The 288,358-nt window shown below is 39.6% G+C and overlaps 1 protein-coding gene across 2 annotated transcripts; it reads right to left on the bottom strand.

Annotated features, from left to right (window-relative positions):
* Positions 1 to 6,459: 6,459 nt before the first annotated feature.
* On the bottom strand, positions 6,460 to 184,701 carry LOC114667560 (synaptic vesicle glycoprotein 2B-like). 2 transcript variants are annotated; one of them, XM_051920841.1, is made up of 13 exons: positions 184,439 to 184,701; positions 92,648 to 93,358; positions 53,475 to 53,655; positions 46,261 to 46,412; positions 38,820 to 38,953; positions 37,280 to 37,369; positions 36,418 to 36,528; positions 33,517 to 33,605; positions 30,622 to 30,786; positions 23,222 to 23,355; positions 11,048 to 11,248; positions 9,827 to 9,986; positions 6,460 to 9,327 (listed from the first exon to the last, which is right to left on the bottom strand). In XM_051920841.1, the coding sequence occupies exons 2-13, from the start codon at positions 93,123 to 93,125 to the stop codon at positions 9,144 to 9,146; spliced, it is 2,079 nt and encodes a 692-aa protein (XP_051776801.1). In that variant the 5' UTR covers positions 93,126 to 93,358; positions 184,439 to 184,701; the 3' UTR covers positions 6,460 to 9,143. The 2 variants fall into 2 exon arrangements, with proteins under 2 accessions (XP_051776801.1, XP_028678737.1); XM_028822904.2 differs by having other exon boundaries at positions 184,610 to 184,698.
* Between the last annotated feature and the right edge of the window lie 103,657 nt (positions 184,702 to 288,358).

Genomic DNA, 288,358 nt, shown 5'->3' on the forward strand with positions numbered 1-288,358 from the left:
CGGGGGTGGATGAGATACGCCCGGAGTTCCTCAAGGCTCTGGATGTTGTAGGACTGTCTTGGCTGACACGCCTCTGCAACATCGCATGGACATCAGGGACAGTGCCTCTGGATTGGCAGACCGGGGTGGTGGTCCCCCTCTTTAAGAAGGGGGATCGGAGGGTGTGTTCCAACTACAGAGGGATCACACTCCTCAGCCTCCCTGGAAAAGTCTATTCAGGGGTCCTGGAGAGGAGGGTCCGTCGGATAGTCGAGCCTCGGATTCAGGAGGAACAGTGTGGTTTTCGTCCTGGTCGCGGAACAGTGGACCAGCTCTATACCCTTAGAAGGGTCCTGGAGGGTGCATGGGAGTTTGCCCAACCAGTCTACATGTGTTTTGTGGACTTAGAAAAGGCATTCGACCGTGTCCCTCGGGGAATCCTGTGGGGGGTACTCCGAGAGTATGGGGTACCGGCCCCCCTGATAAGGGCTGTTCAGTCCCTGTACGATCGGTGCCAGAGCTTGGTCCGCATTGCCGGCAGTAAGTTGAACCCGTTTCCAGTGAGAGTTGGACTCCGCCAGGGCTGCCCTTTGTCACCGATTCTGTTCATATCTTTTATGGACAGAATTTCTAGGCGCAGCCAGGGTGTTGAGGGGGTCCAGTTTGGTGGGCTCAGGATTGGGTCACTGCTTTTTGCAGATGATGTTGTCCTGTTTGCTTCATCAGGCCGTGATCTTCAGCTCTCTCTGGATCGGTTCGCAGCCGAGTGTGAAGCGGCTGGGATGAGAATCAGCACCTCCAAATCCGAGACCATGGTCCTCAGCCGGAAAAGGGTGGAGTGCCCTCTCAGGGTTGGTAGCGAGATCCTGCCCCAAGTGGAGGAGTTCAAGTATCTCGGGGTCTTGTTCACGAGTGAGGGAAGAATGGAGCGTGAGATCGACAGGCGGATCGGTGCGGCATCCGCAGTAATGCGGGCATTGCATCGGTCTGTCGTGGTGAAAAAGGAGCTGAGCCGCAAGGCGAAGCTCTCAATTTGCCAGTCGATCTATGTTCCTACCCTCATCTATGGTCATGAGCTATGGGTAGTGACCGAAAGAACGAGATCGCGAATACAAGCGGCTGAAATGAGTTTCCTCCGCAGGGTGTCTGGGCTTTCCCTTAAAGATAGGGTGAGAAGCTCAGTCATCCGGGAGGGGCTCAGAGTAGAGCCGCTGCTCCTCCGCATCGAGAGGAGTCAGATGAGGTGGCTCGGGCATCTGATCAGGATGCCTCCTGGATGCCTCCCTGGTGAGGTGTTCCGGGCACATCCAACCGGGAGGAGGCCCCGGGGAAGACCCAGGACACGCTGGAGGGACTATGTCTCTCGACTGGCCTGGGAACGCCTTGGGATTCTCCCGGAAGAGCTAGAAGAAGGGGCCGGGGAGAGGGAAGTCTGGGCATCTCTGCTCAAGCTGCTGCCCCCGCGACCCGACCTCGGATAAGCGGGAGACAATGGATGGATGGATTTCAACTTTGTATGTTATAATTAATGCAGGACTTGAAGATCTTTGGCCAATTTTATGGCTTGTTCTTCTAGTGCTGGGCAGTATGACCAAAATTCTATATCACAGTATTTTTCAAAATTATACTTCATCCTAAAGTCAATGTTTAATTTGCTAGATTTTCTAAAACCCCATCATAATTTAATGTAGCACATTAAATGCTTTGTGTTAAGTGTTCCCCAACCCAGTTGTTAGACTGACTTCTTCTGCACTAAGAGGAGGCGCAGGCAGCAATCGCCGCACAGAATACATTCACTTCATGATATTCCTGCTCTCTGAAAATGTAGAATGCTAAGACAAATTTTCATGATGAAATGCAGTAAAGCAGGTATTAAACATGCATGGTAGTGCTGCTCCCTCGCAGTAAGGGGTCTCCAGGTGTACGTTCAGTGTAGAGAACTTTATGGCAGGTGTGACGAGGCTCCAAAAAACTGGATGTATGAATGGGTATCGCACAGGTTTAACTTAATTAATGTGTAACTGTTGGGTTTGTGATCTGGTGGTCGGAAACACTAACATCGAATTCAATGGATGTTCTTCTGAGGGGGCTTTCTTTATTGCATGCATGCTGTCTCTGTCTGACGTACCAAATCCCCAGTTCCTATCCTTCCTTTTTCTTTCTCCACATAACCAATCACCACACGATAAACGTCTTTGTGAAATTAAAACTAGTTATAAAATTAGACCACGGTGTGTTCAGAACTTTAAAAAAATCTTCATTATACATGTTTAATTATGTCATCCATTCAGGGTTGCACCCATCCTAGCAAGCATTGTGTGTGAGGCAGGAGCAAATCCTGAACGTGGTGCCAACACATCGCAGGGTGAATACGAGCAAAACATACACTAGCAGGGTCAATATAGCATAAGAAAACCCCACGGCCTACATGACTTTGAAAAAAACTGAAGCACTCCGAGTAAACCCACCAGAGAAGCATGCAAATTCAAGGCAGGGAACACCCGGGACCCCCTTGCTGCAACACAACACTGCACCCTCCACGCCACCGTGCCCCCACATGATTAATACATGCTTTAATGCATTTCATCATGAAAATGATATCAAGTATTTATCTTAGCATTCTAAATGTTCAGGGAGCAGGAATATCATGAAATTAATGTATTCTGTGTGGTGATTGCTGACTGTGCCTCCTCTTCATGCAAGAGGAAGTCAGTTTAAGAGGCATGTAGCAATTAACATCGCTCAGAGAACACTTAACACAAAGCATTTAATGTGCTACATAACTTATGACGGGGTTTGAGAAAATCTAGTAAATTATTAATTTTAAGATGAAATTTAGTTTACGATGTTCTACTTTAATGACAAATTATGAGAATAAAGTCAACATGTAGAATTTAATCTCAACATAAATGGCGAGAATAAAGTCGACATGTCAACTTCTCGTCATAAGCGTCGAGATTACTGTAATGTGGAAATGTCGAGAATAAATTCCACATGTCATCACACTATTACACAGTACCCTGGTACATTACACAGTATTGAGAGAAAAAAATAAAACAAGTACAACTTGGCTTGCAGTATTATCCAGTAGTACAGAAACAGTATTCACACATTTGAACATAATGGTCCTCATCCGACCTTTTAAAACCAAAGTATCTCCAGATAACAGACACGGCTCCTTTTTTCGGCAAAAGTTCTTATGTTGTCATCATGTTCAACTTTACTGTCTGCTACAGCTTCAGTTTCAGAATGTTCTCTGTCCATTTTCACTGTTCAATACCTCCACTAACGCATGTAATCCATTGCATGCATGTTTAGCGGTGCAGCAGTGAAAAAGGTCCCCCTTAAACAGTTTCCTGCTGCGCCACGTTCCAAACGTTGTTTAGGCAATTTAAACCGGTGTTGCGGTTTAAGAAAAATCCATATCATAACAAAAATAAGAAACGTTTTTTGGTATGAATCGGTATACCGCCCAGCACTATGTTCTTCTATAGCAAGTGACTTTAGACAGCAATCGATATAGAAATTGTGAAGCACAGTATTAATTGATTCTTCAGAAGCTGTGCTTCTTGCATCCTCAGCTGTTTTTCGTAAAGCACAAGAAGCACAACTGGGTGAAGAAGTAGCACTAAAAAGATGAACTTTCATTTTGTATTCCTCTAGCCCAGTGCTTCGCAAACTCAGTCCTGGGGATCCACTGTGGCTGCAGGTTTTTGTTTTTAATTGGACTCCTAGCCAAATTAAGTGAGCTGTTATTTCCCAGTTTTTGTATTTTGAAGTCAATGGAAAAATAACAAAACTAAGCTTGGTAAAGTTTTATTAAAATGTACTAAGCACTTATAAGAGGATAGTTTTTTTTTGTTTTTTTTTTAATTTTCAGCCTGTTTTTCATTCTGCCTTTCCAGGTGTTCTGATTGTTTAATTTATTATCTACTAATTAGTGGGTCTGACGCTAAACTTATTGCAGCCTTTTATCATTCAGTGTTGTTTACCTGGCTGTCAATTCTGTTTGTTTTAATTATCATTATTAGTATAAAATGAAGGGTGCAAACTGTATAAAAAATAACAACAGGCAAACAACAAACGAGAGGTAAGCATGTAAAACAAAAGTAGAAATATTTCTAAATGTCTTATAAATGTAAAAATCATACTGCTGTGCTTTTCTAAAGGCAGAATAAGAGAAGGGGGAAAAAAGCATCTAAATAAATGAGATCAGTCAGTCAGTCATTTTCCAACCCGCTATATCCTAACACAGAGTCATGGGGGTCTGCTGGTGCCAATCCCAGCCAGCACAGGGCGCAAAGCAGGAACAAACCCTGGGCAGGGCGCCAGCCCACCGCAGTGCACACACTAGGGACAATTTAGGATCACCAATGCACCTAACCTGCATGCCTTTGGACTGTGGGACAAGAGCTGTCTTCACAGCGTAAGGACCCTCGCCTCTGCTGTGTATGACTAGCCATGGCTCCATGACTTTAGGGACATTTGTACCTATTGACAAGCCCACTTCTGCCTTTACCTGTGGTAGATAAGAATCAGACCACCTTGTGATATCCTCTTGCATTGGGACGTTCTCCCTTTTATGTCCTAATGGCATAAGCAATAATAAAAACTTTGCAGTTTAAAAAATTGTAGAGAATGTAATGAGTTGGTTTGAGAGAAGAAGATCATCAAGGACTACTGTTCTATTCTAGTGATAAATGGGATCTATTGCTCGTAGCTGCAACAGGCTGGAATTATTTACTTGCAGAAAACAATTTTGTCTTGCTTTAGCTTTTAAATATTTTTTTATCTTAATGTTCTGGCTAGATATGCTGCTCACTGTTGCCAGTAATGTGACACTTAAGACATCATGCTATGTCTGCTGGATATAAGATAGAGGCACACAGTTTCCAGCAGCCTTGCTTTGAATATCTTACTATTTTTCCACTTTTTTGTAAGTAGTTGAAGGTTAAATGTTCTTTCTTGAAGATATTTGTGTTTCCTCACCTTTTTTTTGCTTTGTTTCTTTAATCTTTGTTTTGTGCTTTTGCATATTGGATTTAGACAATTTTTCCTTTATTTCTTTCTCTCTTTGTTTTGACTTTATTCCTGCCCCATGACTAAGACTTTGCAAGATCCTGTCATTCGCTTTCTGCTCCCAGTCATTTTTGGTTTAAGTAAGAACATACGAGGTATATGCAAAACGATCATTACAGTGTTGTTTTCTTAATAATATTTATTACCATTTGCCAGATTGGTACTGTCACTAGACAAGTAAAACCTCTTGAACACAATTTAGTCCTCAGTATAATAAAACCCATGTGCTAATTAACAATTGGAGAAGAAAAATCTTTTCCTCCTGCTGCTTCACCTGGATGGAAGGATGGGCATTAAGCTCCAAAGGAGAGCCACATAGAACAGCCACATTTTTAAAATAAAAAAGACTCGCTGGACATAAACTGATCAGTCTCACCAATGACAACAGATGCCATGCAAACAGAAATATGTTGTGCAATGACGAGAAAGATAGATGGTATACTTAAAAAAGAAATCCCACGTTGCCACTTACCAGCATCTAGAAAAATGCAAATGTAAATGGAGAAATGTGTACAGTAGGTTTATAGGGTCAGTATTATCACATGGACAGAGTACAGTGAAGTTCTTACTTGAATGTTCAAATCAACATGTCGCCACTCTCTAGCATCAGGATCAGTGAGTAAAATATAAAAAGCTTACCTCAACACTGTCATATGTTGCAGTGTGCTGGACTGGAACATCTCTTCCTGTGATTTAAAACTAGTGTGAACCAGTATAGCCGAGATCCTCCTGCAAATAATAAAACAACAGTACAATTTCCTAACAGCAGCTAAAGCTCTTTGCTAATGTCAGTTTATTCATTCCAGTTTCAAATTGTCATCCTATAATATACATTTTAAATATATGAATTAAAAAGCCAGCTCTAAATCACATTGATAAATCAAGTATTTCACTGTGTACATGTTTTATTCACCTAAACTAATACATATTTATTTATTTTTTTCATTTTGTGCCTTTCTATAGACAGGACCATTCTAAGGCACTTTTGTATTGAATTTTTACATATATGTGTGTGTGTGTTATTTTTTTTCTTTTTTGGTAATCTGGGGCTTGGGTTGTTGACGCACTCATGGTCAAACTGTGAATGGAGATCATATCAGAGGCTTGCTTTAAGGTTCCATATCCAAGCCACTGAACAAAATTGTAAACCTGTAAACGAAAATGGAAGCAAACGCCTCTCACAAGCACACAGAAACTTGATGCATTTAGTCAGGGATTATTTTATGTAGCGCCTTTCATGATTGAACTCCTCTAAGCCTTTAACTGAAGCACTATAATACGGTTAATGAATATCCACAGGTCATACTTAATACTTTCAGTGCCACATGTTTACAACATGGCTATACATTTTATAAAGACTGTCACCCCGAAAAATGCTTTTATAACCAAATCAATTCAATGTTTGGGTTTGTATACGTTTTATTTTGACAGTCACAAAACAAAGAAAAAAAATGACAGAAAAAGAAGATTGTCAGCACCTGTGTCGACATCCAACAACACAATCAGACAAAATTATGAAGTAAATATAAAAAAAGAGTAAAACAATATGCTTATAGGCCATGACCTAATGCAAAACATTAAAGTAGTGTATTCATAAGCCTGGCCCTGCCCTGACGGTGGATAGCAGTGAAATCATGGACCAAGAAAAACTGATCTCAAAGAATTTGGATGAAGATGAAACCGTGTTGAAAAACGCAGGACATAAAGTTCTCTTTAGTTGTTCCTTCTTATGTAGGTGAGATCTAGAATACAGATGTTACTTTGATACAGTGCAGTAAATAACCTGCAGAACGTCTCAGGTTATTTTAGAGATTTTACATTTACATCAAAAACACCAATGGTTATTCGGAAAAGTAAAAAGATATATGCCTGTTTATTAAATGGTGTCTAAGTGAAAAGCTCTCGTCTTACTTATTTATACACATCTAATTACTGATTAAGAGGTGGCAGTAACAGAAGGTTTGCAGCTGAAGCTTATGAATACATACATTAAAGAAACAAGAAATAGCCAAAGCGGTAGTGGCTTTTTTTTCTTTTTTTTTTTTTTTAAATATACAAATGGACCTTGACGTGAATTTATACACATTGAAACATATAGTTAAGTACAGTTTACACTATTTTGTTACAAGACAGGTGTGGGACATTGCAGCTTTCTTTGATACTGAAAAGACAAAATCACCATGCAGATGATTTCAAATAAATAAAACTGGTTCTCGTGTTTAACAAAATCAAAGTACGTTTTTTAATTACGTCCTGATCGGTATGCTGGATGGCGGTTGCTGAACACTGTAGTGCAGCCTGAGGTCGTGCAGTTTTTTATGGTGCCTGTTACAGTATGTCATGAACTCCAAATGTCGCATGTATAGTTTATATTGGATATAACTTAAGAGTGTGTATGTTATGTGCTTTTTCTTGTCCCTGCAACAACCATGTTTCAAATATGAATACCTTAACAAAGTAAAAGTTGTGGAAAATAATTCAGATATAGCACATGTGGACAGCACGTTTTTGGGCATTGAATCATCATTGCATCAGAAAAAAAATTAGATTTTGAAAGTCAATGGATCACCTCAGCACTTAAAAATAATGCAGCACATCATTCATGTTCTATCACAATTACATAGATGAAGGGGAAAGAGGACAGTTTACTACAATGATGAAGTGTTTGCCAATATGAAAGAAAAAAAACAATCTGCCTTTACTGTATAACGTGTTATGTGCAGGAGCTAAAGTTGCCTTTGGTATAAAGCAACAAGACAACAGCGTTCTTTAAAAAGATGAGAATATAAGGTAAGCACGTCAATGTTTAATGTAAAATGCACGTTTGAGTTCAACTCTCAACTAACATTTCCCAACATACTTGTGTCAATTATGCTTCTACTAACATATGTTTGGCACAGTACTATATCAAAATAAAACAATGCATTGAATTTGGTAAAATCCACATGTTGTACATTACAGTCAAAAGAATCCTAAGCTACATAATTCAGGATGTGCTGGGTTACATTTATTGATATTGCTGCTCAGTTCATTGGCAGCCATATTAGAAGATCTTCTGTTAGCTTGAATTCAGTCTGTGGAAGACAGAAATGTATAAAATGAAATTCTTAATAATTTCCACGTGCTGTAAGTATCTAAATATAAAGTAATATGTTGTCTTCTAGTGGAAATTAAACCAGATTGCAGAATTAGAAGATGGTTCTATGGCCATGAACATAACTGTGATGACCCTCCGAGATGCACTCAGATGGGTGACTACAGGAGGGACCTTCTTTTCAGACTTTGTGAACTCAAATAAAGAAGGTGGGTTGTCCAAAGTAGCTGGTCTTTGGCCGGGCACCTCATGCCACCACCAAGACTTTTAGTGATGTTTTAGCTTGGTAGTGCTCTCACTGTTGGTAAATGATGGCATGCCCTACAATATACATTTGAGAAATAGAGCTGAGCTACTGGGTACTTTAGGTTAGTAAGATTCAGTAGAGCAGCATTGGTTTATTTTGTTCATTTTAGAATTGTTTGGTTATTACACAGCAGGAGCAATAAATGAAAGACACACACTCGAATAAATTCTGGTTCACCTGCCATTGTCCATTGTGCTGTTATTATGAAAAAGTGTTACCATCAGACAACCTGTCCCAGCACAAGATAGCATTGGGATAAAAGGACGGTTACATAATAGTTGGACTTTATGCTAAAGTTTTTTTTCTTTTTAGTATTTCTTTCATTTGGGGTTTGATTTTCATGTGCTGCACTGAGTATTTTAAAATGTGCTTTTCAGATCAATAGAAATGAACACGAAAATGACGGGATTGGGATAAAACAGACAGAAAAGACATACCCTTGTTATAAGCAAGCAAATGAAAACCCTGGCCTTTGGATGCCATTTTGCACTATTTGAAATTTCTCTTTTCTTATACCTCCTTCAAATAATCAAATCAGAAGAAAAACATAAATGGCAGCATGCAGAGCCAGTGATCCCTAACCACTTTAAAAAGTAAGTCTCCGCCTGTATCTGTCAGTCAAACTTTATCAAGCAGTTGCCTCTTGAATCTCTCCTGTGGTCTTCATTCTTGTCATTGCGTAAGTTACATGAGGACCTGCTCTCGTGTCTCAGGAAGTCGGAGTGCTAGCAGGCCTCCCCCAACCAAGGTGGCAGAGGCCAGAAGAATAGGGATGACCTTTGTGATTCCCACAAAGGAAGCAAAAATTGAAGTTCCTAGGATAGCAGCAAACTTGCACAGAGCATTGAGGAACCCAAAAGCGGTGGCTCTGAAAGATAAAAAATGATTTCTGATGATTTAAAAAAAAAAATATGTGAAGAATTAGCATTTTTGTCCCTTTCTCCCACTAAAACCAGAACTTGCCCATCTGCCAGAGGTAAAGTTATTTTCCTTTAATTTCCCCTCATACATTAGCTAGTTCATCCCTCTGAGGTGCTACTGTGAAGTGATTCCTGCTCTGCTTATACCTGGAACTGAACTGGCCCACTCAGGTCAAATTTACTTTTAAATATGAGCATCTTAAGCAATAATTTATTTAAACCCACACTAAAGTGACCACTAGCAGAGCCCGTGGGAATAGAAGACTTTTGCTGAGAACGAGATAAAACAAATATTCTTAAAAGTAACATTTTTGTTGCTACTTTTGCTTTCAGATGATGCTTATATAAAATAAATAACAAGAGAGGTTACAGGGTGAGCTGTTTCTCTATAAAACAGCCACGCTTTTCTTTGAGTCTACAGCATTAACGAAGAGTTGGGAAATGTACCGTTTATTTGTTGGATAAAGTTCCACGGTTATGACGTCAATACCGTTCCAGGCTGCAACACTGACACCACAAAAAAGGCACTGCCAGCCAATGATTGCAGATTCACTGTACCCAAAAAAGAGGAAGAAGGTACACACGGATGAGATCAGCATAGAACCACCTAAAGAAGGAAAAAAGAACATTCAGTCCTTGATTCTTTCATTTTCCACTCCTTATCTTGGACCAGGCCACAGGTACAATAGTATTAGCAAAGAGACCCATAAGTCCCTTTCCCCAGTACACTTACCAACTCATACCATTTGATCCCAAGGCATTCCCAGACCATCTGGGAGATTTAATCCTCCCAGTGATCCCTGGATCTTTCCTGGGGTTTCCTCCTAACTGGTTGTGCATGTAAAAATCCTCACAGGGAGGCATTTAGATGGCATCAGTATCAGATGCTTCAACCACCTCAGTTGGCTCCTGTCGATGCAGATGGTCAGCAGCTCTACTCTGAACCTCTCCTGGGCTTCCCATCCTGTCTCTAAGGGAGAGCCCAGCCACCATATGGAGAATGCTAATTTCGCTGCTTGTACCCACGATGTTGTCCTTTTCGCCATTAATCAAAATTAATGACCACAGTGAGGGTAGGGATGTGTATCAACGGGTAAATCGAGAGCTTTACCTTCTGGCTCGTCTCCTTCTTCACCACTATCGATCAGTATAGCAACTGCATAACTGCACTCACTCTCCTAATCCGTCTGTTTATCTCATGATCCCTTTTCCCCTCACTTATGAACTAGACCCAGAAACACTTAAACTTCTCCACTTGAAGCACTAACTCACCTCCCACTCAAAGAGGACAGCCCATATTTTTTCATAGGAAAAAGAACAACAGATTCCATAATTTCATATTCATGCCTGACGACACTCACACACTCAAGTGAAATCTTCTTTATTCAACTGCTGGGCTCAAACTCAAATGCGTAATGAGGAAAAGTAAATTGTAGATATCCAAAATCATGAGAGCCAAACCACTACTCAAGTTTGCTTTTTTTCTTGCATATTATTCGCATGATACCACAAAAATTGACTTCAAAGTCTCTTCCTCCTCAATTTTATAAAATTTCACAATCTCTGTATAATTCCAACATAATTGTAAGGTCTACACGATGCTATTCCTACCCCCAAACCTCTGCTTCCCCTTGTGTTAGCCGTATGCTACTGGATACCCATACTCACCAATAATTTTTATTCTTCCTATTTTATCCATGAAGAGAGCAGAGATGATATTCCCCGGAATTACAGCTAAACTACCAAGAAAGCTGACTAAGTAGATAAGAATGTCATTTTCTTCTTCAAAATCAATATAGCAGCGTTCAGCATTGTGGAGGAAGGAAGTGTTGAAATGCATGCAGTCAATAAACATCTCTGTACGGAAATCTGGTAAAAAAAAAAAAAGACAGTTATGTTATTAAATCCTATGTGACATTTACCCAAGAAAATCAATAAAAATAAACTATGTGCAGAACTGTCTACATAAATGCAGAATATCAACCTTTGTGTTCTATATTGTAAAAACTGAATTACAAGTGAACTGAGCATATTTTTGGATTTGTATCTGTGTGCTTGGCCTTTGCTCCAGCTTTGTGAAACATCACTTTGATGCAGTGGTATACTGTACATAGCAGTGTACCATCTCCCATTCCAACCCAATTCACTCTGGCCTGTAAGGGGAGGTGGGATTTCGGCTAGATAATGGACAGGTGTTTATCCAACAAAAAAGATGAAGTTTAGCTTTCAGTTCCAAGTAAAATGAATTGTTTGTGATGCATTGCGATTGGGTGTAAGTCAACTTTACAGACTTTTCATAGATTCAACTGCTTGTTTTCAATCAAAGTGATGGGTTCAAATCACGTTTCTCAAATCTTTCCTCTGACTATCAGTTGTCAAAACTACCAAAATGAGAGCACTATGCAAACAAGGAGACTTTGTTAATTGGCTGTCTGAGCTGTTGCATATCTGGGCGTCTTCTCCACCATACAAATGGGATTTCTTCAGGTGAAAGAAGTCGAGCAGTACTGGAGAAAGAATTAAACTGAATTTATTTGCAGTTTTGAATATTCATGAGGTTTGTTCCTAGCATTTTACAACCTTAAAAAATCCATATGGGAGACTATAGTAAAAACAACGAGAAGTTCTATTTTTCTTTTTCACAATAGTGAAATAGTTAAAAGTTTGAGAATCATTAAGTGGTTGTATTTTTGTCTTCATTTCTAAGCTAGAATTCATTGTTGCATGATTCACAGCCAATAAAATAATCTGAAATGGGTGTAAATTTAGCAGTACATCTTAGCTATACAGTTATATCTTGTGGTCTTTGGTATAACTTACAGTGCCAGTAAAAAGTATTCACCCCTTTGGAAGGTTTCAGGTTTTATTGTTGTCCAACATTGAATCATAGTGGATTTAATTTGGCTTTTTTGACACTGGACAACAGATATTTGAAGTCAGTATAACACAGAATAATTGATCACATAAGTATTCACACACACACACACCCCCCCCCCCCCCCCCCCCCCCCCCCCCCCCCTTAAATATGACATGCCTAAATCCTCACTGATGCAGCCAGTTTGAGAAATCACATAATCACATTTAGTGGTGATTTACCTGCCTGGGGTTTCGGTTAATTGTAGTATAAAAGCCCCTGTACCTGGATGGTCCAACTGGTGGCAAGTCAGTATCGTGGCCTAATCTATGCAATGAAGACAAAAGCACACTCCCGGCAACTCAATGAAAGGGTCATTAAAAATAACAAGCCAGTGGATGCCATCCATCCATCCTCTTCCGCTTATCCGAGGTCAGGTCGCGGGGGCAGCAGCTTGAGCAGAGATGCCCAGACTTCCCTCTCCCCAGCCACTTCTTCAACCTCTTCCGGGAGAATCCCGAGGCGTTCCCAGGCCAGCCGGGAGATATAGTCCCTCCAGCGTGTCCTGGGTCTTCCCCGGAGCCTCGTCCCGGTTGGACGTGCCCGGAACACCTCACCGGGGAGGTGTCCAGGAGGCATCCTGATCAGATGCCCGAGCCACCTCATCGGACTCCTCTCGATGCGGAGGAGCAGCGGCTCTACTCTGAGCTCCTCCCGGATGACCGAGTTTCTCGCCCTGTCTTTAAGGGAGAGCCCAGATATCCTGCGGAGGAAACTCATTTCAGCCGCTTGTATTCGCAATCTCATTTTTTCGGTCACTACCCATAGCTCATGACCATGGATGAGGGTAGGAACATAGATCGACTGGTAAATTGAGAGCTTTGCCTTTCGGCTCAGCTCCTTTTTCACCACGGCAGACCGATGCAGAGCCCACATCACTGCAAATGCCGCACCGATCCGCCTGTCGATTTCACGCTCCATTCTTCCCTCACTCATGAACAAGACCCTGAGATACTTGAACTTCTCCACCTGGGGCAGGACCTCACTCCCAACCCTGAGAGGGCATTCCACCCTTTTCCGGCTGAGGACCATGGTCTCGGATTTGGAGGTGCTGATTCCCATCCCAGCCGCTTCACACTCAGCTGCGAACCAATCCAGTGAGAGCTGAAGATCACGGCCTGATGAAGCAAACAGGACAACATCATCTACAAAATGCAATGATCCAATCCTGAGTCCACCAAACCGGACCTCCTCAACACCCTGGCTGCGCCTAGAAATTCTGTCCATAAAAGTTATGAACAGAATCGGTGACAAAGGGCAGCCCTGGCGGAGTCCAACTCTCACTGGAAATGGGTTTGACTTACTGCCGGCAATGAGGACCAAGATCTGACACCAGTTGTACAGGACCAAACAGCCCTTATCAGGGGGTCCGGTACCCCATACTTCTGGAGCACTCCCCACAGAATTCCCCGAGGGACACGGTCGAACGCCTTTTCCAAGTCCACAAAACACATGTAGACTGGTTGGGCAAACTCCCATGCACCCTCCAGGACTCTGCTAAGGGTGTAGAGCTGGTCCACTGTTAAGCAACAAGGACGAAAACCACACTGTTCCTCCTGAATCCGAGGTTCGACTATCCGATGGACCCTTCTCTCCAGAACCCCCGAATAGACTTTTCCAGGGAGGCTGAGGAGTGTGATCCCTCTGTAGTTGGAACACACCCTCCCGTCGCCCTTCTTAAAGAGGGGGACCACCACCCCGGTCTGCCAATCCAGAGGCACTGTCCCTGATGTCCATGCGATGTTGCAGAGACGTGTCAACCAAGACAGTCCTACAACATCCAGAGCCTTGAGGAACTCCGGGCGTATCTCATCCACCCCCGGGGCCCTGCCACCAAGGAGTTTTTTGACCACCTCGGTGACCTCAGTCCCAGAGATGAGGGAGCCCACCTCCGAGTCCCCAGGCTCGGCTTCCTCATTGGAAGGCATGTTAGTGGGATTGAGGAGGTCTTCGAAGTACTCCCCCCACCGACCCACAACGTCCCGAGTCGAGATCAGCAGCGCACCATCCCCACCATATACAATGTTGACACTGCACTGCTTCCCCTTCATGAGACGCCGGACGGTGGACCAGAATCTCCTCGAAGCCGTCCGAAAGTCATTCTCCATGGCCTCCCCAAACTCCTTCCATGCCCGAGTTTTTGCCTCAGCAGCCACCGAAGCCGCATTCCGCTTGGCCGGTACCTATTAGCTGCCTCCAGAGTCCCACAGGACAAAAGGGACCGGTAGGACTCCTTCTTCAGCTTGACAGCATCCCTCACTGCCAGTGTCCACCAACGGGTTCGGGGATTGCCGCCATGAGAGGCACCGACCACCTTACAGCCACAGCTCTGGTCAGCCGCCTCAACAATAGAGGCACGGAACATGGCCCATTTGGACTTAATGTCCCCCACCTCCCCTCGGGACATGGTCGAAGTTCTGCCGGAAGGTGGGAGTTAAAGCTACTTCTGACAGGAGACTCTGCCAGATATTCCCAGCAGACCCTCACAACACGTTTGGGCCTACCAGGCCTGACCGGCATCCTCCCTCACCATCGGAACCAACTCACCACCAGGTGGTGATCAGTTGACTGCTCCGCCCCTCTCTTCACCCAAGTGTCCAAGACATGTGGCCGCAGGTCCGATGACACGACCACAAAGTCGATCATCGAACTGAGGCCTAGTTTGTCCTGGTGCCAAGTGCACATATGAACACCCGTATGCTTGAACATGGTGTTTGTTATCGACAATCCGTGACAAGCACAGAAATCCAATAACAAAACACCACTCGGGTTCAGATCAGGGGGGCCATTCCTCCCAATCACGCCCTTCCAGGTTTCACTGTCTTTGCCCACGTGAGCATTGAAGTCTCCCAGCAGTACGAGGGAGTCTCCAGAAGGTATGCCCTCTAGCACCCCCTCCAGGGACTCCAAAAAGGGTGGGTACTCCGAACTGCTGTTCAGTGCATACGTGCAAACAACAGTTAGGACCCGTCTCCCCACCTGAAGGAGGAAGGAGGCTACCCTCTCATCCACCGGGGTAAACCCCAATGTACAGGCTCCAAGTCGGGGGGCAATAAGTATACCCACACCCGCTCGGCGCCTCTCACCGGGGGCAACTCCAGAGTGGTACAGAGCCCAGCCCCTCTCAAGGAGATTGGTTCCAGAGTCCAAGCTGTGCGTCGAGGTGAGCCCAACTATATCTATCCGGAATCTCTCGAACTCGTGCACTAACTCAGGCTCCTTCCCCTTCAGAGAGGTGACATTCCACATCCCAAGAGCCAGCTTCTGTAGTCGAGGATCGGACCGCCAAGGTCCCCGCCTTCGGCCACCACCCAACTCACACTGCACCTGACCTCCTTGGCCCCTCCCATAGGTGGTGAGCCCATGGGAAGGGGGACCCACGTTGCCTCTTCGGGCTGTGCCCAGCCGAGCCCCATGGGTGCAAGCCCGGCCACCAGGAGCTTGCCATCGAGCCCCACCTCCAGGCCTGGCTCCAGAGTGGGGCCCTGGTGACCCGCGTCCGGGTAAGGGAAAACGGCGTCCAAATTTTTTATTCATTATAGAAGGTCGGCTGAACCACACTTTGTCTCATCCCTCACCTTGGACCAGTTTGCCTTGGGTGGCCCTACCAGGGGCATAAAGCTCCGGACAACAGAGCTCTAGGATCATTGGGACACGCAAACCCCTCCACCACGATAAGGTGGCGGTTCGAGGAGGGTGGATGGAGAGAAGAAAATATCCAAGTCACTGAATATCTTTTTAGAGTCCAGTTAACTGAGTCATTAAGAAATGGAAAGAATGTGCAACAGCTGTAAATTTTCTTAGATCAAGCCGTCCACAAAAACTGAGTGATTGTGCAAGAAGACTTGTGAGGGTGGCCGTCAAGAGACCCATGATGACCCTGAAACCTTCACCAGTCACAGCTTTATGGGAGAGTGGCATACATGATGAGGGAAAAAAACTTGAACTTTTCACCCGTCAGATTAAATGCCATGTTTGAACACTGCACATTATCAGAAACGCATCATCCCTAACATGAAGCATGGCGGGGCAGCATCAGGCTATGGGGACGCTTCTCTGCAGCAGGCCCTAGAAGGGTTGTGAGCAAAGTGAAATCCTGGAGGGAAAACTGAAACCTAAACCTTGGGAGAGCATTTGGTATCCAGCAAGACAGCTACCTCAAGCATAATGCCAATGATTCTCAGGAAAAGCTTAAAAACAACAAAATGAAAGTCCTGGACTGGCCTAGTCCAGATCTCAATCCAATTGAGAATTTGTGGCTAGATTTGAAAAAGGGCTGTTCACAAACGATTCACGTGCAACCAACAGAGCTTCAGCGGTTTTGCCAAGAAGTGTGGAGAAAAATGACAGATATACAAAGCTGATAGAGAGAGCCCTGTGCACTCAGACTCAGGGTTATCATATTGCCAAAGGTACATCTAATAAATCCTAACTTGAAAGGAGGTGAACACTTATACTATCAGCAATTTCCTGTTTTATATTTACAATTAATTTAGATAATTTTCCAGAGACCTGTTTTCACTTTGACATTGAAGGGTCTTTTTTAAATGGTTTCAAAAAGCCAAATTCAATCCACTGTGATTCAATGTTGTGTAATGTGAATAAAATAATGTGAAAACTTTCAAGGGGTAAATACTTTTTGTAGGAACTGTATATGTTATCTTTTTAGATGCTTCAGCATAGCCATTGTACAGTCATGGAACACCAATTTAGTGTTTCTAATAAAGTGAATTGCTCCCAGATGTCTGACCGTTTTGGCTCGGAGGCCTCAACAGTGCTTTGTTTGCCTAATATCATTTACCAGTCACTGGAGAAGGTAAATGTTAATCCAGGGTTAACCTTAAAATTACATTGATAATGAGATGTATTATCTATATATATAAAAATGGAATGGGTGGGTCGTCGGGTGGGCCTTTTTTTCATTCCGTCGTTTTTTCGACGTTTTGAAAATGTAGAATGATTATTTGATTTTTTTGTTTTTATTTGATCGTGTCTATGTAGCCACCGTCGTAATAAAGTATCGCTAAAATCGTCATTTATCGTAATTTATTTTTGACGTATAACGTCGCCGTCGTCGAGGTCAGTGATACCACTGCAAAAAATCTGCTTACGGTTGAAAGACACGCCCTACTCACTGGACAGTTAAAAACACCAATCAAACTAACGATGACATCAAGTATTACCCAATCAAAAGTAGGAAAGGAGGCATCTTCATAAAATGCGTGTGGGATGATTTGCATGAGACGCTGCTTTAAAAAAAAAATTATAAAAAAAATACGGGATAAATCCCGTCCAGTATTGATTCAAAACGGGACGCGCAATTTCATTCTCAGACGCGGCACGATTCCGTATTTTAAAGGACGGGTGGCAACCCTACACTGCCAGGTAACCACCCATACAATCACATTGTGATTCAGACTAGGAATGCAATGAATGTAATTACCCCGATCTACATACAAGGCGAAAGTCTTGCAACATTCAAAGATGATGGTTTGGGATAATTACTACTTATTAAGTACACCATGGAACATAAAAGAGCTTATAAAGCCTTGAACCGAAAAAAGCGAGATCTCAGAGATCGTAAAAAAAAAAAGGAGGTAATGTCGTTTTACTCGCTGTAGATTTTAGTCAAACATTACCAGTTATTTCACGAGGGAGACCAGCACATCAACTCAACGCGTGTTTAAAATCCATGCTTCTCCCACGCTCGGTTATATGTCGCGTGTTCTCGGGTAGGTGCACCAAAAAATGTATACATTTAAGCATGTAATGGGCAAACAAAAAATGAAGTATACCCGAAGGCACAGCAGTAGTACTTAATGTAACTTTACTTCTTAAATGTTAATGTTTTACTGTTTAATAATTTATACGCTTCTTATATGTTGTTCAAATTCTTTTATCAAAATACCACTGACAGCGCAATGCACGATAACATGGAGTGAATACACCATACGCATCCGCCCACGGCTGCCCTGCTGTGCGCAGATAGGACTTGATTGTACAATAAAATAAAATAAAGATAAAAGACTAAAACAATCATCACCCATAAAGCGGATAGTAGACGTGACGTACTATATGTGTACCACATTTCAAGTGTATAGGTGCAACGGTTTGCGAGCTACAGGTCATTTAAAATCCTGGACAGACACACAAATTGCCACGGTAGCAAATTACAGAAGAAGATTTTACTGTTTAATAATTTATATTTATATGAAATGTGCTTCTTATATGTTACTTCATATTCTCATATGATAATGATGTTAATGTTTATATTGATTTCTGTGTTATTAAAACTGCATGTATGTGTGTATATGTATATATATATATATATATATATATATATATATACTACCAAAATACCCGTGCTTCGCAGCGGAGAAGTAGTGTGTTAAAGAGGTTATGAAAAAAAAAAGGAAACATTTTAAAAATAACGTAACATGATTGTCAATGAAAGCCCGTTTCAGTCAGTAAGTCTTATGTGTGTGTTTATGTATGTGTGTGTATATATATGTACATGTGTATATGTAGATATGTATATATATGTATATGTATATAAATGTTTATGTGTGTGTGTATATTATATATATAATATATATATATATAATATATATATATATATATATATATATATATATATATATAAAAAAGACAGCAACAGTTATAACAATGACAACACAATTACATTGACAATCATGTTACGTTATTTTTAAAATGTTTCCTTTTTTTTTCATAACCTCTTTAACACACTACTTCTCCGCTGCGAAGCGCGGGTATTTTGCTATATATATATACGAGCTGTATATACCCGGCATTGCCCGGGGCAGAAGTAACCTAATCGGTCAAACACTTACATATATACCAAAGTAAACCTAATCGGTCAAACAGTTACATATATAAAAAAAGCAAACCTAATCGGATAAACAGCTTCATATATACAGAAGTGAACCTAATCGGACAAACAGCTAATCTATATACATAAGCAAACCTAATTGGTCAAACAGTTACATAAATACAAAAGCAAACCTAATCGATGAAACAGCTTCATATATACAGAAGCGAACCTAATTGGTCAAACAGTTATGCATGTGCAGAATAATTTTACAAACATTATGCGTGTTAACAATCATTAAAAAGAAAAGATTGAGGAACTCTTCTTCTATATGTAATGAAGCTGGATGAAGCTGACTTGACGAAGACGTAGGTGGCATAGATTGGTTTTTCTAAAACAGAAGAAAAAAATGAGTATCTATTATTATTTTAAATTAGAATGAAAATGAGAACCTTCATTAGAGATAGATTATCCGTATTAAAATATGTGCATGAATAAACTTTTGCTAACTCTCTAGCAAAAGTTTATTCATACAAATTGGCATGGGATGGCTTTGTGAAAAAGTAAAAATTAGATAAAAATAAATTGAGAATGCGTACTTCGATTTGACTGAGATTATCTGTAATGATGAAAAAAAAGTTTAGTATGTTTTTTTTTCCATACGGGAAGGATGTAAAACCTTACATAGGCACCCTTCAGCCCGTACTGAAGGGTACTGTCAGATTGTTACTGACTTAAAAACACCCTTTTTATTCCACAGCTACCCCAAAAACCACTATTAGGCATTACTTTGGGGTGGCAGTAGTTTAGTTATGAAACAGCTGGGTCCTGAAAAAAATCTGTCTTATTAGTGGCTTCATCACATATAGAAGAACAGTTCCTCAATCTTTTGTTTTTAATGATTGTTAACACGCATAATGTTTGTAAAATCATTCTGCACATTCATAACTGTTTGACCAATTAGGTTCACTTCTGTATATATGAAGCTGTTTAACCGATTAGGTTTACTTTGGTATATATGTAAGTGTTTGACCGATTAGGTTACTTCTGCCCCGGGCAACGCCGGGTATATACAGCTCGTAATACCTAAAATTCGAAAAAAAAACTAAGTACAGTAAATGTGGAATTGTTATGACCTATTCTAGATCTATTCTTTGGTAAACTAAGCTTGTTTTCTTTAATTTGGTGCAGATTGCCCACCTGTTATTAAATCACATGGGTTTGTGGGTGGGGTGTAAGGTATAAAAAGAAGCTTCTTTGGGTTTTTAGGGGGGAAAGAGAGTGAGAGGAGAAGGATTTGGGGATAACAGAGCAAGGTATTAAAAGTTAAGGGTGGATGGTCTGGCTTTTTTATTTTTTTGTTTATTGTTAAAAGAAATGTAATTGTTGTAAGCTATCCACCAGGTGATGAATGTGGATATGGTGTGTTTAGCTAGATAGATAAGTTAGTGTTGTCTTCCTGCCTTAATTCTGTTTTGCGTGCAGCTGTCTCCATATCTTGTGAGGTTTTCTTTTTGACAATAAATGGAGTCTGTTTTTTAAGCTGTTTTGTCTCCCTCTCTCTCTAGGCCTTTGGTAAGCTGTAACAAGAATAACTAACAAGTTGTTCATCCCCTTATTACCCTCTGTACTTAACAACTTCTCCTGAGAGAGAGAGAGATAGATAAAACAATTTGTCCCAAGGGGGAAATTTAGCCTTTACAGATGTTCAATAAATAAATACATTTTCTTATTTAACAATTAAAAACAATGTCCCATCAAACACAAAAGAGACTTGACTATTGATAAGAGAGCAGTAACAGTGAGGTATTACAAAGGTTTATTGCAGACATCTGCTGACTGAGTGATTGGCTGAAAGTACTCAATGCTAGAGGGGACGTTCATAATGGCTGTCATTTTTGCCTTCATTCTCCCCTCCAATTGACCTTATGTGGGTTTAAAGTGTGTCCCATTACTGACCTTAGTTTCTTAATCAGCTCTGTTAACGTGATGTTACTAGCCCAGCACTCCACAGCATAGAAAATCACACTGGCTATCACTAATTTACAGAATATGTAAAGGATGTTACTATCCATATTAATGGAACGCAGTCTCCTAAAATACAGTGTGCCCTGTGTCATAAGTGCCTTAAAGAGATGTCAGCTTGCCAGCATGTTTTCAGACTATCATAGACCTAATATCCTTGTGTTATCCTTATGTGGCAGTTGATGATACTGCTCTACAGTTAAGTTGTTTGCCTGTCTATGGAAAAGTCAACTCGGATAAAGTGGCACTGGAATCATCGGGCAGAAGGGTCCTTTCATCAGACTGGCTGGCCCAGCACTCACTCAGCTATAGAATGGCCAATGGAGGGAGGCAGATTGTTGGCTGAGGTCTCCAGGACTCTGACTGTGTCTGGCTTGTGTGACTCCTTTTCTGCAATCTGGCCATGGTTGTACATTCAGCTGATGGACAGATATTGTCTTTCATTTATGTTAATTAGTTTCTACTTTGTTTTTGATGTATTTGATCATATCTGTATCCTTATATGTGATTGTTCTGTATTTAGTGAGTGGCATAATTGCCTTGAGAGTTGTGACAGCTCTCTGCACCTGCACTTGGTGAGGGGCACTGTGCAAGAACTAAGTAGGTTGTACTATTATATTGTATTTCTAAGGTGGCAATGATAGATTGGCCATCTAGCGCTTTGAAGAGGATTACTTGTGTTCTATTTGGTTTGTAGTGTTTTCCCTATTTTTTGATACCCATTTCACACCCAACCTATCTAGACAGGGGTTACTCTCTGAATTACCCTTTCCAAGATTTCTTTCATTTTTTTCCCTACAAAGTTTTTGGGGAGTTTTTTCTTGTCTTCTTAAAGAGTCAAGGCAAGTATGGGGGGTTTGGTGGCATTCAAAAAACAGGGCCTGTTAAAGTCCATTGAGGCATTCCTTGTGTGATTTTTAGGCTGTACTGTATATTCTGCATCCTGGCTCAACTCAAACTCCAAAATGAAATGCTATAAAATGGAGATATTTGGTCTTTGTGCCAAGGTGTTTCCCGTTGAAAGAGTTTGTTTAATAACTTTGACATAGAACAAGCTGAAGAATTATGGAACTGTTACCTAAAAGACTTGAGATTTTAATGACTATTTGATCTTACAGAAAAGCACATGTACTGTTACCTAAATTTAGATTGTGTATTTTCTACTCTTCAATGTAATAAATGAACGATTGCATGTGTGTATGCGAATGTAGTTACTCCTGCTTGAGACAAACTGACATGATATTCAATGCTCATGCCGCTCATATCACAAAGGGGCAGTTTCTCTGCAGTTGCCTTATAATGTGCTGTGTTTTAAAGACATGTCGCTAGCTTAAAACGTAGTGCTTTTCTGATGATACCTAGTCATACACTGTATAGGTACGTTTTTAAGAATTGATTAACTTTTGCAAGCAGTAAGCACCCTGCCAAATTTAAACCAGATGCTAATGTTACACTTGGTGCAGCAATGAGTAGCCAGGTTAATATTGTTACTACACAGCATAGTAAAATAATTGGATGTAAACTTAACTGTTTCATACACATAGAAACTTTTAGCTGAGAACCTTCATTGAATTAAAGTCATCATGAGTCTACTCAGGTTAAAGAAATGTAATTTATGGACAAAAAAGTATACTGTATACAAGCCTAATATGCTCTGTTGCTACACACAAGTGAATACATGATTTACTGTTTGCTTTGGTACAAAAAGGTGACTTTTATGTTTATTTTGAAATAATATGGTGACTCATGAAAAATATAAATACATAAATAAGTAATGCATTGGATGCTTAATATGAACATATCAAGTGACAACCTAGAGGTCTGTGTTGGGGAAAAAGGTGTGAAGAAGAGTAATTTTCCAAATTCTGCTGTTCTCAGGAGTGAGTTCAGGAAAATTGTTTCTTTTTGGGGAAAAAAACGTCTCACATGTGAAGGCAAACTAATTGAAAAAAATCTGCATACAGTGTGTTTATATACATGCGTGTCACCTAAAATTGTGTCAATATGAACATCTCATCCCATAGTGACACCTTTTACTTCGTAAAAGAAAAAGAGACACAAAGACTCTGTTTACCTGTATTGTAGAAGGTTGTTGAAATGAAGGTGCAGTTTTTGAAAAAGGTATCCATAGACTTGATGTTAACAAAGTAACAGTCTTGAAACAAGCTGTCTTCAAAGGTCACAGCTTTCATTTCCATGTTTGTAAACCTACAAAAAGAGAACACACAGGCAATCAGCAAATCATTGAAACACTATAATTGGAATTTAATGTACTGCATGCTGTGTGAGTAGCAGCAAGTTGAGATGATCCCTGGCCTATCACACAGGCTGTGGACTCTTTGAAACTTGTCTAGTGATTTTTGTTAAGGCTTTGGCTTTGCCAGACCAGTTCCTGTCAGAGTTTCCTTCAGTTTCCAAGTTCCTTTTGATGGTTTATGAAACTGTACTTACTGATGACATCCTGGCTTTCTTTGCAGTTTTTCTAAAAGAAAGATATGCACTTGTAGGGGTTATAATGGTCTACCTGTCTTCCTTTCTTAATTGCCTTTTTCTTGCCATTATGCTAGGAACATTCTCCACACTACTGTCCAAGTAATGCTTCAGAGGATGTACTAACACAGTTTGTTCTAACTCTGCTTTCATACAGACAAAGGGTGTTCAGCAAAGGTTGGGACACCTGCAAGAATTGTTGGCATCAACTTTCAAGGCTTAAATTAATTTCCTGTGCTGCAGAAAAGCTGTGTTTGGTTAGTTTGTTAGCTTTTGGATTTGAATTTGTAACCTTGTGTTGATCATCCCAACCACAGAATGCTAACTACTTAATCTGAGAAGCTACTGCTGTCTGGAGCATCACTGCAGCTCTCAAAACAACAGGTTCATTCATTTCTATATTCCGGTACAGAGAAAGTGTTATATTTATTTTTTTTGTTATATTTAATCTAGTAAGAAGACTTGCTTCTATTCATCATTCAGTTGATATAATGTCTTTTATAGTGTGTACTGCCACCCACATATTTTACAGCACTCAAGGACATTGCAGTGCAAGTTGAATAAACTGGAAATTTGAACCAACCTAACTTGAAAATGTCATTCATTCATTTAGAAACCTTTGGAGTTAACAGGATGTTTGCATTAATTACTTGTAAAAGTGTAGTTTGATTCTCTACTGGGTCACAATAATAGACAAGCACAGTCTACTTCAACTAATAATATGCAGGCAGTTTAACTTCATGTCAGTGCTAAACGCATTGTTTAAACATTCATAGATTAGACCTGAAAAAATGTGCAAACCTCTAGGCTAATGCGATCAAAAAGAAGGAAATGGTTCTTAAGAAGTGGAACGAATCGCAATCTGTTGATAATCAGCTACGATATTAAATGCTTAAATCGGCAGCGAACCGGGTCGTGGCCAAAGCAAAGGCCAAACATTACAAAGAATTGAATATCCAGCTGGATGAACCCGGAACTGCTAACAAACTATTTCACCTTGACAATGTGCATCACCAGTCAATCCAAGATATCAGACAAGTTAAGAATATCAAGGCAGAAAATCAGAGAATCCTACGGGATCCAATCGATATCTTACAGTGCTGGAATGACTACTTCCCAAAGATCTCCAACAAAGAGTACTCGCTCATCACAGAAGCCAACTCGATTGAAGGCCCATTTCCCCAGATAACCACTAAGGAATTTAAACAGGCATTCAGGAAGACAAAGAATGGGAAAGCCACAGGACCAGACAATATACCATTACAGGTCTGGAAATTACTCGGCAGTACTGGTGCTAATCTGCTGGCAACACTCTTCAACCACATCATCACCAAAGGCAAGACCCCCCAAGCCTGGTCCACTAACATTAAGATACCGATTATGGAAAGGCAAAGGAGACATCAGCGACTATTTAAACTACCACCCAATTTGGTTACTTTGTCATACCATGAAAATTTTCGTAATGTGTGCTGGATAGTAAATTACTGAACTTTGTGGCCATCTCAATCAATCAGTGCAGATTTGTCAGCGGCCGAGGCACAACAGACACCATACATGCCCTTAGGTTCCTGATGGAGAGACACTAGGAAAAGAACAAACAGCTTCACATGGCCTTCCTAGACCTGGAGAAGGTATTTGACTGAGTGCCCCAAGACCTCATATGGTGAGCTCTCCGAGCCCATGATGTACCAGAAGCCTACGTCAAGTGGATCCAACTACTTTACACAGAAGCCACCAGCACAGTCTTGCATCTAGCCAGCATCTCGCCACCCTTCACCATCATCTTAGGCGTCCAGCAGGGATCAGCACTTTCGCCCATGCTTTTCAACCTATGCATGGACATGACCACTGCAGATCTCCAGACATTGCATCCATGGACACTCTTATATGCCGATGACATCGTGCTTACAGATGAAACACGGAAGGCCTTAGAAGATCTTACACAGCAGTGCAAAACATGACTTGAAGTATATGGTCTCCAATTGAATATCAAGAAAACAAAACACATGGAGTGTGACGAGCAGACTGACGGGACCATCCGAGTTGATGGACAAGAGCTTAAGAAGGTCACTGAATTTAAATACCTGGGATCGCTCATCTGTACAGGTGGTGATAACCCTCCCGGATACTTGAGCTTGAGTCAACACAGCCTGACTGAAGTGGTGCCAGGTCACTGGTGACCTCTGCGAATGCAAGACCCTGAACTATCTCAAGGAGAAGCTCTATAAAGAGGTTGTCTGCCCAGTTTCCATCTATGGGGCCAAATGCTGGCCAGCCTCCACCAAGCTCAAGCAAGCATTGCACGTCATGGAGATGTGAATGTTGTGATGGGCACTCGGCCTCATCAGACTCGACCTCGTTATGAATGAAGATGTCCGGAAGCTCATGTGTGTGGCACTGATTGATGAAAAGCTGCATAGTGCATGGCTCCGATGGTCATCTGAAGTGACAGCAGCTCGGTGGCCAACACAGCTCTATGTGTGAGTCCAAAGGGGAAGCAACCGCGAGGAAAACCAAAAAAATGCTGGCTTAACCGAATCAAAGCGGATATGTGGCAAGTCAACGTTGCCCCTGGGGACGCCCTTGACCGGAGCAAGTGGCAACTGGTGTGTTCCTTAGCTGACCCTACACGAAACTGGGAAAACAGCTAGGAAGAAGAAATTAAAGCCCATTCAGGCATTCCTTGTGTGATTTTGGGCTGTACAAGAAATAAATTGTTGTTGTTTCTGCTGTAAGAGTCCCAAAACACAGGAGTAAATCAACAACGGAATGGCTTAAAAGGAAGGAAGAATTGCTTTGTGGAATCACCAAGTCTGAGTTCAGACCTCAGCAGAATTGAGATGCTACAACATGACCTGAAGAGAACTGCTAAGAGAAGAAATACAAGAACTAACCACAAACAGTTTGGTAAGGAGCAGTGGTCTAAAATTTCTCTTAACCTTTGTGCAGATCGAAGCAGCAGCTACAGGAAATATTTAATATTTGGTGGTACTTATTTTGGATGCATTGATAAAATGTGGTGAGGCAGAGTATAGGAGCCAGGTAGAGAATTTTGTTTCATGATGCAAAGAGAATTGTCTGCAACTTAACTTCGGCAAAGCCAAGGGACCAGTTATTGACTTTTGCTGCACCACAGAGTGTCTGTATCCGGTTACTATTCAAAGAGTCGATTTAGAGATGGTGCACTCCTAAAAGTATTTGGAGGTCCACATTAATGACAGGTTGGACTGGTCTTGGAACACAGAGGAACTATATAAGAAAGTGCAGACCAGGCGCTGTTCTTTTCTCCGGAGACTGTATTCCTTTAATATGGGTAGTGACATCCTTCACATCTCCTGCAACTTTGTGATGGCCAGTGCAGTTTTCTATGCTGTGGAGTGCTGGGCTGGTAACATCACTTCAAGAGAGGCTCACAGAATCAACAAGCTAATTAAAAAGGAAGGCTCAGTTGTGGGATGCAATCTGGACCCCCTGGAAGTAGTAGCAAAGGAGAGAATTAAAACAGAGTACCATTATGAACAATGTGGTACATCTTCTGTCTGAAACACTAACACTGAGGACTTTCAGCCCATGAATTTTTCAGCAGAAGTGTTTCCGAAAACGCTACTGGGGCCCCTTTATACCAATATGCCTAGATAATGCTTCATTTTATATATATATATATATATATATATATATATATATATATATATAGTGATAAGCTGCCCGGACACAGACAAACGGACACCATTGTACAGTCCACCACACGTTTATTAAACATAATTTAAAGTCCAATAAAGTGCACAACCCAGTGCTTCTCGCACCAAACTCCCCCAAAGTCCAGGGCTCTTCCAACACCGTGCCTGTTCCTTCAAGCCGCCTCCACTCTCCTGCACTCGACCTTGTCCGCTCCTCACCCAACTCCAGTCCTTCTCTGCAGGGAGGCGGCCCCTTTTATAATTACCTGGATGGGCTCCAGGTGATTCCCGACACTCCTAAGACACTCCCCTGTGTGGCGGAAGTGCCGGCTATACTCCCGGAAGCCCTCCGGGTGTTCCCTGTCTTCTTTCCCCCAGCACTTCCTGGTGTGGTGGAAGTGTTGGGGTTCTGGGTCCTTCAGGCATGGGGGCACCCCCTGGCGGAGACCATGGGCCCCTCCAGGGTTGGGCTTCCAAGCCCTGCACCCGTGGCCCTCAAAGGAACCAGGGCGGCCACCCCCTCGTGGTCTGGAGGGGGAATGAGCTCTCCTCCTGCCCTCCTGGGTGTCCCGGCTGGGCACCACCCCCAGCTGTGTGCCACAGTACCCCACCGCAAGCTGAGACCCCTGGGACCAGCAGCCCGTCCCGCTAGGGCAGGTCTTCCTCGGCAGGAAGCCGACACACTCCTTTCCGGGGCCCGGACCTGTAAAAGAGAAAATAGAACAAGGGGCAAAGACGTTCCCCCCTTTGACCGGCCCCCCTTTCGTGGCATCCTCGCCCCTCGTGGTGGGACACCGGACGGGACCGCACGCGCGCCCGTCTCCTCAGCCTTCCGTGGGTTTGCCCTCTGCACCGGACGTGAGCATCCTGCCTCACGTTTGTCCTTATCAGAGGAACCGGCATTCTTTCCTCGGCTCCCCCTTTCACTCTTGGACGCGGTGATGGCCTGAGTCTCCTTATAGCATAGAAAGAGACCCCGTCGCGTCTGCGTCCCTTTAACTCGCCTCGAGGCTGCAGCCAGCTTAGGGCAGAGGGCGTTAGGACCCAGGGCTCTTAGCAGCCCCCTCGCCCTGCACGCAGCACTCACCACCACATCTCCTGTAGGAGATCCCCCTTTTGGACTCCGATCACGGGGTTCACGGATCCTTTCGGTGGGACCTCCAACATGCTGTACGGGATCGATTAGACTTACCGTTCCCACCATACCTCTCCGGCCGAAGGTTTGCTCGCCGCGCCGTTTCGTCCGCGCTTCCAGCGCCTCCTCTGACGCGACTGGCTTCCCCTCCAGCTTCTGCTCCCCAGAACGGAGGGCACATAGCACCTGTGGATGCGACTCCACAGAACGCTGGTCACCCTCCAGCGCCCGTAGAGCCGCAGACATAGACAAAAGTACAGCCAGCAGTGAGCCTTCCTTATTGTCAGCTGCTGGCTGCTCTTTGGGGCCCTTCTCCTCTGGCCCAATCGGGTGTCTCCTGGCCACGAGATGGAAATTCCCTGGTCCCGCCTCTCTACAGTCATTGGCGGGCACACAGGACACACCATCCAATCCCGTGCCTGCCACGGGGAGGTACTCCTGGTCCTCCGCCATTTTGGCTCTTCTCCCCCTGGTGTGTCGCCATTCTGGCTCTTGGTGTTGCAGCTCCATGCTCTCCTCGGCTCTCTCAACTGCCGCCTCCACACTGTCGACGGCCGGTGGACCGGCACGCCTCTGCCCCTGACGCGGAACCGGGCAGTCCCTGCCGACAACAAAAGAGACAAGTCTGACCCTGCAGGGCCGACCGCCGTTAGGCAGGGCACTTACGTCCCGGATCCCGTCCTCCAGCCCTATCTGCTGCGCTTGGGCTTGCGTGTCTGCGCTACCGTCCTGGCCGCCGCTTCCAACAGTGCATCGGTCGGAGCCTGCCATACTCCAGCCACGCCCGTTGGCGCTCCTCTGCACCCATTGATCAGAGCCTTTCTGCAGACCGAAGGCGCTCCCAGGGGAGAACCGCTCCCGCGGGGTTGTGCGTGCGTCGCTCCCGCGGTGCGTGTGGGGGTGCCGCTGCTGCACCGGACCACTCACAGAACATTTGTTGGATGCAGGTCCCCACCTTGAACCAGGCGGAGCATCTTGCCGACTACGCCACTGTGATAAGCTGCCCGGACACAGACAGACGGACACCATTGTACAGTCCACCACACGTTTATTAAACATAATTTAAAGTCCAATAAAGTGCACAACCCAGTGCTTATCGCACCAAACTCCCCCAAAGTCCAGGCCTCTTCCAACACAGTGCCTGTTCCTTCAAGCCACCTCCACTCTCCTGCACTCGACCTTGTCCGCTCCTCACCCGACTCCAGTCCTTCTCTGCAGGGAGGCGGCCCCTTTTATAATTACCCGGATGGGCTCTAGGTGATTCCCGACACTCCTAAGACACTCCCCTGTGTGGCAGAAGTGCTGGCTATACTCCCGGAAGCCCTCCGGGTGTTCCCTGTCTTCTTCCCCCCAGCACTTCCTGGTGTGGCGGAAGTGTTGGGGTTCCGGGTCCTTCAGGCATGGGGACGCCCCCTGGTGGAGACCACGGCCCCTCCAGGGTTGGGCTTCCAAGCCCTGCACCCGTGGCCCTCAAAGGAACCAGGGCAGCCACCCTCTCGTGGTCCGGAGGGGGCATGAGCCCTCCTCCTGCCCTCCTGGGCGTCCCGGCTGGGCACCACCGCCAGCCGCGTGCCACAAATATATATTATATATATATATATATATATATAATATATAATGTTTATCTATTTATGTATTTCTTTATTTAAAGAGCTTCTGTAAAAAGCCAAATTTTCCCCCTGGGGACAAATAAAGACCTATCTATCTATCGATCAAGCAATGCTAGATACTAACAAGGATTCAAATATATTTCTCATTCCAGACTCTCTTTTAAAAAAATGTTTGTATATTATTAGCTTAAGCAAATTGAGTTTGCCTGTTATTGTGACATAGCTGAAGAAGAGACCTAATTTGTATTATTAATTATAGCAGAAATTCAGGTAATACCAAAAGGTTCACAGACCTTTTCTTGCAAATGTATGTAGAGACTTACATGTATCCAAAATGTGGGGAAGTAAGTGTATTAGATGGCTAGTTTAACATCAAAGTTCATTTTATAAGATATATAGTCGCTCTGTAATATGTTTTTGAATAATACAGTAAGTCTGTAACTTCCATAAAATTCTCAGAATGCAATTCAATATCTCTGTTAAAGTAACTCCCTGACAGATGCAGAATGTAAATAGTAACATAATGTTGGTCTGTTTCTTCCAGGGAAACTAACACACATACTTGGCATTGATGAATTTCCCTTCATCGTGGATCTGGTTCTCCAGGGTGAAGTTGAACGTGAGGTGCTCCACATGCTCATGGTGGAAAAGTTTTACTCTGGACTTGTATTCTTCATTCTGCAGATGCTTAATCATGTCAGGAAACCATACAGTCAGCCCATAGTAGCTGAAACAATGGAACATAGTTTCTGTGTAGCACTAAAAGAGTTAGTTGGCTGCAGTTGAAAGAAAAAAGAAGTTTGCAAGTTATGCATTAAAAGGTCAGTCTAGCTAGAATGACATTGGGATTTGATAATGATGAAAAAGTTATCTAGTATAAATTACATTTTATTAAATAGAAAGTTCAGAGGAGGAGTTAAAAGCTTTTTAAGATAGAGGAGCCTTAAAGGAGAAGTTTCATGAGCTAAAATGTAGTAATTCAGATAAATGTATACTGTAGCTGGTTATATACAGTAATTCCCTGAAGCAACTCACATGCTCTTGTTGTTTAGTTATCTGGTACCCCCAGATATCTGAACCTCTTCTCAAGGACATTTGTGCTACACAGGAAACGAATTTGGATCAAAAAAGCTTACAATTTCTTCCTTTCTTTCCCCCTTGTTAAACATCAACAGCAAATTATTGTCAGCATTTAGCAACACCGATTGGAGTGCTGACCCCGTAAGCAACCTACTGTTCTTCATTGTACAAGAAGGCCAGTTAGAGGATTGGTGTAAAAACTATTGAGTTGTTCAAATAATGAATGTTTTGTGCTTCTTAATTATATCTGATTTAGATTTGTTGTTGTTGTTGTTTTGGCTAAAACATGACTGGTTGTTATATATGAGCATTTTGTTGCTTACTGTGAAGGATACTAATGTACGTAAAACTTTGACTGAGCAATATATTAATAAGCTTATGACCTGCACTTACAGGGAATTCCTTGTTTGTGGGGAACAATTACAAACTACATGTCTCCATCACAAATATGGTTCAACAGCTTGCCCACATCTAAAGCCATCATATACCTGTTACTGTCCAATGTCATGTTTCACTGCTGGGTGATAGGCCCCTCTGAATTTTTTTTTTTCTGCTGCACATGATTAGACCACGGGTGTTGTGCAATGGTTACACTTTTGTAATAGTGATTAAGCAAATCATTTGGAATGGAATTTACAAAGAGCAAAGATTTACTGTATATCAGTAAATGTATATGTCACGACTTGGACCCTAATTCGTGAGCAAAGCCATATAACACACTTGAGCACGTGTTCTTGAAATGCCCTAAATTTAGATCTTTTTGGGTAAAAATATTTTCTAATTTATCAGATAGCATTGGATTTATGATAACCCCATGTCCTCTTACAGAGGTGTTTGGAGTTATTACTGATGGGATTAGACTATTTTGACAGATGGCCGGGGCCCATGCCTGGCCGGGACGCCCCTTCACCACATCTGCCAAGGGGACAAGAGTGGGAAGCCCAGTATCTTCTCCTGCACGCTAGATGGCAGCACCCCTGGGTTGCAGCGGTGCCTCGGACTCCCCCAGGGCTTCATGGAGGTTGGAGTTCTGTGCGGTTCCGCAGGCACCGCCAGGGGGTGCTGCAACAGGATCAGCTGGCCCCTTTTGGGCACTGGTTTCGCCTTACCCGGAAGTGCAACCAGATGTCGGCAATCAACCACCTGGAGCACTTTTGGGTGCCTGATAAAAGGGAGCCAGCAACCACCACTCGGCGGCCAGAGTCAGGAGGAGGAGGACTAAGTTTGTGAAGGAGTGGTGGTGGAAGAGAAGAGAGTGCTGTTGTGGTTTATTTGTGCTTGGCACTGTGTTGTGGCTGGAGGGATTACGGGGAAGACGTGCCCTCCAGCTGAAGAAAAATAAAAGTCTTTTCATTTTATACGTGCCTCCCGTGTCAAGTCTGTGCCGGGTTGGGTGCAATACAGCGCCTTTATTACACTATCCAGTGATAAATGTATCATAGTGTCCTGCACTACAACTTTAACAGGTTGCCTAAACTTGCTAAGCTGAAAGCATCCTAATGTACCCTCCATAACCCAATGGGAAAATGATATACAGTGATACCTAAAACCAGGAAAATGCATGGAACTGTGCAGAACTACTTTAGAATTTGGCATGACTTTATTAATCCAGTTATCCATCCATTTTCATAATCTGCGTATCCAGGGAAGGATCACAGGAATGTCATTTTAAAATAAGTCTACTGGGTCCCTGCCAATGTTTTTGCTAAACTTGTATTGTTTCAATCAATTTTTTTTAAATAGTAAAATGGCTCACTCTCTTGAGAAAAACTTTGGGTTTCTAATGTGGTTTATGATTAATAAATCTTACATTTTAAACCCATATCACAGAAAGAGTTATTTCATAATGGGCTTATTATTTTTTTTTTATTTATAAAAATTGTATGCTTGATTATTCTATTATGATACTTCTCTTGTAATGCATATTTTTGGAAATATTATTTTGTTTTTGGTATTACTAAAATTTAGTAAGGAAACAAAACAATAAAAATATATGGTTTAATCAGTATGCATATGGAAACCCATATTCAAATGCTACCCTGTCCTAGAGCCAGCCATCTGAACTTCTGACATTTGTAACGGAGAGTTTGCCATTTGAACATCTTTAAAAATACGTTGATTAGTGACAAACAGCTATGTGACATAGTTATAATGGTTTTGTGATTGAATAATAATTTAACTGGTACTTCTAAATGTACTGTCTTATGCCACTATATAAAAATCGTATGAAAACAAATGTTGGTATATGTAAACACTCAGCTAAAAAGAGAGAGAGGAGCAACAGCTTGGCCCCATCTGACAACCTGAGAGATCTAATTGTGAAAGGTACAGACTAAGAAAAACTAAGATGAATAATGACAGTGCGTAGAAAGCTAACCTGAAAGCCATTGTAAACCACACCACCGCCATGAACAAGGTGCTCAGCCTGAACTGGGGTGAAAACAATGAGAAAACATTCTCAACAATCTGAAAGAAAGAAAAAAACATGATTATGTATAGTTATTAAGGCTGAAAGACAGTTTAGCCCTCCTTTACCTGAATTATTATTGATAAACTCATACCTATTCACTAACCAGTTAATAAAACCTTTGCTGGCAATGTGAGCGATCAACTAAATTTACAGTTTTCAAGTAGTTAATATACAGTAAATGATCCACTGCATCATTCTGTGTATACAGAAAATTTCTTTTTGAAATTTTTATCTATTTGATGAATCCTGGGAAATAGCTGCTTGTTTGAAAATAACATGATTGCATTATAATAATAATAATAATAATTCATTACATTTACGTATATAGCGCTTTTCTCAGTACTCAAAGCGCTATCCACACAGGGAGGAACCGGGAAGCGAACCCACAATCTTCCACAGTCTCCTTACTGCAAAGCAGCAGCACTACCACTGCACCACCTGTGAGGATCTTAGGATCATTAGTATTGAAGCAAGAAAGTGTTTATAAAATCATTAAGAGTTACATGATTATATGTAGAGTTCTGAGGAAAATTCAGTTTCAAAGTAGATCATATATGTGGATAAGTTGCCTTGTGACTGAAGTAAGATTTTGGCATTAATATTTTTCAGATGATATATTAGCTAATTCTAGATAACAAAAGAGAGAAGACGATTTTTCACTGAAAACATCAATGAAGTAATTTTAAAACAGAATTAATAAATGTGATGTTCTTTGCCCATCTTTAATTCTTTCCATGTGTTGTTCTTACTTCATGTCGCATAATGCATTTACTTTTCTGATTTGAATGTGGTTTGCCTTTTCTTGTAAAGGGGAAAAGGTTATAATCACAAACGTGTCAGTAACAGATATTTATTATAATGCATGTCGTCCTAAATAAAACAGGGTAGACAGCTGTTTTTCAACTATGCCTTTAATACAGATCATTTATTTACTGTGTCCTTATGTATATATGACCTTGGAACACCGTTATGTCATTGCATCACATCACGTCAAAAGTGTCTCTTTGACTCATCAGTTGTACAAACAACTGAGTAATTCTGATTGATGCAAAATTTGATCTTCACGAGTCTGCATGGCCATCACAATATGTGGCAGCATGTGCCTGAACATATTTGACAGTGGCATGTGTTAAATGTGACATTCATGTCTCATTTGCAGAATTTGGAAGGCTCAGAAGAAAAACACTTTGTGAGGATTGGTGGATTATAAAAATGTCTGTCACAGTACCTATATCAGTGCTCTCTACCTTGGGCTGGTGATTGGCAGAAAAGGGTCTAAATTCACCAAAATAACCACAAAAATGTCAACTATTAACTGCTTGTCACACTGGACTACATTTAGACAGGTGATGAGATCAATCCACGTTAGGTTATCAACAGCAATAAAGAATGGGACATTTCACACACAGATGATATGAGCAACAGTTTAAACCCAGTCAACCTTCTGAAATGGTAGACTGGCACAGAAATCAGTGCCATGCTGTGGAACCACCACTGCCTAAGATATCTCATGACTTCTTACAGTTACTTGTTTTGGTGGGTGACACTGGGGTCAAAAGTAACAGAGGAATTTGGGCTTATCTAAAATGAAGCTAAAGGTTATAGCAGGAAAAGGTTCTGACATACCAAAGGGTCAAACAGAAAAACCTTAGGTCTCCGGGCCCACCTAATACCAGTGAAGTCCTCAACTATCCTGGTATGATGGATGGTCCACTGCCCAATGTAATTCAGGAGTCCCTGCTCATCTTTGTTCAAATAATCCACTCTTATTCTCTTACTCTAGCCTTCCTCTCTCCCACCAATTGACTACATGTCATCTTCCACATTCATGTTTAAAAGCCCTCTGGCCCAGAAGGGGCTTTTAGGCCTGGGTCCACGATTAACTTCTGAATGACTCATGAAAACCCCTCTGTGCAGGGTTCCTCCTAGAAACACATGCTGTTCCTGTCTGTTTCTCTCATGACAGAATTTAAATGTGGAGAACCAGATTGTAGTGGTGCCATATATTATGCTATATCTCTGAAGTCCCTTCGCCACATGTTTGTAATGAAGCATAAACTGCAAAGGAAAGGAAGAAAGAGATAGAAATCAACAGAGAGATGAGCCAGACCAGGAGTAGTAACCATCAGAATTCAAGGGGAATATTAGTGGTTGGGTTTATAAAGTTCTCCTGTGTTTGGATCATTGGTAACACAAGCAGGTCTAGAGGCCAACAGATGTATGCTGCTGATGACTAAAGGAACTCTTCTAAATCAAATGTGCACTGAAACCCAGACTCTTCTGGACCAGGTATGATGATGAATATTACATTTGTTCTGGCAAGCCAAACCTCAGTGCAACATTTGCAACATGTAGCGGCAACATGCGTTTGGGACTGATAAATGTATTCAAGATACCAACTCGATGTCTACCAGTGTGTTTATGTTTGTGCTGCCTCTGTGGCAGTTATTGGTGTATGCTCATCTTATTTCTGAATTTGGGTTGTTTTGTTCTTAATATAAACATTTCTTAGCTCACATTCTTTTGGAGTTCTTTAAATTGGGGGTGAGTATTATGAATTAGTATTATTGGACCTGCTCAGAGTAGCAATTGGCATTAAGGTTAACCTTAATCCAGTAACTGTCTTTACTTTTAAAATCGGTGTTTACAACAGTTGTTTGGGAAGCCTTTGCTTATAGTGAGGAATTTGTTACAGGATTAGATGCTTGATATAATGATGTTTGTTTCTGTGAAGCTGATGTTCACATGATGCCTTATATGAAAAAACCCTTTTCTCCAAATTGTAAATACTGACTTAAAGTGTGTTACCTGTTTCACCACAGTCATAATTCTGACCAACCATCGCTGGTACCAAGTACCCGTTGAACTTTGTATCTCGATGAATTCATCTTCCTGCTTTGGTGTCTTAATATGAGAAACCTTGTAAATGGAAGAGAAATGCACTATTTATCATTAACAACTAAATATAACAAAAAGAACAAGAGTGACATATGTCAGTCAAGGTAAATACAAATTTCAAGTGCATATGACAAACATGAACACTCATATTAAAATTGTTATGTTTTAAAATGATGAAAACAGTAGTTAAGGTGATCAGTATTAACCCTGGCAATTTCTAAGCTCAAATTGTTTTAAAGATTGCAGTGTGTTTTCTTGTGGCTCATATCCAGTACTGGTTAATTTTCATTATATATATATATATATATATATATATATATATATAATATATGGGCTCTCCCTTAAAGATAGGGTGAGAAGCTCAGTCATCCGAGAGGAGCTCAAAGTAGAGCCGCTGCTCCTCCGCATCGAGAGGAGTCAGATGAGGTGGCTCGGGCATCTGATCAGGATGCCTCCCTGGTGAGGTTTTCCGGGCACGTCCAACCGGGAGGAGGCCCCGGGGAAGACCCAGGACATGCTGGAGGGACTATGTCTCCCGGCTGGCCTGGGAACGCCTCGGGATTCTCCTGGAAGAGCTAGAAGAAGTGGCCGGGGAGAGGGAAGTCTGGGTATCTCTGCTCAAGCTGCTGCCCCCACGACCCGACCTCGGATAAGCAGAAGAGGATGGATGGATGGATGGATGGATGGATATATATATATATTACTAAATAGCACAAAGCCCTATTAAACTCTACATGTTTGAAAGATGTTAGCAGTGAAATAGTTTCCTTACAGTGAAGACCTTCTCTGGTTCTCCTTTTGCCCTCATATTGGTGTCATGAACCTGCTTGAGGATCATCCAGGCTTCGTCATGTTTTCCATTCTATAAAGAATCCATATATAAAAAAAAAAAAAAAGTGAGTGATGGCTCACACAATAATGTTACTCTCCAAACATTAAAGTTGATTGCTGTGTGAGTGTTGTGAGCTTGCATGATTTACTGTACATGCACCATAATTTATTAAAATATTGTTAACTATAAATAAATCCACCCGTCCAGGTCAGAGCTCTGGGGTCTGGAATCAGCCTGATATCTAGCCTTGATGCATTGGGTGTGAGGCATTAACCAGCCTCAGATGGGATACGACTCTTTCACAGAGCATAGTTACGTCACTCCTACCGAGTCAATTAATTGTCACCATTTAACTTTAATCTTTTTGGGTTCTGAGTACAAAACCTGAGTTTCCCAAGAAAATCACTCACAGACACAAGAAGAAACTGAAAATGTGACATAGGCAGTAACTGGACTGGAGTTTGCATCAGTTCTTATTTAACTGTGAAGTAAGAGCTCTAACTATCCCTGTAACATGTTACCTAAATGAGGATCTCAAAACCTTTGTTTCGTTTTTTCAAAAACCTCGACCTGTGCTATGCTAGGCAATTAGGAGACATGAGCCTCACGCCTTTAAGGCTGGAAGTGTGAAATGTAAGAGCAGTGGTTCTTACCAAGTGAAACAACAGTTCATGGGTTGCATACTGCAACAGGAAAATAAACTAAAAACCCACTCAGCCCTGGGTAAAAAAATAATATAGTGTAGAATAAAACTATTAGTATTAAACATGAAACTGTTGTAGCAAACATATCCATCAATGAGGAAAATGTGTACAAAGATAACAACCACAAAGCTACTTGTTTTAATTTAACGTGTAGATAAATTCAAAATGTGAATTATAAATATGACCTGGAAATTGCAAACATGGTAAGCAGGAATGAGCTAAAGGGAAACTGAAACTGTTGTCTGTGGCCACTGCATTAAATAAAGACCAGAGTTGAATTTATGGTCCAGAAAATGTCACTAGTAAAAACCTGTGAAGTTCTGTGGCTGTTTGACTTAGGTAAAATAATATAATTTTTATAGAGCCTTAGTATCACAGTGTTCAGAGAAGCAGTTCATTCAGCAAATGTATGTAAACACAACACGTTTCAGTATGAAATACAGTGACGCAGCCAAATGTCAAGCTCGCCTTTCACGGATGTGCTACAGGTGGACCTGGGAAATATTAATAACTGCAGCATTGTGCTTTCTGATCATGTAGTGTACATTTCATTAGCTTTTTAAGTGTTTCTTTTCATTATTTGAACAAGTAAGTTTTAAAGTTAAAATACATCCCTTAATCCTTGTGCAGATCTTGTACCTTATACAGTAGCTTACTATCTTCTATCTTTTTTCTGTCCATTTAGAGTACTCATTGTTGTAAATTTCCTTTGGTAAATTTTGTTCAATGTCTTATTAAATAATATGATTGAAATGAACAATATCATCATTTCTCACCTCCAATAAGAAGCGCGGACTTTCTGGCATGAAGACAAGCCCAATTAAAGAACTTAGGGCTGGAAGGATGCACATCAAAATAAACACTCTCCAGCTATGGAATTGGTAGTGTGTGCCCATGCTAAAACCCCAGCCTGGAAAAAATAACACATTTACATTTTAAAAAACACACTGTATAAATGTCCAAATTTGGTATTTATTTTTTATCCAAAAATTTTAATCTTTCTTTTTTCAGATTACAGTCACAAAGGAGTAAGCCTGATTATAGTCACAGAAGTTAGCCTTCATCCCACCAGTAAGGGGTACAAAGCAGAAATCACATCCAGTTAGAACTCCCCAATTACAGGACACGCTCATTCATTCATGGTCTTTCACCAATGGTCAATCAGACAGTCTCTTTGGATTAGCGTAAAACTTAGGCTACCCAAAGAAGACCAATATGAATATGAGGAAAACATGCACATGCTGTGCAGAAAGCATGTAAGAATTTAGAGAAAGGGACACTCCAGCAGCACTGCCATTTCTTCAATTTTTGAACAAAGAAAGCAAAATAAAAACCCATGTTCACTAAGGTGAGATTAAGTTTAAATACGGAAGACAGAAACCATAGTTCAGGAAAAAATATGCATCTGACCAGCTTAGTCTACATTTAGACAAAAAAGCTCCTTGAAATTGTAGCTACCAAGTGTGTTTGCTGTATTACACTTCTTACACTAGAGGGCACCACATCCACAGCGAAAGACTTCTGATGCCTACTGACAAGGAATCAGTGCCGGAATAATGCTTTCATTTTTACAGGATGAAAAGTTTTAAATATATACATTATATCCTGATTGTTAGGTTTTTGTATTTTTAAAATGTGTATTCATTTTAAAGGTGATTTCATAATAATAATTGTGAGAGGCAGTATATAAAAATACTGAGAGCACACATAGCACATCTAAAGGAAAACGTGCATATTGAGACAGGAACACCATAACAGGAGGCTTGCAGCAAGGATGTTTTTCACTTGTCATCATTAGTGACACTGTGACACTAATGACAATTACGTCTGACATGTACAATTCACTCAGTGGACACTTTTATTGGACACAACTGTTTAGAACTGGGTAAGGGCCTGCGTTTACCTTCAGGATGAGACATGGGTTCAACAAGGTGCTGGATTGTGATCCATGCTGACTTGATATCATATTTTTTTTTGGCAATACATTTATGCTGCTACCACAACTCATTCCACCACGACCCAGAGGTGCTCTAGTGAACTGAAATCTGGCATTCTGGGGGCCATTTTAGTAAACTGAAGTCATCTGTCATGTTTTTGAGGTGATGTGTGGTTTGTGACATGATGCATTATTCTGCTGTAATTACCTACTATATTTGGAAAATGGTGGTGGACAGTGGCCATAAAGCACTTGATAAATAGCTGCACTTGAATATGCTAGGGTATTCAAATGACATTCTCTTGGTTTTAAGAGTTACAATGTTAGTTAAGAGAACATTCCCACACTACAACACCAGCCTACACTATTCACAGAAGGCAGGATGAGTCCATGGATATGTGTGGCTTATGTCAAATTCTAACCTTACCATCTGTGTGATACAACAGAAAATGAGATTTGTCAGACCAGGGGAAATTTTTGTCCAGTCTTCATTAATTTAGGCTTGGTAATCACTGGCCCACTGTAGTATCATTTTCCTGTTCATGAAGGACACATGTGGAACCCAGTGAGATCTACCTCATTCACTTCAAAGTGTGATGCCCTCAATGTTCAGAGAGTTCAGAGATATCCTTTTTACAGACCACGCTAGTAAAAAGCTGTTCTCCGAGTATTTGTGACCTTAATGTTAGAGTTTAGCCATTGTCCTTTTACATTTGTTAAGGCATTGTCCCCTTACAGAGCTACTTTCTCAATTTTTTTTATTCACTCCATCATTTGAGAACTCCTAAGACTATAATGCTAGGATCATCAAACAGCTGCTCTCAGACAGGCCTGGTTGCTATGGAGGTGATAAGAGGACAAAAGGGAGTGGCATTCCTCCAACTGGGCTGTATCACCATCTCATTTTTGGACGAAAAGGAATTATAAACATTTACCATGAGAAGTTAGTGCAGCATAAATACTATTCTGTCCAATTTACAGCGACTCTGTTGTGTATTTCAACGCTTCATGAAAGAATAAAACAGCAGACTTCATAGTTTGAGAACAGTCTCTTGGAGGTGATTTCTCCTTTTTTGTGTATCAATACATTTAAAGTCCTCCAAACTAAAAGCCACGTCAAGGTTGAATGCACTGAGCTGTGCAGAGTCACAGTGTGTCTCACCTCAACACACTTCAACACTCCTCTTGGAATAAACACATTTCAGAGAAGAGGAGTTCAGTCAGAAGGTTCTCTGTGCCAGTTTTCATGGATCAGGGTCACCAAACACTACATAAATGGCAATTTACATAAATATTTTGTAAATTTAACTAATGAAAGGTAGGAAATGCAAGATGTTTTAATCCAAAGATGTACAATGTCATTTTTGGTCTGTTAAAAATTATTCCACTTCTCCTTCTCAATAATCTAGATCCAGGATCATCCATTACCAGCCTCAGAGGGGGAGTGGGGGGTTGGCCTGTTAACACTTTTGCTTACTAGACTTGCACAGCTTGAATTCACCCTAGCATTAGCACTTATCCTTCCCATTCACATCAACTCCATTCTGTATTTCAATGCTTCAAAAAGGAATAAAAATTACAGGTTTTGTAGTTTTTGAACAGTCTTTTGTAGAAATTTCTTACTGTTCATGTTCATGATTTTATTTTAGTATTGAATTTGTGTTATTTGTTTAGCTTCATTTCACGATAGTTGTTTGAAAGTCCACATTTAGTGCGTTTATTTTGCATTAACACTTATAAATACTTGTGAAACCGTGATCTGTGAGGAAACAGGGTGAAGTCATGTGTGCTGGAGTGACGTAAAAGGAGTCCCACTGAACAGCACAGCTAGTTGGACCAGAAAAGAATAAGAAGGCAAACAGCATGGTGAGAAGGGCTCACGAAGACGGCAATTCCCCTGAAGAATTTCAAGTACTTCACCGAGTGTGTCCCAACGTTGACAGTGGGAGTTTGTCTTGGTCCCCATCAGAAAACAGCTAATAAATATTATGTGTGTCAGTCCACCACACCTCGGGCTGTTCCAGTACATTGACTCTGTAAAAGAAGGTGACTGTTGGAGGAAGTCAAATGTAGGAACATATTGTGTTTTATTTAAGGAGAAGTTATTAATAGCATAATGAAACATCAGTTTAATAAATGAAAAATGTGACTGAGTGTTAGTGGTTGCTGCATTATTTGATATGACAGTGAAATTTTCATAACATTGCAAGATACTGAGAAATTAGTTTACGCTTTTGTTTTCAGTTGGCTAGATTACTGTAACGCACTCCTCTCAGGACTACCCAAAAAAGACAACAATCGATTGCAACGAGTGCAGAATGGAGCTGCTAGAATCTTAACTAGGAAAGGAAAATCCAAGCACATCTCTCCAGTTCTGATGTCACTACATTGGTTACCCGTGTTATTTAGAATTGACTTAAAAATACTGCTTATGGTTTACAAAACCTTAAATAATCTCGCTCCATCCTATATTTCAGAATGTCTTTCACCTTACACTCCAAATCGTAACCTTAGATCTTCAAATGAGTGTCTGCTTAGAATTCCAAGAGCTAAACTTAAAAGAACAGCCTTCTGCTGTTATGCATCTAAAATCTGGAATAGCTAACCGATAGAAATTCGCCAGGCTAATACAGTGGAGCACTTTAAAAAACTGCTAAAAACGCATTATTTTAACATGGTTTTCTCACAGCTTCATTTTAGTTTAATCTTGATACTCTGTATATGCATTTAATTATCATTATCATTTCTGGTGGCTCCAAAATCCGTACTAACTCCTACTTTCTCTTCTGTTATTTTTCCGGTTTTCTGTGGTATCGATCTGTGCCATCACCACCCGATCAAAGCACCGTGATGTCCCTACATTGATGGATTTAAGGCCAGAAGTCCACATGACCGTCATCATCAAGTTCTTCCACTTGAACCCTGAATACAATGAGGACTGATTGAGGTCATTTATGTTAGGTAGAATGCCTAGAGGGGGCTGGCCAGGTGGTCTCATGGCCCTAGAACCCCTGCAGATTTAATTTTTTTCTCCAGCCATCTGGAGTTTTTTTTGTTTTTTCTGTCCTCCCTGGCCATCGGACCTTACTTTTATTCTACGTTAATTAGTGTTCCCTAATTCTATTTTCTTATTTATCTTGTCTTTTTTCTCTTTCTTCATCATGCTTTCATCATGTAAAGCACTTTGAGCTACATTGTTTGTGGGAAAATGTACTATGGAAATAAATGTTGTTGTTATTAGCGTACTTGCAACGAATCATTTCAACTCCTTATGATGCTAAACGTTACTTTCTGGCTAATCAGTAAAGCTATGGGATTGGGTACAACCCTTGTGCATTTTCATGAGAAAAAAAATAAGAATTTAAATGGGTGAGCTTGCTTGTTTAGAATAAAAATAAAACCAGACTGAACTCTCTGCAATATATGCTTGATGATTCCTTATGTTGAACTAGCCAACATACCTAATAATTACTCTTATATATTTGTATAATGGGTTAAGGCAAGACAGAAAATATTTCTGTATGTTTTACATGCATACCTTTTTTTTGTCATTACTGGCTGATAGCCAAGTGGCCTATGCATTATGTACACGGGTGGTTTTGAACCTTTTTGGGAAGTGGACCTTTTTTTTTTTTTTGCTGTGGTAAATGTTCAGGGACCATAGGAGGCCATAGCAGCTCGTGAGCCATGTGGTTGGGGATGGGGTTGGAAGTCCACCTAGGTGTGTTAAATGGTGTGTGAGTGGGGGAAGAGTGATCTGTTGGTTTTTTGGGTTCCTTGGAGTTTCCAGTAGCTTATGAATGTGGTTATGTGGGTGGTGAGATTATTTAACCAAACATATTACTGCATGTTTCTTCCAGGTATAATATCAGAAGTGGTAAGCGAACTGGTGATATTTCTTACACTTCGGCTCACAGAGTGGCTAAAGGTAATAACAGTGTCACCTTCCTTTACAGTTTCAGCCAAACTACACCAAAGCTCACAGCCGCAGTTTGTGGCACCTGCACTCAGCCTTTAAAGTGCACTTGCCAAGTATGCATTCCTTAAGCTGTACTGACCTCTCTACGTCCATTTAACACCTCACTTTCCATGCCAAACATAATGCTGTCTCTTTATTCCTGTCCAGGACACCTCCACGTCTTCACTTGTCCATCTATGAGTCAATGGTGCTGTTCACATGGCCTGTCAAACGTTTGCCATTTGCCTTTCATTTGTGTAAACTCCAATAACAGTGCAGTGAAGACAGCAAATGTTAGCATAGCTGCAGGTTTAACCTGACGTATTGATATATCGGTCTGATCAAACGAGGGAGCTGTGCAAATTATGGCATTAGTCCAACGGTGTAGATTTGTATACTAGACATATATACACACAGATTTTGAGCTTTATATATTAGTTAAACATAAATTTGACAGGTTTGAACTGACTTAACGTGTGTGTGTGTGTGATTGCATTGACTGAATGACTTAATGAGAGTGTCAAGGAGTGAAGCACTGCTACTAACTTCAAATGGAAGTAGCAATAACAAAACACCCAAAATGTAAATACAAGAATGTAAATAAAATGAAAATTTATCATCATATCAAAACTAAAATTCTGCGGTGGGTTGGCGCCCTGCCCAGGATTGGTTCCTGCCTTGTGCCCTGTGTTGGCTGGGATTGGCTCCAGCAGACCCCCGTGACCCTGTGTTCGGATTCAGCGGGTTGGAAAATGGATGGATGGATGGAAAATTAAAATTAAATTGCAAATCACACGAAAATTGTGTTCAGAACATTCCACAACCCAGAAATCATAACACCTACACTCCTACCATAATCAAAGTCCGTTATGTTACATTTTGCCCATATGTACTGTGTATTGGTAGCACTGCTGCCTCGCAGTTGGGAGACCTGGGGACCTGGGTTCGCTTCCCGGGTCCTCCCTGCGTGGAGTTTGCATGTTCTCCCCGTGTCTGCGTGGGTTTCCTCCGGGCGCTCCGGTTTCCTCCCACAGTCCAAAGACATGCAGGTTAGGTGGATTGGTGATTCTAAATTGGCCCTAGTGTGTGTGCTTGGTGTGTGGGTGTGTTTGTGTGTGTCCTGCGGTGGGTTGGCACCCTGCCCAGGATTGGTTCCTGCCTTGTGCCCTGTGTTGGCTGGGATTGGCTCCAGCAGACCCCCGTGACCCTGTATTCGGATTCAGCGGGTTGGAAAATGGATGGATGGATGGATGGATGGATGTACTGTGTATTGAGATGCAGCCACATGTATGGCTGTTGGAAGGAGCAGCTAATTAGCGTTAACAAGCGGGTATCCTTCTGAGGTGGCCACTGAGTGTATATTGTACATTTGTAAGGACTCCTACTCTTACCATGTTCTGTGTAATTATCACAGTCTATTTGTGTTCCAACATCAGATATTTAAAAAGTGTCCATTAATAAGCTTAAGATTTCCCCTTTGAATCCCGTCTTACATACCTATAAATTCACCCTGCTCCTTTCTGTAGTTAAACAGTAGTGGCAAACTTAGTGTCCGCATTTATAATTTCACTCCTAAATTATTTTAATCATTTAAGATGCGTTCATATTTCTGATATTTATATTTGGATATGCAAATTAAAGAAATACTAACGTCACTGTTCTTTAAGGGCTTGTCTTGTTCTGTGAGTATAATAGAAGACTCACAGTATGTAAGAACAAATGTAAGAAATGATCTTTTTAACTATTAATATATTTTATTGACATTTTCTAAGGAATGTCTAATGCAGAAGTTCAATAGAATATGAATAGCTTGGGAAATTAGTAAAAGCTTTAGGTAACTTAAAAAATTTGCGTTTTGGAGGAAAAATACTTTTTGTTAAAAATTCAGGCAACAGACATAAAATGGTTTGGACTTTTGTGTGTGTGTTTTGTTTTTTTTTAAAACTTAGCTAACAAACAAGCAGCACAAGAAACTCCTGTCTAAGCATCTTTTTTACAAATATACCTGTATTTTGAATAGGAAAAACAAAATCAGGAAGTGCAATAATCCAGTATTGTACCATTAGCCAGAGCATTAGGGTTTTTCTTCTGTTAAAACCTTATTTAAGGATGTATATAAATGATAAAAATAAAAAACACACTTAGTGGTAACTCAGTTTGATTTATGACTCCGATATCTCAAAACAGACACAATCATTTTAAGGAGATTTGCTGAATGTGATTATTAATTTTATGTCAGCTTTGAGGAATGTAAAATGCCCTGTGAGGGGCAACTGAAAAAGTGCTAAGGGGGCGTGGGGGGGATATCACAGTGCAACCTTACCGTAGTGAGGAATGATGCCCCAAGCCATAGAAGAGGCATAAATCCCACCGATCATCCAGAACATGCAGAGCCAACTCAGGTGCTCTCCTCTTTTCTCCCGGCACAAGAATTCAGAGAAATATGCATATACTATGGGAATGGAGCCTCCAATGCTGAAAGATTGTAAAATTAGAAAAGACACAATGCGTTAAAGTGTAAATTGGCAAAATACCTTCTGGATGATTCAAGGTCATAAAGGAAAGAACAATATACTCTAGTGTTACAGCGGGTTGTGAACAGGGGACCTTTTTGACAGTCTACCTGACAAAAATACAATTCAAAATGTATTAAGCTAGTCCACTAATCCACACAACACCCATCATAATTTTAACAGTTAGGAAGTAAATGTTTAAGGAATTTTGAGGTATTTTTAATCAGGGCCAGGGCTTTTCCTGGTGGAATAAGAAGTCATCTTCAAACCCTTTAAGCATTCATTTTACATTTAAATTAATAGATGTGACTTTTACTCCTAATTCAGCATAAGGTTCTAAGGTTTTTCAGGTAAAGAATACTGATGTTTCAAGGTGCAGTTTTTATACACACTAATCATGGTGCCATAAAGTGGTGAGTAGCACATGCAAGTAAGCATATCGCTGTATTCAGTACTGACACTGTAAACTTAAAATACAAAACTGTTTTTTTTTTTCTTCAACTCTACATCAAAAGCACTGTCGCTCGGTCTTTTCCAGTCTCCCAAATTCAAGCAGCTACTGAGTTGGTAAGCTAGGATCCAGCATGAGTCAAACACATAACAAAAGATATTTCTCAGTCCAATAAAGTTCATAAAGGTTTAGTCGAAATTCAAAGTAAAGCCATTCACACAAAAATCAATGGCTTTATTTACTACACAAAGAATTAAAAGGCAAAAAGAAAAAACAACTCTTCTTGTTAAACTTCAGTATCTTTCTACACTTAAAGGTTGTGTTACTTCTCTATGGCCAACTTATGCAAGCTTAGTATATTCAGTACGTTCTACAAGTACGGCATATTCAATACGGGCAATATGATTATAAACTATTTGTCCTCGGTGCCTTATCAACTGCAAGGCAGGTCACAGTCAGAGGTACAAAAAATAATTAGAATATTCCATTTCAATTCAGCTTGTAGGGTTATAATAGAACCTCATATACACTATGCACTAATATATAGGCCAACTTTTTAACAAAGCCAAGAAAATAATTCTATCAATTTAACTAACTGACTAACAAATAGCTCTTACTAGCATAAAACATAATAAGCCCCAAGTTTTTATAGCTGTATCCAAATAAGAGTGTCAGCTCCACAGATTGTGCAGGTTTTAAGCTGGGAAATGCAATGTGGAAAGGTCATTCCTTTTACAGCACCTCCTCAAAGCCACAGCAACAACACAGTTCAACCGTCATGCATATAATCATTTTATGCTTATCTTGTATTAAAGAATATTTCAGCATTTAATATACAGTTAGCCTCTTTATTGATGCAAATGTTAGCTGTGGTGCCCACACTTCCATAACTTCTCAAAATATTGTCAGAGCGAGCAGAGTTGTATAAGGTTACAGAATGCCATATTTCAAAAGTTCCAGGGTTGAACAACGTAGCACCTGTTATGCTCCAGTGTAGCTGGGGATCCGTCATTATAGGGGTTCCAGATTGTGGAAATACATTTATATAACTTTAAGGTATTTCTGTTTTGAGTAAAATAAACCAATTAGTGTTTAACAAGGATCAGCAGTTCTCCTATACTAGAAAATCTCTGGGAACAAAACTTTAGCAGCATTTCTCCTGGCAGAGCCAAAGAAATATTTTTCATACAAATTAATATAGCATAGTAATAAAAAAAATAATAATTCTTTGCATTTATATAGCGCCTTTCTCACTACTCAAAGCACTCAGCAATTGCAGGTTAAGGGCCTTGCTCAAGGGCCCAACAGAGCAGAGTCCCTATTGCCAGTGCAGATCCCTAGCCTCAGAGCCACCACTCCACCGTTGTGAAAGTGGGCAATGTAACACAATAATAATAAATAAAATTTATATTATACATGGTAGAATAATATGTCATAAGAAGTTTATATAAGTGCAAAGCTTAAGGAATACTCAAACCTCAATAATGCATTTGATATTGGTTGAACTTCATGGCTGCATACAGTAGCTAACGAATTCAATGCGAATTAGACATTGAAGGGCACATTTGTTTTAAAGATATTAGGGTCAGTAGCTTAAAATTTGAGGTTAAGAGTGCAATGTTAACTGTAAAAAAGTTATCAGGCATGTTATAAACATAACGGAACAGGGTGAGAAGTGTGTTCCCATAGTGTTTCTACAGTATAACACCAGAAGTTACATCATTATTCAAGGCATTATTCAGAAAAAAGGTTCACGACCCACATGTATACACATGCTGCAAATGGAAATGTGGACCCAGCGTTGGCCAAATATATTTGTATGATTCATTGTTTCCTAAACATTTTTTCTTGTGATCCAGTCTTGCCTTCCTTAGTGTCTTTGAGACAGATGGTGGGAGGGGGGGATCTTTAGAGAATCACCATCAAAAATCATAGTGCCCCTCCCTTGGAGATTCTCTGCCAACAGTCAGACTGGAGCTGTATCTATTACTTAAACTGCAGCAACCCACAACCAATTTTTGGTCATGACCCATAGTTTTAAAAAGTATGGTATTAATGGGTTACGTTAAGAAAGCAAATATTGCTGTGTTTTTTAAATGTTGACACTTTTGACATTGCTGTATGAAATGCAAGTGTCACATCTGTCATCTACACTAGCTCTCTGAAAAGTATAAAATTCTCTGTTCTCCTAAGTTGAGAAGGTGTACTTTTTGTGTATGACTGAATTCCATAATTGACAACACTTCTTGCTTGGTTGGAACTATGAATGCTAATTCTTCGTATTTCCTGGCGTTAAATCCCACATTAATAAAATGGATGATTTGTTGAATAATTGAATCCAAGGACTGCAGAAAGCATCTACAGTTGGGCAGGCTAGGTGGATTAATGTCTGCCGGCATCGCTACACGTATTATTACTGGAGATCAGTGGTGGTTTTTGATCAGCACAATGCCATATTGAAATCAGAGCCTAAAATTATAACTGCTTCATCAAATAGACTTGAATAAATGCCTGCCATCAAGAAAAGATAAAAGTTACTAACATTATCCTCAGTCATTCTCTTTCAACCATATTCTGAAGAGTAACTGGGCTGTTTCACCATGGATTACGTTTACCACACTAGTAGCAGGTATGCAGGTGTGTGATAGCATCAGCTTTTTCAAAAATGTAAGGCGCTGGTTTGATAAAAATGTAAACAAATGTCAGTAGTTCATTCCTGTGTTATTTTCACATGTTGTTCATGATTCAGTAAAATTCTTGTCTGCAAACTGGACCAACACTGTCTCTGTCTAGCAGCACAAATCTCCCATTGTAGGTTATGTAAAATATATACATCACAAAATAATATGTAGCATTATCAGGCAACCACAAAACGTACTAAAATTGGTTTCTTGGAGTTGGAAAATGTTTTTTGGAAGGGTGGAAAAAATTATCATTGCTCTGTACACCTCTTTTGGAGCTGTATATTTCTCAGAAAATTATACAGATGAACTTCAATGGGAAATAACTGTTTTTGGAAATTCAACATGGCTGAACACAACCCACAATGAAGCAAAACGTTGTACTGTTAGACAAAAGCTGTAATATAGCAAGGCAATTAAAATGTTATTCAAATTAGTTGAGAAGAAAACTCTTGGACTGCAGTCTTCGCTGAACTTCCATTTTGACCAGTACAAAACTATAGGTGCACTGATAAAGGCATCCTCAAGTTAACCTCAGCACTTGTTTTGGGTTGGCCCCCATTACAACCCATTCCCCGTTTATAACACCATTTAGTCTATATTATAAGTTGGATCATTGACAACATGCATGCCAAATTTCATGAAAATCTGTTCAGTATATGTTGTTCTCATTTATTTGAGTTTTTTTTTTCCTCTCTCATGAAAAAGAGAGTGCAGGGCAGGGTGGGATGGGTGGAGAAGAGTGTCAGGAGTGATTTGTGACAGACAGGTATCAGCAAGAGTGAAAGGGAAGGTCTACAGGACAGTAGTGAGACCAGCTATGTTCTATGCAGAGGTGGGTAATAATGAGTTACATTAACTCCATTACATTTACTATTTCTTTTAAAAACTTCTAAGAGTAGTTTTACTGCACCATACTTTTAACTTTTGCTTGAGTACATTTGTGAAGAAGAAACACTACTCTTACTCCGCCACATTGGGCAACACTCGACTCGTTACTTTTTTTCCATTTACACATTAGATACTCTATATTTTTGCCAGAGAGAAGGCACCAGTAGATCTACTGCATGACTGTTTCACTAATCAGACGTAGCAACAATAATCACATGACTCTGTTTCACCAATCAGACGTAGCCATGCAGTCACATGACCACACACAAACTGTGGCGGTGTAGCAGCACAAACATACATGTTGCCTACTGTAGGTATTTGGCTTCAAAAGCTTTGTTATGAAAAACTGAGATTTGGAACTTTTGTGTTATTTGTGTATCTTTATTTTGTAAAGATGTTATTTATTTGTACTCATTTTTTATTTTATTATTTGGAAATAGTAGAATTTGCACATTTATTTATATTTTTTACAACATTGATCATAATAAATGATTTATTTTTAGAAAACAGTTACTTAGTACTTGAGTAGTCTTTTCACCAAATACTTTTTTACTCTTACTTGAGTCATTTTTTGGGTGACTACTTTTTATTTCTACATGAGTAATATTATTTTGAAGTAATGCTACTCTTACTTGAGTACAATTTTTGGCTACTCTAAACACCTCTGGTTATATGGTTTGGAGACAGTGGCACTGACCAGAAAGCAGGACACAGAGCTGGAGTTGGCAGAGTTAAAGATGCTAAGATTTGCATTGGGTGTGACGAGGATGGATAGGATTAGAAATGAGGACATTAGAGGGTCAGCTCAGGTTGGACAGTTGGGAGACAAAGTCAGAGAGGTGCGATTGCGTTGGTTTGGACATGTGCAGAGGAGAGATGCTGGGTATATTGGGAGAAGGATGCTAAGGATAGAGCTGTCAGGCAAGAGGAGAAGAGGAAGGCCTAAGAGAAGGTTTATGGATGTGGTGAGAGGGGACATGCAGGTGATGGCTGTAACAGAACAAGATGAGGAGGACAGGAAGATATGGAAGAAGATGATCCGCTGTGTCAACCCCTAATGGGAGCAGCCAAAAGAAGAAGAAGAAATAAAAGGAACCTTAGTGCAAATTAAGGAGAAGAGCATTTAGGCCAAAAGTTGAGTTAACCCCTTCTGCACTACGGGGTACTTGGGAGTGCGTGTATTAACAAACTGCTTAAAAAGAAGATATGGTCCTTATAAATGACAAAGCAGAAAACCAGTCTGATTCATGAAAAAAGACCGGTAAAATGTAGTTAGCTAGTTACAGTGGAATTAAAGGATTTATCAAATTCTTGGGATCCTTTTCCTAGCTAATAATACAGAGAAAGAGAAACTTTTACTTAAATTATTTAGCTACTATTAATGAAATACTGAACTTCCTTCATTATACCTCTGTGACAAACTTTTGTAGAACTGCTATTTCTATAAGCAGCAATTTTTCAGGTGGTCTCTTAGCAGCAGAGGAAGGCATTCAGGATAAGCAACGATACAGAAAATTCTGGCCTAGAAGTTACTTTTATGGTCTGTTCCTTTACACCTATTAAGGGTTGATGAGGATGTGCTGTGTAGTAAAAGTTATTTTCATGTTTTCAAAACTTGTTAAAATGCATAAAACTAAGGAGCAATGAAAATCTATGTAAATATAAAGTTACTGACAAAATAGTTACACATGTATGGTATTTTCTTGGTTAGAGGACAGATACCTTTGTTTATCAACCATGGCAAGAAAATAAAAAAGATTAATACAATCTGTTTATGTATTTTCTAAATTCAGGTTTTTTTGTCGATCTCCATCAAAGAACACCAATACGCACATACCAACGCTCACTGATAATATGGCAATTTAAGGTCACCAGTCCATCAAAGTGCAGATTTTTAGAATGAGAGAGAAAACCTAATTCTCTGCAAGAAATCAATATGAACATGATAGTGGCCGGTAGTAATGTGCTGCCATCCATCTTCTAACACAATTACCCAGTTCCAACAGTACAGAGTAACAGGGATTGTGGAAGAGAGGTGAAAAAGAGAGTACAGGCAAGGTGGAATGGGTGGAGAAAAGTGTCAGGAGTGATTTGTGACAGATGGGTATCAGCAAGAGTGAAAGGAAAGGTCTACAGGACGGTAGTGGGACCAGCTATGTTATATGGGTTGGAGACGGTAACACTGACCAGAAAGCAGGAGACAGAGCTGGAGGTGGCAGAGTTAAAGATGCAAAGATTTGCACTGGGTATGACGAGGATGGATAGGATTAGAAATGAGGACATTAGAGGATCAGCTCAAGTTGGACGGTTGGGAGAAGACAAAGTCAGAGAGGCGAGATTGCGTTGGTTTGGACATGTGCAGAGGGGAGATGCTGGGCATATTGGGAGAAGGGTGCTAAGGATAGAGATGCCAGGGAAGAGGAAAAGAGGAAGGCCTAATAGAAGGTTTATGGACGTGGTGAGAGAGGATATGCAGGTGATGGGTGTAACAGAACAAGATGACAAGGACAGAAAGATATGGAAGAAGTTGATTCGCTGCTAACGGGAGTAGCCAAAAGAAGAAGAAGAGGGTTGAAGGAAGCCAGTTACTATCCTATCAGAATTGGATGCAATGCAGGAACTCAACTTCACCTGGGTGCTGGGCCGTCACAGAGCATATCCATTGGACAAATTTAAACTAACCAATTAACAGGTCATTAGGATGTATGAGAAGAACCTACGCAGACAATCAGCAAACAGATAAACTCAGCTTAGGCCGTAACTAGCCTGGGATTTCTAAGAGAATTCACCTAGTGCCTCTGTTTAGTCATTTTCAGTGAGCTTGCTTATATTTCTCCTTTGTTCCCACTTCAAGCATTCTGTTTTATAAAATGATGTATGATAAAAGAGCTCCTGACATTTTTGTTCATGTGTGCTTTCATTTAAGAATGTATAACCAGATGCCAGCAGGAGCTCCCACCCCTTATAAATAATTTTGCCTGAAATTAAAGCCATCACTTACCCAATACCAGAGATTAGTCGGAAGAAGAGAAATAAACCGTATCCCTGAACAAAGGAGGACAGCAAAGAGAAGACAGAGTTGATGGTCAGAGCAATGATCAGACACCTTCTCCTGCCAACCTTATCTGCAAGTCCACCCCATATGAAGGCACCCAGCATCATTCCCACGTAGACTATCAAGCCTGCAGAGAAAGAAATGCAGGAATCTGCGATTAGGCTACAGTTTGTACTGTATCAACAGTGTGCCTAACAAATTGTTATTAGTCCAAACAGACATAACTAAAACCACAAATAGGAATTGTAGGAACTGGGGCCATTGTCCCCTAGTGCACAAACTGATAAAATCATATGAATGTGTTAAAAAGAACCTGCCAGAATAGCTCATCAGTTTCTATTCACCCAGTGTGCACCAGAAAGTGTTACATTGATATCTGAAGGTCCAAAACTAGTCTTCTCCACTACTAGGTAGCTTGCTTCATGCATTTACAATTAAGAAATGTACAACATTTATATGACATTTAAACAGAGATGATTTTCATCTTTGGCCTCTTGCTCTTGATAATAAACTGCAAATTTTTAAATTAACAGTTATCCACCTCATTTATTAAAATGAATTATTTTAAAAACTCCTGAGGTATCTCTACGTGCTTAAAAGTACACAGTCCTGTAATAAATTAATATCATTTCTATGTGCTATTGCCTCCTTAATAAATACTGAGAACAAAACAATGCACAAAGCTCCAGATACGCTGTCATTATTGCATTATATGCAGTACATCAACAGGACTGGGCAATAGAACAAATTTTCAATTTTATCATTAATAAAAATCAATATGCAAAGGCCAATATCGTGATGTTCGGCAGTTTTATTGGACTTTACAGAAATTCTTCTGAACGTTAAATAAAATCCACAAGGTCTCCACCACTCTTTAAGTGTGTTACGTGGACTCTGCTCATGTTGCCAGGTGGTGATAACTATGAATAAAATAGAGTGTGGATCAGAAGAGGATGCACGTAGAACAGGTGGGCTTAATGCTGCGGTTTTCAAATGTTTGGTTTTCCCAGGTCGACAGTTTAAGCAGTACTAATTCTAAAGATAATACACGTTACTGCATATGAAAAGTTCATTCAGGCACATTGGACTCCTGCAATGTGCTCTTCTACCTTCCCAGCAAAACGTGTCCCTCCTGAGCAAAGTTCCATAAAATGTTTGCTGTTTTGTTGCAAAGCATAATATGAGTGGGACAAGTAAGTGGGGGGGGGGGGGGTGATAAAAGCTAGTACATTGTCAGTGCTCAGGTGACTGCAGCAACCACTAATTCACATCACACCAGAAGAGACATGTCCACGTAACGTGTAAGCCCTCATCTGGCCATTACATGTGCCCGCTGCTACTGAAAAGTTGCAAACAGGAATAAAAACAGTCGGCTTTCTAGTTTTAACTTGAGCTGTCAGAAGCACTGTACAGGTATTGTATTTCACTTATCATTTGGTTTAACTTAATTGTTCTGTTTCGTTGTTTATTTTAGACCACAAATACAAATAAATGTCAACAGACCGGAGAACTGGATTTTTTTATATTTAGAATACAGGCAGTAAAAGTATTAAATATACTGTCTAAAAAAACAAACATTAGTTTCTGTTTTCACCTATCTTCCACAGTGTTTTCAACTGTTAAAAATGGAGACATCAGAAAACACTCTGCAGAGCTATTTACTTTGAAAAACGATAGTGTGGACAGGCGTAAACACTGACTCTTACTTGCACTCTGATTTTTTTCTTGTTATCTGGCCCATCTCTGACTGGATTCTGCTCATTACAATGTCTGTGGCCTTGGCAGACTGACCCCTTTTTTGCTGGACCTGGGAGTACCTCCAGTGCCACAGCATTGCTCCCCGGAGACACTTCCAGATCAGGCAGAGTAGTCATAAAGTAGGGAAGACAGTTGCCCAGGGGCACTCAGATTGGCTGTTCACCCAGGCTACTAAATATCCCATGAACATCTGTGGGAATCCAAACTAGGGACACACCAGTGGAAACAAACTATTTAAAAAGTAGCCGCAATTTGCATCAGTGCACAAACACCCATAGAGCTTTTGACCATTAATCAAATCAAGCAGCTGTGAGAGTCGCAGAATGTAACTGACACTTAGTTGGTGGAATAAGTCTACAGACTAATAGGGATGTGGCCATTCCAGATAGGTTGTGGGCTTACAGACTGCACAACTTAAGAAAAGCTGAAAAGAACTGAGACAGGCAAGCACTGTAGAAACACAGAACATGGCAGCTGCTTTTTTGCTGAGCCACCGCAAAAGGCAACATCAAGCACAGTGGCCGTCAATTTACCAAGTCAGCAACGTAGCAAAAGCAAGTAACCAATGGAAAGCTGTTTAAACTCCTATTGACTGGGACCACCTTTATAACCAGACATGTATGGAAGTAGCACAAACGAAGGGACATTGCTCTCAGCAAGACAGATGGCCTTGGAGACACAGGCAGCAGGACAAATCAACAAGGCTGCTATTCTACATGAAGGTCTCCGCCATACAGAAAAAAATATAAAACACATTATTCCTTCTTTGGAAATTTCCTCCAGATAAGATCCATCTTGTATATGTCCTTGTCATTAGAAGAAATCAATCAAAGATGTATACACAAAATGCACTGACATTCAAATGAAGAAGCAAGGCAGTATTGCATTGTAATTTAGCATGGCAGCATAGCTTTAAATGATGAGAGGAAATAGTAGCCCCAGATACTCCCCAAAAGCATTAGGAGAATTAATTTGCAATACAAAAGGCTGCCAGGTAAGGTATTAAACTACTAAACTGGTGGACTTCAACCTTAATTCTTTGAGTAGAAGAGTTACAGTAAATTTGAAGAATTTGATATGAAGAAATTGATTTTTTTACAATACAGTTGATTAAACATCTATTAATGGTACAAGATATTTTAATGGGCTTAATTTATATTGCACTCTAACCCCACATGCCTGTCTTTTTCAAGGATTCATTCATCCTTTCAACAAGGAAACCATTGTAAACTTCACCAGAAATCAAGTTATGCACAGATACTACAACTTCTGAGTTCATAGACTTTGAAGGCAGAAGCAGTAGTCTGCTGCATTTGGCAGAAGAGAAACAAACAGTGCCAGGGAGAATAAAGAAGGAGTGAGAGGTGTGGAGGATCTGCCATTGCATATTTTTGTAATCATTGTGTTTTCTATATTTCAGTTTTACAGCTGTAAATGACAAGTTCTGTCTGACTATTTTTCTGTCATTCTATGTCTAGAGAATAAGTGGAGCACATGATATTATTTATCTTGACTTTCAGAAAGCATTAGATAAGGTGCCACATGAGAGATTAGGCATCAGACAAAAAGAAGTGGGAGTTCAGGATGATATTTTTAGACGGGTGCAGAACTGGCTCAGTCACAGGAAGCAGTGGGTTATGGTGCGGGGGACCTTGGCTGATGTTAAGTGTGGAGTTCTACAGGGTTCAGTGCTAAGGCCACTGCTATCTCTCTCTCTCTCTCTTATATACAGTGGTGTGAAAAACTATTTGCCCCCTTCCTGATTTCTTATTCTTTTGCATGTTTGTCACACAAAATGTTTCTGATCATCAAACACATTTAACCATTAGTCAAATATAACACAAGTAAACACAAAATGCAGTTTGTAAATGGTGGTTTTTATTATTTAGGGAGAAAAAAAAATCCAAACCTACATGGCCCTGTGTGAAAAAGTAATTGCCCCCTGAACCTAATAACTGGTTGGGCCACCCTTAGCAGCAATAACTGCAATCAAGCGTTTGTGATAACTTGCAATGAGTCTTTTACAGCGCTCTGGAGGAATTTTGGCCCACTCATCTTTGCAAAATTGTTGTAATTCAGCTTTATTTGAGGGTTTTCTAGCATGAACCGCCTTTTTAAGGTCATGCCATAGCATCTCAATTGGATTCAGGTCAGGACTTTGACAAGGCCACTCCAGAGTCTTCATTTTGTTTTTCTTCAGCCATTCAGAGGTGGATTTGCTGGTGTGTTTTGGGTCATTGTCCTGTTGCAGCACCCAAGATCGCTTCAGCTTGAGTTGACGAACAGATGGCCGGACATTCTCCTTCAGGATTTTTTGGTAGACAGTAGAATTCATGGTTCCATCTATCACAGCAAGCCTTCCAGGTCCTGAAGCAGCAAAACAACCCCAGACCATCACACTACCACCACCATATTTTACTGTTGGTATGATGTTCTTTTTCTGAAATGCTGTGTTCCTTTTACGCCAGATGTAACGGGACATTTGCCTTCCAAAAAGTTCAACTTTTGACTCATCATTCCACAAGGTATTTTCCCAAAAGTCTTGGCAATCATTGAGATGTTTCTTAGCAAAATTGAGACGAGCCCTAATGTTCTTTTTGCTTAACAGTGGTTTGCGTCTTGGAAATCTGCCATGCAGGCCGTTTTTGCCCAGTCTCTTTCTTATGGTGGAGTCATGAACACTGACCTTAATTGAGGCAAGTGAGGCCTGCAGTTCTTTAGACGTTGTCCTGGGGTCTTTTGTGACCTCTCGGATGAGTCGTCTCTGCGCTCTTGGGGTAATTTTGGTCGGCCGGCCACTCCTGGGAAGGTTCACCACTGTTCCATGTTTTTGCCATTTGTGGATAATGGCTCTCACTGTGGTTCGCTGGAGTCTCAAAGCTTTAGAAATGGCTTTATAACCTTTACCAGACTGATAGATCTCAATTACTTCTGTTCTCATTTGTTCCTGAATTTCTTTGGATCTTGGCATGATGTCTAGCTTTTGAGGTGCTTTTGGTCTACTTCTCTGTGTCAGGCAGCTCCTATTTAAGTGATTTCTTGATTGAAACAGGTGTGGCAGTAATCAGGCCTGGGGGTGGCTACGGAAATTGAACTCAGGTGTGATACACCACAGTTAGGTTATTTTTTAACAAGGGGGCAATTACTTTTTCACACAGGGCCATGTAGGTTTGGATTTTTTTTCTCCCTAAATAATAAACACCATCATTGAAAAACTGCATTTTGTGTTTACTTGTGTTATATTTGACTAATGGTTAAATGTGTTTGATGATCAGAAACATTTTGTGTGACAAACATGCAAAAGAATAAGAAACCAGGAAGGGGGCAAATAGTTTTTCACACCACTGTATATATATATATATATATATATATATATATATATATATATATAAAATCCAATGTCTGTCTGCATGTCTCTATGTATGTCCACTTTTCACAAGAGAACTACTTAACGGATTTCGATCGTGTTTTTTTCTATAATTTGCTTGAACATTCCGGTTGATTTTGCGACCTCTTTCATCGCGCGAAGTATCATAGTTTGCTTGCAGTACCGGTTTATTTGCACGAATCCGAGAGAGACGCAGCGGGCTGAGGAGAGGGGCCATCCTCACACACTCGCCAGCTTTAGGGTGTATCTTACATCCGCTTAGCTAGTGAACGACAGAAATACTTAACGGATTTAGATCGGGCTTTTCTCTAGAATTTTCCTGAACATTCAGGTTGATTTTGCGACTTCTCTCATCGCGCTAAGAATAAAGTTCGCTTGCAGGAGCGATTTATGCACACTAATCTGAGAAGCTGCAGGCCGAGGGGAGGCGGAAATGTGACATCAGGAGTAGGGAATCAGGCAGGGCCCTTCTCTCTGTCCTGTTTCACTTCTACACAGGCAGAGCCGCAGGGGATGGCTAGTTTTTAACATATAGAAATGATATGGATAGGAATATAAGTAACAAGCTGGTTAAGTTTGCAGATGACATCAAAATAGGTGGATTAGCAGATAATTTTGAATCCGTTAAATCATCACAGAGGGACTTGGACAGCATACAGGCTTGGGCAGATTTGTGGCAGATGAAATCTAATGTTAGTAAATGTAAAGTATTACACATAGGAAGTAAAAATGTTATGTTTGAGTATACAATGGGAGGTCTGAAAATCAAAAGTACACCTTATGAGAAGGATTTAGGACTTGGAGTGGACTCGACGCTATCAACTTCCAGACATTGTTGAAAAGCCATTAAGAAGGCAAACAGAATGTTAAGTTATATAGCACAATGTGTGGAGTACAAGTCACAGGAGGTTATGCTCAGGCTTTATAATACACTGGTGAGGCCTCATCTGGAGAATGGTGTGCAGTTTTGGTCTCCAGGCTACAGAAAGCACATAGCAGCACTAGAAGAGGTCCAGGGAAGAGCAGCTAGGCTCATTCCAGGGCTACTAGGGATGAGTTATGAGGAAAGATTAAAAGAGCTGAGCCTTTTCTGTTTAAGCAAAAGAAGATTAAGAGGTGGCCTGAGTGAAGTGTTTACAGTTATGAAGGGAATTAGTCCAGTGGATTGAGTCTGTTATTTTAAAGAGACTTCATCAAGAGCACGGGGACTCAGTTGGAAACTTCTTAAGGGTAAATTTCACACAAATATTAGGAAGTTTTTCTTTACACAGAGAACCATAGATACTAAGATAATAAGCTACCAAGCAGTGTGGTTGAAAGTAAGACTAGGGATTTTCAAAACTAAACTTAATGTTGTTTTAGACAAATTAACTGTCTGAATGGCCTGTTCTCATCTAGATTGTTCTAATGTCTGTAATACTGCTTATCTATTTGTTGATAACTACCAGGAGCTACATATAGTATGTGTTAGTTCAAATGCCGTAGAGGCTAAATGACTCATCTTCATGTTGGTTAGTTGCTACACATCCCACATATCCAAAGGAAGCATTTGATAGGGTCTATAAGTCCACAGCTGAGTTATAGTAGAGTCTGTCACACATCTATAAGAGTCCAATCACCATGTGAGTGCCAGAAGCTGCAAATCATTTTAGAATTTTACAAACAAAATATCATTAAGGTGCCCAGTGTTCCAGTAGAGTGTCATTCATTTTTATTCCTTGTTCAAGTCTAAGTCGAGTCATTTCTTAATTGGTCTTTGTGCGAGCAGGTTGCTTAACTGCAGTTGTCTAACATGCAGTGTAGCCAGCACATAATAGTGCAGCAAGTCAAACGTTGCCAGGATGAAGTATTTTGCATTAAACAGGATGTGGAGAAATCTAAGTTTAGCGTTAAATGTGGGATTAGTTTGTGTAGATCTCAGGGTCTGCGAACTTTTCAGTTCAGTTTCAACACATTTATTTTGCCATTGAGAAAAGGAAAATGAGTGGCACTAAAGATAGATTACAGTAGGACACATACAAGTAGGGCATGTAATGCTATTTTAGTCTACAAAAAAGAATAACTTTATGTAAATTACCTGCAATTATATGCTTACTGCATCAATTTAGTCATAATATGTCACTTTTTTAAGTTTAGTTTTCAAAGATATATTTAACAATGTTGCATATTGTTTTTTCATACTTAAAGATAAGTATAGTTTAGATATTACAATGATGCTCAAAGATAATTAACTTTAATTTAGATTTATTCACAACTTGTTCACAATGGCACCATTTCTTCACCACCCTCTCTTCTTCTGCTTTGGTAAATCCTGAAGTAGTTTGCTGTACTGTATTGGTGATGGCATTTCAACATGTGGTGATCAATAGAACCATTGTCATACATGAGACAATTAACTCTCTGATACCTAACACAGAATATTTTCTTTAGTTCATAGATGATCACATTCTCAAATTAGTTTAATCCAATTTATGGTGCCAGGAGCCGGAGTCTATTAGTAGATGATGTTAGGTGTACAGCAAATAATATTAAAGCCTGTCCATTCACAACAAATGTCATGCAGCTGTGGTTGAACAAATCATAATATTAAAGGGCAGCACTTTATCATCCAGTAATAGCACTTCAGTGGAGGGCAGTAAGGGTACCCGTTAACTCTCATATAAGTTTGCAGACTCTTACCACAGAAGCAACAGGACAAGTGAAACAGAAGTGTAACCTCACCTCATAGTGAGAGAGACTGTGCCTCCATTAGCAACCAAGTTAGGGTAGAAGTGTGCATGACTGACATCAAATTCCAGTACCCCCTTTCATACAGATAGCTTATCTTTTTCTGAAGAACTGTATAAGATATGTTGTATTTTTAAATAATATGATATTGAAAGAGCAAGATCCATTTTCCAAAGACATCAACTAATTATGAAGAAAACTCAGTTTGGTGCTTTCTCTCCATTTTCCCCAGTAGGGGTAGAACATGAGCTTTCTTTACTGTTGTGCTTATTTATTTGTTTTGTTTCCTATGCATTCAGCCATTTGTCTTCTTACCCCATGAGAAGAAAACAAATACCACCTTACTTAGTCAACAAACACATCTAAAGAGGATTGTGACAGACTGACATTTTTGGAATATATGACATTTTAAAGGGTATTTATTTGAGGAAATGAAAGCAGCTCTGTGTGTGATAAACCGTTGGGAGACCTGCCGCCTCTTTGCATTTTGAATGAATAATAAATGTAGAAAACTGTGCTAAATCATAATGACAGGGAAAATCATGATGTGCTATTCTGACATGCTTAATAATTTAAAATTTAAAAATGTATACTTGCCATTATTATAAATTTTTAATCTTTCATTTAAAACTTTGAATTATAAAACTACTATAAAATGAGCGACATCATTAATAATGCTATTAAAAAATATGTATAGAGTGTATGTATATATATATATATATATATATATATATATATATATAGAGAGAGAGAGAGAGAGAGAGAGAGAGAGAGAGAGAGAGAGAGAGAGAGAGAGAGCATAGTTTACTGTCATATAATACAAAGAGTTCGCCCTTATTTGGGCTCATCAGGCGTACACACTCCCTGCATCCCTCTCGGGGATCGAACCTCGGACGTCAGCATCAGAGGCGAAGCCTCTTTATGTTGCACCACGGCGTGTGGTTCGCTTATTTGACAGCCTGGAGATCGGAGTAATTACATTTATAGCATATGTAGTCTGAATCACAATCTGATTGTATGGGTGGTTACCTACCAGGTAACGCTTGTGGTTGGTCTGCAAGTCGGCAAACATCTGCCACGGTGCCCTCTCAGTTGCGAGAAGCAGATCATAGAATGTTGCATAGTTTACTACTGAGAGGGCACCGTGGCAGATATTTGCCGACTATTATAATATACATTGTAGATGCCACATGGGCTGGATGGGCATCCCGGCCAGGAAGGAAACAAGAACCAGATCCGGAAGGAAGGATACGAAAACATAGACGGACAGCCCAAGTAAATGAAAAGATATCACTGGGTAGTTTTTATTCCCCTAGCACGCTAGATGGCAGCTGTCCCGGATATCTGTGCCCTGTGGGAAGCCAGCAGGGCATGCCGGGAAATGTGTGTGTATACTCTGTGGGTGTGTGATGTGTGTACTGTGCCAGGTTGCCTACCTAGCAACGAGCTGGCTGGAATAGAAGAGACACAATGGGGAACCATTGTAGTATATGCCATACTTAATACTGTTTTATTGGGCATTGCTGTATATTATGGGAGACAGGTCTTATATGCAGCTTGTTAAATGTGAATTGGAGATCAGTGGGTTCAGGGACACCCAGGGCCACCAGAGGGAGTTCTGAGAATGTAAATTTGGATTTTAAAGGGTGTTAAAAGGCAGTTCACTGTCAGTGACCACTTGAACTTGTAGCACAGAGATGAGAAGGGACAAAGATTCCACAGTCAATAAGATACCAATACACAGAGTTCAGGAAAGTGTTGTGGCGCTGGTGTCTAGTAGTGTGCAATCTAACCCATATTAACCATGATCCCATATACAGTACCTGATTGGTAAGTCAAAGCAAACAGGAAGGATGAACAGGAAGAAGTAGCATCTTGTGGTGCATTTGTTTGCCATCAGCGATGACAGCGAGTGAGTGAATGAGAGAAAGCAAGAGAATGAAACTGTACTTTTGTCAGTTCTCCTACAGTTAAATCTAATTCAGTAGCAACGTGTTAACACACATTTCGTTGGATAAAAGGTACAAAGGTACTAAATTATTCATTACATTAATCTATTTAAATAAAATTGTAATCTGTTTGTATGTCTGTCAGCCCAAAACCAAGCTATAATTCCCATTAGGAAGCATGGCTGCACTGTGTCTGAAGACAAGAAACCTTTATTAGCGTGCACAAAACTAAGTGTTGGCCAAGGTGGGATTTCATCTAAGACCACAGGTCAGATTTTTAGGTTTAGCAATGTTGAGTCTCCAAAAGACAGTTTTCTCTATTTATTTTCATCTCGACTATTTTCTGATATGGGTCCAAAAGAGTTGTGTTGTACTATGTTATCAAACTCTTGAGGAGTAATGGTCCTTTATTTTAGCCCCTCAACAAACTAGAAAAACTCTACAACACCCATTTTTGCATATTTTACAGTTGCAAAATCGCATGCAAAGTGTAAGTTGAGCATCAGTTTCACAAAACTGTATACCAGAAGAAACTCAGCTGTTTTGTTCATCACAGAATGTTATTTTTTCAAACATGCAGATGGCAATTTAATGGGCACTGTGTAAACCTGACAATAACTCTGAAATGAGCTAACAACACTACATTTGTTATCAAAGCAAAACCTCACATTTTTGACGCCTGCATATTGTTACTAAGAGCAATACAGATAAGCCATGATGAAATAAAATGAAACACAATTTTTTAGCGCACATCAAGTTGCTGTTTGGAATATGGTAGAAAGAGAATGATTGAGATTGACATTAGAAACTTTTACTTTTTTTTTTTTGGATTTATTTAAGTCCACTTTATGATAAAACAATTATAATTTTTGGCTTTAATTTCTATACGCTGTTGTGACTTGTGACAATATGAATCAACTTTGAATCTGTCTCCTGTAGTAATTCCACAGTCTATGTATTCAATTATTCAGCAACTCATCTAATGTATTATTGTGGGATTAAATGTACAGTATACTCATAAAAACACACTAAACCAGGAACTATGAAGATGTAGCATTCATGCTTCAACAGCAAGTAGTTATGGTAATAATGGAATCCAGTCATACGCAAAAGGAACTATATATACAGTTAATACTCCACATTTGCAGAGGTTACATTCCCAGGAAACAACTCGAAAGTCAAAGAGGTGAATGTTCATACATGAAACCTACAGGAAATAAGGGTTTAGGCTCTCACAACCTCCAAAAACTGTAATCTTTCACCACATTTCTTACAATACATTTTTCTGCACAGAATTCCTGTTAATGTGCACTTTGTATAACACAGTAACCATGAAATAACCCATGAAATGAAGTACACGAAATACAGTTGGTACATGTAAAACAATTTTTCTCGATAGTCATTTCCTGGAATTCTATGAGCTTTTGTGCTAATATGTTAATGAAGGTGAAAAAAAAAACTTCGTTGCTGCTGTCAGAAGATGCCAATACTGGCGAAGTCTCCACATTACCTTTAACACTTTGTCATTCACAGCTGGTGAATGATGTTGGAGATTGTGAATGAAGCACAACGTCTCTAGAAGTGATGGACTATACTTCTCATTTTTTTGTTTTGATCCGATACTAATAATAATAATTCATTACATTTATATAGCGCTTTTCTCAGTACTCAAAGCGCTATCCACACAGGGAGGAACCAGGAAGTGAACCCACAATCTTCCACAGTCTTCTTACTGCAAAGCAGCAGCACTACCACTGCGCCACCTGTGAGGACTGTGATACTGGGTGATACTGAGGCCAGTTTTGCTGATACCGATCCCAATACTGATATAGCCAGAGTGTTGTCTTGTAAGAATGGCTAATCTTCTGTAAAAACTTAAAGAATTTGTGGACATCATAAAAAATCACATTTTAAAGACTTTGCATTAGTAGTCTATTACACATAGTGCCAAAGATTGGACTTCTTTGCTTGTTTATAAACAGAAATTATTAGACATGTTCAGTTCTTGCACACAATCTGTGGAACAACAACAAGCATTAGCGTTACATTTTTTCTCGAAAAAGACATGTCAAAAGCATTGCATTTTTTGGCTCAAAAAAATCAGATTTTTACTTTTTACTATGAAACGTGCAAAACACTAAAAGTACACAGTCAGTAGTGTAAAAAATATGATGCAAATACCGAGCAAGAGTCAGTTTTGGATTTATCAGAATCACTTTCACTGTCCATTTCAATTTCACTGACTGAAGACAGATTCACTTCGTCATCACTCCTGACGAGAGGCTCCTCAGCATCACTGCTCGTATCACTGTCAGGAGCGTGTAATGCTTGTGCTGTTAAAAAAGCGTTTTTTATGAGACGCTATTATTACTAGGTACACCTACAGGTGAGAGGAGAAAACGCTGCCATACCATTGCCCTGGTAACGCTCAAGACTTCTGCTTTTAGCACTGTTTTTACAGCCTGAGTGACACTCGGGTCTAATGCTAGCGAATGGGGTTTAAAGATAATATCGAGTAATCCATCCATCCATTATCCAACCTGCTATATCCTAACTACAGGGTCACAGGGGTCTGCCGGAGCCAATCCCAGCCAACACAGGGCTGGAAACAAACCCCGGGCAGGGCACCAGCCCACCACAGATTGAGTAATGTTGGATTTAATAAATATATTAACTTTGAAAATCTTCTCTAAATATGTCTATTCATCAAGCTAAATATGTAACATACTCCTCCCTAAAACGGACATTTATTGTTTTCTTTCAAACAATTGTAACAACCTTACATCAGATTACAGATTACGGTTTACTAATGTTGCCTGGGTACTGCTTGCCTTTATAGAAGGCTTCTTTAAAAGTAGACTCTCTTCCGATCGCCTCCGTTGCAACTCCACGTGTTCGTTAATATGACTGACTTTTATGTGTTTTACTAAGTTTGTGGTGTTGCCACAATAACATACAGTCTTCTGACACATATCACATTTTGCTTCATTTTTGTATACTCAGTGGAGTAAAATAACTCCAAACAACGTCCCACTTTCTTTCTGCCATTGCCTCCCATACACAGCTTCACTGCTTTGGCTGGTGGGCAGCAGCACTACCAGTTTGAATGCAGGGCGATGATAAACATGGAAGGAAAAGCAGCTCCTGTTTTACATAATATGACACCTTTAATCATGTTCTCACCATCAAATGCTTTTTAAAAATAATTTCCAAAAAACTTGCATATTATTGAAAATGTGTAATATCGATACTTTTAATGTGAATATCGTTGTTTAATTTAGTATCGATCCACCCATAGACCCTAGTCTCTAGCCAGCTGGTTGTAGCTAACAAGTGGCTACCAACATTCCAGCATAACACTTTCATTTTCTTGTTAAGTTGCGTTACGGATTTTACACACCTGGGGCATACTTGCAACACAAACGAAATGCACAAGGAGCACTTTACAAAAGGGAGGCGAACTAGACTGGTGGAGTGCCTAGTAGGATACCAGTTGCCCTTCAAATTTGCACACACCGTGCCTCTTATTTATTCTACACTTCACATAGTCGCAAAGCCTGCGAATGAGCAAGGTGACCAAAACGAATATAAAAGTCAGGTTCCAAATAAAATCCTGTTAATGCCTGAAGTTGCGAAAGTTTAACATGCGAATGTTGAGGCTTGACTGTATATGAAGAGGTGACATTTGAAAAAACATTAAAATAAACGAAGAAAGAAAAAAATCCATGATACCAATCTGCTCCATTTTACCTATCAAGACAAGTACCTGAGTAACCTTCTAAGTATCACCAAAAACTCCCTCTCTTTTCATTTTCCATCTCTTTAATTCTCTACTTCCCTCAGTGTGCCTTCATCACAACTCTTTCAAACCAAAGCACTGGAATGACTTCTAGGATGAGAGTTACCCTTTCTAAATAAAAGACAGCCAGGTTTAAAGTTGGTCTAGAAGCCCTTAACAAACCAGCTCTCCTAGTCCTCTCCTAAGCTATTTGTTCTCTTTCCCCTCAGTAGTAGAGCCCTGCCTGGCTCGGCTATGACCTCTCTTTTGCAGCCTGATAGCAGTCTATCGTTGCCTTGCTCATGTGACTACTGGAGGTGATTGGGCATCCTTTACTGACAGACAAGTTATCTGCCTTCTAACATCGGAGGGAAGTATTAGCAGCTTCCTTCCAGGATGACACCCCCTGTTTCTCTCTCTGTTTGCCCTGGAGTGTCTACATCCCACACACCATGCATAACAAGGTCTCAGGACCCCTATTTCCCCTGTCTTTTAACATGCCAACCCTCCCCCCATCACCCCATAATATGGATTTTTTTGCAGGACTTTAACCTGTCCTTGTCAGCCAGCTATCCCCTCTATTCTTCCCTTAATTGTCTGTGTTTTCCAAGCACACCTTTTATAGTTTAAATCTATTATGAACTGTGATTTGTATCTACAATGATCACATAATGCTGCCTTTGAACATCTTTTCAAATAGACATGTATATACTGTACGTGCCAGTTCAACAGGTGAAAGGCATGACTCTTTACAGCAACCTGCAAAGGAAGAAGTGAAACTGGTTTGAAATAAAGCACATTATGAGACATTACTGTTCATGTCTACAATGGTTTTTAATAATATAAATAAATGAAAACCAGGCAGTTTCATGAATTTTAACAACTACCTTATAGTCTGTCTTATGACAGGTGATGATCACATGATGAAGTTGGGTAATCTCAAGCTGTTGCTTAGCTACTCTTTACCAGTGGTGAGATAAATTTGTCTCACAGATATGAATAACATCACACTTTTGCAGCAGTGGTTGGTAATTAGACAGATACTAGGGCATAGTTTGTTTAACAAATCCCTTGAATCCCAATCCTACTGTCTTACAGGTGGGCGAAATAAGCAAATTATATATCATGATAGTGTATTTGAAACTTTTTGGACACTAACTGTAAATATCACGGTATAGACAGAAATCCTAAATTTTCTAAAATGAAGTCCTTCTGACTTAATTTCTATCAAAGCAATTACTGAAGTCTTTATTTAAACAAGATCAAACAAGATTTATTTTAATTTTTTTAACAGTCATGCAATCTGCTGTTAAACAAATCAAACTGAGAAAAAACTACCAAATAATGAATGCTGTTTTAGAGTGAAGCCTGTCTTTCAGCAGTGCAAAAATCTCGTAAATAAAAAGTTCACAGTGTGCCACAATATAGAAAAATGTGAGAATAAACAGAACATGGAAGGACTGTTGGAATGACGTTTTTGTCCCCAAAAAATGTCTTTTACAGGGAAAAAAATAGGATTTGAGTATAGCTGTACTGAAATGCTTGTGCACGGATTGAACAACACAGATGGTTTTATGGCAGATGCATACACAAGCAAAGCAAGTTGACTTATCATTCTTGATTTTGCATGCGTTTTTAATTATGGTGGCTTGTGCATTAGAAAATATACAGTCAGCATAAAAGAGTGCCCAGTGTCTGAGACGCCAGTTTGCAAAGTACATAGGCAGCACCAATTAGACAAGGGAAAAGGAAAACAAACAAGACAGCATATTGTGAACAAGCTACATGTACAGAATGCTGCAAAAATCAAATTGTTGCTGGCTGTATAACCATAATACAGTATAGCTATACTCAAATCATATTTTTTTCTAAAAGGCACCTCATTTATGGCAAAGTACGACATTCCCATTTGTCTTTTCATTTGCTATGAAAAAAGGCCACTGTTCATTCTTTGCCTTCTTTGTCCATCTCAACAGTTGTACTGCCACATGCCGTGAAGGAAGGTAACAGAATGCCCATTCCCCACCTCGCCACTGCATCATGTTCTACTGGTTGGCAAATTTCTACTGGTGTCTCATTTCTACTGTTGTACCAAGTAAAATTACCCTCAATATATGCAAGTCAAGGCCCCTGGTATTAGTTTGATCTTTAGGACTAATAAAGGAAAGACTGTTTAGGTTTCTCAAAAGAATTATATAAGTCAAATAAAAAAGATTTCAAGTTGTTACTTTGCTAGTTCCTGTGGTGGGTTGGCACCCTGTCCGGGATTGGTTCCTGCCTTGTGCCCTGTGTTGGCTGGGATTGGCTCCAGCAGACCCCCGTGACCCTGTGTTCAGATTCAGCGGGTTGGAAAATGGATGGATGGACTTTGCTAGTTCTCACTTTTCATTAAACCTGGCATACGCACATTTCTACTCCATTTAAATTTATAAATCTCAATCATGTTATAATTGTACTTACATGAATGCACCATGATCCTCAACCGGTTGCCACTCTGAAACAGCCATACATGGAACATGTCATTCAACATCATATATATGCAGTCACAATGCTGCTAACAGCCATTGGGTGGTAGAGCAGACTCCCACTTCACATATTCAACCACCACCAATTGTATTTGAGGAGTTCTGTGGTGCAGTGAAGCACCTCTACACCTGGCACATGTAATGAATAATATAAACAGTATGAAGGTTACCTAACCAACAAGCCAGCCTCCACATACAGCACCACGCATTGGCTAGTAGTCTGAACAATGGCACTGTGTCATGTTATGTTGGCTTGTGCACTCACAAAATACAGAAACTGACTTTAGTGCCTTGTCTATTGTTTAAGGCTTTCAGCACAGCAGGCATGACAGAGCTGAAGTTAGGCTGTGTTATTTTTGACCTGTCAGGCAGTGTCATCATAGGCAAAAAAAATCTGACCGGTCTTTAAAAGCTCATTCCCATTGTACATCACCACTTGCTTAGTCTTTAAGCAATGCCAAACAAGCCATGTTGTGTCAGACCATTAGGCTGTGAATAGGTTGTTGGGCATGATATTTATAGCTTTCTGTATACAGGGAGTGAATCGTGCATGTGCTTTTACTGCACTTTGGTTTCTTATCCTGCTTAGTGACTAAACTGATGAAAAAACAAAAAAGGTCTTCAGTGCAAATGTACAACATTGGCGAACTTAAAATGGAACTAACATAAAGTCATTACATTATATTCATCATTCTAACAAGTTTGTCATGTCAACGCACACTATAATATCAGCTTGGTGATATGAATCATTATACGTGTAAGTTATCATTTAGCTGATTTGTCTGCATATCCTTACTTGATCAAGGGTGTCATCATTTCCCACTTTCTCTAAAATGTTGTGTACAAATGTGGTTGAGTTGCCATAAATATATGCACGTTCCCCTGGTAAGTTTTCTTTTATAAATCCTGACTTTTGCATGGAAAGCCATTTCAGGCCTCTTTATGTGCATAAGCAAGTTTTCCCCAGGTGAACATTATACCAGTAATAAATGAAGAGAGAGAACAGTATGAGGAGACCTGAGGTTCTGGGGATGTACACTACAGAGTAAAGCATAACATCACTGAGACCGGCGTAACCATCCCAGGCCCAGAGATGAGCTTATTTACAGGACTAAGTGTGTATTTGTGTGTATGACAGTCTTTAGCCTTATGTCTGTGTCATAAACAATAGAATTAGGCATCCAGACACTGCCTTCTTTCAGCATTAGTGGTTAGGGGGTGGGTGTCCTCTGACATAAGACAGCAGGAACATAGCATTTCCTTAGCATGGCTCATCTAAATCTCCAGGGGTCCTGCACTGCCCTACAGAGCAGACAGCTAAGTGTGTACTACAAAGTCCTAGCAGCCTACATAAGCAGCTTAAGAGCTGCTCTGATGCTGGTTGGCACCTAATGGCATTTCTTTTGTGACTAAGTACGAAAGGAACATGCATTTCACTGAACTTCTGCCCCCGTGAGTTATGGTTTAAATCTGATGGTTAAATTAATATATATTCTTGCATATAAATATTTTTGTGAAGGATATATTATACAGTACATTGAAATTACATAATTGAATTTGCTTTCCATTTAAGACACTATCTTGACAGGACTAGTACCAAGGAAAGAAACAACTTTAGACAAGATGCAATGTATCACTGAGCACACTCACACAAACCCACAATCGGAAATACTAAGGGAATGAAGAATCGCCAATGTACGTAACCTGGAGAGCATATAGATGTGGGAGGACATCTGAATACCCAGAGAAATTCAGTCAGTGACCAGGCTGGGAATGGCACACAGATCTCTAGAGCAACAAGACAGTATTATTAACCACAGTAGAGCTGAACCACTCTCATTTTTCAAATGTATCATTTAAATGTTTATTACTAATGCATTTCCAAAGTCACATTAATATTTTCATAACAAAGTATATATATTTGTGGATAAGTCTATAAACTCAAGTTTTTCATGCCATTGTGATTGTTAATGTTGATCTTTTGAATTTGCATACAAACATCCATAAAAATGCATACATTCCTTCTTAATTTTACAACTGTCTGTAAGAGGTCTTAAACTGAAAAAGCAGTGTGTGCAAGAAAATTGTAGAGTTCATTGGTCTTATTAGGGGAAAAGTATTAGAACCACACACCTCAATGAATGCCTTGAATTATACTTGCATTATGCTTTAGTGTCCATGCCATATTTATAATAATTAAATAATAGGTGGATTGATCTTACATAAAGACAATCTTACATTATGATTTCAAAATAATTCTTGTTGAAATATCCTGCAAGTGGAAGCAAGTCATCTTTGGCATCCACCTAATATATAACACTGTAAATGTATTTCCTGAAATATGGCCTTTTCCTGAATTAAAAAAAAACAAACTAGATTGTGACAATTTCAATCACTCTTCTTGAGTAGCAGTGTTTCATTGAAATATTCATCCCTTTCACAGTTTCACATTATATTCTGTTCCAATATGAAAGTGTTCTGTTTTTAAATTGATTATCAAAAAACAATCATCTCATCCCAAATTCATTATAAGTAAATAAAAACTAATTCATTGTACCAGAGTCAGTTTAGGCAGAGGTAGAAACTGTAGCCATAAGTCATTTAGAAAGCTATAGACAGAGACAATTAAGGAGCAGCTCAGTGATTTGGAAATATAACAGAATGATGGATTAAAAATGCCAAATTCATATAAATTATCAGGACTGGATAACTTTTATCCTAGAGTGCCCATTGAAGTTTAAAATTAAAACTATAAACCTTTAACTTGTATTTTTCAGAAATTAATGGACATTGGGGAAAATTTGTAGAGACATTAATCTAACCAGAGTTGACCCATTAGGTAAAAAATGTGACTGGGCTTATTGTACTAACAGTAGGCCAATACTCTTAACTTGCATCATGAGTAAGCAATTATTTAACCTCCTCAGCATTATATTTTTTCTCCAACAAAATACACGTAAAAAACAGTGCATTTTTTGGCTTGAAAACGGACTTTTTATTAAATCTCATCTTTCTACTGTAAAACATGCAAAGAATAAATACAAAGTTAGAAGTGTATGAAGTATAATGATACAAATTAGGAGAAGCTAAGAGAAGCCATGTCTTCATTGCCCAGGTAACGCTTGGGTCTGACGCTTACACAAGACATGCCAATACCACCGAGTAACGCTCAACAGTAATGCTGCTGGCACTTTTACAGCCCAAATAAACCTTGGGTTTTGTGTGTGACACGTCTATAGTGTTGCCCAAGTGACACTCGGGTCTAATGCTAAGGAGGTTACAAAAATATTGAGGAACACAAGCAAAGTGTACTGGTAGCACAGTGGTAGCAGAGCTGTCTCACAGGGAGACCAGAGCTTGTGTCCCAGGTGCTCCCAACATGGACTTTGCATGTTCTTCCTGTGCCTGTGTGAGTTCCCTCCAGGTGCCTTTATTTCCTCCCACAGCCCTAAGTGCTAAAACCTATTTGCATGATATGTAGTGTACAAACAAAGGAATGTTATTCTAGAGCTATACAATGCACTAGTGGGGCTTCATCAGGAATGTTGTGCAGTTCTGGTGTATGTATTTTTAAAAGAATGTAGGAGGTGAATCTTTTCAATTTAAGCAAATAAAGGTTCAGAGAAGGAATGATAGAAGTGTACAAATGAGGAAGAAAACTAGTACAGTGGACCCAACCATTACTTCAAAATTAATTTATCAATAAAAGTACAGGCACACAAATGCAATCTGTTTAATCTGGAATCTATTACCGAGCAATGAGGTTGATTGGAATTTAGTTCACTCTAGGAATTGACGTTTTTGTTTAAAATATTCTAGTGTGGTTTTGGCATTATGCTTTAGGTCATTATTAGTGTTCCTTGCCCTATCACCACTGGTTTACTTAGGATAATATTCAGTATTACACTTGTAAATAATATACTCATAGAATTTGCTGCTAAAGAAAAATTTTGGTCTTATAAGATCATAAAATTCAGATAACTGTAGTGAAATCTAAATGTAAACTTTTCATAACACGAGCTTTTTATTTTTTTTACCGCTCACAAAATCTGAGGTTCATTGGAAAACTCTCAGACATATGTCAGTTGTATGCATGCTTTCTCCCACCTCAGTCATGGAACACATTCGTTACTTTACAGTTCCCAAGGGCCTCTTAATGGCTTTTCTGATCAAAACCCTTCTGCCAAAATGCAATGGATTTTATTGAGGGATGACAGTGTGTTGAAGTTGTTAGTTTTGCTGTCTTGCAAGGCTAGGAGGGGACAGGATTTAATTATTGCCTCGTTCACTTGCTGTGACCCTAAATTTTCCAGGTTTTAATGTGTTTGGCAGCATGCTTGACTGTATCCTGTGCTGCACAAGGTTGTTTCCTGTTATGCCGCCAATTCCACTAAAATAGACTCTCAATTCAGCTGATGTAAAAATTGGATATAACTTGATCAGCAAATTGATTGTTGTATTTTACAAACCTCTAGGATATTATCAAAGCGCTGGAAATGTTTGTATATTCTTTCCCTTTTTAGTACCATGATCTAATCTGCTTGTTAGACTCTTAGGCGCAACTGACCACCTAAATTGTTTTTTCTTACTTAGGCCTTGTTTGGTCTTTTCAAATTTTGCAGTACACATTCAGTCCTGGCTTTCCCTTTAATAATTATTTATCTTTCTATTATCTATATATATAATTCACTAAGCCGGAAGACAAGTAGCCACCCATGGAAAGCACGCCGGAAGGGGCGTGGATTCACTAAGCCGCCGATAAGTAAGACACCCATGGCGCAGGCAGGAAGGAGCCACGCCCACTAACTCTAGGACCATTGGATACGACGACAACTCGCAGAGCCACGCCCACCAACTCAGACGCGACGCCTCGGAAAACATGCCGTCATTTCTGTTTGTCTGTGCCACAGTCCACATGCAGCTCTGAGCCACGTTGACTTTTCATTAGTCAACCTCAGTGGAACCTTGGTTCACACAGAGGCAGCGCGAGAGACAGAGCCGCACACACACAGGCAGCGCGACAAAGAGAGAGCCGCGCAATCCTTTAAAACTGAGGTTAAAACACAATGAAGGAAGCAGTCTTTAAAAACCAATAAGCCCTGTGCCTCTTTTTCATTAGCGTCTCACCTGCTTCACCACCCTGCAACAGTCGAGACGCTTTCTCAGCAGCTGACCTTCTCTGTGCCTGACTCCACTACTGTCAGTTGCCTGATTAAAAATGGTGAACTCCTGCAATGTTACTATCTTGGTTAGCTTTTAAATAAAGTTCGGATTTGTTCAAATGTTCCTTTTTTTCCTCCTGTGCTTAAAACTCATTTAAAAAAAAAGTGTTTATACAACTGCTGCAATGTTACAGAGAGAGAGAGGGCTCGCCTGCTTCTGAGAGACAGAGGGGGAGGGGGCTCCCGTGCTGCTGAGAGAGAGAGGGGGGGGGCTTGGGAGGCTCGCTTGCTGCTGAGAGAGAGAGAGGGCTGGGGAGGCTCGCGTGCTGCTGAGAGAGAGAGAGAGCCTGCGCATGCAGCTGAGCAGGGAGCCTGGGTTTTTTTCCCCCTGTGCTTAAAACTCGTTTAAAAAAAGTGTTTATACAACTGCTGCAATGTTACAGAGAGAGAGAGGGCTCGCGTGCTTCTGAGAGACAGAGGGCGAGGGGGCTGGCGGGCTGCTGAGAGAGAGTGGGGGGGAGGGCTGGGAAGGCTCCTGTGTTGCTGAAAGAGAGCCTGCGCGTGCATCTGAGCAAAGACAATTTCCTGTTAGATTTGCCTTTGCAATGACAATTAATAAGGCACAGGGCCAAACTTTCAAAAAGATGTGAATGTATCTGCCAAAACCAGTTTTCAGTCACAGACAGCTGTATGTTGCTCTCTCCAGAGTTCCATCTTTTCATTCACTTACTGGTATGCCTGCAGGAACACGTGCAGCGAGCGACACACACACGCATACAGGCACGTGAGAGAGAGAGCGCTGGATGCATAAGAATAATAATACTTCATTACATTGATATACCGGTGTTTTCAGTATTCAAAGCGCTATCCACACAGGGAGAAACCGGGAAGCGAACCCAAAATCTTCCACAGTCTCCTTACTGCAAAACAGCAGCACTACCATTGCGCTACAAGGCAGTTAAAGAATGCACCGGCCTCGATTTTGTTTTCACTTCTGTTTACAGCGATCGGATCGTTTACGGATGTTTCACATGTTCATTTTTTTCCCTGTGCTTAAAAGACATTAAAAAAGTGTTTCTCAACTGTGACTCCGAAACAACTCAGTACGCAAGCTATATTAAGCGTCAACAACATAGACTCGCTACACCTTAATGAACAAGTGCTGAAACTTATCCCTACCGATGAAGTAACTTTCACCAGCGTGGCCTCCATCGTCACAGACGATCCCGCTTTCAGTCACGGACAATTGTATGTTGCTCTCTCCAGAGGTCCATCTTTTCATTCACTCACAGTGGTATCCACAAAGCCACCCCATTTGGACAACTGTGTCGTTCAGCAAGTGTTCACCCATCAGTACATAATTATGCGGCGTATGTTACGCCGCGGGTTAGCTAGTATAAAAAAAATCTTGGGATGAGACAAGAGTTTTTCAGAGAGACGAGACATTTTCAGAGAGATAATTTCAAGTCCCGCGAGACAAGACTTTGTGCCAAGAGATGAAGTGAAAACCTAACAGGTCTAAGCAGGGGTGGAAATAAAAGACAAACAGTAGAAGAAGAAAAGTCAAAGAGTAGAAGACAAAGTAGAACGTCGTTAATGGAAGTAATAAAATTCAAAAGTCTCAAAAAAATGATGGTAAAGATCGCAGTAGCACTAACAAATGGAAATTATTACTTGGTGAATAGCTTTAAATTCTAAGATGGAGACTTGTAGATCGTCTAATTTGTGTTGCCATCAGGCAAAAGTAGTGTTTCTTCCCAATGAAGAGACGTTTCCGCGAGAATTAAAAGATTTGGTGAAAGTGAAATCCACATACGCGAGTGGCAGAGACGCAAAGTGGCTGGCGCACCCACGGTCCACTCACTTCTCATTCGTTTGAATGCTATTGTCATACACAGTTCCTGCACACTCAGCTCCAAGCGGGGTCAGAAATAAAAGACAAAGAGTAGAAGACAAAGTAGAACGTCATAAATAGGTTCAAAAGCATTGGCGCGATACACATGCAGAGCAGGTTAGAGATTATGAAAGTAAAAACTGATAAAAAAGATCGCGAAAGTGAAATCCACATACGCAAGCGGCAGAGACGCAAAGCGGCTGGTGCGTAGTGCAGGCTGAGGGTTGGCAAGCGAAGCGAGCAGGGGGCGAAACCCCCTATTGTTTACTAAATTTAAACTTTTTTTGGTCACATATTTCAGCAAAGACATTGGACGTAGAAATAGCCCTTGCCTTTATCTGATTACAACTTTCAATCTCCCCACCTAATTAAACCCTCAGCATCACCATCTGCTTCTTATTGTGTGGTAACCACAAATACTCAGTCACCAGTTATTTCAGAGGGTTCCTCATTAATCAACTATGTGTCAGTTTGTATGTTTTTTACATTTTTGCTTTATGATTCTTTTTTCCTTGTGCAAGTTTTGCCTTGCATTTTCTTTGGTCTATCTTACTTTGAATGCCTCCAGTTCTGACTAGTGACCTTTTGCCAGTTGACGATGTCTGTATGTCCTCTTGACAGACATCCATCTCTTATTATTAAATCCAATTTTAATAATGCCACTAACAATGTTATTCTCCCCATAATGGCTTAAGTTTTCATCTCTCACTTAAACTAAGAGCAATGTGAAGTGAAAATGTGGTACATCAGTGTGGATGAAAACCTGGAGTGGATTAATGTCTTCATGCAATATAAAAGGATGCATTACTGTATTGTACCATGTTGCATCTTGATTAGCAAATGCAAGGAAGCATTGCACTCACTGTACTCCTTACACGCAACGATAATGACCCTATATACTCTATCAGAATATGTTACCGTTATTCACGGTGTCCTGCTCAGTAGACAGTATATTTGTAGTTGGTACCACCGTGAAACAGAGCACTTCTGAAAAGTAAACAACATCAGTCTTATTTCTGGCTGAAACGGTTGGTGCTTTTCAAGAACCTTATACTGAATTTACTTTAAATATTTCTTTATTCACCCATCTTACCCTTTTTGTTTGTAGCTGTATTAACCAGCTATGAATCTTAACTGAATTAACTTGAATTATCATATTTTCTAAAGACCACTAGTCATTCTAGATCCTGTTTAAATTTCTTATATCAAAAAGACTCTATCATTTTTCATAGCATGATTTTTTTGTGTCAATAGGTCTTAGATATTTTAATATGCCATACTGCTATGCAAAAAATCTGTAAAAGTACCAGTCATTTATATTTTTATAGTTGGTGTATGTGCTGGTATCATTTTCTCAAACTTCTCATCTTCCAAAAGTATAGAAGAATGTATGTGCTGACTACCAAAACTACAGAAAATGTATTTATTCATCCAGCCATCTCTAACTGCTTATGATAGCATATTTTCATCTGTGCTCTCCCCTTTTGCCATTTAGCGTAGACAAAAAATGGCCTGCATAATAGCTTAGTTTATTAATGGGTTTTGTTAAATTTTCAGAAGGGTTGTTGTACCTGTGTGAGTTAGTGGCACATGCCGTCCAAAATTTCTTTATGTGAAACAGGTTTTAGGGGCTTATGACTTTATACTTTTTTTTTCTAACATTTTATTGAATTATTAAAAGCCATTAACATTAATCAACCCCCACCCATGAGAAAGATAGCTAGGCCAACAGACAGAGTAAAACTTTAAGAGTAGGGAGAGAAAATCCTTTTTCCTAATTAAAGTGCTTATTCTAAAATGTTATTGATTAGAACCTGCCAGGTTTTAAAAAAATCTTTGCACAGATCCTCTAAGTGAGAATTAGATTTTTTCCAATTTCAAATAGTATATAACATCAGTTGCCCACTGACTTAAAAGAGGTGGATTAGGACTCTTCCAGTTGAGCAAGATAAGTCTCCGTACCAATAGTGAAGTAAAGGCAATTACAGTTGGTTTACCTTGATCAATATTTCTTACGGAATAGAAGTAGGTGGGAGGTGAGGAAAATTGGGCAGATTTTGTTTGGCCAAGTTTCTAATTTGGAGGTAGTAAAAGAAATGTGTTGATGGAAAGTTAAATTTGGAGTGTAATTGCTCGTAGGATGCAAAGATGTTATCTATGTACAAATCTCGAAGTGATTTAATCTCGTATGTTTTCCAAACATTAAAAACTGTGTATGTTTGAGAGGGTGGAAAGAGGCGGTTACCATGCAGAGGTGCCACAGATAAAAGCTTCTCTATCTTGAAGTAGTTCCTACATTGGTTCCATATTCTGAGTGAATGAAGCACAATTGGGTTGTTAGTATATTGGTGATAACTCATATTTACTGGGGTACAAAGCAAGGAATATAAAGGAGTACTGCAGGATTTTATTTCTATTGCGGACCAAGCCTGTTTGTATTCATCTATTTGTGTCAATGTTCAGGTTTTTATAGCTTGCATTTTTGCCACCCAGTAATAAAACTGAAAGTTAGGTAGAGCCATGCCACCTTCTGCCTTAGGTCTTTGTAAGGTCGCCCTTTGAATGTGTGGATGTTTTGAATTCCAAATAAACGAGGTAATGATTGAATCTAACTTATTAAATGATTAATTAATGTATATTAGAATGCTTTGAAATAGAAAAATAAACTTAGGAAGGATATTCATCTTGACAGTGTTAATTCTTTCAGCTAAAGTGAGATGAAGGGTAGACATTCTATGCAAGTCTTGCTTATGTTTTTTCATTAAGACAGCAAAATTTTGTTGATAAAGAGCTTGATGTTTACCCCTAGGTATGTAACGACGATGTGATCTGCGACGATAAAAGGGAAGCTGTCCAATCTAATATTGTGTGCTAGAGAGTTCACTGGAAAAAGCACACTTTTATTCAAATTAATTTTGAGTCCTGATACCTTTTGAAATTCTGCTAGTGCTGTTAGGACTGCAGTCACAGTATTTTAGTATTTTGTGGATCTGATATATACAGTACCATATCATCTGCATATAGTGAGATTTTTTGTTCAAGTGCTTCTGTGATAATCCTTTTTATCTCATAAGCATTTCAAAGTGAACTGCCAGTGCCTCAATGGTGATTGCAAATAGCAGTAGTGACAGGGGGCATCCTTGTCTAGTACCACGTTCTAGTTTGAAGTAGTCTGAAATAATGTTGTTAATACAAATGGAAGCTTCTGGACTGGTATACAGTAGTTTGATCCATGCTCATATGTTTGGACCAAACCCATATTTCTCCAATGTAATGATAAGGTAGTCCCATTCAAACATTTCAAATGCTTTTTCGGCAACAGGTGATAATAATATCTCCAGGGTGTTAGACGTTGTGGGTGAATATATTACATTAAACAGGCATCAAAGATTGAAAGCCAAGTGTCTGCCTTTAATAAATCCTGTTTGGTCTTGTGATATTATCGAAGGAAGCACTTTCTCAATCCTTCTTAACATCATTATTCAGCAGTGAGATTGGTCTATATGATGCACAATGTAATAAGTCCTTATTTTTCTTAAGAAAGATAGTGATAAATGCTTGGCAAAAAGTTTGAGGTTAAATTTTATTGTCTCTAGCTTCTATAAATGTTGCTTATAAAAGGGGAGCTAACGTATTTGAAAATTTTGTATAAAATTTGGCAGGGTAGCCATCAGGGCCTGCTGTCACGATCAATTTTCTAAGTTTTTTTTCTGCTTCCTCCGGAGAAGTAAAACTATAGAATTTGCCTTGAATGTCCACTTTCAATTTAATATGATACAAGAGGCTGTATATGATCTCGGCTTTCCGTAAGCACTGTTTAATTCTGTAAATGCAGCACATTTAGCAGCTGTTGAAGGTGAGAAATTATTGAAAATATGAATGTGGTTATTTTCAAATATAATCTCTTGTTTCTGTCCTAGAAGTAACATTATATTTAATTTAGATTGTAATTTGTCAAAACGCACTATGAGGCTTTTAGGTTTTGAGGCATTCAATCCACATAATCTGCTGCTATTTCGGTGTCTGATTTGAAGTTCTCTCCAAATATTTTAGAGAATAGTTCAGCTAATAATTTAACTGGGTTTGGTCTTTCACAGTTTTCAGGAAGACATTCGATTCTGATATTATTACTTCTGTATCCATCTTCCACTGCAGCTAGTCTGTTTCCAAGCACTTTGCATTTGGAATTTGCAGCCTTTGCTTTTCCATAGATGCCAGTTGTTCAACTATTTCAATACGAGTCATGAATGTTTGCTTAATGTCTTGAAACTGAGCACTAAGTACTCTAAATTTATTCTCAAAGTTAGACACATTTTCCTGTATTTTTTCCTCAATTTTGTCTAGCATACCTTTTAAAGGTTGCCTGAAAGCAATACTTAAGCCTTTCTTCTGGTCTTTAATATCCTGAAGCAGCTTCTTCTTTGTCTTGTGTATGTCCTGTATGTCTATCATTTGTAACCTTCTTTATATTGTTCTTTAGCTCCTTTGTATTATTCTTCAGCTCCTCTATGTCCCTTACCCCAGACCCCCCACCCCAGAGAGCGGTATTCATTGCGTTTATCGTTACATTCAGCTCAAACAGTTCATTTAGGTCTTCTCCATGCTACGCGGGTGGAGTAGTAAGCCCAGTTGGAGCCTGTGTTGCTGGCTCATGGGGAGTAGTTGACATCCCAGCAGATGCCATTTTCAGTTTCAATGAACCTTCTGGAATTGGCAAGTACTCCTGGCCCGACTCACTTGCACATTCACTCCCACTTTTGGTCTCAGCTGGAGACGATAGGGCAGCATCAGGTCTCGGGAGATCTATGCTTTCGTCTGTCTGTTCCAGGTCAGTCCCTGGCAGGTTGTGCCTTGAGCTTGAACTTGAGGCCTGTTTAGGCTTGGATGAAGTTTTAGCTGCCTTTTCCGTTTCTTTCTGAGCCTATGCTTGCTTATACTATAATTGAGGCACCTCAGGAGTAAATACAGAATACCTCGGGATGATAACAAAAAGGAAAAGTAATACCACTGCTAACGGAGTCCCGTCTCAGATGTCCATCTTCCGAAATGGACGAGACAAACGTTTGTGACTTTGTACTTTTGATTCATGTGAGGAAACTTTGGTGAAAACAAATGATTGGTTTCAGATACACTGGCAGTCAACTCCAGCAGCTGTAACATGCCATTGACAAAATGAGCTGATGAGGAATTCTGAATGCAGAGAATTTTTCAGCAATGTTAATCCTCTATCCTCCATTTATCATTAGTGGTGTACATTTTTAGCCCTGAACAAGTTTTTTTCTGCTAACCCAGGTCTTCTGCCATACTGATCAGTCACAAACTAACATTTATTAAAAATCTCAACTCGGATTACTGCAAATAAGCAAGCAGCAGATGGCGACTTAGTTGGGGGGCTTGACAAAAAAGAAAAAAAACTGGAACTTTCAAAGATGCACAGGACTAGAAGTCATGATTAATTTTACTGAACTCCTGTTCATCCTGTTTGTCGATAAAGATGTCTGACTGGTGTGACTTTTACATTGGCAAGACAATATGTATTTAGTAGATTTGTAAAAATGTTAGTGTCACCAGTATGAGTCTGAATACCCCTGTTAGTAAATGACCTAAGTAGCTGCTGTGTTTTACATTTTTTAATTCATTTACTGAGATCTCGACTGATATACCATTCTCTTCTTGAGCAGCAGTGTTTCTCTGTCTTCCATACATTCGAATACCTTTGTACTGACAACTCCAAGATGAAGTGAAGTTGCACTGTACAGCATCTTTCTGCATAAATACCCATGGGATTGATGGAAATGGATCTTCAGTAAGCAGCAAGGTCAGGCAAGGGGCTATTGATTAAGTGTTTTATCTGCTGAGTAAGTGCCTGACAAACAGAGGGATGCCTTCCAATGAACTCAGTGAGCTCACCCTACACTTAAAACTGTAACAATGCTGGCAGACAAATTAAGCAGCAGGCCTGGGGAAAAGTTGAATCCTGAGACTCCTGTCTTTCCACAAATTTTGTTCCGTTAACAGAAGAAAAGGGATTAGCATTGTCACACATTGCTTTTTCTTCTGGAGACTTCACTGATTTTGGTATTTTATAGCAGCTAAGGTCTTAGGCCATTTACACCTTGACTTTGTAAGGCTACATCCCGTGTGCTTCAGGAAACCAAATCATTTTTAGAGTGAACATTTGTTTCTGGTTCAATTTAGGAAGAGAAAGTAATGAAACTCACATTTCCATCTTATTTGTGTTTCTGTGACTAATAAGGGTGCAAATAGTAGTTTTACTGTAGAAACTGGAATTATTAATAATAATAATAATACATTTTATTTATTTGTAGGCGCCTTTCTAAACATTTAAGGACACCAAAGAATAGATAAAACACAGATTATAAACAAAACTAGAATACAAAAATTAAAATCAGACAGAGCGATTGTAATCAAAGAGAAAAAGCAGTCTTAAACAAATGAGTTTTAAGTTTAGATTTGAAAAGTGAAAATGATTCAATATTTCTAAGCTCAGATGGTAGTGAGTTCCAGAGCTGGGGAGCAGAGCAACTGAATGCTGTGCTCCCCATAGAGGTAAGACGGATGAAGGGGATAGTCAAGTGGATGGAGGAAGAGGATCTAAGGATACGGGAGGGAATGGCAACATGGAGCAGGTCAGACAGGTATGGAGGGGCAAGGTTGTGGACAGCCTTAAAAGTTAACGGAAGAATTTAGCATTGAATGTGGAACTTAACTGGAAGCCAGTGAAGCTGCTGCAAAACGGGAGTGACATGGTGAATAGAGGGGGTTCTAGTAATGATGCGGGCAACTGAATTCTGGACCAGTTGAAGTTTATAAAGAGATTTGCGAGAAAGACCAAAGAAAAGGGAATTGTAATAATCCAGATGAGAAGTGACAAGGCTATGAATGAGGATAGCAGTGGTGTGGGCAGCGAGGGAGGGGCAAATACAATTAATGTTACACAAGTGGAAATATGCAGACTGGGAGATATTATTGATGTGGGACTGAAAGGATAAAGTACTGTCAAGGATGATGCCCAGACTCTTAACCTGTGGGGAAGGGGAGACAGAGGAATTATCAATAACAAATGAAAAATGATCAGTTTTGGATAATGTTGATTTTGTACCAATGAGGAGAACCTCAGTTTTGTCACTATTTAATTTAAGAAAATTTGAAGAAAACCAGGATTTGATTTCTGCTATGCAATCAATAAGCGAGGAGGGTGGAAAGGAAAAAGTAGGCTTGCTAGTGAGATAGAGCTGGGTGTCATCAGCATAACAGTGGAAGCTAATGTTATATTTACAAAAGATATTTCCAGGGAGAAGGAGGTAAACAATGAAAAGGAGGGGCCCTGGGGCACACCTGAAGTAACAGCGGTGGGTTGGGATGTGAAAGTTTTTTAAGCTGAACAAACTGAGTGCAGCCTGAGAGGTAGGATCTGAACCAATCTAGTGGAGTGTGGGTAATGCCAATCGAATATAATCTACTGAGAAGAGTAGTGTGACAAGTAATTTTTGTAATTTTTATAAGTGCCGTTTCTGTACTGTGGAGGAGACGAAAACCAGACTGGAACTGTTCATACAGATTATTTTGAGATAAATGAGAATGAAGTTGAATAGCCACTGTTTTTTCAAAATTTTGGAAATGAAGGGTAGATTACAAATATGATGAAAATTACTGAAATTATTTGGATCGGCACCAGGTTTATTCAGTATTGGGGTTATTGCAGCAGTTTTAAAAGATGAAGGAACAGTACCAGTAGTGAGAGAAGAGTGGATTATAGCAGAAATAAGAGGGACCAGAGAGGGCAGGCAGGCTTTGACCAGAACTGTAGGGAGGGGGTCCAGTTGACAGGTGGATGGCTTAGACGTACAGACAATATCTGAGATTTCTGAGAAAGTAGGAAGCTGAAAAGAGGAAAATGAGTGAGTTGGTGGGTGAAATTCAAATGAAGTACTGGAGGAATCTGTACCGAGAGACTGGTGAATTTTCTGGATTTTTTCATTAAAAAGGACATAAGGGAATTCCAAAAATCAGTTGAGTAAAGGTGAGAAGGTAAAGAATCCGGGGGTTGTGTGATATTATTAAGCAGTGAAAACAATGACTTGGTGTTGCCTTAATTGGATTATTATTAATGAAGGATCATTATTTTCAGCTTAAAGATGTACTGGAAAAACCAGACCGCAGTACCATTATTATTTTCTTCCAGCTCCTGCTGGGGAACTGCCAGGTCCTCCCAGGCCATTTGAGAGGTATAGTTCCTCCTGTATATTCTGGGAGTTCTCTCTGCCTTGCACACCTCTTAAGGAAGGCCTCTAGGGGGCATCCTACCTAAATGCCCATACCACCTTGGCTGGTTCCTCTTGACAGGGAAAAGCAGAAAACCTGTAAAATCACTATTTTTTTTAAGGCAACAAATGTGCTGCTTCAGATCAAAATTGAATCAACTCATTTAAGTATGGGATATGTCTAGATGAGTCACAGAGTCCTTTTGAGATTCTTATTATAGCTAACTGCAAAAAATGTTATCAAACATTTTTCCATCCTGTAAGATCTATTTTTTCTTTTTGTCATTAGTTACTGATGGGTTTCTTAGACAGAGCAAGTAATAAACCTTTGACATATTTCTTGGTTGGTTGTGGTACTGTGGAATTGGACAGACCAACTAAGTGGTGATAGGAATGTGGTGGAGACTACTGTCCCTCTGTTTTTTTCACATGAAGAGATTAACTTTCAAAAAACCAACAAATTATAGAAATCTATCTGAGAAATTTACTTCATTCTTGTAACCGGCGGTACGCAGAGCCCAACTGAAAGAGAGAGGCCACATCACAGGCTAAGCAGCCATATTTAATGCTAGCTGATGGAAATTTCCTCTAGTGCCACTAGACATGGCAGCTTTGATAAGAAAGAAACAGCGATCTGTGTTCTCATGCCACCTCTCCTGTTTCTGTAAAAATGGCTAGACAGAAGGAGTGGGAGCATGCCCCTCAGTGATTCCTCACAGGAGATGGTTCTAGAAAATCCAGAGACATTCCATACAGTTAATATTATGATCTTAAATTTTAATTAACATAGTATTGTCTGCTGGTAGTGTTCATTATTTTCTCACTGTGAATTTTCATTCAGTGTTTAAGTGCTTTATATCTCCATAGTGTCATTTATTTGTTCTTTAAGGAGTAATAAGTTTTACCCTAAAATAATTTAAACATGCTATATGACTGTAAGAGGCAGAATTAGTGGTTATTAGACTTACGTGTAAAGCTGAATAACAACATATTAATCTGTTAAGATACAAATTAAAGTGGCCCATTATATTAAGTGCTGCTGAAATATTGGGATTTAGCTGTCCTCATAATGGCCTGTTAAAATCTGTGTCTGTATGCTAGCTGGAGTGCTTGCTTTTTAAGGGCTGCATAATCTTGTATGTGCCTGCTTCATTGCAGACTACACGCTTGTCAGACTACATGTCATTTTTGGCTTTTGGCTTCAGCTAAAATACAGTTACAATTTTCACTCTATTTGCATTTTAGACATATAATTTTAGTATTTTTGGGGGGGTTTTTTGCTGTAAAGTGAACATTTTTTTCAGTTTCTACAGTAAATACTGTATGTGTGTATACAAAAGTAAATATACAGCAGCTGACTTTACTTCAATAAAAGCATCTAGCACAGTCCCGTTATCTTTTGTTGAATGTGTACAACACTTGGCTTTTTTGGTCTATCAGTCCATTTTATATACAAGTGTGTTTCCCTTTCGCAGGAGGCCAAATGAATAGGGTGTATGGGGGACTAACCTCTGTACGGGCAGCAAGATGAGGTAAATGTGTGACAACTAAAGACTACATTTTATGACATAAAAGCTGAGGACAAGTGTGAGAAGTGTTCTGTTATTTCATCTTAATTGCCGTCTCCAGCCTGCTGCCCACATTGTTGAAATACTCCAGTAGGTATAGATGGTCCTCTGTCAACCATGAAAGAATCACAACCAAACTGTATATTATATAGTACCCTTCTATAGTAAACACAGTTTCAAGTCACTTATACATTTTTTTTTTTAATTTTACATTTATGACCCCTTACAGCTTAAGTCAACAGTGAATCAGAAACCGAAACTGGGCCAAGCACCTTGTGGTTTAAAGTTAAAACTTTTAGCATGACATTGAACAGTCCTGATTGTAGACCTTTAGATTTATTTGGTCTTCCACAGAAGCTTTACGGTGGTTTTTGTTTCTGTAGTGACAATAAGGTGAAAGAAGCAAGGCATATGTGACATGCCTCATGGCCAGAAACATATTAAAAATTGAGCAATGGTGGGCTAAGTGTGTTTAAAAAAAGTAAGTCTCCTGAGCTCCGTATTGCTATTGAGTTCATTTTATAAATCCATTGAGAATATGATATAAGAGATAATTTATCATCCTCTTAAAGAATGTCCACTATTTTAACATAATCTTCTCCTGTTAGAGTACTATTGAGGTTTATTTATAGCATAAAATATTCTTAAACTTGTTCCATGTAATTCACAGACGTTGCAGCCTGTTCCAGTAGCGCTGGGCATAATGGAACAACCAGACTTGGATGGGCTGCCACTCCATCACAGTACCAACTCATGAACACACCTACACATTGGCCAGTTTGGAATCACTAAATGTCACCTGAATCTTTGGTAATGTGGGAGGAAAATGCTCAGAGATGAAGAATGTTCAAACTCCAAACATACAAGTGTGTAGGATTTCATTTCAAACCAGAAATCCATAAAGCAGCAGTGCTGACCACTGTGTTACTATGCTGCCGCAAAGTTGCTCATGTTGCTTTTTAATAATTGTGCCAGAAGATTTTCTTATGATCTCCGAGACCTGCATAGACTGCTTTGACCAGAAAAAGAACCAAACCATCAGGTACACCACAGAGAGAGAGTGAATTTGAGTCATTGTCAAACACAGCAGTCCCCATGCCACCAGAGTTTGTCTCGTATCATTAAGTCCAGCACAGGAAGGTATTGTGGTCAAAGCTCTTAAATGTCTTGTCTGAGCAGAAAACAGTTGGCCATTCACAAAATATACATTACAGGTAGTACCCCAGTTACGGACATCCGACATACAAACAACTCATACTTACAAATGGGGCCGCAGCTGCTCCTTCATCTGTCTGGGGGACGCGACACAGTCTCCGCAGTAACTGCTGCTCCGTCATCTTCGGCCTGGGGACGCTGCAAACGGTGGCTGGACGGAGGCTGGAGTGGGGTGGTTTCACTGCTCACGCAGTGTAGTGTCCCACGGGCAGCTCCGGTTGATGAATGGGGAGGTGGGGGACCGCACCCCATTCATTCTCAGTGGGCAGCTGGATGCTCAGCAAGCGGTGACCCGAGGTCCATAGTCACTGGGGTCGCAGCTACCGTGTTTCCCCGAAAATAAGACCTACTCCGAAAATAAGTCCTAGCATGATTTTCAGGCTGCTCTGTAATAAAATCCCTACCCCAAAAATAAGCCCTCATCAAGAACGTCAGCTGAAAAGTAGGGCGCCATGCGATGCAACGCGTGTGCCCGAAACATCCATTAAATTCCGAGGACACCTTGTCACAATATCTCTGAAAAGGATATTTAATGATTACATCCATAAATTAGGGGATGCACCCATTCCAGCAGTATCAGCGTAAGACAGAAACAAAATCCCTGGATGGGGCATCAGCTCATCGCAAGGTGAACACAAGCACACGCATACACTAACGTCATTGTAGCTTCACAAAATCCCCAAACCTTCATGTCTTTGGATGGAAAACTGAGCACACTGTGGAAACTCACCAGGAAAACAAGCAAACTCCAGGCAGGGATCACAAGGGGATGTGACTCCCTGTGAGACAGCAGCGCTACCACTCTGCCACCGTGCCACCCCCGTATGTGTAACTATTAACAGTATTCATTACAGTATTTAAACAAAGTTAACGATTTATCTGTAAAATGTAACATACATAATTTAATGCATTTCATCATGAAAGTGATATCAAGTATACATCTAAGAATTCTAAATGTGCAGAGAGCTGGAAGATCATAAATTTAATGTGTTCTGTGTGGCGATCTATTGCTGCTTGCCGCTGCTGTCAGGTCAGGTGGAAAAACCAGAAGCGAGTAGCGATTAACAACTGGGTTGGTTTTAAGATGACGTTTACGACAGTCTACTTTAATGATAAAGTAAACTACGAGGTTAAAGTGGACATTTCGAGTTAAAGCCGAAATTTCCACTTTAATCACAAAATAGACATTTCCATTATGTCCTTATTTTTTTCTTTGTGGCTCAAATATGCCGTAGTACATTCTGATGGTACAAGGTGAAAAAAAAAAAAAAAACAGCACAGAAGATGGTATGTGAAACTTTTAAAATGTATCATGTCGTTACTTTGGGGAATATGCGACGCTTAAATATAAAAGCACCACAAATGCATTTGTATGTCGCCATTTTGCTTCACCACATCGAACCATTCATCAAACATCGAAGCAAACACATCAATCCGCAGATAATGCTCCTGAGTGGACGGAGGCTGGAAGGGGCGCAGGGGGGCGTTTCACTGCCCGCCGACCAAACAGCCTTGCAGTCTCCCTCGAACGGCTGCCCTGTTCGTTCTCGGTGGGCTGTTGCTGCAGGCAGCATACTGTATGCAAGTGGAGGTGACTGTGTGGTATGTGGGTGGTGAACCGCCCCTCATTGCCCCTATTCATTCTCAATAGCAAGCATGCTTGTACGGTTACATACATAGCAAAGAACTAACCAATGAAGACCTTATGGAACTAGAACAGCAGATGATAGCATTCAGTGAAGAAAACCAGGACCTAGGGACTCCAACAGAAAAGTTTTCTACAAAAGAGTTAGCTGATGCATTTCGTCTCATCGAAGCAGGAATGGCAAAGTTAGAGGAGCAAGATCCTGATACAGAGAGATTCACCAAAGTTTACCGAACAGTTACCGAAGGCCTGAGATGCAACAAGGCTATTTATGATGAGAAAAAGAAAAGCTCCATGCAAACCTCCCTTGATACCTACTTTAAGAGAGCAGTCCTGTCCTCTTCATCAAGTCCATCAAGTTCTACCAACATTGTTTAAGGCTGTACTGTATTTGAAAATGTTTAAGCATTTACTGTGCATGCACAGAAAGGTAAAAATAAATAATATGTTGAAACAAACATCTCTCCAAATTGCATTTATTAAAATAATGTACCTGTACCTTACATACAAATTCAGCTTAAGAACAAACCTACGGTCCCTATCTCGTACGTAACCCGGGGACTGCCTGTATTTCCTGTGCAACTGTAAATGTTAATCTTCAGAAGTAATACATAGTGCATGTGACTGACTTATAATTTATTAAGAGGTGTCCCAGAAAAGTCAAACTGAGACAGCCGTTTGACAAGCTTCATACAGTTGAAAGGCCTTTTGTTTTCATCTTGGTGAAGGCGTTTGTGTTAAGATTCTGAGTATTTTATTTCTTTCACTCTCTCATTTTGCTTTAAATGAAAATATCTTATCTTTGACCTGCAGCCTATACTGTACATGTAATAATAAAATATGAACTGTAGTAGAGTATAAACAGAATCCCAGTTTGTCGTAAGACACAGACATGCTGACAAAGGGGTGAAACAAACTGACTCCATACAGAAGGATGGGAGCATTTTAGAATGTCAATGCCACAACACTAACTAGTTTTAAAACCTCATTCTCATAAAAAACTGTCAGTTTTAAAACTAAGAACACTGTGTTTTAGACTGTCTTATCTATAATACAATAGCAGAAAGCAAGCCAGGTTTTATTTTAGATCATTTTATCTTTTTTTAAAGGAAAAAAAAACCTGTCTTCATAATAACTTGTAGAAATAACAATAAGATTCTGTTTTATATGCCCTTTGGTATAGTGTAATATTTATCTTTTTTTTTTTGTTTAAGTGATGTTTAGCTTTTAAAACTATTTGACTCAGAAAGTGGCAAGAATAAAGAGATGAAGCTGAAGATTCAGATCAGTGTGGGCGTTTCTGCAGCACCTTGTGTTTTTTCAGTAAGCTTTACATTTCTCTTTCAACATAAGCTGATGAATTCCCAGGATTAGCACTCTTTTTTTCATAGAAGCTATCATGTACTTTCAGTAATGGAGAAGAAAGCGATTTGAAGCTTGGAGGGAAACACAGAGGATCTGACCTACATGTACCAAGGACACAACCTCAGCTTGCTAAAAGGATTACCAAAAGAGCACGCAGGGGAGGGGATGGGGGGGGGGGGGGGTGTTTATCTGTGTCATTCACTCTTATGTGTATATAAACTGGGCAGAGAAGTACATGTCAATGATGTCAAATCAATGAATAAGGGTTTTTCAGTGGGTGCACACATCTGTGTGGCTAGTGGTTATGTAGCACAGCTAAAATGGTTTGGGAAATATGCAGTACAATAAAAGTAATCTTCTTCCATTCTTCTTTTTTAACCTTCTTTTTCCTCTACAGGGCTGCAGTAATGCTGAACTAGCCCCAGACAGCATGGCTGTCAAACTCATGCACACTCAGACACACTCCTACTGAGCTAATTTGAAGCTCTTGATCAGCCTAACAATGAGATGTGGGATGAAACCAGAGTACCTGGAGAAAACACGCACTGATACACGAGAATGTGTAAACTATAAACACAGTGTCTGGACTTGGAATCCCATCACCAGAGCTGTGAGACAACAGCGTTAACCAGCATTATCTTGTGTTTCCAGTATGTAAAGGGTAAATCTTAAGAATTAGTAGTTTATCTGAAGACTTCTAATAAATAGATATATCTACTGTGTTGCATGTTTTTATTTTAGGAATATGTCTTTTTGCACCAATCACCCTGTAATATTTCCTTGACCTATCCTCTAAGTGATTGCCATGAATTTTATATCACCTGTACCCCATTTCTTTGTCAATTGTATGCTCTGCTCAAAGTGTTCATGTCTATGGGGTTAAGGAGTGAGGTTTTGATTTGTAACACATCCACTGAAAGTGATTTCAACTAAATGAACTGTCACTTTCTATTTGTCTTTTTAGTCATGCCCTTCTGTGCACATATCATAAGTAAATAAGACTTTAGAATTAACAGTCACATGTAAGCAGAGGTGGGCCAGTCATGTTTGTGTGTCAGAGTTAGAAGAAAGATGAAGTTTTGGTAGCATTGACATGAAAATGAATGGAGTTGGGTAGGGGAATCTGAATATAACTAGCAGATAAAGTTATGTAATCATTTGTTAAAAGTAATAAATAAAGGAGGCGGGCAGAATGGAGCCACTGTGGAGTGGTGGCTCTGAGGCAAAGGATCAGTGCTGGTATCCAGAAGGTTGTCAGTTTGACTCCCCATTACTGCCAAAAGACAAACAAACAATGTTAGCACTGCTGCCTTGCCACAAGGAGACCAGGGTTCACGTCCCAAGTGCTTCCTATGTGGAGTTTGCATGTTCTCCTCATGTCTACATGGGTTTTCATCCAGGTGTTCCAATTCCTCCCACAGTTCAGAGACATGCAGGTTAGGTGAACTGGCATTGCTAAACTGTCTTTGTGTGTGTTTGTGTGTGGATTGGTCCCTTGTTCAGGTGTTGTTCCTGCTTTGCGCCCAATGATTTCTGGGATTGGCTCCAGCTGTCTTGTGATTCTGCCCCAAGTGAGGTTAGATGGAGCAGATAGAATAAAGAGGGAAAAACAGCTGCAGGTTCAGTTTGTTGTTGACTTGTAGCCATTAGCAAAGATGATGTGTAGAATTGCAAATGATTACAATTATTTTGGAAATTAGAATTAGAAAATATCTACAAAGCCCCTAATATTAGTATAGAGTATAGGTTTATATCCTTCCTCTTTTGAACAATTCCAAACCTTCCTTTTTAATAAGGAACCATACTGTTTTAGCAATTTTTATTATTTATAATCTGAAGATCTGACTGCACTCTACTTACCAAGTGCACCCTTGTCTGCATTGCTCATACATATATCCTTTTCTGCACTGGGGAGTGCAAAGGCCACCACAAAACACTCCACACCATCGGCCATCAGGGCTAGGCCTGCCACAAAGAAGAGAGTCCATTGAAATCGTCCATGTCCGCACTCTTCAATAATGGCTTCATACTGGTGTGCCAGTTGTTCTTCATCCTGCATTTTGTCAGCTGTACTATCTCTGTGGTCAGCATAATCCATTGCCCTTGCTGCTTTCTTGTTGGTTCGAATGTCATCAGGATGGGGAATGCCCTGGTATTCACCTTCATAAATTTCGTCATCTTCATCATGCCCTTCTGTTGCGTCACTTGCTGCATCTTCTTCCTGTGCTGGGTACTCACCACCATGATAGTATCCATCCTGTTCTCCCCCTTCTTCAAATGTAGAGTAGGTGTTGCCACCTTGATAAAAATTAGTATTATTTCCAAACCGGTCATCCATTTTTACTTGCAGGTGGTCAATAAAAGAAAGGCAGTCAAAGATATTCCTAAGGAGTCTTCAGCTATACTAGCATAGTATTTGATGTCACTTCTCCAGGGTGTCCGTTAATATCTAAGAAAAGTTGGTGGATATAAATTTGCCTCTCGAAGTAGGCTGGTTAATTTGAGAATCCTCAATTTTCAGATAGCTTCCTTCTCCACTAACATTTGTTCAATTTGGCAAAGGCTCGTATTCTGTAAAACAGAAGAATACATTTATAAAAGTTAAATCCATTTAAATATAAACTGCAGCTGACACATTAACTATCCATCTCATTAATTTTTACCCCCAGGTTATCTCACATCCATCCCCCTCAGTTCCTAGCAATCACTTTGGTGTTTATTTGTATCTTACAGCCCACACATAAACACTGCCAATAATCTTTTATTCTTTTTGTTGTTCCCTTTGGCTTGTCCTGTGTGATTTGATTCCATTTAGTCTCAAAGTCTTCATAATCTTTTTCTAATAATAATCTAGTTATAATTCTGTCTGCTTCATGGCGCTGTAACCCTAAATAACAGCTCTCAGTGGAGGCCAGAATTAGAGAATGACATCTGGCATAGCTACTGGCCTGAAAGCAATAAAAGTAAAATAAGGTTGACAAACAATATATTACCAACTGAGCATAAACTTGAATGCATTTACGAATGTTACATTATTATTTGCTTCTTTGATGGCAAACAGAAATGGACATTTTCTTACTTTCCACCTACAGTAAATGCTAATATCAAGCAGCTTCAAGGGGAAGGTGCTAAATATTAACACATGATACTGATCCACAATGTTATTTGAGCAGGAGGATACAATTAAAATGACTACACACAACATTAAACGCAAAAATATTAACAGCAATGGCAAAAATCATATCACTGTCCAGAAAGATTTTGCACTTGGGATCAGATGAAATATCTTATCAGCAAAACTGCTAATGACTATCATAGGCTGTTTTGGCTGCAAAAAAGTTAAAGCAAGTATTGTGGGACAATAAGGACCTAGAGATGTGCACCAGATTATTCAGTGAAGATAACATGAGCCAGTGTACAACTGCCCAAGGAAGAAACAAATTATTTTAGCTATGGTTCATCTGAACTTGAGTCTACAAAAAAGACAATCAAACTCTAATAGAAAACATGCTGATCACATAAAAAATCATAAATAATTAGAAAGCCTAACTGAACATGGATAGCATATATGAGACAGTTTCTAAGCAACCACAAAAGCCACCAGTAAGAGAAAGGTTTTAAGGAGAAAATCACAGACAGACAAGCTGTTGAGACATAACTGTTTTATGTGCTAGACTATTTCACAAAATAATCAATAGAGCTGCTGGTTTATTAAGATGGATTTCACAACTTTACTATAAGTGTGTATGCATGCCTTGTACTGTAGATGTTCTGTCTAGACACCAGAATGATATGAAAATGACTACAAGACGGATACAAAAAGAGAAAACACAAATCAGCTTGAAGTTCTTTAAATATAAACACAAACAATCTGGCACCTAATCCAAATGACTAAATCTAGAGCACTAGACACTACCAAAACCCAATACAGTGATCCCTCGCTATATCGCGCTTCGCCTTTCGCGGCTTCACTCCATCGCAGATTTTATATGTAAGCATATTTAAATATATATCGCGGATTTTTCGCTGCTTCGCGGGTTTCTGCGGACAATGGGTTTTTTAATTTCTGGTACATGCTTCCTCAGTTGGTTTGCCCAGTTGATTTCATACAAGGGACGCTATTGGCAGATGGCTGAGAAGCTACCCAGCTTACTTTCTCTCTCTCTCTCTCTCTCTCTCTCTTGCGCTGACGTAGGGGGGTGTGAGCAGGGGGGCTGTGTGCAGCTGCTTCCTGAAGGACATGCTGCACGGTGCTTCGCATACTTAAAAGCTCAAAGGGCACGTATTGATTTTTGACTTTATTTTTCTGTGGTTATCTCTCTCTCTTCCTGCTCCTGACAGAGGGGGTGTGAGCTGCCGCCTTCAACAGCTTTGTACCGGCGGTGCTTCGCATACTTAAAAGCCAAAAAGCCCTATTGATTTTTTTTTTTGACTGCTTGCTTTGTTCTCTGTCTCCTGACGCGCACTCCTTTGAAAAGGAAGATATGTTTGCATTCTTTTAATTGTGAGACAGAACTGTCATCTCTGTCTTGTGATGGAGCACAGTTTAAACTTTTGAAAAAGAGACAAATGTTTGTTTGCAGTGTTTGAATAACGTTCCTGACTCTCTACAACCTCCTGTGTTTCTGAGCAAATCTGTGACCCAAGCATGACATTCTAAAAATAACCATATAAACATATAGTTTCTACTTCGCGGATTTTCCTATTTCGCGGGTGGCTCTGGAACGCAACCCCCGCGATGGAGGAGGGATTACTGTATATAGCCCAAATTCAAAATCAAAAAAAGTAGCAAAATTTCAAGTCTTCAAGACACAACTATAGAAAGCACACACAATTATTTTTTGTATCAATCCACGGTCTCGGACAACTTAGAAGTTGTCAACTTTGACCTTTTCAACCACGATATGATGACTTCCAGTTGTCCCTCCATAGGAACTGGGACTTGCTAACAGCAAGAGATTACTCCAAGACTCAAAATAGAAGCACCTGTGGAAAAACAAAATGTCGGAGTGGAAACAATGGTAATATAATATTAAAAATGTAAATATTTCCAAACAAAAACTGGAAATAAAAAAGAAGTAGATTTTTGAATTCAGTACAATCCCAAACCCCCAAAACCCAAAAATGCAAAATTAACAGTGAAATAAAAAAATCTTGCCAAATCATAACAGTAGGTCTTGCTATTGTACACTTTTAAAAACGAAGGTTTCTTAATGGCACTTTACTGAGTTGGATGGCTTCTTATAGAACCATTGCTTGACAAAGAACCATCTCATTCTGGCTAAGGTTCTTTGTATATTAAATTAGTTCTTTGGACTTTGAAAGTGATCCTAATATGTGGACAAAATAGAAACCTTTATTGGATAGCAGACTACCCAGCAGGATACAGCAGATCAAGAAAACTTGAACTTAGCCTGAGTTGTATGCAGCAATATCTGCAATCTGGAACCCCTTGGTGTTTTTACAAATATATTTCCATCTATTCAGGGTTATTTATGGATCCTTGGATCTGAATAAGTAAAGGTTATTTCTGGAACCTTCATGTGGATGGTTCTTTTGGGAACCAAAAATGGCATTGCTCTAAATAACCACTTTGGCATATTTATTTTTAAGAATGTATGACTTTCCCTAGCCTTAGTCTCTTTGTCTTTTCTTTACTGATTTATTTATTTAGCTGTCTTTTGTGATTTCTTTTAAAATATTTGTTAATATAAACATTTTTGTTCTCTTTTTGGTATTCACTTATTTTTCATTTTTTTGTTTTTCAGGCATTTTCTAATTTTCCTTGGGACTTTTTAGGTTCTCTGTATAATTTTATGTTGGCCTTGTTCTATGTATTTAGAACCTAAGACGTTGGTGCCTCCAAACACTGCAGCTCTATGGGCTGCCCTCGGCCTTTACAAAGGCTGCGATTCCTCAGCACTATTAGCAACTGTTTTTATTGTTCTCGTCATGTGCTTGCAAGTTTTGTTTTTGATTCTTCAAGTTAACGAAAACTTTTGATTTTGATTGTGTTTGATCATTTTGTATCCTCTTGTTGTTCAGTTTTTGAATTCTTGTCTTGTCTGAACAAACTCAACTTTGTTCATTTGGTTTTATGTTCAGGCCACAAAGCCTGACTTTTGAGTTTTGGGCAAGGCATGGTAAAAGTTGTGTCTGTTTTCAAATTTTAAAGAGCTGAAGCAGAGGCCAACAAATCCATTTCTTCAGAGATTTCAAATATTAAATTCAATGTAAAAACACTTAAGAGATATATTTTTATATATGCACTCAATTTCAAAAGAGAATAATTGAACTGTCTTTCGAATGACTTTGTGTTATATTTTTTAGCACTATGCCGTTTCAGTTTCTGGAAGCACTTTGTAAGGCTAAAAACAATATAGCACAAATTAGAGAAAACAAATGCATTCAGCATTTGCTACTAAAATGACATTTCCAGAACACAAATTAATTGTCCCACTATTACATTGAGAAGACATGTTTGGTAAATATTAATTTTATACAAATAAACAGAACCGTGCTTGTGGTCCCCTTTCATGTTAATGCCAATTTTTTACCAACCTTCTTGCCATAACATATTAACATGGGAAAGGCGCAGTAAGTAGGCTGTTGAAATAGCTGGGCAGTTCTAGCTGGGGTGATGAATGGGTTGAATTTTTAGGTTTACAAAGGTTGGATAAGATATGCCAACAACACCTTTCTTTCTTTCTTGTTTGGTACTAGTGATATTTGTTTATGTCACATGACCCAGAATTTTAGTACTCTCTCCAGGAACCTGCAGTCATCTAAAAACTATGGAACACTGGTCACTAGTGTGTGAGTGTGCCTTGTAGTGGACTGGGGTCTAATTCACATACTACCAAGATACTGCATATCATACGAAGATGACCAGAAAGTGGCAAAAGGGTCTTTGCTACTCTTGCAAAAGAATTAGCAGTAATGTGTAATTTGTCCTACAGGTGGGACTGTTCTTCCTGTTAAGCAGGCTATTTATGTCTGAAATACATTACAGTGTACATTTAATTTAATAAAAAAACTAGTATTCATATTATATTGGCAAAAGAAGTATTTTTAACATTAAAGGGCAATATTCATATTATGAATACAAGCTCTGATTACAGTAAATAAACACTACCAATAACTATTTTTCAATCACAGTCCAAATGTGCTTTCTAATTTGAAATAAACTGAAGTGGCATATTATAAATCAAGGTTTAATTAGTCAGCATTAAAAGCAGGCAGACAGCAGATGCTGAAAAAAATCTTTCTTCTCTGCCTAATTAACAGTTCCAGTTTCATCTTCCTACAGCCCAAGGCCAGAGCCCTGAGTCATCACTAATTCAAATAATTCAAAACCAGTAGTTTCTAATAAGAGTGCACACTTAAATTTGCCAATTAATTGGGAGAATTGTTATTCTTTCCTTTCAGAAGGACAGCACAGAAAAGCCTGTTAAAGTATTTGGAATCATTATAATTGTTTTACACTTTACTGTTTCTTACCAGATATTCCCACAATATTGACCGTTCTGAAAATTCACAAATACAAAACTAGCTAAAATGTATGTTGTCATTGCCACGATCAGCCATTATGGTAGTGTCAGAACCTAAATTTGGCAAACACATGTCCAGAAATGAAGTCTTAATTAATCCCACTCTAAGAGTAATGCTGAAAAGTGGTAAGCTTAGCCACTTATAAGAGATGTCCATCTGGTTCAAAACTGTGACCATGGCAGTGGATTTACACTTCAGGAATTCTTAGAGTTCATTGGCAAGGACCACAGCTGAACTATCCCCCCAAATGAGTACTTCCACAAGTTTTGCTGTGCTTTTAAAGTACTAAATGCCTTTGGGTTCACACAGTCTCAAAATTTTTACCTTCCATATTCAGTTACTTGGCCATTACTGGTTGGCATGTTGTGTCGAGTCAAGTTACGTTTATGTTCATGTGTACATAGCAAAATGAATTTCTTGCTTGCATGTTTCACCAGAACAGGTGACAAACTAAAATTCCAAATAAATAAAATATACATAGCTTGCAACACATATACTTTATGTACATTTATACAGTATATGCTGTATATACAATATGATTTTGCAAATTATATGTGTGTGTACATATATATGTCATGCATGCACCCAGAGAGAACACCCTAAGAGCTAAGGTAAAAATGGTAATACCTCCATGTGGCAAGAGCTAGTGCTGATGGTCACTCCTCTTCAACTCAGTACTGCTCCGCGGAGAGATCGCCTAGCCACACCACTGGTAGACAGACTAAGCCACGCCCCAGGGATCTGATAGATGAAGGTCATCTTTTGGTTTGTGGCCCCTCCTAGTAATATAGTAGCAATAGTCACCTGTATTATCATTTTGTCTTTGATTTAATTAAAAGGGGATCTCTGGGTTGGTACCCCAATATTTTGCACCCATGTCTATCCCTGTTTAAGATACACACACACACTCTCTCTATTAGTTATAATATTTGTTTTATGATTGTTCAGCAACCATATAGGTAGAAACTATCCCTGAATCTACAGTTGGTAGTGTAAGTGCTGCCAATGGCTGTTTATAATTACCCAGAAGGGAAAAGTGGCTGTGCTGAGTGGCTTCGGTCGTTAGTTAAGCTGCATCTTTCCAGTGCTGCGAATATTGTATGTGTCCTGATGTTTGGGGAACTTCATTCAGGGCTTACTCATTTGAGGTGAAGAGAAATACTTTGATGATTGGCTGACCAGCACACAAGAAAATTATTATACCAGAGTGAAAAAGTCAAATCCACAAAGGACAGGACAGATGGACAATATTGTTTTATATCTTTGTTTTGTTATTCCATCTTTTTTTAGTAAATTAAGTATTATTCTCAAGGATAACGATATTAATTGTACACTTGTAAACTCTTTTGAAGTAAAGAGATAAGAATGTCATCACCAGTCCTTTATCACACTTTGTCAACATACAGGAAAAATAAAATCTGAATCATCTCAGGTTTACAAGATATAGATTTTTGGCAATTTTTCATCACTTTTTCCATTGCAGGGCTGATAGAAGCAAATGCCTATCCCTGCAAGACTGAGCCTGACACAGGTCGGGATGCCAGGGTACACTCATGCACACTTCCGCATTCTTTCACCATAAAGCAAATTTAAGGTGACAAGTGAACCTATGAATCTCAAGTATGTTAAAGGAAACGGAAAGACTCAATTCTTGTTATGTGCAATAAGCTTAGTATGCGTGCAAAGAACTGAACCTATGTCCAGCAGCAACAATGATAAACAGTGTGCCACCAAACTGTCTTAGTAAGTAATCAGTAGACCTGTTTTTGGTGACGTCTGCCTGAGTAGAGAGATGGGGGGAAGGTGGTGGTGGTGGGGGGTTTGGGGGGGGGGGTTGGAGATTAGAGGAGATACCATGGACAGCTATATTTAATTGCCTCCTCTAGAATTCGAACACTAGACGGAGCACATCATTTATTGTGAAATGTAGGCTACTTGACATCTGAGAGTAATTAAACTCAAACCATTGTGTCTTCAGATTCTCTTTTTCTTTACAGTATCTCTCTTTGCTCAGTTTTTATACTGCCTTTTTAAGATAATCATGTGTAATTTTCAGCTTTTTCAGGAGATAGAATACTTAGAACTATGGTACTTCCTCCTATCTGTAAAGCAGGCCGCGTCTTGTTTGTGTGGCGTATACAGTATTTTGAACAAATCTCTACACATATTCTCTCTTTTTAATAATCTGTTGTAAATGCAAGTAAGTCATATAATCCTATATTGTTGCTGTTCTGGTAATTATTTTCTGAATCAATATTTTTAAGTCCTGTGCATATCTTATCAGTTAGTATTAGATTCAGTGTAGAAAGCATTATGCATAGGAATTTTGAACGTAAAGGATTTTTTGTTACACTTATAAAGCAAATTTTAAAAAAATAAAACTCATTACAAGCCTTGCAGCTACTGAATACTGCATTAGCATTTAATTTAGTTTACTTTCTAAATAATGGATGCTATACAGTGCCTAAATACATCTGTAATGTTAATATACTTTTCACAGCTGCTCCAAAATCATAGGTTTGTTTTGAATTTAATCTTTTGCAATCCATTTTGAATCACAACAGCTAAGCAGGATTCAACAAGAATGACAGCATCGTATCAGCTATTGATTGAGCTTCCCCATTGTCATTAATATTACTCTAAATGAGTCAGGTATGGCACCAATGAAGCGTCGGCGTGTGTATGAGTGAGACCTGCAATTAACCTGCCCTATTCAGTGTTTTTCCTGCCCTCTGCCTGCTGCTGCTGGGATAGGCATAGATGTTGTTAATCTTGAATTAAGTTTGATACTGGATGAATGGTTAGATAGTATCAATAGCAAGAAAAGAACACATCACATCTAGTGCTGACAGAAACAATTGTTATGCACTGTGTGTCTGGGTACACTTTCTTTGCCAATTGGAGTGGTTTTAGTTCTTACACTTTACATTGCTGTAGTGAACCGACTTCTTAAAGACTTATAAAAACAGTAAACTTTCACTTGAGTTGCAAAAAAATGACAAAATATTTGTTAAAAATAACAATACATTCATTCACAGTCTCCATAGTGTGCATGTGGCACAGTCATCAATCATGAGGCTTCACAACAAAAGCTGTTGTCACATGTGAAAAGACACGTCACAAAAGGCTGGATTGGCAGCCTGTCTTTTAAAGTAACAGTAACAGGATCTGACCTCTTATGTGTCAATTGTCAAATAACAATTTCCATTAAAATTGTAATATTTTAAAAATCTGTTAAGAGTAATGAGGGTATAACTTGTCAAGCTTTGGTCACAGAGTTGCACGGGAGACAGTGTGTCCAGGGAAGATTAACTTTATTGCTGAAAAGGCAGGAACAGACACAAGAGTTTATTCAACAGGAGTTTATTACACGAGACATAGCTTCACCATTCAGCTTAAAAAAACATGAAGACTTTTTCGTTGAGTGGGTTCAGTGTCTCGGAAGGTTCTGTGTCTTGGAAGCAGCAGCTGAGCTAGACGTGGTCTAGGAAAGAGAGGTCAGAAGTGTGACCAATTGGTCGGCCGGGGCTCTGCCTTTTAAATGTTCTAAGTATTGTGCGAGAAGCATGTTATGCGGTAAGGGTGCAAAGCCGCAGCTGATCTCGCAAAGAGCTGGTTAAGAGTGTGTTCGTTTCCCATTGAAATATTGTTTAGGTGGGGGTTTTTGAAGGCAGTTGTGTTTCTTTGCCATTGGTTTACTGTTTAACCGAGAGTCAGCTCACAGCTAAGAGAGCATCAGTGCACAGCAGCCAGCGTTGGTAGTAATACGGTGTAGAGGAGGTGCAGTCAAGGACGGCAAATAGGCCAGGACAGGACAGCAAAATTATATATTGTAACAGATATGAAATGCCAAAAAGAATAGTTTTGAATATGCATCACCCTTTGTTAGAGAAAGTAGTACAATTAGGAGAGAGCATTAAAGAGAATGAATGGTTAATTATTGCCAGTACTACCATTATAGATAGCAATTGTTTGTAATACTATATCAAAAGAAACATTCCGAAACTGGATTAATTACGTATTTCTAATATTTTCTGCAGTGGGGGTTCCATGTTGATGCAGAGGATAGTTAGCATCAGTGTGTCACATGGAATTTAAGTCTCTTTTTTGCCTGATAATGTCTGTGTAGATATTCCACGTTTTGGGTTTTCTCAAAGTATTCTGTTTTTCTGCATTGTCCGAAAGACATGGTAGTTAATTGGATTGGTGAAAAGCCAGAGGTGGTCCCTATGCTTCAGTAATGGGATGGACAGTAAAAGATGGAGATCTTACAGTTACAACATCTTATAATTCAATAATATTTAATCTCTCTGAAATAACTGTACATGTATGTGTATTATACATTTTAAAAATATACATCCCCAAAGTCAATTGGCATTGGCGACACAGATGTCCACTTTGACACTACAATTACAAGAAAAGAGTATCCATGTGATATTTTATAAGTAGTTAATTCTATGACACCAAGACTACTGTTTAAGTAAATATGGGAATTATGAGATCTAAGTGTGATAGCACAGTCTGTGGAGAAACCGATTATTAACTAATCATGAAGAAAACACGCTTCAACAGATGGAAGGATGTTGCCCTCCTGGGGAATACAACCAACAATTGTGTCTTGGCAGATCTGAAGTGGCCAAATGTTTGTTGTCTATTAGTTTTCTGAATGTTTAATTTTTTTTTCATTATTTCTAAGGACATTGGAATATGTGTGTAATGGGGCATTTGAAAGTTGAAGTTTTTCTGTAGAAATTTAAATATCGACGGTATATAGTGTTGTTATTATTAACACATAATGCAAAAATTAGTTTTAGCTGTACATATTACTGCATGCAGGTAACAGAATGGCTGAAATCATATACAATGTATGACAAAAATGTAAAAAGTCAAATCTTTGCCTTTCTTGTATTATAAAGCTGAAAAGATTCCTGATAAAATTTCTAGCAAATAATGCATCTGTTGAGTTGAAGTATGTACAGGATAATCTCATGTACTTTTGTACTCCTTTTGATAGGCTGTGCCCACTGCCTACCACTAAGATATTCTTCCACATCCTAACTTCACCTACAGAATAAAGAAATGTTTAAATATGTGCTGGCACATCACAATAGGCCAGCTCTACAGTCATTAAAATTGTAAAATTGTAAACTAAGGCTGCCATTTAAGGGTGCCACTTAAGTCACCAGTTACGAAAAATACATAATCATGAAATTGAGGATGTTCAAACTCAGTCTCATTTTGCAAAATCATAATCAATTTCTGGACAAAGCCTCACAATAGACAAATTTATTTGTCTTTGGACTGTGAGATGCAATGGCAGTAATCAAAATAAATTAAAAAAAAAACATTTTGTTACATTTTACGAGGCATCCTCCCCACCAATCCTCCTTGCTCCATTTGGTTGCTGACCTAGGATCCTTGCAAAGTTAGGCACGACCTACTGCATGAGTCTGTATTGCAAGGATTATTTTGTACAGTATCTCTGTGGTAGAAGGCTGCACAGACCCCAAGACTACAATTAAGATTTTAACGTAATTAATATCACACTCTATGTTTTATCATAATAAATAAGTCAGGGAGTTTGAGCCAGTATTCAGTGTGAAACAGCCCTTGGCATTTGACCACATCTTGAGTATTTCTATGTCACTTTTAATACATAAACTATATGTGTTGGCAGAATTACTCTGGGTGTTGCTGAGAGTTTATGTGGCCGCCTACTTGACTTTAGCAGCAGCAAACATTTGTGAAAAGCCTTCCCATCCAGGGCTCACATGCTTTGTTCTCAAGATTTACATAATTTGTCTTCCTCCCACAGCTAAGAATTGCCAGCTCATTTATACTAGATGGATCCCAGTTACAATTTGCTTTGTTTTGTAATAAGTCATAGAAGTCTAGAAGAAAAACATGCCAACTTGGTTGACAGCTAATGATAAAGAAGAAAATAAATCACTTTCCCCGGCCTTAAGGAAAGATGATCTCTTACTAAAGCTAATCAATATGGAATATAATGTTTTCAGCTCTGCTGTGAAAGCATACATCTAGACCACCCTGCTGAGACATCGTCCCCAATTTGTATACAGTGGAGTTCAATACCATAAGTGGAATAAAGTGTGAGTGGAAAATGTAATAAACTAGTAGAAAAAATTATTCTGAGAATGAATACAGCTTCTGGTAGAGAACATTAAATATTATAATTAAAGTGGGGAGAGTATAACAAAAAATACAAATTTAATATGAAAAGAGCAGAGGAGTTCTTTTTCTAAACATTCCATAGGTTGTAGTCGTCAGGCATGACTGTGGTTTGCTTCTTAAAGCTTAAATGTAAGAGGAACAGTTTTGGGTATACTAAGGCTCCCTGTGACTCTAAAACTGAATTAAGTTATTTCAAAAGAGGAATATTTGGGAAATTTATTTTATTATTTAATGATACATTTTAGACATTGGTGACTTAATTCACTGAAAATGAGAATAGGGTCACCGTAAGACCTTTCCACGAATAAACACCATCATACCTTAATTAGCATAAATCAGCACAAAGTTATCACTATATGTAGTAGATGGTGATTGATATAGATATAAGTTCTGAAAAAATGTCTTAGTGGAAAAAAGAAAGAAAACCTTTATTTTAGCTGAGGTGGAAAAAAGAAAAAACATTTATTTTCTAGCCTCATTAACAGAATAACTAAATCCAAAGCTTGGAAATGGTAACAGACGCCATTCAGTGATCATTCATCATACATATTGTTCAAGAAGTTCAGAGCCAACAGTTCAGTTAGAAAATGGATGATAAAAAGAAAATAAAAAAAAACATGCACATAAAAACCTGCACATGTACCAGAGGACGCAGATGCTCTCTTGAAATCTCTGCTACAGAGTGAGCACATTGTGTCCATTATTGGAGAAACCTCATTAATAGGCATTTTTCCTGATGGAGATCTCCCCATGGAGAAATTAAAACCTGGAAACAGTTATAAGTATACAAGTATAGACCTGTTTTTCTTTATTGATTAAACTACCCTTAAATATGCTGATTTCCAAATTTTTACATAAGGTATTATATTTGTAATATTTTAAGATGTTTTGCTATTAAGTTTCAAAGGTATCTCCATAGTGTTGTAAATACAACAGAGCACAATAACTGTGACTTATACAAATAACAGTATTTTTCTGAATTTGAAATTTAAACACAAATCACAAGCGGTCAAGGATAGGTTAATGTGGTCATGGCTATGAACATATCGTTGCTACTGAAAAGCTGATAGATACTGAAATGCATATCAATTCCTTCCCACAAACAACTTGCACAAAAATTTGTTCTGCTCACCTTTCATGTATGAAACCCGGTGTGTCTTTTAGTTATTTTGTGTTACATCTATTAAGACAGCCCCTAATTTACTGCACTTGCTTTTTCCAATATGGGGTCACATGAAATGGAACCAGCCTATGCTTAAGTTAATAACTAATCCTTTATGGAACACTCACTTATCAAAAGGAACAGGCACTCATATGGGGCCAGTTTAGATTCACCAGCTGACACAATGTAAATCCACCTTAATCTGGATAGGATATGCAAATTACACACAAACATTGACTGGTACAAGAGAGCTAACTGCATTGTCACCATATTTACATTAAATTGTATTTTAGATAGTTCGCTATTATATGATTAACAATACAGTATAATTGTACGTGAATTGAATTGCATAAGATTTTATTTAAATAATTGTCATGACATATTGATAATTTCTGTCCAGCACTGCAACAATACCCCCATCCATTGTTGGTTCTTGCATTGCACTTAATGCTGCCACAATACCCCCTCCACTTGTAAATACAAACTGGTTTAAACTCAAAAGTGGAAGGATTGATAAAACAGTTATATATAACATAAGTGATTGCTAATATTTGGTTGATAAAACCATATTTAATTGCTTATATAGCTATATATATACTGCCAAGCTATTTATATGTTGCCCATTTAACAAAGATGTTGTTGCCCATGGCACTTTTCCAGATTATACATTTTTGCCAACACATCACAAATAAGAAATGAGAAGAAAGCAAGACTTGATCAACACTGAAAAACTCAGGTCACGTCCTTTGCACTACTTTATACTCCATCAATTAAATACAAAAAATATATTTTTTACCAAGTTCATATATATTATATTTTATTTTTTTAAGACTCCTACAAATTTGCAGTGATTTGTAGATGCTTTAATAGTGTCTTTTTTCATCAATTGCTTGATGTCTTTCACAGTGTTACCATTTCCACAAGCTAGGACATACTAAATGATTTTTATGACTTCAGTGATGTTTTAAAATTATTAACTATAAGTACCAGTGAAATAATTTAATCAGCAAAATCTGCAAAGAGCTGGGATTAAGAACCTGTAGATGTAATGGCCCTTGAGGCTCAGAGCTGAAGAGCCCTTGATGACTGCTTGTCTTCAAGAGCATGGGGAGAACATATTCAAATGCACTCTCAGCATTAGTCATCACTTTAGTGCTGAGAAAAAAAGAGCTTCATGAAATGTAGAAAAAATAAATTGTCTCAAGTTTTAATAAGAAATGTGCATTAGTCAAATATTAGACCAAATGAATGACTAATATCACAGAATCAATGAGGAGACAGGATAGATGGGCCTGAAGAAAGAGAGATGGCAAAATAGAAATTAATTGGCACTGCAAAATAACCTGGATATTAAATAGATTTCAGTGTTAACAATGTTAAAAGCTATAAGAAACGTGAGAAGGGGTAGTAACAGTGGCATAGTAGTTTGCATTGCTCCCACACAGATCAAGGATTCCACATTAGAATTTCACTCCTTCCCGATGTACTGTATGTATAAAATTAGCAAATTCCATTTTTCTGTGTGTTTTTCTTTCTGGCATTCCTGTTTCCTCGACATGCCAAACATTTGTGTGTTGGGTTAATTGGCAACTCTGCAATATCTTTGCTCATGTGGAGGCACTTGTGTGATTGAGCCCTGTGACGAAATGTCCAGGGCCTGTCCAGGGTTAGTCTGTGTCTTGTGTCTAATGATCCTGAGTTATCTTCATAAACCTACAACTTTGAATTGGATTAAATGCATTAAAAATTTTACTCTGCAAGTCCACGATTGTGCTTTGAATTCAACAGTTGTTTTGTAGTGCGTACTAAACAATACAATAAATTAGTAATGTAACCATGTAAAATAAATGCAATAAACATTTGTAAGAGAAGGTGTTTTGAAGAATTATCATGTATGTCTATTTTACAAACAGTATATAGTGCCTTGGAGAATCAAGCATAAGGTGTAGTGCAGGATCGAATGCTGTCAATGTCAGAAGAAGAGTTCCTACCTAGGACATTACCAAGTAGCTAGCAAGTCTTCTTTTTCCTTTCATTAGAGCCCCAAACACTTTGCGACACAATATGTAGCAATAGGACTTTCAAATATCTTTCCAGAACATAAAATTAATAATGATGATTGTTGGCAAGTAAGTTCTATGTGGGATTTATATTGCCACTCCTAAACAGTAGCCCATTGATCCTAGAGTTGGGAGTTGACTAAAGACATCTTTCAAGGAAGTAGCATGGCCGAAGTACTGCAGAGATAATGAAAGCGATTGAGTGTATTTGGTGCTAAGAGAAAAGAGGGTAAGTTACCACCTATACAGACAGGGACACAGGGTATGTTATTAGCTCAGCCTGCTGAGATCTGCTTTATGTACTAGTATTAAGCTTCTTGTCTCCCTTGTGTAATGCTTCCATGTGTGTATTTCTGTAAATGAAGTGATAAGTGTGATATATTTAATCTTTGGAGTACTTTGTTTCCCACTTGGGTGACACACAGTGGTGTTCACTTCTGAACAGTGAGACATGGTGAAATCCAACTGCTTTTTTATGTGTTTTATTATTATTTTTACCACGCTTCTTTAACTTCACCTGTTTGTTGCCTGGTACAAATCTTGTAATCAATATTTAACCCACTTTCTATTGTCCAAATGACTTCAAATTTTGCACACTTACTCATTTCCGATGACAATACATGAATCAATTATCAGTTTCACTAATTGATCAATGAATCCATATTAATTAAGAAATGAAATTTTCATATGAAGAATAGTTCAAGATATCACCAATAGATGGTGCTAGTAATGGATAGAAATATTAAAGGAAGTGTTAAAATATTGATTACAAAATTATACTGAAACAAACTCAAGACTAAAAAGTTGAAAATAATATATATATAAATAAATACTTTTTAAAAACCATGCTTATATTAAGTTAAAAAGTGTACTAAAAAGTAAAAAATAAGTCTCTCATACATCACTCCTAAAATAAAAGCGTGGGCGTTTTTCATCAATCAACGTTTAAAAAACACTTCTTAAAATCATAGGAAAAGTGCCCACCATTTATTTTACGAGTGATGTATGAAAGACTTATTTTTTTACTTTTTAGTACACTTTTTAACATAATATAAGCATGGTTTTTAAAAAGTATTTATTTATAATATATTATATATATATATATATATATATATATAAATAAAATTATACAGTATATATCCATCCATCCATTTTCCAACCCGCTGAATCCGAACACAGGGGTCTGCTGGAGCCAATCCCAGCCAACACAGGGCACAAGGCAGGGTAACCAATCCTGGGCAGGGTGCCACCCACCGCAGGACACACACAAACACACCCACACACCAAGCACACACTAGGGCCAATTTAGAATCACCAATCCACCTAACCTGCATGTCTTTGGACTGTGGGAGGAAACCGGAGCGCCCGGAGGAAACCCACGCAGACACGGGGAGAACATGCAAACTCCACGCAGGGTGGACCCGGGAAGCGAACCGTGGTCCACCCTGCCGCCCTACAGTATATATATTTTTTATAAAAGTAAATAACGATTTTAATTTAAGTTTTTCTCAGTATATTACAATGAAATTTGAAATTTGGGTCAGCACAGCACTGTTGCTGTCCTTGCTTATTGGGTCTAGATCACCTAATTTATTACAGACATCTCTTTAAAATGTCACCTTTAAAGTACAAGGGTTGCTTCTAACCACCACTCTACTAATACAATACTCATTTTTAAAACATAGTATCATATAATTAAATGCACACGATCGAACAATTTAAATGTGTTTTTCTAAATTTTTTATACAGTATTCAAGGAATGAATATTCTAAATAGATATACAGTATTTCATTCCAAACTAGCTTATGTTTGACTGCATGAGGCATGTATGAATGTGACTTCATTAAAATTCTATTTATTAAATAGAACAGCAATCACAGCCTGTGTTATAAAAGTAATTATCACCTCTGCATAACTGACACAGTTTTAAGGAGCACACCTTCAGACTTTTTCATTTCAAGAGTTTGCTTTTTAACTGTGGTGCCAATGTCGATAACTAGAGTAAGAGAAAGAGATATTTTTTTAATCATCATTCAGGGCTTTTTATAGCAACATTAGTGTGAAATATTGTCAGCAAACATGTGACTGCTTCTTCTTCAGCCCTGCTGTAAAATGGATTGAGTGTTCAGTATAAAAGAGGTGCATAGCATTTCAGGTTTAGGACAGTGGACCAAAAACGTTTTAAGAGAGGAGGAAAATTAAAGACAACCGGTTTAGCATTTTCTACCTTCTTTTATATGGATTGTCTAGTTGCCTACCAGATTCAGTTCCTTTACTGGAAAGACAGCAAAGTAAAATGATTGGTGTATTCATAAGTCACAATACTATATGCAATGAAGAGGCTTTTCAGGAGAGGGGATTATTCAGCTTAGGTATTGACTGGTACCACCAGCTGTCATCTCATTCTGTAAATGAAAGGCTAATATTTTAAATGTTATGTGCTAGCCCACATTTAACTAAAAGCAATGGTAGTTGCCAAAGTTGGCAAAGGTGTATTCTAGCTTTTGTATTCTCTTAATCGATTTTTTTTTTTTTTTCTATGAACGGGATGCACTTAAAACCTTCATATTCCACACTAAAGTTTCATTTCTTCACCTAAATTCTTAAATTCAGCATGTGACACTTCATTTATTCCTTATTTCTTACCCTTGCTTTTTCTGGTACCATCCTATTCGCTTCACTTACTATTTCTATTACAGCGCCCATTTGTCACATTGCTCATTATACTGCAAAGCCTCTGTTGAATAGGAAAATGTATCTGTCCATTTTCTAAGCTGTCTTTTTTCAATTTCAGAGTTAAAAGGGACCCAAAGTGTAACCCAGCAGGAACAAGGCAGGAACCAATTCTGGGCAGGGCCCTAGTCTTATCACCAAGCACTCTTATCACCATTTAACATGACATACACACTTCTGAGGTGTGGAAGGATATACTGTAGTAATAACCATATTTGGGGAAAACCACACAGACATAGGGAGAACATGCAGACTATACCCAGATATTGACTGGCCCAGGAATTGAAGCTACTAACTTTTGCACCACCAAGCCTCTCCATGAATGGAAAATACCAATGACTTCACGATTGATCAGTACACAGTGCTTAAGCAAAACATTCTGCAGTTTCCAAAAATAACTCCACACTGGCAGTAACTCAGAAAACAGAAGTCAGGACCCAGAAACGATGAAGCAGCTGTGATGATGTGAACAACTTGTGAAAATAAATAGGAAAATTAAAGTGAAACAATGTGTGCAATCTAAGAGCTAGTATAAAAAGTTAGTAGTTATAACTTTCTATAAAGAACAAACTGCACACAACTGCACATTTTAATTCTAAAACTTTAAATTATAAACAAGTAATTAATTGGACAATGTGTTCAGTTAAAGTCAGGAAATTGCAGCTAAGAAGTTGGAACAGCAACCACAGGTCTGAGTTTAAGGATCCCTGATAATTTAGTATATTCTGTCTTATGATAGCCATCTTTGCTGCATGACAGACTAACAGAAGAACCATTCTTATGGAAAAAAATAAAAGTGAACCCAGTTAAACTGCGTATACCTCACTTGTTCAGGTTGTTTTTAATTCTACTACTTCGACTAGTTTACTTTTATATGCTGGTTTGGACCACTGTACAGCAACACAGAGATAACATTTACTAAAGCACATTAGAAAATACAAAATGAGCACATAAATTTAACCAAATAATTTTCAACTTTAAAACACAGCAATTTACACTTAATTTAGCTCCTGATTGTTATTTAATAAGGTTTACTTTAATGTGCTGACAAACTGTGCAACAGTTTGTCAAACCTGAAGCTAAAGAGTTATGTTTCACATATAGTGAACATGTACTGTACCTGTAATCACTTTTTGACTAAGAACAAATGGCAACCTTTTCCAGGGTGCATAATTTGGAAAATATGGTAAAGTATTTCAGATTATGGACATATATATATTTTTTTTGGCATGCTTAACTCTGTTCATGTTCCAGTTAAAATGTCCAAATATTTGCAGTACTCAAAAAAGCATGTTAATGAGTGTAGACGTTTAATTTAAGGCGTTTAACAAAAACATTGAATGAGCCAGTTAGAAAAGATAGCCATTTTTATACATGGTCTCCCCATTTTCAGGGGTTCAAAAGTATTTGGATAAACATACATAATCAAGAATATAACAACCAGCCAATGATTGCCTGAAATCAGGAACCCATGGCCATCTCCCAAGTGCTAGGTTTCCACTCTAGCTCTTGCAGCTGTCCATTCAGGTGCTGCTTGTTCTTTGGACTTCCTTCTTTCAATTTTGTCTTCAGCAAGTGAAATGCATGTCCAATTGGGTTGAGGTCAGTTGATTGACTTGGTCACTGAAGAATATTCCACTTATTTACCTTGAAAAGCATTTTGTTTGCTGTTACAACATGTTTTGTCTCATTGCCCATCTGTACTGTGAAGCATTTGTCTGAATCTGAGCACGCAGTATAGCCTTGTACACTTCAGAAATCATCCTGCAACTTTTGTCATCAAGCATATCATCAGTAAACACCAGTGACCCACTTCCATTGGCAGTCACACATGCCAATGCCATAACACTGCCTCCACCATGTTTCACAGTTGATGAGATCATGAGCCATTCCTTCTGTTCTCTATATTCTTCTCTATTAATCATTTTGGTACATATCGATCTTAATTTAATTTGTCTAAAGCAAACTGTTCCAAAACTGGAGTGATTTTTTTTTAAATATTTTCTGACAAAGCCTAATCTGTCCTTCCTACACTTGCTGATTACCAATGGTATGCACTTTGTGGTAAACCCTCTATATTTACTTTTTTGAAGTCTTCTCTTGATTGTAGACTTTGACAATGATATAGGCCTACCTCCCAGGGAGTGTTCTTGGTTTGGCTAAATTAATTGTTTATTCTTCACCAAGGAAAAATTGTGTGATCATCTAACACATTTGTCTTCCATGGTCATCCAGGCCTTCTGGTGTTGCTGAGATCACCAGTGCGTACGTTTTCTTTAAAAATGTACCAGATGGTGCTTTGACCACTCCTGGTGTGTATGCTATCTCTTGGATGGGTTTATTTTATTTCCACTTCCTAATGATGACCGGTTTTTACTTGCATGGACAGCTCTGTGGACCTCATATTGAGAGTTCACAGTGACCAGTTCCAAATGCAAATTCCACACTTGGAATCAACTCCATACCTTCTATCTGCTTAATAGTTAATGACATAATGAGGAAACTACACCCACTTGGCTGTGGAACAGCTTGTCAGTCAATTGTCCATATATTCTTTTGATCCAATGAAAATGGGGGGACCATGTATAAAAATGGCTATCATTCCTACATGGCTCAAACTATATTTCTGTTAAATCCTTTGGATTAATGCTGAAAGCCTACAATTCAATCATGTAATTGTCTTAATTTGAAAGCCATTTTGGTGGCATATAGAGCCAAAATTATGAAGATTGTGTCATTGTCCAAATACTAATGGACCTAAACTGTATACTCTTGTCTAGTGCAATTATTTTTGTAAAATATTTCATTTTTATTGGGTCTATAGTTGTTTTGCAGTGTTAAATTGTAGTGTGTGAGGCGTAAAAATCCAACATTCAATTTTACAGTGTCAGCATGAGAAACATGCCTGAACATTAATACGGTACTTTCTAGACCAATTCCCTGCTGGCTTGCCACTAGATACAGCGCATATTTCATTATTGGCCTATGCAGCACAAACTCAGTCTTTTATCCTAAACACATCTTTTCTCTGCTACAGTATAAAAGATTATAAAAATTAAATTTTGTTTTTAATGCTTTTAGAGAGAGACAGAGTAAGAATTCCGAGAAGAATTTTACTGAAATATGTAAATTGAGTCAATGTTACAAGAAGGCTGTCACGTAAATGAGTTTAACACATTCCACCTCTGAGGTGTCATAGATGTTTCACCAATGCATGGTATGTGTTTTTTGATCAGAAAATGTTGAAAAGACTTCAAAATGATATATAGTATTAATAAATGGTATCTTGAATGTAAGGGTCTTAATACCACGTATAATTATTTTTTGGGTATGCTTCTCCATACACTGTAAAAAGAGGAAAATGCCTTAAACAGCAGTGATGAGTAATAATAATAATAATTCATTACATTTATATAGCGCTTTTCTTAGTACTCAAAGCGCTATCCACACAGGGAGGAACCGGGAAGCGAACCCACAATCTCTTACTGCAAAGCAGCAGCGCTACCACTGCACCACCTACTTGTAACAACAATGGAACAGAAAGGATTGATAAAAAACGCCTTTCGAATGCTTCAATATGTTAATGATGTTCAGTAGTGCTGGGCAGTATACCGGTTCATACCGAAAACCGTTTTTTATTTTTTTTATGATATGGATTTTTCTTATACCGCAACACCAGTTTAAATTGCCTAAACGACGTTCAAAACGTGGCACAGTGGGAAACTGTTCAAGTGGGGGGGGGCCTTTTTCACTGCTACACCGCTAAACACAGATTTGTTGCACTAGGGCTCTTTTTCACTGCTACACCACCAAATAGTGGGCGGTAGCATAGGTATATGGAGGACTATTTCGGACAAAATTAAATAAATAAATAAATGCGCAAATAAATTAAAGTTCTGTGAAATGTGAAAAATGGACAGAGAGCATTCCGAAACTGAAACCGATGATAAAGTTGAACATGAACAACAGAAGAACTTTTGCCGAAAAAAAGGAGTCACGTCCGTCGCCTGGAGATACTTTAGTTTTAAAAGGTCAGATGTGTAAATACTGTTTCTATACTACTAGATAATACTGCAAGCCAAGTTGTACTTGTTTTTGTACTTGCTAGTGTATGTTTTGCTTGTGTTCATCTGCGATGTGCTGGCGACTCGTTCAGAGATGGGCGCAACTCTGAATGGATGGCATAATTAAACATGTATAAAGAAGATATTGTTAAAGTTCTGAACACTCCGTCGGCTAAGTTAATAACTAGTTTTAATTTCACAAAGACGTTTATCGTGTGGTGATTGGTAATGTGGAGAAAGAAAAAGGAAAGACAGGAACTGGGGTTTTGATAGAGAGCAGGAATATCATGAAGTGAATGGATTCTGTGTGGTGATTGCTGCAGGCGCCTGCTCTTAGTGCGGAGGAAGTCAGTTTAAGAAGTGTAGTGATTAACGACTGGGTCGGGGAACACTTAACACAAAGTATTTGATGTGCTGCATTAACTTATGACGGGGTTTGAGAAAATCTAGTAAATTAAACATTGATTTTAGGATGAAGTTTAGTTTACAACATTCTACTTTAATTATAAAATAAACTATAAGAATAAAGTGGAAATGTCGACTTTAATCTTGACATAAGCGTCAACATTAAAGTAGAAATGTCAAGAATAAAGTCAACATGTCGGATTTATTCTCGACATATAGTTTGTTTTTTTCTTCCGTGTCCATATTTTTTTTTCTTCACAGTGGCCCTAATGCGCTTCCATAGGGATATACCACAAACAGCATTATAAATGCAAGTTGCAGTTTTATTATTTATGTATACAGTATAGCTTAGCTTGAAGCAAGGTCCATATTAATGCAGTTGGTTAAATGATGGTACAGTTGGTAAGATGTCATCACCAAGTTGCACTTGTTTTATTTTATTTTAATTTGGTGAATACTGTGTAATGCACCTGGGCTTGAAGCCTTGAAGTAATGGTGCAACTATCAGTAATACTATTATGCATTTTATTGTTATTATTTATTAGTTTAAATATTATGCAGTTTAATGATGGTAAAATTGTTTAAAAAGTCACTTTAACGTGTCAGTGGACAGAGATTGTTAACATTAACAGAAAGTGTAGTTGGTTTACAAAAAATATTTACTATTTATTCCTTTTCTAAGACGTGTTCAGTGCAATCCAACTTTTGACAAACACCTCTGGATATTTTACTAAGTCTAAATGCCTCTTTGGATGGTTGAAAATATGTTGTCAAAATCATAGTTTAAGCTTTTGCAAAATTTGTTCAATTAAAAGGTTCTATATTTTGACTGCATCTGTCATGCAATATGATTCCTTCTCTTTAGTGCCACCCCCTTGAAAACTATCACTTTCTGGGGCCATGCAAACCTGGATTAATACTTGTGTGCACATTAAAATGTCTTTTTGTACGATGTACAATTCTCATAACAGTCGAATAGGTTATTCTTAGCCAATCTACTGCAGTAATTGCAGTGGAAAATGTGGTTAACATCCACTCATGCATGGGGAAAAAAATACCGTCTAATACCATGAAACCGGCAGAATTTAGAAAAATACCGTGATATAGAATTTTGGTCATACCATCCACCTCTAATGTTCAGCCAATTTTCCAACATCAAAATCAAAATATACATTTCTAGATTATAATCAGTCCATCCAGTGTCTGAATCCCACCATTTATACTAAGCACAAGTAAGGAAAAAGTCTTAATCAGAGCACAGGGAAGGCAACAGAATCATTTGATTTGATTTGATTTCTGTGTTGTGCTATGATAAGAGATACATGGCGAAGCACGACTTTTAAATAAATAATCATTTTCTTATGCTGCCAAATTTTCTTTTTGTTTTTGGACTGTAGTTTGCTGAACCCTTTTATTTGTTCAATTAGCTTATACTGTGAGCTCTTAACTTGATTTCACCACTTTGATCTAACCCTCTCTCTCTTTCTTTTTGGTCCATGCTTATCTTCTGCCCTACATTTGGTGTGACTATGTCTTTTATTTGTCCTCAATGACTGAATTAATGCTAAACCACATGGCAGTTGTGTTTCACTATACCTGGCATCCAGGAAAGTTCTGACACTAGCAAAATTCATCTCTTAAGGGACTTTGAATGTAAATGTTGCAGTTGCACTGTATTCTTAAACTTCAAGTTGTATGGATTGTTGTATAAAGTATAGTCATTCTGAGACCCTAATGGCTATACATTACTTGTGACTTTAAATTGTTGCTAGACTTTACTTGCAAATGACAACCTAAACCAAGATAGGAAACCAAGATTTTTCCAAGTATATGGTATATTGCACTGGTTGCAATCCAAAAGGTGGTCTTTCTAAGCATGTGATATTGTCTAGAGTGACATGGAATCATCATTAAATGGTAAGAACTGAATTTATTCTGTGTGCCTGAGTGGAGTCTGATTAGTTAAATAATTGGGCATAATGATTATTGCTTTCAAGATGTACATAAGCAGTGAATATTACCACTGTTTTATTTGTTATTATTACAAATTTCCTTTCAATCTATCTTGATTCCCTCAGTAATGTACGGATTTGTAAATTAAAATCTCATTGTATAAATGTATATTTTGCATACAAATGATCTATTTCCAAGTTATAAAAGGTAAAAGATGTAAATAACATAACCAAATGTAAATATGTTGAAAATCAACATAGAATCTATATATATATATAATTCACTAAGTCCATGGCAAGCAAGAAGCATGCAAGACAGAGCCACGCCCGCCAACTCAGAGAGCCCCGCCCACTAACAATTCACTAAGCTGCCGACCATGGCATGCAAGACAGAGACCATGGGATACGCACAACAGAGCCACACCCGCCAACTCACAGAGCCCCACCCGCCAACTCACAAAGCCCCGCCCGCCAACTCTAAGACCATGGGATACACACGACAGAGCCCCGCCCACCAACTCTAACCCTCCTCCCGAGTCCACCCTCGCTCTTGAGGCATGCACACTGCCTGCTCATGTGCCAGCACGCAACACCTCACCAAACACCGCCTCAGTCGCTTTCATCTCTGCTACAGTCCACATGCACCTCTGAGCCACGTTGACTTTTCATTGTTCTTTTCGGTTCCGGCTGCTTTTCTATATATAATCCACCAAGTCACCCGACCATGGGATTCACACGCACGCAAGACAGAGCCCCGCCCGCCAACTCTAACCCTTCTCCCGCGTCATGGGATACGCACGACAGAGCCCCACCCGCCAACTCTAACCCTCCTCCTGCGTCCATTACCTTCACATTGTTTTCCTTTTATTTCTGATCCCATTCAACAACTACAGTGGAACCTCGGTTCATGAACGTCTCTGAACACGTATAAATCGGTTCACGATCAAAAAGTTCGCCAAACTTTTGCATCTGTTCACGACCACACACTCGGTACAGTAATCCCTCGCTACTTCGCGGTTTACTTTTCGCGGATTCACGACTTCGCGGGTTTTTAAATACAATTGATTGCCCGCCTATCGCGGAAGTTATGTTCCAGACCCATCAGCAACAGGAGAAAATCCGCGATATAGAAAGACCATATAAATAAACATTTTTATAGTTTAAGCCTTAAAATACCCATCCCACATGCTTTAAACACATGTAAACGTATAAAACACACTTTGTTAACACATATGATATGTGGATGTCGGGCTAAGGATATGAGTAACATCTCACTATTATAAAACATTTTAACTTCACGCAAGACAAGACAGTGAGACAGGAAAATTGGTGATGTACAGGCTTAAAATTATTGACACACAGAGCGACAAGCAGCACAAAGCCAGCACAAAGTCCACTTCTCCTTAGCGTTCATTCAGCTCCCCACCCCCTTGACAATGCGAAGTGGCAGGAGCGTACTGCGCTTCCGGGGAGGGGGGGTTTGAGCGAAGGTGCGTTCAGCTCTCACACACCCCCACACACATACACACACTCCTCCTTCCGAAAGCGCAGAACGACAAGCAGGCATTTTGGCAGAAGCAGCACAAAGTCCATTTCTGCTCAGCGTGAGTTCAGCTGCCCCCCTTCACAAAGCGAGTGCAGACACATTGACGTCTGATCACAGCGTGCAGTGTCCAGTGTTGGTCTGAGGTGTTTAAGAATGTAGAAAGTGTTTAAGAGCATAGGAAGTGTTTATAAGAGCGTGGGAAAGGTTAACAAGAGAGTGAGAAAGGTTTATAAGAGTGTGGGAAGGGTTTATAAAGCCTTAAAATATGTATAAATAATAAAATAAATATAGGTCGCTACTTCGCGGATTTTCACCTCTTACGTTCCAGAGCCCCCCGCGATAAGTGAGGGATTACTGTATACGAACAAGCCAGTTTCCCTTTCGGTTTGTGCGCGCCAATGATTTCCGCACGTGTTCAGTCTCTCCCTGTGCATTTCCTGTGCAGCGAGTGAGCGAGCGAGAGAGAGAGAGAGACAGAGAGAGAGAGAGAGAGAGAGAGCGAGCGACACAGGTGCGCGAGAGAGAGAGACACACACACACAGGCTCGCGAGAGAGACACACACACACACACGAGAGAGAGAGAGAGACACACACACACACACACACACAGGCGCCCGAGAGAAAGAGACACACACACACACAGGCACACGAGAGAGAGACACACACACACAGAGAGTGGGGGGGGGGGGCTGGACGCATAAGGCAGAGAAGGCAGTAAAAGAATGCACTGGGCTTGATTTTGTTGTCACTTCTGTTTACAGCGATCGGTTCGTTGCGTGCATTGTTGCAGTGTTACTTTCTTGGTGGTTTATTAAATTACGGATTTTTCAAATGTTCATTTTTTCCCCTGTGCTTAAAACTCATTAAAAAAGTGTTTTTAAATTTGGTTTCGTCCGTTTATAGGAGATGGACGTCTGAAGCAGAGCTCCGCTAGCAGCGGCTTTATTTTCCCACGTATTTCATATTATTTAGAGGTATCCTGTATTTAACCCGACCAAGGAACTTCCACTACAATATACAAGCATGAGTAACAAGAAGAAAAGTCAGAAAGAACCAGAAAAGAAATTTAAAGCTGCATCAAAGTCCGGACAGACTTCCGGCCTGAGTGCAAGTGTAAGGTATGGCCTCACGGAGACTGACCTGGAACAGGCAGAAGAGTGCGCAGAATTCCTGGGACCCCGCTCCATTGTATCGTCTCCAGTCGAGAGTGAAAATGGGAGCAAAGGCGCAAGTGATATAGGTCGCGAGGGATCGCCGATTTCTGAGGATCATTCGAGACTAGAAAGGGCTCTGCAGGACGTGCTCTCATCTACTCATCGCGAGCCTGTAACAGGAGCTGCATTTTCACTTGCGGAGCAAGAAAGCCGAAGCGAACTGTCCGAACTGAAAGAGATGATCGCTACACAGAAAGAGATGATCGCTACACAGTCCACTGCCATGGTTACGGCCATGAAGGAGCTTAAGAAAGATAACACAAATGATCTTAAGAAGGTGGCCATTGAGCTCAAGAAGGATAACAAAGATAAGGAAACGCGTTTATTTAAACGTTTTGACGTGAACTTTAAAGCTATGTTGGAGAAATTAGTGGAACACATTGAAGAAACTAATTCCAAACTGAAAAGGCTTGATGATCATATTAATGACGTTTCAGATCAGCTGGAAGACGTTAAGCAGGGACTCACGGCTCGAGTGGAAACAGCGGAACAACTGGCATCTAACGCCGATGAAAAAGCCACAGCTGCGAACTCGGAATGCAAAAAACTTGGAGACAGACTTGCAGCCCTGGAGGATGGGTGCAGAAAAAATAATATAAGAATTGAGGGTATACCTGAGAAACGAGAAAGCTCAAGCCCAGTGAAATTTGCAGTAGAATTACTGTCTAAAATAATTGGAGATGACTTTAAACTCAACATTGAGATAGCCACGGCTTATCGCACAAAGATACCAAGCGCCTTTAAACCTAGGTCTTTTATTGTCCGCTTCGAGCGACTAAGATGTAAGCTTGATGTGATGGCACTTCTCAGACACAAGCAAGAGATTATATTCGAAAATAATCTTATTCGTATTTTTCCCGACTTCTCACCATCAACAGCTGCAAAACGCAGATCCTACATCGACATTAAAAGGATGCTACGGAAAGCCGATATCAAATACAGCCTCTTGTATCCTGCCAAACTGAAAGTGGAAGTTCAAGATCGACATTATATTTTCTTCAGCAAAGTAGAAGCTGAAAAAGAACTAAAGAAGCTGTTTCCGACACTTTTTTGAAAGTTAATAAAGAGCCGTATTCTATCAAGGCACGGGAAGGACCTATGATCTGATCTCTGGATCCATGTTTAAAGAGACTGGTATTATAATTATACATCCCTTATTTTTTTTTTTTTTTTTTTTTTTACCTGGACTTTATATGTTATATGTTTATGTTTTAATCAGAGTTATAGAGTTATAGACGTGAGTGTGAAAATGTGGAAGTGATTAAAGTAGGATTCGTTTTATTTTTTTTTATTTTTTTTTATTTTTTTTATTTTACTATATCTTAAAGTAGACTGTTTAACTTCATACCCTTGGTTTATTGCTTGTTCTACTATTTATACAATTACCATTATACTATTACAGTAGGAATTACCAGGTTTATCCTAGACTAGTTTTTAAAATCATTCCCAGGGTTGTTTTTTTTTTTTTTAATCTTAATATCTTAACTTAAAAGCGCTGAAGATTATTTCAAGCTTAAATATTGTTAATGAGAACATTTTCGGCAGATAGTATTAAGAATTTAACTGCAAAAGATATCTCTGTTTTAATTCTGTAACGCCGCTGAAGGGTGGGGTTTGTTTTGTTTTGGACGTGCTCTGTCTCTTCGTATGTCAGAGGACTGGAACATCGCGAAGTGGGATCTAGCCTCATGTGGGGAGGCAAAATGGAGGGGTGGGGGGATAAAGGGGGGAGAGAAGGAGAGCAGGTTATATCTAATCTATTCTTGTAATTCTTATAATTATAAATATCAATGCAACAATAGGCTAAAATGCAATAACTCATGGGGAATCTTGAAACTAAGATTAAAACTGCCATATTACCAATTAAAACTATAAATGACATTAAAAACTCAGAATCAATGTCTCCATGATGGGACAGTTAACTTTGTGAGCTGGAATGTTAAAGGCCTGAATCACGAATTAAAGAGAAAGAAAGTATGCTCTCACCTAACAGGCTTAAACGCTAAAATAGTATTTCTACAGGAGACCCACTTACTAACCAAGGATCAGTTCAGATTACAAAAAGACTGGACTGGCCAAATGTTCCATTCTAGCTTTATAAAGAAAACTAGAGGGGTGGGAATTCTCATACATAGAACAGTTCCATTTGTAGCATCAGAGGTAGTGTCGGACCCTGAAGGGAGATATGTGATGGTCATGGGCAACTTATATAACAGTAAAATGATTTTGATAAATGTTTATGCACCCAATGTTGATGATAAGGAATTCATGCAAAATCTATTTGCATCCATTCCCAATGTGAACACTCATAAAATTATAATGGCTGGGGACTTTAATTGTGTTTTAAATCCACTCTTAGATAGGACTCCTGTGACAGGGGGGACGACATCTAATACTGCAAAGATAATTACACAGTTTTTAAATGATCACAACTTATCAGACCCCTGGAGGTTTCTTAACCCAAACTCAAGAACATATTCGTTCTACTCACCAGTGCATTACAGCTACTCAAGAATTGATTATTTTTTTATAGATAATAATTTCCTGCCTACAATTAAATCATGCAAATATGACACAATTGTTATCTCTGACCATGCCCCTCTAGTCTTGGAGCTAAAATCATTAAGCCCCTCACACTCACCTCGCAGATGGCGTCTTAACCCTCTTTTATTGGCAGACGAGAACTGCACAGAATTTATATCCAAACAAATCAGCTTCTTCCTAGAGACAAACACGTCCACAGAGGTTTCTGCAGGAACACTCTGGGAAACTCTAAAGGCCTTCTTAAGAGGCCAGATTATTTCATATCTTTCCCATAGAAATAAATTAGAAACCAAGAAAGTGTCAGAGCTAAGAAATGAAATTACTAGAATAGATGAAGAACAAGCCAGGCGTCCAAGTGAAGTTCTTCACAGGAAAAGGCAGGCCCTGCATACAGAACTTAACATCTTAACAACTAAAGAAACTGAACAACTTATTTATAAGTCTAGACAGCATTACTATGAACACGGAGAAAAAGCTAATAAGCTTTTAGCTCAACAAATTCATAAACAAGAAGTTCACAATGCAATACCAGTAATCACCAACAAGAATGGAGAAGAAATCATTGACCATAATAAAATAATGCACACATTTAGAGATTACTATAAGTCTTTATATTCCACTGAGCCCAAAGAAGACAACACGCAATCTAATGCATTTCTGGATAATTCACAAATACCACAAATAGATGCTTTAAGTGCTGAGGAACTGGATAAACCTCTAACGCTAACAGAATTACTAGACGCTATAAAGTCACTACAAAGCGGGAAATCATCAGGCCCTGATGGTTACCCCGTAGAGTTTTATAAGAAATTCTCCACTTAGCTAGCTCCACTCTTATTGGCAACATTTACAGAAGCTAAAGACCACCAAATACTACCTCAAACATTTCGACAAGCATTAATCACCGTCTTTCCTAAACAAAATAAGGACTTGTTACAATGTGCATCATATAGACCAATTTCACTCCTGAATAATGATGTTAAGATACTCTCAAAAATCCTAGCTAGAAGGATGGAGAAAGTGCTGCCCTCGGTAATATCACAAGATCAAACTGGATTTATTAAAGGCCGACATCTATCTTCAAATCTCCGACACTTGTTTAATGTTATATATTCACCAGCAAAATCAAACACCCCAGAGATATTACTATCATTAGACGCAGAAAAGGCATTTGACATGATCGAATGGAATTACCTTTTCACTGCATTGGAGAAATTTGGGTTTGGCCCGAATATTTGTGCTTGGATCAAACTACTGTATACCAGTCCAGAAGCTTCAGTTTGTATTAATAACATTTGCTCAGACTACTTTAAACTAGAACGTGGTACCAGACAAGGATGTCCCTTGTCGCCACTGTTGTTTGCAATCGCTATTGAACCACTGGCGGTTCACTGCCGAAATTCTTATCAGATAAAGGGGATTGTCAGAGAAGGACTGGAACAGAAAATTTCTCTATATACAGATGATATGGTCTTATATATATCGGACCCAGAAAACACTGTCCCTGTTGTTTTAACAGCACTAACAGAATTTCAAAAGATATCTGGTCTTAGAATTAATCTGAATAAAAGTATACTCTTTCCAGTGAATTCACAAGCATATAATATTAGATTAGACACCCTACCTTTTACCATAGCAGATCAGTTTAAATACCTAGGGGTAAATATCACAAGTAAACATAAAGCTCTTTATCAACAAAATTTTGGCGTCTGTATGGAAAAAATTAAGCAAGACTTGCATAGATGGTCAACCCTTCATCTCACTCTAGCCGGAAGAATTAACATTGTTAAGATGAATATCCTTCCTAAACTTCTCTTTTTATTTCAAAACATTTCAATATATATCAATAAATCGTTTTTTTAAACAGTTAGATTCAATAATAACCTCATTCATTTGGAACTCAAAACACCCACGTATCCAAAGAGCGACCCTACAAAGACCTCAGGCAGAAGGTGGCATGGCTTTACCTAATTTTCAGTTTTATTACTGGGCAGCAAACATACAAGCCATAAAAACCTGGACACAAATAAATGAACATACACAGGCTTGGTCCGCAATAGAAGTAAAATCCTGTAGTACTTCTTTATATTCCCTGCTCTGCTCTCCAATAAATGAAAGTTATCACAAATATACTAATAACCCAATTGTGCTTTACTCACTCAGAATATGGAACCAAATTAGGAAGCATTTTAAGATGGAAAATCTTTTATCAGTGGCACCTCTGCAAGAGAACCACCTCTTTCAACCTTCGCAAGTATATCCAGTTTTTAATACCTGGAAAAGTTTTGGGATTAAAATGCTCAGAGATCTTTATATAGACAACATATTTACATCTTTTGAACAATTACGTTCAAAATTTAACCTCCCAGCCACACATTTCTTTTACTATCTTCAAATTAGAAATTTTGTTAAACAGAAATTGCCCGATTTCCCCCACCTTGCACCCTCCACAATGCTGGAAAAAATACTGCTCAATTCCGAGGAAACAAACACTATTTCCGCAATATATAAAATCTTATTAGAGTCCCTACCTTTCAAAGATCCAAGAGGACATTGGGAAGAAGATCTCTTAATCAATATATCAGAAAAGGAGTGGAAGGTAGCAAAGCAGAGAATTCACTCGAGTTCTATATGCGCAAAGCATAGAATTATTCAACTAAAAATTATATATCGAGCTCATCTGTCTCGCTTAAAACTGTCCAAAATGTTTCCAGGCCAGGATCCAACCTGCGAGAGCTGCAACCAAGCTCCTGCCTCACTGGGTCACATGTTCTGGGCCTGCACCAAACTAACATCATTTTGGACAAAAATTTTTAAGTGCCTCTCAGACAGCCTTAGTATCACAATCCCTCCTAACCCACTAACAGCTGTGTTTGGTGTCCTTCCAGATGGACTGGAATTGGAGAAGGACAAGCAAACGGTGATTGCATTCACTACACTCTTGGCACGTAGACTTATTTTGTTAAATTGGAAGAATCCTAATTCTCCTCTTATAAGTCAGTGGGAAACCGATGTTTTATATTATTTGAAATTGGAAAAAATCAAATTTTCAGTTAGAGGATCTGTACAAAATTTTTTCAAAACAAGGCAGGATTTAATCAATATTATTTTAGAATAAGAGAATTAACTATTATTGCATTTAACTCCCTTCTCCATCTCTTATTTATATAGATATTTACTTCTCCCCTTCTTTTGTCTAATGTTGCCTTATTAAAAAGCTTAAAGCAATTTTCCTTTAGCTAAGCTCTCCTTCTCAGGGGTGGGGTTTGATTTGTCTTCAAATTTGTTGGGTTATAAATTGATCTGTTTGTATGGAATGATTACAATGAAAATTAATAAAATAAAAATATTAAAAAAAAAGTGTTTTTAGCGAGCGGTTCGTAGCGCTATAGCGCAAACTCTTGCAGTGTTAAGTTTTCTCTGTTGTTCAAGGTTTTCTCAGTGTTATTCAATGTTTTTACATTTACCTTACTATTACGCTGTGCATTCTATGGTATAATTAACTATATTTGTGCTTAAAAACTTAAAAAAAATATATATATTTACATACAGTTCGTACAGTCTGGAACGGATTAATTGTATTTACATACAATCCTATGGGGGTAATTACTTCGGTTCACTGTATATGGCGACATCGACTTCTCAACTGTGACTCCGGAACAACTCAGTACGCGAGCTATATTAAGAGTCACCAACGAAGACTCGCTACACCTTAATGAACAAGTACTGAAACTTATCCCTACCGACGAAGTAACTTTCACCAGTGTTGACTCCATCGTCACAGATGATCCTGCAGATCAAGTTTCATTCCCTGAAGAATTTCTTAACAGTCTTACTCCCACTGGCATGCCTCCGCATAAACTCAAAATTAAAATAGGTTCAGTCGTCATGCTTCTCAGAAACCTCATGCCAGCAAGAAGTCTCTGTGATGGCACTAGACTGACTGTTACCAGCATTCACCGCAATGTACTGGAGTGTAAAACTATCGCAGCTCCTACCTCACAAACTGTCCTTATTCCCCGGATATCTCTGACCCCATCAGATTCAAATTTGCCTTTTACTTTTACACACAGACAATTTCCTGTTAGATTGGCTTTTGCAATGACAATTAATAAGGCACAGGGACAAACTTTCAAAACGATATGCCTGTATCTGCCAAAACCAGTTTTCAGTCACAGACAATTGTATGTTGCTCTCTCCAGAGTTCCATCTTTTCATTCACTCACAGTCATATCCTCAAACACACCCCATTTGGACAACTGTGTCGTTCAATAAGTGTTCACCATCAATAAATAATTATGCGGCGTATGCTACGCTGCGGGTTGGCTAGTAAAATATATTTTATTAGACCTGAGCCTTAAGCTAGAGCAGGGTTGCTCTATATCTATCTATCTATTGGTCTCATTTCTATTGTTTTATGAGCAGCAGGCAGTAGACCTAGGATAACACTACATTTTCTGATTCATTCCAAAATATAGATAATTTAAGCACATCAAATTTCATAGTGAACCTGATCACATTGATCATTCTTAACTAGATACTGCGCTGCACTACAGATTTTGAGGCATCACAATCTACAGTATTAACATACAGGCAGGGTGAAGCAGTGAGATTTTTCTCTTTTTCACTTTATTAAAAACCACATTATTTAGAATAATTCAAACTAGATACTCGAATTAATTAATTCTCTGGTGCATATACTGGTGATATTAAAGTGGAATTTTGGTGGAGTCATTGATATTAACAAATGCAAATAAAAATAAAAAAAACACAAAATTATACATAAAGCAATTTAAATCCTTCGCAGTGCTAGATCCTAGAAGCCTTCCTTCCAAGAACAGGACTTCACTACTTTAACTATCAGTATGGTTTGTAAAATATTTTATGATTTCCTTTAAGGGTAAACATTATATACTCTTGTTAACATAATTTAAAGAAACTCCATTGGACAGTTCTGTTTCTTCATTTTAAAATAGATGATGAACTCAATCTGCAGCTGTCTTCTTTATACCTGAAACCTGAAAGCAGTTCCCATTAGAGAATGATCCAAAAAGTTAGCCTGTCAGATCTGTTCCATGTAACGATGTCTAATATGATTTGAAAATAGTAATACAAGCTAACAATATCAAATTCCTGCTGTTAAAAACAGTTGGTATGAAATAACAACAAAGTGTAGAGACAGAGAGTAGGACCAAGTAGGCAGTTAAATAATTCTGTAGTATAGTCATAGTTTACAGAGATCCATCCATCCATTTTCCAACCCGCTGAATCCAAACACAGGGTCACGGGGGTCTGCTGGAGCCAATCCCAGCCAACACAGGGCACAAGGCAGGAACCAATCCCGGGCAGGGTGCCAACCCACTGCAGTAGTTTACAGAGATGCATATCATAATGATTTTAGGATGCTGAGAACATTTCAGTGCTATTTTGATTATTTTTTTCTTACTTTTTTCTGTTGGGTCTAAAGAAAGCAGTCCATCAAAGGATAACAAGATACCTAAAACAGCAATGAAATTAGTAAAAATCCATTGGGTTGGTGCTAGTAGTCAATATGTAGCATTACAGATTTTGAGGTATCACAAGCTGTTAAGATATAGCAGGGAGATTTTTCCTTTTGACACTTTTTTACAATAATTCATTTTTGCTGTATGTAGTATAAACAGAGGGAGAGAGAGAGTGATGTTATTAATTAATACAGTTTATTTTAAAGCGAAGGAAAATAAATGCATGTAGTTTCAAATTATAAATATAGTACAAGTTTTAATCTCAATCCAAGTAGACTATAATATTATTGTGAGAGATGTGGGAAGCAAACTTACTGGCATCAGTGGTACATGGCATGATAACCTGTTCATGAAGACATAAGAAGAATGCATCTCTAATGGCAAATAAAAGATCTGCAGAAATGCTACCAGCAAGGCAGAGAAGAAGGAACAAGCAAAACTAGGTAGAAAAAATTATCATTAATACCATGTTTTCTTCATTACCCTTGAAATGTATTGATGTTCAGAGTTTCTGAAGCTGGTAGCTAAACAGGTTACAGATGAGTTAGGTTATGGATTTAATTGCTGTAATAAATTATTTAAATTTTTCCACTTTGTTAACAGGATCATTTCACTATTAGTATAATAACAAGTGAAAATGATTTAACTGTGATTAGATTCATTTACTCTTTGCATGACCCTGGCCACTTGTTTTCACATACTGCCTAATATGAAAGTACTCCTTGTGGAATGATTAGAAGTGTAAATAAATGAATCTGAGCTAATTTCTATGAATTCTTTGAACAGTAATTTTACCGTGTAAAAAATAGTAGCAGTATATATTACAGTGTCTTAAATATAAAATCACTCCTGTAACTGAACAGGACATTTATCAAATTGTTCCTCTTAAATGGACATAATGCGGTTAAGGGAAAGGAAAATAATAAGCATCATTTTTCCTTTCAGTTCACTGGAAGAACACAGAAAATAATGATATTAGGGAAAACAAATGACTTTATCATCATTAAAGGTTTCTACAAATGTCCAGGAGGACATCACCTACCAAACTTAAGATTGAAGATATTGAAGTCAATCAAGGATTTTCTCAGTAACGCAATGGGTTCTGACAAGCTGAAAATATTGATATACTTAGAACCTATTAAACACTGAATATATTGTATTCAATTGAAATTCTTTCATATTTAACATTAACCAATTGAAACTATCAATAAATTTTACAATAAAATAACTAACCAATTTGATCATAAAATATTAGGCTAATAATTTTAGTTTGAGATTAATTATTGTGCGGCACAGTGGGTAGTGCTGCTGCCTCGCAGGTGGGAGACCTGGGAACCTGGGTTCGCCTCCCGGGTCCTCCCTGCGTGGAGCTTGCATGTTTTCCCTGTGTCTGCATGGGTTTCCTCCGGGTGCTCCGGTTTCCTCCCACAGTCCAAAGACATGCAGGTTAGGTGCATTGGTGATCCTAAATTGGCCATAGTGTGTGCCCTGTGGTGCGCTGGCGCCCTGCTCGGGATTTGTTCCTGCCTTGTGCCCTGTTTTGGCTGGGATTGGCTCCAGCAGACCCCCGTAACACTGTGTTAGGATATAACAGGTTGGAAAATGACTGACTGACTAAACTGCCTTTGTGTCAGTGCTTTCTGTGAATTGACTTTGTATTGTCTTAAGCCTGATCTGCAAAGAATAAGTGAGGATGTCTTTAGTATTTTATGTCAATTTGGATATGCTTTATAGAAAGCAACTGGTTTGAGCCCAACATAATCTTGACTTAAACACACTCTGCGACTATGCCACTGAATAGAATGACCTTCAGAATATTTAGCTGTTACTGAACTCTGACATTTCTTTCATGCAAAAATGTTATTAAAGGCGTACCAAATCCTAGAGATGCAGGCAGCAGTGGAAGTTAATCGAATGATTTCAAACAATATTGTCATCAGATTAACATGTCCTACATGATGAGCAGAACATTTTTAGTTAGCTTGAATTACTGCAAAGGTAACCTACTGGTAATCAGCAATCACACCCAAAAAGAGTTAATTTGCCTATATTCACTTCCAAATGCATTTCTACTTTCTTCAATATGAACTTGATTTGAAAATGAAATCACAACAGTTACTGCTAACTATCTATTCTTTCTTATCAATTTCATTTCTGTTCAAGGTTCTGTTTCTAGAGTTGTGACTCAGATAAGATTAAGTGGCACATTGGAGTAGATGTCTAAGCCATACAAGTGCTGTTCTCAGCCTTACCTTTAATCCATTTTTATCCTGTGCTCCTCAACATCTTGTTTATGTAGTAGTGAAGTTTTAGAAGAAATGGTACCTCTGAAGGTGAAGCCAAACTTAAGTCAGAATTAAAAGTTAAGTCTCCAGTTTGCAGCATTCATTAATGCATCATCATTGCTTCCATGAAAATAAAAAAAAATATTAAATATGATAGCCATTACAGAAGAGTAAGCTAAAGAGAGGTAGCCTACCTGATGGTGTGGTAGAAGTAAATAACATTATGAAAGGGTAGTGGGAGTGGATTCCAGAGGAAGTGGCTTATTCTGTGGCAGTTTGTATCTGAACACATTTACCACATGGAAGATTTTTTTTTTTATTGTATCTTTGTGTTTCCTTTTCCTAATCTTTTCACACTGCAATTATACAAAAAATAGATGACTGATCTTACCATTGTTTCTTGGAAAATGTGCACCTTTAGTCTCTCTACTTGTCTGCATTTGCAGCAACAATGCAAAACGGATGTTGCCATCTTGCTGAATGCACACCTCAAACAAAAAGATTCATCAGGAATTTGCTGGGGTTTCATCTGTACACTTTGTTTAGTTTTCTTTTCACTGTTCATATACTCATTCTACATTAATCATATTATGTTCTCTTTTGTTTTCATTGCCTTTTTTTCTATGTAATCATGTACTTGTAATTTGTTGTTGTATTATTTAATCATGTTTTACTGTTTTTTTTTTGTATTGTGCTTGTCTTCTTGTGCTTAAAAAGAAGTATGAAGGGAAGGTGATGTCTGTTCTTTTCTTTGACAATCCCTTAACTGAGATGGTCCATTTTCTGTTTACAGCTGGTCATCGTTTTATTATGTCTATTTAATTAGGCTTTGTGTTAGAGGTATTACTCCTTTACCCATTAATTTTGTGACTTATTTTGAAAAGCATTTTGGCTTTGTTACTCAAAATGTTTTTCTTATGATTTGAAACTTTGCTTATTGCTTTTATTGCATGTCTATTCCTATTTAAGTAATCATCTTTAATCAAATTAGTTATCCTCATGATTTCTACAGTCTTGTATATTTCCCATAAAAACAAGATGCTGCAGGTGCTACCAACTGGTATTTTTGAGTTGCCAAATCCTCTTAAGCTACATAAAAAATTTTTAAAAATCATTGTGGCATTTTGTTTATAATAATGTATCCATTTGAAAATTAAAATGGTAAGTTCTAAATGTAATGAAATGTTCCATGGAACATCTGTTAACCAAGTTGTGAGGCAAAAATATTGCTTTATTAGTTGTCTCTGAATCTCAGTAAATTTTTGCACAGCACAACGGTGTCACATTGAGTTTGGAATTGGAGACAATGACCACTATGTCTGGTCTGTTTCCATAAGAGGCTCAGGGCTACAAAAATGCTTGTCACTAGTACAGTGTATGCTAGAAAATAAGCCCATGGACTTCCAGAGATTTCCTTACAATACAGCTATATTTTTTGGCAGTGATTGCCCTTTCTACTCCTTGTTAATGCTACTGTGAGTGTGGAATTAGGACAAATGGATGGTCAAGAAATGGTAAAGAGTTCAGAGTGAGACAGTCAGAAAGTAAGAGAGACCAGATGCAACAAGAGTACAGTACTTACTTAGTTCAGTACTTTGTTAGAAAATCCCAAAGTAATTTGCATGCTTGTTATGTTCATATTGTTACTTTATAAGGAATATGTGCTAACCATTTAATTCTTATAGCATTGGCTTTGTTTAAAATCCTTGAGTACTATAAAAATGATAAAAGGCTCTTATAAAATATAACAACACCGATTTTACTGCTAAAGAAAAATAATTAAAACTTGGTACTACAAAGTCTTATTTAACAAATTTGGAAAGGTTTTGCTCTATTTAACTCAGTCTAAAAATTCAGAACCAAGCTTTGTGATAACTCTCCTAAATATCAAATGCATCTTTTGCAAATTTGCTATTACAGTAAAAATTTAACTCCAAGTAAATTTCTGACTTCATAAAAACAAAATGTTTGCCTCTGTCTCTAAGACTGTAATATTAACTTAATTTGTGATTCTTCACCCTTATCAACACAAGTAATAAACTACTAGCTAAAACTTCTTGTCAGAAGGCTGTACAAAATAAATTAGTTGATCCAAAGTAGATGCGTCCAATTGATCTAGCTTGGTATCGGATAATATTCATAGGCTTCCATGTATTTGTGGCATTTCTCTTAAAATTCTTTAGTTGTATAAAATTATTGGAGGATGTGAGGGGTGTTTTAGTAATAGAAGGGACTGGATTACATGGATGTTGAAGCCCAATAGCTGGGCTGGAGGACTACAGAGGACTAAATTACATGGGCACTGTATCCCAATAGGTATCACTTTAACCAACTCAAAAATATTCTTCTCTTTTCCAATAAGCAATGGCTTGCAAATGGGGGTGTCCTCTTACTCTACTAGTACTGAATCTTTCACTAAAACTTTCATAGTTGCTCTATGTACATGTGAACTTGCTATTTTAGTAATGCTACACAATACAACCTACAGTCTACTATAGTTTATTTAACACCCGTTTAAACTTCTCAAGATACAAAATGCTGCGGTGGGTTGGCACCCTGCCCGGGATTGTTTCCTGCCTTGTGCCCTGTGTTGGCTGGGATTGGCTCCAGCAGACCCCCGTGACCCTGTGTTCGGATTCAGCGGGTTAGGAAATGGATGGATGGATGGAGATACAAAATGTATTATGTTAAATCACTGTACAGTAATGATAGGTGCTGACATCTATTTCATACTATCCTCATTCAGCCAAATGTTTAATGAAATAAAATAAAGTTTAAGTTATTGTTTTTTTGATTGCTCTGTACCTCTCAGTCCATATACAGTATTTAGCTGCTGCTAAAATGAACATGGTCTACAAATTTCATTTTATTAATTCTATGATCCTTATACTTTCCTGTTGGATTGGCATTAGACCTGTGTTATCTCCGTACTTCTGAAAAGGGTACGAATGTCAATCTAAAACATATTTTGTTAATTTCCTTCATAGACAAGCCTATTTTAGCACTGTCTTCAGATGTAACTAAATTTTTCTCTCTCTTAACCTTCTGACCTTTTCTGTTATGGTCCTCTATCAGTAATCCCAAGTTCTGTTTGATTTAAACACAATAATTTTAATGAAAACACATTTCAGATCTTGTCGATATTTTGTTCTAGAAATGTGTTGCAGTTAAGAAATAAAAATAGGCCTAACTTAAATTTGCTCTCCTAGTACAATACTGTTAACAACTCAGGAAGGCAAATAAGAGGTCATCCTGCAATTATCCACCTTGACTCAGTAGAGGTATCAGCACACTAGGAGACTAGGTGACCTGTTGGCTGGAAACTCTGGTTTAAGTGTAATGCAAGGTGTGTGCACCCTTTTTACTTTGTGCTATAATAAATGTAAATGATGCTTTTGGGTGTTATGGAAGTGGGATTTTTATTGAGTCCCAGCCTGGTTGATGCCATGCTGGAGTTTGTCCCAGAGATTGAGAGGGTGGCTGAAGGTTGCGGAGGGGAGGACTGTGACATCTGACTCTCAAAGCAGCAGAGAGGTGCCAACAGTCCAAAAGGGCTGCGGCCTTGGTGGTTAGGAAAGCAAAAACCCAGGTGTAGGAGGATTTCAGAGAGACCATGGAAAGCGACTGTCAATCAGGCTCAAAGAGGTTCTGGTAAACAATCAGGCGACTCAGAAAGGATAGGAAGGGATTCACTTAAGCTGTTCTCAGCAAGGGTGGAGAAGTGCTAACGCAGACTGAAGATGTTGTCTGGCAGTGGAAGGAAGTCTTTGAGGAGCTCCTGAATCCAATGGGCATGCCCTTTGTAGAGGAGGCAGAGCCAAAAGTTGATTGTGCGATCAATGCCCATTTCCCTGAAGGAGGTCACTGAGGTAGTTAAGCAACTCCATAGTGTCAAAGCCTCGGGGGTGAATGACATCCACACAGAAATGCTGAAGGCTATGGATATTGTTGGGCTGTCATGGCTGACATGCCTTTTCAATGTTGCGTGGCCATCAGGAGCTGTGCCTTTGGAGTGGCAAATCGGGGTGGTGGACCCCATTTTTAAAAAAGGGGGACAAGAGTTTGTGCTCCAACTGCAGGGGGCATCGCACTCCTCAGTCTCGCTGGAAAAGCTTATGCCAGGATACTTGAAATGAGACTCTGCACATTCATGGAACTGCAAATCCAGGAGAAACAATATGGATTCTGTCCAGGGCCTTGGAACGGTGGACCAGCTCTTTACCCTTATGAGGATTCTTGAGGGGTATGGGAATATGCTCAATCAGCTCTACATGTGAACTTAAAACAGATGTATGACCATGTAACTCTGGGGATGCTGGTGAGTATGGGGTTTTGGGGCTCCTAATAAGAGCTATTTGGTCTCTGTATAATCACAGTGAGAGCTGTGTCTATACAGTATACTCAGAAAAATATCAGCATCATTACCAGTATGTGAGGGACTCTGCCAGAGCTGTGCTTTGTCTCCTGTCCTGTTTGTGATTTTCATGGACAGGATATCAAGGTGCAGCTAGGGTGGGGAGGGGGTCCAGTTATGTGGCTTTAGAATTGTGTCACTGCTTTTTGCAGATGACATGGTGCTGTTGGCCTCATCAAGCTGTGAACTCCAGCACGCATTGGCACAGTTTGCAACCAAGTTTGAAGTGGAAGGGATGAGGATCAACAGCTCCAAATCTGAGGCCTGTCCTCTCTGAGTGGGAGGTGACTTACTACCTCCATTACAAGAGCTTAAGCACCTTGGGTCTTGTTCATGAGTGAGGGGGAAAAGGAATGGAGAGATGGAGAGACCAATTCGGTTGTGAGCGCAGTTATGTGGTCACAATAAAGATCTGTAATGGTGAAGAAGGAGCGGAGACAGAAAAGAAGTTCTCAATTTACCAATCGATCTATGTACCTACCTTCGTCTATGGTCATGAGCTTTGGGTAACGACTGAAAGAATGAGATTGTGGGTGCAAACGGCCGAAATGAACTTTCTCCTCAGGGTGGCTGGTCTCTCCATTAGAGATAGGATGAGAAGCACAGACATCTGGGACAGGCGTGGAGTAGAGCCACTGGCCCTCTGCATCGAGAGGAGCCAATTGAGATGGTTCAGGCATCTGATACGGATGCCTCCTGGACGACTCCCTGTGGAGGTATTACAGGCATGACCAGCTGGAAGGAGACCCCAGGGATGGCCCAGGGCTTGCTGAGAGTTTTATATCTCCCAGATGGCCTGGGAATGCCTTAAGATCCCACAGCGTGAGTTGACAAGTGTGCCTGGGGAATCGACTTGGCTTTGGATAAGCGATGGAAAATGGATATGGGATGGGCTTTTGGGCATATTGTTTTTCAAATTTTCCATTAGTTTTTTTCTGATTTTCTGTTTTGTTTTACTGGTCTGTTGAGCCCTTGTACATTTTGTCTGTTTGCTTTTTTGTTCTCTATACAGGTAAGCAAATGTATGATTAACATTTGAAATTGGTCAGGTGAAAATGAATAAAACGTTAACAGATATGTGAGAGCAAAGGCCATTAAATGCTAAAGTAAGGAAATGCTCAAACAGAGGTTTGTATACTGCTAAAGGAAAACTAACGAATACAGAGGCGGATGCCAATGAAAACAAGGATGTTGCAGTGATTAAATGAAATACAGTAGCACCGTCTCCGACTGTGAAACCTAAGAATATTAGCTAACCAATTTTCCAAAGAAACTCTGTTTAAATCCTGTATTATTATTATTTTTGATGATTCACCATTTTCATTTTCACATGCTAGTTTTTAATATAGTCAACATCTCAACTTTATCTTATTTGTGCATAAGTACTTTATGTTTGCATAAGTTATTAAAGCTGGGGTTTGGATTTGGGTGTTGTTATTGTATTGTTTGTGCTTCTTCTTTAATAATATTACACAAATTTTTCAAATTTTTAAAAAAGTTTTGAGTCTATTATCATAACTCCTTCCAGTTTTTTTTAGTCACTGCGTGCAAGGAAATGTAAGGATGCTGATGAAAAATAAGGTGACACATTATAAAATAAATTTGTTAGATGACTGCACCTGTACCCCCAGCAGGATGGGGGACATATTATAATACCCCTGTGAGGGATTGCCGGCCGTATATCCCAGCCAACACCCCAAATGGAGCCATCCCTGCAACATGGAAGGGCTCCGAATTCCAGCAGGGCATCATGGAACTTGGACTCTTTCATCACAGCCTTGCTGGATACCATGGGGGCCACCGGAGGACGTTGCAGGGAGGCCCAGGGATTTATACTTTCCATAGAGCCCGAAGTAATTCACAATCGCGGAAACGAAGGAAATTATATACTTCCGGGCTGAAGAAAAGAGGAGTTTTTGATCTGACCCGGAAGTGCTAGGAATCACATGGACTGGGGGGATCAGAAGCATTTCCGGGTCAAAGACTTTAAAAGGACTCTGAGAAATCCCAGCAATGAGCCGAGTTGGGAGGAAGGGTGACTGAGCTGCTGGAAGTGGAGGATTGATTATAGTTTATTGATTATTGATTGTTTATTAAGTATTGTGGAGTGGAGGGTGCTTTGTGCTCTTATTTATAATAATAAATTCAATATTTGGATTTTATCTGGTGTCTAACGAGTGGTCTGAGGGTTCAAGGGGTCACAGCGCCCTCTATCTGTCACACCCCATATCCATTTTGTTCAGCTGTTTTTATCATTTTACAAAATACTTTGCAGTTTCTACTATGAAAAATATAAAACATACCCAAAACATGATGTCCATACCAAAAACCTTTGTTGGTACATTATGGACTTGTGTGTTCTAAACTCTAATTACCAGTTTACCCAGTTTTACTGGTTGCACACCACAAAGCTCCTTCCTTTTACATTATGCTGCTTAGGTACAATTGGATTACTTGTATTGTAAGTAATAGAATTACTAAGTTCTTTATTCCTTCTAGTTAATAGTTTGTCATGTTTTATCATATCTAATGTTTGAGATTCCATTCATTCTTAAAGTTTTAATGACTTTTTATTTACTCTTCAACCACTTCCAAACATATAAAACAACATGTTCTGGTTAACATAGCTGTGAATATTTAGTTCCTGCATTGAAAATTTATATGAATATCTGACAATCAATAACATTATTCTTTATCTGACTTAACTATATTGGCTTACTGTTTAATACAGTAACCTAGGCAGGATAGACATAGTATACTTGTTGGTATGCTCATTAACAATTGTGGATGCCAGCACACATAAACAAAAACATTCATACACAAATTCAACATTTTCAAGGTATGTAGCATCTTTCTAATACTCTCATTAATACATGGTTACTATAGAAACAGCAACCAGGCAATATGCTATCGCATCTTATTTCAAAAGCAACTCCATTCAGTTAAAAGAGTAGGCAAGCAGATTGTTTCAAGAAAAAATATTATGAGTGTGTTTTGCATTTTTTTATGATAGAAGCAGCTCTAATTGACAAATAAAAAAGTAAGGATTAAGCAAAATATAATCTTGTCAAAAGACATCTGAGCTCATTAACAGAGAACCTAAGATGGGTTTGCTGTGTCTACAGACTCCCTGGTAATTGGCTCAATTTATAATAAAACTCCAATACAAACCTATAAAGCCAGCTCATTCGAAACACTGATGAGTGCTGGACAGCTAGACCTCCTTTGCTGAAATGTTTCATTGGATTTGTACTAAATACATTTTCTGTTAACAACCTGATAACTAAATTATTAGATCACTCACAATATTCCCCCCAGGAAAAATAAAATACTATCCTTCCATCTATCTATCTATAAATCTAAACATCTGTATTTCAGAATATGTTGACTGTTCTTTTGAATTTTGTGAATAGATATTTTAATTGGTGTAGTCTCACCACTTTAAATGTAGTAAATTCACTCTGTTAGATAAGTCAGCTAAAATGTGTAATTTTTATTATAGCATAGACAAAAAAAGAAACACTGTATGCCATTGTGGTTTGAGTTAGGCTCACTAGATTCATTTTGTTTGTCTACTGTCTTGCACCCTAAGCTTAATATACTGTACATACACACTCACAAGAAACATACACGCACGTAAGCACTGATTATAAGTGAAGCTTTCACAGCCTATTACAACAACAACAACAACATTTATTTATATAGCACATTTTCATACAAATAATGTAGCTCAAAGTGCCTTACATGATGAAGAAAGAGGGAAAAAAAGACAAAATAAGAATTAAAATAAGAGAACACTAATTAACATAGAATAAAAGTAAGGTCCGATGGCCAGGGAGGACAGAAAAAACAAAAAAAAACTCCAGACGGCTGGAGAAAAAAAAAAAAAATCTGCAGGGGTTCCAGGCCACGAGACTGCCCAGCACCCTCTAGGCATTCTACCTAACATAAAATGACATCAATCAGTCCTCATTGTATTCAGGGTTCTCATGGAAGGACTTGATGATGATAGTCACATGGACTTCTGGCATTTAATCCATTACTTCTAAGTACCTCCACATACAGTCTCACTAGCTTTGGCTTGACCAGACCTGCCGAGTGTCACCTAGATACTAGAAGTTAATGTACCACATTTATCGACACTTACCAGTCATGCATTACTCCTTTTTCTGATGCTCATTGTTGGGCACTGTAGGAAAGAAGGGGCAATCTGCTCACACCAGATACCCTATACAGTATTTCTTGTATTACTTCAGTCACTCAATATTGCCAGAAAAAGTATTATATTTAGTTGCTAAAAAGAATAATAGTAATGTCTGAATATCACACCCTAAATACACCCTTGCATCATAGAAGAAGACATTGCAATTACATAATGATTTTCAAGACATTTTGTTCCAGTATGCTCACCATGCATTAGTTATTAGGTGATGAAGAGGTGAGAGGGATCGCTAGCCAATTAGAGACAAGAGATGATCAGGAGACCAGAATGACCAGGCCATGATGGGCAATTAAGGCAGTCTTTTTATGAAAGATGCCCAGGGATCTTTTATGACCTGTGGCAGGAGGCTGGGGGGCTGACCCAGCCGGGACGAATAGAAGGACCGGGAGGCGGTTTATTCATTCCCTGGGCCACGAGGGGGCAACCACCCTGGATAAAGAAAGGACCACGGGAACGGAGCCAGGAGGCTCAAACCCATTGGGGCCTGTGGCCGCCGCCAGGGGGCGCCCGAGCGTCATGGAGCCCGGGAAACCTGCTCTTCTGCCACAACTGGGCAGGTGGAGGAAGAACCTTCCGGGGACACCCAGAGTGCTTCCAGGTGCTCGTGTGGCACTTCCGCCACACCAATGTGATTGTGTGGGACTTTGTAAAAATAAACGTGTGCTTTTATAAAGTGTTGGTGTCTGTCCGGTGGTGTTACGGGCGGTATCTCACAGACCACAGAGAGTTTTTATGTTGGTTTTATGTAATTTACACAATTTTTGCAGCACAGTGTCCTCGTCACTGTATTGAAGCTTTGGGATCCACACTCAGACCTCAGGTATGTAATCCCTACTGGCTAACCAACACTAGATTTCCTGGTTGGTTTTCTAAGCCATGTACTGAGTGGACCTGAACATGCTTAGCTTCAGATGGATTACCTGTTCTGAAGGACGTGCGATATGACTGCTGGGCAAAGTCACAGTACTTTCTGTAAGTATAGGAAAGCTGAAGAACAGAAGCAACTTTGCTCTGGATCTGTGAAATATCATATCATGGCACTACAGGGTGTCTGATTTTTTTTTTTGTACATTACTGGATTATGTGTATAAAAATGAAAAACCATATCATTTTTACTAGATTCCTGTTTATATATTTATTGCAAATAAACAGCAAACACAAACAAAAAATGTATGCAGATTATATATGTAATATTAAAATGGAAGTTGGGAGTATACTCAAGGCCGAACCATTTTTTTTTCTGATTGTTTCAATACCAGAAAGAAAGGGAACTGTATCCTTAAAGGCTAAACTCCAAGCACAGTGTAAGAAGAAGGCATGACATAAACCAAAAGGTGAAACGTAGAAATAAAAAGACCCACAAGAAAGACATATCTTTTTATCACCCTTCATCACGTAACTCAGGAAAGTATATAATCCCTTTAAAAAAAACTGCTTCTCACTTTTCAACCTCAATTCATTTTTTGTGACAGAGAATATTGGGTTTTGGTATACTGTACTGCATACTACCCAAGTTTGTAAATTAGGATAAGATCTACTAAATTATATTTGTAATTCAGCCAAAGAGAAACAAATGAATCCACACATGCTGAGATGTAGTAGAGCATTACTGAGGTAATTTTCAGCGTACTAAGATCTGCATTAAAATCCCCTTAGATCTCACAATGAAAAAATGGTCATCTTTCAGTGTTAATGGGCACAGCACATTACACCTCATCCCAGACAGGACCAGGAATGAGACAGTTTTGCCTGAGGCACCTGTAATAAAGTGGATTTGTGTCACCCTTATAAAAAATATTGCCTCTAATGTTGCAGCCCATTAATGGAACTGACTTGTATAATATACAGCCCTGCAATGTGAGCTTGGCCATGTTGATTCACATTTTTACTAGATGTTAACACATTGTGTTTGAATTCTCCTCATGGGTTTTTCATTCGAATAAAAGATTTTGCAAAACCTTTTAGCATTGCAGGGTCAGAGACAGGCTGGTAATGCCATACTACTGCAGTCCTTCCTCATGGTGAAATTTGTGAATCTGCAGAATTCACTGCTTCTGCACATACAGGATAAAACTGCGTTATACATATCATGACAAGTATTTATTGGATGAAAAATTAGTACAAATCAGAAGATTTGTAAGAACACAGTGTAATAAATATGCACTGGCTATTTGGAGAGTCAGCAGGTTTTCTAAGGGAATGTACCAGATTGAATTTATTGAGAGCTAGTGCTCCAGTAAACAAAATACAATATAATGTTTTAAAATATTAAAGGAGACCTTATCCCTTTCTGACATATGCATTCATTTACCACAGTCTGTTTCAAAAGTGACTTGCATTTATAGTAGTAACTTTTATTTTTTAATTATCGGATTTTGAGTAGCCATCGTTTTAACTATGTTGCAGAAAATAAAGTTAAATATATAAAACCAAAAAAGACCAATGTTTTGCAAGCAAAGTAGTAGCATATTTAATTTTTTTCTTTTATACTTATAGGAGGCATGAGAAAGCAACATCACTTGTTATTGATCATCAGGAGGGAAAATAAAAAGGAAATTTAGCAGAATGCAATCTCACAGGTTTGTCACTTTCATATAAAATGTCCACATTACTTGATAATTTTTGACAAGATTGAATTGTTTTTTCCTGCATTTCAAATTGTCAACCGCATATAATATGTCTTATTTTCGAACTACAGTAGTGGAAAAAAAAATTAAGGAAAAATTGGAGCAATACCCAAATTGCAAGGAATACGGCTACTGGTGCCTATAAAATATAACAGCTTTTGACACTGAATAGGTTTTTTTGGAAAGAGTATTTGGTACGTTATATTATGAGTGGTTAAGTAAGAAAAGAAAGAAAAAAAGAAGACATTATTGACAACAGTTTGGCATCTGTCTTTAGAGATACGACAGGTCCATGCATTAGATGAATTTAAAGGCCACTCATCAGTTACTAGCTAACAATGGTTTATTACCCACAGAAGATCTTGTATGTTACAGTCTGAACTGAATAACAGAACTCATGCCATCTCTGTACACTATTCACAAATGTATGCCATTTTCACTCAGAATGATTCATAGCTCACTTTTTCATGCTTGTTTTATGAGGCTTTCCCAGTATAAAGTTCAACATTGTGATGTGAGATGTCCAATGAGTATGTACAGCACTTTTACTCAATTTTAAAACCTAGGGATTAATGTGTTTCAGAAAATCATTCTGTCTGATGTTTTGTTTTAATTAGTCACTGACAGCAGATCGGGTTAAAATTATTCATCAGCACATGGACCAAAGTTTGGCAGCCTGTGATTTAATTATACTAATCGTGTAACAGATTAATAAAGGCAAGGTTATGAATTAGCCTGCAATTCATACTGAAGATGCCATACTCAAAACATGACATGAAGAGATGTTAATGTTCAAATAACCTGCTTAGAGACTAATTTCAGACAAATTTATAATATCTATACTTTTTCAAGGTATTTTGGTCTTGTCACATTTTAGTCAGCTGAACTTAGTTAATTAGATATTGTCATCATCCCTGTGCAGTCATACTATGTTTTTTGTATGGTCACAATAACATAAAAAAAGTAATATTCCGTCAATCTATTTTCTACCTAGCTTATCCAGTTCAGGCTCACACGACAGGAATCAGGGTGACAGTCCATTGCAAGGCACACTGAGGCGCACACATACACATACACACACATATTCATCTAAGGCTAATTAATAGCTACATCAGAATGAGTGGTGAAAGAAAAGTACCTGCTTAACTGTCCTTTTGTAGTCTTCACATGTGTAATCAAAAAGATGGTATTACAAAACAAGTTTTATATTGGACAGTTTGATAAAGTGGTACTTTGGCAGAGTAATTATTTTATTCATCTTTGTACCAGTTTTTTCATAGTCACTCTAACAGAGGTATTGTACAAGATTACTTAAGTACAGTAATGCAAAATTTAATACATTTTTGTATTCACGGCTTTGTAAATTTGACACCATGTTATATGCTATTTGGCATATATTTGAACAAGGCAAAATGAGAATAATGTTATATAGGATAAAGATAGAGAGCTTGATTGATCTCATCATTTTTATGCACTATAAGGTGGTCTGATGTGAGTGTCCCAGTCCTGGGATTGTATTCTATGCGGGGCTGTCTCCCATCTACTCTATGCTAATAATAACAGAGCCCCTAGCCACACATTTTTTAAATCTTTCTGTGACCATTGTGTGTAAAGTAATTATTTCTAATTGTTTCACTTGGTGTTGCTTTTTTATTCATTTCTTTTGCATCTTAAGATCATTTGAGTAGTGAGACATATTCAGTCAGGTAACCAGAAACACAAGAGAGCCTATGGAAGCAGAGTCAGTGGATTATGTGCACAGAAATCATAGCTCACCAGAGAAATGAGAGTTTGCTGGTAATCCCGCTTAAGACAGCGGAAATTTCATTCTGTTCCCAGACCAAAGCTGTGGATTATAGTTTTAGAAAAAAATATTAATACAGATAAAATCCTGTCGCACAATACAGTATATGTGTTTGACTGTTTTTCCTTCCTAAAACACTCGCAGCAAAGTTGTAAGTATTTTCCATGTGACTGTTTGAATTACATATTTCAGATTAAAACTGAATGTCAAGAGAACATCAATCGACACATCTAATGGCATCCAAGCAAGTTAGGGTCATTTACCAAGTTACAATACGCCATTCCATTTCAATAACAATGGTAAGCAAAGAGAGCAAATTCTACAGATAATGTACACCCAATGCTGTTGGAACAGCTCCTGTTCCCCATGACTGGAAAGCTTGATTAAGCAGAGTTAAATAAATAAATAAGTGGGTAGATGAACAGGGCAAACACACTATCGGGGGCAGTCCTAAAGTTGGGGGTCAATGCTAGAGAAAAGTCAGGATGATTATAATTAGTTGAAAATCCATACTGCAGTTGAGTCAATGTGTTACTACTGAAGTTAAAAGTGATTCAGTTCTGACTTTTTGTTCATATCTGAATTTTTGTTTGATTTTTGAAAAATTTTTGAAAGCAATTCAAAAACTGAAACTACAAAAATTAATTAAAAAAAATAGGACAGATGTGACCCAACTGAATTCCAGTGCTACACATTAACTGCAGACATGCTAACTTCAAATTGGTTAAAGTGCAGGAAATTTGTCACTTCACAATGGCAAGTGCTCAAAGATACTTTGAGGGGTATCATCACTCCTGAACTTGTATGTAGAAATCTGTAGAGACAAGAGAGGTGCTCGGACTGGTGTAAACAAGATGTGGAGGGGTTTGTGCAAAATAGCACTTTGAATATTTCAAAAGTTTGTGAATTCAATTACTTATGGCAGTGTCTGTCTGTAAGGCTCTCTGTGATAAATGCTTAACAGAATATTTCAAAATATTTCAGAAAACATATAGTAATTGAGCTGTATTGGCAGACTTCCATTTTTTTCCCAATATTTCACTTTTCTCTAAAAGATTGAATCTGTGTCACATAAGTCAAAATACCTCATTTGAGTAGCAGTATAAATAAGAAGTGAACATGGATTATTCAGGGATGCAAATGCATTTTTTTTGTTTTGATTTTTAAAAGAAAACAAATATCCTGTTTAAATGTAAATACAGGAAATTTCTATATAAAAATTCAGAACTAATAAAGCCTTCTGTTCTTCTACTTTACCCAGCTCTTTAGGTTTCTTTGCAGAGTTTTCCAGCAAGCTTTTCCTCTTCCTGCAAAGAAAGCATCATCTTTGGGTTCAAAGGTTGTTGTCACCTCCCCTGCATTTTTGTCTATATTTCACGCTTACAGGAATAATAAAGATGCAGATTTGGATCACAGCATTTATGTTTAAAATACAAATACAACTGAACATAAAATGACAGTAAAGCACAAAAAAGCTTACTTGGAGGCACTTTGAAGGGTGAAATTTCTGTAATGAGTAAGAAGAGAAGAGTAGACTACCATGGGCAATGCATTAACCCACTGATCTAAAAGAATATTAAATTATCTCAGTGTTGCTTTTTAAGACAAAGCTTATTCCATCCTCTGCCAGTATCTGCTGAGATACTGTTTTTTTTTCTTTCTAGAACACTTCAGAATGTAGAGAGATTTGCCCAATCATTAAAGTCAGTTTTCTTTTTTTATTGGTCATACGGTGCTTGATTGAACAAGGATGCCCATACGAAAAGGGTCATTCAGAAGGCATGACAGAGACAGATAACATTCAGTTCATACCACAAAACACAATGGTAATCAGTGCAAACCCTACTTATTTTATAAGTAACTGTGAAATGTCTGTGCTTATGTTGTATGCATTGAATCCCCAAGGTCATTGTATTGAAATGATAATGCATATTCAGTGTACTACATAGTCATTTAAAGGCTGTTCCTCTCCATTCAGAATGGGCACTCAGGTGACAGTGCCTGCAGGTTTTCATTGCAAGCAATTACAATATATACCTGTGATGGAACCTTTCCTCTAATTTGATCAGTTTATCGATTTTCCTACTTTTATAGACATTGCCTTTAAAAGTAATTCACTGTAAATGTCTTTTGTTGAAATTATAAGATAGTGTTGCATGTGTGAATTAATACTTTATCAGTTACAGCTAGTGTTTTTCCTTCAGATGTTCGCCGATTTACATAATTTTAATAAGTCTTTTGTAGTGAAATGAAACATATATTTAAATAAAATAAATATAATTATAAGACAAGGAGTTCAACTATGCAAGTGATTAATTTAGAGTTGCAATAAGCCTACTGTATATACAGTAGGTATCAGACTGCCTGCTGCACAAATTGTTACCCAATACTGGTTAAAGGGGGATAATGAATTATAGCAAAAATAATTTGATTAATGAAGGACAAAACTGACAGGTTTAATATCTGCCAAAGCAGTATTCAGTTACAACATTTCATGTCTATAAACCTTTTAGATAGGGTAGAGAATTATTTGAATGTGGTTTTAAATCAGTGGCATTTATGGTTATAAAGTTTGTGTTGAAAAAGTATAGAAGGATTTAGAATTTGTCAGTAGGTTGGCTGGAGAATCTGAATTCTCCTGTGTTTGAGGGTGCAGTACGTGTGTATGCAGATTCCCCTGTTAATGACAACTGTCCCATTTAGGGTTGAGCATTACCATTGGCATAACCCATTATTCAAATGAATTTGTGTTCTTACATTGTTGCTGCTATTTTAGTTATACACCTCTAGCTTTCAAAGTAAATGCAATTCTAAACATGTAGAAGCATAAATATTTGTAGCTATGAATATAATTATGTTTTTTTAAGGCATGTGTTCTACTAATGCAGAAAACTTCACAAAATTATTTTATGGAACATTCAGTAAACTCTCCATAATAAATCAGATAATTATGGAATAAATAATACATATGAGACACTGTTGTTGTTGAAGGTTGTAAAAAATATACATTTCTTTATTCTTTTCTAGTGTGCTGCTTGTCATTCTGACTTCATTTGTAATCAAAATGAATCATTTATATTTCTTCAAGCGATATGGCCTGCACTCAGTTATTTTAACTTTCATTAATTTTGTGGAATTAAGACTATATTTTCAATTGCATTTTCCAAAACACTTTATTTTTTCAGTTGTCACTATTATTTACTTGGTGCAGTTTTCTGGCCACTGCTTTCTTTGGTACCTTTAATCTCTCATCTTTCCACTATTCTTACAAATGACTTTATGAATTTTACAGGAATACAATATATTCCTTCCGCCTCCCCTACATGTAATTGTTTAATACATCATCAGTCAAATATTCTAGAACATGTGGTCTTTTACCCCTCCATTCCCTTTATTTTTCCATTTCAAGCTAACCTACGTGTATTACAGATTTACTATTTTTCTCATATAGATCTTCTAACCATTCATTTCTTCTCCCATTGTTAACTACCAGGGTCTTTATTAAGAGATACAGGTAAGTCACTTTCACATTTTACTTGGAAAATTGCAGAATTGACAATCTCAAGAGTTTACTGAGACATACTCATTCACATACTACATACAATTGCAATTTCCCAGGTAAAAAACATTCATATATCAATAAATCATATATCAAGGAACAGAGCAGGAATAGTGAAAGATATGCAAATAGTTAATGTTCACTGACTTTCTTCTTGTCTGAAATATGTTGGTGAGCAAAGTGGTTAAATTTGTGTTTATTCTATTTAATCAATTATTTTGCACAGCATCCACAAATCACAGACATATTCGAGATATATTGTATAAAATACCAAAGTGTGATGGCGCATAACCAAATATGAAGCAGCAAGAATTTAAACATTCATTGTGCTGTATTTTATTGTATTACTGTTTCACTGCTGCCAGAGCACGTCAGTCCTTTTACTAGAAGAAAACTGCAGATGTTCAGCACAGGGTTGCATCTGGTGGTAACTGGGATCAGTTGCTTCCTACCTTGCCTGAATGTAGATTAGGTTAATTCTTTCAAAATGCTTAATTTTATATATTCCAAAAAACACCCCTTAGAAAATAAACTTTTTCAAGTAGTCAAGCAAGTCTCATTCTAACAGATTCTTTCATTTACATAATACATGAGGAAGCAGTGATGTTTGCATGGTTTATATGTGGTTTCTTTGTTTGTTCACACATGCACACAGCATTAAAATTCCTGGCAGTTAAACTAGGTCTGAACCTGGGACATTGCAATAATAATAATAATAATAATACATTTTATTTGAAGCGCCTTTCAAAAAACTCAAGGTCACTGTACAATCAGGTTAAAAAATAAACATTCATTCAATGTCATCATTCCTGGGATACTTGGTCAACTTTGTTCACACATTTACCCGTAAATTGCTGAGATAGCTTCTGTGAATGGAAGGGTTTTAAGATTCCGTCCTTAATATATCATACTACTGTCCCAGTTTTTTCCAAGCCATTTTGTATTAGATGCTTTACAGAAAAATATGGCACACAATTTGCTTTCCACATTTAATAACTCAAGCATAGTTCATTTGATTGCTGCCAGTTCTCAAATGTCTTCAGTATAGCTTTTCTCCAAGCATTAATTGAATAAGATTATCTACCTGCCTTGTGTTGGATTTACTTCACTTTTCCCTTCTATTGTTTGGATCAACATGAGTATCCATAGTTTCCTTATTTAAGTATCTATTTTACAACAGATATTTCCAACATATAATTAGTATTTTTAGTATTTATTTTTTTCTTTCTTTCGGTTTTTCATTTTCTTGCCTTTCTTTACTATTCCATTTGAATAATATGCGAGAGAGTACCTAGGCGTCAAGAGTTTGTTAAAGGCAAGCTTTTACTAACAGGTAACAGTCAGAGAGGAATTCACACTGGCCAAAGAGAGAGATTCTGTAAAGTGTACAAAGACAAGAAACAATGTGGAGTAACTGAACACATCATACAGTATATGGTGTTCTGGAGGTGCAACAGACAGAAGCAACTGAACAAGAAAGACAGAGAGAGAGAGAGAATTAAAAGGCACAAGAGAGGCTTGATCCTTTGCTTAGAGTCAGAGCAGAGGAAGATTATGAATGACTCGCCCTTTTGGCCTTTAATCAAATGTAATAGTTTCCTCCGTCATGAATACATGGCCACCATGTAGGTAATGTAGGAGGCCAGAGAAACCTCCTGGCATCTAGAGATCTCTTATTCAGGTGAGAGCAAACAGGGCTATTTTGTCCCTTTAACACAAAAAAGCAATATGGAGGCTGTACAAGAGACCTGGCAATTTAAAGAATACTGTGGGAAGTTGGGGGATCTAAGACACCAGTGGGCCAAGAAGATGAGCTGTAATCTGGTCTCCCTCTAGCCAAATACAGGGCCACTCCAAACCCTGGAAGTGATTCTAGGGTGTGACCAGAAATGGCTTCACAAGTGGATTTAAAGCCATCTTTACCCAAAAGAAGAATAGATTCTTTGAATTAGAACAAAGGCTTACTGGCAAGAGGAAGCAACCAGGCAGGAGGTAAGAAGTACAGTGCTTTTAGGTATTTGATAAGTAGACAAATTCTAATCTTTTGTACTTGTGTTCTTCCTTAATTATCCAACCATTATGCCAATAAAGATGTGTTTTTTATATCTTGAATGTCCTTTGTATTATTTTTGGTTTTTTTATTATTTGCATAAGGAGAGATGCTTTGAGAGATTCTTTTCATTTTAAAACTGTTTCTATACCTTTATTGAAACAAAATGTAGCCATATTAGTATCTTTTTGGGAAAAGTTTATAGTGGGACAGATGCAACTGTAGTGATTACAGTCTGTTAAGGAGCTGTGCAAAAATATACTTCAATGAGTTTATTAACAGATAACTGAACAAAGAAAATATCTCAAACCTTTCTAGACAAAACAGCAAAGGTGGTGATGATTTTGTAGTTTTGGTGAACAAAATGGAAAGAAAAGGAAAAGGATTGTCGGAATTTTATCAATTGTCATAACAATAATCTGTTTCACATCCTTAACACAACATGTAGTTCTTATCCATCCCACGTGAATTGCCTAGTACATGATTACTATCCAGTCTTAGATTAAAGTGGTTCAACAATTTAATAGGGCTGCAACTAATGATTATTTTGGTAGTCGACTAATCTTTCAATTTATTTTTCGATTAGTCGATTAGTCATGATTATTTCATGCCTGACTATTTTGAAGCCTGCGACCTGTGGTTGCACATCCTGTTCTGGGCTCCAGTGCATGTCTTACCTCATCTGCCCACGTCTGTCAACCTGTGAATGTCACCCTGATGTCTCTGCATTAACACGATTAAAATTAATAATAATCAAATTAAAATAACCAGTGAAACATATGAATTTGAAAATAATCAGATGTTTTTATATTAGTGTGACCATCACAATATAAAAGAAATACATTAAACAATACAAACTAAAGTGCACATAGTCTTTAAACAAAAAAAGTGCATTTAACTTAACCAAAAAATACATCGTTAAAACTGAAACGTGTTTCATATTTTAGTAATAAATGACAAAATGTAGACATAAACTATATAATTTGTAAAGCCTGAAGTACAAAGATCAAATAAACACTTTCATAGAAGGTTCAAGGCTGATACAATAGCTTCTGTGTTGCAGCAGTAGGAATTGCTGACTTATAATCAAGAGTCCCCAGGTTCGATCCTGACTGCCTCGTATATTTACCGTTTTGAGTAGTGAGTTGCTCTTATTGTTAATATTATACAATAAACACATACATTTGATTTGCGTCTGTAACAGCCACTGTATTAAATGTATAGTACTTGTAAAAGTTACCGTTTTTTTTTTCACTTTTATTCTCTCAGTCACGATCACGATACATACTACCGCCCCCCCAGGGATCTGATGCTGTTACTTTTTATCTGAAACTGGGAATAACTGTAGATGTGAGTGGTGTTTTGAGACAATCGAACTGGAAATTCTCTGATCTGGATGAATAAAAGCTGACACACAAACGGTGGCGATTCTGCCTTATTCGTATCTCATTGTCACTTGATTTTTTTGTTATTCAATTTTATTGAGTGTTCTGCTTACGCTGAATTAGTATGCGCCTTAAGGCCGGTGATGTCAAAGCCGCACTGACAAAAAAAACAGAGACATAGGTATATATGATATTTGGAATTATTAATTTTATGACCTTATAGTACATTTCGAAAGACATTGTGGCACAGATGCAGCATTATTCATATTCATTCGTGTACCTTGTTGCGGTTGTAATCAATTACCGCGGTCAAACCCCCCCCCCCCCCCCCCCCCCCCCCGATCTTGCCCAGTCTGCAAAGGACTCCAGGACATGCAGAGGAAAGAATGTTCCTCTGCAAGGTGAGCCATGAACACTCTTCTCTTCTCAGTGGACCGCGTAAATGAATTGCACAGTATATGTGCTTTGATCATCACCAGGTCAAGCTTGTTATAGCGCAAGCAACCGGCCACCTGCGTGCTGCTGCTAGCACTGAATAAGCTCACGCCTTCTGGTGTCAGCACGCAGCACCGGGGAAAAAAAGAAAGAGGCAAATATATGTGACATTTTGAAGAAATCATTGTATGAGCTGAATAGTACCAATCAGAAAACATCATCGCACTAATGCAATATTATTTGAAAACAAACAGATTGGGTGTAAATTTGTTACTTGTAAAAGTTAGCTTTTTTTACTTTTATTTTCTCAGTCTCGTTCACGCTCTCCCTCCCCTCCTGATCTGACCCTAACTAACAGCGCCAGCATAAATTCTCAAGAGACGGCAGCATCACATCTCCAGGATGCTTTAGTTTCAGATGCTCATGCATCACAGTGGTGCTGCCGTGAAAAGAAAGCTCCGCTTTACATAATCTGCATTCAACTTTTTTTTCTTTTTCAGTGAAGTGCTCCCACACTTTAGAAAGTTTCTGTCTCAATTTTTTTCCATCTCCTTCCCCCTACTCTATCCGACTCACCATTGCAACCACGTTTATTTTCCTCTACATTCTTCTTCTCCTCAGATGTTCTTCTTCGTTGGTAGGACTGTGTGCAGTCTTGACAAACAATAACAAACGATACTGCCCCCAGACTTTCATGTAGTGCATTGCAGTTACAAAAACCAATGTGGTTCTTTGTGACTGAAGCTTCTATTGAAGGTTCTGTTTATGACGTGTCGACAATTTTGTGTAGTCATCTTTGTTGATTATGTCGACTAATCGTTGCAGCCCTACAATTTAATAGATAAAAATGTTAAAAAAAAGTAATTAATGCTTCTGCCTAGCTCTACCATAAATGCCTGACTGATGGAGTGCTTCAGAGATGGTCATCCTTCCGACAGGTTTTCCCATCTCAGTTGAGGACTTTTGAAGCTCTGCCAGAGTAACCATTAGGTTCTTACTAACCTCTCTGACCAAAAGCCCTTCTTTCCCAGTTACTCAGTTTGGCTGATTCAGACTCCACTTAAGCTCTTGACACATCTCAAAGATAATTAAAGCAAACTGGATGTACCTAACAACAATTTGGAGAGCCACGGCAAAGTTTCTGAAGGATTTTATATTTACAAAATATATATATAAGCAATTTTAGTTTTTGATTTTAAATAAATTTACACAATGTTCTAAAAACATGCTTTCACTTTGTCATTATAGATTATTGAGTGTAGACTGATGGGCAAAAATGGTCAATTTACCCATTTAAAGTTAAATCTGCAACACAATAAAGTTTGCAGAAATTGAAATGGACTGAACATTTTTTAAATCCACTGTAATGAAATATTATATTATGGATTTACACTAACACCTAGAACTTACCTTAATGACTTTTGAAAATGTATCCTACTGTATTTATGCAAGCTATATTGTTGGGGATACAAAATATGGGCATTATATTTGACTAATTGTTGTGAAATAGTCCCGTTCATTCACATATGTACGCACTATTATATTCAATAAATAACCATTCAGATTTTGGGTGGCATGTTAGTGCAGCGGTTAATGCTGATACTTCATGGATCCAGCATCCCAGGTCTGAATCCTACATCTGGATGTTATCCACATAGAGTTACAACTTTTTCACCATGTCTATGTGGGTTTTACTCCCAAATCCCAAAAGACATTCATGTTAGGCTAATTGGAGGATGTAAATTGGCTCAGTATGAGTGTGTGCACATGAATGGGTCTTGCAATGGATTGGCACCCTCTCCAGGGCTGGTTTCAGTGTACAGTACTATGAACATGTGACAAATAACTTAATCATCAGTCTTATAGTTTATCTGTATGAAATTCTCTACAAGATGATAAATGTTGGATACCAGATGAATATAAAATTAGACTAATTAGCTAAATAATACAAGAACTATTTTAGGTTTATATACACTTGTACTAAAGAACTGTTCAAGTACAGTGCAGGGATGAATCAGCTTGCTATAAAAAGATCATGATCAAAGAGAACCAATGCACAAACATTCCTAGAGCCATTAGCCAGTTAGCAAAGAGGAAATCTATGAAAAGGTAATAAAGTGTACTGTTCAATTGGATCTTGTAGGCTGAGTGAATCTTTGTTCTTCATGAGTTATTATTCCTTAGTTATAATAACATAGGCAATAATAAAAGACATTCTTAAATAACAGTAAAACTGATGCTCTGTGTAAGAAAGGACAGAGCCGACTATACTTCCTTAGAAGGCTGGCGTCCTTCAACATCTGCAATAAGATGCTGCAGATGTTCTATCAGACGGTTGTGGCGAGAGCCCTCTTCTACGCGGTGGTGTGCTGGGGAGGCAGCATTAAGAAGAAAGACGCCTCACGCCTGGACAAACTGGTGAGGAAGGCAGGATCTATTGTTGGCATGGAGCTGGACAGTTTAACATCTGTGGCAGAGTGACGGGCGCTAAGCAGGCTCATATCAATTATGGAGAATCCACTGCATCCACTAAACAGTGTCATCTCCAGACAGAACAGCAGCTTCAGCGACAGACTGCTGTCACTGTCCTGCTCCACTGACAGACTGAGAAGATCGTTCCTCCCCCAAACTATGGGACTCTTCAATTCCACCCGGGGGGGGTAAACGTTAACATTATACAAAGTTATTGTCTGTTTTTACCTGCACTATTATCAATCTTTAATTTAATATTGTTTTTTGTATCAGTATGCTGCTGCTGGAGAATGTGAATTTCCCCTTGGGATTAATAAAGTATCTATCTATCTATCTATCTATCTATCTATCTATCTGTTAAGCTAAATGTCCTATAAGCATTTAATCATCAAATTGTACATTTTAAACAAATATCATCAATATAAAAGCACAAAGTGATGGATACCCCAAAAAGCTGAGGGAATTATTCAGGCTACACGTAAAGGAAACCCACCCTGATGACTGAAGAGCACCTCTGTTGGTAGGTAGGGCTGCTTGGGAGTGTGAGGAGAAATGGTGCAGGTCTTCCAAGTTCAGCAAGGAAGAAAGGAAGCCATTACAAACTGGGAGAGGAGGAGCCGCACAAGGTAAGATTCTGTGCTCAATATTTAGGGCTGGTGGCACAAGACCAATTCATGGCTACTGTCACTTAAGCATTAAAGTGGTTTCAGAGATACTGGGATTCCCCCAAGCAATTTCACTAGTTCACCCTAAGATATTGCAAAGCATTCCTGATTTGGGGTCCACACCAAAAGTAATTCAGTGACTGATTTTAGACCATCAGTTAGTGAAACTATGAACGATTGTTTTATATTCCACTACAAAGCATCACACAATTCCGATAGCCATGTATGGCACACGTTTTAATTCTGTGTTCTTGTACTGTATATTGTATTTATAATAAACTATCTATAATTTCTGAAGTTGCATGACCATACTGCTATCAGCTTTCTACTAGACAATCTAATAGCTATATACTGTGCCCATTATTCAGCTGTGAACACTCTCCTTTGCTGCAATTGCCCAATTGTTTTCATTATTACATTATGCATTATTGTGTTCATTAGGGAAAAACATAAAAGATATGTTGAAACGAGAAGCTGCCAGCAGCCCTAAAGGCAGCAGAGCAGCAGATCAAGAATTAATGGTGAACAGTTGTTGCTGTCATAATTCTGGTTCAATCTTATTTTAATTTCTACTCTTTGAAAATACAGCAGAATTTAAAGCAAATATTGCCATTTTATCTTTATTGTATTGTACATGCAAAATTCTTATATTTGAGAGTATCAAAGCCTTAAATGTCCAGGAAACAGGTTTATTAATTTTGTTCATCTGCAAAGGCCCTTTCGTGTATTTTAGACTGCCAATGTATAGTAAATCATACATTTGCCGATCAGCTGATTGTCAGGGAGTCCTAGATCAAAAAAACAGACAAAATAATATCACAACTGACTGTGATACTTCTCTCTGTTTTATACAAGAAGCTTTCATTGACTTTGTTCATCATTAACATGTACGGTAGCAAACTACCTTTTAGATGCATTTTGTTACTGCTTATGACTGTGTCAACATCTGAATCCAAACCATATTTAGACCAGAAATGAGCCCACATTATGCAAATTAAACACTTATCACATAAAGGTACAAAATAGGCTGATCAGTCCTTCTGTCCTTAAGAAACATTATTGTTAATGTAAATGAATTCATTTTTACATGTGCCCAAATTAAATACTTCTAGGCTTCCTGGAGTACTGTCATGAAACATTTAAATACAGGATATATGGTATGTGTTCTACAAACATCTGCAAAAAGTTTCAAAGTTCCTGCTATAGGCCTCATAGATGAACATGCCAGTCTAACATATCATTCTGGTTATGTTCCATTCGTGTCTGCTCTTAAATCGCACAATCAATGGACATTCTGTTTTAGTGAAATGAACCTATGGATTAACTTACAAAAAGTAGCAAAGAATCTGAGTTTGCTCAGACATGTATCCTTTAAGCACCATTATGGCTTTGTGAAATAAATCATAGAATAAAGTACTTCACAAAGAAATTTACAATTTCAAAGGAGATGCAGAATACGTGTTATTCTTACGAATATATCATAAATCATATTAAGTTCATTTTGAGTAGGTAATTTTATGTAGTTTTGTTGTCCTGGTCTATATTTAACTAAGACATTTACCATCCTGATGAAGAGTGAACATAGGGTAGGGAGGAGTCTGGAAAAATAAAGTGAATCAAATCATTTTAGAAGAGGTGATAAACACCCTCTCTAGCTATTTTTTGTCATCAGCAATGAGAAGGAGAAGAGAATGGAAAAGGTCAAAATACTTTTAGCACCATACCCGTCAAATATGGTTAATGCTTTCTCTCATTACAAATGTAGTTGATGAGTTCAATAGGCTAGCCGCTGCTATGGTTTCTTAACCATAAAAAATGATGACTTCACATAGTAGAGTGCCAAAAATGAAACTACCCTGGAACCTAAAACTGTCCTCCACCTTTGACTATTGATGTATAAAGATGAGGAGGATATTTTTCCCTCAAGAAATTCTTCTGTTTTCTTTACATTTAATTCCAGATTATTTCGGTTACACTTCTGACTAGTTTTCTTGAGTCATTTCTATATGCAGACTGTTTGACGAGACCCATAGGATTAGTGTCATCAGTAAAAGTGGTCACTTCTGGGATTATCGTTGTCAAATGCATTTTCTCTAGTATAATAATAAAGGACTAGTAATAAAACATAACTCTGTGAGACACTCATACTCCGTGTGCAGTGCTTAGAGATATTGCAATTCACCTTAAGAACATACTTCTTGTCATCAGCTAGCACAAGTAATCAGCTATCACGGGCCATGTCTAACAGTTAGTCACAAAACTTGAGAGAAATAATTGAGTTAAAGGCAGAGCTGTGATAAATGAAGGGCATCTCCCCATCACCCCCTTCCAGTAACTGTGTATGGCTTTAAAAAAAAATTTGCCTTTTTGAATATTCTTGACCTAATTACTATATAAATTTGGCCATGTTCCCAACTGATGTGTTTACTTTCAAATTGTGGGAGAAAAGAAAAAAATGAAACTTCAGTGAATGAGAACTTGCAGTATTAATAACACTGAGATAGATAGATAGATAGATAGATAGATAGATAGATAGATAGATAGATAGATAGATAGATAGATAGATAGATAGATAGATAGATAGATAGATAGATAGATAGATAGATAGATAGATAGATAGATAGATAGATAGATAGATACTTTATTAATCCCAAGGGGATATTCACATACTCCAGAAGCAGCATATTGATAAAAAACAATATTAAATTAAAGAGTAATAAAAATGCAGGTATAACAGACAATAACTTTGTATAATATTAACGTTTACCACCCCAAGTGGAATTGAAGAGTCGCATAGTGTGGGGGAGGAACAATCTCCTCAATCTGTCAGTGGAGCAGGACAGTGACAGCAGTCTGTCGCTGAAGCTGCTCCTCTGTCTGGAGATGATACTGTTCAGTGGATGCAGTGGATTCTCCATGATTGACAGGAGCCTGCTCAGCACCCGTCGCTCTACCACGGATGTCAAACTGTCCAGCTCCATGCCTACAATAGAGCCTGCCTTCCTCACCAATTTGTCCAGGCGTGAGGCATCCCTCTTCTTTATGCTGCCTCCCCAGCACACCACCGCGTAGAAGAGGGCACACGCCACAACCGTCTGATAGAACATCTGCAGCATCTTATTGCAGATGTTGAAAGACGCCAACCTTCTAAGGAAGTATAGTCGGCTCTGTCCTCTCTTGTACAGAGCATCAATGTATTGGCAGTCCAGTCCAATTTATCATTCAGCTGCACTCCCAGGTATTTATAGGTCTGCACCCTCTGCACACAGTCACCTTTGATGACACATTTTGATTAAACACTTGTCAGAGTTTAAGCAGTGGCCAGTGGGCATGTCCCCCCAACTGATGCACTTTTACTAAAATACAGTGTCTAATAAACAAAGGGTATCTTTTCTTACTTTTTAAGGCAAAGTTCATGTAAATATGTCAATCAACTAATTAGGTGGACAGTGATGCAGTAGTAGTCCCACTGCCTCATAGTAAGGAATCTGGGGGTCACATCCTGGATGCTCCCTGCATGAGGTTTGCTCAGGTTTCCTTCCACAGTCCAGATACATACTAGTCATGCTAAATCCTCTCCTGATGTATGTGTGTGTGTGTGTGTGTGTGTGTGTGTGTGTGTGTGTGTGTGTGTGTGCGTGGTGGGGGGGGGGGGGTTCAATCCCACTACTGACACAGTGATACCATGAACAACTTACTTCAAATGTCTGTGCTCCACTTGGAAAAACAAAAGAAATGTTATCAATTGTATCTCAGATGTTTTAAATCCCCTTGGATACAAAGGTGTCAGCCAAATAAATACAGTAAATGTAATGCAAGTGTCATTAAAGGCTGATAAATAGGATGCTGTTTAGGGAAAACCAACATTTTGGCTTAGAAGGGAATTGCTTCATCATTTCTTTGATAACGGTTGAATGCACTATGGCTGAGACTAGAATTACATTTGCCCTTACTGCATGCTGCTACTAATCTATCAGGTGGAATTGACCAGTGGTTTTTATAGTTACATGTCCTCTACGGAATGGATACACACCTCTTCACAAATTCTCGAGACTGCTGAAGTTCTCTGCAACCTGGCTTGGCTTGGAGTATACCTAACAACTTTTTCTGACCCTATCTAAACTTCAGCAAATGTGCTTTTGTTGATATGTAACTGACAGCAATATTAAATTTAATATATTCCAAGTTAAGAGTCTTATGCTTAGGTCCCAGGTAACTTTGCACTTTACTGCCTGGAAAAATACTGCAGTCTCTTTATTTTTTGTAAGACATTGTTGTCCTAAATAGTAGACCCACTCAGGATTGGTTTTGGTATCCCAAGTCTGGTTAATCTGAATAAAATGTATAGATTGTAAAATATAAGTTAGGCTATTAAATTCATTTCAAATACAGAGTGTTGACAGGCACCTAGCAACTTAAGTTGTGAAGGTCCAGCCAATATTCTACAAACCTGACAAAATGGGTAGAGAGCAAACATTATCCACCCATGTATTCAGATAAAAATACACAATGCTTTAAAAAAATAAAACACCCATGTATCCTCTATTGGCCTTCATAAAGATTAATACTTCAGTTCCTTTTTATAGAAGCAAGACTAGTGTCTTAGTCTTTTAAACTCCACTTCCAGGTTTTCCCAAACATAAATGATGGCCTTAACATATCAGAGATTCACAGGGTCAGCACTGTCACATGTAGAGTTCAGTGAAAAACTTACTTATGTGCTGATCAACACAACCCGTTGCTATAAGCACACGGTTAAGGATTCTTATTTCTTTGTAGTCTTTTTTACAAATTCCCATATTCCACAAAACTAAATTGCAGATAGTATTTAATAACACTTTTATGAATCTACCTGATTTTCTTGGATTGTTTAAATATGTTGTGAAACTTTGTTAGTGATGGCAGCTGTGTAATCCTGAGCAGAAGCAAGTTTAGAAGCATGTTGGTTAAAAGCATGCACCACACATAACAACTGACCATTACCAGCATTAACACTTCTTCTGAAAATGCAAGCAGTTACCAAAGCTGAAAAATACTGCTTTAAAAGTTACAGATTGAAATTTAAATGGTAAAAGCTGGGCAGCTGACAGACAATGCAAACAGTGTAACGCTAAAACAAGACTTCCAATCTAATGAGTATAGATGTACAACAATTAAGTTTTAACATTTTCTAACCTGCATTGGGCAACAACCACTAGTTAAAAGTCCCCAATGTAGTGGTTTGTCCTTTACCATTATATTTCCATTTTAATCCTTAAACAATTCCAAGCAACCTTGAGGATAGTTCATTTAAAAAAAAAATAATTAAAAGAGCCACGTTAAAAAGACCAAAACAAGACCAGTCATTTCACTAGACCATATGAAGGGTTAAAATAGAGGAAGTATAAGGAATACTTAAGGATTTCATTGGGTTCAATGTGTTTTAGTAGACAGAGAGTCACTATTAACATTTAAACAAATTACTGTTTTAAGAAACCCATCCACATTAAATTTTATCAGAAATTTTACCAACACTACATTTATCTGTGGATGTATTTTCTAACAGTTATTAATTCATCCTAATCAAATTGCTGAGTACTCTAGTCTCTCCATGTAGACAATGAACATAGTTTAAAAAAAAAAAATCATAACAAATGTTTCATGACCAAAAAAGAATTTGCCCTTAGCACCTTACGTTCAGTCCTTGTATTCTTAGACCAGACACATAAATGAGTTACTTTCTAAAGATTTTAAGACTGTTTACTAAAAGAGTCAATTTGTGGTCAGTTTTATCCACTTTTAAGAATCTATCCCAACATTATAGGAAAAAAGAAGTCACTACATACACTGTTTTCAAACATTGTATTGATATGGGCTTGAGTGAAAATGGCAGCATAATGGTTAGTGCTGTGTCCTGGAACTTCCATGAGTTTTGATTTCTGGTGTGGTGACTGTCAGTGTGGAGTTCTCCCTGTTTTCTTTCGGGGGTGGGAACTTTTTTTTTCTTTTCTACCAGATCCAAAAAAAAAAAAAACCTTGTTCAACTTTAAATTGGCATATGAGTCCAACCTCAGTTAAAGTGGGGTCAGAAACAAGATGGTGGGTATAGCAAATTTGGGTGCAAGAGATTATGACTGTGTTCACCATGTAAGCCAGTTAAAACTCCACATTACCACATACTGTACCTTAGAGATGCTGCTATAGATGTTAGGCTATAAATGATTTTGACAAGCCAGCTAGATTCTTATTGAGCCTATTCTGTGACTGGACTGTGAATGAAAGGGGCTGATGTTTGAATCAAGGCAGATAAGAAGATGCAGTAGAAACAAAATAACTTACCCAACCATGAGTAAACTGTAACTACATGTACATAAGCCAATATAACACAATGACAGTGAGAATAATATACAAGTATTTCTAATATATAATATCTTTAATGTCAAAATGTGCAGATTATCAGGTTTGACTGCTCCTCTAATTAGCTCTTAAAATGAAGTGTCACAGTGTCTTAATAATGTAACTGTAAAGCAGCTATTCCCCTTGCCAATTAATCCTCCAGGCAGATTCTAACAAATCCTAACCAACATCGAATATTGCTCCTTATAACTTGAAAGAATGGATTTATTTTTAATGTCTGTTTTGAGCTGGACCTGATTAGTAGTGTCAGTCTACCTTTTAGTCACGTGACTGTTCAGGTGAATCTTACTTGTAGTATCACAAGCAAGAACTAGCTTCTTTCCCAAACATACAGGATTAAGAGGATAAATACAGAAATGAGCAGGCTTCTGGGAATTACTGCTTGAATGCATTACTACTATATATGCACTACACATACAGCAGGAAAAGTGGATATATATTCAATTAAGAAATGACTTTAAAATAATTATATATCGTGAGATGGAACTTGCCCAAGAGGGCTATGCATAGGAGTGTCAAACTTTTTTTTGACCGAGCAGAAAAAAACTAAGTTAATATTGCAAGACCCAGATGATATATGTTGATACAGAACTATAAAAACCTCATCCAAATGTTTCCACAAACTATTTGTTAAAAGATTTTCAACCAAGACAGCAAAAAAGATCTTAAAATTATTTTTCTTTTTTGAAAACTACACATTTTTTACTGAAAAATCATTGTTTACAAAATTCTACTGGGGTGAAAAGGTCAGAAAGGATTTTAGACAAGGGCACTGCAGTAGATCAGTGAATAGCACTGCCACCTCAAGGATCAGAAAAACCTGGGACAAATCTTTCACTAATTTGTAGCCCATATGGAAATTGTACTTTCTTCCTATGTCACCATGGATCATCCCACATCCCAAAAGCAATGCTGTTTAGGTTAACTGAATGTTCCACACCGACTCAGTGTAAGTAAGAGTATGGAAGTGTGTGTCACTGGAACTTAGGCTTCTTTCTGCCTTGCACCCAATGCTGTTGAGAAAGACTGCCTCTTACGACTCTAATTGAGGTTTGAGAATGTGAGGATTTCAGCTTTTAAATCAACAAAACCTGGGATCTAAAATATGTTGTGTAGACTTTTTATGTCCTGTATGTTAATTCTTCTCTTGAAGAATAGTGAGGACCAGGCCAAGCAGTAGAAGATAAATGCAGCTTTTAATGTTGCTGAAAATGGAGTGCATTTTCTTCAGAGTACTGCAGTTTCAAGACAGGTTACACTAATTAGTGGTCCAACACTGGTTCAGTGTTAGCAATATTGTAGGTCAGACCAGCTGAGGGTGTAGTTGTATAGTCTGAAACAAGTAAGGGCAAGTAACCAAAACAAAATACAGCAAGCACATTTAATATCAAAGACCTAGCAAGCTTAAACAAAATGATTTTTAAACAAAAGCAGAAGGTCACAAACACAATGTTAGAGAATGCTAGAAACTGAATTATTAATAATCAATATTAAATTGAGTATTGAATAAACATAATAAGCTTCTATAAATATAAAAAAGCATTAACTCAAAAACAGACTTCAGGTAATTGGTGAGTAACTGCTAGTATAAAGCAGTTGACAGTGGGGGAATGGCCAAAGGTTTGGTCATAGGCAAATCATGGCAGTATTAATGTTTTTGAATCAAGCAAGCTTGGAAGCCACCCAGATCTGCTGACCTAAGGACTGGCAAACTATACAGCCAAGCACAGACTATGTACTGTACATCACTTTCTGTTTATTTAAATTTGCAAGTGACTATGTAAATAATACAAAACTGGTGAAAGTAAGTTATTTCTAAAAGATAATTGAACACTGAAAGAGTGAGATCAGGTAGTAAAAGAATAAAGCTAAAGTATTAATTAAATTATTTTTTCTCAAAGAAAAGACATTTCTAAATATTCCACAAAAGTGTATATCTAACAGTAGTAAATTAATTGCATAGAAGGAAGTAAGAATAATTCACTTTGTGATTTTACTCTGTCACCAATGAAGTAATCAGAATAAAAAAGACAACTAGAGCCTAGTGAAGATAGCTGGCTTTGTTATGGACACAATGTGTTCCCTGCTGTGCCACAGAAATGAATAAGCCAATGAAAAGTCAAGACCAGAACTTTCCATCTTTGTTACTTTAATTATCTGCTCAAAGTAAGCTGGACTCTATGATTATGTTCATTAACAATTACTCAGTGAAATTTAGGGAGGTGAAGCTGCTTTCTTTTGCTGCTTTAACTGTGTATGTTACTATAGTTTATGGTTAATTTACTTTAGTACTTTATGGTTAATGTTTCTATGTAACTTCTGTGTTATGACTTTTCCTTTAATTAAAAGCATGCACACAGCAACAGGATTTTCTCTATTTATCAATGCTGTGTAATCATTATTTGATTACGTAATTTGTAATGTTATAGTGTTTTTTTCTCTGTAAATTGGCTTGCTTACCATTTAATAAAATTCAGTTATAAATGAAAGATTTAAGTTAAAACAAAGCATTAGTATATTTGATTGATAAAGCCTTAAATAATCTCGCCCCATCTTGTATATCGGAATGTCTGACATCTTATATTCCAAATCATAACCTCAGATCCTCAAATGAGTGTCTCCTTAGAATTCCAAGAGCAAAACTTAAAAGAAGTGGTGAGGCGGCCTTCTGCTGTTATGCACCTAAAATCTGGAATAGCCTGCCAATAGGAATTCACCAGGCTAATACAGTGGAGCACTTCAAAAAACTGCTGAAAACACATTATTTTAACATGGCCTTCTCATAACTTCACTGTAATTTAATCCTGATACTCTGTATATCCAATTCATTATAATAACTATTCATGGTGGCTCTAAAATCCGTACTAACCCCTACTCTCTCTTCTGTTTCCTTTTCCGGTGTCCTTTTGGTGGTGGCCACCATCTACTCAAAGCACTGTGATGTTCCAGCAGTGATGGATTAAAAGCCAGAAGTCTGCATGACCATCATCATCAAGTCCTTCCGCGAGAGCCCTAAATACAAAGAGGACTATTTCATTTATGTTAGGTATAGAATGCCCAGAGGGGACTGGGCGGTCTCGTGGCCTGGAACCCCTGCAGATTTTATTTTTTTCTCCAGCCGTCTGGAGTTTTTTTTTTTTGTTTTTTCTATCCCCCCTGGCCATCGGACTTTACTCTTTTTCTATGTTAACTAATGTTGTCTTATTTTAATTTATTTTGTCTTTTATTTTTCTTTTCTTCATTATGTAAAGCACTTTGAGATAGATAGATAGATAGATAGATAGATAGATAGATAGATAGATAGATAGATAGATAGATAGATAGATAGATAGATAGATAGATAGATAGATAGATAGATAGATAGATAGATAGATAGATAGATAGATAGATAGATAGATAGATAGATAGATAGATAGATAGATAGATAGATAGATAGATACTTTATTAATCCCAAGGGGAAATTCACATAATTTGAGCTACTTTTTTGTATGAAAATGTGCTATATAAATAAATGTTGTTGTTGTTGTTGATTAAAATGTTCCTTTCTTGCCTTGTAGGAACATGGCAAGTTTTGCAGTTTCCATCTATGAATAAACTTTGGTAGGTATATTTTCTTTAGTCTTGTGGAATGTTCATTAGATGATGGTTGCACTGGATTTTGAGCTCTTTATTTGATACTATCCTTGTACAATGGTTTCTTTCATGAGGAGTGGTAAGGCAAACACAAAAATCATAACCAGAATGACTTGCTTCTCTCCATATTGTGGAAAACGTTGCAAATACTATTTCAAAGATACAATTTCAGATTACACTGAGAATGGTTGTGATGTTTTTGGATATTAAATGTATTTTGTTCTCTGTTACAGTAGATGTTGAATGCTTTCAGTGAAAAATACTTATTACGGTATGTGATACTAACCAGTAGATTGTAATTATTTGTAGCACATTTTTTAAAGCTCCATTTTAAAGTAGTACAAAAATAAAATTAACAGTAATCACTTTGCCTTTCACGATAAATTCTCCATGCAGGAATGTTCATCAAATTCATAGAAAGTGGCCACTGGAAGGAGTAAAGCTATATTCAGGTAAAGCATCATCTAGCAGTTAAAGTGTGCCTATTTTTATCTGAAAGCTCTAAAAGTGTTGTAATCCATATCTGAAATGAATTGAGGTTGACTACCAAAGGTAGCAAAAAAAGCTCTTCTTAAAAAAGACAAGTAATTCGCGTGGTGAATGAGACAGCACAAAAAATAGTGCGAACACACCAATACTACCACACAGCTGGACAGTGTGTGCTCTTCTCTATAGAACCTTACATAGCCCACAATTACTGGTGTGTGCACCATCTGCACTAAATGCTTTTCATTTTACAAAAGAGAGAAAGTTGTTTAAGTTGCTACTTTTTCTCATTTCTTGAATTTTAGTATATGGATACAAATTCAATGTTATCCTCATATGAAGACTACAGTCTACCATTTTTACGTTTTGCAGGCTTATGCTATCATACTTAAGAAAAATTACATTTAATATAATTTCCCATAACTTGGGGTTAATGACTACACCTTAAATGTTCAGAGTTCATTTGATGTAGGAGAGTAAATGTTTAAGACCGTGCTGGCCATTGACTGCACCACCATAAGCAATTGTGTGGTATTCCAAAGGTCATATGTTAATGCCCATTAAAAAGGGTCAATATAGAACTGCACCCCCACACTTAACAGTGTTAAGCAATTTTTATTTTATATAGTTCAATTAGCACAGAGCCTTGGCACTTTACTTGTTGAAAAATAGTCTAATGAGCTACAGAAATTTTCCTGTGACCAAGAAGTTGCACCTACACTTCTCTTTCTGGGGTCATTGAACCCATAAAAGCAATATGCTAACTGTTTGACTTTTTGAACCAAACAAAATCACTTAAACCCCTATTATCATAAATTAACATGGTTGATGGCAGTATCAAATGAAAAGCATATGACATGAGGGACCTCTAGCACATCTTAACCAAAAAAGCATCCTCTACCTAGTCCAGATGTGATTCATATGCTTGGCCTTGTTTTAGAAATGTTAAACACATCCACCAATATAAAATATATTTTTATTTTATTCTAGGTTTTTCCTGCCCATTCTGCCATTTTTAAAGAAAGCGACATTGCCGGTTATTTGTTAATTATTCTAATTTCTAAATAAATATATTGAACTAAAGGAATGGTAATTATTCTAATATGAAAAATAAAAAGAAAGACCATTTTGTTCAAAAGATTATCATGAACATTATTAATTAAATTTTTTTTTTTGATCAGCAAAATTGAAAAATGAAGATGAATGTAGACAACAAAGAGATGTCTTTACGTTGACAATGAGGCATCTTTAACATGAAAGTCCAGTAAACAAAATGAGCACATAACTTTTTCACCTGGAGCACAGAGCTAGATTCCAACTAGGCAAGGATTTGGCCCAAGTCTATACTGCACCTTACATAATTACAAAGTTAATTTTTGAAGCAAGCAAGCAAGCAGCATCAGAGTTTTTTCTAGAGTGAAGAAAATGGAATAAAAAAAACACAATACAACAGAACGTCAATTATCCGAATGCTAATCCTCCAAAATGTCAATTATCCAAACCTATGGAAAAAAAAGAAAATTACAGTATCTACTTTTAGTGCACTGACTATTAAAGTATTATTCTTTCCCCTGAATTCATTCAAACAGCCCCATGATGGTGCAGGTTAACAGCTAACAGATCTGCTTCTGGGTGTCCATTTAAGAAATTTGTTGGTCCCAAACTTATTGCTGGTGCATTGGGTGAATTTATCAATGTCTTTGGCTCCCATTTTGCTATTCCTCTTCAAGTTAGTTTTCCTTTTAAGATTTTTTGGCCCTTATTTCTTGTATTTTTTGCTTTTGTGAATAGAAGATTTTGAATTTCTTTAGTCATTTGCATTGTTAGGACTAAAAGTAATTATGGCTGGTTTATTGGTTTGGTTTAAGCCTAAATATATGTTAGTTTTCAGTATTTGTTAGGTGTTTTTGTAAGTCTGGGCCTCAACTCCTGAATAACATGCCATTTTCCTCTTTGTATATTTTGACAATTTGTCCGTGTCTTCTTTTGTACTTTTTATAACTTTGCTCTTCTCTTGCAGAATACTTGGCCTAATCATGCTATTATTGTTTTCCAAATTGTTAATTCATGGATTCCCTTTCTATTTCTTTTTTTGAATCAAAATTCACAACACAATGCAAAGGAACAGAAGAACTTATAAAGATAAGTTAATTTTGTGTTGTGACTTAGCAGTCCATTTACACAAAAACAAATTCTCATTAGTGTGCAGAAGAGCGGAAGCTAAAGCTCATGGCAATAATAATCCACAAAGAATATAATTCTGTCTCTAACTGATCCCAATGTACAGTATCTAGGACTGTGTGGAAATCAAGGACATGCACAAAGGAGCCACTGCAGTGGCTTAAGCCCCTGTCTCTTTCCCCATCATTGGCCCAAATGCCCTTTTTTCCCCATTAGGACCTAACTGATCATTTCCAAGCACATATTACTGTATATGTATGCTTCCTTTTCTATTCTAACAAAATACAGAAAGCAGCAATAAACAATATGCAATGATACAGCTTGGAAGGCTTCTGATTACTATCCTATATGGGAATAATTATGATCTATCTCAATTATTGCGATTATTTAGACAAAAATGTATAATAAATATTTGTGTGCTGGTTGTGTTGTTATGTATGATGTCATGATGTTGAAGGTAGCTGTAATGTCTTTGCAAAAGCTTCACATATTCCTTTTGCTTATAATGCCTGCATTTTTGTGGGCTTTAAAATAAATGTTACAGCATATAGCATTTTCTGCCAATCAGCTCAAACACATTGCAATAAAGATTTCCATGAGTGCAGGTAAACGTATTGCTGTGATCAAAATGAGTTTAGAAAAATATTGTGACAGATTGAGGGATCAGCAAGCCACCTCAAAGGGCCATGTATCCATTGCAGCTCTCAGCGATGACACTACAATATATATTGCGGCTGTCCCGTGGATGGTTTGTCTTGTATCCAATGTAAAAATTAACCAGCCATAGTGGTGGAAAGTATAATCTTTATGTATTTTTAAAAGAAAATGTTACAAAATGAACTTATTTATCCACAATGTCTGATTGAAATGCACAAAATCAAGATCACATTAGTCTGTGAGAGGTGCTCTTTTCTGGTTGGTGTGACAGTGGCCTAGTGCTACTTTTACATTAAAAGAAAGAAAATTATGGTGTCCTGGATCTGGCAAATATGAAAAGAACCTGCCTGTCATTTGACAGAAACCAGGGCAAAATGACTAATGAGGTATCTATTTTCTCTATTTTTTTACACTGGAAAATGCTTTAACAAGATGTTCTCAGGGTAACACCACTTTAAAGAGGAAATCACAATTTAGTAGGCACAATCTAAGGATACATCATAATAGTTGTAAGCCATCATATGCAAAAGTGCAAATCAAAATTAAGTTCCATCCCCCCAAAGACCCTGGGAAACACAAACTAAACTGTTGGTAAAATGCGAGCTGTGCAGTCAGGGCTGAAAGTGCTGCGCCATGAACACAAGGCAAGATGATTTGTTTTTATTTTAAAGTATGATACCAGTTAAATTATAGAATTGTTGATTATAATTGAAAGTTTTTTTTTAATCTTCACTGTAATAATATCTTTACATCTTCCTTTTATTATCTTTATTTTTGTGCAGCAGCTGCAAATATACATTTCTACCAGGGTGTGGAAAAAAGCTTTAAAAATTGCTTTGTCCTGTCTATGGAAAGGCAAAAATCAAGTCTTCACAGCAAATTGAACTAATTTAAAAATGTCCTCTAATTTTAAAGCATTTTGTTTTCCTTGGAGTTGTGAGTACTGTTCTTGGATTTTCTGGTTTCCTGATTCACTTGTGTTGTCTAAGGATTCTGTTTCCTGAATTTCAAATTGGGATTTTTTTTTATTTAGGATTGGTTTTTAGGCAACTCCTTTTTGCCTCTTTTGCCCAGTGCAGTCTTACTTTGTATTTTTATACTTTTTGTGGTAATAAATCCTTCTCTTAATAGAAATCACTTTGATGTCCTTTTGATTCACAATAACCCTTTTACGTTTGGGGTTTTTTATTATATTTTTAGGGCTTTTAGTTTCTTTTGAGGGCTTTAGTAACATTTTTGGGCCTTTTAGGCCTGAGGCAGGCCAGTTGAAGCTGGGATTACGCCCCATTAGGTAAGGCCTTCCAAACAGGCAAGGGAGATCTGACCTGGCCAATAAAGCCTTTTAGTGAAGCCTTTTGGAGTCTTGACACCCCTTAGTCACCATGATTGTGACTCCAGTTCCCAATAGGAATTGGTATGGGATAGCAATAGTCTGCATGGCAATGAGGGTGTCAAACAGAGATGCCACCTATACACTAAAAACACCTTGGAACTCAAAGACTTGAGTGCTGTAACATGCAAAACCTGTTTTAAGACTTACAGTTCAAACACAAGTTATGTTGTATGATTTAACTAAATGTTTTTAAAATGAGTAATGAATTTATATGTCTTTATAGTGAATCCTTGGCTGCATGTTCCACTGATATTTGAGTGTTTTCATTTTAGAGACTCCCAACCTTGATCCACTGTTCCAAAGCATACCGTACTTCCAGTTCTTTTCTGGTAACTCTAGAAATGCTATGGAGTGTGTATCTGTATGAATGCATGAGTGATCATACCCTCTGATGGACTGGCACACAGTCAAAGAACCCTTTTTTGTAGAACCCTTACTGAGAAGCAGGGAAGCAACAGTCTTAAATTTAATTAACAGTTAATGTAATAACAGTATAATGACTGTGTATTTAAGTACTATATTCTAAAAATTCCAAATTTAATTGAACGAGTTTCTAAATAAGTTTCATTCATAGTTTATTTCATATTTAAATAAAACATGAGTATCATACTGCATCAGTGAAAGTAAATAAAATAATTACATTAAAAAAAATTTAAAATATATTTTTTATAAAAGGAAATTAAAATTATTTCTGTTTCCACCATTCAAAGAAATTATAGAAAACAACTCCAGAATATTAAGCACATTAAACTGTCTTTGCAGAGTTTTTGTTTATGTTTTAGTTTTTCTTCTTATTTAATCTATAACCATTTCAATGTTTTGATATGTGATATAGAACTGACACTGATTGTTAATGAAGCTATCTAGTTTTGAACATGGCTAGGACCATGACTAGGTCTTGTGATATTGATGAGAAGCCAGGAAATGGCATATAGGCTTCTTAGAGGCTAATGTACACCATGAGGAGAAAAGGTGGGAAATTTCTGAGAGTTTGGCATGATGTTAAGACGAATTCTCCCATAAGAAAAAAGTGATAGAAGCAGGTTACAACAAGAGGGTGATAGCACATGCTGTAAACCCATATCTGAAATGTCAGCTGTCAAGAATGTGGCTAAGTACAGTAAGAGAAAGTCGACCTGTAGTTTGATTTTGGCCTATATTCAGAAATGCTCAAACAATCTACACTATCTTGGCAGATCCAAGCAACTATAGGCCAGTAAGCTTAACATGCATCACAGGAAAATTAATGGAAGGAATTATTAAGGATAAGATCAAGCAACACCTGGCAAGGACAGGAGTTATTCTAAGAAGTCAGCATGGGTTCAGAAGAGGGAGTTCGTGTTTTACTAACATGCTGGAATTCTACGAGGAGGCAACAAAAGGATATGATCAAAGTGGAGCTTATGATATTATTTATCTGGACTTTCAGAAAGCATTTGATAAGGTGCCACATGAGAGGTTGGGCATCAAATTAAAAGAGGTGGGAGTTCAGGGTGATGTTTATAGATGGGTGCAGAATTGGCTCAGACAAAGGAAGCAGAGGGTGATGGTGCGAGGAACCTCATCAGAACTGGCCGATGTTAAGAGTGATGTTCCACAGGGGTCAGTGCTAGGGCCACTGCTATTTTTAATATATATAAATGATTTAGATAGGAATATAAGTAACAAGCTGGTTAAGTTTGCAGATGATACCAAGATAGGTGGATTAGCAGATAATTTGGAATCCGTTATATCATTACAGAAGGACTTGGATAGCATACAGGCTTGGGCAGATTTGTGGCAGATGAAATTTAATGTCACTAAATGTAAAGTATTACACATTGGAAGTAAAAATGTTAGGTTTGAATACACAATGGGCGGTCGGAAAATCGAGAGTACACCTTATGAGAAGGATTTAGGAGTCATAGTGGACTCTAAGCTATCGACTTCCCGACAGTGTTCAGAAGCCATTAAGAAGGCTAACAGAATGTTAGGATATATAGCACGATGTGTGGAGTACAAGTCCAAGGAGGTTATGCTCAACCTTTATAATGCACTGGTGAGGCCTCATCTTGAGTACTGTGTGCAGTTTTGGTCTCCAGGCTACAAAAAGGACATAGCAGTGCTAGAAAAGGTCCAGAGAAGAGCGACTAGGCTGATTCCAGGGCTACAGGGGTTGAATTATGAGAAAAGATTAAAAGAGCTGAGCCTTTACAGTTTAAGCAAAAGAAGATTAAGAGGTGACATGATTGAAGTGTTTAAAATTATGAAGGGAATTAGTGCAGTGGATCGAGACTGTTATTTTAAAATGAGTTCATCAAGAAAACAGGAACACAGTTGGAAACTTGTTAAGGGTAAATTTCGCACAAACATTAGGAAGTTTTTCTTTACACAAAGAACGATAGAAACTTGGAATAAGCTACCAAGTAGTGTGGTAGACAGTAAGACGTTAGGGTCTTTCAAAACTCGACTTGATGTTTTCTTGGAAGAAATAAGTGGATAGTACTGGCGAGCTTTGTTGGGCTGAATGGCCTGTTCTCGTCTAGAGTGTTCTAATGTTCTAATCTTCAGTAAGTACCTGAATTACATACCATGCAAATTGGAATGCACTTTGCTTCATCACAGGAATAAGCCACAATATGAAAGGGACATCATCACCAACAGAGTATCTTCATTTAGCATTTATTAATCCCTGAGGGGAAATTGTCTTTTCGTGTGACCTTTGAAGGTCAGAGCGCAGGATCTTCATCAGTCCATTATTAGAATTTAACACAAATTGCCTTCTTGAAATTCAAGGTCACTATCATATTGTAACATTACTTAAAAATTACAGAATGGACTTGCTGTGTTGTTTTCTAAGTCAGTGGGCCTCAGTTAAAGTGCCATTGGCTAATCGGATGTATCAGAAATACTGTACTATGTAACTAACTACTTTTCTGTGTACAATACTGTTTTTGTATTTTATACTAGGTGCTAATATTATTAATTCATTTGATCTTCTTACTATTGAACATATTACAAACAGTTTCGGCGGTGTTTTTATTGTGAAAGTGATTGCAGTGGAACTCAGTATCAAAGAACATCACCAGTAGTGATATTCAGTGGTGTTATAAAGGTGATTTAAAGTTGACTCATTCAGGGCAAAACAATGCTAAAAATGTAGACTCTCCATTAGCATCAAACACTAAAATTAGTGCCTCAGTGTATAGTGGGTTTGAAACAAATGCCTACCAACAAAAAAAAAAAATTAATAATTTACTTTTAACTCACTTGAAAGCACTGTCCTATTCCTATTTAATAGAAACAACATCTCCATTAGGTTTATTTGGTTTATCTCTGGTCTACACAAGTGATTGACCACGTAATATTTTCCCTGTTTCTAACTGCACAACTTTCACCAAAGGGCCCCTCTCTCAAAACCTTCTCACTTTTCAAATGCCATAAACTCTGAGAAACACTGCTCTAACATCCATATTACTAACCGAGAATGCTAAACCGGATGATGGACGCAGGCACATCCGGCAATGGGCCGTAGCTGCAAAAAGACGTACTGCGCAGGCGCAAAAAGAGTCCGCGAAAGTCGGCTGAGGAGCCGAGAAAGGCGGACAAAAGAGGGCGAGAGAGGCGGATGAGGGGCCGCGAGAGGCGGACAAGACCACAGAAAAAAGGAGTGAGCACAGGAAAAATGAAGAAATGAGGAAACGCAGGCAAAGCACGAAACACATTGCGCACGAAACTAGACCCAAAAAAAAAAAAAAAAAAAGAGGCTCGCGCACAACAGCAAGGCACCCCCCCCCCCTACAGGCACCGGACGGGACACACACCAAGAGGGGGATTCAACAAGCCCATGGAACACAAAAAAAAGAACACAAAACCACCCCACAGACCCTACAAGCAAGGGACGGGACACACACAAACAGGGGGATTCAACAAGACACAGGAACACAAAAAGAAAGAAGACGCTCGCGCGACAACAATCCTCAACCCCCACACACACACCCACACACACACACACACACACACATCCATAAGAAGTGACACCCAAAGCCACATATTCTAAAGTGAACATCAACACCTTCACACTAGACAGCATAGGTGTCAGCATTGGTGGATCTCCTTACAATAAAGCACTATTAACCGTTCAACTGCAGAAAAGGAAACATATTAACAGTGACTGCGATCCTCCTTATTACTTATCCATATTTCGCATGCTGAGAAAGAAACAAGTCATGAATACACGGTCACGGGTACAAAACGAAAAGGAAAGGATAACAGGAACAAACACACGAACACGAAAGAAACAACAAAATAGACGGCTATGCAGCATAGGTGGATCTCATTACAATAAGGCACTATTAACCGTTCAACCGCAGAAAAGGCTCCATATTAACAGTGAGTGCAATACTCCTTATTACTTATCCATATTTCTAAAAGAAAAAATGACTCGACTCCAAAAACGCAAAGCTCAACTAAAGCTTCTAACTAACGATGTACCTAAAAGTAAAAACTTTATGAACTGCATTAGATCCTACAATAGTTCATTTAATATGCACAAATCTACATCCTAGATCCACATGACGCAAACTATCAATCAAAGTGCTGCATCGCAACAGGCACGGATTCAAAACGAAACACCTCCCGTCTCAGACATACATTAATGGCAGCGAAGGCTACAACGGGCTTCTCACACAGCACAGGCAAATCGATTACAGCTCCAAAACAACACGTCCCAAATACTACACATGCAACAACGCGCCTCTCAAACGGCACAAGCAAAACATACACCAGGAAAATTCATTCGGATTAATGAATGTCATTTGCAATCATTGTCATTCAGTTCACTTCCCTGAAGAAACAACTGGCAATACAAGTTATACATTTACACGTTGTTGTCAAAAGGGTCAAATTAGACTGCCTTCTTTACATTCATATACTGAATATCTACACAAGCTTATAACTGACGATGTACCTGAAAGTGAAATCTTTATCAACTACATTAGATCCTACAAATCGGAATCCACTATGAACATTAACAGTGGCACTGCACGTGACATCCGTCTTGAAAAAATGTTGTTTATTGATGAATGTTCAATGGCATGAACAAATGTTTATGAATAATAATATTCGATTTGGAGGAAAGGTACTTTTATGAGGAGGAGATTTTAGACAGTGATTAGCTATTCTTCCAGATTCCATGCACTCAGCTATTGTTCAGTGCACCTTAAAATACGCAGACAATTGGCATTGCTTTCAAAAGATACAGTTAGTAAAAAAGATACGATGTCCAGAACCAGATCATAACAATTGCTTATTACAACTGAGAGATGGTACACTCACCAATACAGATGGACTTCAGCCACATATTATTACAATTCCTCAAGCCTTTATCTGCGATGACTTAGTTACAGAGAGATTTGGAACAGCAATCTCATTAGACCAAATGCCCCTTTTAACACAACGCACTATATTATGTCCAAAAAATATTAATGTGGAAAACATAAATACCCAAGTCATTCCATTACTTCCTGGAAAGACACAACTCTTTCTAAGCTCTGACAAACTTGACTCTGATCACAACAATAACCATCTTAAATGACCTTACAAGTTCTGAGCTGGAATTACCTTTTACACTTAAACGGCGTGTACAAAGAAATTTTCAAATAAACCTTTACACTGTGCCACACACTTTATTGTTTGCTTTCTATTTGCATCATCTACACCGTCACACTATTCTATATCTCATTCATACATCACGCTCTTTGTCATTCCCAACACCAGGGGTTGGCGAGCGAAGCGAGCAGGGGGCGGAGCCCCCTAGTGAACACTATAATCCAGCGAGAAAATGAAATTGTTACCCCATAGTGGACGCAGCAGTTGCTATCTTTGATGACACGCCACTTTTATTGATTCTCTTATTTAAACTTTGTGAGCAGTGATGAAAACACCTGGAGCAAACTCTTGCTAATGGGAGTTGCTGCAAATAAGATGAAGGGGTGAGGCGTTATATATATTAAATACTTATTGGACCAATTGCACAAAATTGCTCACATCCACAATGCCTTGAAAGCATTTGTTAAACACATCTTGTTTAAGCTTTGCCAAATTTTGCTCCTTTTCACTTCGCTGCTGCCTGCGCCCTTTATTTGCATAAACTGGCATGCCTCATTTATCCGTGAAATCACTGTCAGTACAGTGGCAAAATGGGGAAGGTGGTGCAATAGAATACCTCACTTGCTAAAGCACTATTAACAACAAATATCAACAAATTTAAAAAAAAGTTGGCTAATTTTCATCCAAATCAGTCAGGGCATTTTTGAGATTTTAGGGTATTTAGTTTTTCTGTTGTGGGTTTTTATTTACCTTTAAATACTAATATATTGAAATGTACTTTCTTAGTGGACATCTACTTCCCTAGATGTATCATCCTGCCAAATTTCAGTTTCTGTCGAGTAGTGTCTGAATTTGTGAGTGACTGAGTGATTCACCGTTGCACTATATGTATATTTCTCAAATTGTAAAAGATATGTACTTAACCTCGATCTTTCATAACTGTTCTGCATTTCTTCATTTATTTGTGTTTTTAATAAAGACAAGTTGGGACTGTATTGCTGTCGTAACTCAAGGGATTCGGGTATAATACCCAAGCTTTCCACTGTCTAGTTTGCATTTGCACATTTTCCAAAACTTTACATGGATTTGCTCCAGCTACAGTGGTGTGAACAGATAGACCTTTTGGAGGGCAGTGCCTGAAAATGGAAGAAGGAACACTTGGCAGGAAAGGGCTTGTTGCATTTCAATCCTGGACACAAATTAGTGTCCATATTTTAGTTCTTTTTTTTCTTTTTTTTAATTTTATTATACTTTATTAATCCCGAAGGAAATTACTTGGTTTTTTCGCATACCCCTTGGGGTCAGAGCGGAGGGTCAGCCATTATACAGCACCCCTGGAGCAATTGAAGGTTAAGGGACTTGCTCAAGGGCCCAGCAGAGTAGCATCTCTTTTGGCAGTGACAGGGATTCAAACCGGCAACCTTCGGGATACCAGCGCAGATCCTTAGCCTCAGAGCCACCACCAGAAAATACACTATACCCATACACTCCACATAAGCTTTATTTTTGTACTATAACACATGTTAACATTATGAAACAGTAAATAATAGCAATAACATCTTAGCAGTAAAAGTTTCCATCATATATCAACATATTTTTTTGCACACCAGACTTTTTAGCAAAATCTCGAAGTACAATGTAAAATGGTTTTATATGTACTATGCATATCAAGATTTCTCCATAACAAAAATCATTTGTGCCGAATTATGAAGTGTCAAAATGTCTTATCAGCTGGCTCCCTAAATTCACCCTTTTGTTTCTTTCCTGAAGACACCATCTCAGGTGCCTGAACCATAATATACAAAAGAAAATATGCATGTCCGCTTTGGAATCAAATCCAAGACTGGCTTGTCTACTCCATTAAATATGTGTTCTTAGGGAAATCACTGTACATGTGGGCAAATGGTACAGACATGACACTGAAGCCCAAACCTGAAACTCTGAGACGCTAATCAAATGGTACTGCCAAATCGTAAAGGAATACCCCAAATCAGACCCTTTCTTTTCTGTCAGAGCAAGCAGACATGTGCAGACATACTCTGATAGACACCTGCACTACTGCAGTGCTTTGTTTAGTTGCAGCATGCTTGAGTTAATAGGCAGAAAAGGCTGATCACTATGAACAACTGTGTCAATAACCAGAACAAGCCAATTACAAAAGCAAGACTTCTAAGCAAAGTCAATGTGTACACCTCTGTTTACAGTCCCCTCCACTCATTAACGAAATGCAAACCAATACGGCCAGCACATAAATATTTATTATACTTTTTTAATAGCAAGTAATTATCATGGACCATACTTTATTTCCGGCGGCACGGTGGCGCAGTGGGTAGCGCTGCTGCCTCGCAGTTGGGAGATCTGGGGACCTGGGTTCGCTTCCCGGGTCCTCCCTGCGTGGAGTTTGCATGTTCTCCCCGTGTCTGCGTGGGTTTCCTCCGGGTGCTCCGGTTTCCTCCCACAGTCCAAAGACATGCAGGTTAGGTGGATTGGCATTTCTAAATTGGCCCTAGTGTGTGCTTGGTGTGTGGGTGTGTTTGTGTGTGTCCTGTGGTGGGTTGGCACCCTGCCCAGGATTGGTTCCCTGCCTTGTGCCCTGTGTTGGCTGGGATTGGCTCCAGCAGACCCCCGTGACCCTGTGTTTGGATTCAGCGGGTTGGACAATGGATGGATGGATACTTTATTTCCATAAACACACATGCATACTTGGACATGATCAATTAGGTCTTTACAGGAGAAAAGGGCAATTGGGTCATTGAGAAGGAAAAAAAGCAGGTGCTGCACCACCCCATTGTGTAAATCTCTGATGAGCTGCCCCAGTTTCCTCCATTGTCCCAAAAACATAGAAGTAAATTTGATTGGTCATTAAATTTAAACACTTCAAGCAGAATGCAGTAAGTCCATAACTGAAAGACTAATCAAACTGAAGCTGAAAGACAACCCTGACAAGGGGGGATGCACAAGCCAGTCTGTTTCTTCATGCTGGTCCCATGTTCACATAAATGGGGGAGGGTTAAGTCAGAAAGGGCATCCAGTGTAAAATTTTGCCAGATCAATATGCGGACAACAATACAGATTTCCAAACAAATCGGTCGAGGCCCGGGTTAACAACAACTGCCACCAATACCATTAGGCAACAGGGTGCTGGGGGAAGTTGGGCTACTGTTGGCCGAAGGAGAAGATGGGGAAGTTGTGTCCAGAGGCAGGAGCAGAGGTGGAAGGGTAGGAGAGTGGCAGTGAGGATAGCAAGTTTGAATGTTGGCACTATGACTGGTAAAGGGAGACGTTAACAGATATGATAGAGAGAAGGAAGGTTTATACTGTATATTGTGCGTGCAAGAGATTAGACAGAAGGAGAGTAAGGCCAGATGTATTGGAGGTGGGTTCAAATTATTCTACCACTGGTGTGGATGGGAAAAGAAATATGGTAGGAGTTATCCTGAAGGAACAGTATGTCAAGAGTGTTTTGGAGGTGAAAAGAGTGTCGGACAAAGTGATGATTATGAAGCTGGAAACTGAAGGTGTAATGATTAATGCTGATAGTGCATACTGTCACAGAAGGCTGGGGTTCAGACCCAGCCGGGATGCCTGGAAGGACCAGGAGGTGTCTTATACGTCCCCCAGGCCACGAGGGGGGCAACCGCCCTGGATAAGGAGGGGACCACGGGGAAGGAGTAAGGAGTCTCAAGCCCACTGGAGCCTGTGGCCACCGCCAGGGGGTGCCCCGAGGAGAGCCCGGGAGATTGACACTTCTGCCACACCTGGGAGGGTGAAGGAAGGACCTTCCAGGGATGTCCGGAGTGCTTCCGGGTGCAAGGGCAGCACTTCCACCACACCAGGAAGTGCTGCTGGAAAAGTGTCATCAGGCACCTGGAGCACATCCAGGTGGGAATAAAAGGGGCCATCTCACTCAAATCAGGGAGCTAGAGTCGGGAGTGGGAGCAGGACAAAGCTCCCGTGAGGAGAGGAAAGGTGGCCCACAGACTAGTGACTAGTAAGGGTGCTTGGTGCGGGAATTGCTGTGCTGTGTGGGACTTTATTTGTGGAAATATTTAAGCGTGTTTTATTATGAAGAGTTGGTGTCCGTGTGGTTCTGTCCAGGCTGAACCCCTCACAATACGCACTGCAAGCTGGATGTGCGGTGGATGAGAAAGAAGATTTTTGGGGTGAGTTCAATGAAGTGGTGGAGAGTGTACCCAAGGGAATGAGACAGTGGTGACTGGAGCAGATTTAAATGGACATGTGAAGGGAACAGAAGGGATGAGGAGGGGATGGGTAGACATGGTGCCAGGGTGAAAAATGCAGAAGTTTAGATGACAGTGGATTTTGCGAAAAGGATGGACATGGCTGTGGTAAATATGTATTAAGAAGAAGGAGGAGGAACACAGGGTGACATACTGTATACATCCTATGCAGGAGAGTCAATTTTGAAGTAGATCGGAGACTGCAAAGTGGTAGCAGGGGAGAGCATAGTTAGGCAACATAGGATGGTGATAAGTAAGGTGAACAGAAGGGTGGCAAAGGATAAAGATAAAGGCATATGATGAGTTGCATGAGAGGCTGGACACTAAGGATAAAGAAAAGGACCTGTACCGATTGGCTAGCAGAGTACGAAGCTGGGAAAGATGAGCAGAATGTTAGGGTGATAAAGGATAATGATGGAACATACTCATATGCAAGGAGTGTGTGTTGAATAGATTTATTGAATAGTACTTTGAGAGGTTGATGAATGAGAAAGGGAGAAATGGTTGGATGATGTAGAGATAGTGAACCAGGAACTGCAATGGATTAGTAAGGATGAAGTAAGGACAGCTATGAAGAGAGTGAAGAATGGGAAGGCTGTTGATCCAGATCACATACCTGTAGAAGCATGGGGGTGTTTAGGAGAAATGGCAGATGAGTTTTTAGCCAGACTGTTTCATGCAATCTTGGAAAGTGAGAGAATACCTGAGGAGTGTAGAAGAAGTGTACTGGTACCAATGTTTAAGAATAAGGGTTATGTGTGGTGCTGTACTAACTACACAGGGATAAAATTGATGAGCCACAGCATGAAGTTATGGGAAAGAATAGTGGAAGCTAGTTTAAGAAGGGAGGTGATGATTAGTGAGCAGCTCTATGATTTCATGCCAGAAAAAAGCACTACAGATGCAGTGTTTGCTCTGAGGATGTTGATGGATAAGTATAGAGAAGGACAGAAGGAGTTGCATTGTGTCTTTGTGGACTTGGAGAAAGCATATAAAAGGATGCCTAGCGAGGAGTTGTGGTATTTGTATGAGGAAGTCGGGAGTGGCAGTGAAGTATGTAAGAGTTGTACAGGATGTGTACGAGAGAAGTGTTACAGTGGTGAGGTCTGCAGTAGCAGTGATATGTGCGTTCAAGGTGGAAGTGGGATTACATCAAAGTTCAGCTCTGAGCCCTTTCTTATTTGCAGTGGTGATGGACAGGTTGACAGACGAGATTAGACAGAATACTTGTGTGTAAATGAGAGGGAGGTCAGAGGAATGGTGAGGATGCAGGGAGTAGAGTTGCCTAAGGTGGATGAGTTTAAATACTTGAGATCAACAGTACTGAGTGACGGGGAGTGTGGAAGAGAGGTGAAGAACAGAGTGCAGGCAGGGTGGAGTGGGGGATAAGAGTGTCAGCAGTGATTTGTGACATACAGTACCAGCAAGAGTGAAAGGGAAGGTCTACAAGACAATAGTGAGACCAGCTATGTTGTATGGTTTGGAGATGGCGGCACTAACAAAAAGACAGGAGCTGGAGGTGGCAGAATTAAAGATGTTAAGATTTGCATTGGGTGTGACAAGGATGGACAGGTTTAGAAATGAGTACATTAGAGGATCGACTATAGTGGTATGGTTTGGAGATAACGCCACAGAGGTGAGATTGCATTAGTTTGGACATGTTCAAAGAATAGATGCTGGGTATATTGGAAGAAGGATGCTAAGGATAGAGCTGGCAGGCAAGAGGAAAAGTGTAAGGCCTAAGAGGAGGTTTATAGATGTGGTGAGAGAGAACATGCAGATGGTGGGTGTGACAGAGCAAGATGCAGAGGAAGGGAAATATGGAAACAAATGATCCATGACCCCTAACGGGAGCAACCGAATGACAAAGAAGAAGAATAGCTAAAAGACGTTGGAGAGCACTGTTTTAGATTTTCCCTTTGAATCTGAAATGCTTCATATTAATAATGGTGACTGCACTTTCCCTGACCCAAAAAAGAGAGAATAATAAGAACAAGGGCAAATTAGGTTGAATGTTGAGAACCTGAACTGTTGTCAGGTTAGTTCTGCCTGGTGATCTCTTGGCTTTAAGAACAGACTATGACTTGTGTCATATAGCAACCACAAGAATGATAATGTCTTCTAAAGAATATATATACATACATATATACTGTAAATAAGCTGATGTTTCACTGAGACCAGACAAAGAAAATACACCTATTACCTAAATTTGCCAGGGAAACTGCAGTGTTGCCTGTTTGTTTTTACTCTCTTTTTTGCATTAAATCTGCAGTGAAGGTGATCTGCCTATAGTAAATACAAAAAGAATACACCTCCTCTAATAGTTTTCATATGTTGTTAACCTAAAAACCTACACAATACTTAGTTTCAAAATATAAAAAATTGTGTTAAAAAGTGTCTTGCATTAAACACAACAAACTGCAACATTTATGTTTGATAAATATACTGCATCTATTTTACCATTGTTTAAACTATTCCAGAAATTACCAGTTTTCTTCAAGATCACATAGAAACTTAACTGTCCAACTCCTGTTTGAAATCACTGCAATTACCATGATAACTTAAATAAAAACAGCCATTTAATATTGTCCTTCATATTGTAAGTGCAGTTATACACAACGAAAGTAGCATAGATTCTAAAGACTTTCCAAAATAGCTCTGTTACAAAGTTGTGGAAAGGTACACATTAAAAGAATGATATGAAAAGATTTTCAAGACTTTGAGGATACCTCAAAGCACTGTTGATCAGTAAGAAGTGGAAAGTGCATGGCACCACCCACAGTCTGCCAAAACCGGGGTGTCCATCAAAGGTAAGTGATCAGGAGAGAAGACATTTGATCAGACAGGCCACCAGGAATCCAGTGGGAACCATGAAAAACATAAAGATCAATTGATGTCAGAAAGCAAGATGTGCATTGTACAACAATATCAAAAATATTGCACACATCAGGACTATATGGAAGGTTGGCAAGGAGAAAGGTCAATCTGGAGTCTCGAATGAAGTATGTCAAAAAACTTGGGAAGGTTCCTGCAACAAAATTTCAGAAGGTTTTGTCATCAGAAGGGACAAAAAGAATAGAACAATTTGGCATAAATCACAAATCATATGTCTTTAGAATCCTCTAATTCAGTCCATCACCAAAGAACCATCATCTCAGCTGAGAAGCATAGTGGTGGCAGCATAATGTTGGGGGTTGGGGGGGGGGGGGGGGGGGGATGTGGTTTCTCTGCAAGGACTTTGGAACTTGTCAGGATTGAAGGAAAGATGGATGGAGCCATGTACAGGGAGATTCTGTAGAAGAACTTGGTGACATCTGCAAAAAGCTGGTCAGAAATTCATGTTTCAACAGGACCATGAACCCAGGACCAAAGACTAGAGCTACCACAGAGTGACTTGTAAAAAAAAAAAAGGTGTATGTTCTAGAGTGGCTATGTCAAAGTCGCAACCTAAATCCAACCGGAAATATTTGAAATGACTTGAAGATTGCTGTTCATCAGCAAAAACCAGGTTGCCTTTCCCAGCTCAAACAGTTGTGCAAAAAGGAGAAGGGGACAAACCCAAAATCCAAGTATGTCAGCCTTGTACAAAGCTACCCCAAAAGACTAGTAGCAGTAGTTCCTGACAAAGGTGCTTCCATCAAGTACTGAAATAGAAAGTGTATATGAGTATATGTATATGTATATGAGTGTACATTGATTTGTTTAATGGTTTCACTGCATTCATATGGTTTGCTGTGTACTTTGGATCAGTGCAAAAGAAGGCCATTTAAATCGATGCAATTTACAGACTGTTAACACAAGAAAATGCTACATCTTAAGAGAGGGGTGTATGCCTTCTGTCTACTGTATTGTTTTGGAGTAAAATGCATCTGTTAAACTGTTTCTAGCTGTCTGACCTGGAAATGCAGAATTAAAAAATAGCTTCCACTGTATGGCTGATAACATACTGTAGAATAAATAAAAGCAAAGGCTTAAAATATTTATCTTTGTGCCTCATAGTGTAAATTTTATAATGATTTTCCAGATCAATGAAGTTTAACATGCTTTTCTTCTATTTTCATTAAGGATGGTTAAATGAGGTTGGTACCAGTTTGACAAGATTATTAAACAAGCTCAGCCTTACTTTCTCAATAGGAATACGACATTAAATCATTTGCCACGCTTCTGCTCAGCAATAAAACTCTGAGTGGTTCTTATTACACAGAAAGAGACATTTATTGAGGTGAATTTCAAATCTAGATGCTGCAGATCATGTTTCATATACTTCAAAGGCTATGATTTATTTAATTGAATTCAAAGCAGAGAACTTTAAGCAATACACACTGCTATATACAAAACAGAAATGAATGAAGTCCATGTCACCCCACCACAGTGTAAGAAAATGCCACATAAAAAATTCAAATTTGCTAAGGTATTGATTTATGTTAATCAACATGTAATCCTTTTCATTTAGTCAGAGAATTAACAGTCAGATATGTTAAAATTTAAGTCACAATTAAAAAAAATATTTGTAAAAAGCTTGTAGTAAGCATTTACAGTAAAATTGTCCATGGTTTTGGCCTTACATTGTACAATTATGATTTTTATAAGCTGCTTATATATTTTTATATTATCCATAGAGAAATTATGTTGCACCCCATCAAATCAACTGAGGAAATTAATTGTTGATAAAGCCTCATTTGAAGGGCTTTATTTGCTACTTGATGATCACAATAAATATGACAGTACAAGACCAAGGTAAAGGAAAAGGAAGTTTTCAAAAAAGACGCATATTTTTTTGTAGGTTACTTGAGCGCCAACTCATGACAAAAGAAATATTTTAAAAATTTGCAAGAAATCCAGTAAACACTGGATGGACTGAAGCTGTAATATTTCTATAACAATACATTTTCTCCATTTCTATTTTTATATTTTGTTTTACACTGACAATTTACAGTGAAGCTCCCAGAGGCATTTTCACCAATATTGACAAGATCTTTTCCAAAATTCTAGAACTGCTATAGTATCTAATGAAATAGCAAAAGAGGGACCCCCAGCATTGTAGCTGCATTAGTGAGCACATTTGCTCTTCTGGCAGTGGGCGGAATTCATCTCAAATCTGCAACATCATGACAGCTGACTACATGGCAAACACACCAGAGCAGTGGGTAATTCTTTTTTGAGTTCAATTCAACAATTTCCATGGGAAAGTTAAAATAAAAAATAGGTTCTTGAAGATTGACCAGTATGGATTTTGAGTGTAGTTAAATACACCGGATTAAAGCTGCACTTCCACTAAAATGCATTAAAGCTTTGAGCGAGCAGACACTGCATTATTTATAGATTCAGGCATTTGATTCTTCCACAAAAAACACTTTTGCTGCTTGTGGTTTCCATTACCTTTATTTCTAGTGCAAAGCAAAAGGTCCATATATAGAAACAAGTAACAACAGAAACAGCTTTATCCTTTGTAGCTCTGATCTGATTTTTCTCATGCCCGATAAATATCATTTATATGTACAAATACAAACACAGCTGCACCTGCTACATTCTAGGGATCTGGGTTCAAATCCCATTACAGTCAGCGTTCAGCAAGAGATTACACACTCCCCCCCACACACCCACAAGTTTTCTCCAAGGATTCTTGTTTCTCTATTAATCCCAAAGGTGTGCCTTTAAGTTTAATTGGCGACTATAAATGTGACCTGTGATGGACTGGTGTCTTATGGGCAGTCGAGTCTTGACTTGTATTGATAATATCAAGATGATTCTTAGGAAGGTTTACAATACACCGAAATGGTTGTCTCTTCAATCAGAATCATAAGACCACTTATTAAAACGAAATGCTTTTCCTGTCTATCCAACGTGATTCATTTGCGTTCATTCTGGGATATTATTTTAGTGCCGCTACATCTTGAAAGTTAATCGGAGTTAACTGCGTGTGTATTTTCACCTTGTTCATTCATTCGTATCAAGTAATAATACTGCATTGTGTTACTTTATTTTACAGCACTAAACGGCTTTTCTTGGATCATCCACACCAGTTATACGATACAAACACAAGCTGAGATGTCAAATAACAGCCTAGTGTACGCTCTAGAATTTGAAAAACACTAACACATCCTTACACATCTTAATAACAAGATGGATTGCATGAAGTTTAAAAAGATCAAGAGTTTAAAAAAATGTAACTAATGACTGGCATACTTAAATGAAACTATACTCAAACAAGAGAATAAGTTGTCTCTTACCTGGACTGTCATTCCCCAGGTAAAAAAAAATATATGTTTCCTTTCTTTACAAAACAAGAAAGAAAAACAAATCATAAAAGAAAAATAGCTTGTAAAAGGCTAACAAAATAAAGCCATTCAAACTGCAAACGCAGACAGGGCAAGCTGTAAAACGAAGGATTAGAATCCAACCTTTAGATCCTCCAAGCTCATCCCAGGAGAAGCGCTCCGAGCCTCTGCGCCCGTGCAAATGGTAGAGTCCACCCGTGCAGAGCGTGCAAGCAACAAGCGCTCTCTCGGGGCGGGCGGGGAGTGTGTGTGTGTGAGGGAGTGAATGAGGGGGAGAAAGAAAAAGAGAGAGAGAGAGAGGACGGGCAGAGCAGATGGGTGGGGGGCAGGGTGACGACTCGTGACAGATGTGTTGACTTTTAAGCTAAATAGGAAATAGATGAAGCCGAACATAATAGCGGAGCCAGCAACTCACCTTAAAGCAAGAAAGCTGCGGTGTTTGCGTGCATGCGCCCGCCTGCCCCCTGGGACTTAAAGCCCTGCGGCTTGAGAACGCCGCAGGTGAACGTCAGCCGCAGTCGTTTACGCGCCCTTTTTTGTGCTTCCTTCCTTCCTTCCATCGCGCCGTGGGCTGCAGCAGCAGGCATTGATACAACAACGGCGGCTGCACGGTTTGCCCCGTGGCTGTGCAGTGTCCATTGACAATGTGCAAAAATAATAAGAAGAATAACGAAAACGCGCATCTGGATGCTTTATCATGTGAATTTCTGCCAGCCGCTTGCTTTTTTTATCCGCCATTCCCCTGCTGGCTTGAGGTTGCTTGAGTGTATCTGCTTTCAGTATATTTCATGACTAGCAAGCCCTCGGGACGCCTTGAAGGGATTTTTATACTTTGCCATCCATAAAATGCAGAGTATTATTACTTTGATAATAGACCGGGGCGTAGGAATACAGTGGATGCGCCTCCACCACACCTGAAACGGCATTGGCACATTTAAAACGAATGACAGGATGGGTCATTTTCATGATCAGGTTAGCCACTTTTAAGTTGGCTTGATGTTTGGATAACGATCTGCACATATTGTGGTAAATCCCATCCACCTAGAGTTAGAGCGTCAATTAAAGCTGTGTGTGTGTGACTAGCTAGCTCCACTTGCTCGTTCATCATTTTTGTAGAAGTGTCATTTGCCCCATTGGGGAAAAAGACGCCAAAAACTGTTACACTGGCAGTGCTTGACACATTGTAAGACACATTCATCTTGCTTTTTCTTAATTCTGAATGGATTTCCCAGCAGAGATGGAGTAAAGGGCACACGAAAGGCTCCCTTCGTGTTGATCAATGCAGGCTGACACTACAGAAACACCCAAGGGAGGCATATAGCACAAGGCAGAGAGTGCAGAAAAGTGCAAATGCATCACAGGGGTCAACCTAAGGCACTTTCTCTGTTAATGAGGGTATCTGCTTCACTACCCTGTCTCATTAACATCTTCTCCACGATAAGCCTAGGTTGTGTGCAAAGTCCCATAGACCTAACTACTATATTACAATAGGTATAAGTGGATATACTGTATTCCTTCTCAAGATTATGGATGGGTAGAACACTAATGTGTCGAAGTGAATAGTGTTCAGTACTATTGGAAGACACAAGTCATGATCTTCAAATGAGTTGTGTTGTGCTTTATCCAGTGCCAGTCAATGCACATTTAGAGCTCTAGGCAGGGTGGACAGATGTTGTCCCTCTTGTCTGTAGCGGGTAGTCAGTATTGTTATACTTTGACAACCATGGGGGACATCCCCCTTGGTGTGCACCTCTTGAGCAGCACAAACAGCGCCCAGTGGGTTACAGCACCAACACACTATCAGTACAGTTTCACGACCAGGGGAGGTTCCCCTTAACTCTCATGAATAGTGAATCTCAAATAGCAGCACTCTAAATGGCTGCCTATGGCGCCTAATAGATTGACCAGCTCTGGTTTTATGGCAGACCATAACAGTTGCATTTTTTGCATATGTAAGAAGCTTAGTTTTTATCAGAGGTACATTTTTTTACACTTAATAGTCTACTACCCTTTTACAAAGAATCAGTGTCAGCATCACCACTATGCAGAATACTGTAATACAGTACTTCCCAACCTCGGTCCTGGGGATGTACTGAAGCTACAGGTTTTTGTTCCAACCAGATTCCTAATCAGTGACAACACCTGATAATAACACTGATCTCATTTAATTAGCTGCTTTTTATTTCTCTTATTCTACATTCAGAAAAGTACAGCAGCATGGTTTTTACATTTATAAGGCATTTAGAAATATGTCTGCTTTTGCTATAGATTTAAATGCTTAACTCTATTCTGTTGCTTTCATTATATTTTGCCCTTTCTCTGTGCAGTTTTCCCCCTTCTTTGTATCTTATTAATGACAATTAGAAATGAGCAGATCAGGCACCCAGGCAAACAACACTGAATTGTGAAAGAGTGCAACTACTTTAGCATCAGACCCACTAATTAGTAAATAATGGATTCACTAAACAATTAGAACACCTGGAAAAGTAGAATGAAAACCAAGAAGAAAATATTGTTAAAAAATATATATATATATTCACATATAACTGCATTGTACATTTTAATTTTTTTTTCCAAACTTAGTTTTCTAGTTTCTGTATTCTTCCCAAAACACAGAACTTGGGAAATAAGATTTCACTTAATTAGTCCAGGAGTCCAATTAAAAACAGAACCTGCAGTCACAGTGGGTCCCCAGGACCGAGTTTGGGAAGCACTGCTGTAATATATAAATATATTATGAGATTTAAAAATGAACAACATATATGTAGAAAATTCATAAGCCTATATATGAATTAGCCTCTCAAATGCTGAATATATTTCAACATTGTCAATGTCATGAAATTATCCAATCTTTCAGCTTACAAGTCAGTGAATGACCCTCATGTTCATTGTGAACCAATGGTTAGCACCATAACCATGACATCAAGTTCAGCTTATCTACTAACTAGCAAGCCCGCGATTCTCAAAAGAATCGCAAATCCAAGAATGGCAATCCCTTTCTGTTCCCTCGGATATTTGGATTGATGAAATATCATGGAGGGTGGGTGCGTCCTGGGAAAGTTCATTTCAACGCGCTTCTTTCATTGTTTTTATTCATGCAGTCTCTTTTTTGTTTTTCTATGGCTGTGTCGTCATATATGCGGTGGTGTGGGCGGTCGCGTTCGGGCGGCTTTACAACCTGGCGTGCACGCTTTACCTCAGGTTTAGTTCACAGGTCGTAGCCATGGTAAAGTTTTCATTTAATTAAATAAACCTAATTGTACTAAAGCGGTTTCTTTGTGTGGGCGCCTTCGTTCATTGTTTTTATCCATACGGGCTCATTTACAGGTTGTAGCCATACGGGCTCGTGTTTGTATTACTAATCGTTGAGCTCCTTCCATTTGGAGCCGTGCCTCCTTTGCCTCTGCTGTATCAGAAGCGAGTTGTGGGCGCGTTCGTTCATTGTGTTTATCCATACGGGCTCGTTTTGTATTTCCGTTAGTTGAGCTCTTTCATTGTGGAGCCGTGACGTGTTTGCTTATGGTGTGTCTGAAGCGCGGTGTAGGAGCCTCCGTGTATTGTTTTTATCCATGTGGTCTCGTCTTTATTGTTCTGTGGCTGTGTCGTTAGGTAGAAGTCGTTTACTGTTAGGAAGCATATTCCAACTTACACACACTGACTGCTGGCACAGTGGATTAGAGCAGGTGTAGTTTACAGGTTGTGTTGTTTGGGCGCCACGCACTGACTCTGGGAACTACGGGCTCGGTTTTGTATTACAAATCGTTGAGCTCTTTCCATTTGGAGTCGTGACTCCTTTGCCTCTGCTGACACAGACCGCTGGCACAGTGGATTAGAGCAAGTTTAGTTTACAGGTTGTGTTGTTTGGGCCCCACCTACTGACTCTGGGAAGCCGCCGCGCAGTGCACATGCGCTTTGGTGCGTCCGCCGTGCATAAATTAAACTGTGGTTTAGTAATATAGACATTACTACCAGTCAAACAGGAAGTTCATCATGTTGGTGTGATACTGGTAAGCATGGTTTTGGTACTTATTTTGGTACTTATTATTCTGCACTTCTGATTTTTGAATAAATAATTTTAATTTCTGGATCATTTTTTTGGTTTCTGCCTTCTTTACCAGCCTCCTTGCCTGCAATTTCCTGTCTCTGTGTCCTTCAGTACATCTTTTAAAATGTGTGATTTGCAACACAATACAAATCCGAAAGGATTGTGGGGAGAGCCCAACTTGACAATAGGAACCATTTTTCATAAAGGAACACAAAACTACTAATATTGTCTATGAAAGAGCAGTACAACAAAACCAGACATAGTATTTGTTAAAGCAGAGGATATGAGAAATACCTGAAACATCTCAACCATACTGTTATTGCACTGCCTCATTTCATACCATATTCTGTGGTGGAATGAGGCTTGCTTGGATGGCACTTCAAGCCCCTTTCCATTTAGCCCTTTCAAATGGGAAACTCATTGGTTCATTGGGTTAATATTGTTAGTCAATAGTTAGAAAGACGTTGCACTGTGGCAACAGAAAAACAGCACAGCAGTTGGAATATTTTCATTTATGTTTGTGGTTAGTTTGTTTTTTATGTTTTTAGGGTAGTAGTGAGGCAGATCAGGTCATGTTGCTGCATCACAAGTCTCAGATGCTGGTTGGTTCCTGGCTGCAAAGAATTGCACATGTTCTCCCCCTGGTCATTATAAGTTAGCACTTGAGATTCCACTTATTGGTCAGTTGGGTTGTTTATAGTTTTATAGGGCCATTATTGTCAAGTGCACAGATTACAGTGAATTTCTTCATTGCATATGCTAATTCACATGCAACTTGTCACCCTGCGGTGGGTTGGCACCCTGCCCGGGATTGGTTCCTGCCTTGTGCCCTGTGCTGGCTGGGATTGGCTCCAGCAGACCCCCATGACCCTGTGTTCGGATTCAGCGGGTTGGAAAATGGATGGATGGATGGAATTTGTCACCATTGTCTGGTGGTATGATTATGAATATGTCAACCTTATCTGTCTTGTTTACCTTAAAACTGACCACAATTTATAACCATATTTTTACAACATATTGGTACAAACCTATGAAAAGATCCTGTAAAACATGAGAAATGCTGTCACATATTAGTGTATGCAAACTAATAAAACAGACTAAAATACTTTATTACAGAAATAAAACGTATCAGACATGTGGAAGGAAAAACACTTCACTCTTTGTTTAGGTAAGTGAGTTGCCAAGCCTTTATTAAAAAATGAATGAATCTCATTCGCTTTCATTCAATCTCTTGCCTTATCTGTTGTAGTCTAACAGCAGATAACTTTCAGGGGAGCCCATTTCCCTTTTCATCTGCAACATTTCCCTGTTTTCCATTACAGTGCTATACTTTTATGGATATGTGACCCATCTGTGCCACGTATGTCCTGGCTGTATTCCGCAGTCATTGGCCCAACACCCACCTCAAACCCTCCTGCACTGCCTGTCATAGAAAAACGTAACAGATGTTTAATTCCCTATTATCAGCATGTACCAACTAGGATGGCACAGACTGAAACAGGGGGTGCTTTTTATAGAAAGGTCCCCATAACTTTTCCATATGCCAGTTTTATGCTTTCTCTATGAAGGCCATCCAGGCATTTGTCTAACAGCCAGGAGTATCCCCACTCACATCTGATGTGAGATTGTGGAAGAAACAAACAGGCCTTTATTGAACAAAAACTGAAACACTGTAGGAGATTGGAGCACTATAAATGCATAAATCTCAATGTGAGAATGTTGTGGGTGGCTTTTTATAGTTCACTCGTGCCAGACTACCACAGGTCTATACATATACTGTTCTGGCAAAATGTTAATATTTTGTTTCCTCCGGGTACATCTTGAGATGGACAGTAAATTAATTAATCAATAAAAGCTGACAATATCAAAGCTGGCCCAAGCACGTTGAACAAAGAGGAAGGTTACATCATGAAAACAGTGTTGGTCCACATTTACCTATGTGCCTAAAGTTTGATAAAGTTTCACATACTGTATACTATACATTAAGCTTTCAATATTAGCCAAACTATGATACTGCTGTTCTGTTAGCTGCTGGACAGCTCCCACACTTAGAAAAAACTGTGAGTATTCCCCACTATTCACCCCATCCCACTAAAGCTGCCTTCTTCCTGTTGCTGCTGTGACAAGCACTTTCTTCCCCTAACTTTATGCAAGTTTATAATGTGGTGGATACATTCCATCCATCCATTTATTATTTTTTTTACAGGAAACAATGGCATGATCTGCAAATGGTGTGACTTTGTATCCTTTATACATTTGGTGAAACTGCGACATCTACCTTCTATTTATGAATGTCAGGAAAAATAAATTTGAGGCAAAAAAACTTTTTTTTTCTTAAGTGTGTCACAGAAAGATTCCTAAAAATATATATATATTTATCATATGTACCTTGTTAAGGTGAGTGTCGTATTATAATTAGTAAATGAAGCTGTCATTTCCATCCTTAAGTTACAGTATCAATGCCTTTCTGTTTTATCAGATTCATCTGAGTATTCTCTCAAGATTCTGAAAATAATTCCACAGACGTCTTTGTAGTGTTTTCAAAAATTGGGCTAGGACAAGCAACTGAGTCCTGAAGCAATGCACAGAGGAGCATCTGTATATGAAGGAGTAAGGCTTACTGAAAGAAAAGTAGAGCATGAGCATAATCCTGTAGAAGAAGCTGTGGAAATATTTTAAACAGTTTCATAATGTTTTCAGTAATATTCACTTAAGAAAATTCTGGCACCCCCAAACTTACAGGCATTTGTATATAAATTCATGAGCTCACATTGGTGCAAATTAGTGATATAATGACCCATTTTACCTCTAAAGTATCTGTAATCTTTGACAGCTGAATCAGATTTATTCTCCATTATTGTTTTTCATTATTTTTTCCATTTTACCAAAGTCATAGTCAATGTAATTATACAAATTTCACCATCCATCATCAATTCTTCTTTCGGCTGCTCCCATTAGGGGTTGCCACAGAGGATCATCTTTTTCCATATCATTCTGTCCTCTGCATCTTGCTCTGTTAACCATCCACCATCAATACAGAAAGGAAAAAATTGACATACACAACTGAGTTGTCAAGTTGAACAGATGAGGTTTGGGAAATGCAGGAAATGCACCCAAGCAGTCATTCTTTATTGCTTTTCTTTAAGGCAGTTGACTATGCATCCAACCCAAGCCTTTTGGAATACATCAGCTGAAAGCAGCCCACATGGACTGTGGTGTGCCTCAAAAGCAGGACTATGATCTGCCAGCCAGGTGTAGTCCTGACCAGGCAAGAGAGCAGGTGTGGGTCTATAAGCCAAAAAGGGGCTGAAATGTTTTGAAATTAGACAGTCCCTATGGTACAAGTGGGGAAGGATGTTTATTCTTAAAACTTAAAAGAAGTGGTGAGGCGGCCTTCTGCTGTTATGCACCTAAAATCTGGAAACGTCTGCCAATAGGAATTTGCCAGGCTAATACAGTGGAGCACTTTAAAAAACTGCTGAAAACACATTACTTTAACATGGCCTTCTCATAACTTCACTGTAATTTAAATCCTGATACTCTGTATATCCAATTCATTATAATAGCTATTAATGGTGGCTCTAAAATCTGTACTAACCCCTACTCTCTCTTCTGTTTCCTTTTCCGGTGTCCTTTTGGTACCACCATCTACTCAAAGCACCATGATGTTCCAACAATGATGGATGGATTAAAAGCCAGAAGTCTGCATGACCATCAGCATCAAGTGACTCCGTGAGAACCCTAACTACAAAGAGGACTATTTCATTTATGTTAGGTAGAATGCCCAGAGGGGACTGGGTGGTCTGGTGGCCTGGAACCCCTGCAGATTTTGTTTCCTTCTCCAGCCGTCTGGAGTTTTTTTTTGTTTTTTCTGTCCACCCTGGCCATCGGACCTTACTCCTTTTCTATGTTAACTAATGTTGTCTTATTTTAATTTCTTATTTTGTCTTTTATTTTTATTTTCTTCATTATGTAAAGCACTTTGAGCTACTTTTTGTATGAAAATGTGCTATATAAATAAATGTTGTTGTTGTTGTTGTATTCAATTCACATGTCATCTAGGAAAGGAAGTCTTTTTACATTAGGAACAATTTGCCTCATACTGGAAGGAGCAATAGCCACTCTTGTGCCTAAACTGGTGGGACTTCCAACTTTCCCCATCACAGTATCATTTACAATCAACTAAAATACATTGCATTCGCCTAGTCCTGATGCTGCTGATCTATGAGAATCACCAGCTGATCCTCCTCCTTTTATTGTCCCCAGATCTTGTTTGTTTCCTCAGAGATGAGCAGTTGGGGAGGAGACTGTGTGCCACTTGATTGTTTATGGGTGGTGTCAAGAAGGGTTCATGAGAGCAGGAAATATACTCGACTGGACAGTTTTACGGCTCTCCTTGTGGCAGCAGAATCTGTATTTATTTTGTTATTTGTGTAGTATCCTCAAGACCCTGATAGGGGGGTAAAATCTAAGCAGGGTGGCAATACCTGCAAAGCACTGCAAAAAGTCTATGATGTAAGTAACTGCACTTTGTTCCAAACGCCATCCTGATTACCTTTTACTATATTTCTATATGCTGTATATACAGTATTCATATGTATACAGTGGCTTTAAAGGTTATTCAAACCCTAAAACATTTTCCACATTTTATTGTCACAGACTTAAATATACAGCATATTAAAGTAAGAATTTATCCAGCATACTTACAAAACAGTGCAAGTCATAGAAACCCAAAAGAAATACATTGAAAAATGTTCAACAATTTGGTAAAAAGGAAAGGTCAAAATTGTGAGATTTAAAAAGTATTGACACCTCTTCTAAATATAAGGCTAACTTTGGTCAGGATTGTCATAATATTGTATTACCTTGCCAATTCTCCCAGTTTCTTGATTTTGATTTAATATAGTTTATTAATCAAGGGTAAATTATCTTTTTGCATGACCTTTGGATGTCAGAGCACAGGATCAGACATTGTACAGTGTTTCTGTACAGTTTTCAGGTTGTGGGCCATGCTCAAAGGCCAGACAGAGTAAGATCTCTTTGCTGCTATTCTGGTGGGTGTTAAACCTTCCAGATACCAGTGCAGATTCTAAGCCTCGGAGCCACCACACCACCCTGGAGGTCTACACATGTGTAGGAAATCAGTGGATCACCTGTTCTTAATTCATTTATGAGAACAAATACCTCCCTCCCTCTGAAGTCCAACATTATGGCAGGGGTTTTCCACAAAGCAAACCAGAAGGAAGACAAAAGACCATTCAAAGTAATTCAGAGATGTAATTGTATAGAAGAACGTATATGGAGAAGGGTGCAAAAACATCACAAAGGCACTAAACATATGTCTGCGCTTAGTGCAGTCTATCATACAGAAGTGACAAAAATATGAAGCTATAGCCACACTTCCTGGGTCATTAAACAAGAACGTGGTGATGCTTTCAGTAGGAAGGACTGGCAATCTGGTCATGATTGATGTGAAGATGAATATTGCGCAGCACAGACAGGTCATGACACAAAACCTGCTTTCTCTCTCTGAAAACTAAAACTGGTAAGGAGTTTGTCTTTTAACAGGACAATGATCCAAAGCACAGTGCAAAAAAAAAAATTAAACTTAAAATTAGTCCTGACCTTAACCACACTAAATATCTCTGTTGGTGAGACCGAAATTTGTTTTCGACCGCCACTCCCAAACTAATCTGTCACAGCTTCAGAAATTTTGCAAGAAATCTTACAGTAACTCATTGAGGAAAATGAATATAGTATTATTCAAAATGACTATTTGCTGTAATACTGTATTTGCAAGAGTTGGTTTAATGAAGTAGTGACCAGGGAGACAAACACATTCAAATTTCTAATATTTTGGTTTTTAGAGATTAATTTTTAATAAATTTTTTTAATAGATTATGATTTTTTTGGGGCAGTACTGTGAAAAAAGCTTTTAATTTACAGCCAAACATTACCAGTGTAATTGAACAAAATTTCAGGTTGTGACAATCATTTTTGTGAAACAAGGGTTGGAGGCTAAATATTTTTTCAAGACACTTGACAACCCATTCAGAAAGTGTTCAGACCCTTTCATGTTTTTCATATTTTGTTATGTTACAGCCTTATGCTAAAATCCATCCATCCATCCATTTTCCAACCCGCTGAATCCGAACACAGGGTCACGGGGGTCTGCTGGAGCCAATCCCAGCCAACATAGGGCACAAGGCAGGGAACCAATCCTGGACAGGGTGCCAACCCACCGCAGGACACACACAAACACACCCACACACCAAGCACACACTAGGGCCAATCTAGAATCGCCAATCCACCTAACCTGCATGTCTTTGGACTGTGGGAGGAAACCGGAGCGCCCGGAGGAAACCCACGCAGACACGGGGAGAACATGCAAACTCCACGCAGGGTGGACCCGGGAAGCGAACCTGGGTCTCCTAACTGCGAGGCAGCAGCGCTACCACTGCGCCACCGTGCCGCCTATGCTAAAATCGTTTAAGTTAATTATTTCCTACATCATGCAACACTCATTTTTTAGTAATTTGTTAAAAGTAAAAAAACTGAAATATTACATTGACTCAGGTATTACTCTGTACTTATTTGAAGCACTTTTGCCAGTGATTACAGCCTGGAGTCTTCTTGGGTATGAGGTGACAAGCTTCGCACACCTGGATTTGGGGATTTTCTACCATTCTTCTCTGAAGATCCTCTAAAGCTCTGTCATGTTGGATGGAGACCAATGGTGGACAGCTGTTTCCAGATCTCTCTAGAGATGTTAGGTTGTGTTCAAGTCCAGACTCAGGCAGGGCCAATCAAGAACATTCACAAAGTAGTCCCTAAGCCAGTCCTAAGTTGTCTTTGCTTTGTCCTTTGGGTCCGTAAACACGGCTTATTTGTACTTTTTCCATCAGGGTAGACATAAAAGCAGTATGTAGTCCAGGACAGTGAGAGTTTGAAATAGTTATCGTTAAGTCCTTAGGCATGGTATATTGGTATAGCTGAATAACCCCCTTCTGGGGTCACATATGGACATTCCTATGCAGTTTTTTTTATTAATTGTATTATTGGTGGATGGTAGGATACACAGGGTAAGTATTTCACTATATAGTATAACTACTGTTTTACTGTACATACAGTATCACAGTAAACTCTAAATCTGTCTCACCACTCTGCCATAAAGCCCAGATTGATGGAGTGTTGCAATGACAATGGTCCTTCTGTAAGTTTCTCCCATCTCTACTCACGTTCTCTGGAGTTCTGGCAGAGTGACCTTTAGATTCTCAATCACCTCTGTCACCAAGGCCCTTCTCCTGTGATTGCTGAGTTTGGCTGGATGGCCAGCTCTCGGAAGGGTCATGGTGATTCCAAGCTCCTTCCATTTAAGAATTATGACGACCACTGTGGTCTCAGGAACATTCAATTCTGTACAATTTTTTTTGTAGAATTCCCTAGAGCTGTGCCACAATACAATCCTGTCTCTATGCTATGCAGGCATTTCCTTCAACCTCATGGCTTGGTTTTTTTACTCTGATACATGCTGTCAACTTTGGGGCCTTCTATTGACAACAGGTGTGTGCCTTCCCTGATCATATCCAGTCAATTGAATTGACCACAGGTGATCTACAAACAAGGTGTTGGAACATCTCAACAATAAGCAATAGAAAGGAATGCACCTGGAACATATTTCAAGTGTCATAGTAGAGGATCTGCGGTGGGCTGGCACCTTGCCCGGGGTTTGTTTCCTGTTTTGCGCCCTGTGTTGGCTGGGATTGGCTCCAGCAGACCCCCCGTGACCCCGTAGTAAGGATATAGCGGGTTGGATAATGGATGGATAGTAGAGGATCTGAATACTCATGTCAATTTTGTTTTTTTATTTTTAATACATCTGCAAAAATTCTTAAAATATTGTTTTGACTTTGTTATTCTGTCATACTGACGGTTGCTTAATGTGGGGAAAACAAATTTAAAAGCATTTAGTGTAAGTCTGTAACATAACAAAATGTGACAAAAAAGGGAAAGAGTGTGAATACTTTCTGAATGTACTGTATATACTGTGTATGTGTGTGTGTTGTACAGGAAGTCCTGGACAAGCCCAGAACTGTAGAGCATTGGGCCTCATGTTAGAAATGACAGGGGATCCCCTAAAGTAGTGGTGTCAGGGATGTTTCTGTAATGGAGGACATGGGGATCAATTCTTAAAGGGATACAGATTCTTCAGGATGACAGAATCCAGGCTACTATTTTGTCTTATGGTCATCTGGACCATGCAGGGTTTCCTCTGCTTAATATAAAAAATGGGTATGAAAGGTTTTTAGGAATACCTGGGACATTCATTTCTAGTATCATTCTAGAAGGAGAACTGAAAAGTAAGGCAGTGTTGATGAATTTTGTGAATGAGCAAGTGGCCAAGATTGTTCTTTGCAGGAAATACAGGTATAAAGTAATAGGATTTATATTAAATGTAGCTTTCCACAACCAGAGCAACTCATTGGATGCAAAACTGAATACAAATTGGGCTATCATGATACAAAAGAAAAGAGATGAATACTGGGAGAAAACTATGTGTACAATAAATAGAAGCAAGTCAATAAACTTGAAGTTCGCTTAGGACTGACCCAACAGGTCCTGGTTTCCTATCAATCTAAATGTGGTGACTTGGTCTACCTGCCACCTACATTACCATACAAATACATTCCCTTTCTCTCTGTCTTTGGACCCTGTTGAACCTCTCTCAGCTTTAGTCTGGCAGGGTAACTTTAAATCTAATCCTAGGGTCACTTCTTGCTATTCCCTGGACTAATATCTGGGGATTGCCTTACTTTTGCTGCAGGGACACTAATGTTCACTCTAAACTTCTGAGGTCCTTGCAACCCCCTAACCATTCTGGTACTCTAGTACAATCTGCCTACTCTTAGCAGGGAGGGACATCCCAATTCCATATATCACTATTTAGAACCTTGCCCCCCCAACAGACTGGCAAAAGTATCAGCTCTCCCTATTGGTGGTCACCTGTTGGCCAGAAAGTCTTGCAACCTCTTGACCTGGTTCCCTGCTTTATTCTCCCTCTTTCCCTCTCTCTTACTATACAAATCTATCTTAAAGGTACAGGCATTCGTATTAGCTGTTTGTTCACTTGCACCCTAGGAACACATTACATGACTCCACCCAGAATCTTCCTTTTACTGCTGACCATGACTATTGTTCTTTCAGAGCACCTAACACACCTACACAGCACTTCTTCCCCTAGAGGGTCAGAAGTTGCTGTACATGCCAGTGACAAGCCTGCTCTAGCAGGAATACCTTAAGCTATATTAACCCAGAAGGAAGATCATTGATGGTGGTTGTAAAAGAAGTTGTGGGAAAAACTGCTCTGGAAATATTTATTTCATGGCTACGAAAGTCCTGGTAATTTGGTGGCAGCAGGGCAATGTAGTAAGCTATATATTAACCATTTCTCATCTCATCTCTCATCTTCTGAAACTGCATTTCCTGATAAGTGTTGACGATGGCAGCAGGTTAGACTTTCCTACACCCAGCTACAGATTCCAGCACTTCCTGAGGAATTCCCAAGCATTCCAAATCCTGTTGAGAGACATAATCACTTCAGCATGTCCAGGTTATGCCACAGGGTCTACGCTTAGTGGGATGTGCCACTTTGGGGGGAACTACCTAGGAAGCATCCTTAAAACATGCTCAAACCACCTCAACTGGCTCCTCTAGATCTGGAGGAGCAACAGTTCTACTGTTAGGCTCTCCAAATCGCTGAGCTTCTCACCCTGTTATGGAGCGTCAGCCCAGCCATCATGTAAAGAAACCTCATTTTTACTGCTTGTGCCCGTGATCTCATTCTTTCAGTCATTACCAACAGCTCATGACTTTAGGTGAGGATACGTAAACCAAGAGTTTTGTTTTTAGACTCACCTTCTGCTTCACCACCATGAACCGGTACATCACCCACAGCACATTTGTCACTGCTCCAATCCAATTATCAGTCTCATGTTCCCTTTTTTCATCACTCATAAACAAGATCCTGAGATACTTGAACTCCTCCACTAAGGGCAATTGTTTTATCCTCACATGGAGGGAGAGCAATCCACTCTTTTCCAGAAAAGAACCATGACCTCAAATTGGGGAAGCCGATTCTCATCCCAGCCATCTCATAATCAGCTGTGAATTGCACAAGTGCATGCCGAAAGTATATGTGTACCACTCCTGCATATTATGTGTGGTTTATCAGAAGACCCTTTAAACTGCTACAGTGACCTGGGATTGCAGGGAAGCCTGGGGTTATGAGACATAACTCTGGAGAAACAGCCCCAGGAGTTTCTAGGGGTGTTTCTTTTTTTATTTTTTTTAAATTTTATTAATTTTAATCATTCCATACAAATAGATCAGTTTTTACAAAAAATAGGATTGAAAACAGATCGACCCCCACCCCTGAGAAGAGAGCATGGCCAATGGGGTAAACCTTAAAGCTTGTAAACATACTGTCGCAGTTGAAGCTTTTGTCCACCTCTTGAACCCTCAGGTACCACTCTGATGACCAGGTGAAAGTATAAATATTATTTATTTTACAATTATACTGTGCACAAAGCACCCTCCACTTCACACTCATAAACACAATTCTCAAAATAATAAATCAATACAATCCTCCACTCCCAGACACTTCGCCCTCCTACCTCCCAGCTCAGCTCAGTGTTCTGGGCTTCCCATAGTCCTTTTATAGCTCCCGACCCGGAAGTGGTTCCTGGCACAACCCACAAGTCCATTTCCTTCCGGGTCAGGGCACACAGTCCTCTTCTTCATCCCGGGAGCACGTCGTTCCTTCCGGACACGTGATGCTGACGCACTTCCAGGTTATAGGGCACACAAGAGCCCACTAGCCCCCCTACAGCGACTCCCGGTGGTCCCCAAGGTATCCAGCAGGGCTGTGTATAGAAACTACAAAGTCCATGAGGCCCTGCTGGAACTCGGGGCACCATCATGCTGTCTGGAGGGCTCCTCCTAGTGGCCTGGGGGTGGCGACCGGAGTCCATAGCCGGTCGTCCATCACAATACCTAAATTGATTAGTTTAATTGGGCAATAGAGATGAATGGAGAAGAGAAACAAAATGCGGAGAGAATTGCTTCCTCGGTGCTTTAAGAGATTATTCTAAAATATTATTGATTAGATCCTGCCAGGTTTTGATAAAGTTCTGTACAGATCCTCTAACTGAGAATTTGATTTTTTCCAATTTCAAATAATATAGAACATCAGATTCCCACTGACTTAAAAGAGGTTCAGCAAAATAAGTCTGCGTGCCAAAAGTGTAGTGAATGCAATCACAGTTTGTTTGTCCTTCTCGACTTTAAATCCATCTGAAAGAACATCAAACACAGCTGTTAATGGGTTAGGAGGGATTGTGACACGAAGGCTGTCTGAGAGGCACTTAAAAATTTTGGTCCAAAATGATGCTAATTTGGTGCAGGACCAAAACATGTGACCCAGTGAGGCTGGGACTTGATTGCAGCGTTCACAGGTTGGATCTTGCCCTGGAAACATTTTGGACAGTTTTAAGCGAGACAGATGTGCTCGATATATAATTTTGAATTGAATAATTGTATGCTTTGCGCATATGGAGGTTGAGTGAATTCTCTGTATTGCTATTTTCCACTCCTTTTCTGATATGTTGAGTGAGAGATCTTTTTCTCATTGTCCTCTTGGATCTTTGAAAGGGAGGGACTGTAAAATAATTTTATATGTTGCAGAGATGGTGTTTAAGTCCTCGAAATTGAGCAATATTTTTTCCGGCATGGAGGAGGGTGCAAGATGAGGAAAATCAGGCAGGTTCTGTTTAACAAAGTTTCTAATTTGAAGAAAGTGAAAGAAATGTGTAGCTGGAAAGTTAAATTGTTCATAGGATGCAAAGATGTTGTCTATATAAAGAACTCTAAGCAATTTAATCCTAAATCTTTTCCAGATATTAAAAATTGCATATGTTTGTAATGGTTGAGAGAGGTAGTTCTCAAGCAGAGGTGCCACAGATAAAAGATTCTCCATCTTAAAATGCTTTCTACATTGGTTCCATATTCTGAGTGAGTGAAGCACAATTGGGTTATTAGTATATTTGCGATAACTTGCATTTATTGGGGCACAAAGCAGGGAATATAAAGAAGTGCTGCAGGATTTTACTTCTATTGCGGCCCAAGCCTGTGTATGTTCTATTTGTGTCAATGTCCAGGTTTTTATAGCTTGTATGTTTGCTGCCCAGTAATAAAACTGAAAGTTAGGTAGAGCCATGCCACCTTCTGCCTTACGTCTTTGTAGGGTCGCTCATTGGATACGTGGATGTTTTGAGTTCCAAATAAATTAGGTTATTGTTGAATCTAATTGCTTAAAAAAATGATTTATTGATATATATTGGAATGTTTTGAAATAAAAAGAGAAGCTTAGGAAGAATATTCATCTTAACAACGTTAATTCTTCCAGCTAGAGTAAGATGAAGGGTTGACCATCTATGCAAGTCTTGCTTCATTTTTTCCATACAGACTGCGAAATTTTGTTGATAAAGAGCTTTGTGTTTACTTGTGATATTTATATAGGGGTGTTTCTGAAAAGAGTGACAGGATTTAGGGAAAGAGGAAAAGAAATGGAGGTGATATGGAACGTGCTTCATGGTGGTAAGCACATACGGGTAAAGAGGATCTCACCTGTATGGTTAGCCCTAGATATGGTTACAAGGGTTTATTGTTTTACTTCTGTTTACTTTAGACTTTGATTATTTCTTATGTCCAGTTTTCTTTTAAATTATTTGACTAATAAAAATTTTATTTTGATATTTTGAACTCTTTAACATTATTCTGCATTCAGGGAGTTTACAAGTGTGCCCTTTTCCATCATTCAGTCATAAACTACATTTTTATATTAAAGAGAGAGAGAGAGAGACACATGTAGAATGACCACAAAGTGTGTAGGAGTGGCTCATTGTTTAGTAGTTACCAGAACTGCTTTCAGTTTCCAGCTTGATCATTGTCCATGTGCAAGGACAATCCCAGAGCTGATGAGGATTCTGGTTTCCGTTTTACTGCACCCCAAAGTTGTACGCGTTAGGTTGATTGGTGACTCTAATTTGCCCTTGTTTGTGTGCCCTCAATGGACTGGCATCTGATGTTTTGACTGCCTCCTTCCGCTTACAGTCTTGAACTGGATAAGCAGGTTTTAGAAATTAAATAGGTGAACATTTTTCTTTCAGTTTCAGTTTGGCTGTATACAGCACCTTGTGCAAAGACGTCAAATATAAACTGTGCAGCCTACTGCATTTTATTTTTTCAAAGTGACCCTGTTCTTCCTGGCAGTGAGTAACTGCAGGAATATTTGTGGCTATGCCCGTTATATGACACCGCTACAAATTGATCTGATGAAGAATATGCTGCGTTGTGTCTTCAAAATGTAAAAGCTTTACTGCTGACCAAACTGAAGTAAGAAAAGAATGTCCTTTATTTTGGACTCTGGTGAGCAAGAATATTTTTTTTAAAGGATGTGCTGTTTTTGAACATCTTCTCTACAGAAAGACAAGACAAGCATCTGCCTTTCCTCACACTTCAACAATTTGTCATTTTCTTAATCAAAAGGATCAGCACCCAGATGGCCAGCCTAATGGGAAATGTACTTTCATGCTGATATTTGGACTGACTTTAAGTCATACTGGGTTCATTTGTCTGTTCCTGTTTCATTTGTTAATGTGAAAATACCATGCATCTTGATTCCCAATAAATGGCCAGTGATGCTTTTGTCATGGCAATTAAATGCGCTGGTACTACAGAAATGCATAAAAAAGCAAAGCAGAGTAGGGAGCCCTCCTATATATTTATGTCATGTCCTAAAATCCTGCATTAGGATGTTCTTCCCATGTACACATGCTGTGAGTCATCATTATGCAAAACCAATGAACCATAAGACATGCCCAATGATAAACAGTGCTCACATAGACCAGCAGCCATTAGCTATAAATTCATCTGTAACAGATGAGTATGAACAACGATGTGTTGCATATTGATGAATGTGTCGTAGAGTAAGGGAAAGGCTGTCAGAAGACAGCAAATTAGTAAATAAAAACCTGCTCAAGGCTTTTCTTGATTATGAAAGGTGGACTATGAAGATAGTAGATGTGGCCCGAAAAATAACAACTTTTGGTATTATATTGTCACAGTTTGATGCAGCTCTCCGGCATAGGAAAAAAGCATAAGGGAAAAATTGAGTAACTCCAGATGTTTTCACACATAGTTTGTTTGAAGCAGTTCTTTCGAACTCTGAGGCATTTTCCCCCATTGTCCTTTTCCTCTAGATAGATGTGAACACACTAATCGCACTCTGGCACAGACAAAAACAACTGGGCCAAGACCCTTTAGAAACAGTGGTTTGAGTGTGGTACCAGGGAAACCCTGTGTGATGTGCATTATAAGTAAAATGTGTGCTTGCTGTGGTAGTCACACTACCCCGTTGCTGCCAGTAAATAGGCAACCTAATTATAAAAATGAAAACATATCCACTACATACTATTGTAACGCAATTCACAAAAAAGAGCTCACACAAGTACCGCTCAATCAGAGAAAGCCTAGCATCGGATTCAGTCTCAGAGCCTCTCCGTCTATCACAGACACATAGTAGCTGAGCACGTTACCAAAAATAAAAGTGTAAATTCAGGTTGATCAGTGAAATACGATTGTCAAAATGTCTTTAGACTATGTTTTTTTCCTTTTCCTTGTCTTCTTAGAGAGTCAAGGCTGGGGGGCTGTCAAGAGGCAGGGCCTGTTAAAGTCCATTGTGGCACTTCTTGTGTGATTTCAGGCTATACAAAAATAAATTGTATTGTATTGTATTGTATGTTCTGCTGTCTTTGCGGGGAAAGACCAGAGGCATCAGAAGTAATGCACACTCCAGAAGGTCGACAAGGACGTTGCCAGTTTCGATATGGTCATCATGAGGTAGGGGAGCACCTCTTCTGCTTAGCTGACACCAAAGCAGAAGAAAAGAAACCTGAGACAGAAGGTCATCAGCATATTTTTACACGAGAGAGAAGTCAGTGCCATGCTGTTGTCTTGCTTGCTGGTCCTCATGGGCTCTTTGAGTTATAGGGTGGTGGGGCTGACCATTGGAAATTTATTTTATTTTATTTCGCATCAAAATAGTTTATGTCTTTCTTTAAAGTGTTGGCTATTGTATTTTAATAAAAACTCAATCACAAAACAAGAGATAAAAGGGGACTAGAACAGGCCCCTTTCACTGATAACTAGGGCTACGGTGGAAGGATAACTTGGATTAAAATAAATTGATCAGTTTTGTTATCAGACAAATTTATTTTATATAGCATCACTCTAAAGTGAACACCATTTAAAGGTTCTTTACCGGTACAGAGATACAGAACAGTCAGCGGAACAAGCTAAACGTGTTGCTTTAAGTCTAATGGCTTACCCACCAGGCTACAAGGCTTGCCTTTGTGTGTGTTGTGGCTTTCAAGGATGAGAAAGCCATAAAACGTTTGAATTTGACTAGGGATGATAGGGAACAAATGTTATCTTATCAGAGATTTGGTGAGTCTGTGGACATAGAGAACTCCATCTTGCATGATGCCACTCTGTGACTGTGACTGCCAAGTCTGAAGTTTTCTTTCTTTTCAAATTTTCTTCCATTTTAGCCATTCTGGTGTGTGTTCAGATCATGTTAAGTGTGTATATATATTTATGGAAGCAAAGGTCTGTAATACGGTTTGCATATTTGCAGCTGGAGGTCCACAAAGGGAGAAGAAGAATCATGTATCATAAAATAGTTTTCATTCCTGAGCTTTCAGCCCCTGCCAGGAGCGGTCATCAGAGGGTAATGCAATCACCCGGCATCTCATAAACGAAGCTGTATTAAAACTTTATTCAGAAGAGTCCACACCCATTGTAATACGAAGGAGACAAAAACGAACGAGAGACGCTATCTTTTCCGTCATTTCACTTCAAACGGATACTCAAACACATTCATTAAACAATGCCTACACAGGAGATGCCAGAGAACCCAGCAAACAATCGTCTCGAATCAGACCCACCATCTCACCTGGCAATCATCATGGCACGCATCCTATCCAAATCAAGTATCAGAATAGCACACAAGCCTTCGAACAATCTGCACACAGTCCTTTTCAATGCCAAAAACAAGAAATTGACAGCAGAAACACGAAACGCAGTTTATAGCATTCCATGCAGTTCTTGCCCAGCGGTATACATGAGACAAACATCAAAAAGAATCGCAACATGAATACATGAACATCGCAACGCCGTTACAAGGAAGGACTCGCGATCACTGATATATACGCATACAAAATCAGCCAGACATACATTCAATTGGGACAATGCACAAGTAAGATTTAAGGCCAGTACTAAAAGAGCCAGAGAGTTGGCTGAATCTTGGCTATCAAACGAAAGCGCCATTAACAGACATTTGGACATGAACCCAGCATATGCAAACTTAAGAAGAACATGTTCATAATAAATAAAATTTATGACCAATACTCCTCCCAACCCCCACCTCATTACCCCCTCCCACTCACACACTGACCTAAGACCACCACTTAATTTTGCTATATATTGCCTTTGATTCTTGTATGTCTAAGCATTACCCTCTGATGATGGCTCCTGGCAGGGGCTGAAAGCTCAGGAATAAAAACTACTTTATGATACATGATTCATCTTCTCCTTTTGTGGATCTCCAGCTGCATATACTGTATATTTATCTATTAATGTATTTAAAGAGCTTCTGTAAAAGTCATAATTTCCCCCTTTCTGTCTGTCTATCTATCTATCCTGCCTACTACACTAAAATTAACATTTATCTATCTTGTATCACATATGATGAGCCTACATTGCGTGAGGAATGGTGTCAGCTTTTTAATAAATGCCTAGGGGAAAACATTTTAGTGACCAGGCTCTCTCCACTGTTAGCCATCGCCATTCATTTTCTAATTGGCAGTAGTACATAAAGAGTTATATTAGACAATAATAATGAATTGATATCAAACATAGGATCAGCTGAAGTGGCAAAGGGATTATACCAAAGTATCCAGGTCTATGAGATGTGTCTGTGTTTGTGTGCGTAATGAAATATGATTTGTTCCTTCTTCAGTTTTATGGTGCACTTTTTATAATTAATCCTGCTATCAAGGACAGTTGGTCACAGCAGCACTACTTCTAGGTGTCATGCTATGATGTCTGTCATTACTCAGCATCCTCCCGTAGCTTTCCAGTTCCTTTTTAACTTTCAGTATTAAGAGGAGTGCACAGACTACTTTGAACTGAGCTTTATCTAATTCAACACTCACTGACTTTTTAAATTTGATTTAAATTTTTTTCTGGACTGCCATTTTACATTTGACTAGAAGGTAATTCTTATCCAACAGCATATCTCACCATTGCACATCAGACACTGAATGTGTTTTGTTCATCTGGTAGTCAATATTTGTATGGTGACCACTTCACAGATAGCTGGACAACAGTTAGAAAACAACTACTGCACTCTTTAGGAGCAACTTCCTGCATCAGCTAGTAACCCTACAATTGTAAAGACTGCCAATATGCAGAGCATGAAGCCATAAAGTCACGTAAATAAATGAAGAAATGTGATGTGGACATCTTGATTAGCTGATTCAGTGATAGTGAGACACTCTATAATAATTCTGCCAGTCTCGCAAAGAAAATGAGATTTGCTAATTATTAGTGACTACTGCACTTAGCTGATTGGGCTTGCAAGCTGAATCCTATTCTGGAGATGGTGGCTCAGCAAAAAGTGATGAGTGCTACATTGTAAATACCTCACTTTATTTGCAACCTCTAATGAAGGGATTGATCAGTGTGCATTTAATCAAAATGAAAATACAGTATAAACTATGTTGTACATGGTTTGGACAGAGTCATCTCTTTTCACTTTCCTCGCATGGTACAAACACAATTTTGTTAAAAAAAAAACAACTGGATCCTCCTGCATTAGGAAGTCCCAACTGCTTGGTACAGTCCTGACGACTACATCACTATGGAGAACAAATGTCTTGCATTGAGGTAAAGCTGCCTAATCCCAAAACCAGATAATTCTGCTGTAAAGAGGATTAGCTCCGCCCCAGCAGGGTCATCTTCTATATTTAGATTGAATGCTGTATGTTCTTCCCAATAATTTATCTACCCAGCATGCACTCCACCCCCTCACCTCTCTGCTAACCCTCCCAGGCTCTGATTCAAGCTCTAATGTCGAACATGAATATTTGATGATCCCAGATACAAACTAAAGAGAGAAAGAAGGAGATAAACAAGGCTAATTGACACGCCACACAGCTATTGGTGGCTGGTTAAAACGCTTTAAAAGATCTGCTAATAGCTAATTCGTCCACATAAAAGGTGAATGTCCATAATAAGGCCCATCTGGCATTGTTACTGTGCCATTTTATTATGCTTTATTTTCTACATTTTCAATTGTTTTGGGACATGTGCAAATTGATTTTCCACCCATTTCACTTTAATTAGTTTTCAACAAAGCACTTCAGTGCTTAGTATACAATGGAGAGCTTTTTGTCAATACTATTAAGAAAGATATTGTAAGTATAAAAAGTACCATTTTCTAGGTATCAATAATAATTATATTTTCTAGGCAGCAGTTATAATCATATTTAATTTTTTAAAAAGACTTTTGTATGAGCTATTCAGGACTGATGTGATGCCCTGAGTGATGAAGTGCTCCACAGGAAAACAGATCCAGGCAGTTGAATACTGACAACCAAAGTGCACTTGGTGTAGCAGAAGGCTGCTCTGGCAAATGGTTTGCATTCTTCCTTATCAAACAACTTGCTGGAAAGTAGTCACAATTCTGAATTAATGCTGCATTACCCTGACACATCTAGGGATCTGAATTTAATTTGAGTGATAATATCCTAAGATGCATGTTTGTCAGATGGTGCAATGTGCGAATCAGGGAGAGATGAATAGTCCTGGAGAGTGAGAATCTTAAAAATAGATTTGAGCGTATGGACACAGATCTGCTTCAGTACAGTATACTGTAGTACATAATCCAAAATGTTGAATGCTGTTTCGCATTAAAACAATCACAAGGCTAATGATTGTGGTACCATTTAATGATATGTTGTCATCTGCAATTGTTGGGAAAAGAAAAGTAGTTTTAGTTTTCCTCAATTAATCATTTCCACAATACTTTATGCTTTAAAACTTGCTATGTATTTTTTAGACTGTTGTTCTGTCTATAGAACTGAAGCACTCAGATCAAATAGGATTATTCCAAAATCTTCATGTGTTTACCACATATCCCTTTTCTGCATCTTTCCTTGTAAACTGTAAAATTTGTGGCATCATGTAATACAGTGGTTCTCAAACTGTGGGGCGGGCCCCCCAGGGGGGGCACGAAGTAACAAAAAGGGGGGCGCGAAGATGTGAAAAAAAGAAAACAAGAATCGAAAATATGAAAAATACATCTATTGAAACCAACTTAAACTACATTCTGATACTAGAAAAATAAATATAGAGTTAGATAAATGTTGATAAAAGTTAAGTATGTATAATAAAATATGCATCTATGATATATCATTAATTAAAAGAGAACAAATTGGTATTAGTGGGCTCCTTTCAAAAAAACATTAGGGGGGTGCAATTAAAACTGTTATGAAAACTCAAGTCGCTAATACTTAAAGGTTGAGAAACGTGATGTAATAGATAGATAGATAGATAGATAGATAGATAGATAGATAGATAGATAGATAGATAGATAGATAGATAGATAGATAGATAGATAGATAGATAGATAGATAGATAGTATTGTAGCAGTATATAAAGTTGACTGTACACAGACAGACACTGAATGATAGAGTGATATTAAAGCAACTCTAAATAAATTGTTAAATTAATGTAACAATAATTTCTTTCGGTTCGCTTCCCGGGTCCTCCCTGTGTGGAGTTTGCATGTTCTCCCCGTGTCTGCGTGGGTTTCCTCCGGGTGCTCTGGTTTCCTCCCACAGTCCAAAGACATGCAGGTTAGGTGGATTGGTGATTCCAAATTGGCTCTAGTGTGTGCTTGGTGTGTGTGTGTGTTTGTGTGTGTCCTGCGGTGGGTTGGCACCCTGCCCAGGATTGGTTCCCTGCCTTGTGCCCTGTGTTGGCTGGGATTGGCTTCAGCAGACCCCCGTGACCCTGTGTTCGGATTCAGCGGGTTGGAAAATGGATGGATAATTTCTTTCTTTCTTTCTTTCTTTCTTTCTTTCTTTCTTTCTTTCTTTCTTTCTTTCTTTCTTTCTGTTAAACCTAAGTAAAATGCATGGAGCAAACTTAGATCTTGGCGCAGTGGGTAGCGCTGCTGCCTCGCAGTTGGGAGATCTGGGGACCTGGGTTCGATTCCCGGGTCCTCCCTGCGTGGAGTTTGCATGTTCTCCCTGTGTCTGCGTGGGTTTCCTCCGGGTGCTCCGGTTTCCTCCCACATTCCAAAGACATGCAGGTTAGGTGGATTGGCGATTCTAAATTGGCCCTAGTGTGTGCTTGGTGTGTGGGTGTGTTTGTGTGTGTCCTGCGGTGGGTTGGCACCCTGCCCAGGATTGTTTCCTGCCTTGTGCCCTGTGTTGGCTGGGATTGGCTCCAGCAGACCCCCGTGACCCTGTGTTCGGATTCAGCGGGTTGGAGAATGGATGGATGGATGAAACTTAGATCTTTGTTCTACAAATATATTTTTTTAAATTATTGCTTTACTTCATTACTTGTTTTTTGTTTCCTTTGCACATGTAGCATTCTGAATTGGATTTACTTCTAATACAAGAGCTTGATATATAATAATAATAATAATAATATTATTATTTTCTTTCTTGGCTTTATATTTTTAAAATTATTTTTAATGTATAAATTCAACCACATTTTCGTTAAGTAAAGTAGTCTTTGCAATCAGATTAGCATTAACGTGCCGGTCATTTTCACATACGGATTTTGTGATTCTGTCAGTCATGCGTCTGCCAAATCCTCATTTTATATTTAAAGTTTATACGGAGCCAGAACTTGGCCAGTCTGTATTATGGGCAGGGAAGGAAATGACCCATTTTGGGGTGCCACTCCATCACAGAGTTTTGTGCTAATAAAATAATCTGAAAAGAATGTTAATATTTTGCTTCTCTCTTTTTTTTACTTAACAAAAAAGGAATGTTTTGGTAATGTTTATGCTTTTTTTCTGCCCTCATCCAGCCAAGGTTTCATAAGCGTTACAATTTTTTTTCCTTTTTGAGTGTGGACAATGCACAAAAATTTTACACACTGTGGGTATAAATCACGTAGATAAATAAGTGCATAAATTCTCTTATTTCACAACAATTTATAAAAAGTCAACATAATCAAAGCATGATGATCAGCAGTCCCAGAGGTAACATATACAGTAATGCAGCACAGTCAACCATAACAATACACTTTCAAGACTTTCTTTCTTGCATTTACCAGAGTCTTGGGTTTGAATCTTAGTTTTCGGCTTCTACCGGTCAGGGTGGGTTATTCTCTGGGTACTCTGGTTATCCCGTCACATCCCAGAGACAAAGAGTATATGTGTTAAGTAAACTAACCCAGTGTGGTGGAATGTAGGAGTTTCTTTGAATCTGCTTTCTAAACCAGTATTTCACATTACTGAGCTAGAGGGAGCTGGGGACTGTGCCAGTTAAACCATCAATTTCGTCACTGGGATGAGGCTAAAGACTAGAATACCCAAAGTATTAATATAATCCTGTCTTGAGCTTATTGAATCCATTTCTGAGTTTCTCAAAGCCAGGGCCTTTCACTCTGTCATTGTCATCGGGGATCAACGCTGTCAACAAGGCACACTCAGGGCACACTCACACTCCCTTATTTACACAGGTTTAATTTAGATTTACCAGTTTAACACACAAATCTTTAGGATATGGGGAAAAAACTGGAGTATTGTGAGGAAAACTCACCCAGACACAAGGCGAATATCAAACCTCTGCAACATGTCACGAAATGTGAATCTCGTATTCTTATGATAAACTAGAGCACCAGGCAAGGCTGCTCACTACTTTTCCCCTGCCAGTATAGACTCCAGCGTGTGCCACCATGAATTGAATTAAGTGATATGTCATAGTATGTAAATTGAACAGTATACAATACAAAATTCTGCCAATACATGTACACAAAACCACCAGGCAAGAAACAAACAAAAAAAAAAAAGAACAGGCAAGAATTATGCAACAAGTATAAAGACAAAAAAATGGAACATAGACCTATATATATTAATAGATTATGTTCTCTTTCTGGATTAGCATTCTGATCTAGTTTGTAGTGAGCGTTAATGTAATTATTATGACTCTTGTATTTATGTCATGGTATAGATTGCACCACAAGGAGGCAGCATTGCATTGGAGCTGCATGGTTTTACGCTACTCCTTGATCCTTATCATGGGTTGCCCTCTTCAGATTTTAAAAGGACATCCGTAGAGCAATGCTTCCCAAACTCAGTCCTCGGGACCCTCTGTGGCTGCAGGTTTTTGTTCTTAATTGGACTCCTAGCCAAATTAAGTGAGCTGTTACAGTATTTCCCAGTTTCTGTGTTTCGGAGTCAATGGAGAAATTACAAAACTAAGTTTGGTAATTTTTTATTAAAATGTACTGTGCACTTATAAGTTGTTTTTGGGTTTTTTTTTAGCTTTTTAACAATTTTCAGCTTGATTTTCATTCTGCTTTTCCAGGTGTTCAGATTGTTTAATTTATTATCTACTAATTAGTGGGTCTGACGCTAAAGTTATTGCAGCCTTTCATCATTCAGTGTTGTTTACCCGGCTGTCAGTTGTGTTTGTTTTAATTATCATCATTAGGATACAATGAAGGGTGCAAACTGCATAAAAAAATAACAAAACAATAGGACAACAACAAAAGAGAGGTAAGCATTTAGAGCAAAAATTTCTAAATGTCTCATAAATGTAAAAATCATACTGCTGTGCTTTTGTAAAGGCAGAATAAGAGAAGGGAAAAAAGACCGTCTAAATAAATGAGATCAGTTGTTATGACTAATTGTGAATTTGGCTGGAATAATAACCTGCAGCCACAGTGGGTCCTCAGGACCGAGTTTGGGAACCACTGGCGTAGAGAGTCTCTCACATCGAGTAGGTGAGGCATAAGTTACATGATGAAAAGTCAGAAGCTATGCAAACTGTTCTTGGAAGGCACCTTAGCCAGGAATCAGAAACGAGGTGATGTGAGGCAGCAGGGATGGATGAGCACAATATGGTCCTGTTGAACTGTATTTAAAAAGTATAGTACAGTGAGTGAAGGGCCATATCATTTCTTTCAGAAGGGTGGGCTTATACCGAAGGTGAACCTTATTCTGACTCACCCTGCTAACTGGAAATGAGGTAAGTAGCTATGTCTAGTTTTTAGAAAAGTTGTATACCTCTTTCATGCTTATAGGTGTAGAAGGTAACACTGTTGATTACAAAGTGAGGTAGCATACAGATGATACTAATATTATGATCACTGTTGAAATCATTTCTGTATTTTATGATGATATTTGATCCTAATATAATACTGCCTTCCACTTTACTGCACCACCGTTGTTGATGGCCCATAGCTATTTTTAAAATCATAGCTAGATGTCCTATGGAGGCTTTCAAATGTCTTGTGCTTCTCAGTCACACCTCTTCTCAGGCACGAAGTAAAATGTGTCAGCACCACGCAAAGCTTAAATTTACACTTCGTTTACCATCTCATTTTGCATTCTGTGGAATTCTTTTACATCAGTTTTATTTTTTTTTGATTTTCTGCCTCTGCCAGTTTATTCAGCTTTGTCTTTTAGTTTCCTTTTCAACCCTATTTTTTCTGATATTTTTTTTAATCAGTATTTCTAAATTTGCCTATCTGATTCACACCACCAGCACAAATAAAAGTTTGTTTTATTTTTTGCCACATCCAAATGTCCATAGGGACACTGCAAAGTGTTCATCCTAGAAAAAAATAATTATTCTTGCTGGTGAAAGATTCTACTTTCCGAGGAGTCGGTTGGCAGCCTTTCTGACAGCTTACCACAGTCCTTGTGCTTTAGTGCACTTCTATTTATAGCTGCTGGCAGACCCTTTCACGTACGGAAAGGCAGATATAATATCTTTTCAATGTTGCCTGCTGATTAACTGTCTGGTTAAAATATTAAGTGAGGGGCAGTCCTGTGAAGGGCACCAAGGAGTTCAAGAAAATATGTGCATAAAATAGTTTAGTTATTAGAAATTAAACAAAGATAAATAAAGGAACATTTAAAGTACAAAAAATAGGCAAAAGCAGCAACCTACAGATGTGACTCCTGTGTTATCATAAGTGTGTTGCCTCTCCTTCCAAGTAAATCCAAATGCTCCTTTTCTTCTTATCGTCTGACCTCCCCACCAACAGTGATTAAGGGTACAGAACAACCCAGCCCAGCCCCGCAAATGAGGGATGCTGTTTTGCAAAAATTAAGTAAGTAATAAACTAACCTAATAATTAAATGTGTTGTTAAAATGTTTATAACAAACACAATTTAGTAATCATTTTACTCCGATTTTCCATGATGTTCAGTGTAGTTTCTTATGTAGAAAAATATTTCCTTTTGGAGTATGTGATATTTTTATTGCGCCTGGTGCTGCTATCCTGGTTTGGCGTTGTATATGCAGGCTGAGATTTTCATTTTTGTCTAGAGAGCCCTTTTAAGCAGTCCACTGGTTGATTTTTTTTTGTGACACAATTTAAAGGGTGCATGTACTTCTACATCTTCTTATTTTGGGGGTAGTTAGGGTTGCCAGACATCCCTTATATACGGGACATGTCCCATATTTGATCATTTTGTCCCCTGTCCCGTACTGACCTTTAAGGGACACCCAATTCGTCCCGTATTTAGTTCATTTTCAAATTTCATAATAAAAAAATATTTTTACTACCTTCTTACGGTACTTAGTTGTAACTTTATAAGTAATTATACTTTCTTTTCTCAGATTCTCTTGATGAAAATAATCCAAATGTAATGAGGAAACGAGTGTTTGCTGCCTGTTTGTAACTTGTTCAGTTGCTCTGGCTGGCTGAGGACAGCGACACTCTTAACGTTTTACTCTCCAGCCGCGCTGCTGTGCAGTTCTCTATCAGCATTGCAACATACAGTGACTGTCAACCAAGTGTGTTGTTACTACTTGCCACGGCCCACTTTTTTTTCTAACTGCCGGTATTAAATAATAATAATATTTCTCTGTTGTCTGTATTAAATAAATATTTTCAAATGATTTCACTTTTACAGAATTTTTTTTAGCTTGTATTAAATAATTTTCAAATGATTTTACTTTTGTTTTCCTCATAACCCATTAAAATCCTTGCTTTATGTTTTTAACTTATGTCTCTACTTTTATATAATATATTGGTCTGGGTGTGTAGGGGGCATGTCTAAATGTATATATATAGTAATACAGAGAGAGATTTTAAGAGTGTCCCGTATTTCTAATTTTCTAATCTGGCAACCCTAGGGTTAGTCCATCATCATTATCATGAATCACATTGGTTACTTGTGTACAATATAATTTTGCACTTTGCCCAATTAATACAAGTATTAATATTCTTTTTGCATTTCTGCTGTTGGTGTTGATTATTTGACGTTGAGATTTCTTTTAATTCCATCCTTTGATACTACATGACAATATTTTCACAGATCTTCATTTTCTTTGGTTTGTGACACTAGTGTGCTGACATTTTGTCATCACTGTTGTTGGTAACCTAAAACATCTTCACTCGCACATGTGAGGTTTATCATAGGCCATCTCCATACTCGGTTTCCTCAGCACTGGTGTCGTTGCTCTGAAATTCCACAATTACTTCCATGTGGCTACAATGATCTTTTTTTTCTGGAATGTTCTCTGCCTGCACATTCACACGGCCTGCTCGCCTCACACCATTTACTTGAGATCAGTGGTCTCATCATTTGCACTCGCTTTTCCTAATACCTTGACAAGATCCAAACCAGGATCTTTCCAAAACTCACCAGGGCTAAAAATCCTAGCACAATGGATTTAAATACAATACAATACAATTTATTTTTGTATAGCCCAAAAATCACACAAGAAGTGCCCTGCCCTGCCTCTTAGCCCCCAGCCTTGACTCTCTAAGAAGACAAGGAAAGGAAACCCTAGTAGAGAAAAAATGGAAGAAACTTTGGGAATGGCAGTTCAAAAAGAGACCCCATTCCAGGTAGGTTGGGCGTGCCGTGGGTGTCAAAAAGAAGGGGGTCAATACAATACAATTTAAAGAGAGAAGCAGCTCTATTAAGTTCTAGACTTTGAGTGCTTGATCATCTTTCTCTCTTTCACACACACACACACACTCACTCACATCTTTCGTATGGCTTTTGGTTTGTTTTTCAAGTTTAGATGTTTGAACTGGATTTTATTTTTTGTTCTTGTTTTAAAGTCAGGTCAAAAGTGCCACTCCCAGCAAGATGCTGCCCATGTTGCCCATTGCTAGTCTGCATTGATTTAATGGCACATATTCCAAGCTAGCCCTAGAAAAAGACTAGTAGACACATAACTCTGGAACACATATCTCTGGAACTCACTACCATCTGAGCTTAGAAATACTGAATCATTTTAACTTTTCAAATCTAAACCTAAAACTCATTTGTTTGCTTTTTCTCTTTGATTACAATTGCTCTGTCTGATTTTAATTTTTGTATTTTAGTTTTGTTTATGTGTTTTATCTATTGTTCGGTGTCCTTGAGTGTTTAGAAAGGCGCCTACAAATAAATAAAATGTATTATTAACTCATTGCTGTCTGACCAGAGGGACTTCTCTAAAAAGGACATGCATTTAACCGAGGCATAGATTAAGGAGGAAGTGGCTGAGATTGCAATGATGAAATAAAATAAGTTTCCTTCATCAATATATTTGAATTTAACACACATTATCTTCCAGAAATGGCTATTTCTTTCAGATCTTCCCTACATTTTCCAAGTTTAGCTTTTTTGTGACCCCCCTCCCCATAAGTTCTGTCCTTTTCCAACCTCAAAATTATTTGGAGTGAGATGTCTCAAATGTCAAGGCATAATCTGCATCCCACTTGTGACAGTTAGAATGAGGAACTGCAGTTTCATCCCCTTTAAAGGAATTTATTAAAATTGAACACGCCTGTGTGCAGGATAAAGTGGGCATTGTCCATATTGCTAAGCATTTAGTGGCACACAAAGCCTGTTAAGATGGCAGATTTAACAGAGATGCAGAAATCGAGCTGCACCAACACCTCCATGTCCGAGTGAATGGCTGAACTGCAGTTCATACCAACACTCTGGTCAGCCTTGTACTTCATCTGATGATAAGATGAAGCTGACCCCTCTACAGAGGCGCCTTCAGACAAAATGGTGCACAAAATACACATTCGTCTTAGCTTTGTCACCAAAATCAGAACTGTGTCTGGATGTGATGAACAAACTAACACACCTTTATTCAGGCCCTGTATCTGTAACTGTAAATGACTTTAATCCAATAACCAGAGTTACACCTTTCTTCAAAACTAGCAGCATTCATCTCTTTTGGGGCAGGTTCTAAAGATTGACAATCCGTTCTCTTTGGGGATCTGAAAGTTAATGAGCAGCTCTCTCTTTGGGTTAGCTTAAAGCTGAAAATCTGACCTCTGATAGAGTAGCTAGGCCATCCACACTCTGCGGAGCAAAGGGCTTACACACTTTCTTTGGCCCAGAAGCTGCTCTCCATTGAGCCTTGGACCTGGAATCCCTGAACCATCTCTAAGATCCACTGAGCTAAGCCAAGCTCTGTGCCAGTGACTGAGTCCTGTCTAAGAAGACTGAAAAGCAGCCTATCTTCAAGAAGAGAACTTCAGCACCTACAATTTTATGCAGGAAGGGTAATGTTTTTCCCTATGAAGTTACAGAGGTCACAGCAAAGAGCCTAACAGCAAACCGAGCATAGCAGAATTATAACACACCACATACAAAGGACCATGAATCAAAGAGAAAGGATACACTCCAACAACAACACTCAACTCCACACAACATCGGACATCATCCTCAAAGATTTGGTATCGTAAAACTGTTCCTCTGTGCCAAGATATGCAGTATTAGAACTCCAAATAGCCAATAAACAGCAAACCTGTTCTGTGTTACATTTGTCTGTCTTGTGTACTGTCTTCTATGTCAATATATATGGAGTTCTCATATGTTTGTAGTCCTTGGTGTTTATCGATAAATTGTATTATTAAGTTTCAAAAAACAAGTGAGCTTCAGTTACCTTGATATAAGTCTAACAGCCAGAAACCTCTCCAACAGAGAAAGGTAAGGAAAATAAAGTAGGAGCCTTTCCAAATCTAACTGATTACAGTAAAACCTTGGATTGCGAGTAACTTGGTTTGAGAGTGTTTTGCAAGACGAGATAAATTTTTTAATAAATTTTAACTTGATAAACGAGCGAGGTCTTGCAATACGATTAGTATGTATATGCTTTGTCCGCTGAGCGTCTCGTGGGGATTGTGGGTAATCGTCTCCCATGCTCGTTCTTAGTCGGCAGGCCTCACTCATATAGTCAATATCCGTACGAGCGTATATTGTTTACTATAGTTTACTAAAAAAAAAGGAACATTTGAACAAATCCGAACTTTATTTAAAAACCAACCACAAGCAACCAAGAAAGTAACATTGCAGCAGTTCGCGCTATAGCCTTACAACTTGATCGCAGGGAAAAAAAATGAACATTTGAAAAATCCAGAATTTAATAAACAACCAAGAAAAGTAACATTGCAACAATTCACGCTACGAACCGAAAAATGAACATTTAAAAAATCCGTAATACAAAAACTAACCATAAACCACCAAGAAAACTAACCTTGCATGAGTCAAGTTCTGACATGAAGTGAGGAGGAACTGGGTGGAGAGGAGGTTACAGTGCTTAGAAGCCATGGTTAACTTCAACAGCACACGAAATACTGTAGAGCACAAAGAGTTCACAGGTAAAGCAGGCACATCTGACTGAGAACAATGAACAGGGAGAGGCTGAACACGTGCTTAAATACAGTAATCGGCGTGTACGAACTGGAAGGGAAATGAAATAGAGCACAAAGAGTTCACAGCAAAAGCACGCACGGACGTGCAAGCACGCACGTCTGACTGAGAACAATGCAACACGTGTGGAAAGCATCGGCGCGCACAAACCGAAAGGGAAACTGGCTTGTTTGTATATTGAGTGTGTGGTCGTGAACCGAGACAAAAGTTTGGCAAACTTTTTGGTCGTAAACCGATTTGTACGTGTACCAAGACGTTCATGAACCAAGGTTCCACTGTATAATGTCAAAACCTTTTAAAGTTGAGCGGTCTTGTTGATTTGGAGACCGTGTTCTGTAGGATTTCTGCAGTACACTAGACACTAGGCCGATACAGATTGTGAGACAACTGTAACAGAATTTTGAACACAGTCCTTTTTCTTGTAAATGAAGAACTCAGAATTGGCACGTTGTATTACCTTGTTTAAAGCTGGAATACTAAAAATGACTACGTTACAACAGAGCATTTTCTATATAAGTACTTATATTTAGGTAAGCTTTTTGAGGTCGCGCTAGCCTTGCTCCTGTGTTCATGGGCCGTCTCCGGCTGCTCTGGTGTCCTCACTCATTCCAGGCTTAAGCTAAACCTAACCGATTTTTTGGTATTGCTCTTCGCATTTCTGCACAGGGATCCTGGGTGTTATGTACCCTACTTTTTGAATCCTTTGAGTCTGTTTCTGTCATTTCTGTCTGTTTTTGTCACCTCTTTGTTTTCTTTAAGTTATCATTTTTATCATTTTGTTTGTGATGTCATCATACCACCATTTTGTGCTTTGTTTTAATCATTGTGTCTGCCTTTGTTGCTTTGAGACACTTTTTGCTGTTGGAAGTTTCAAGGTGTGACAACTTCGTTAATTTGGCGCCACGGAAACTTTGTTCTCCAAGTATCTGGGATTGAGGCCTTTACAGATTATTTGAGAGTACATATATAGGGAAAGGACGGTGGGTGGATTGGGACTAGTGCTCTGTTGTTTAACTGTTATCATGAACTTAGCTGAATGTCCCCACAACTGTGGCCAAAAGCCCCAACAAGTGGAAGGATCTGTCAACCTACGCCTTGTGAACATAACGGACTCTTTATAAATACAAATATTTATTGCACAAAAATGCTAATGTTAACAAAAGCTCCAGGAAACTCAATAGGTAATCCAAATGGTAAACAAGTTCCAAAATCACAAATCCAGAGAGATTGGTCAAAAAACAGAGCAGAACTCCAGAAAATGCACAAAAGGACAATAAATATTAATAACTCACCAAAACCACCAAATGCATTCAGTGAACCGTCAGCCTTTATAGCAGGGGTTTTTAACCTGAGGTCCGTGAGGGGTCCATGGATGAGTTTCAAGGGGTCCGTGAGGGTCAGTTAAAAATGAACATTGATATTCACTATACAGCTTGATTTAGAGTAGATGTAGTAGTAGTAATGGTAGTAGTGAACATTGTTGTAGTAGATCTGTTTTAATTTGCAGAAGGGGATTGTATTTCAGAATTATAAAGAGTGGCCATTACTTTCTGCATAAAAAAATGATTGTTTACTTTAAAATTTAATAATACTTTGTGTATGTCATATATGTATGAGACAATCTTCTTCTTCTTTCTGCTGCTCCCGTTAGGGGTTGGCATAGCGGATCATCTTCTTCCATATCTTTCTGTCCTCTGTATCTTGTTCTGTCACACCCATCACCTGCATGTCTTCTCTCACCACGTCCTTAAACCTTCTCTTAGGCCTTCCTCTTCTCCTCTTGCCTGACAGCTCTATCCTTAGCATCCTTCTCCCAATGTACTCAGCATCTCTCCTCTGCACATGTCTAAACCAACGCAATCTCGCCTCTCTGACTTTGTCTCCCAACCATCCAACTTGAGCTGACCCTCTAATGTCCTAATTTCTAATCCTATCCATCCTCGTCACACCCAATGCAAATCTTAGCATCTTTAACTCTGCCACCTCCAGCTCTGTCTCCTGCTTTCTGGTCAGTGTCAATCATATGTATGAGACGATCAAATCTCGATAAATCAAGTGCAGTATATTCATTGCACGCAAAGTTGTGTTTATGTGAATATTTCTGGGGAAGGGAGTCCATAGCTTTCAATCAGATTCTTAAAGACGTCTGTGACTCAAAAAAGGTTAAGAATCACTGCTTTTTAGGGCTGAGGGTGGTCCACAAGGAGACAGGTGGCCCCCTCTTCTTAGGGGACAACCCACAAGACACCAGGGGTGTAACTAAACACGTGACCACACAAAGAAACTAAACTACACAGTAATGGAATATTATAAACAAACCATAAGTGCCCATGATAAACATATAAAACATGCTTTGAATTACACAAAGATGACAAAAAAAAGAAACTGAAATGGAGGATAAAATTCGCAATCCAGCAGAACCATGACAACTACCTGTATGAGTTTTGAGCAGCATTTTTAGGAATTTCATTCTGGTTTCACTTTGCCTTCCTGGGTTTGACCCCTTCGGTGGCCCCTTGACCGTTCTTTCTTTTAGTCCCTGAGGTTGCCATTATTTTCTGGTCACAAATTCCAAGGCCTTGTTTATTACACTGAGTGTGCCAGTTGGGGTTCTATATGGTTGTACAGGGTGGCGCAGGGAAACGGGAAATTTTCAATTGATGTTCAATGCAAAATAAACACATTACAAAGTACATTCAATGATGAAATGTATTGTACAGGATATGCAAATAATGATGGTAATCAATATTCATTCAATATTCATTCGGATTCAGCGGGTTGGAAAATGGATGGATGGATGTTTTGAAGATAACATCATAAAGGTTGTTTGTCCATTTCTCCGTACGCATTCTGACAGCCTGTTGTGGAAATTTTGCATTACTCGACATAACATATCAAGAGGAGTGCCAGTGATTTCTTCTTCAGTCCTCCTTTTTAGTTCAGCAATGGTTGCACGACGTGTGCAGTACACTTGGCTTTTAAGATGTCCCCAAAGAAAAAAATCACAAACAGTGAGATCTGGGGATCTCGGAGGCCATGGAATATCATCATTGCGTGAAATGACGAGCCTTCCAAACAATTATCGAATAGCTAACATCGATTATCGGGCAGTACATGAAGTAGCTCCACCTGGGGACTTCTTTTTTTAAGGCTGAACCAGTTTTTTCGAAATTACGCACCCATGTTGTAATTGCATGAGAAGAAGGGACACGATCGTGACGTCCTAACTGGTAATGATGCCGAAATTCTCTTTGCACAGCAGTCACACTATCACCATTCTTATAAAAGGCTTTCACAATGAACACTGGGTGGCACGGTGGCGTAGTGGTAGCGTTGCTGCCTCGCAGTTAGGAGACCCGGGTTCACTTCCCGGGTCCTCCCTGCGTGGAGTTTGCATGTTCTCCCCGTGTCTGCTTGGGTTTCCTCCGGGCGCTCCGGTTTCCTCCCACAGTCCAAAGACATGCAGGTTAGGTGCATTGGTGATTCTAAACTGGCCCTAGTGTGTGCTGTGTGTGTGTGTGTGTGTGTGTGTGTGCGTGTGGATGGATAGGTGGACAACGAACACTCATTGCACACTGCTCCCCTACTCCATTATAACTAACGACAAGGGGTTCTAAACAAGATCGCATTGGTCCCAAACAACTGCCAACACCCCAGGGTCACCAACATCTAGTTCCAAAAATTCCTGTTTCCTTGCACCACCCTGTATTACCCAGAATTCAAAAAAATCTCTAAAATGCTCCTTTTTAAAGTGTCCTAAAATAAGCTGAATATCTCTTTGACTTTATGCACTTTTAAAGGCACAACAGATATTACTGTCAGATTATGTAGGTGTTTAATCATTTTTTTTTTTATGATTTTCTAATGTTTTACATACTTCTTTTTTATTATGTTTTTTTAATATTTATAATTTTTTTAGGTTTTGTGTTCCCTCGCTGCTACAATAGCCTTGTTGAACTGAGCGACACCATTTCAGGGCACACATGCACATATTTCATATGTTTACCTTTGTGTTGGGGCAGAATAGATTTTTAAATGAACTTTGCTTCGAATTGATGGCTACAATTCAATTTCATGGGATGAAAATACAAATAAATATAATCCATCATGGTTTATCAATTGAACAAATTATGAATTATGGTTTATCCTTGGGATTTGATGTTTGCTTAAGTTAAATATTTTCACTGAGATTGCACAGGCGGTGAACCACCTGAGGGTAGGGAAGGCTGGGGAGATCTGTGGTATCTGGGGTGAACTTCTCCAGGCTGGTGGTAAGGCTGTCCTCCTGATATGGCAATCAATCTTTGCTTCCATTTGGGAGACGGGGATCATCCCAACTGACTGGAAAACGGAACTTGTCCCTATCTGGAAAGGGAAAGGTGATCACCTGGATTGCGGCAACTACAGGGGGATAATGCTGCTCTCGGTGCCGGGTAAGGGACTTGCTAGGGTCGTCCTCATTAGGATCCGTGATCACTTGCTCACCTACCAGCAACCAGAACAGTCTGGTTTTACACCTAAGAAGTCTACCATCAACCGCATCCTGGCACTGAGGGTTCCTATGGAGCGCAAATGCGAATATCGGCAGAGTTTCGATGTAGCCTTTGTCGATTTTCATAAAGCTTTCGACTCAGTTGATCGAGCTGCCCTGTGGGACATCCTAAGGATTTGTGGGATGCCCTCAAGTTTGCTGGATATCATGGCGGGCCTGTACACTGGTACTGTGGGTGCTGTGCAGAGTGAAGGCAGAACCTCTGTTTTCCCAGTTGATTCTGGGGTTCGTCAGCAGTGTGTTCTGCTCCTACTCTGTTCAATGCTTGTATGGACTGGGTGTTGGGCAAGGTTGTAGGGTCCAGCAGCTGTGGGGCATCTGTTGGTGAAGAAAGATTCACGGATCTTGACTTTGCTGATGATGCTGTGATCTTCACAGAGTCAATGGAGGCTCTGATTGGGGCTCTCTGTCAAAAATACAGCGCCTGTTAAAGCCCATTGCAGCATTCTATTTGTGTGATTTTGAGCTACACAAGAAATAAACTGTTGCTGTTGTTGTGCACCAAACAACCTGAGGAGCCTCGATGAGGTACAGTCATGCTAACCACCCTCATGCATGTTATGTGCTATTAGTGTATTTGATACATCAAGTTCTTTGTAAACATTTTGTGACTAGAAGCAACGAGTGACCCTGCTTGTGCTCAGCATGGAACATCGGGCTGTACAAAGCCCTAAAATAAATATTTTTTTTCCAATGGAAAACACCTATGAAAATGCCCAAGTTGTCAGAGGGAAGTGTGGAGTCCTGTCATGCTGCTTCTATGGTGCTAAGAGTCTGGGAGTTCAGAAGTGCCTGGAACCAATAGGGGGCGCTCCGTGCATGCAGCCCCAGGGCGTTTATTCATTGTCTGAAGCACTGGATGTAATTTCCAGGGTCTATCCAGATGTGGTCCATGGATCTGACTATAAAAGCTCAAACCAACCAGAATTTCTATGAGCCTGGAGTTGGGAGAGCAGATGGACAAGAGCAGCAGGATGAAGGAGAGTCCAGAAAATGGAGGAAGAGCTGTGTATAGAAAGTTAGAAGGGAATACTGTTTGTCATTATAGTGGGTACGACCACCAGTGAGCCTGTGTGACAGTTAGGGCTTATAATTGTCCAGAAGACCATAACTTGGTGACAGTGCTATGCTATTTTACCTCTTTTCTCTTACACTTCGTTTATGTGCATCCGGTCTTTGTGAGTGCCTCTATAATCTAAAATTTAAAGCAATCAGGGTGCACGACTTGAGCAATAACACAAAGAAGATAGATACAGTAGATAGATAGATAGATACTTTATTAATCCCAATGGGAAATTCACAAATCCACATAAAATGATAGGAGTGATCAATAAATAAAAATAGAAAAATAAAAGTAGAAAAGTACACATACACATACAGTCATACACGGAGCTGCTGAAAAGGCTGCCACTCTCGGCGGCGCCGGATGTAATGTGGTGTTATTTTAATAGAAAGCTATTTTCCATTTATTTTTCCAGTTTATAAACCCACTTACAGTATGTCCAATAAAGGCTTATGGAGAACTGCAGCTTATCTGAACATATCTCCGCATACCTGAATGCGGCACCAGTTCATCACTGGACTCTATCACTCATCCATTCCTCCTCAGTTGGACTGGGCCAGCTTTGAGTTGTCAGGAGTTACCCTGCCACGATGGACCCCAGTGTGAAGCTCACTCCTCAAATTACGTTTTTGGAAAACAGTAAAAAGTAAATAACGTCTGTGCGATTGGCTCAAAAGTAGGACTGACTAGTAAAAATATATTCAGACTAGGGGGTTCCCCCCCTGCTCGTTTTGCTCATCAACCCCAAGGCCTGCGCTACACACCAGCCACTTCGCGTCTCTGCCGCTTGCATCGTGAAGAGGGGGGCTGAACGTACCCCAAGGAGACGCGGTCGCTCCTCCAAAACCCCCTCTTAAACGGTGATATAATGGGAAACAAATAGGTTTTTTTTTTTACCTCCTCTTTGCTTGATCAGCTGCTGCTGCCATGCCGTGTGATCTGCATCTCGTGTGGTGCTTCAAATATTTAAAAGCCTGTATAGCAGCTCTGCTACTCTGTCTTTTATTTCTGGTTAAATCTTTTGCCACAAAGTCTCGTCTCGTGGGACATGAGTTCTTGATATTTTTTAGTTTATAATTTAAAAATGGAATAAGAATCTGACAATCTAACATCATCACATTAAAGTCTGATAAATTCTGAAAAGAATGATACCAAACATATATATGTAGGTTTTAAAATAAGCCCAATTTAAAGCGTAACAAAAAACATGACATAAAATCGTTGCACAAAATCGTTGTACTTTTAGGCTTAGGATTTTATATATATGTACAGTAGAATACATATTTAGTAAAGGAAACGTAACAAAGATAAAATGGGAAACAAAATCTAGGTTTCTGTTTTGTTTTTTAAATCTCATAGATCAACAAGTATAGAATTATCGTCCTGCAAGCTTAATCTTTGAGTGAAGAGTTTAATATATAACATTGCAAGTATTGTCGTACTGTATCTTTGTGCGCTTTCATTTTATTCTTGGAAAGCCTGCACTGCATTTACACAAAAGGGCAATCATGTACTGCAGAACATTCATCAGACTGGAGCGATGAGCATTCAGTGCAGCTCTGTGTAACAGAGACGCAGAAGCGGACACAAACAGGACACGGATCATCCATGAGGGAACACAGTTTGAAGGTTAAAAAAGAAATGATACAATTTTATTGTTTTCTTTTTATTCTGCTTGTTGTGATCTTGAGAACTATACTGTAATGATAATAAATTATTTATGTTTTCTCAAGATGATAGACTTAACAGCCTAGAAAATGTGTTATTCTGGCACATTCAAAGACCCATTGGGACAGAAACATAACATTAAGAAAACCTGCCTGTGTATTAACAGATTAGACTTTAGGAAGAAAACAAGCTTTATCAAGAAGATGTTTGTACAACTCAGGGCACGATTAGGGTTGAGCAAAACTGCCAAGTTTCATTCCAAATAGAACTGATTTAAATTTTTGACTAATTTGTTTTTGCATGCGATTTCACAATTGTGAAACTTACTAAAATGTTTTTCTGGAGGTTGTTACATGTTTTTGAGGTTGGAAAATAACAAACATTGCTCCCTAATGCTCCATTCACATTCCTGCATTTACCTGTATTTTTCCCTCAGCTGTCTAATAAAGATAATCCACATTATACCAGAAAAAAACATTTCTGTTCTGTGTCCCCTGTTTGTATCATCATGAAGAAGCTCAATATGTTTTTTAAAAATGTGACAAGCTGTATATTTTCTGCATGAAGATGCACTAAAAGACACCACCATACACAACTACTGTATTTTCTCCACAAGAAAGCACACTATACAGAAAGTGATGCCTTGTTGTTACTTAGTGTGAGAGATGGCCGGCAGTTTATCCCGGCCAGCACACCCAGGCCGCTAGATGGAGTCCTCCCTGCAGCATGGAGGTGCCCCGGATTCCTGCAGGGCATCAGGGGAGATGGAGTTCTACTTCACAGCCCTGTTGGGTGCCGTGGGTCCCATCGGGTGATGCTGCAGGGAGACACAGGGATTTCTATTTTCCCTATAGCCCGGAAGTACTACCAAGTTAGAGGGATGGAAGAACTGAAGTACTTCCGGGCTGAAGAAAAATATAACTCTTTATCTGACCCGGAAGTGCTATGGAATCACATGGACAGAAGGACAGGAGCACTTCCGGGTCAAGGACTATTTAAAAGACTGTGGGAAACCCAGCAAGTGGAGCCGGAGTTGGGAGGTAGTGTGACGGAGCTGCTGGAAGGAGAATTGATTTATTATTTGTATTGATTTATTGATCATTGTGGCGTGTGTGGTGTCTACTGTGGCACACTATCAAAAGGAAAAGAAATGAAAAATATTATTAGTGCTTTTACCTGGTGTCTTGAACATTTGTCTGCGGGGCTTTGAGGAGCGACAGCACCCTCTAGTGTCACACTAGCAACTGGCATTTCCTGTTTCTTGATTTCTGCACATGAGGATACGCAAGAGTGAGTGAGCTAGATAGATAGATAGATAGATAGATAGATAGATAGATAGATAGATAGATAGATAGATAGATAGATAGATAGATAGATAGATAGATAGATAGATAGATAGATAGATAGATAGATAGATAGATAGATAGATTTTCTCTGCCATCTCTTCTCTTTCCTCTGCACAAAGACTGACACCGTCCCATCTATGACGTCACTTCCGGGGTCTGTCTACCTGGACCCGCCACTTCCTCCCGGAAGGCATCTTCCTTTTTATTCTTGTGAGTTTTCTAACACCAAAAAAATTGTATGTTATCCGGACTCCACGTTGGCTCGATATGTGTGAATGGAAATGTGCAATCCTTGTGTTGGTTCCTGCCAACAGAATGTGCTCAGAATCCCTGTGACTGGATAGATGGTGAGTTAACAAACTTTAACAAGTTATAATTTATTAAATTGGATATAATTGTATAACATGTTATGGACAGCCTCTAAAATTTTGTTACCTGTTTTTTACTTGCTACATAGTTACTTCTGATGTATTCAGGCTGACCCATATGAGTTTTGGATTTCATTTTGCTTGTGAAACAAACGTCTTTGGGATCAAATCAGTGGTACACATTACATTTGCATTCACTGATAACAAAACATTTGATGCACTTAAAATTGCTGCTCCCAGTGTTCCAAATTCCAGGGGCACAAAGCTTACAGAATTCTGTCCTTGTCTTTGCATAGCCGTGCCAACATGTACGTAACTGACATACATTATGCCCTAACACTATCAGGAGCCCTGCAGCAATGTGTTCTGGGATTCCGGACATTCCCTGGCAGATGTCCTTCCGAGAAGCAATTTAGGGCAGAAAAGAAAGAGAGCAGCACTGGGGACGCACTTCAGAGCAAAGCTTCACCAACAACAATCTAAGTACAAGAAGCACAGCTGCTCCAATGAAATTCTCACGGGATTGTACTGTACGTGTTTTCAAGTCACTTGACACATTTGGTCAGTTCTACAGATTCATTAACACAACTATCCTGAAGGAGATGTAACTAGTAATTACAGAAGAATTCACACATTTCAGCTTGAAACTGATCCTGTTAACGGGCCCTAAACTGGATTTGTTTATGTTCTGCCTTTCATTGCTCATTCAAAACTATCGCCACAAAAGATACTCTACAGTACTAGGGCTTTGTGACAAATACGAAACTTAAAGCAGATAAAGCAATAAATGAGACTAGGTTCTGAATAAATAAAACATAAAGTACCACTTCAGTTTAGCGCAAATAGCTCAAAAGTTGATAGAAATCTACTTTTTGTACCTAATACTTGTATGCAAAATTTGGTTGAAAGTAAAAGTGTACTCAAGTTATCATGTTTACATACACACACACAGACATAATTCCAAAAATTGTATTTGCAGACTCAGGGAGGTCTAAAATGTCAGAATGGAATTTTTGGAGAATTCCAATACTTTCCCTACACTTCGTATTTGAGAAAGTCAGGGAGGTCTAAAACATCAAATCTTTTGACGATTACAATATCTTCCCTGTACTTAGTATACGAGAAAGTAAAAAGCTACCAGAATCCCACAACAGGCCACTAACTTCCTTGAACATTCAAACTCCAGCTGCTTCCATTGCCTGCATGTCATTTAACCACATCTTCAATACTTGGGCCAAGTTTGACCTTTAGGCCCCTGGGGTCTGACAAACCATAAAAATTAATTGCAGTCACACCATTACTGCTACAAATTTACATCACATCCCATGTCACATATAAGAAATTGTTCATAATATAAAGTTATTACATAACCTAAATCTCACAATAATTAGTTTCTGAAAACTTTTGAAAAAGTATGCAACATCCATTAACGATACTGAAAATATATATATTTTCAGTATCGTTAATGGATGTTGCATACTTTTGGCAAAATAAACACATTCTTATTTCTTAAACATACATGGGATCAGGTGTTCTGGGATTGAGTTAACTGTTTTGAAAGACATGGACGTGTTTTGGGGATGGTAAATTGCCCCCGATATGTGTGGGTGTGTTTTCACCCTGTTCCTGTCCTGGACTTGTTCCAGCGTTACGTCTGATGTGCTTCTCTGAAGACTTAACAACCTGAGATATGCAGATTATACAACCTTGCTTGCTGAAAACGAAGAGGCCTTGAAGCATCTACTGATGAAAGACCACAGTCTGTAATATGGATTACATCTGAATATAAATAAGACAAACATGCTCACAACTGGATCAGCACGACAGACGGAGAACAGATTAAAGTTGTGAACGATGGATGCCAAAATCCTAAAATCAATTATCTTTTAACTATTGCTTTTCTAATACAAGAGATTCATTTTCACCTAGTCAATGTGTACCAGAAGCAGTCCCCTTTATATGCCACAGTCAAGAGACCAGCTGCAGAAGTCCATTGTGGTGGAACATCACGCAAAAATGACCCAAGTTCTGGCCAGCCAACGGGAAATGTCACTGAGGTGAATCAAATTTAATGGTGAACTAAAGAGTGACAGCCAATGAGATAGCAGAGGCTGTAAGGAGTAGTCATGTGTCACTGACATCCACTCGTCATGCACAATTAAACATGACTGGCTTTCTGTGCACACTGGGGGCCCCTGAAATGAACTGTCGCTGTATTCAGTACACCTAATGAATTTGTACTCGGAGAATTTTAATAAAAATTTAGTAACAAGTGATGAAGCATTATACATCACAGTGACACGTAGTCCAATCAGAGCTTGAAAAAGTTCAAGCATGGTGATTCTCCGACACCAAAAGCAATTCCAGGCTGATGCCCATGCCTTTGAGATCAAGTGCACAGTTCTTTAGGATGTTAAAGATTTGACCATGAAAATTACATGCCTCAAACAGCCCATGTAACTGGTCAATATCATACAAATTTGTTAGCAATCCCCATGAGGTTCACCACAACGTTTCACATGCACACGTCACGAGCTGCAGATTCAAAGAGCTGACACCACCAGACCTACCCTCGTCATTGACACAGCATGTCAGAATGAGGAACACATGGCCGTCGCCCTCTCACTTAGTGGTAACGAAAAGCCTCGTAAATATTATAACTAATGTACTCATATTCAGGGAGATTAGGTTGAAAAATAAGGCTTGTTTAGTTTTTTTTCTTTTTATACTTTTGCTCTTGTTGTTAGCTTTCTTCTATTTGAATTATGGTTTGCTACGTTTGACATGATTGTATGGAATGTTGCTTTCTTCAAATAATTTCTTTATGTAGTCTGGCTGAAAACATTTTGATTACTCTCCGTACATAATGTCATTAAACAATGACACAAACATGCATGTACAAAAGTTCAAGGTATGTGTAGTAAGTAGCAAATATGTAACACGTAGCTCATAATATATGCATATATTGGACAAGAATGCTGTGGGAGGATGTGTGGCTGCCCACCGGTATATGCACTGCTGTCCAAGTGGGGTCTTCCTTGGGAGACAAGTGAGAACCACACTGGCAGCAACACTTTATGCCAGTGTGTGAAGACCAGTGCTGCTGGGGATAGAGTGAGGACCCCCCCTGTCATAATGTGGGCTACTTCACGAATGACATCCAGACCTCTTCTTCCTATTTCTTAGCACTAATATCGGTTTTTTGCCTTTCCTTGACATTTTTTTTATGAAGTAATCTGTTGAGGTTGTGTTTAATTTTACTTCTCTCTCTTTGACTTTCTCATTTTCACTTATCCAGGGCACAATGCTCAAATTTTGCATTGACAGGTCTAAGAATTATTCCATTGGTGGTAATTTTCTGGAAAAAGGGAAATGAAAATGGTAAGACGTTATTTTATTTACATACTGTTTCCAGTAGAAATTTCAGAGACACTTACATGAATTATCTGATCAGAAATTTGGGGCTGTGAAGGCAATCAAAGAAGTAAAGAGATGTATTCCTTTAATTAGTGTGTGTGTGTGTGGGGGGGGGGGGGTCATGTAGTTTTCCTTGTTCATGGAATTAATTTGCACTGAAGCTGTTCAGGCAGAAACTCAAAGAGAATCTGCTCAACCATACAGTTATATAGACACTCAGTGTTACACAGTAGGCCAGGCCCGGACACTGAATATACAGTAGGAGAAATACGTGACAGAGAGCAGAAGATTAGCTTATCTATGGCGAAGGTCACTATGAATCAAGGACATTAAGACAGTTATCATTATCTCACAGTTACCTTGGATGAGTAATTCCATCCTTCAGCTCACCTGGGCAAAAAAAAAAACATGACAAACATAATATCAAGCTACACAGAAAATATTCATAATGAGATCTCTACAGTACAGGGCTCTACGATGACTTTTAATGCATTGTAAACAAGACCACATTATATTACAATGTGCAATATTGGAATTCTAAAGCCATCATTTGTAATTTTCTTCACTGATGTTTTAGTGTTTTGTATTTCATGATAAAAGATTTAGTATTTTGTAATAGCCAAGACAGAGTTGAGGCTGTAGAGGTGATTGACCTGCTAGGGTCATGTGACCACAATATAATACAATTCTCAGTGTTTTGGAAAAGTGCAGATGCAAAGACTAAAACTCTTAAGCATGACCTTGGTAGGGCAAATTCTGAGCAGATGTGGCAAAGTCTTAAAGGGATAAACGGGGATAAGCTTTTTAGTAAGTAGACAGTCAAGAGGCAGTGAAGCAGGTTTCAAAATGTTTTACATGTAATGCAGGACAGGTGTATCCCGAAATTTGGAATTAGCAAGAGATTTTTAAGAGATTTTTAAGAGATTTTTAAAAACTCCACATGGGCTAATAAAGAGTTGAAAAAGAAGCTGCAAAGGAAAAAAAAACAGCTGTGTAAGGCATATAAGACTAATAACTCCAATGTGCATCATAGGACATATGAGAACATGAGGGAAGCCATTAAGAAGGACATTACAGAGGCTGAAAGACAGTTGGAGAGTAACACAGCCGATAATGTGGAAGACGATTCATAGAGGTTCTTTCAGTATTTTAGTTGTAAAAGAACAGTGAAGCCGTAGATAAAGTGCATCATGATACTGTAGTAAAGGAGAATTTAAAAATACAGAAGGTGAAATAGCAGACGCTCTAACATTTTTCTGAGGTCTTTACATGTAAATGGGACTACTAAAGAGGTACTGAAGGATTCGGAAATTGTAGAGAGAGAAGTGCTGCTCAGATTAAATGGGCTGAAATCAAACAAATCCCCAGGACCAGATAATATTTATCCTATTCTATATTCTTAAGGAGGCTAGCGAGTACACGTAGTGTATAAACATGTTTTGTGCTCTGTGGAAATTGTTATCCTGTTATATAAAGGCCAGTAAGCTTAGTGTGCATCACAGGTAAATTAACAGAAAGAATTAAGGATAAAATTTTGTTTTATTTTTTCATTTTATACATTTGCTCTTGTTGTTGTCTCTCCCCTCTTTGAATTATGGTTTGTTAAGTTTGACATGATTGTACGGAATGTTGTTTTCTTCAAATAATTTCTCTTATTTGGTCAGACTGAAAACATTTTGATTGCTCTCCGTTGTGGAGAGCAGCTGGGGGTGGTACCCAGCCGGGACGCCCGGAAGGACCGGAGGAGGGATTACGTCTCCTACAGACCACGAGGGAGTGACCGCCCTGGTGGCTATGGGGACCACGGGAAAGGAGCATGGAACTTCAACCCTATAGGGGCCGGTGGTCACCGCCAGGTGGCGCCCAGATGCCTAGAGAGCCCTGGTCCTCACCACTTCTGCCACACCCAGAAGTGCTGGGGGGACGAAGACCAGGGACACCCGGAGTGCTTCCAGGTGTACAGCAGGCACTTCTGCTACACCAGGAAGTGTCGGCGGAAGTTCATTGGGAGGCACCTGGAGCACGTCCGGGTGAGCATAAAAGGGGCTGTCTCCCTCCATTCGATAGCTGGAGTCGGGTAGAAGAAGGACGGAGCTCAGAGGAGTGGAGTGGAGGCGGACCAGAGAAAAGAGGCATTGTTAAGAGGCCTGGGGCACTGGGTTGTGTGTGTGCACTGTAAATAGTAAATTATGAATAAACGTGTGTTGGTTGTTGAACCTACAGTGTCCGCCTGTCTGTGTCCGGGCCAGTTCCCACACTGTACATAATGTCATTAACCAATGACACAAACATGCATGTACGAAAGTTCAAGGTATGTGTAGTAGAAGCAAATATGTAACATGTAGCTCATAATATATGCATATATTGGACAAATCCCCAGGACAAGATACTATTTATCTTTGAGTTCTTAAGGAGGCTAGTGAGTACATATATAAACCCTTGGCACATATTTTGTGCTCTGTGGAAATTATTATCCTGTTATATAAAGGCTAGTAAGCTTAGCATGCATCAAAGGTAAATTAACAGAAAGAATTATTAAGGATAAAATTGAGCAGCACAAGGCAAGAGCGGGATTTTTACTGAAAAGTCAGCATGAGTTCAGATGGGGAGGCCATGTTTAACTAGCATTCTATGAGGCAGCAAGAAAAGGACACGATCAAAGAGGAGCATATGATATTATTTATCTTGACTTTCAGAACGCATTACATAAGGTGCCACATGAGAGGTTGAGCATCAAACTGGAAGAATTGGGAGTTCAGGGCGTGGTGTGTTGATGGGTGCAGAATTGGCTCAGACTCAGGAAGCAGAGGGTGATGGTGCGAGGAACCTCATCAGAACTGGCCGATCTTAAGAGTGGTGACCAGCAGGGGTCAGTGCTGGGGTCACTGCTGTTTTTTATATATAGAAATGATTTGGATAAGAATATAAGTAACAAACGGGTTAAGTTTGCAGATGATACCAAGGTAGGTGGAATGGCAGATCATTTGGAATCCAATAAATCATTACAGAAGGACTTGGACAGCATACAGGCTTGGGCAGATTTGTGGCAGATGAAATTTAATGTAAAGTATTACACATAGGAAGTAGAAAAGTTAGGTTTGAATACACAATGGGAGGTCTGAAAATCAAAAGTACACCTTATGAGAAGGATTTAGGAGTTTGAGTGGACTCGACGCTTTTAGCTGTCAGACAGTATTCAGAAGCCATTAAGAAGGCAAACAGAATGTCAGGTTATGTGTGCAATAAAAGTACAAGGAGGTTCTGCTCAGGCTTTATAACACACTGGTGAGGCCTCATTTGGAGTCCTGTATGCAGTTGTTTTGGTATTCAGGTTACAAAAAGGACATAGCAGCACTAGAAAAGGTCCAGAGAAAAGTGACTAGGCTCATTCCAGGGGTACAGGGGATGAGTTATGAAGAAAGATTAAAAGAGCTGAGCCTTTTCAGTTTAAGCAAAAGAAGATTAAGACGAGACCTGACTGAAGTGTTTAAAATTATGAAGGGAATTCGTCCAGTGTATTAAGACTGTGACTTTAAAATGTTCAAGAAGAACACAAGGACACTGTTTGAAACTGTTAAGGGTAAACTTCACACAAACAATAGGACGTTTTTCTTAAGAAGCATAACTAATAGACACATGGAATAAGCTACCAAGTAGTGTGGTCAACAGTAGGACTCGACTTGATGTTGTTTTGGACAAATGAAGTAAATAGGACTGGCGAGTTTTGTTGGGCTCAATGGCCTGCTCTCGTCTAGTTTGTTCTAATGTTTGAATCGAACAGTTCCTTTTTGAATATTTCTTTTCCTTCTGGCAGACTTTGTTGAAGAGTTACCCTTGCAGTGGACTGTTGCCCTATCCAGGCCTGTGACCGTCAAGGACAGGCTCTAGGGCCTCACTGTTAAAATCTGGACATTTGACATACCTGCTTTCCTTTTTGAACACTGTTTATGTACTAAGTTGTATCCTTTTAATTTGTATGCACTTTTATTTTTATGATAGGGTCGTCATTTTTTTCCAGCACTATTTAGGATACACAGCATATGCTATCCTAGCTTTAGCATTGAAACTATTCTTGACAAAATTTAATTTGCACTTTTTTTGTGTGTTTTCTGTCTTGCGTTTTGTTTCTTCACCACTCTTTTTCATGTCCTGATCATGTACTGTATGTCACTTTGTACAACTTCCAGTCATAGGGTATCTCAGACATGCCAACGGTGGCTGCTGATCTTCTTGTTGGGCCATGTCAGTTTACACAGCTAGAAATCGCTGAGTATGTCAAATTTAGAGACTGCGTGCCGACTCTCCAGCACTTTTTCTGACAGCCAGTGGCGTGCTGCCTGACAGAGCCAGTGCTGTACAAACAGTTAACAGATGCAGTGAGTTCGGCTGCAGTCGCTCTCCTTTTTTTGGTAAGTAAAACGTGTGTTTTCAGACAGATACGCTTCTCTTCTCTTTGTGAGGTCCTAAACACCCAAGTTCCTTATTCCTCTTTGTGAGGCTAATACGTACATTATAGTACAGATAGATACTGGGGCAAGACTATCAATAAGTTTTAGGTATGAACCGCAATGAGCAATATACCAGCGAGTTTACAATGGAAAAAAAGAAAAAAAAAATTTACTTTAACAAGGTCTTTGGACTTATCGTCAGGTCGTTTGTTTCGGTTTTTTTTTTTCTCTCGGATGTTCCACCATTTGTTTCAGGTACAAGCTTTGCGCGTGTCATACCACTTTTACCGACCGGTGTTTTAAAGGTGGCGCCGGTCTCAGAATTGATTTGTATAAAAGTGTGCTCTTTCCAGTGAATGCTCAAGCATACAATATTAGATTGGACACCTTCCCTTTTATTATTGCAGATCAGTTTAAATACCTAGAGGTAAACATCACAAGTAAACATAAATCTCTTTATCAACAAAAGTTCACCATCTGTATGGAAAAAATTAAGCAAGACTTGCATAGATGGTCAACCCTTCATCTCACTTTAGCTGAAAGAATTAATGTTGTTAAGATGAATATCCTTCCTAAGCTTCTCTTTTTATTTCAAAACATTCCAATATACATCAATAAATCATTTTTTAAGCAATTAGATTCAACAATAACCTCATTTATTTGAAACTCAAAACATGCCACGTACCCAAAGAGAGACCTTACAAAGACCTAAGACAGAAGGTGGCATGGCTCTACCTAACTTTCAGTTTTATTACTGAGCAGCAAACATACAAGCTATAAAAACCTGGACATTGACACAAATAGATTAACATACACAGGCTTGGTCAGCAATTGAAATAAAATCCTGCAGTACTTCTCTATATTCCCTGCTTTGTGCCCCAATAAATGCAAGTTATAGCCAATATACTAACAACCCAATTGTGCTTCACTCACTCAGGACATGGAACCAATGTAGAAAGCATTTTAAGATGGAGAATCTTTTATCTGTGGCACCTCTGCACGAGAACCACCTTTTTCAACCCTTGCAAATATCCATCCATCCATCCATCCATTTTCCAACCCGCTGAATCCGAACACAGGGTCACGGGGGTCGGCTGGAGCCAATCCCAGCCAACACAGGGCACAAGGCAGGAAACAATCCTGGGCAGGGTGCCAACCCACCGCAGGACACACACAAACACACCCACACACCAAGCACACACTAGGGCCAATTTAGAATCGCCAATCCACCTAACCTGCACGTCTTAGGACTGTGGGAGGAAACCGGAGCGCCCGGAGGAAACCCACGCAGACACGGGGAGAACATGCAAACTCCACGCAGGGAGGACCCGGGAATCGAACCCAGGTCCCCAGATCTCCCAACTGCAAGGCAGCAGCGCTACCCACTGCGCTACCGTGCCGCCCCCTTGCAAATATATGCAGTTTTTAATATCTGGAAAACATTTGGGATATAAATTGCTTAGAGATCTTTATATAGAAAACATCTTTGCATTATATGAACAATTACATTCCAAATGTAATTTTCCAGCTACACATTTCTTTCACTATCTTCAAATTAGAAACTTTGTTAAACAGAACCTGCCTGATTTTCCCCATCTTCCACCTTCCTCTATGCTGGAAAAAATATTGCTCAGTCTCGAGGACTCAGACATAATATCCACAATATATAAAAATATTTTACTGTCACTCCCTTTCAAAGATCCAAGAGGACAATGGGAAAAGGATCTCTCATTCAACATATCAGAAAAGGAGTGGAAGGTAGCAATGCAGAGAATTCATTCAAGCTCCATATGTGCAAAGCATACAATCATTCAGATCAAAATTATACATCGAGCTCATCTGTCTCACTTAAAATTGTCCAAAATGTTTCCAGGGCAAGATCCAACCTGCAAACGCTGCAATCAGGCTCGAGCCTCACCGGGTCACATGTTTTGGGCCTGCACCAGATTAACATCATTCTGGACCAAAATTTTTAAGTGCCTTTCAGACAGCCTTGGGGTCACAATCTCTCCTAACCCATTAACAGCTGTGTTTGGTGTTCTCCCAGAAGGGCTTAAAGTGGAGAAGGACAAACAAACGGTGATTGCACTCATTACACTATTGGCACGCAGACTTATTTTGTTAAACTGGAAGAATCCTAACTCTCCTCTTTTAAGTCAGTGGGTAACTCATGTTTTATATTATTTGAAACTGGAAAAAATCAAATTCTCACTTAGAGGATCTGTGCAGAACATTTTCAAAACCTGGCAGGATCTAATCAATAATATTTTAGAATAAGCACTTAAAACACTGAGGAAGCAGATTCTCTCACCATTTCTTTGTCATCTCCATTTATCTGTATCCGCCTATTAAACTCTTCAATTTATTTATTTTTACCATTTTTAAATTTTAGTCCGTTGGCCATGCTCTCTTTCTCAGGGGTGGGGATGGATTTGTTTTCAATCCTATTTTTTTTTTTTTTTTTTGTAAAAATTGATCTATTTCTATGGAATGATTACAATAAAATCAATAAAATTAAAAAAAAAAAAGGTGGCACCGAAGATAAACGCAGTCACGGGTGCCTGGGAAAGTCAAAAGACAGCTATAGGGGGAGTCCAAGGTGGATTAGTAGTGTACGTGTACTGTAATGTTTCCGTTTGTATCTTAGTAACCTCGAGGTTAGGTGTAAGTGCTTTTGCTGTTTTGTTGTTTAGTGTTTAATTATGTATATTTTGTTGTCGGATACAGTATTTTGATTTATACTTGAAGTGTAGGATTTCCCCGGCAGGCCTGAAATGGTATCTCCCTATGTTTAGGCAAGAAAAAGGCTTTATAAGTACAGTTGTGGCCGCAAGAGGGGGAACGATTGTTCGGAGAGAATTAAGAAGGGTTAGGTAGTGCGAGGCACGCCAGACTTAAGAGGCGCCTGCTGGCTGAGCTGCTGGTTGATGTAAAGGAGTGTGTTAGGCTCCTGAGATTTTTTTTTTGAGGACTTGTACTTTTGACCTGGACTGAAACAGAGTCCAGTTTTGTTTTATTTTAAGGCTGCTGACTCCCTTACATGGATAGGAATTGACTGTATATATATTAGGGTAAGAGCCTCTGTGTTTTCCAATTTCTATTTTTTGTCTTTCCATTTTTTCTTTTCTTCATAATTAGACTTTGTTTCTTCACAGGATTATTTATACGTTTTATGTGCATCCTTTTACATTAGCAACTGGTTTTTTTTCTCGACTCTATTGTGGAATAATAAAATTTACTTTTTTTTTTTTTTTGAACATCTGCCTCTCTCGTGCTTCTCTTATTACCCCCTCAGTCCTGGTCAGTCCCAAACTACTAGCAGGCCATCTGCTTTAGTAGACGGCTTGTGACACTCGTGCCTACATTTTATGCATGGTACTTCTGCTCATCAGCTTTCATGCACACAAGCTCACCCTGACGTTGAAATACAAAAGTCATTCAATGTGACATGGCCTTGACCCATTCCAAGCCTTTTTGGCTGCTAGTTTCTCAACATGCTGACTGTGCCCATATATCTGGCATGGATCTGCATAACAGATGTAGCCGTTAATTGTTTAATGTCTAAAGGAATGGGCGATTTGTTTATATTTTGCTATTAGTCTAACAAAGTTTTAGAAAAAATCTCTAGTAGCAAATAAAACTATTGTGCTTGTATGAATGTTGGATTCTTGGCAGCAAACCCAGTGAGAAGAGCAGTAATTGGATTGGGCCCCAGGCGGTAGTTTACCACCAATAATTTTGAAGAGTTGCTGACAGCAATGACACAACTTATTGTGGTGCTGTATAGCTGTAAGTAGCTACTTGTACATCATACTGACTCGGCAACAAAGAAAGGATCTGGAAGATTTCAATAATAACTCAACGGCATGAAAACTGGTATTCAGATGTTTCTGTAAAGTCCTAAAAGGAAAATTCACCTTGTAGAAATTAGTGCAAAAAAATCAACAAACGTCTCCGCTTTTCCTGCGGAAACAACTGATTTCTTGGTTTCATTGTTACTCCCAAGTTTTCATGGCCCATACATGTTCCCCTCCAGGGCTCAAATACGCATTCTGTTAAATGGATTTGTTGTCAGGGTTAAGGCCCCTCACATAGTGAATCAGTTAAGCATAATACATTAAGTCTTATTAAACTATCAGCACGCTATCAGCAACTAGAATGGCAAATCATTTATAAATAATGTCTTTCTGGTACGTCGTGTGGTATAAGAAGACCTATTTATTGACTGTACTTCATAGGCAGTAGTGAAGATTAATGATGTTCAGTGTGTTACTGTGGTCTGTGCACTCATTTAAATAGCCTACCCATACAGTATGTTTTTATTTTTAATTATTATAGTTACTGGCTATGCTGCCCATCTAGGTCAGGTTGAGATCTAAGTAATCAACATGGACCTCGTATTCTTTATCTCACAGGTGGGCAAAGTCAGTCCTGGAGGGCCGCAGTGGCTGCAGGTTATTGTTCCAACCCAGTTGCTTAATTAAAAACCAATCCTTGTCAATAATTTAATTTCATGGCTTGTCAGTGCTTTAACTCTGCCATGTCAGGTCATTCTCATATACAAGATTTTCTTTCCCTTTCTAAGGATATCATCCAAATGATTTGAAGGCTAAAATGGAGGAGTAATTCTCAGTCCTTCACTTTTTTCTTGTCACTTTCCTTCCAAGTATTTAATTAAACCCAATAGTGCAGGATAAATACACACAGAGGTGTAAATGGAAACAAGCTAAATGGAGAAATGCTGGTTTCTTTTGTCATTTGCAACTTATTGCTAATAAGGAGAAATTAAAAATCAAGACTACAGCTGTTTAAGATTAAAATAAGAAATAAGAGTTTAAAATCTTAACGAGCAAGACAACTAAAATGAAGAAGTGTTACTTGAGCAAATAGTGCTTCCTATTAAGCAATTGGGTTGGAGCAAAAACCTGCAGCCACTGTGGCCCTCCAGGACTGAAATTGCCCACCCCTGCTTTATGATACTGTACATGGCTTGTGCATTTGTTCTGGTATAATAATATTCACCCGAGTCCATATCCTCACAGCGGCCTTTGACTCTTTGAATAAAGCAGCCCATTTTCGTTGCTTCTTCTAGGTATCACTCATTAAACTGAACATCAAAAGTGTTTTTCTGGGTGGTCGCTACCCCATTGTCCTGATTTAGCGACTCTAGCCTAGTCGTGCCGGGGCTATGGATTCCCGACCCCGTGTCAATTTTTTGTTATTTTTGATCATTCATTGCCAACCATGCAAAGTTATTAGTCCTTAGTGTTACAGCTCTAAACCTCATTCACGTGGCCAAGTGCAAGAAAGTCACTACCACTCTGCAGTTGCCATCATACAACACCAGACAACCAAATAGGCCAATATTCTTATTCTCAGACCCTTATTGGATCTTATTATCAATTCTTTTTTATCCTTCTTCTACGTCATTTGCATATTTTTCATGTTTTCTTCTTAACCTTAGCAAAAAGACAGACACACACTCACATGTTCTTTTATTAAGGTGGATTATCACTTTGTTACAAACTATAAGCTTTTTCCCTTGTGTTTTACATTGGTTGCCCTTATTTTTTGTTGTCCCACATGAGAAAACATTTCTTAGGCTTTGCTGGGAGTAAGACTTCTGCAGAAGACGTAGTAAAACTCTCATTTAGACACTAATTGGTTTATTGTTCTAAAACCATTTTATGCTAGTGTTGCAACAAGCGTTATTACACCCAGGCGTGGTGAGATTCCACAACCACCGGTCCCTGGACGTGCTGGAGCAGCACAACTGCTGATCCACTCAACCCTGGGACTTTTAATAATAATAATTCTTTGCATTTATAATCGCGCTTTTCTTACTACTCAAAGTGCTCAGCAATTGCAGGTTAAGGGCCTTGCTCAAGGGCCCAACAGAGCAGAGTCCCTTTTTGGCATTTACGGGATTCGAACCAGCAACCTTCCGATTGCCAGTGCAGATCCTTAGCCTAAGAGCCTCAGAGCCACCACTCCGCCCAGCAACTTTTGACCGCTGCCACCTGCAAACATCTGCCCACTCCTGCAACGTCTTGAGAAGATAAGAGCAGTGGCACTGGGAGAACCTCCACTGATTGACGCATTCATCTCTGTTTACTTTTATCTTTGATCTCCTGACAAAACCTGTTTGGGAATTTGTATGCTGTAAAGATTCTTTAATATAAGCCAAGAATCAAATTATTATCTGTGTCATGACTGATTATTGTTGTTGATGTTCATTTGTTGGTCTTGTGGTCTTGTGCACTGTAAGCTTTCCACAATACGATTCCCAGCCCCTATGCTGCCACATTCTTGATGAACATGGTGGTATCCAGAACCCTGACACCCTGGACATCTCACCTGACACCAGCACTAGGTGTTCAGAATCCTCTGGGAATTTGCGCTGACCCTTAAGACAGAAAACACAGATTTGCTTCAAGGCTTTGCTGTAACAGAAGGCCAAATGCAATCTCAGAAGCACACTTTCAAATTCACCAGTTTTGCTTCTCACACTTACATTCATTGCTGCCCAGTAAAACAAATACTTCAGAATTACAAAGTGCTGTCCTGTCGAGTCTTCTCCTTGGTGCAGAGGTACAAAACGTCTGAATAATTGCTTCTCGTGTGGCATCGGCCACATTGGAATGAGATGTAAATTTCTCAGAGATCCCCAGAGCATTGTCACTTGACAGTGTTTCACAGAGGGACTTGTCATGTAAATTAAGAGTACGTTGCATTCCTGCACCTTTGACTTGTTCTTTTCGAGTGGTATATCCAGAACAGAATAGGCTGCATTCCCAGGTTGGACCGAAGGAGTTAATACAGAAAGGAAAGAATATTCACCGAGTATCTGTTTTATCTTTACTCTCCAACCAGAGTCATTACATACTGAGCCACATGGATATTCCTTGTCTGGTCAATGATGCATCATTGTAAGGTCTTGTGTTTCTGTGTATGTGGGTTGTTTCCCATTTTAGTTTACTTTCTGTCAGTTGCAAAGAAGCAGACTGGATGTTAAAAAATTAAAAAGCCTGAATGAATATTCTCAGAGCTGCAGATTTTTATCTTTTGTGGGCTCAGCAGGAGAATCGTCGCAGCAGGAGGTCATTTCACTGAAGTTGTTTCATCCTCCCTAGCATTACTAGGCCAAAATTAAAGCTGGAACGAAAGAAGATTCAGAGTCTGTGTCTTTTTATCTCATTTATTTTCGTTTCATTTTGAAGATGTTCCTTTTCCTTTGTGAAAGAATGGACACTCCATTGTGCACGCTGACGACACGTGCTGTATAACATGTGTGTCATGTCGTCCTTGTTCCACCACCAGAAAACGTTTTGTAGTGTTAGGTTCGCAGTACTTTTGATGTTATTCTCAAATGGGACAACCCATTAAAAAGTGTGTAGTGAATAGCAGCAGATTCCTTCACTGCAAAAGTACACAAACAGGGCTTCTTCCTAAACCCCCCTACCCCCCAACTCCTCCAGTCTGTGTATTTTAAACCACTGCTGGGGTTTCAGAGAGAAAGAGATAGCGAGTGAAAGATGCTGAGAGAAAATAAAAAGCTAAAATTACTGTTATCCATTCAGGAGTTCAGTAGCACAAGGTAACTGAAGCTTAATAATTAATGTATACGTTGTGATGAGCTCTGCGACAGTGGAGACAGACAGACAGACACACAGACCATCGCAGCTACTGGGCTCCACATGTTTGAGAAGTACAGTAACTGTCTGTCATTTTAACTATTGCATCACTATATGCAAATAAAGTTTAGATAAGCACTGCGGTCAATAGATATACGATGTATTAAAATGCTGTGGCTGTCTTCTCATGGTATCTTTCCATTTCCAATTAGACAGTAATGTTAAATTTCTTTAGTTACTAGTGTGCTTCACCCCTGCTCGCTTCGCTTGCCAACCCCTTAGACCACCCCCCCACCAAGTGCTACATGCCATTGTGAAGAGGGGGGCTGAACACACCCCAAGGAGACGCGGTCGCTCCTCCTAAACCCCCTCTTAAGCGGTGATACAATGGGAAACAAATTCCTTTTTTTTTTACCTCCTCTTTGCTCGATCAGCTGCTGGCTTGCTGCTGCTCCTGTGCTGCGTGATCTGCATTTCATGCGGTGCTTCCAACATTTTAAAGTCACTGCCTTGTGTCTCTTCTCCCCCAGACATCCTCAAACACTCTTCTATCTCTTTTCACTGTTCCATTATTTCACCAAGTAATATTTTCCATTTGTTTGCGCTAATGCGATCTTTACTCTATGGCTACGCGCCGTTGTGAAGAGGTGGGCTGAACACACCCCAAGAAGACACATTTGCTCCTCCGAAACCCCTCTTAAACGGTGATACAATGGGAAACAATTAACAATTGGTTTTTTTTACCTCCTCTTTGCTCGATCAGCTGCTGACTTGCTGCTGTTCCTGAGCGGTGTGATCTGCTCGATCAGTGTTGAACTTTTAAAGTCACTGCCTTGTCACTCTTCTCCCCCAGACATCCTCAAACACTGTTTGATCTCTTTTTGCTGTTCTGTTATTTCACTGAGTAATATTTTCCATTTGTTTGCGCTAATGTGATCTTTACTCTCATTTTTTTGAGACTTTTGAAGTTTCCTACTTCCATTACCTCTAACCTGTTCTGCATGCGTATCACGGGACTTGCTTCCAAAGGTTGTAAGTATGACGTGACTTGCCCAGACATGAAAGTGTCTCTCTGTCTCTCTTCAAAAGATCACGTCTCGTCGTAGGAAAAAAGACTCGTCCCAAGTTTTATTTTTTGTAATATAGAGAGATTTGTTTAGGCGTGCAGTCAGAAGGTGGATGTTATGCAGCCTCATCTGTGCCTTTACTGCTGTTAGGTAGATTTGTTGATTTTAGGAGTTTTGAGGACTGAAATCTTCATCTCCTGTGACTCTTCCTTATCAGCTCTCTTAACGGAGGTCCTTTTGATGGAGAACGACGCACCATTTGCTTAAATGCCTATTTTGCAGTTCATATTTTCATGATTATAGTTTCCAGTTCTTTCAAGCTTACATCAACTCCCACCATGCTATCGTTGTACCTGAACAACAGAGATCACGCATTGTACCTGCCACAATACATCATTCACATTTGCCTCCCATCCATCGATGCTGTTGAATGGCAATGTACACTCTGATGGTACAGAAAGTATTTTCCGTTACATCTGGTTATGTGTATTTTTAAAACATGTAATGTGCACACGCGACACACATTTATATGTCTAATTGTTTGGTTTTTTTTTCTGAGACTTTTTGACTGTTGATGTTTCCTCATAAACCAAAGATGGCTGTCTGTCAGATCCAGTTACCAAGAGCACCTTTGATTTTCACAGTTCAAACTCAACACCCCTACCATGAGGCGTTGGGTTAGTTTAGAAATGTGACGCTCAATGAGCCGTCTGATTGTTCACACCTGGATTTAAGCAAAATTCGCTAATGGTTGTCTCCAGACGTGTATATGTCATACATCTCATTTTTCAGCAAGACTAGATTCTCAGGTACTGTTTCTGCCCTTCTCAAAGTGCCTCTTTAAACCCTTTCCTTTTGGATTGTACTCCTAGTCACCAACTCTGACATTTACATGCATTTCATTGAACAGAAGACCTTTGACAAACAAGAGGAGACCATTCAGTCCATCAAGTTTGTCTGTTTCGCTAATAGCTCCGCTGTGCCAATATTAAATCCAGATACTTCTTAAAGGTCATCAGCGTTTCTGCTTCAAGTCCATGTCTTGCTAGTTTGTCCCAGATTCCCACCATTCCTTACATATATAAGTGCTTCGCGGTGTCACCCCTGTTAATTTCCACCAGTGTCCTCGAGTTTGTGATTCATCCTTAAGTTGAAAGATTTCTGCTGAACTTGCACTGTTCAATGGCTTTGAGAATTTTGAAACCAGTGGGATATTCACATTGGGGTTGTTAAAACGTTCACAGTTTACAAACAAAAGCTTGTATTCGTGTTTATGACTGATTCTCTATACTGTAAAAAGATGAAAATCTAATTAGCTGATATTAACCCTTTCCCATTAACCGTACATGTAATATTCTCTCCAATCAGGGAGAAAGGCTTAACAGTATAATGTAAGAATATTTTTATTCATATTTGTCATTTGAAGATTGCCTAACCTATTTTGCCAATTCCTCTGTCACGAAATATCATCCTGGCTACTTAATTGTTCCATCTCACCAGAGCATTATTAATATATTTTGCCTACTTTAATGCTGAGGAACTCATTTTCTTGCCCACATGTCATTTTAGCTACTTTAATTTTGATCCTGTAGATGAATGAAGAAAAGTGTGTTATTTCAGTCTGAGCAGAAGAGATAAACTCCCATAGCTACATATCCTGCCCATTTATTACTTGTTATTTTTCATCAGATGTCTCCAGAATGGAGTTGCCATGGGGACTAGAGGCCAAAATATTGCACCCTGTAAGCTGTGAAAACTTACAGAAAATGCTTCTCTCTGCAGTCCAAAGCAATACTGGCTAAAATAAGTGAATTCCATTTGTTACAATCATTATTAACTGATAGGAAAACAATTGCAATCAAGTATCTCTAAGCAAAGTGTGCTTCCCCAAAATGAATCTTCTTGCCTTATTAAAACAGCCTGCTTTCCTTTGGACATACATGGTTTAATCACACATTGTGTGCTTACTGTGACAGGTTGGTCCATTTATTTTGCACCCTTACACTCTAACTGGGTCAGAAGACAAATCTCACAATGTGATCAAGAAGGCTGCAATCAACGTGAGATGGTACACCAGACCACGCGAGGTACACTCACTCAGACAGGACAATATAATAACTCCAGTTAGCGTCATACAGCTTGTTTAAAGAAGGTAGAAACCTGTGGCACACCTACACATACACACTTACAAGGGCAAGAGATCAAATCGCACACACCAGCAGCCATGAAGGAGTAGTTCTTACCATGGCACACTATGCCACCCTATTGTTTAAAGCAGCGTTTCTCAACCTTTAAGTATTTGCGACCCGAGTTTTCATAACAGTTGTAGCAGTAGAGGCCTTTGTCCACCTCTTGAACCCTCAGGTACCACTCTGAACACCCGGTAAAAGTACAAGACTTCTTTATTTTGTACTTACGTACACAAAGCACCCTCCCCTCCACACTCATATAATTACAATAAACTCTCACAATACTAATCACAATTCTCTCCTCCTCGCCCAGACACTTGCCACCCTACCTCCCAGCTCAGCTCAATGTCTGGGCTTTCCCAGGAGTCCTTTATACCCCCTGACCCGGAAGTGGTTCCTGCCCCAGTCCACAGTTCCTTATTCCTTCCGGGTCAGGGTAAACAGTCCTTTTCTTCACCACGGGAGCACGTCGTTTCTTCCCGTCACGTGACCATGACGTACTCCCGGGTTATAGGGCACATACGAGCCCACGAGCCCCCCTACAGCGACGCCTGGTGGCCCCCAAGGTATCCAGCAGGGTTGTGTGTAGAAACTACATAGTCCATGAGGCCCTGCTGGACCTCGGGGCACGTCCATGCTGACCGGAGAGCTCCTCTTGGCGGCCTGGGGGTGAGGGCCGGAGTAAGAAGTCGGCAATCCTCCACACAGTTTTAATCACTCCCCCCTGACGTTTTTTTGAAAGGAGCCCACTAATACCAATTTGTTCTTTTTTAATTAATGATATATCATAGATGCATATTTTATTATACCTACTTAACTTTTATCAAAATTTATGTAACTCTATATTTATTTTTCTAGTATCAGAATATAGTTTAAGTTAATTTGTTTTGGTTTCAATAGATGTATTTTTCATATTTTTGATTCTTGTTTTCTTTTTTCGCATCTTCGCGCCCCCCTTTTTGTTACTTCGCACCCCCCTAGGGGGACCCGCCCCACAGGTTGAGAACCACTGGTTTAAAGGAACATAACATACCACAACATTTACAAACTCATTTAATTTAATTCAGGGTCATGGGTGGAGGGGGCACTAACCAATTCATGCATGCCTCATGGGTGATCAGCTTTGCAGACCAAAATCAAAGAGCAGAAAACCTTTGTTGCCCCCCACAATAATGCTGAGATGGAATGGTCTTTGACAACAGTCATTGATGCCATGCAGTACCCAACATGGCATCACTTCACGCAGAAAATACCAAGGCAGTTGCAACAGAGCTTGAAGATGAGTGCACCATTTGTTTTATTGAGCTAAATGCCCATTTTATAATACACAAAGTGCAATCCATTCAAAACTACAATCAGTACAACATAAAGAAATGTTAGCACATGAAATCGTACTGAATAATCATAATTATTATCAATCATAATAAATGTCGCCCTTTGATATTTTCCAATTTTCAAGTTTTAGATAATATAAGACATCACTTTCCCATTATAGAGGGTGAGTTGGTGCAAATAATATTGTATATGAACTCAGAGAAGATTCATTATTAAATAATCTTTTCCCTTCTGATGTTACTCCAAACGGGGCGGCACGGTGGCGCAGTGGGTAGCGCTGCTGCCTCGCAGTTGGGAGATCTGGGGACCTGGGTTCGCTTCCCGGGTCCGCCCTGTGTGGAGTTTGCATGTTCTCCCTGTGTCTGTGTGGGTTTCCTCCGGGCGCTCCGGTTTCCTCGCACAGTCCAAAGACATGCAGGTTAGGTGGATTGGCGATTCTACATTGGCCCTAGTGTGTGCTTGGTGTGTGGGTGTGTTTGTGTGTGTCCTGCGGTGGGTTGGCACCCTGCCCAGGATTGTTTCCTGCCTTGTGCCCTGTGTTGGCTGGGATTGGCTCCAGCAGACCCCCGTGACCCTGTGTTCGGATTCAGCGGGTTGGAAAATGGATGGATGGATGTTACTCCAAACAATAACATTAAAGGATTAGGAATAGTTAGGAATCCAGCACTATCTGACAAAGAATTGAATATTTTCCCCCAAACTGGACTGCCACATTTAGTTTAGGACTTAACGAGGCCAGTGCTTGACAGGAGTGTAGACAGTCCTGGCATCTTGAAGGCGATTGTGGGCGGAGTTTGATATTTAGGCTTGGGCGGGGCCAGACAGACCCTAAAAAAGAAAACGAGTCACAGCCGGAGAGCTACATGTTGACACCATACCCTAACAAATTAAATTTCATAAATTCTTCCTAATATGAAATTATAATATAACCTAAATCTCACTTTCATTAACACATTTAAAACTTTGAAATTATGAAAAAGGGACCATGTTCCATTACAGATATTGAAAGGACAGAAAACTTTTTTTATGTCTGCGTTTTGGCAGGATTGGCACTCCAGCCACTGTAAAAACCATTCAGACTAGTGGGGTGCTGTGGTGTCACCCATTGCACAGCTACCCTCGGGTCCTAATTTGGGATCTTGAGGTGGTTCGTCATGTGGTGGGTGTGGCAACACGCTGTATTAGGGCTCCAAACTCCTCCTCCTCCTCCTCCTCTTGCAATTGTGACAAAATAAACACATTTTTGTTTTTAAACATTAGAAAATGTATGCAAAGTGTAACATTTATGAGGTCACTTCAAAGGGGTGTGTGGTGCTCCCGATATCTCTGCAAAAGGACAAAGGTCCAAGTCTTTAGAGTCCTGGTGCATCCTGCCTTGCTATATGGTTGTGAAACATGGACGCTATCCAGTGACCTGACATGAAGACTGGACTCCTTTGGTACTGTGTCTCTCCAGAGAATCCTTGGGTACCGTCAGTTTGACTTTGTGTTGCTCACGGAGTCCCAAATGAGGCACATTACCTGCATTGTGAGGGAGCGTCAGTTATGGCACTACGGCCATGTGGCGCGATTCCCTGAGGGTGATCCAGCTCACAAGATTCTTATTGTTGAGGACCTGAGTGGATGGACCAGGCCAAGAGGACACCCACATAACACCTGGCTGTGGCAGATTGAGGGTCATTTCTGGAGGGTGGTACCTGGACCACGTGTCTTCCTAGGGGGTTACCACCCAGGATCCCGAGCAGTTTCGTAATGTGGTGGGTGTGGCGACACGCTGTACCAGTGCATGCTTCCCAGCCTAACCTGACCTGACCTGACTTTTATCAAAGGGGTATTTTTGTTTATTAAATATTTTGACATGAGGCGTGTGGGCTGACACACTGCTGCTTATACAGGCAGCACATTCAAGCATATAAGACTCAAGTTTGTGGTCATGTGAAAAGCTGCTTGATGATCTGTTTTACCAACAGGAGCGGATATCTGATGTGTAAAGAAGGAAAATGCTAAATATAAAATATACAAGCTGGAGTGACCTACTTCAAGCTAAATCTGAAACAGTAAACTAATCCATAATTTATGTAGCACAGAATGTTCCCTGGTTTTAAGGGTAGGTGACATGCAATGAATAGTTGCTTAGGCACGATAAATTAAATTGTTGTATTTGTAGATTATTAGCATGTCTATGTTAGCTGAGGCCTTGAAAAAAAACTTTTAAGGCAAAAAAATAACCCTTTATATGATATTTATTTTAGTGACATATACACTGCCCCCCCCCCCCTTAAACTCCGCCTTGAAGGCAGATGTATTGGAATAGCAGCAACCAGGGGGCAGACATTAAAGCAACCCAAAAAGTCAAAGTGGGGGATTCAGTCCTACAGTGGTCTAAAGTTGAAAACAAACCAAAGACTCTTAGTACCGGAATTCTCAACTGAAAGCACACTAACACAAAGGTTTGATTTAGAAATATCCGCAAACTCGGACGACAAGGAAATTCATGGCACTGACCTTTAACACATCGTATTGGTTATGTCAGCACAGTACCCAGGCACTCCTGGTCAACTCTGCGAAATGAAAACAGCAACCATAAAGAAAATACTTCACTGGCAGCACCCAAGAAAATCTAATCGTAGCATTGAGGTAAGATATTGTAACACTAGGGGTCGCTGTTGCCCCGTTAGACCCAACAGACAGACGCTGACACAGGGAAAAAGCATCAAGAAGATCTTTCATTTTATTCTTCTTTTCCCTCTGTAGTGTCTCCAAAGCACCCCAGCTGCAGCAAACAGGCAATACAATAATAAATAACCACAATACTTTTCTACACCTCCCAGCAAGCTCCGTCACACTCCTCCCAACTCTGGCTCGCTTGCTGCATCCTTTATATTCTCCGGGTCAGATGGAGAGTTGCATTTTTCTTCAGCCCAGAAGTACTTTGGGATTCCTGTCCTCGTGACCTGGGAGTACTTCCAGGCTATAGATACGACACGAGTCCTTCTGTTCCTTTACAGCTCCCCCTGGCGGCACCCACAGCAGTAAACAGGGCTGCGCAATCGAACTCCAAGTTCCAGGATGCCCCGCGGGAATCCGGGGCACCACCAGATCCCAGGGAAGCTGCCATCCAGCGTTTTGGGGAAGGCAGTGACCGGGAAAAGCTGCCCTCCCCCATCCTTCCATCACAGGGGCGTCCCATCCGGGATAAGCTACCAGCTGTCTGCCACATTGTTAAAACATGTTTTACGTTTTGAAATGGTATTCAAATAATTTTGTAAGTGTTGAAAATAAATCAAATCTACACATCAAAACCCCCCAAAGAAAGCAGGAAGGACCTCTTAAGCACAATTAATTTAACAGATTAAAATTCCCTATCATTGTAAGATTGTTAGAACTCATATTTGGAATTAGCCTGAAAACTTTAGTGGGTCTTCTTTATCAAATTTACCAGAATTGTCTTAGTTTCATTTGGTTTCCCCACCACTGTAGCATACAGGAGAGCTTTTCAACATCCAATGTTATCTCAGTGGCCACCAATGGTGCTGCTTTGTGAATCACAATTCCTACTTCTCAGCTGTTCTGATTGTAGTTAAAAGGAAACACTTCACCAACCCAAACCCAAAATAAACTTTAGCTGATTCTTTACTAATTATGATTCTTTATTATTTTGATTATTTAAATAGATCTCATGAAAAATACTACATCTGGTGGCCACAGCCTTTGGTACAGAAATGCAGTTTTCCTTCTGGGTTCATAAATAAGGTTGCTAACATTTCAACATTAAAAATTAACAGCTAACCAACGTTATACAACTTTACTCAGTACTATGAAATTTAACATAATTGCTACCAAGAGAGCAACCTTATCTTGTCACAAAATGTGAGACACTTTATGTCTTGTAAAATGTTCAGTTGGACAACCCAAAGTCCAAGGAAATGGAGGTTTTATTATTTGTGAGTCACAAAAACTTCAAAGTTTTTTCTACAAGAACAGGAGAAAGCCACAATACATAGCAAGATTCGATACGTATTAATTGTTTTTGTCTTACAACATATTAGTGGATAAAAGAACAATCTCTAAGTCAACACACAGGACAAATGTCCAAAACCAAAAATTCCTTCCCTTAAAGGTTATTTGTCTGCCTGAATGCTACGTCTATGACAAGGTCCACGACTGGAAACTCCATTGTCTTCTTTCACAAAAGAGCAGAACCACCAGAACATGCCAGACTCACTCACATTATGTTGGCCAAACATGAGGAGCCTCATCCTAGTGACACCCCGGGTAAGGACACTGTTGTACAATTCACGACTTGGGGTGTCAGTAGATGAGACTGAATAACCAAGGATCTGTCACATCATTTGAAAAGATGAGGTGATTCACGTCAAGAACGTCTATGACGCAAATGTTAAGGTTCGAAGGTGGGCACTGTGATCATTGATATCATATCATGTGATACACATACAGAAATTAAAACGTTGCAAAAAGATACGTTGACTCTGTTAGTAATTTTAATTCGGAGCTACCAGACCCGACACGACATGCGATACGATATTATATAAATTTAATTACAGATGCACAAAATTTCAATGTGATTGACCTTAGGCTTGAGTGTAGCAGAGACGTGTCACTCGATCAGCTTGGGGAGGCAAAGTTATTGTAGTACGAGGCCCAGGTGCTCAGCCATAATTGTCAGGGGCCCAAGATTTTCTGGCAGCAGGACTGTTCCAGCGCACTCCAATGGAAGACATCAAAGTGAAGGAGGCTCACCCAGACATTTGACTCCTTTACTGAGATGATGAAGTTCCCACCCATGACAGATGACAGTAATTTAGCCCAAACGAAGGCACACCTATAAGCCATACTAGCCCTTTTTTCACCTAAAATTTAAAACTACAAGAGATAAACTGCATAGAAGACAACACAAGCTCCTCTCTCTAGGTTGCACAACAGAAAAGAGGCCTAATGCTGTTGAGTGTCTCCATTATTTCAGAACAACTCATGGTCTGTCATACAAGTTCTAAGTTCTGCACATTCTTACCATACCTTGATTAAAATAATCAGGTTGTACTGTAGGTGAGGTGGCTCCTTAATTTTTAGTCAGCCATAGCACACATTATCTATATATATATATAAAATCCAATGTCTGTCTGTCTGTATGTCTGTCCATTTTTCATGAGAGAACTACTTAATGGTGTAAGAGCCAGTTTTAGAAAGTTGAAGTTTGGAGTTAAACTCATATTAATTAATGTTTGCTTAATTTGAATAGAATATAAATTTCTTCCATAGTCATAGACAATGCTATAGTCTTTTCCCTGTATATGTTAGTAAGAGATAGAACTTTCTAGCTATAACTGAGATACAGTGTGATAATTGTGTCAGTTGTTGTTTAGAACAGGTCCCAGTACACAGGGACTTAAAAGACCCATTTTCAGCTTATAGATAGATAGATAGATAGATAGATAGATAGATAGATCGATAGATAGATAGATAGATCGATAGATAGATAGATAGATAGATAGATAGATAGATAGATAGATAGATAGATAGATAGATCGATAGATAGATAGATAGTATAGATAGATAGATAGATAGATAGATAGATAGATAGATAGATAGATAGATAGATAGATAGATAGATAGATAGATAGATAGATACTTTATTAATCCCCAAGGGGAAATTCACATACTCCAGCAGCAGCATACTGACGGGATAAAAAATGGGATAGGCTTACAGTTTTCTGACCGTCTAGAAATTGTTCAGAAACGTCGTCATTTTGAAATGGTTCCGAATCGTGATTTGTAACGATTTCAAATGTAACAAGATTTAAGCTTTGAACAGAACTTTTCTTAACAAGAACTTTTCCTTTTTTTTGCTATTTTAATTCTTTTTTGTATGAAATGTTTTGCTTTGAATTTTAACTAAAACTTTTAAAAATGAAGATATTTTGTCTGTGGAATCATTTCGGCACATCAGGCTTTTGTTGAATCCCATTTTTTAAGCTAGAGCTGCTGAACTTTGGTAATTTTGGAAAAAAGCAGCTACAAATGAATTTAGATCGAGTTTTTTTCTATAATTTGCTTGAACATTCCGGTTGATTTTGCGACTTCTCTCGTCGCGCTAAGTATCATAGTTCACCTGTGGTACCAATTTATTTGCACACATTCGAGAGAGATGCAGTGAGCTGAGGGGAGTGAGGTGGGGCCCTCCTCACTCACGTTCCAGCCTTGGGGCATAACCTTACCTTCTCTTAGCTAGCGAATAAGAGAACTGCTTAACAGATTTAGATCGGGTTTTTTTCTATAATTTCCATGAACATTCCGGTTGATTTTGCGACTTCTCTTATCGCGCTAAGTATCATAGTTCACTTGCTGGTGCGATATATTCGCGCTAATCTGACACAGGGGCTGCGGACTGTGGGGAGGGGGGAGCGTGACATCAGGAGTGGGCCCTCCTCACTCATGCTTAGCTAGCGATACCTGTTTGTTTATTGATTTTTAAAGTTTGTCCTGTTTCACTATTACACGGGTGGAGCCGCAGGGGACCGCTAGTGCTGTATATATGAATGTTGTAATGCATTGCAGGCACTGTTCATTCATAGAGACCATCATAGACCAACAAGTATGATATTATCTTCTTTGCCCTCCATTTTTGAGCTGCAGCTCCTAGTATTAAATCTGAACTCATTGTCATGTTAAATTAAAAAGGATGTACGAAACGCTGGTGCCAAAATGCCACAGTGGCTGCAGATGACAACTTCATCTGTTCTTCAATTAAAACCCACATATTGCTAATAGGGTGGCGCAGTGGCGCAGTGGGTAACGCTGCTGCCTCGCAGTTAGGAGACCAGTTAGGAGACTGCTTCCCGGGTCCTCCCTGCGTGGAGTTTGCATGTTCTCCCCGTGTCTGCGTGGGTTTCCTCCCACAGTCCAAAGACATGCAGGTTAGGTGGACTGGCGATTCTAAATTGTCCCTAGTGTGTGCTGCATGTGTGTGTCCTGCAGTGGGTTGGCGCCCTGCCCGGGATTGGTTCCAGCCCTGTGTTGGCTGGGATTGGCTCCAGCAGACCCCTGTGACCCTGTAGTTAGGATTCAGCTGGTTGGAAAATGGATGGATGGATATTGCTAATAATAGAATGTGTGTTTTCATTACACTTCCTGATCCTACTTTTATTCTGCTAAGTTAGAAGTGAATACCACTGTGTATCTTACTTTTCTCAGAGAAACATTGAAGGACATGCAGGGGATAAAAACTGATTTCCTCGTTTCATGAAGCCACTTAACCCTCTTTGCCATCACAGGGCTGAACATAGGACTCAGACTTTGAGCTGGGCACCAGTCCGTTGTACTGCAGAGCACTTTCACAACCATGCAACGACTACCTCAGACTGGGCCAAAGTGAGCTTCAAGACACTCATCTTTATGACAGGAGAGAAAACCGAAGTAAGCAGAATAAAATCTAATCCGTGTCACCTGTGCACACATAGGGGGCACCTGAAGGGCTCTGACAAACTAAGTGATACCACTCTGGGACAGGAGAGGACAGTGACACTAAAAACTTCTTCTTCCTCACACACAACTCCGAGGGAGCATATGAGCCCACCCCAACAGCTGACCTAAGTGCTGCCCCTTCTGGGTGTAGAGGTATTTTTTTTCACCAGCTATCGAAAGATGGTCGTCATTTGGGCCAGAGACTTCCCTCATGACGAAGCTCAGGGGCTCTCAATACACTCAGAAAGAGCAGCTGTTGGCAGCAAAGCCTTGGTTGTGCTGGAGCCCATCTTTAATTTCAGCAATATTTATTTTTTGTTTATTAAATGGAGACCACCAGGCTGGTGCCCCAACTTTTATTTTGGCACTCGTCCCATCTTTGTATCACCACACCAGATACATGCTGTTTTGAAGAACATGCATACTCCACATAGACTGTGTGTAGGGGTGAGAAGTGACGCCAGGACTCTGGAGTCTCAGGCTCACTCCAGTCAGCAGACCACAATACTGTATTTTTTCTTTCATATCTTCCAAAATATTACTTAAAACCTTTCTTCATGAAAAAATCGGTGTTGGTTACTGCAGATTCTTAAAGCATTCATACCCATGCTTCGGCACTCTGACACATATGCACGTCACTGGAACCATGTCATCTACTGCAGGTCACTGATGAAGACAATGTGGCTGTACGTCATATTTGCGACCAGTAATCATGCCAATCGAAAGACGTTCAGCTCCCTTGTCCCCTCTGGGGCTGTGTGGTGTAGTGGGTAAGCCATGGGCCTTCAAACACTGAGGCTGTGGGTTCAAATCCCACCTCCAGCTCCATGAGCAGGTCACTTCACATGCCAGTGCTCCAATTGGAAAAAGAAAAAGAAATTGAACCAAGTGCAGGGTCACATAAATAAAACATGGCCTCTAGTCCCCAGACACTTGTGCTGCCATGCCTTTTGATGAGACACCAGAGGTGGTCCCAATCATCTACTATTCTGTTTGCCCACAATGGCGCCACATTTATGTTTAACCATTTTTACAAAGCAACCGCCATTTTAGTTCCCCTTTTTATTTGCTTTTGTGTCTTAACTAAACTAGAGGGTGATAATATTTCAAAATGATTGAGAAGTTTACACTAGCAAAGAATCTGCTTCCTGATCAGTATCGCTCATACTATATTTGTTTAAGTTTTGTAGATTAGTCTTATTGATCTTTTTGAAGCAGACTCAGTGACAAATGTGGGGGTATAAAAGCACATAAAGTAATATTCTCATTGTGCAGGCACTGCAAGAAGCAACTAATAAGGTCAACAAAGCTTTAGATTATACTGAGAAACTGGCTGAATATAAACGAAGGGATGTCATGTTCAATCTTTAGAATAAGCTCGTGAGACCACATCTGGAGTATTGTGGGAAGTTCTGGTCACCACACTGCAAAAAAGATGTAGCAGCACTAGAAGGTGAAGAACCAATTCTATCCAGAGGTGAAAGGACACATCCTCCATTTAATTCAGGGGTCCTCAATCACGGTCCTGGAGGGCTGCAGTGTCTACGCGTTTTCATTCCAGCCAGTGTCCAAATTTGAACTGAGTCCTTGCTGGTAATGAAAGCTGATGTTTAACTCTAGGCCTTGTTAGTGTCTTTATTCATCAAAGAAAATTTGAGTTACTTTGTAGATCGGAGGTCCTCACTTACAGTCCTGGGAGGTCTCCTATGGCTGCAGGTGTTCACTTTAACCAATTTCTTAATTAGAACCCTTTTATTTACTAATAAAGTAATACGTTTTTTGGGCTTAATTTTAGTTCTCTTGCCTGTTACCATTCAAAAGCCTTAATTGCCTATTTTAGATTTTAGGAGCTGCATTTAAGTTTTAATTGTTGCCCGTTTTCTTAATCAGACATTCGTTAATAATGAGACGCAGCTAACCAATAAACCAGCAGCTCTCCAGCTCACGTGCTTACCGTGAAGTATCTGTGATAAAAAATATTTAGAAATGAATGAGAGGGGAATTGGAAGGAACGTAAAGTTTAAATCTCTTCTGGTCCACAAAACACATGGATAATGAGAAAACTCTACAGTGCAATGAAAATTGCTCTTGGATGAATGCAAGCATTAACAAGCTAAATAGTTCAATACCAAGTTTCATTATCGGCATGGACTGCTTTCTAATTAGGAAACAAGTTGAAATAAAAACCTGCAGCCACTGTGGCCCTCCAGGACTGTAACTGAGGACCCCTGATTGAAAGTCTGCAAAAACGGAGTCTCGTTAGCTTTGGGCAAAACAGGCTGTAGGAACACTGTACTGCCAAAAGTATTGGGACCCCCTTCCAAATCATTGAATTAAGGCATTCCAATAACGTCCATGGCCACAGGTGTATAACATCGAGTCCCTCGGCATGCAGACGGCTACTGCAAACATTTGTGAAACAGCGGGTCACTCTCTGGAGCTTGGTGAATTCAAGCTTGGTACCATAATAGGATGCCACCTGTGTAATAAGTCCATTCGTGAAATTTCCTCGCTACTAAATATTTCATGGTCAACTGTTAGTGGTATTATAACAAAGTGGAAGCAATTGAGGAACATCAGCAACTCAGCCACAAAGTGGTAGGCCACATTAAATCAAAGAGCGGGGATGGCACATGCTGAGGCGTGCAGAAGTTATCGACTTTCTGCAGAGTCAGTAGCTACAGACCTCCAAAAGCTCAAGAGCAGTGCAGCGTAGAGAGAGAGCTTCATGGGATGGGTCTCCATGGCCGAGTCGCTGTATCCAAGCCTTACATCACCAAGTGTGATGCAAAGCATCAGAGGCAGTGGTGTAAAGCCCACCGCCACTGGACTTGAGAGCAGTCGTCTGCAGACGTGTCCTCTGGAGTGACGAATCACAGGACGGGACTCACCAGACTGCATTGTGTCAAGTGTAAAGTTGGATTATAGTGTGGGGTTGTTTTTCAGGTGTTGGGCTTGGCCCCCTAGTTCCAGTGAAAGGAATTCTTAATGCTTCAACATACAAAGCCATTTTGGACAATTTCATGCACCCAACTTTGAGTGAACACATTTTGGGGATGACCCCTTCCTGTTCCAACATAACTGCAATGAGATTTTTAAAAACATTTTTGTAAAATCCTGTTTTGTAATGAGAGAAAGGTTAAGAGCTTGTAGCTATGCAGCACGTTGCTGCACCCACGACATGCTGAACCACCTCAGGATCTCAAATTAGCAGCAGGTGACACCTCAGCACCACACTAGTTTGAATGGATTGGAACAGTGGGAGGTTTTTTACGGTGGCTGGCGTGCCAGTCCTGCCACCAACCCTCAAAGTTTCCCTTGCAAGTTGGAGGACCTGCTGACACGGCTGATGCAGGTTCACGTCATACCCAGGACGGAGCAATTGCAAATTAAGGGCCTTCCTTACTCAAGGGCCCAACGGAGTAGAGTCACTTGTGGCGTTTACGGGACTCAAACCAGTAGATCCCTAGCCTCAGAGCCCCCACTCTGCCTACTGTGTAATTACTGTGTAGTGCTGTGAATTAATTTGGCTAAGCAGTAAATTACGCTCTTTACAGCAGTGCTCAATGTTTTCACACATAGATGAACAGCCATGTTCAGTAACATGCTCAGAGTTCAGGCTTGGAAAAAAATGTGAAAGGGTACGTCGTGATTGTTGCCATTCACGCGCGGCCTGAATATGCTTATGGAAATGTTTTCTTTTAATGCAATTTAAAGAGAATAACATCGGCATCCCCTGCAAACCGCCCTTAGTCAGAGCAACAAAGAAAAACATCAGATGGAAAAGAATTTCCACTATAGGAGCGCCACATCGCTTGAATAGCAGCAAATGTGTATTGATCAGAATGGGGAGTTTCTGTGTAAGTAAATATCTGACATATAGCAATTTCCTCTTCGTATTTGCATTGAATCATCCATCCATTATCCAGCCCACTATATCCTAACTACAAGGTCACGGGGGTCCTCTGGAGCCAATCCCAGCCAACACAGGGCGCAAGGCAGGAAACAAACCCCGGGCAGGGCGCCAGCCCACCGCAGTGCATTGAATCATTATATTAATATTTTCATTCTTATTGTTATGGCTACTTATTTTAAACTTCCTTTACATTAATAAAAAAACTAAAGCAGCAAAACGCAATTTCTACTCCTCTTGGGCAAATTTCTCTTCACATCAACAAAATGACTTTGCAAATTACAGAAATCAATTCTGCACTGAAATTAATAGAGGAAATACACGTTACAATTTATAAAACACACACTTACAAATATACGTTTAATGTTGTGCTTATTAGGATTTGATGTTGTGCTGGGGGTGAATTAGCAGCAATTAGATTGACTCAGAATGTGTCTATGCTCTAAATCAATTTAATGTTCAAGGTAAGGCCGTGTTAAGGGCACATGCCCTGTAAAATTGATTTGCAGTGGAAAAAGTGGTGCATAATGGATCAGCAATACACGCCGGTGAAGCCGCTCACCAAAGAAACTCCTTCTGGGTTCATGACCAGCTTCTACTAGCAGGCATCACCTGCTGTTATGTAACATCCAAGCCTTGGAGCCATCGAGTATGGTGCTGAGGAAGTAAATGACGACAACAACCTTAAACAGGGCAGGGTGAGATGCTGGTGTTAATGACAGACATGAGCAGCATGTTTGCCATTGCAGAGGATGGAACTCTGCTTTCAATTCCTTTTCTTTTCTTATTATTTTGGCCTTTAGAAAGTGCATATATCCTCAGTAATAATGATACATAACAGACAGCTTCATTAGTAGTGGTTACTATTTCTAAAGGTTATGATCATTTTAAGCAAAGTGCAGGGAACTGAGGGGGGACTCTCATAAAAAGCCAAACATGTAAACCTATAAAATGGCAAAACCCTAGGCATTAATGACAGAGTTAATAGGACAGAAGACAGAGAGGCTTCTCACTACAAATGAAGTTAATGCCTGCCCTTCATATTCAGACACACATTCATGTTTTAAAATGCCACTTGGCACTTTCAAGAAAGAATAAAACAAACACAAAGCAGTTTGACCAGTAGGGAGCGATGCAGCACCCCAGACACAACCATCTTGCAAAAAGGTTTTGATAATCACAAATATAACACAATGCTTCAGCTTCTTTTTTTCTCTCTATCCTTCCACTCCTCCTGAGTTTTGTTTTTCTTCCAACTCACCCTGATGAGGTTGAGCGGCTTATTTATGTTGGACCCAGGAGTACCGCTACCTCCATAGTACTGAACGGCAGAAGCACTTCCAGGTCAAGCGGAAGTCCCAGAAAGAGGGGAGTTCTTCTCCCTTCAGTGCCCTCTTGTGGCACCCAAGGACCCCAACAAGATTGTTCCTCAGGACTACGAATCCCATGGATCCCTGCAGGTGTCCATACTGGGGCCATGCCAGAGGAGCACTGCCATCTACTGTACTAGGGAAGTAACTGCTCTTGACAGACAACCTCTCCCAGTCCATCCATTAGTCTTCCACCAAAAACTGGGATAATAATAAAGCACCATCACAGCTTGGATATGCCTCCATATATGGTGTCCATTTGGCCTCCCTTCCAGGTCGGGAATCGTCCTTCATCCCATTTGGGGTGCCAGTCCATCTTCTGGGGCACTTACAACAGTTACTACATAAAGTGAGTGCACATAAATCTCAGGATGTCAAGAGCAGCAACGGGTCCCAAACAAGCCAAAGGCCATGAAGTAAAGAACAGTACAGGATGGCCATCAGACATAGAGAAGTGGAAAACCACAGAAGAAGAACACAATTCAGTAACTGCAAAGAGTGGAAGAAGAAAGAGGCCATCACTTGAAAAATAAGCTCAGAAATGGAAACCAGCAGAGCAAAACAACCCAACACCCAGAATGAAACACAAACTCAAAGAGAAGGCAGACTATAAAAGAGTTAAGGAAAAGAAAACTGAAAACCAGAAGGAGAAGAGCAGAGGGAAAAAGACACAGAAAGGAAAACAGACAAAGAAAGAACTACAGGCTACCAGGAAAAAAACTTTGAACTACTGAAGTCAGCTTGTATAAAACTGACAAACAAACACCAGCAAAGGGAAAGATGCAGGAAAACAATGACAAAGAACGACAAAGAGTGACCGGGCAGGACAGCAACGTGAAGAAGACATCAATTAGAAAACAATGGAGGCCTCAGAACATATGAATATGAACAGCAACGACAACAAACTCTGAGGCAAAGAGTCACACAGGGTAGCCATTACAGTACATGCTGTACCACTAAATGAAATTACACCCTGATGTATTAAAATAAGGTCTGCTGGTGATCACTTAATGTATAGAGAGCACCGTATGGAGGAGGAGAAGGACAAGACGGTGGAGATGAAGGGTGGAAAATGGTCTGTTCTGAACAGATGCAGTTTGGGCTGGCGTCCTCTTATAGTGGCCTTAATGTCTGGAAAAGTGCTGTGAACTAGAAGTTCCAAAGCACATAAACCCTAATATGTTCCAAAGCACTATTAGTCCCACACAGTTCCAAGAGGGGGATATTCCATCAAACCCCGGCAAGTAATGAGGGCAAGCACCAAGTCTTTATAAAACAAACACGTTTATTTTCACTAAATACTCTTTAATAACAGTGAAGCTATGTGGAGGACAAGAAGCAAAGCAATTGGCCAAAAAGTACAAATCATTCCAGTACAAATAAAGTCACATATCCAGAAACGCGGTCAAAAACAGAGCAGTAAGCTTCAAATAATCCAATAAATCAAAGGAACACAAGTAAGCACACCAACTCCCTAGCACGTTTGAAATGAACCACAGGGGACTGTGGAAGACCCTCCAGATTTACAGAGTGGAGTGCAGTCCTTGGCGTTGGTTGGCAGATGGCCTTGCCCCTTGGGGGACCACCCACAAAACACATGGAATGTAACACAGTCAGCTTATAGACAAGATTAAAAGCAACATTAACATAAATAATGGTACAAAAATGAACAAAAAAGACCTGAAACAAGACTTTGAACCCTGGCTTAAACACGACAGGACGTTATCACTATGGAGCCCAGATGCAGTGTGCTGTATTTCGGTCATGGTTCCATTTGTGTATTTATTACTATAATTAAACCAGGATGTGCCTTTGCAATTCCATGTCAACCATGGAGAAGCCCCCTACACTGATATTTGTAAGCTCTTTTATAAAAATAGTAGGTTTATGTAGACTCAGAATGGCAGTAGAGGTTTGTTCTCTTTTGTAGTTTTTGTTTTCCCTTTTGGGTGCCATTCCCTCATGTGGCTTATTTTTAATAAACACTCTTGTTTTTTTATAGCTTTGGTCTCCTTGGCATAGTTGACAGACAGTGTCCCCTTCTTTCAATATGCCCACTCTCTGATTGTGAGAATGAGTTGCTGTATCTGATCAGGACATCAGCTAGCATGCTGTTTGTCCACCACAGAGCCCCATTTATTTCCACCTGTTCAGTTAGATATGGAAATCACATGTGTGCAGCACAAGCAAGTTCACAAAGTGTGCATCTTGAAGGAATCTGAGAAAATGAAATCATTCTTAGCATATGCTACGCCAATTTCTGTAAATGGCTTTAGGTTCTTTCCCAGCACAAGAACTTTTTTCAGTAACCAAGGTCTTTTAAGAAGCTTAGGAACTTCTAAAGCATTCCCAATGCAGGAACACAGGCCATTTGTAGCCCCTGATAGGTAGTTTCTTATGCTCTTTGAAGCTCCTTCTCCAGAGTATCTAGTTCTCGTTCAACTAGGAATTATCAAGGGTGGGACTCAAGTGATGAATTATGCTGATTGGTTGACTAAAAGCACTGGCGCCATCTTACAAATCTGTTAGTTCTTTGGACTGTGGGAGCTAATCGGTGAAGACGGGCCACCCCACTTCACACCACACCAGTCTTCACAACCACCTCCCTGGTGCGCCATGCCATGCACTGCATCAGGGCAATAATCTCCCCAGTCAGGCTACAATCGCTTTGAAGCAATAAGGTGGTAGGGTCCTCCATGAACTCCTGAAATCAACACCTCATAGCCACCTCTCTGGTGTTCCGCACCATGCACTGCATCAAAACGATAATCTCCCCTGTGAGCTCCATAACACACCACTCTTCACACCGCACCACTCTTCATAGCTGCCTCCCTGGTGCATTGCATTGAAGCAATAATCTCTCCAGAAGCAATAAGGTGGGGTCGGGGGGGGGGGGGTTTCCCAATGAACTCCTGAACTCACATCCTATCACATTCTTTCCACATCATATATTTTTCATAAAGGATCCATTTCCTGTTGTGCGGTGAGAACACAGCACATGAAAGTGGCCAGGGGCCAGAACTGACCCAGAGCCTTCATCATACAGCGGGAAGACGCCTCCTGATAATTTAGTTGTTACCAGTAAAAACACAGTTGTACTTTTAGCCTTAAAAAGACAAATGTGAGGACAGAAAATACCGGACCAATTACGTCGATACCACTCACCTTTGAGTCCAAAGGGGTGCAGCACACCTGAGTAGGTCCGAACTGAACAACCTGCTATTACATTTGTCCATTTGGGGGAGATAAATGTCTCTTTAGACAGTTCTGGGGGCTTTATTTACCAGATAGTTCAGTTTAATTTAAGGTAATAGATGAGCATAAAAAAAAGAGAAATGCTTTAAGGAATGGTTAGTTTTGGTTAGCACCGACTCTTGATAATAATAAACAGAGCAACGTCAATAAATTCCAAAAAGAGCAATCAACTGGGATATCAGTGCATGACAGAGCAGAAGAGAAAAGCTCCGTGTCATGTTTACAGCTTATAATTAACTGTTCCCATGCCCCTTGTGACCCTGGGTAATTCATAACACCTCATCAACTCTTTGTTTATCTGCTTTTTCTTCATTTATTAACTAAAACATTTGGTTAAAGTGAATTACACTTGCAGAAATAAAAGGCAAGAAAGTTGCCAAGGTCCCAAGTAAAGAATTCAACTAACTGTGTTCAGCTCTGTGTTAAACACACACGTGTGTTGCAGACTTGGGTCTATAATCGCTATGCTTCTGTTTATTTAGTGGAAATAATCTTAAATCGTTGATCCTGAGCTTGGTGGTGCAGTAGTTAGTGTTGCTTCTTCCCAGCCCCTAGGTGTAAATTGGGCCCTGTTGGCTCTCTATTTATATTGTGCACCCTGCTCGTTTCGCTCGCCCATCCACACCACAGGGGCGCACTACACGCCAGCCACTTTGCGTCTCTGCTGCTCACGCTGTGAAGGACGGGGCTGAACGCACGTTAAGGAGATGTGGTTGGATCAGCTGCTGGCTTGCTGCTGCTGCCGAGATGCGTGTTCTGCTTGTCGCGCTGCGCGTCGATCATTTAAAAGCCTTGTCTCGTGGGACGTCAAAGTGTCTTTCCCAGAAGATCATGTGTTGACGCAAGATTTTTTTATTATACCAGAGAGATATTCTGTCTGTGTGGATGGCACTTTCTTCCTGTGCTCCAGTTGCCCTCTAAAACCCAAAAAATGTGCAGGTTGGGATAATTGGTAATTTTAACTTGGCCCCATGCAGTGCTGGTAAAAAAGCATGCACCCCTTGAGCTACCAAAATGGCGCACCTTGGTACCCATAGTGTACATTCATTATTTTCAGACTTTGAAGATCAAGGATGGGGTCCCCCTCAGTGTCCAGTGCACAGTGGGTGGGAGGAGGGATGGGGGGGTATTATTCCAGAGCATGTGCTGCTTGAGTTACATAAACAGCGTCCCTTGGTATCTTGAGCCCATCGGATGACAGCACCCTAGGTGGACTAAAGGACTGACCAGCTGTGGCCCCATGCCAGTTGAGGTAAGCTGACAGCAGTAAATGTCCTAGTGTGAGTTAACATTCCCAATGATTCATCAGCGCAACAATCCAGGGCTGGTTTCTGATTGGCACCCAATGATGGTGGGATAGGCTCTTGCTCTCTGCGAATTTGAATTGGATCAGTGCAGCAAGTTCAGTAAATACATGGATGGATTATCCAGTTCTGTTAAATAGAGTTGAGCTCAATGAACATCAGAACAGCTGTGACAAAAACAGACCATTCAACCCAACAATCCCATCCATCCCCCAAGTAAAAAAAAAGTGCACTGAAATACATTTAATTTAAGATCACTTAATATGTTAAAAGTGTGCTATTTCCAAGCACTAATTTTGTACTAAGTGTGCTAATATAATATCATTAGTGTAACTAAATCTATACTTAAATACAACTAAGTGTACTTGAATGTGCGATTTTGAGACACCATTAAGATGTGCTTAAATATGCTTAAGTACACTTTTTTTTATTATTTCTGTACTTTCATAAATGAACTTTGTTCCTACTTGAAATATATTTGAATCCACATTTTAGAGACTTGTTAATACATTTATAATATATAGGAAAGATATTTAAATTTCAATCAAAAATGAGAGGATACTACATTGTGTGGCGTCCAGCCTCGACACAGACAGGCAGACACCGATGGTTCAAACACCAACACACGTTTATTATACATATTCACAAACTATTTGCAATACTACGCACAACCCGGTGCCCCTGCACCACACACCCTCAGTCTCGGCCTCTTCTCTCTCTGGCCTTCCTTCACCACCTCCACCCCTCTCCTCCGAGCTCTGTCCTCTTCCACCCGACTCCAGCTATCGAATGGAGGGAGGCGGCCCCTTTTAAGTCCACCCGGACATGCTCCAGGTGCCTCCAGATGAGCTTTTTGCGGCACTCCCCGGTGTGGAAAAAGTGCAGCATGAGCACCCGGAAGCACTCCGGGAGTCCCTGGTTTTCCTTCCGCCAGCACCTCCGGGTGTGGCGGAAGTGCTGACGTCCAGGGTTTCTCAAGCATCTGGGCGCCCCCTGGCGGTGACCACGGGCCCCTGTAGGGTTGAACTTCCATGCTCCGTTCCCGTGACCACCATACCATCCAGGGCGGCTGCCCTCTCATGTTCCGGAGGAGGCATAGTCCCTCTCCCGGTCCTTCCAGGCCTCCCGGCTGGGTACCACCCCCATCCACCCGCCACAATTGAAAACATATTTGTGATATATTTCAAATGCATTTACAACTCAAATATAGCATACTTTACAGTATGTATATTATATCCCAGGCTCTATTGTAGGTACGGAGTTGGACAGTTTGACATCCATGGCAGAGTGACGGGCGCTGAGCAGGCTCCTGTCAATCATGGAGAATCCACTGCATCCACTAAACAGTGTCATCTCCAGACAGAGGAGCAGCTTCAGCGACAGACTGCTGTCACTGTCCTGCTCCACTGACAGACTGAGGAGATCGTTCCTCCCCCAAAAATGTGACTCTTCAATTCCACCCAGGGGGGTAAACGTTAACATTATTCAATGTTATTGTCTGTCTGTTATACCTGCATTGTTATCACTCTTTAATTTAATATTGTTCTTTATCAGTATGCTGCTGCTGGAGTATGTGAATTTCCTCTTGGGATTAATAAAGTATCTATCTATCTATCTATCTAGAAGTGCAGAAAAATAAACTTAAACTTAATAATAGTGTATGAAAGTACACCAGAACTGAACTTATATTTAAAGCACACACAGCACAGTATTAAGTAATGCACTAATAACACATTTTTATATACTTTATGGGTAGTACACTTAATATCAATTTAAGTATTAGTGCAAATTAGCATATTTAGATTACATACACTAAAGTTGTCAATGTATTTTTAATTAGTACATTTGTATTATATTTTCTTTGCAATTATTTTTAGCACACAAAAACAATGTCTTAGAAATGCACTTTCTGATATCCATATTACTAACCGAGAATAAACCGGATATGGACGCAGGTACACGGCGATGGGACCATGAGACATAGTGCGCAGGCACCTACAGCGAGCGTCTCATAAACCGCAAGCGAAGTGTGATCCACCGCGAATGAAGGAGTCACGGCCCAAAAATGAAAGAGCTTAACTAACGTAAATAAGACATGAAGCAACAACACGCCCATAGCTAACGACTAACGACACAGGCACACAAAAAAGAGGATTCTGCACTGCACCCCAGAGTCAGACAGAAGAGGCTACGGGGGCCCCACAGGTCCACAAAGATAGTACGGAAGGCGTGGGAAAGTACAAAAGGCGCAGGCGCCTACAACGTGCTTCTGAACTAAACGTCAACTAACGGAGATACGAAATAAAGCAACAAGCACAGACAGTTCGGAACCCTAACCGTCCACACTACACAGCATAGTCAAACCCGACATAGTACGGAAGGTGCGGGAGCCTACAACGCGCGTCTAACACACCGCAGGCAGACCCCCGAGATGGTACAGAACCCCAGAGATACAGACTCCACAGCATATGTGAATCACAATACAATAATATGAGTACTCACAGACAAAACAAACACAACAGGCTTCGGCATCCCGCCCCACAATCAAACCAGAGAGAGTACGGCATCCCCAAATGTCCACAAAACACAGCATAGTCAAACCCGAGATAGTACGGAGGGCACATGCGCCTACAACGACTACCACATGAAACACACACACGGCACCGGAGGTATAATATTAGCTCAACTCACGTAACTAAGCGCCTACAACGCATCACGGCTCAAACACAAAGGAGCTCAACTAACGTAAATAAGAAATGAGGCAACGCGCCCATAAGTAACGACACAGCCACACAAAAAAGAGGATTCAGCACCCCGTCCCAGAGTGAAATAGGATAAAGTACTGAGTCCACAAAGGTCCACCATACACAGCATAATAGTACGGAGGGCGCGAGTTAGAACGAAAGCCGAAGGCGCCTACAACGCATAATATGAATATACGAACACTCCGTTTTAAATGTACATCATCCTCACACGTCCAAACTGTAATAAGAAGAAACGAACGCTCCGTATTGAACGTACTTCATCCTCACACGTCCAAACTATACAGCATAAGTGGATCACATTACAATGATGCATTATTAACAGTACAACCACAGAAACCGCTCCGTATTAACAGTAAATGCAATTATTCATATTACTAAAGGTAAACAACGGTGAACTAATGGAGTCACGATCACGGCTCCAAAACTATACAGCTCCAGTAACGGAGCTACAAACACGAGCCCACATGGACAAGAACAATAGACGTCTGTGCCTACAACGTCTGAAACCGCGGAAGAAAAACTGTCTCGGCTCCAAAACCAAACAGCTCGACTAACGGAGCTACAAACATATCTCATACATTCATCGATGTATTTCGGGTTACCCAACACCGGGGGTAGGCGAGCGAAGCAAGCAGGGGGCAGAGCCCCCTTGTTAAAGTATATTTTTAGTACAATTAAGTATATTTTATTTTTACCTGCTCACCCAGTTTGTCCCTAGTCCGGCTCTCTGTTCCATTCACTCACTTCCTTGGCCCTGATGAAAACATCTCCATTGTTGATTTTAAGGCTGCTTGTCTTTAATAACATGAGAAGGTCTTGAACACAAAGCTTTTCTAAAAAGATTTTACTCAAGTAGGCTTTCTTCACCCAATGAGCCATGTGGTCATCACTTTGATGGTTTGGCAGAAAGTCACTTTGGCTTCCACTGTGATCGAGGTAGGACATCCAGGGTACCACCTTGCTGCTCGTGGAGATGTGCAGACAACAGCAAATGAGCTCTTGGCCATCTATCAATTGCTTGGAATACGCCAGCCATCCCTATCAGGAGTAGGTGCTTCAGAAGGATAAATGATTCGACATTTCTCTGGTTGAGACAATTTTCCACTAATTGGACAGTCCATCGGCAGGGGTCCTCAGTCACAGTCCTGGAGGGCCGCAGTGGCTGCAGGTTTTTGTTTTAACCCGGTTGTTTAATTAGAAAACAATTCTTGCCAATAATTTAATTTCATGGCTTGTCAGTGCTTTAACTCTGTCATGTCAGGTCATTCTCATATCTGAGATTTTCTTCCCCTTTCTAAAGATATCATCCAAATGATCTGAAGGCTAAAATGGAGGAGTAATTCTCAGTCCTTCACTTTTTCTCTTCACTTTCCTTCCAAGTATTTAATTAAACCCAAAAGTGCATGATAAATACACACAGAGGTGTAAATGGCAACAAGCTAAATGGAGAACTGCTGGTCTCTTTTGTCATTTGCATGTTATTGATAATTAGGAGCAATTAAAAACCAAGACTACAGCTGTTTAAAAGTAAAATAAGCAATAAGAGTCGTAATGAGCGAAACAACTAAAGTGAACCAGGAGTGTTAACTTGAGCAATAAGTGCTTCTTATTAAGCAAATGGCTTGGAGCAAAAACCTGCAGCCACTGCGGCCCTTCAGGACCGTGAATTGAGGACCCCTGGTCCACCGGGTTCTGGTGGTTTGAAGAGCTTTTTATCTCCTATGTTTGCTTCTTCTAGCTTTAATAATTGTGCCCCACGCTACCTCTAACTGTGGTGTGTGTGGACTGAAGTTGCTGTCTAGAGCAGGGGTCCCCAGCTTTAGTCCTGGAGGACCACCGTTGGCTGCAGGTTTTCCTTCTAACCCTTTTCTTAATGAGTGCCCTGTTTTTGCTGCTAATTGACTTCTTTTGAACTAATTTTAATTGATTTCTTCTTGAAGACTCAGACCCCTTAATTGTATCTTTTTCATAATTAGCTGCAAAACAATAATGAGATACAAAAGGAGCCAAAACAACTGGTGTCCATCATAGAGTATCTGAAAATAAAGAAAGATGAAGGTCTCAGGAATGCTGATCTGCTCAGGTCCACAAGACATTTTAACAGTCTGCTCTTAGAAAAGAGAAAATCAACAATTTCTGAAATGTCTGCTAATGCACCACGAGAGCAGCAACAAGCCATGGAATTAAAGAACGGGTGTAATTAGCAACAAGAATCGGCACCTCATTAAGTAGCTGGTTGGAGTGAATTCAGTTGGAGTTTGAGGCCCTGACTTAGTTGGTCTTCTGTTGGCTCACTCACCTCACATTTCATTTCTGTTTGGGTGCCATTTAAGGAAAGAAATGAAGCAATTCAGAGGAACGATGAAGAAATTCATAGGAACAAATCTTAAAAAACTAGTCAATTAAAATTAATTTACAAGAAGTTACTTAGCAGCAAAAACAGGGCACTCAATAAAAAAAGGGTTAGAATGAAAACCTGCAGCCACGGTGGTCCTCCAGGACTGGACTTGGCGCCCCCTGCTCTAGAGATCCTTCACTTTTGATTGTGATTGATTTGTTTGTTTCTCCATTCAGCAGACTTGTCAAATCATTTTTTACAGCGTTCTTTTTTCATTCTTAATGCTTTTCACTTCTAGTGCTCTTCTTGTGCATATTGGACATTTCAGTTGTTTTCTTTCATTTATTCCATTGCAAAACTGATGCGCTTTTTTCATGTGGATGTTTCTGTATACTGGAAATTGATTTTATTTGTGTGAATTTCTGAACTGGCTCCTTACATCCATTAAATGTAGAACAATTGTGGTGTGAGTGTCGTAAATGCTTCCTGGATCTCTTATGGTGTTTGGCTTTAAACAGGTATAGGATTTTCTCTCCCAAAGCTGTCTGGGTAATTTGTCCATGAACACGGGTTCAAGTCATCTGTGTTAGGGCTAAGAATGGCACTTGTGTAGGGACTGCCCTTTGATTTTTTGCTTTTTTAATTTCACTTCCTCTCTACTTCAGGACCTTTCTACAGTGACATGCAAAAGTATTCAGTCCCCTCGAACGTTGTCATAATTTTCTGCATGACAAATACACATATTTATCTAGTCGGTATTTTTAGTGTGAATTGCCACAGTCCAAAGACATGCAGGTTAGGTGCATTGGCGATCCTAAAGTGTCCCTAGTGTGTGCTTGGTGTGAGTGTGTGTGTGTGTGTCCTGTGGTGGGCTGGCGCCCTGCCCGGGGTTTGTTCCTGCCTTGTGCCCTGTGCAGGCTGGGATTGGCTCCAGCTGACCCCCGTGACCCTGTGTTAGGATATAGCAGGTTGGAGAATGACTGACTATTATTTAATATAAGCTTGTTAGATTTCTTAGATGAGCAGAGCATATGACATGGAGTCATTGGATGATGAAACAGCATGACATGAAATAAAATCAGAGGAGTTCAAGGAGATGTTGAAAAATTCCTGCAGCTTCGAGCGTACAAGGTATCTACGCCCTGGCTGGTCGTTTGGGATTTGAATTATTGAATGTGACTGCCCTCTACTGGACAAATGGGATCTCTACATTCTTAAACTGAATACACTGGTCAACAAGCATTTTGTTATGCTACTTCATGCCTCCTTGTAACATGGCTGCTCAGACCTTTGATTATCTATATACAAGTAAGCCCGTGATTCGAAATCCAAGAATGGCAATCAGTTTCTGTTCCGTCCGATATTTGGATGGATGACATATCATGGAGGGTGGGTGCGTCTGGGGAAATGTCATTTAATTAAATAAGCATATCTGTACTAAAGCGGTTTCGTTTTGTGGAGACGTGATTCTGTTGCCTTTGCTGACACCGACTGCTGGCAGAGTGGAGCACAGCAAGTTTGATTAGAGCAAGTGTAGTGAACAGGTTGTGTTGTTTGGGCGCCACCTACTGACTCTGGGAAGCCGCTGCGTTTGACTCTGGGGCGTGCGCCACGGCGTAATATGCGCCTCGGTGGGAAGCCGCTACGTGATGGAAATATCATGGAGGGTATATGCGGTGGTGTGGGCGGTCGCGTTCGGGCGGCTGTACAACCTGGCGTGCACGCTTTACCTCAGGTTTAGTTCACAGGTCGTAGCCATGGTAAAGTTTCCATTTAATTCAATAACCCTATTTGAACTAAAGCGGTTTCTTTGTGTGGGCGCCTTCGTTCATTGTTTGTATCCATACGGGCTCGTTTACAGGTCGTAGCCATACGGGCTCGTGTTTGTATTACTAATCGTTGAGCTCCCTTCATTTGGATACGTGCCTCCTTTGCCTGTGCTGTGTCAAAAGCGTTGTGGGCGCGCGCGTTCATTGTGTTTATCCATACGGGGTCGTTTTGTATTTCCGTTAGTTGAGCTCTTTCATTGTGGAGCCGTGACGTCTTTACTTCTGGTGTGTGTGAAGCGCATTGTGGGAGCCTCCTGGCACAGTGGAGTAGAGCAAGTGTATTTTACAGGTTGTGTTGTGTGGGTGCCACCTACTGACTCTGGGAATCCGCTGCGTTTTGGCAGCATTTGACTCTGGACTCTGGGGCGGGCGCCAAGGCCGCAGTGCGCATGCGCTTCGGTGCGTCAGCCATGGGTCCGCCGTGCATATATTAACTGTGGTTTAGTAAGATAGATACAAAATACTAAGGGTCGTGTCCATCTGTTATGTAATTGCTTGTGAGCCACTGGAATTAGAACCTCGATCTCAGTCTTAATTTAAAGCTTATGCTTTGATGAACTGTGTCCAAGTGCCCTGCCTGGGGTTTGTTTCCTGCCTTGTGCCCTGTATTGGCTGGGATTGGCTCCAGCAGCCCCCATCACCCTGTGTTAGGATATAGCGGGTTGGACAATGACCGACTGACTGACTCTTACACTATAACAATACATTTGCAAAGTCAAAATAAACCATATTCTCTAGATATTTAACTGAAGAAGAAAAACTCCAAAGTTAATGTTTTCCCAGCCTTCATTCTTCTGGGATAAGTACGCACCCGCCTTGCACATTGTTCAGGAGGGATTTTCGCCATCCTTACAGGCAGAATTGATCGAGATCCTCTAGGTTGGTGGGATGGCGCTGTGACAATGTGGGTTCTGCTCCACACTCCCGTCCTGCTTCTGGGAGCTCTGAACCCAACACCGTCGGTAATGTCACCGATGAGCTGAACAGTGAGGCACAGCAATGAAGCAAGGGGATGGGGCAAAAAGTGCAAAGTGCTTTTATTAAAATCAACAAACAAAAAGCAAGTTCAAATAAATAGTGCAGTGCTATAAAAATAAGTCATTAAATAAATAATCTGATAAAAACGAGGAAATAGTGGAGGTTAAAAACACAATGAATAAATCCTTTAAAACAACGAGGTTAAAATAACGGCTGGAAGCAGTCCTTTAAAACACAGAATCCGGTGCATCCTTCTTTAACCCAGCAACTCCTCTGCTTCTCCCTTCCAGGCCCTGCAACATGGGAGTCGCCCCACCAGCATATGCAGCTCCTTCTATACTGGTCTGGTAGCTCTCCGATCACCGGCTATGTCGGGCTCCATCCGGACCGAGACTTTGGTTCCTTCCCCAGAGGCCAGGGCGCTCACACTGGGGCTCAACACGCCCAAAGCCTTCACGACTCCGCTCCTTTAGACGGCCAGTCGTCTCCACTGCCGGTCACTCCAGCTCCACCCAATTGCTCAGCTGGAGCGACCGCTTCAATCTGCCCCCTCTGAGAGTTGGCCACACTCCTCCGGGGCTCTCCTACCAGCTGCCTGCCATTGCTCAAGCGAGCCTTGTGTCGGTCACTCACACCGGTGCCCCACTTCTTCAGCCTTCTTCTCCCTTAACCTCTCGTTCTCTCTCTTTCCTCTTCTCTCCTCTGTCCTTCTTCCTTCCTAGCCGCCTCGTGCTTCTATTTATTACGGGGACGTGGATCAGGTGTGGCAAGTAGCAGCTCCCAGCATCAATTACGGATGTGGATGACTCCTCACCTGTGCACTTAAAATGAGGACCGTCCGCATCACGCATCAACCGGGAACTGCTTCTGCCACACTACCACGTCCCCTCTAAAAGCCGCGAGTGCGGAGATTACTTATGTAAAAAGTGTTCTTTTTGACGTGAGCTGTGGACCCGCTATACCACAGGCTCCTCCGCACAGCACTTTTTCAAACAGTGTCACAGATTCTCAACAGGCTTTCACTTGGCCTTTCTAAAACATTCACCTTTCGGTTTTTGAGAACATCCATTATCACTCTGGCTTTATGCTTATGATGACTTTCAAGGAGATTGATTTCTTTGGCTCGCTAACTACTAACTGCTGAGGGTGTAGACGACTGTGCTGAGCATGTGATGGGCAGTAGAAATTCAACATTTGTGTCGCCACTTCTGCCAATCCCGGTCATAGGTCTTTTTTTCTCTGATGCATCACAATACTGTGGGATTGGAGGGTCTTTCCTATGAGATCACCACAGAAAAGCACAAATGGTGTTTCAAGTAGCTGTCTACCCACCCATTTTCTAAATCTCCTATCCTGTTCATGGTTATGAGGAGCCTGTGCCTATGACAGCAGCAGCACCTAACATAAAGTAGGGACCAACCCGGATGGGGTGCTAGCCCTTCACATAGTACCCTTAGAGTTGACAGACAACATTGTTTGTCACTGAAGCGCCTCCTGTGTTTGGCTTGACGCTCAGGAGATGTCGACACTAGACTTCTTTTTCGGGCCATCATGGTGTATAGCGCAGATCATTTTGTTTCTCCTTGTTGAGTGTGTATGCACTTCATGCTCAGCAGATGTTGCCGACCTTCTTTTCCTTTTTTTCCATGTCACCCTCTCAAGCTTCTCGAACAGTTTGCCACAATAAAGACGCAAACCCTGATCATTTCAGCTGTGGGAATGGAGGGTCTTTCCTATGCAAAGTCATAATCTGGTTGTCTGTTTGTCCTGTTGCTGAGATCACCACCGAAAAGCACAAATGGTGTTTCAAGTAGCTGTCTACCCACCCATTTTCTAAATCTCCTATCCTGTTTATGGTTATGAGGAGCCTGTGCCTATGACAGCAGCGGCACCTAACGTAAGGTAGGGACCAACCCGGATGGGTGCTAGCCCTTCACATAGTACCCTTAGAGTTGACAGACAACATACTGGTACAGCTAGCATGCTGCTCAAGTCTAAGAAGGAAACCTAAACATGGACCATCATCAGACTGAAGCATCCTGGCTCACTGTGCTGCCTTATGGCGCAAGCTTCATTCCTTCATGTATACTTATTTCTATATCTTCACTCTAAATTCAAGGTTACCCTGAAGTATTTTCTAAATTCCCTAAGATCACTAAACTGCAACATGTCTCTGTAACAGCATCTATGGCCCATACCACCCTCACTAGCTCCCTGTGTCTTACAGGACAGAGTATACAATTCTGTTAATAACTAAAAAGCTTTAAATGGCGTCACACCAGACTGCGTCAGCGACCTCCTCCATCGCTGTGCTCCTGTCCGCCCACTAAGGTCCACTGATCCTGTAAACCAACCTGTGCTCTGTGGGTGACAGGGCCTTCAGCTCAAAATTAATTACAGTAGCCGACTTCATTCATTCATTCATTCAAAAAACAATTTTAAACACAACCTGTGTTAGGGTATAGCGGGTTGGATAATGGATGCATGGATTGTAAAATATGACAGACTGAAGTAAAAATCAGGAAATAAAGAAAGTGCATAAAAAGCTGTTGTTTTTGAATGCAGAACTGTTTATAATATCACTGGTCTACAAAAAAAATATTTTTTGTTTGCTACTGGGAACTTCAGAGCAGCTCTTTATTAAGTTTTTTACACTGATTTCATATATGAAATTGGAGTTAATCAGGTTTTTGAGATACACATCATTGATGTTTTTAACCTTTTGAATACCAATATAATATATCAACACGATATCTGGGGTTTGAACTGTCCCACCAAAATTGTTTTGATGTGTTTATTCTGAAAACAAACCAGAAGACGATACCAGGGACATGTTAAAGCATATTTATGTCAATTTACCTCAATATAAAAGTGAGGTCAGCGTGTCGAAAAATGTTGGAGGCACTCGCTGTTGCGCTTGTGCTGCACATCCGTCTCTCTTTGCAAGAACCAACAGTAGTCACCCATCATGCTCGGACTGAATTTTTCCCGATATCAGTTTTCCATCACCCTCGTATCTTCATGAAATCTTTCTCCATTCTCATCTCTGACATCGCTTAGATTCGGTGGAAAAAAGTCAAGATGAGAATGTAAAAAATGCGTCTTTAGTGACATTCTGGCTCCCGTAAGCTGATATACTTTCAGCATATTCTCCACAAGCTCAGCATAATTCTCTGATCTGTGCTTGTCAAGAAAATTCTGGACAACCTGCACGAATGAGGGTGCTGATTCAGTTGGCTTCAGTTTCCTTTTGAACTCATCGTCAAGCATCAGTTCATGTACTTCAGGGCCAACAAAAACACCTTCCTTAACTCGTTTTGGGCTGATATCGACTTTTGTCGACAGCAGGGGTTGAGGTTGGATGTTGACTTTAGTTGACATCCAGGGGCAGAGGGTAATAATCAGTTGTAGACGTCGACAAAACTCACCTTCATGTTACGGGTAGACCCTCTTTACTAGGAGGACTGTTAGACTCTTTGACTTGACATCGAATCCCTGTGTGTGTGTGTGTGTGTGTGTGTGTGAGGAGCATAGAGTAAACAACATCTAGAATGGCATTGACAACGGGCAAAACAGCTAAGCGAATGACTCTGACTCATCAAACTCCGATTTTGATGCACGTGACCTGGAAATCAAAGACGAAAGGCAGGTAGCTGTTTCTTTTCCAGAAAGTGCCCTTCAGAATATAAATGGTTAGACAAACAGGTATGTAGTAAGTATGTAAGCAGCGTGACAGCCGAAAGCTAATGTTTAATGTTAAAGGCATAGAGTGTTTGCTTTGTATGCTTTTTAGAAAACGGAGTTTTTGGGAAAAATATTCAGACCTGGAAGAAAATGAAAAAAATAATTAGCCCTGAAAGAGTTCATTTTGGCTTCACTTTTCTCGAGACCAAACTTATTTCTAAAATGCTGAAACGCATCACTTTTACTGTCCAGTCACCCTAGTTGTCCAAGACCTGGAACATCATAACTAAAAAATGGGATGTGCTGAACGAAAACAGTTTTCAGATTTGGAGTCAGCAAGTGAAATTTGTTAAAGTACAGATGAAAGAATCCCAGTAGCAAAATGCTTGTTGACCAGTGTATTCAGTTTAAGAATGTAGAGATCCCATTTGTCCAGTAGAGGGCAGTCACATTCAATAATTCAAATCCCAAACGACCAGCCAGGGCGTAGACCTTCTAGGCTCGAAGCTGCAGGAATTTTTCAACATCTCCTTGAACTCCTCTGATTTTATTTCATGTCATGCTGTTTCATCATCCAATGACTCCATGTCATATGCTCTGCTCATCTAAGAAATCTAACAAGCTTATATTAAATAATAGTCAGTCATTCTCCAACCCGCTACTGTATATCCTAACACAGGGTCACAGGGGTCAGCTGGAGCCAATCCCAGCCAGCACAGGGCACAAGGCAGGAACAAACCCAGGCAGGGTGCCAGCCCACCGCAGGGCGCACACACACACACACACTAGGGACAATTTAGAATTGCCAATGCACCTAACCTGCATGTCTTTGGACTGTGAGAGGAAACCCACACAGACACGGGGAGAACATGTAGAATCCACGCAGGGAGGACCCGGGAGGTGAACCCAGGTCTCCTTACTGCGAGGCAGCAGCGCTAGCACTGCGCCACCATGCCGCAAATATTAAATATTAATTTGTCAGAACTGGATAGGGTTTGTTTTAGCCTACTTTTAAATATTCCATCCATCCATCCATTACCCAACCAGCTATATCCTAACTACAGGGTCATGGCGGTCTGCTAGAGCCAATCCCAGCCAACACAGGGCAGGAAACAAACCCCAGGCAAGGCGCCAGCCCACCGCAGGGCACACAAACACTAGGGACAATTTAGAATCGCCAATGCACCTAACCTGCATGTCTTTCGACTGTTAGAGGAAAAACACACAGACACAGGGAGAACATGCAAACTCCATGCAGGGAGGACCTGGGAAGCAAACCCAGGTCTCCTAACTGTGAGGCAACAGCGCTACCCACTGCGCCACCGTGCCGCCCTAAATATTCCACAAAAATGAAATAATTCTTAGATGTGCCTATATGTACTTTTGCCTATTTTCGAACGTTTATAAGCTTTCTCATTTTAAAGGTTTGATTGAAAAGTAACAGCAAATGTCTCCAAGAGAGTGAACGAGCCTCTGTAGACTAATATGCTTACAAATTTCAATTAAATGCAAAAAAATGAAGAGAGAAAGAAGGAAAATAAGAAGTCACATTAAGGAACATGTTCCAGACATTAGATGATATGAAAACAGTTCTCCAGGTCTGGTTGGCCATCCCTCCACTAAACATCTGTCCATGCTTTTTCTGGATCCATTGCAAAATCATTGGGAGCCAGCAACCTTTGGTGAGAGTCCATCTCTGGAGGGAATTCCAGTCCATAGAGGGCAAACACAAACACACCTACCCTCGAACCTGGACATTATGAATGTCAAAAATCCACAAGAACGTGTAAAGAACAGCCATAGTCCACACACAGAGACCCAAATGAGAGCTGAACCAGGTCCCTGAAGCTAATCAGGGTCACATCATTTTGTCCCATTCAGTGAATAAAATCAGCAATTCTGAAAACACGTGGACCTCCGGTCCTCAAATAAAGGGGAATCATATAGAGCAAGTGGGACATTTCCATTTTCACCACACATTCTTTTCTTTCAATTGGAAAAAGTGCTGCCCCACTGTGAGCTTCATGGCTGCTCTAACTTTAGAAAGCAGCGCTCCTCAAACAGACCTTGATATGCAGATATGAAAGTAATGTTTGCATATAAGTGGAAGTTTTGAGGATTTAACGATCTCCTTGTTTGTGTGACATGTGGATGAGCCACAGTATTAGCCAGCTGTTCAGTGGCTTTATATGCAGGCTTAGCACTTGTCATTCTTTGTCACTGAAGCGCCTCCTGTGTTTGGCTTGATGCTCAGGAGATGTCGGCACTAGAGTTCTTTGTTGGGCCATCTTGGTGTGTAGCACAGATCAGTTTGCTTCTCCTTGTTGAGTGTGTATTTGTTTTTTTTTTGTACTTGACACTGCTATTCTTCTTCTTCATATGAGTGGTCACAGCAATGCACTTTATGCTCAGCAGACGTTGCTGCCTTTCTATTCCTTTTTTCCATGTCACCCTCTCAAGCCTCTAGAACAGTTTGCCATAATAAAGATGCAAACCCTGATTATTTCCAGAAGATTGACACTACCCACAGTTTTTTGGTTCATCGAAGCATAAGCTTTAAATTAAGACTGAGATCGAGGTTCTAATTCCAGTGGTTCACAAGTAATTACATAACAGATGGACACGACCCTTAGTATTTTGTACATACAGATAATCAAAGGTTTGAGCAGCCATGTTGCAAGGAGGCATGAAGTACCATGTGGAATTACCATGCACTAAAATAAAGCTGAGTAGTCCAGGGAATAGCATTATTTATGAGGGTAGGCACAGGGTGGTGGCTCTACGGCTAAGGATCTGCGCGGGTATCTGGAAGGTTGCCGGTTCAAATCCTGTTACTGCCAGAAGGGATCTTACTCTGTTGGGCCCTTGTGTAAGGCTGAAAATTGCTCCAGGGTGCTATACAATGGCTGACCCTGCACTCTGACCCCGAAAGGTCATGCGAAAAGACACATTCTTAACAATGTATATCAAATTAAAATAAGAAATATTTATTTAAAAAGACACAGTAGTAACAGAGAGCACACAAGTGCATTATTTTCGGTATACTCCCCCCTGATCTCAACACACCAAGCATAGCGCCACACAAGCAGTTCATCCCCTCAGAAGAAAATCATTTTTGGTTGAGGCTGAAAGCCACATTTCCTCAGCTCATGGCCATTGACCAAACAGCTGCCTCTTAAAACAATTTTGAAAGGGGTCAAACAAATAGAATCACAAAGTTAAGACTGCATGGCAGATGTTTGTAAAGTCTCAAAGAGTGGCTGATGTTGGGTTTCAAGTGTGTGGGAGGCAGTAAGGAGAGGGGCCTTGCTGAACAATAACAGAACACGTGGTGACAGACGTTTTCTACTTCTTCCTGAAATTTATCAAGGATTATTCCATGTGAATCAAAGGAAACAGGAAGACAAACTTCATACTGCCCTGTTTTAGTGAATGTGGTATAGGAAGTGGACATGTTGACCCCGCTGGAATAAGAGCATCTAAACAGACAAAGCCAAATACTAAGAAGTTCATATAGCTGTATTCATGTTCAGGAGCTGTGCTAATCACACATTTCTGCTGTTTATGTAAGCATTTTAAAGCAGTTTATTTTTACTGAACTCAGTTCCCTTTAAACAATCTCATAGAGAAACAGGAAGGCCTGCTCTTGTAGTGACCTTTTCTTGCCAAAAGTCAGTCTTGTGAAAATAAGGGTGTATATGAAATAAATGAAGCAAGCAGGAAGGGATGACTAAAAAATAGGAGATAAAGTACACATAAACATAAACAATGCAAAGCCATACTCTTTTCACCCTTTGCCTTACCCTCTTACACTCTATTTGTCTCTCTCTGTCTCAGATGGCCTCTCTTCCACTTGCCAGTTAAGCCATTGCTCCAGCCCTTCTCTCAAATCTACACTCATTGAAAACTTCTGCCCCCTTTAGTTAGTTAGGCATCGCCATGAGTGGCAGCCTTTCCAGCAGCTCCGTGTAGGACTTTATCTTCTTTATCTTTCTACCTTTTTCTCCATCTCTCTGATCACTTCTACCACTTTCTTTTATGTGGACTCGTTTCCTGGACACTTTGTGAATTTCCCCTTAGGGATTAATAAAGTATCTATCTATCTATCTATCTATCTATCTATCTATCTATCTATCTATCTATCTATCTATCTATCTATCTATCTATCTATCTATCTATCGTGGCACGCGGCCGGGACGCCCAGGAGGACAGGAGGAGGGCTCATGCCTCCTTCAGACCACGAGGGGGTGACCTGGTTCCTTTTGGGGGCCACGGGTTCAGAGCTGGGAAGCTCAACCCTGTAGGGGCCCGTGGTTACCGCCAGGGGGCACCCCAGTGCCTGGAGAGCCCTGGACCTCAGCATTTCCGCCACACCCAGAAGTGCAGGGGAGAAGAAGACTGGAGCTTCCAGGAGCACAGCCGACACTTCCGCCACACAGGGGAGTGTCCGCGGAGGAGTGTCAGGAAGCACCTGGAGCCCATCCGGGCATGTATAAAAGGGGCTGCCACCCTGCAAACAATGACTGGAGTCGGGTGGAAGTGGACGTAAGTCTTGGAGGTGAAGAGTGGAGGCAGCCTGAAGGAAGCAGGCACTGGAAGGAGAGGCCTGGACTTTGGGGGATTGGTGCTGGAGGCACTGGGTTTATGCAACAATGAGCCTTGTAAATATGCATAATAAACGTGTGTTGGGTGAAAATACGATGTTCGTATGTCTGTGTCCGGGCTGCTTCTCACACTATCTATTATGTAGTACCTTTCATATCTATCTATCTATCTATCTATCTATCTATCTATCTATCTATCTATCTATCTATCTATCTATCTATCTATCTATCTATCTATTTATCTATCTATCTATCTTTATTGGTGTCACTTTCTGCTTAGTACAAAATTATTTCTGGTATTTAGGAGTGAGTCTATGAAGCTGCAGGGTCACCAAGCTACAGTTTCTTCACTATTGACATAATGATAGCCTCACCTCCAGGAGTTCCGACCAATGAACACAAGCAGCATAGGCAGGAAACATATACACTATACATAAATACTAAATAATATTTAAAGAAATCAATATTAGCAAAAACTATGCATAATAACAAAAGCAATAATCTCTCTATTATAAAAAAAAAAAACTTGGAAGGAGACGAGACATGTTTTTCTCTGAGAGACACTTACACATCCCACAAGGTGAGTCTTTGTGCCAAGAGATTTAACCACCCCCAGGGCTGGAAATAAAAGACAAAGAGTAGATGACAAAGCAGAACGTCGTAAAGAATTCAAAAATGTTGGCGCGATACACATGCAGAGCAGGTTAGAGATAATGAAAGTACAAAAATTTGAAAGTCTCAAAAAAAGGATAGGAAAGATCGCATTGGCGCAAACAAATGGAAATTATTACTTGGTGAAATAACGCAACAGCGAAAAGAGATTGAATATATTTTTCAGATTTAAACTTTAAGTCGGAAACTTGTAGATCATCTAATTCGTGTTGCCATCAGGGAAAAAAAAAGTAGTGTTGCTTCTCAATGAAGAGGCGCATCCACGAGAATTAAAAGATTCCAAAAATGTTGGCGCAGTATGAACTCCCCTGAGACGGAGACTTTTAACATGAGATTCTTTCAAGTCACGTCCTACTTACAACCTTTGGCAGCAAGTCCCACGAGACGATGACTTTTGCCAGTAGATTCTTTCAAGTCACACCCTACTTACAACTATTTTCAAACAAGACCACGGTCATCTAACCTCAGTCATGTGAATGCTTTTGTCAGACACACTTCCCGCACTCTCAGCTCTTCTAAATTTTATCAGGACAATAATTTTATATGTTCTAGATGACACGTCAACGACTAAGCGAAGAAGAAAGAGCATGGACAAACATTTGAAAAAGTCATTTTATTTATTAGTATAAAGAAACGATATTCACTCACAGGCAGTTATACGTTGCGTTGTCACGATGTAAGTCCAAACACGGAATCAAAATTCAATGCGATCTTGACGAAAAGTTAATTCCAAATGTTGTTTTTACTAAAGTTTTAAAGTAAAAGTGAAAATAATGCATATGCAACAATTCCCATGAAAATAACAATCTCTTTAATTTGTATATCCGGTTAACCAAACCCGGGGGTGGGCGAGCGAAGTGAGCGGGGGAGGAGCCCCCTAGTAATTTAAAAATGGCAGCAAAAACAAGAAAAAGGAACATAAGCAAGGGAACATCTCAGGTGTACAGCATATGTCAGAGGCACTAGGACACAGACCAGGGTTTCTTACATTTTTTTTTTGTCATGACCCAATCTTGCCCTTTTTACTGTCTACGAGACCCATTCCTTGTTGAGGGGGCCCCTCTTGAATCATGGACGATTGTCAGGAGGGTTATCAAGAGCAGTGGTCATCGAAGCAGTGTCAATTGCCTGATCAACCTACATTACTGCTTAACCTACAGCAAACAATTTCACAAATCATCTGCGACCCATTACCATTAAATACAACAGTAACTTACAACCTAACAGTGGCAACTTGCAACCCATAGTTTAGGTAACCCTGGTCTAGATTCTCTGAACTTACCACTGCTTTGTTTCTATAAGTGCTCTGAAACACAACGGCATTGGGTTTAACTGATGCCCATTTTGCTGCATTAAACTGCCACCCAGTCCATTACCACTAGCATCTCTACTGGTTTTAATGACATTATAGTATGCATGTACTGGTGCCTGGGGGATAAGGGCTCTTACTTTTCTTAAGGTCTCAAACTGTACACTACATCACAGATTGAGGGGTTTTGTTACCTCTGACTAATTTGGTAACAAAGGTAACGGACCGTGTCCAGGATTCCAGGACCATGACTGTCTGATGGTAACTTTCGCTCTAAAACAGCAGTGTCCTAGATAGATCAATTGTGACTCTACTCTCTCAGAAGACATTTCTCGTAATTTATTTTCCAACCAACACTGTTCATGGATTTACAGTGCTTTCTGAAGTCTCGCCTCATGTTCCTTCTCCGTAACAGCAAATATCATCCATGTGCACTTCCACTCCATTATAAAAACACTAGACAAAGAGCCCGTTTCAACAACGTAAGATGAAACGGGCACGAGTTTGTGTCAGCAGTGTATGAAGAACAAATGATAAGTAACAAAGAAGTTGTTTTGTAATGATTGTAGTCCGCTTTACTCATTACTGTACAGGCTTGTTTTGTTAGTTGATGAATTTTCCAGGCCTATAGTATAATATTGAATTATGAATGTTCCAGTACAATATGGAATAGTAATAAGTATAAGCACCACAAACCTGATATAGGTGTATTGAATGAATGCGTAATTGAATCAGAATGCGTAATTAGGCCTCGAGCTGTAGTCGAAATCGCCTTTCAGGCCTCTAGAGCTTTAATCGAAGTCGCCTTTCTCTTTGAATTTTTGCGGCCGTAAATCCGTCGCCTGCCACGATGTTGGGGTTGGATGTCGGTCTCGTAAGGTTTTTCGGGCAGCTGCGCAGAAGGCGACTGCGCATTCGGCTTCGGACAGACGTGAGTGAGTGAGTGAGGAGGCAGGTGAATTATGTATTAAGATAAGAAGTCTGAGAAACAAGAGGAGACCACTCAGTCGATCAAGCCCATTTGTTTAGCTAACAGCTAAGTTGTTCTAATATTTCATCCAGATTATTCTTAAAGGTTCCATTTCAACTACATGTCTTGGTAGTTTGTTCCAGAGTCCCACAACTGTTTATGTAAAGAAGTGCTTCCTGGCTTCAGTTTCAAATGCACTTCCCCTTAATTTCCACTGATATCCTCAAGTATGTGACTCACCCTTAAGCTGAAAGAATGTTGCTGGATCTGCTTTATCATTGCCTTTGAGGATTTTAAATCCCTGGATTAGGTCCCCACGCAATCTCCTCTGCTCGAGACTAAACAGGTTTAATTCTCCGAGTCTGTCAGAGTAGGACATGTCCTTAACAACAACATTTATTTCTATAGCACATTTTCATACAAATAATGTAGCTCAAAGTGCTTTACAAGATGAAGAAAGAGAAAAAAAAGACAAAATAAGAATTAAAATAAGAGAACACTAATTCACATAGAATAAAAGTAAGGTCCGATGGCCAGGGAGGACAGAAAAAACAAAAAAAAACTCCAGACAGCTGGAGAAAAGATAAAATCTGCAGGGGTTCTGAGGCCATGAGACCACCTGGCCAGCCCCTTCTAGGCATTCTACCTAACATAAATGACCTCAATCAGTCCTCATTGCATTCAGGGTTCTCATGGAAGGACTTGATGACGGTCACGTTTATTAAGTCCTAGGATGCTCCTGCTTGCTCTCCCCTGCACAGCTTCAAATGCTGCTATGTCTTTCCTGTAACAGGTGACCAAAACTGCATATAATATTCCAGATGTGGTCTTACAAGTGCATTATGTAGATTGAACATAACCTTCCTTGACTTAAATTCAATAGTTTTTATGATAGAACCTAACATTTTACTTGCCTTTTTGCATTGCTTAGTCGATGAAAATCTTGTGTCGACATAAACTGCTAAATGCATTTCAGAGGTTGCTTTCTGTATGACAGGGTCTCCCATCAATGCCAGACATTCCCTCTTAAATACCTTTGAAGTAATTTCAATGCCAAAGGGTAATATGGGGAACATACCTTCCTGCTGGTGTGGTGAAAGCTTTCAGCTTATTCTCTCTCAATTGGTATCCACTTGTAGCAAGGCTACTTAACTTGTCAGGCAGGTTGGCCTTCTGGACTGGCCATCTATATATATAAAATCCCTATGTGCGTCCAGGTGTCCGTGTGTGGGTGTCTTCTGGTGAAGTGCGCATGCGCAGGGCACGGTGCTATGCGCGATATTATTGTCAGAGAAAGTTAGAGGTGTTTTACGGAAATACAAACCAGTATTACTGCGAGAGGAAATTAAAGGTACGCAATGCAGTGACGCATATTACAGCCATACAAGCCAGTATTACTGTCAGAGGAGATTAAAGGCATATTACCGACACGCACGCCTGTATTACCGCCAGAGAAAATTAAAGGTATATTACGGACGTATGGACGTATATTACGGACGTACAAGCCAGCGGACGTACAAGACGGTATCCTTCAATAAGGGCGCGCACAAAAAGGCGAGCCTCAAAAGGACGACTTCAATTGGGCGCAGCGAATAAAGGCGCGCGTAAATAAAGATCTGCACCTGTTGCTCTTCACATATTCCAGAGCCATTTGAACTAAATTATTTACGCGCCCTTATTGAATAGAGCCGTACAAGACAGTATTACTTTCACAGAAAATTAAAGACACACAATACACGGCGGCAGCCCATGAAGAACGGTCAGCTCAGCAAGTAAACATCAACAAAAGAAAGGCTGAAAGAAAGAAAAATACAACCAACAAAAAGAATGAGGTCAAAGTCCCTTGCCATTTAATATAGACTGTTCCTACTAATGTTTATGCACTACTGTTCTAGCGCCCGTTATTGTAACGGACTAAATGACTAGTTACTATATAATGTGGCTGGGAGGGTGTCTAAGGAATAGCCCTTCAGGCACTTTTGTGGACGACTAAGTGCTGGGAGGACCCCACCTGGTAAGTATTCCAGCCGCCAGTGTCATGTTGCTATAACAACTAAGCAGGGAAAGGATGTTTCAGCGGGAAACTTTTCTTTTTAAGGGGAATGGCGGATCAAGGAGGAGAGAAAAAAGAAAGGAAGAGGCAGAAGGCAAGGAGGCGACTATCTGCGCTTAAAAGAATCTTCAGGATCAGACATCACCCAGGGACGTCTGCTATTTGTGGGTGGCCACCCCGAAGTTGAATCAGTGCGACGAATCCCAGAGAAGAAGCCAGGGGCTGGTGTTCTCTGGGTGCTCCTGTTTGGTCAGTCGGACTCGTGATGAAGTTTCTTCGGGATTGCCAGCCAGAAAGCCGTTTTCGCCGGAGGACTGTTTTTTTTTCACTCCATCCTACTGCAGGTTTCTTCGTCGTGTTCATGGACTATGTTACAGCTTTCTTTTTTTTTTACTGAGATCTTTTTTTTTTTTTATTTATGTCTGTTTCAGGTTAAGATTTGGCCGCTGGGGAAAAAGGTTCACAAATGAGCACTCAGGCACCGGTCAAGTAAATGTATTAAATGGATTACAATATACTTAACCAGTCCAACTACCTTCTGATTTTTGCTAATAATTTAGGGGCGCATATAGGGGAGACTAGGGGCCGAGGACCGAATATGTTAATGCTATTTTATCTTTGAAATATTGTCCACTTCCCTCTCGGGTGGTGACGTGTAGTAATTGCGTCCCGTATCTGCCGATTGTTACACACTGGCAATGTCCTAGACCAGGGGTGGGCAATGTCGGTCCTGGAGAGCCGCAGTGGCTGCAGGTTTTTGTTCCAACCCAGTTTCTTTATGAGAAGTCAATTATTACAGGTGACACACTTTTTGCTTAAGTGACATTTTCGTGCTTTATTTTAGTGGTCTTATTTGTTAAGGTTCCCCACCCTTAATTGCTTATTTCAATATTAAAGAACTGCATTCTCAGCATTTAACGGCTCCTTATTAGCAATAAGATGTAAATGAAAAAGCAGCCAGCAGTTCTCCATCTAACTTTTTTTCCATTTACATTTCTGTGGGTTCATCATGCACTGTTTGATTTAATAAAACACTTCGTAGAAAAATGTGACAGACTGAAAATCAAACGTTTTAGACTTCAAATCATTTGGATGACATCCTTGAAAAGGAAACAATCTACGATATAAGAACCTTACATTGCAGACTAGCAAGCCATAAAATTAAATAAGGTCTGACATTGGCAAGGATTGGTTTCTAATTAAGCAATTGGGTTGGAATGAAAACCTGCAGCCACTGCGGCCCTCCAGGACCACCATTGCCCACCCCTGTCCTAGACTGAAAACATATGAGCAAGTGGAAAACATGTCTCCATCATTTCACCACTTGGCTCCGATTTTTCAGAGCTCTTAGTCTCTATTTTTTTTTTTTGTCACAGTAACCACTCAGTTGCTTCCTCTTCTTCTTCCGGCTGCTCCCATTAGGGGTTGCCACAGCGGATCATCCAGAATTGTTGTCCGCATATTGATTTTGCAAAATTTTACACCGGATGCCCTTCCTGACGTTATCTTCTCTAAACCTCAACCAGACCATGCAGTCAAGTTCTTGCTTGATCCTGGGATGCAGTGGAGCAGATACAGTATATGTCTGTCAGTAGTTACACTACAGTATCATGTATGTGGGAAATTCTAATAGACTTTACATTAAGCAAACTCCTTTCAGAGTTGTATGGATCTCTCGAATTCTCCTCACAGGCACCAGGCCAGCTGCTACATTACGGCTTGGCAGGTTGCTCACAAATGACCCACTAATTACATGCACGCTAAACTTGAATTTATGATCTTTATGCCGTGCTGTGGCTTTGAACTTTCCTAGACAAGTCAATTAACCACAAGAGTTTTCCAGTACGGCTCATGCACTCTTCAGCTGAGGTGGGCATTATACATTTGTAAATCTTTGCTCTTTTTGTCTGTTCCGAGTCTATTTGAAATTTAAGCCGACTTCAATTTACTTCTAGCAGGGAAATTTATTGAGACAATTGAAGAAAATGGTACCATTTCTTTTTTCATCGGTGTGTTTTTCTTTGGCTCTGTGGTGACAGCTTTGATGGGACTGGTGCCTTCCCTTGGCGCCTGAAAACGTTGTTTCATTTTATTTAACTGCAAGCTAGTATCCCCTTTTTTGGAAATGTAGCTTTTCAATTGTTCTGATAGATGAATGGCTGTGTCCAGGGTTAATTCTTAGCTTAACTACAATTTCTCCTACAGCTCTTTGTTTAAAATTCCACCTACATGCCCATTGCTTGTATTCTCTGCCTTAGCACCAGCAAACGGACTTGTCTCAGCTAGCTCACACAAGTTCCACATGAACACCTCTATGATTGCAACTACAGTGGTGCCTCAGTTTGTGAGCATAATTCGTTCAGGAAACGTGCTTGTAATCCAAAGCACTCGTATATCAAAGCGAATTTCCCCATAAGAAATAATGGAAACTCAGATGATTCATTCTATAACCCAAAAATATTCATATAAATGAATGACTAATACAAAATCTAAAGTTAAAATATGTAAAATAAATTAACCTTCACTTTACTTTTGAAAAGAATCGTGGCTGGTGTGAGAGAGACGAGAGAGAGGAGAGGAGGAGGAGAGTTATTGTGTAGGACGACTTTCACGCTAACTAACGGAATCCCTGCTATTTGTTGGCTCACTGGAATCTTTTTCTTTTTTTGCGACTTTAACAAGGAAACATCTCCAATGACCGCTACTTTTGCCTGAAGAGTCACTACACTTGGACACAAAATACAAAAATATGCTTTACGCACTGTAAGGTTTCTAAACTCTTTTGGGATTCCCACCCTACAGGAGGACACGCGGAAGAGCGTCTCGAAGCAACCGCAGGCTCCCAGCACTGTAGCAGTTTGCCATAATAGCGAATCCGAAATGGGTCTATGGGTGATGCAAGGAACATTATAAATGCAGGGCACAGTATTACTTGGCCACTAACCTGGTCACAGCCCTGCCTGACTGCTGTGTCTGAGTATAGGAGAGCGGTAGATCCCGCTACAATAAATAACCGTGCTGTTCCTGTTTCACGCTAAATAAAGCTGGTGTTGCTAAAGTACTGAGACTCAGCCTCGTGTTTTGGGGTGCAAGACAGGGACTCACACGTTACAGCACACACACATGGTCACCATGCTATAGTAAACAGTATACACTCGTACAGA

This window comes from Erpetoichthys calabaricus, chromosome 17 (genome assembly GCF_900747795.2).
Source record: "Erpetoichthys calabaricus chromosome 17, fErpCal1.3, whole genome shotgun sequence".
In the NCBI taxonomy this organism is placed as follows: Eukaryota; Metazoa; Chordata; class Cladistia; order Polypteriformes; family Polypteridae; genus Erpetoichthys; species Erpetoichthys calabaricus.

Bases quoted from the DNA above. Each gene is read 5' to 3' on its own strand.
- LOC114667560 (XM_051920841.1), bottom strand. From the start codon at position 93,125: ATGGATGACCGGTTTGGAAATAATACTAATTTTTATCAAGGTGGCAAC. The intron at 37,370-38,819 runs GTGAGAAATGAT...GATTCTTTATAG, and splicing joins GTCCGCGCTTCTTATTGGAG to AATGGAAAACATGACGAAGC. The intron at 9,987-11,047 runs GTGAGTATGGGT...TTCCTTCTTTAG, and splicing joins AGGAAGAATAAAAATTATTG to GTGGTTCTATGCTGATCTCA.